At 36.0% G+C, this 288358-nt stretch overlaps 1 protein-coding gene across 1 annotated transcript; it reads right to left on the reverse strand.

The window, feature by feature from the left end:
- Nucleotides 1-4287: 4287 nt before the first annotated feature.
- mael (germ-plasm component protein maelstrom) lies at nucleotides 4288-221103 on the reverse strand. The gene is made up of 12 exons (XM_090405551.1): nucleotides 220864-221103; nucleotides 209715-209822; nucleotides 190164-190260; nucleotides 186444-186587; nucleotides 150833-150874; nucleotides 129674-129859; nucleotides 102441-102588; nucleotides 76759-76821; nucleotides 66247-66358; nucleotides 46608-46671; nucleotides 33403-33588; nucleotides 4288-4547 (listed from the first exon to the last, which is right to left on the reverse strand). Exons 1-12 carry the CDS (start codon nucleotides 220990-220992, stop codon nucleotides 4501-4503), a joined length of 1326 nt encoding a protein of 441 aa, XP_090261677.1. The 5' UTR covers nucleotides 220993-221103; the 3' UTR covers nucleotides 4288-4500.
- Between the last annotated feature and the right edge of the window lie 67255 nt (nucleotides 221104-288358).

A 288358-nucleotide genomic window follows, 5' to 3' on the forward strand; every position in this document is an offset into this window, starting at 1 on the left:
CATCTTCATTAAAAATTATATCAAACACCATTCTGTAAACAACCCTCCAACCACTAACCTTGAGGTCAAAGGCATGGAAGTATTCACTAGCTCGGCTGGCAGACTGAAAATCTACTCAGCTTATTACAACCCACCCTTAAAAATGCTACTGCATTCTGATCTAAATGCCATCTTAGGCATTAGAGAGTCCATTATTATTGCAGGGTGTTTGGAATTGTAGAATTCCAAACACCCTGCCTGGAATTGTAGAACCACCAACAAGAATGGCTGCATCTTTTCCAACTACATAGGATCAAACTATGCTGTTGTGGCAGGCTCCACTGAACCAACTCATCTTAGTACGTTTGGCACTGCTGACATTCTGGATATAGCCATCCTGCAAGATATTAAACTTCAGTATAGCCTAAAATCATTGAACGAGTTGTCATCTGATCATAACACCATTCTATTACAGCTGGGAAAACAAGAATACCTGTCTCCTCCCTCTCACTGGTTTATATCGTGGGAAAGATTGTCAAAAGTACTCCGGGATTACATTGGACATGTTCCTCAAGTTCAAAAGAAAATGTTGAAACCGCAGTCACAAGCCTCACCCAACAAAACAACTCTGCTATAATGGCAGCCACCGCCTACAAATCTGTTCCCAAGCCTGGTCATCTGCCCGAAGACATTATGAACTTAATCAGAGAAAAAAAACAGAGTAAGGAAAAGATTTCACAACACCCACGATGCAGAAGACAAAACACTTCTTAACAGACTAAATGGGACAGTGAGAGATGCACTCAAAGATTACAGAGATCAATTATGGGAAGAAAAATTAGCTTATATCTCACCTACTGATCACTATCTAGGGACTACTGAGGAATACCAGAAACAAAAGCAGATCCCTTCCCCCCCCCCCCCCCCACCATACCTTCTGACCAGGCCCTTGTTCACATGGACATAGAAAAGGCAAAAGCCATAGCAAAAAAATTTATAAGAGCAGTGTAAACGTTCATATGAAACTTGGACGTCGATCACTTGTATAAAATTCACAGACAGGTCAGACACTCATTAAAACTTCCTGTACCAATGCTGACCATATTGCACCCACATCACATGCTGAAATATATGACATTATAAAAAATTTAAAGAACAAAAAAAAGCTAATGGTCCAGATGGCATCACAAATAGAGTGATCAAGCCGGCTGCCCCGAAAAGCTGTAGTGCACCTGACCATAATAATAAATGCAATCTTAAGATTTCACTATTTTCCTCCCACCTGGAAACAGGCGGATGTAATCCTAATTCATTAGCCAGGCAAGGACCTGCACCTGCCTAACAATTATTGTCCTATCAGCCTCATCTCCAACTTGGGTAAGATTGCAGAGAAGGTCATCCTCTCACGACTTCAAGCTTCAGTAAATAAACTAAACGTTCTTCTTAAAGAGCAATTTGGTTTTTGGCAACACCATAGTAATACTCAGCAAATCCGCAGAATAGTTGAATATATTATCACCAGCTACAACTGGTACCAATCCACTGGAGCTGTTTTTCTTGATCCATCCAAAGCATTTGACAAAATATGGCACTTCAGATTGCTACATAAACTTATCTCAGCCAGTATCTCACTGAAAATGGTACATCTAGTTAGGTCATATCTACAAAACAGAAGCATGCAAGTCAAGATCAATGGTACTACCTCGTCCTAGCGCCATATCTGGGCCAGAGTACTGCAGGGATCCCTGCTGATTCCACTGCTATTCTCTATATAGATGTCAGAAATTCCACACAACCCAATGTCATCCATCATGGCCCTATATGCAGATGATACAGCATTATTAGCCAGATCTCTCTCTCTCTCTGGCCACACCTCATTACTAAAAAGCTTCAAGAAATCTTCTAAAATTACAGAAATGGGTTTCCAAATGGAGACTACAGAAAAGCTCAGCCAGTCTCTTCAAGAAAAGATTGAAAGATTGATATCTCCTGCAGGAGATGTCTTACTATTCAATACCAAAATACCTTGGTGTCGTGCTTGACAAAAAATTAACTGTTATCCAACACATCAAGACTACGTGTGCAAAGGCATCTAAAGCCATCACCCAGATCTACTCCCAAATTAACAGGAACGGCAAGCTAAACATTAGAATCAAATTGCTTTTATACCAGCTGACGATTCGTCCCATAATCACTTATGCTTCTCCAATACTAACATTCTCAAACTGCAACGTGTACAAAACAAGTGTCTGTGAATTATTCTAAATGTCCCCATGGTTCATCAGAAATAATCAACTTCATTGAGATACAAATATTCCTTATCTCTTCTCTTTCCTACAATCTTTAGCAACAAAGTTTTCCTAAAAACGTCCATACATCCCAACGATAGTTCAGCAAGTTGTAGCCTATGAGGCAACGGATATATTCCAACATAAAAGACCAACTTCCTGTAGCGATGCATAATCTCCATGCCCATTCAGGATGAACAAACTGTTCATAAAATTTTACCCTCACTGTAGCTGTAAGCGATAGCAGGGAATATGAAAGCATCTTGCTTCACCCCTAAAAGCCATCAATGTCAATAGTCTTAGTATCATAAGAAAAATGTGTTCTAGGTTGGTAGAGTCCATGCTTAGGAATGGACTCAACCAACCTAGAACGCATTTTTCTTATTTCAGCATCTCAAAACCATACTTTTATAATGGATGGTATTAAGTTATCCTTTGTGTCACGAATTTAATTTTCCAATCTCATTTTTCACTATGGCCCAGAAAGTTTTTGTTAGGTTAATGTCAGGAGAATTACCTGGCCATTGAAGCAACTGGATGTTGTGAGTTTTAAAGAACTGTTTCACTTTTTTGAAGTGCGGCATGGAGTGAAATCCTATTGGAAAATGAGTTCCTAGTCTTTCTGGATCTGTGGGTCCACCCTTTTCTCTATTATTTTTATGTATTGGTCACTTTTTATCATACCATCAAAAGGCACAAGTGATCCTGGATTGTCATGTGTAAAACAATCTCAGAATATCTGTTAGATGGGTGTTTAGAAGCTTGTTGAAGGTGGGCAAGATAAGTCTTCTCAGCTGCTGATTTAAGAATATAGGGCCTGCTCTCCTTGGACAAAGAAATGGTTCTCATCTGAGAATATGACCTTCTTCCACTTCTCAACAGTCCAATCTTTGTACACTTTTGCCCACTGGACCTCTCTTTTTTGCATTGCCTTTGTCAACAGTTGTTTCTTTTTTGATCTATGGGCTGTCCTCCCTGAATTAATGTTTTTGACATGACAGATTGTCATGTCAAAAACATTAATTCGACTAGCTACAAAATCTCTAAGTCTACAGCAGACAACCTTGGGTTCATTTTGCTTTTCCTAACTAGTAAACGATCTTGAGTAAGTATAGTTTTCTTTTTTTTTTTTTGTCCACATTTTCCTTTTCTGTCAGGAGAAAAAGGTACCTGTCTCCCTACCTCTTTAAAATCGTATTACCAGTACCCAAACCAACACCACACTCATTGGCAATCTGTACTTTCTCATTGGCAAAAGTACTCTTTCTCAGCACACATCCATGTGTGCTGAGAAAGAGTACTTTTTGAATGCTTACTTGGTAATGAATCCATTTTATAGTTACACGAAATGAATAAAATGCTATGAATGTCAACTTGTTTACACTATTAAAAACTTGCAATACTATTAATAAACAGCATAGAGATAATTAAAACATGCAGCAATCAACCAAAATAGTGAACTAAAACCAAAACCGAAAATAGTAAACCTTAATAAAAACCAAAATTATTGTGAACTGAAAAAAACTGATGAAAATTCAGCTTGTTTGGATTAATTTGTTCATTCTATAACAGTTCCACTAGCATTTTTTATCAGACCATGTGTTAGCATTGCTAGTCAAGCAAATGTCACTGATCCTCTTATAAAAAGATAAACCTTATTGCCTCTTCTTTTCAGGTTAATGAATATTAAACATTATATATCACTTTGTAAAATTTTAAAAATCAAAAAGTATGTGCTTTATTATGTGAATCTAACCTACAAAGGTTGTAAACCTATAAATCACAGTGTAAGTACTATGGGTGGGCTAAGGATTAGATACAGCTGACTTTCACAATAACAAATTTGTAGGGATCTTAGAAACTATTATTGTAGACTGTTTGCTATGAACAACACAATAACAAACTTCTTGATAGTTTGTTATTGTGAGATTCAAGTGAAATTAAAAGGAAAAATTCAAAAATTTCTTTTTTAATTTTCTAGACAATAACTTCTAGAGAGACAAGGAAAAACTTCTCAACAGAATAAATTAACAATTTTATTTAGAAAACAACTATATCTTATAAAACAAATTAAAAGCAATAACAATCAATATATGATTTCAGAAAGAATGCTTTTTAAGGAACAATATGTTCAAGTCAAATTTGATAGTTAAAATTATGAAATGTTAAAACAAACATTAAGAAGGAAAAAAAAAGTCCAAATTTGTTCAGATCTTGAGAATAAACAAAAATATCACTGGCTTGGTTTCCGCATTCCTCTTCCGATTCCCTTTCCTGCAACTAAAATAAAATGCATTATTAGTTATAAAATTTTGATTAAATATACATAGTATATTTAATCAAATATACCGAAAAAAAGTCATGCATCAGCTGTATGCACAGAAGACATGGGATATGAACCCATGTCTTCAAGGAGTGTGTGTGTGAGAGAGGGAGGTATCCTTTATGTTTTTAAAATGCATACTTGCTATCTGAAATAACGTCACATGATTTATCAGTATCCTTTTAAATTTAAATTTCCTTATTATACTGAATTTTGTGTGGGAAATTAAGACAAGCTTGGAAATATCAGGAAAAACATTTGTATAGATCACTTCATGAATATATGTATTTATCAGTATATATACATGGCAACAAAAATCGAACAAAATTCTAAAAAGAGTTGAAAGAGAATTAACTATGAAAAGGCCAATCTCAACAGCACTACTAGATCAGGACAGAAGAAGACACACAAACAGAACATAAATGGAAAAGATAGTACAAAACTTCTACAATGACCTTTTTGTATCAAAATATCCTTTCAAGGAACCAAAACTTGATAATATATATGATGTACCATAATAAATTTAGTTTAATCCTTTATCCAAGTGTGAGCAAACAAAGTTTGCGCCTGAAAATATCTTCAGGACTGGGGTAAGGTAGTACAACACCGGACCACTCACGGCAAAGGTGGATCAAGCTCTCGTCACTCCTTGTCTCAGTATCTCCCATAATGCAAAGCACATCTCCTTGCAGACATGTATACTGCTATGCTTAAGAGAAGGGCCACTGCCCATACCATTTCGGTATGGGTAGTAGACCTCAATAACGGTTTCGACCTTTATTGAGGTCTTGTCAGTGGGAGCCAGGCCCAGAAGTGGAGATACCAAGGAGATGCGCTCTGCATTATGGGAGATACTGAGACAAGGAGTGATGAGAGCTTGATCCACCTTTGCTGTGAGTTGCCCAGTGTTGTACTACCTTACCCCAGTCCTGAAGATATTTTCAGGCGCAAACTTTGTTTGCTCACACTTGGATAAAGGATTAAACTAAATTTATTATAGTCTAACTAAGTGAAAAATAATCTTTCAACAAAATATATGATGTACCAGAAGTGCTCCAAGACAAAATAGAATATATACTCAAAAACATGAAACCAAATACAGTTCCCAGGCACTGATCAGATGAAATTTGAGGATATTCAACAAGGAGGACCACAACTTTATAAAGGCTCTGGCCGAAAGATTTACTTGGTCCCTAAAAGAAGGAAAAATACCATAAAAATTGAAGATATCAAAAACAATTCTTCTCTTCAAAAAAGACAACATAGAAAACATTAAGAATTACTGTCCTATACGTCTACTATCACACAGACATAAGTTAATGAGAAAATCTATATCAAACAAAATCAAACTACCCTTCAAGAAAATAATAGCAAAGAACAAGCAGAATTCAAAAAAGGTTCTTCTACAATAGATCACATACGAGCAGTCACCCAACTTAGTGAATGATGCAAAGAATACCAGATCCCTCTTTGCTTTCTATTTATTGACTTAAAAAAAAAAAAGAGCCTTTAACACCATAAAAATAATGCAGTTTTACAGACATTACTAGAACAAATCATCAATCCAGTCTACATCACTCTAATGATGGTGTGCGACAGGATCAAATCAAAGCTTTTTTCCCCCTTTTTTTTTACATGTACTCTGGAAAGCACATGAAGGAAAATCAACTTAAAAGGTGGCATAAGCATCGATGCAGGGCTGCTCCAAATATTAATATTTGCAGATGATATAATACTCATAGCTCAAGACTCACTGCAACTTGAAACGATGCTTAATCAAGTGAATGATGCCATAAATAAAACAGGACTAAATATTTACCCTGACAAAACCAAATGGATGAGATACAAATACTATCAAACCCATACCATCCAATAAATAATTCACCACAGAAAGTGTAGAATCCTACACATACCTTGGTCAAACAATAAACATGGACAGCGATATTTCTAAAGAAATATCAAAATGAAAAAGAGCTGGATGGATCTCCTTTAACCATATCACATCCATAATCACAGATCCTAAGCTAGATATCAAAATAAGAGCCAGAATGTTCAACAGCCGGGTCCTTCCATCTTTAACCTATGCCTCTGAATCTTGGAGCACCACACAAAAAGAACTTAGTCTATAAACCACACAGCATGCCATGTAAAGAATAATCTTATGGAAAAGTAAAAAATGCCAGGTCACAAATACAACTATCAGAAAATTAACTGGAGTAAAAGAAGTAGCGAAAACCATACATGACAACAAGGTACATGTATAACGTTGGAAGTTTTTGCATTTGGTTATACATAATTAAACCAAGAATTATATTCTTGGTTTAATTCTTTATCCAAGTTGGATAAAGGATTAAACCAAGGATATAACTTCTTGGCATCTTTAATTTATAGTATAACCAAGTGGAAAAACTTCCAACAACTAACTCTAATCCAGAATATTTTAGTAATAAGGTGTGACACTTTTTGGCTACCCGTATATGGAAATGACTTCTGCATTACTTCAAACTTGGTATCACTTCGAGAAGGAGGAAATGAATCAATCGACTGTGAGATGCGGTGATTGATTCATTCAATCCAATACCCTTGGAGGGTAATGGATGGCAATGCTATAGCCAGTGAAGTTCTAACTGAGGCTCGGCTATTGCTGTTACCCTCCTGCCATGATCAGAGCTTTAATAGCTCAATAGCACCTTATCCCTACACTGTCCTCTACAGATAACGGAGAAGATGTAAAGCATTCTTGCTTCGCCCCTTTAAGCTAGTCTAAATAAGGACTAAGGTATCACTTCTGGGTCTGGCTCTCACTGAAGAAACCTCAATAAAAAGACAGATGTATGGAGTACCAGGTCGAGCAGTAGAATTTAATCTATTTCTGCTACGTGATCTAATCCATTTAATTAACACAAAAAAGCAGATGATGGCAGTGCTATCAGTAGACCTTAATCAAGAATTTCATAATGTCCAGCATCCCTTTCTGTTCCACATCCTCCAGCAAATTGGTGTAGGTAAAAAATTGCCATCCGTTATCAAAGGAGCCAAAGCCAATTCAACTACCCATCTCCTAGTTAATAGGTTCCTGTCAGACCAAGTAAAAATTCGAAAAGAAATCAAGCAAGGTTGTTCTCTTAGTCCACTGCTCTTTGCATTGGTTCTTCAACCTTTCTTACAGGAAGTTGACAATACACATGCTGTGCTAGAAATAACAGTTCCTTGAACTATAAAGGAAAATAGGGTAGCATATGTCGATGATGTAGTGGGAACTTTGAAGGATAATGATTCCATATATATATATATATATATATATATATACACACACATATATACATATACACATATACATATATACACATATACACACACACACACACACACTTTTTTTTTGGTATTTTGGAAAAATTAAAAAGTTTTTGGAAAGTGAGGCATTCCTTTGGGACTAATCCCTAAGAGAGAACCCTTCATTATACATGGAATTCCCTTCTCCACTTACCCAATATTACCAGTCCAAGAACTTTGAAATGTTAGAAGACTGGAAAATAGGGCCACTCTCCTCTTCTTCTAAAGCCATAGTACTCAAAACCATAATCTTTCTTGCTCAGGTGTACATAATAAATATTACAGACATAACAGAAGCTGAAGAAAAGCAATTATATAGTGAACCTGTGCAATTTTTTTGGTCCAGCCAATACTAAGAAGTCAAAAAGGAATTTCTTCAACTATCAACAAAGTATGGAGGATTTGGCCTTCCAGTCTTAAAATTCTGCTATTTAAGCAATACAGCTTCAAAAATCCATAAAACAGTGCAGACTAATCATATATATGCAGACCTTCTCCTGTATTACATGAGTTTTCATCTTCTCCTGTTTGGAGTTAATGGTTATAAAGCTCCAAAAGCTGAGATTGTTCCTGAATACTACAACATTCTGTGCTTAACTTTAAGACTGTTAGAAGACTTTGGAATTGACATTCTTTCCACTAAAAAAAACAAAATTTGGTATAAAGGAATCTTTAATCTCTTTTGCCGTGAAGTTCCACAGTTGGGTACTGAAAATAATACTTTGTTTCATAACTTGAAGTTCCAAGGATACCCTAATAGGAGGGATCTTGCTTGACCATCAAATGGAGGTACTTTAACATTGGAGATCCAATCCATGATATCTGTTACCAATTGGAAACAGCAGAACATTCATTCTACGACTGCTCTCTTGCCATGAGAACATGTTATTTTTTTGCAATACCCACCACTTATCAGCAATGGGAAGAGAATTTTGATTTTTATAATTAATGAAGTAAAATACCATTTATGGAAGGTTAGAAAGAAACATGGATTCGAAAACCAGCAATGACATCCAAATACTTTATATTGTATTATGGAAATTTTATTGTTCAGTCAGTCAGACAATTTGTCTATTTAGAAAGAAGCATTCTAGAGGATATCAAACTTTTGAATAAGTGGTGTAGACTATCCACATTATGCAATATTCACCAGGGGGAGATGAAATTTAATCTATTCTTACTATTAGAGGTTTTTTAAATAGTTCCATCCTCTTAATTCAATGTGGTCTTATAGTCAATTGTAGGGATGATTGGAGGGCAATCCCAGACAGAGAAGGCCAACTCAAGGCAGTTAACCCAGATGGGGCAGGGCTAACCACATGGATATCAGTCATCTTTGTGCTTTAATTTCCATTGTTCTTTTGGTTATTCATATATATGAGATAGGTGAAAAAGGAAAACTGATAGCCTTTGGCTATATGATGATATAAAAGAGCTGGGGCCTTTCTCTCTCTCTCTCTCATGCTATCAGTCTTTTATTTCTCCTAATAATATCAGGCTCTCTTGCCTATACTAACTACTCTAGGCCTATGATGATTAACCCTTTAGTTTTTCACCTCAATAAAGGTTGAAACTGGTCTGGACCGTGACCCTTCCCATAATGCATGGTATTATACATGTCTGTGAAGTAATCAACATTTATATACAAGTTTACTTACCATTGGATAAAGAATTTATAGCACATCTATAATGCTATGTATTATGGAAAGGGTCCTGTCCAGATCAGTTTCAACCTTTATTGAGCTGTCATTGGTGGGCACCAGACCCAGAAGGACCAAGATTGAAGTAATGCAGAAGCTATATTTCCACACTCCAGTTCATTCCACAGATGTTCAATAGGATTGAGATCAGAGCTCTGTGGAGGCAAGTCAAGTGTGGTGACACTCATGTCCACAGACCATGCAGTTACAGCAGCTGTCTTATGACATGGTGCATTGTCTTGCTGAAAGAGAATCGGTTTTGTAGAAAAACCACAAAGCAGGAAGCACTGCATTGTCCAGAATGTTCAGATACCTTTTGGAGTTCAATGTTCGTGGTACCACAAACAGATGTCCAAGGACAAACCAGAAAAAAACAAGACCATACCATCATACCACCACCTCCGAATTTCATAGTCGGGGCTATGCACTCTGGTAAGAGATATTCACCTGGCATCTGCTTAGGTGTAGCGTGATTTGTCACTCAATAACACAGCTTTCCAAGCTTCCATGTCCCACTGTACATGCTCTTTGCACCACAATGCTGCATATTGTATTCTTACCATGGAAACCATGTTGTAAGCCTTGGTTCTGAAATGTTTTTGTGCAAATTTATGTTCCAGTCGATGCCCAGAATTTACATTCAATGTGTTGGCTGACAAATGGCAGTTTTACATATTATCCTTCATAGCACCCTACAGTAATTTTTAATGAGTGTGGTGGGGCATCCACTGTGGGCAGCAGTACTTGCAGTTGACTCCCTGCACTTCCATCTCAGTATGATATCACCAATTGTTGAACCTGGATCGCCCAATTTGCCGAATAGATAGGCCTGCAACATGGCATCCTATCAAAACATCTCATTCAAACTCTGTCAGTTCCTTTCTCACAGCCATTTCACTCAGACACAGTTGTCCTGACTTGGGAGCATCATATTCCAATGTCCTGACTTATTCCAAGTAACGTATATAATTTTGGTGCTCTCTCTTTTTCACTGCGGACCTGCCAGGCAGTCCACAAGGAGTTGACACTTTATATTGGCAATGTATCTTTGTATACTCCAGGTACTTATGATCTTTTGGAAAGCATATAAGGGAAGCTAGTTTTAATGCCTGTTTATGGGTAGTTTTGTAAATGGTATTTAATTTACTGAGTGCTTTTCTAATTCTTCAATCTTTAATACAGCTACTACTACTACTGTTTTGGAGTGATGTAACTTCTCTTTTAGTGCTGTTAGGGTTTAATAATCTGTTTTTTTGTTTAGGATTGCAGGCATATTAGCGAAATTATTAAACATGTATTCCAATTCCATATTTGGGGTGGTGCCCAAAAATTCTCTCCAAGATTGCTTGACTCTATCCAGAAGAGGGCAATCTGACTAATTAATGATCCCTCTTTCTCACAAACCCACTTCAATCTCTCTCTCATGCAGGCATTCAGTTTTACAGATACTTTCATGAACAGTGCTCTGCTGAATTGGCCACTATTATTCCCCCACTCTCCTCCAAAATCATTAAAACAAGAGCCACTGCTAACCAATACCCTTTTACAGCCTACCTTAAAATTCACCAAGCCAACTTCACTGCCTCCTCTTTTATTCCATCTACTTCTGTCCTTTGGAACAGTCTCCCTAACTCTGCCTTCCTCCTCTCTTCTATTCCTCTTGCCTACTCATGGCACAAGTGTGCTATAGGTCTTGTGGCCCATTGTGAGTGGATCACACACACACACACACACTCTTTGCATTTAAGAAAAGTGCTCGAGCTATTTTCTCAAATAACAGCAAATGCTACTCTAAAAGTGTTTCAAAAGTGATGGGAATTTATCTATACACTTAAAAGAACACTTCTCACCTAAACATCACTGTAAAAACTTCCAAATCTTTTGGAAACTAATTTTAGGTTTAAATCAACAAAAACCAGCCAAACTTTGAATATACTATGATAGTAGTCAAACTATTTGAATGAATGCTTGCTTTAAGTTCAGTATTCTTATTCATGTTTCCTTATAATTGAAGTCTCTCTTACTGCTAGACAAAATATTGGATTATATATTCAATTTTTTACCCTTTTTGTTTTGTTAAACAATTCAATTTTAACATATATAACCAAAGACTTAATATTTCTAGAATGTGCAAGCAGATCTAATGCAAGATGGTATCATTTAACAGAATGAGAGAGATGAAAGATTAATCAAATAGGTGTTTGATGGCAATTAAAAGATCAAGAGAACAGCCAAAACCTATGTTTATTGATACAATCAGTAGTGCATTAGAAGATTGAATATAAATTTATATGACAAAACAGACTAATTTGGAGAAAAATGTTGACAGAAAGTTAGTAATAATGTAAACAATCACATAGTACTATTAAAGTACCTGTATGTTCCTTGGAGATATGTAGAAATTTAATGATGAGAGTTATTTGTGATGTCTTCAGTATTATAAAATTGCTCATATTCCTGAATGCTAATGGTGTCAAGACCCTTTCTAAGGTTTTCATATTTCTGGTTTGTATCTAAACTCATGTCCACACATTTTTCACCAGAAAATTCACTGGCATATTTTTCATTAAAAAACTTGTAAGACCTCACGTGTTTAATAAAAATGATAATTGCGATTTTTTTTTCTCTCACCTTCTTTTTTCTTTCACTCAAAGTGTGAAGGAGTGATATCCTTCAGTCAATGTAGACAAAGTCCTTTGGTCAAAAAAAGGTGAGTTAGCTGGTCTCAGTCTCATGCAGGTGGGGGAGGGTTTCAACCTGGAAACTCTGGGTTTTTGTCTCCCAGAAGAAGCAAACTGGCACTGTGAATACACAAGGATTAAAGATTAAAGTCAGGAATACTTAAGACCCAGCCATAGACCTGATTCGTCAGCTATGCCATCCCAAGGCCGGATACAATTGAGGGGAATCGAGATGGTGCCTTACCTCCCCAAAAGCGGCTCACAGCTGTTGTATCATCATACAAAATAGATAAAAGGCCAAGACAAGCATACTTAGATCCATAACTCCCTACAATTTTGAGGGTACATCAGTTAAAATGGTGGTACTGCAAGGCTGGCCACCAGTTAATGTACATGGCCAGATCTGTCAGTAATGAGTCAAGAGGCTTCCCAGTCAACTGGCACATAATCCCACTGCAATATACTCTGCCAGGTAGTGCCTGGAGAGGAAGAATCCAAGCAGTAGTATGGGAGAGGAGACATTGTCAAGGTCCTGCCATGGCACAGAGAATGGTTTCTCTCTGCATGGAAGTCATGTTGAAAAGTATCTTCTTTCACTGCATGTCCCCACTATATTCTTCCATCTAATCATGATTAAACTTATAAACACTCCTACAATGATGGTAACACTGAGACATAGAATCTCCCTTACAAGCCAGTCCTATCAAAATCGTCACATCACAGACACAACAAAAACCAAGCCAGAATCTCTTCACTAAAAACTCACTTTCACATTCACTTTACTAACATCCACAGCATTAATACAAACAAATGATGTTCACCACCACTTGTAATTTTCCAGACCAGACATTTTATTCCTGACAGAAACCCAGATTACAGCCACATTCAATGCCCAAACTACATACTTCACAAATCTTTTTGCCACAAGGGTGGCACCTGTGCCTTTGTGAAATCTGACATAGCCTGCCAGAGAATAGCTAATTTAGAATCCCCTACTTTTGACTTCTGGCTCAAGATTTCGTTGCCACATTTAGTCTCCAACACTGATAACTATTCAGACCTCTTTACGTTCCTTTCAATAAAACTTGACTATCTGCAATCGAGCTATCTGAATAGTGAGGTTATATTCCTGAGCAACCTCAACATCCACAATTTCAACTATTTCCTCTATTCCAACACCAACAACCAAGCTAGATGAGAAGCAGCATAAGTAATAACCTAACACAAATCGTACATCTACCTGCTCGAATTCCTGATAATCCGCTTCACTCTCCAAATACTCTGGATTGCTTTTCAACCAGTTCTCCTTTCAGATATACAATAGAAGTCACCTCTCCTCTAGGTAACTCAGACCATAATCTTGTACAGGTGTCCTCTTTCACAGAATGCTCTTCCTCCAAACCTTGCATCCTCTGTCACAACAAAGGAGCTAACTTTGATGACCTCTGGAATTTTGACTCTTCCTTTCCTTTGTCTCACTAGTGTTTCTGTTCATCTGACACTAACACCTGCTGCAACCATGTTACAGAACTTAATTCTTACTGGCATGAAAACCTTCATCCTCCATAATCCTCATCTGCTTTCCAAATCCTAGTTCAACTGAAAGTGTATCAAAGCAGTCGAAGAAAAAAATTTAGCTTATCCCATGTGACTTGCATCAGGAACTCCAGCTTCATATTCTACTCATACTAAAGCACACAGCATATGCAAATTAGTCATCAGCAGATCCAAATCTGATTTCATAAAGGCTTCCATTTAAATGCCATGCCTGCTAAGGCCATTAGATGCAACGTCTGCTTTACTATATTTCATCTTGACAGCACTCTGTTAGTTCACCCAAAGATAAAGCTGCTCTCCTGGCAACTCTCTTTTCCTCAAACTCCTGTATAGATGACCAAGGGATACCATACTGGAATCCAAACACTGCATGCCTCCTGTAGTTTTTTGCCAAAAATAAATAAGAAACTACTACATAACTTTGATACTAAAAGCCTTTCAGTCCTGATGGAATCTCTCTCTCCAATTGTTCTGTAATTGTGCTTCAGAGCTAACACCCGTCCTCGTCTCTAAAATCTATTATACACAATGCATGAAAGCATTCTCATATCCATCCTATTCCAAAAAATGGTGATAAAGTCTAACTTTAAACTACCAATCAACTGCCATCACTTCAGTCTTCTCCAAAATAATGGAGAAAGTCATCAATAGCCAACTCCTCCACTACTTATAAGCCCACAAATTAATCAGTGACCACCAGTACAGATTCCATCATTCAAGATCCACAGCTGACCTTGTAACTTACATCACTCACCACTAGATGTGTCATTGAAAGGTTTGGAGAAACTTGTGCTGTTGCCCTCAACATTTCCAAAACTTTTGACTGTGACATTATGGCCTGCTAAACAGATTGCTATCCTTTTGTCTCCTTACCACCATCTGTAATTGGGTAACTAGCTTTTTCTCTGATCGTTCTCTGCGAGTCATGGTAGATGGCTTCCTCTGTTTGCACTTCATCAATGCTGGAATGCCTCAAGGCTCTGTCCTTTCACTTATTCTCTTTCTCCTGTTCATAAATGACCTACTCACAATCACCACTCACAACTTTGCAGACAAAAGTACTTTCCACTCATCCTACTCACTGGACAAACCATGCAGCACTCTTACATCCTAGGCTACAAGATCATCTATAACCAGTGTCCTAAATATTGATCGTCATACTATCCTTCAATGGGACAAGAACAACCTTGTCATGTTTAATGTCACCAAAACAATCTTGCCTTTTCTCTAGCAAAAGAGATCTCAGCTCACCTACCCTTACTCACAGCAATACACAAATCACCAGACATGATCAGATCTCTCTACTTAGACTTACACTTACACTTACCTCCAGTTTCTACTGCATAAACACAGCAAATCAATAGCTTCCTCAGTATCCAAAAATCTAGGCATTCTCTTTCGTTCAAGAGACTATTTTACACCTAACAAACTCTTCATTATATACAAATCCAAAGTCCTTCCATTCTTAGAATACTGTTCAGATGTTTGGGGTGGTACACCTAAAACTTCCCTTAAAATCCTTGATAAAGTCCAAAAACAAGCAATTAGGCGCTCAGTGATGATTCTTCTCTTACAAATTCACTTTAGTCTCTATCTCACAGATAGTGTTTCAGCACTTTATTTATTCTACAGGTACTTCCACGATCACTGCTCCAGTGAATTGGCAACAATCGTTCCTCCACTTTCTGTTGCACCTGTTAATACAAGACCAACAGCTGCCCAGCATCCTTTTATCGTGCAAACACACTGAACTTGCTTCTCCTCTTCCTCTTTTACTCCATCCACTTCTGTCCTCTGGAACAGCCTTCCTCATGAAGTAATCCCCAACTACAATCTGCAGCTCTTTCATCAATAACCTTCGATCTTAGTTCTGACCTACACTCCATACATGGCACTATGTGCTTACATGTCTCTCAACCTCTTATGTATGGGATCAATGTAAAACCTGGATGACATGTCTTAAGTGCACATAAAAATAGTGAAAGATTAAAAAATAAACATTCTTAAATTTAGGGCCCTCCTATACCAGTTTGGTAAAAATTAATATCCTATCCACACAGCCTATAGTAACTAAGTAAGAAAAAAAAAAAAAAATTAAACTTACTGACCCTCAAAATATGTTCAGGCTACTATGACAACATTACATGATTAAGTTCACATTATTATTAATAGTCTATTCACAATTTTCCTCAAATAAGTCTATTCCTTCTCAGCACTCCAATATTGTCATATCTAACAACCGTGCTTCTGCACATCTGACTGAATTACTTTAACTAGACTTTGGTCTTCCTCTGGGTCTCTTTTCTGCCATCCTGGCATCAAATGTCTGTTTTGCTAATTTTTTTCACTCAGTCTATTTAAGTGGCCATACCACATTAGATTAACTTTGTTAGCATTCAGGAATGTGTAAACAATGTCAAGTTCCTTTCAAATATCTTCATCTTTAACATGATTCTGCCACTGATGCCATCTGTTCACTCCCCTAATTTTTCTCAGAACCTTCATATCTGTGGTCTCTATTCTTTGATCAAGTACTTTTTTTCTAACCCACCTCTCAGATCAATAACTTAAAATGGGTTTAAACACTGTCTTGTTTACTGCTAGTTTGGTGTTTTGGCTAATTTCTCTCTTATTCCATATAAATTTACTTGGCTGGCCACTCACCAACCAGCTTTGCTTATTTTGTTATGCATTTCCAGATTTAATTTGCCATCGTCACTAAAAACTGTGCCTAAATAGTTGAAATATTTTACTTGTTCTATAGGATCTTTAGAATGCAGCTGAAGTTTTCTATGCTCCTTTCTATTTTCATAGTTTTGGTCTTTTTATTGCTGATTTTTCATGTGAAATTTGTTACAGCAATTATTCAATTCAGAACTCCTGGAGACTTGCACTAGATGTATTTAGGAGTACAACATCATCTGTATGATGTAAAGAGCTAAGTATGACATCTCCAATTCTAACATCAGGACTAATACCACTTTCTTTCATCGTGTAATCCATACAGATGATGAATAAGAGTAGAGAAGATAATGTACATCCTTGACTTATCTCTGATTTTACATCAAACCATCTTCCTGTATTTCCTTGAATTCTAAGTGCTGACTTACAACTTATAGACTTTGTTGTAAGTCAGCAGCTAGAACTGAAGAAAATACAGGATGATTGTTTGATGTAAAATCAGGGTAAGAATTATACACAATAAAAATATTTATTAAAAAAACTAAATAAAATCTAATTAAATAAATATTACAGAAAGAAACTATATGTTATTTTCTACAGATGTATTATTTGGATATTATTTTGATATTAGTGAACAATCAGTTTGCAAAAAATAATCACTATAAAATATTTTTCTGGAGAAGAATGTTTCCCCTCAAATTTTCAATCAAGTAATTCTTCCCTCATGCCCTCTAAACTTTGTTGTGGTAATTCTATTTCAATTAACTTTTATTTCTAGCAAAGCATTCAGATTAAGTTTAAACTGGCTTCAAACTATCTGCATATACACGGATAATTTCTTTTTCTATAAATATTTATTCAATTGTCTCCCCACCTTATTCTATTATCTATTTCCAAATTTAACTTGCCATCTTCATTAACAATTGTGCCTAAATAACTGAACTATTTTACTTGGTCTATAGATTTACCACTGAAAATACCTTAATATTTTCTTTCTATGTTCCTATTTATTTTCATATTCTTTATTACCAGTTTTCACATTGTATTTTATATATTTTAATATTAAATCCACACATGAGAAGTTAAGGAAAGGAAATATATCTATTAAGTTTCTTGAAAAGCGGAGGATTGTATTCATTGAAGAAAACAGTATGAGGAAGGCTGTTCTCAAGAACAGAGGCAGATGGAATATAGGTAAAGGAAGGCAGCTTGATATGTTTGGAGTAGAACTGTGTATGGATGTTGACTAATGGCTACTCACATTTGTACATAACTAGTTCAGTAAAACAATGCTCATGAAAGTACCTATAAAAGAAGCATAATGCAAAAACAGAGTGCTTATGAGAAAGTAAACAGAGGGAGCTATGAGAGAGTGGTCACTCATCTATTAGGAAGATCAAACTCTTCTGTATCAAATCAAGAATTCTAAGGGAGGTTTTGGGTTCACCACCTCTAATGTGGAAACAATATTCTAACATCAGTTAGATTTGAGATTTATGAAGTGTCAGGAGTTAGGTAGGAGAGGAATAGTGTTTTGAATGAAAAGAATACCAAGTTTTTTTGGGGCTGAGGAGAATATGCCGTGTTTATGACAAGATGAGCTAAGACGTGAAAGTCAGTCTACAGAAATGCAAACTGATTTTGACTGACAAAAATAAGGAGTGAAAAAGGATCACTCCTTTTTCACTCCTTATTTTTGTCAGTCAAAAATAAGGAGTGAAAAAGGATCGTTATTCTTGGGCAATAAGACATTGTTTTACTAGCATCCCACTTGAGAATGGTGAAGAAATCAGTATTTAAAGACATTCGTCGTCTGGTAGCATCCTCTAGAAAGAGGGTTGCACCATGAGTTTGACGATATAAAGATTCTTCTCCATTTCTCAAGGTCTGTTGCCTCTATCATTCTTAAATCAGTCCATTCCACGATGCCATTAAACCACTCTTTAGTTGGTCTTCCACATCTTCTCTTCCCTTCAACTTTCCCTTGTAATATAGTTCTTGTCAGATGTCCTGAGGAGCTTCTCAGAAGATACCCTGAAAATCTGGTCTTTCTTTGCATAATGTTCTTGAGCAGTGCTCTTTCCATCCCAACTCTTCTTAAAACTTCTTGATTTGTTATTCTCTCTGTATAGCCAATCTTTTCTATCCTTCTATAGCACCACATTTCCAATGCATTAATTCTTTCCATATCTCTTTCTGAGTGTCCATAACTCACTTCCATAACTTGCATTACTCCAAACTGTTGCTTTAACTATTTCAACTTTCACACCTATTTTAATATTCTTATTTATTAAAATTCTCTCCATTTCCATAAATGCCAATTTAGCTTTGCCTATTCTATTTCTAATATCCAAGTTCCTTTCTCTGAAATCCAGCTACCTAAATATTGAAATCTTTCCTCCACATCTTATCTTTATATTATCATTATCTTGGTCTTCTTTGTTAATCCTTAGTCCATACTCTTTACCAGAGTTTTCAATTCTTTGAACAATTTGTTGTAGTCCATTTTCACTTTCTGTCATCACCACTACATCATCCGCATACCTTAAGTTATTGATGATTTTTCCATTAAAGACATTAGTTATGGAAAATCTTGAATCATCTAAGTACTAAAAAAGTTTCTCAAATTAACATACTGCATGGAAAGTATTGTCATCAGCAAAACTACAGACAGGATAAGTTAAAGAGAGAGGTCAATGATGTTTGGGAGGAGGAGGAGGAGCATGAGCAAGAATACAGAATCCCACATTGATAAAGAAATCTGGTTCAGAGGAAGTCCTAAGTCCTGAGTTCAAAGGTAGGCAAGGTTAGAGATGGGGGAGGAGGTCTCTGTACAACAAGAATGGTGGAATCCATATGGTTGATCACTATTAACTGATCAATCTTCAGGTAGTGAAGCAGCTGGCTGGCTTCTTCTCTGTCACCTTCAAGAGGAATGAAGTAAGGACAATGGTACGATAGTTTGACGATATCTTTTATTTCCCATTTTTATGAATAGGCTAGATAAAGGCTTGCTTCCATGCTGTTGAGTAGATGCCAGACAGGTATGGCTGCTTATACAGATGGTACAGGATGTGTGTTAATTCTGAAGCTCAAGTTTGTAGCACAACTAGAAGAATACCATCTGGAGACCAAGAGAATTATTAGTTTCAAGGCTATGCGAGTATTTTTCTGATATCTTTCAGATGAAAGATAAGAGGAAGTTAATGGAATAACAGAAAGAAGTTTTTCTTGGTTGCATAACAACAAAAAATGGAGGAAAAGACTGATGTCAACAGGTCTGCCTTATCTTTAGGATATGTTATACCATTGTTTCATCAGGATGAGAGAGAAGCCAAAATATGGAAGGGGAAGAGTTTTGCTTGACAAGGGACCAGAAGGGTTGACTGCCATTTGAGCAGAAGGTAAGCTTCTGCATTTGGTCTTTACAAAGTACAGTTTGTATTTGTTGTTGTTGATATTGTTAAACTTCTTTTTTCAGACTGTAGTTTAGTCTGAATGAGAAGTTGAAATTTTAAATTAAACCACTAAATGTATATTGCATTTCTGTCTTGGACTAATTTGGCAAATTTGCTAGAGAATCAGGCTTGTGAAGAGGCAATGTCATGGGCTTTGACGGTAGTAGGAAACAAAGGCACTCTTTCAATAAAAATGGTCTTGGTTATTTGATTAGACTGCCCTGATTGGAAGAGCTAAAACAGTAATCAGACGATGGAAAAGAAATCCTGAAGGTTATCCCAGTTGGCACCATTGTAGATAGCACTATAAGATACAATAATTCACATGATTTAGCACCACAGCAATTTATTTAAAGTGCTGAAGCCTTGTTAGTGGATTTGTTTAAAAGTATAACATAATCTATGTAAAATAAAGCTGAGTGTAATACCTCCAATTTGGATGTTATGTCTAATATTACTATCTTTCAAAACATGATTGATATAGTGATAAATAAAAGTGGAAATAGTATGCATACTTCCATTCTAACAACCAACTTAAGATTATAGAAGACTGTACAGCGTTCCATTTACACTACATAATGGTGTTTTGAAATAGCATTTTTAGACTTATTACCATGTACCTTTTCTCAATCTACAAAACTTAAATTAAATCACTGTAATATTCCCATGATTTCTCAATTATTTGTCTTAAAGTAAAAATCTGATCCTGACAATTCCATTTGCTGAGCCCAGCTTTTTCTTCTCCAAATTTCTCTTCCAAAATTTTTCTTAGCACCTCTTCTCACATATGCTTACATAAACACCTTATCTGAAATAACTCAAGCAAGGAAATTCCTTATAATTCTCAGATTTCAAAAGATGATGCCTATGTGATTTTGTCATGGTATCCTCAGTGAAACTCTAAAAAGCCTTGTTCAACTTGAGATCCCAGCAGACATGAAATGAAATTGTGTTGTGTCACAGTATTCTGCAGTTTAAGTCAACACAGAATGCAACTTGATCAACTAAGTCCCAATCAACCAACCCATTCTCATCTATCCAGATAAAGGTTCCTCAGATTATGGATGGTAATCGAACTCAAGTCTTTTGGACCAAAGGGTTTCATCTATACTGACTGAGTGATGGAGGTTTTTAATAATACGTACCTAGAAAAATTTATGAACAATCAAACAAAAAACAAAATAACCTTACAAAAACTTTAAAAAGCCACACTTTTTAATGGTTTCAGACAAGCACAAGTTCAACTAGCAACCAATGAAATGCTTAGTTGATTAATTTTATGCTGTGTTGTTTGACAATTGAAATAAAATTCAGCTAAAGGCTTTTATTTCCATATAGGGAGTAGGCGAGGCCATTTTAGCCCTATCTAACTTTTGGAGACTGAGTGGGCAGTTCAATCTCCACTGGTAGATAATCAGTGATAGCTGGCTCAAGGCTATCACTAATTAAACGGCACGCAGTGAAGGCGGCGGCTAGAGTGCCGCCATCTCATGGTCCCTGATTCTAACACAATATATTTATTGTCTGAAATAGTGTGGGTTCTACAGTGAATTTTCTTCAATTTACGGGATGAAAAACCTGGGTTTCCAGGAGAAAAAAATCCACTTGCCAGAGATCGACTAACTCAGGAACCAGTTGGAAAAAGGCTCAGAAAAATTTCCTATAGTCACCGACTAGATTTGAAATGAAGTCTTCCTTTGTGGGGTCAAGCACCGTGGACTGCAAAAGCCACTTCCACTGAGCTACACAAGCTCAATTGAAATAAAATTGCCCTCAATTTTAAAAAAGTTGAATTTTTATTAAAAACCATACATCTGTATGCTACTATATATTCAATAAATAAAATATACAAATTTAATTTCAAAAAAGTTTCTCTCAAATTTCACACTTTGGAAAGTAATGTAAGTTTTACTATAGGTGGCAAAGTTCACTATTTCCATATTTGCAGCATTTCTTAGGAACATAATCCCAAGAAATATTAATAATGATGGATTACTATATATTAAATACTGCAGATTTCAACTTCATACTGAAACCTGAATATTTCATTCAAGTTTTATTCATTTGTTGTACTAGTATAGTATGAAACATGTCCTACTATGCATGTGTTAAATATTCTACTATCAGGGCATCCCAAAAGTAATGTTATTTTTTATACTGTACTTGTATAAACGTGTCTCAGTTTGTCTAAACGTGAATTTTTAAAGCTTTATAAAGTGCCATTAAGTTGAGTCAGCCTCATTCTAAGGAATTCCATCTTGCAAGTCATAAGTTATTGTTTAAATAACCCTTTATTATTATGGAGGTAAATGACGAGTACATTAGGCACATCATGCTTCATAATGTTAAAAAAGGCAACAACATTGCTAACACTGTAAAAAATGTGCAAGAAGGGTATGGCAACAATGTTTTGAATATGCAAAAGTGCCAGCGATGGTTTCAAAAATTTCAACTAGGGGGACTTTAGCTTGAAAGACTCCCCCTTGCTCAGCACCCCGTCTTTCTCGATAATAATATGCTGGAAGCAACTATTGCAAGATATTCCAATGCAACTGTTGAAGATTTGGCAAAGAATCTTAATTCGTCATTATCGACCATCGATTGGCATTTGCAAGAACTTGGAATAGTGTCTAAGCTTGGCAAGTGAGTTCCTCACGAACTGACGAACAACAATTGAAGAGAGTGAATCAACATCTGCACTGCTCTTCATCTTGAGAGGTTCAATCTCATTTATGAGTCGTGTAGTCACTGGTATAATAGCAGGAAGGTATTCAACACTAAATATGTGCATAATCTTCTTCAATGGTAGGCAATATCAATTAGACTTATGTGGGCAAATATCAGAATGGGGAACTGGACAAATCTGAAAACAAATCCCAACTCAATATCACCAGAGTTAAAGATCGGTACTATCAACATAAGAAGCCTGAATGGCAAAGAAATAGAGCTAGCTGAGGAATTGGATAAGTACCAGATCGACATAATAGGGGTGACTGAAACAAAAAAGACAAAAACTGATGAGATCTTTCTGAGCAATAAATACAAAATGCTATATTCAGGCAATGACAGTCAAGGAAAAGAAGGAGTAGCCATAGTATTCAACACAAAAATACGAGGCTAATCTTCTTGAATGGCAGTCAGTCTCAAGTAGAGTAATGTGGGCAAATATGAGAATGGGGAACTGGACAATGAGACTTATTTGTACCTATAGTCACACAGAAGGATCTACTAAGGTAGAAGTGGGGGAATTTTTTTGAGGCTTTAGAAAAAGCAACTGACACAACAAAAAAGGAAAAGTTGGTCCTTGTTGGGGATCTAAATAGCAGAGCAGGAAATGATTGCGAGACATACAAAAATATTTTGGGAAAATTTGGAGAAAAGAGCGAAGCTAATAATAATGGCAAATACCTGTTGGATTACTACTCAGGACATGGACTGGTTATTACTAACACCATGTACAGGACACCAGAGTGTACAGAGGATTTGAAATTGGAAGTGATCACTATTTAGTCTTGAGCAGGATAAAATTGAATTTCATATTGAAAAGAATAACAACATGTAAGAAAGTTTTAAAGCGAATAAAAGTTGAGCAGCTCTCAGATGTGAACTGTAGACTAAAATACACAAAGATTATTGAAGAAAAAATAAAAGAGTTTGAGAACAGGAATCAAACCTTGGAGATTCAGTGGCAAACTCTGAAGAAAACATTGATTCTGCCAGAGAGGCATGTGGTGAGGTTGTCTGCAAGGATAAAAAAAATCACAACTCCCTGGTGGACACAGGAAGTTAAAGAGGCAGTGAAGGAAAAGAAGAAAGCATATCAAAAGTTCCTGGCAAATAAGTCAGCTTGTGCTCTTAGAGAATACAGAGACAAATGCAAGAATGCTAAAGACTGTGTAAAACTAGCTAAACAAAAGTCATGGGAGGACTTTGGCAAGAAAATAGAAAATAAATATCAAGAAGGTGGCAAAATATTCTGGAGGTTGTTGAAGAAGCTTAGGAATGGAGGAAAGAGTGCTGTAAAAGGAGTTAGAGATGATAAAGGTGACATGAAAACGGAAGAAAAAGATATCCTTGAAGTATGGAGTAATTACTTTGAAAAACTGCTAAATGAAACAAGCAGTGATGACAGCACAGTGATAAAAAAAAAAAAAAAAAAAACACTCACCAGGAATGCAATCAGGAATACATATCCATACTTGAAGTAGAAAAAGCCATCAAAGGCTTGAAATGTGGAAAGGCAGCAGGAGTAGATGATATTGGACCAGAAATTGTGAAGTATGTGGTATAAGTCTTACAGCGGCTGCACTGCATAGTTCAGAAAGCCTGGATAGAGGGATGAATTCCCGATGATTGGAGTAGAGCTCTCACAGTACCCATATATAAAAAGGGAAATAAAACTGAATGTGAGAATTACAGAAGTATTTCCCTACTGAGTGTTCCTGGCAAGATCTATGCAAGTATACTTGAGAAATGGTTGAAAAGAATTGTGGAAGAAAAGCTTGGTGAAGAACAAGCTAGATTCAGGCCAAATAGAGGCTGTCAGGATCAGATCTTCACTTTACGACAAATAGTCGAGAAAGCATGGGAATACATGCTTTCGACTTTTTCATAATTTTTTATGAAAAAGGAAAAGTTGGTCCTTGTTGAGGATCTAAATAGCAGAGTAAGAAATGATTGTCAGAAATACAAAAATATTTTGGGAAAATTTGGAGAAAAGAGCAAAGCTAATAATGACAGCAAATACCTTGGATTTCTGCTCAGGACGTGGACTGGTTATTACTAACACCATGTTCCAACATAAAAATGTGCACAAATTCACATGGAGAAGATAAAAGAAATAAGGAAGTCTCATTGACTACGTTATTGTCGATAGTGATGTTTTCTCCCTGGTGCAGGACACCAGAGCATACAGAGGATTTGAAATAGGAAGTGAACACTATTTAGTTTTGAACAAGATAAAATTGAATTTCATATTGAAAATAACTGCATATAAAAAAGTTTTAAAACAAATCAAGGTTGAGCAGCTTTCAGAGGTAAACTGTAGACTAAAATATCCAAACATTATTCAAGAAAAAATGAAAGAGTTTGAGAATAAGAACCAAACCTTGGAGATTCAGTGGCAAATCCTGAAGAAAACATTGATTGATTCAGCAAGAGAGGCACGTGGTGAGGTTGTCTGTAAGGATAGAAAAATCAGAACTCCATGGTGAACTCAAAAAGTTAAAGAGGCAGTCAAAGAAAAGGAGAAAGTATATAAAAAGTTCCTAGCAAAGTAAGTCAGCTTGTGCTCTTAGAGAATACAGAGAAAAAAATGTAAGCTACATAAAAATAGCTAAACAAGTGTCATGGGAAGACTTTGGTAAGAACATGGAAAATAAATACCAGGAGGTTAATGAAGAAGCTTAGAAATGGCGGAAAGAGTACTGTAAAAGGAATCGATAGATGATAAAAGTGACATGAAAACTGAAGATAAAGATATTCTAGATGTCTGGAGTAATTATTTTGAAAGATTTCTAAATGAAACAAGCAACAATCAGCACGATGGTAGAAAACTTCCAACAGGAATGCAGTTCAGGAATACATATCCATAAGTAGAAAAAGTCATCAAAAACCTGAAACATGGAAAGGCAGCTAGCTGGAGTAGATGAAATTCAGACAGAAATGCTCAAATATGGAGGTATAAAAGTTTTACAGTGGCTGCATTGCATAATTCAGAAGGCCTGGTAGGATTTCCATAGCTCTCATAGTACCCATCTATAAAAAGGGAAATAAAACTAAATGTGAGAATTACAGAAGGTATGAACCTACTGTGTGTTCCTGGTAAGATTTATGCAAGTATACTTGAGAAATAGCTAAGAAAAATTGTGGAAAGGAAGCTTGGTGAAGAACAAACTGGATTCAGGCCAAACAGAGTTTGTCAGGATCAAATTTTCACTTTAAGACAAATAGTTGAGAAATCTTGGGAATATAACAAGGATTTGTATTTAATTTTTATTGATCTGGAAAAGGCATATGACAAAGCACCAAGAGGCTCTTCAAAATGATAGTTATATGGTGTCAATGGGACATTATATCAAGCAATACATAGTCTCTATTTAAGCTTTAAGTTAGCAGTTAGAATTGAAGCAGATACATGAAGATTGTTTGAAGTAAAATCAGACATGCACAAGGGTGCACATTATCTTCAGTGTTATTCATTATCTATTTGGATCATGTTATGAAGGAAAGTGGTATTAAATCTGATGTTAATCTCAGCTCTATTTTATGCAGATGATGTTATACTTCTGAATAAATCCAGCACAAACGTGCAAGATTCTCTGACTAAATTGAATATATGTTGTAATAAATTCAGTATGAAAATCAGCAATAAAAAGACAAAGACAATGAAAATAAGCAGAAACATCGAAAACAACGATATCCTGAATGGTGAACCTATAGAACAAGTAAAACAATTCAGCTATTTAGGCACAATATTTAGTGAAAATGGTAAATTAAATATGGAAACAGACAACAGAATTAGTAAAGCTGGTAAGGTAGGAAGTCTGCTGAATAAATTTATATTGAGTAAAAAAGAAATTAGTCAAAACACTAAATTAGCTGTATACAAGACAGTGTTCAATCCAATTTCAACTTATGGATCCAAGAGCTGGGTTAGAAATAAAACACTTGATCAAAGGTTAGAGACGTCTGATATGAGAGTTCTGAGAAAGATTAGTGGAGTGAACAGATAGCATCATGGCAGTATCACATCAAAAATGAGGATATTAAGAAAGAGCCGGTCATTGTTGGCATTCAGGAATGTGTTAGTAGAGCAATCTCAGGTGATACAGTCACTTAAATAGAATGGGAGAGGAAAGATTAGTAAAGTAAGTGTTCTTTGCCAGGTTGGCAGGAAAAAGACCCAGAGGAAGACCAAGATGTAGATGGATTGATACAGTAAAAAAAAAAAAGCACCTTAAAAAGGCAAAAATATAAGGTTTGGTAACATTAGAGTCTTGACGGATAACAGATTAATTTGAAGGAAAATTATTGATCAGAAGTTAGTAATGGTGTAGCTTTTTCATGTAGTACTATCATAATTATTCTGTATACTCCCTGAGGGTGCATAACAGAAATTTGACAATGCTAAATTTTTATGGGGGTAGGTCTGGAAAGTTCTGATAAACACCTAGTACAAAAAATAATGTTGTCTTCTTATATATCCTAAAAGAAAAAGACAAATTATTACAATTTGCTGAAACGTGGAGGCTAAAAGGGTTTTAAGACAGATGTGGTTATATTAGTTGCTTTAATATAATTTTTGTTCTAGGAGTTTATCAGAATTTTCCAGACTCACTCGTATATGCACTGGATCTTGTTTACATAAATCATTAATTAGAAACTAATCTGTCCTTAGACAATGATAACTGTCTTGTCTTTTTCTGTTTCTTTCTTATTCTTTTTTATTCCATATTATCTAAATCTTTTTCTACTCAAGTTCAAAAAAGTTTGTAGCAAAAACATAATGCACTCTCTTACACACTCTTTTAACAAATGAATAAATCAACCTTGTTAAAACACTCTTTTAACAAATGAATAAATCAACCTTGTTAAAACACTCTTTTAACAACTGAATAAATCAACCATGAAATAGGAAGTGAACATTTTTTAATATCTAAGGTTGCTAATATTTTTATTCCTTAACTAGAAAGTTTCATTCCTTAACTCAGTGGTTCCCAAACTGTGCAGCACAGCACAGCACCCCAGGGTTCTGCAAAATATTCCAATATTTTCATTGAAATGACACTTAGCCCACATGGTTTTAGAACTGGACCATCAATGTGTTGATGCAATGATAGGAAGGACATCTAATGGACACTGCAGGAAACCACAACTGCTTTGCTTCTTCCTTTTTTTTTTTTTTTTTTTTAAAGTAAACCTATGTTCTCACTTTGGGCACCATGTAAAAATCCTGATACACTAAGAGCACCATGAACAGAAAAAGGTTGGGAACCACTGCCTTAACTTAGCTCAAAAATTCAGACCAGATTCCAATATCATTTGAATCAATTTACAACAACAATACTGGTATTTCTTTATTGCTTAAAATAGAATTTGATTTCAGAAGCAGAGGCAAAATTAAGGTGTTTTTAAAGATTAGCTCCTGATTATGTCCCAACATCAGATTTTGTTTCTTTTACACCAGAACTTTTAATGAAAACTGATAACCCTATAATCTCTGCATGAAACCATTTATTTTCAATGGAAAAGGAAAGCCATAATTCCAAACATCAGCTATGCAGCTGACGTTCAGAATTACAGCTGAAGCAAACATACTAAATCAGTATGTTACTTGTGTGTTCTCCGAATGGTTTGCCTGTTTAATGGGATGAAGAAGCCTGTTACCTGTTGTATTAAATCATCTTCACCTACAATCCAATTGTTATTCCTTTATTAATTACTGTGGCTGAAGAAATTATAAAAGATTGTAATCTAAAATTTGGCTACTAACTCCTGTAACTAAAAATCGGCCATTTATTTTCATTTCACAATTCTGGTTTGAAAATGTTGGATTAGTTGGTTTTTCAATTCCTTCATGGGCATATATATCATTTCAATCAATTTGATTGAAACTTGCCAACCTGCTTATTGAAGGCCTAAAGTGCCCTGAAGCAGTCTCCAGAGTGGGGTTTGCTAATTATCTATTCCTAGCTCTATATCACTAATGAATCCTATAACACTAATGAACTATAGGTTTAGAGTATTTTATAAGCAGGATTCACATTAAAAAATGTATAGGTTGGCTTGTGAATTCACAATCAAAGCTTATCTTCTAACTTCCCTTCAATCAAATATTTTTTTTTTAGTTGATATTTTCAAAAAAACTTCACTGCCAGCTCTAGATATGATTAAATAAGTTGAAAATAAAGTGATACAAGGGCAAGAACGTACCCCTTAAGCGATGTGCAGCCACATCGCCCTACAGCTGTGAGAAGTGGACGAGGGCTACCGCATCAAGGATGGTTGCGGTTAAAGAAGTGAGCCCAGCAAGTGGAGAGAATGTTGCGAGTGGGAACGTTGAATGTTGGAAGCATGACCGGAAGGGGAAGAGAGGTGGCAGACATGACGAGGAAGTTGGACATTTTATGCGTGCAGGAGACAAGGTGGAAGGGAGAAAAGGCAAAGGAACTAGGAGATGGGTATAAATTGTTCTACTCTGGAGCGAATAAAGAATATTCCATAATATTATGGAGGAATTGTGGTGTGTGGCAGAATGAAGGGCGAAGTACTGGAAGTGGGTAGGAGGAACGACAGGATCATGCGAATGAAACTGGGACTTGGAGAAGAGCAACTGGTGTATACACCCCACAAGTTGGCTGTACAGAAGAAGAGAAAAATGAATTCTGGAACGTGCTAGATGAAGAAATGAGGGAACTGAAAGAAAACGAGATGGCGATTGTTGGAGGAGACTTGAACGGACACACATAGGGAGACAGAATAGGGTGCATGGTGGCCATGGAGTGGAAATGATGAACCAGGAAGGAGAGAGGATTTTGGACTTTGCAGTAGCGTTTGATCTGGCAATTATGAAAAGGGAAGAGCATTTGATAACATTTAAAAGTGGCTACAATAGTTCACAGATTGACTACATTTTGACTAGAAGAAAACATCTTAAGGCAGTAACAAATGTAAAGCAATCCCAACATATCAAGTGGTGCAGCAACACCGGCTGCTGTGTGCAGACTTTGAAATAAACTCGAAGATAAGAACCTTTGGAAGACATGGGAGGAAGAAAATTAAGTGGTTTCGCTTTAAAGAAGCGAGTGTGAGGAATCGTTTTAGGGAGAAGGTGTTACAAAGGATTTCGGATGGACTAGAACGTGTACAAGACTGGTGGAGACATAATTCAACAGTAATTCTAAGCTGTGCAATTGAGGTGCTTGGCGAAACATCCAGAAAGATTACAGAGCAGAAGGAGGGTTGGTGGTGGAATAATGATGTACAAGAAGCAGTGACGGCTAAGAGGAAGGCAAAGCAGAAGTGGGACGTGTCAAGAGTGGAAGAGGACAGAGAGGAATACAGAGAGAAAAAGTGAGAAGCCAAGAGAGTTGTTGCACAGGTGAAGGCCATGGCATATCAAGACCTTTATGATCAATTAGAAAGAAAGGAAGGACAGAGAAAGATTTATCGATTGGCAAAATGTAGAAATAAGGCTTCAAAGGACACCGTACATGTGAGGTAGATCAAAGATGCTGAAGGAAGAATATTATGGAGGAATGTGGACATAAGAAACAGATGGAGAATATACTTTGGGGGACTTTTGACTGAGGAAAATGCGAGGACTCACAGAGAAGATGGGCAGCATTCTGAGGGGATGCTGCAGAACATCAGTAGAGTGGAAGTGAAGGAGGCCATGAAGAGGATGAAGAATGGAAAATCAGTGGGCCCAGACAGGATTCCAGTGGAGGCATGGAAGGCTCTAGGGAGGGAAGAGGGAATTGACCTGCTGTGGGACTGTTCATGAAAGTTTGCCAAACAGGAAAATATACCTGAGGAATGGAGGAAGAGTACTCTTGTCCCCATCTACAAGGGTAAAGGGGATGCACAAGACTAAGAATTACAGAGGAATAAAGTTGATGTCCCACACAATGAAAATCCTAGAAAGGGTTCTTGATGGAAGACTGAGGAAGGAGGTGAAGATTGCAAAAGAACAATTTGGCTTCATGCCTGGTCGATCGGCCACAGATGCTATCTTTGGGGTACGACAGATGATGGAAAAGTTTCGAGAGAAGCAATGGGAGCTACACCTGGTATTTATTGATTGGAGAAAGCGTATGATAGAGTGCGAAGGCAAGAAGTCTGGAGGTGTCTGAGGGAGAAGAAGATACCGGAGAAATATGTCAGGTTGGTGCAGGAGCTGTACAGAAATGTGAAGACAAGTGTTCGAACCTGCCTGGGAGTGACAGAAAGTTTTCCAGTGACAATTGGCTTGCATCAAGGGTCTGCATTAAGTCCATTCCTGTTTAATATTGTGATGGAGGTGGTGACAGAGGAAGTGAGAGAAGACGCACCTTGGACTATGTTGTATGCATATGACATCGTGCTGTATGCAGAATCAAGAGAAGAAGTGGCAGCCAAACTGGAAAGTTGGAGGAAAGTACTGGAAGAGAGAGGTATGAGACTGAGCAGAAGTAAGACCGAGTATATGTGTTGCAAAGTGGATGGCAGCAGGAGACAGATCTGGAGCTGGAAGGAAACATCATCAGGAAGGTCAGTGACTTTAGATAATTAGGTTCAACAATGAAAGAGGATGGTGAGGCTGAGGAGGAAGTGGGATGCAGGATACAAGCAGGATAGAGGAACTGGAGAGAGATGGCTGGAGTGCTATGTGATAAGAGGGTGCCGATCAATCTAAAAGGCAAAATTTACAGGACAGTAGTGAGACCAGCTATGACATATGCTTTGGAAACTATGGCCCTGAGGAAAAATAACATCAGCAGGATGGAGGTAGCAGAGATGAGAATGTTTAGGTGAATGTGCGGTGTGACCAGAAAGGATCATCTGAGAAATGACTACGTAAGGGGAACGGTGAAAAGTACGAACTTAGGAGCAAAGATACAGCAGTCAAGGTTGAGATGGTTTGGTCATGTGATGAGGAGGGAAGAAGAGTATGTGAGAAGAAAGGTCATGCAGATGGATGTGCAGGGGAAGAGGAAGTGCGAGCAGCCAAAGAAGAGATGGTGGAGGAGGACTCGAGGATGAAGAACTTGGATGTGGCTACAGCCCAAGACAGGAAGTTGTGGAGAAGGCTCACCACAAACAGCAACCCTACTTAAGTGGGAAAAGCTGCAGAAGAAGATTTTCAAAATACATATTTATGCATAAACTCATAACAATACCAATATAATCAAACCCAACTGCACTATATTGGATAATTTTTGGATACTAGGCTAATTTTTAATTAAATGAAAATCGGCATGGAAAAAATCTAATGTTAAACCTACCAATGAAAGCATTAATCTTAAATGAAGCATTAATACTTGCCTTTATTTATTTATTTATTTTTAATTCATGATTTCAATTATATTTATACACTTACATCAAGACAATAGCCCAAAAGAAACATTGGGTTTATATTCAAAATTTACTTTTTACAGATATAACACAATGAAAATCAGCAATAAAAAGAGAAAAACTATGAAAACAGAGGAACATAGAAAATATTGACTGTATTCGAAATGAAAAGAAAACCTAAAGAACAAGTAAAATATTTTGGCTCTTTAGGTGTTTTAGTTAAAAAAGCAAAAATTAGATTTAGAAATAACAGAGTAGGCAATTGGCATGGTGAGAAATCAACTACAAAAATTTATCTGGAATTTGATGTTATCAGCAAACATATTAAGAATCTGATGATAATACTGAATTAAAAATGAAAAGATGAAAATATTTTTGGTTTGGCCCGTACATATTTATAATACTACACTTACAGTGTCAATAAGTACCATGATATTAAATCTTGCAATGTAAGAATGAACCCAGAGAGCCTTAAAGGTTCCATTAAAGTGTTCAAGGAGAAGAAAAGCATAATCAGATACCCAGATAGTGTGAGAGTGTCAAAATTCTGTATCTTTCCCAATGAACTACTAACATTTCTGAAGGTGTGTGTGTGTTGGGAAATCAGTCTGAGAGGGAAAGGAGGAAGTACTTCCCAAGTTTACTATAACAAATTATTTCTTTGAAGAAACCCTAAGAGTTCAACTACAGTGGTTGACTTAAAAATAAAATATTTAGACAAATAAACTCTGTTCTGTACTGATTTCTGTACAGTACTGGATTTCTCCCTTTACTAATTTTCAGATATCAATAATGATATCTGAAAATTAGATATCATTATTTTTAATCTAAAACTATATCATAGTTTTAGATACTGAGGCATATGTTTTGGTCAAGTGAGTATACTCACAATATAGCTGAAGAAACTTCTTATTACAGTACTCACCACAATAAATACTACTAAGGTAAACAGTATAAACTATACACATTTCACAACAGTTAACATATTATTTAAAAATTCTGGTTAAAACTCCATACTACCAATTCTATTTTAAAGAAAATTAAGTGGAGGAAACCATTTCTTTGGCCCCTGTGGATTCTGTATTTGCACTCTTCATTCATTCATTCCACAAAAGAATGAATTACATCAAGAGGCAGTGTTAGTCAGATATGTCAAACATGTCAGATACTTAATATGACAATTCTACTTGTTCTTCTAAGTGCATGAAAATGCATATAAAATTTTATTGCACAAATAATGTTCACAAAAATATGAAATTGAAAGTGTTTTTGTTCGAGATTTAAAAACTACAAAAGCACACCATAAATTATCCAGGAATCAATAATCAATCATTAAGCACTTACAAGCATCTTTGACATTTCCAGATCTGAATGCTTGAGCTAATGAAACAGTTTTTGGCTGCCTTATAGTACTGGATAATTGAGACTGTACATTTTGGGATGTCTCAGGAGACCTTTCAAGACTGATATTACTAAATGCTTTTTCCAAAACGCAAGGCTCTGCTGTTTGGGGTCTAGTGGTATCTGAAACTGAACAAATCAATATAAAACAATTTTTGCTACTCTCTACCATTATGAAATTAAATCATCAGAAAGAATGTACAAGTTCAAAACAAAAGATATTAGAGATACTTGCTATAAACAATTTTAGTTATTCATTTGAATGATTTGTCATTTATTTTAAAAAAATAGTCATGATTATCTACCTGCTAAATGATAAAGAAGCATTTTCCCCCACCTCCCAAATACTGGTTGACAATCTTTACAGCCTGTGGCTACAATGTAATTATTTTAAAAATACTCTTAATTTTTCAAGTAACACATTAAGAAATCTGTTACTGAAAATTAAGTGCGGTTTAAAAAATAAAATAAATAAATAAGGGGAGGCATGCAACATAAGCTATTTAGCTTCCGATTTAAGTGTTTTCCAGTAATGCTGATCATGTTTAAAGATCTGGATATTATCAAAAGCAACTATTGGACAAATAACCAATAATCTAATTCATGTTTAAATAAGTAAAGTTAATTTTATTTTCATAAAAGTTTAATGCCATGAATTTCCTAAATTAGACAAACTTGTTTCTTTAAAACATACATGGTGCTTTATCCATGCTAATTATTCTTAAAAATGTACATATATAATATATATAGGAAACTACATATTTAACTTTTGTAAACAGAGTAATTTACATCAGCACGTCACACATGACAAAGGGACTGAGCAAACGAAACCGATATGTTTCATCTAAAAACAGGAAATGTCCCAACACTTTTTTTTATGCAACTCCCACCCACAATTTTTTTTTTTTGTAAATCTACAGTACATTCTGTAGGCTAAGGATTTTTTTAAAGTTAATTTTACCTATTTTTTGCATTTTTATTTATTTTTACATAGGTCCAGAAACCCTACTGTAGAGACCAGACAAGGAACTTTTTAAGCCACTTCAGGCCTCCAATAAGCAGAAGTAGTCTCATATACAGACACTCCTCAATATAAATAGGTAAATTTCCACAATTCCTTATGCAAGTCAAAATTTATGTAAGTTGGATTCCCCCACCCCCTTCTCCCGACCTTTCATAATACTTTCTCATGTTAAACACATATGTAAAAAATAAACATGTAATGCAATGCAGAAATATTAAATAGAATAAAAATATATATATAAACGTCATGCAATAAATACATAACTGGTAATCAGCTTACGGAATTAACATCGCATATAAAGGATATTAATTAAAGGCAACTTTAATGAATAACTTCAATATTTCAGCAACGTCACGTTGCCATCTTCAGGAACATAAAAATATGGTATGTGCACACAGGCACTAACAAAAGCAAATGAGGAAGAAGGCAAGAAACTAATATTGTTCCTAAAGTCCTAATGGTGCCCTCTGGCAGGCTAAAGTCTTGGCCGTTGGGCTGAAGTTATGTAAGTCTCCCAAATTTGGGAGAGTTTCATGCACCCAAATTTGTTGAGGTTTGGAATGTTTTTTTAGAGCTGCTGATGATTCCTTGAATAATCTTTTGTACTTAAACTTGCTGCGGTGTATTATTCTAGTTTTCTTCCAACGAATTCTTTGGTGGGTATCTAAGGCATGGTCTGCCAGCCCAGAGTGGCTGTAGTCTTTGTGTTCTGAAATCCTGATATTTGCTGTCCTGCCTGTTTGGCCAAAGTAGGACAATTTGCAGCTGCAAGGGACCTGGTATATGCCAGGTAGGTCTAGGGGAAGTGGTTGGTCTTTGGTAGAACGGATAAGGGATGCCAACTTTTTATATGGTCTATAACAAGAAGTCAGATCATATTTTTTGAGGATATTCGTTATTTTCTCAGAGGTGCCCTGGATGTAAGGGATGGTAATAGATTTGGTGTAATCTTTATTGTGGAGGGGGGGGGGGATTGTGGTTTACTGGTTTTAGTATTTTTTGGGGGAATTATAGCCATCGGCTAAGTAAGTGTTGAGGATGTGGTTTAGTTGCGGTTTAGTGACATTGCCGAAATATTGAAGTTATTCATTAAAGTTGCCTTTAATTAATATCCTTTATATGCATTAATTCAGTAAGCTAATTGCCAGTTATGTGTGACCAACGTAGAAGCCTTGCTACTAGAATAAATACGTAAGTTACATACATTTTACACCATATCCAGCTCAACAATTTTTAAACACTGAACACACTAAATATATTTTACAATTTGACTATTTGAAAGCAGTACGATTTTTTAAAACATGCAAACAAACCAGTGCCTGCAGCAAACAACTGTATTCCTGAAGGATAATTGCCCTTAAAGTCCTCAAAATAAATTTCTTGCCTTATCCTGTATTGTCATAAGACTCAAAGGAACACATTTCTGGATCTGGTCTTCCATCCATATTGTAAGTAGTTTTTCCATCTTCATTAGTGTCCCTTCATGTTTTTTTGTTATCATGGATGTTTTCATGCTGGCTGTTCCTTTAATATGTCCTCTTATATGCAAGGTATCCTTCACTATGGTATTTACTATCAATACTGCAAGACCTAGTTCGCATGCTATACCCGATAAGCTTTATCTTCATATTTCTTTATTATCCATAATTTCATCTCTAGATCACCAGCCATTGTGAATAATATTTAGATATTATTCACACTGTTTTTCATCACAATATTTTCACTACAAATGTGAAAATAAGCACAAAACTATATAGATGCATTCACAGCAAGAGATGCACAGGAACTAGGACAATGCAGCAGTGAATTTCTTACATAAGCACAAATTGTATCTTAGGGTCTGTCTGTATATGTATAAGCAGGTGCATGCATGCACATACAAAGCTCTAGATTCATTTAGAACATTGAAACAATACCTCTCCTCCCATTTTCCAATTCAAAAGTTTGATTTAAATGTACAGCATATAAAAGCAGTAAAACATTTTACTACTGGGTGTCGCGACGGCTCCTTTCTGTCGTGTTCTAATTCTATCTAGTTTCAAGTCACTTTTATGAATAATACAACTAATTACGAAATGATCACCGATCCAAAAGTAGGGAAATTTATATTTATACTGCGCCACCCTATTCTTAGATTAGTCTATATGAATAGTAGGATCAGTTCTAAATTAAGTTAACAGTCATCTCATTAGGCCGAATCATCTATTATCATTTTTACTTGGGGTTCCCGCAAGATTCGAATATTTATGAACGGTGCAATAATAAGGAATTCAGGCAAACACAATATTTAGATCAACAAAATAAAACATTTGATATATGATACAAATACAAGAACTCTATTTTAAAATGGAACTATACAATTAACTTAACACATCTTCTTAGGTCACTGATGCTAATTCAATGTTCTAACTTTCATATACTATTCACAGTCTCAAAAACACAAATCTTCTTATCTCAAGTTAATATAACAATTTCACATCTTATTCAGTCTTCACAAATCTATCAGCTCAATGTTTATATTCACAGCAGGCAATAAACTACGTAAGCTATATTCCAAGCAATTATATTCCTGGACCTTGAGCATCGGAGGTATATTACAGTTAATGCTAGAATAGAGAAACTTATACAACTACTCTTACCAGACAAATTCTTCAATACATCAAATTATTGAGAGAGCACTTATGAATTAACTTAATTAACATTAGCAGAACACACATAACAAATATTCTCCATAGTTTAAACTGTATTACTGTAAGTCGCACTTCACTATTCCAAACAACAGTAATTAGGTACTAATATCTTTTCCTGTTCACTTTTCTCCAAGTAACCAATATAACTTTTTCCTAGGGCAACATAGAATTTAATCGTAATCCAGATTAACTAGAACTAATCAGAATTTTCGCATTGACTGTCCAGTTTCCTTTTATCTGATTACGGTATCAACCTTTCTTCATAACAACAGCAGATTTCGCTTATAACATTAAACTTTATGTTTCACTACTTATAGGTTCACTTTCGAACACTATACTCATAAATCTCTGCCCTGAGGATTATATAATCTTGGTTCCGCAAAACTCTCTCCTCACTCTTAATAATAATTCTTCTCTATATCCGTCTTATCTATGACCTTCACTCTTCTCTCTATATCTATCTATCTGACCTTCACTCCCACCTTACGTTCGAACGCCACGCTCTACTCCACTCGTGGTTGTTTACGTGTGCGTCTCCATGACAACAGACAGCACGTAAACATTTCGCTAATGTAATGTATGGTCGATTATTATTCATGAGTGATTACATAACATTAAATATTTCACAAATAAAAACAACAGAATATTTAAGCTACTTCTTTAACTTTTTGATTACGTATACAGTTAAATATAAATTAACACTTTACGTTACACCACATATATTTAGTTAAACAAAATTCTAAACATATTATTATTTTATAAGTTAATAGCAGGTCAGATTTTGAGTAAATATTTAATTAGTAATTCTAAATTAAGGAATAATAAACAATTTTATATAAACCATGATTAATATTTAATAAGCCATGTTAAATGTGAATGAAAAATAATAAATTACATAACATAGCTTCATTCACAATTTAACACTGGGCTACTGTTGCCACAGAAACATCATTAAGTACATGCACAATGTATACATATTTCAAAATATTGTATATAAAAGAAAAATAACTGATTTGCTAATGATTTACTGATGAGTTTTTTTTACTTAATTTTTTTCTTTTAAAGCTGATAAAATAAATTTCTATGATGCAAGTGCTCTTTCCATCAAACACTTGCAATGATTGATATATTAACAGTTTGGGAAACAGTGTTTGTCTAGTTTTGTTTAGTGACAAAACTAGACAAATTCATATTCTTGAGAGTTTGTTATAAAAGCCACATAATTCTAAGTTAAAACTTCATTAGTACTATAGTTCTCTACTAGTCTTCTATGCCTTTTTACACATTTTGTTAGATAACCTTTAGATGAAGAAAGGGATTTTCAGCATGTCTGCAATAATTGCAGACCTGGTTGGCCAAGTATATAACCCAATCATTCTCCAATTAATATGCTGTGGAAGTGAATCTCACAGTAGTGATTCTTGTGAAAGTCAATTATGTCACCTAGTGTAAGACTACCAACTTGCTTATAAGAGGACTGCAGTGGTTTGAAAAAGTATCTTGTTTGGGCCCTACAGCAGGGCAGGGCTTGCAGAATATCTAATCTTTAGCCTGTCTGTGGTACTATATACTGTAGGTTTATTTTTAGATGGGATTCATAAAATAAAAATAATAAATTCTGAAAAAGTATTGAATGATATGGCATTAATAGAACAGAGTTAGAAAACATTCAAGAGGAATGCAAATCAAGTAAATATGGAAGGAGAGAAGAGATATCAAAATTTTAGATGGCTATATTGCATAATTCAAGCCTGATCAGATAAATAATCAACTTTCATATGATTCAGGTGGAGATTTCACTGAACCTATTTTATAAAAGGGAAGTAAAACAATGTGAGAAATGAAACAGAATTTCCCTAATGAGTGTTCCATAAGATTTATGCAGACATAGTTGCTAGTCTACTCCGATTGGTCAAGTGAACAGCAACACCTCCTCTACAACCAACAAGGCTACAGATTGAATCCCAAAATGGGCATCAATGTTTGTGAATGTCTTTAGTAAGTGTGTGTTCTTTGCTTTAAAGCAAAGAGTCTAACATTAGGGGATCTGAAAAAGACATACAATAAGGTGCCAACAGAAAGGTTGTTCAAATATATTGGTGCTGTATGAGCAGTAAGATGAGTGTTGGAGCCATTGCTAAAGAGATATTAATATTTTCAGCTATACGAGTTTTTAATTAAAAAATGAGTGTTCTAATCAGTTCTAGGCATAGCAGAGTTTATATAGTATTTTTATCTTGCATACAAGTATAGAACAGTGTGTGTGTATGATGCTAATGAAAACAAGAACAATGGTGGCCAAGACATCACTGTTAAGAACTCAATGAGGGATTTTTTTTGAGATTTAGTATGCATGTGTACTAATTATTGAGGATAAATGGTTTGTGATTTGAAAGATGCAAGAAACTTTTAAAGTATTTCAAAAGTGGGTGCCAGAAATGTAGGTTACTTTAAAGTGAGAGAGGAAAAACGCAAAGAATGTCACAACAGGTGCTAATGTGCGAGTGTTGGTGAGAGTGAGTGACCTAAGAATGATAACATGAAAGTGTGGTCGAAGATTGATGAGAGAGCATGATCAAGTGAATGGAGAAATATGTAACTTGTAATGCAAGATAAATGAAAGAAGAGAAATTAATGTACGATAAAGTGAGAGAGAGTATTATATAGCGTTTCCATTGTAAGGAGGTGTACTTGAGTGTGATGAAGTTGTGTTTTCCAGATATGAAGATGAAGGATTTTAGTGATGCTATTAAAACAAAGGAAAAGGGAAACAAAGGAAAATGAAGGTAAGCATGAACAACATCTCATTTAAGACTAGTATGGAATGAGAAAAGATATGAAAAAGTAACTAGAATTGATAAGATGATGTATGACTGGAGAAAAACTGAGAAGGGAAATGTTTGAAAGAAAGTCTATGCATAGACTGTGCAGAAAGAATGACAGTGAAGTTTGTAGATACATGGAGCAAATTTCCTTGTACTAAAGAAATTATATATGACTGATGTTATGTACTTTAATGGACTTTGTATTAGGTGTCTGGAAAAAGGTGATTAAGATTATGGAAGTACAAAAACTGGAGAGAGAGATAAAGATTGTATGTTTAGGGATATTTCATGGGAGTAAGAATAGGAATGAACAGAAAATGATGAATACAGTTTTTCAAGTCTTGAAGATGAATAAATTAATCACCCCAAAATGAATGCACAGTTGTTGGTGCAACTGGCATTAATGAACCTGATGATGACAAGCCACAGGGATATAACGTTAGGAGTATTGTTTTTTTCAGGGAGTATAGAACAGGATGGAAAGAGGTGTGTTGCTGATAACAGGCAGAAGAACTACACCCAACAACAAAAGCAGCAGTAAGCTAAGGACATGTAAAAGCAGTGAATTTGATGCTATATGGTGTGAGATAAGGAGATTTGGTGACGATCCATAATTTACATGGAATAATAGACAAATTACCTGAGACACCAATGTAGCAGTATACAAGACAATACAATATTATTATCAACTAATTTCAATTTATGGATCTAAACATCAGATTAGAAATAAAACAGTTGACTGAAGACTAGAGATCAGATATGAGGTTCTAAAATAAAAAAGGGATTGAATAGATAACATCAAAGAATCATATTCAAGTTTTCCTAATAACTGAATCTTTCAAACGAAAAGGGAAGTTAGAAAAACAGGTGTTTCAAAACTATTCGCCGTAAGTTTTCTCTATAGTGATGTCAAACGTAATCTAATCCATATAAATGGATTACATCATGAAGGGAATGTGATAGTGGAAATAGCATGCAACCCTTTCTTTCTCTTGCTTTTACACCAAACCAGCTTCCTCTGCCTCTTTCAATTCAGTTTATAACAATTTAAGTACAGGCTAATTATATGAAGAGCCAAAGGCTTCAATTCGGCAACATGTACTTATTTAAGTTAAGGGATATTACATCCCATATTGTTTCTTAGCCGAATAAGAAACTCAAAGAGTTTCATGCCGAATATAGAAACTATATAAAGTTTGCCGATTCCAAGCTTAAGCAAATACCTGGATAGTGCAGCAACTGATCCCTTAGACAGTGCAGCAACTGATCCCTTAGGTAGTGCAAGCTGAGGCAACTCATAGGGTGGAGCAAGCTCCGATCACTATTCTTGATCATCATCATCAAATTCCTGCCATGTACCCTCAAGGGGTGTACAGGATATGACAGCACTACATGAAAAAATTACATCATTACTAACTTCCTATCTACAATTTTCCTCCAAATCAGTCTGTTACTTGTCAAGACTCCAACATTATCAGATCTTATATTTCTATCGTCTAAGGCACTTTGTACCATATCAATCCACCTATATCTTAGCCTTCCTCTGGGTCGTTTTCCTGCCAACCTGGCAGAGAACACTTGTTTTGCTAATCTTTCCTCTCCCATTCTATTTAAGTGACCATACCACCTGAGATTAGCTCTGCTAATGCATTCCTGGATGCTGACAATGTCAAGTTCTTTCCTAATATCCTCATTTTTAATATGATATTGCCATTGATGCCATCTCTTCACGCCTCTAATCTTTCTCAGGACTCTCATATCTGCGGCCTCTAGTCTTTGGTCAAGAATTTTACTTCTGACCCAGCTCTCAGATCCATAAGTTAAAACTGGTTTGAACACTGTCTTGTATACAGCTAATTTAGTGTTCCGACTAATTTCTCTCTTATTCCATATGAATTTATTCAATTGACTTCCCACCATACCAGCTTTGCTGATTCTGTTGTCTATTTCTATATTTAATTTACCATCTTCACTAAAAATCGTGCCTAAGTAGCTGAAATGTTTTACTTGTTCCACAGGTTCTCCATTCACAACACAGTTGACATTTCCAATGATTCTGCCTATTTTCATTGTCTTTGTCTTTTTATTGCCGACCTTCATACCATATCTATTACAACAGCTATTCAATTTAGTGAGAGAATCTTGCAGACTTGAAGCGGATTTATTTAGAAGTATAACATCATCTGCATAAAGCAAAGAGCTGACATTAACATCTCCAATTTTGATATGAGGTTTAATACCACTTTCCTTTATAATGTGATCCATATAGATAATGAATAACATAGGGGATAATGTACATCCTTGTCTCACACCAGATTTAACATTAAACCATCTTCCTGTACTTCCTTCAATTCTAACTGCTGACTTACAACTCAAATAATGACTAGGTATTGCTTGATATAATGCCCCATTGACACCATATAACTGCAGCATATTGAATAGCTTCTCTCTTGGTACCTTGTCATATGCCTTTTCCAAATCGACAAAACTTAAATACAGATCTTTGTTATATTCCTATGCTTTCTCGACTATTTGTCGTAAAGTGAAGATCTGATCCTGACAGCCTCTATTTGGCCTGAATCCAGCTTGTTCTAGAATTCTTCTCAACCGTTTCTCAAGTATACTTGCATAGATCTTGCCAGGAACACTCAGGGGAAATACCTCTGTAATTCTCACATTCAGTTTTATTTCCCTTTTTATATATGGGTACTATGAGAGCTCTACTCCAATCATCGGGAATTCATACCTCTGTCCAGGCTTTCTGAACTATGCAGTGCAGCCACTGTAAGACTCTTATACCACCATACTTCAGCATTTCTGGTCGAATATCATCTACACCTGCTGCCTTTCCACATTTCAAGCCTTTGATGGCTTTTTCTACTTCAAGTATGGATATGTATTCCTGACTGGATGCCTGGTCAGTGTTTTTTTTTATCACTGTGCTGTCATCACTGCTTGTTTCATTTAGCAGTTTTTCAAAGTAATTACTCCATACTTCAAGGATATCTTTTTCTCCTGTTTTCATGTCACCTTTATCACAGCACTCTTTCCTCCATTCCTAAGCTTCTTCAACAACCACCAGAATATTTTGCGACCTTCTTGATATTTATTTTCTATATTTTTGCCAAAGTCCTCCCATGACTTTTGTTTAGCTAGTTTTACACACTGTTTAGCTTTCTTACATTTGTCTCTGTATTCCGTAAGAGTAAAAGCTGACTTATTTGATAGGAACTTTTGATATGCTTTCTTCTTTTCCTTCACTGCCTCTTTAACTTCCTGTGTCCACCAGGGAGTTCTGATTTTTTTATCCTTGCACACAATCTCACCACATGACTCTCTGGCAGAATCAATCAATGTTTTCTTCAGAGTTTGCCACTGAATCTCCAAGGTTTGACTCCTGTTCTCAAACACTTTCATTTTCTTTTCAATAATCTTTCTGTATTTTAGTCTACAGTTCACATCTGAGAGCTGCTCAACTTTTATTCGCTTTAAAACTTTCTCACATGTTATTCTTTTCAATATGAAATTCAATTTTATCCTGCTCAAGACTAAATAGTGATCACTTCCAATTTCAAATCCTCTGTACACTCTGGTGTCCTGCACCAGGGAGAAAACATCACTATCAACAATAACATAGTCAATGAGACTGTTCTTATTCCTAGCCTCTTCTCTCCATGTGAATTTGTGCACATTTTTATGTTGGAACATGTTGTTAGTAATAACCAGTCCATGTCCTGAGCAGAAATCCAACAGATATTTGCCATTATTATTAGCTTTGCTCTTTTCTCCAAATTTTCCCAAAATATTTTTGTATGTCTCACAATCATTTCCTACTCTGCTATTTAGATCCCCAACAAGGACCAACTTTTACTTTTTCATTGTCAATTGCTTTTTCTAAAGCATCAAAAAATTCCTCCACTTCTACCTTAGTAGAACATTCTGTGGGACCATAGGCACAATTAAGTCTCATTGTCCAGTTCCCCATTCTCATATTTGCCCACATTACTCTACTTGAGACTGACTGCCATTCAAGAAGATTAGCCTCGTATTTTGTGTTGAATACTATGGCTACTCCTTCTTTTCCTTGATTGTCATTGCCTGAATATAACATTTTGTATTTATTGCTCAGAAAGATCTCACCAGTTTTGGTCTTTTTTGTTTCAGTCACCCCTATTATGTCGATCTGGTACTTATCTAATTCCTCAGCTAGCTCCATTTCTTTGCCATTCAGGCTTCTTACGTTGATAGTATCGATCTTTAACTCTGGTGATGTTGAGTTGGGGTTTGTTTTCAGATTTGTTCCAGTAGCTGACTTTTCGCTGTTCACCCTGGCGAAAACAACGGGGGCCTTGTTTAACCGGGCGACGCCCCAGCCGGCATGAAATTTTGTCATGTTGTACTCATTTTTTTATTTTGATTTAACCAATAAGAATACAATTTGGTCAGCTAAATCCCAAAATTGCCAGCCCATCCTCGTTCGTTCAGTATCAAAGTAGATACCCAACAGGGTGCACCACGAGAAGGTGAGGATTGGACATTAGGTCAGAAGCCCTGGTCGGTTCTCCGCATTCCTTTAAAGGCTATGTAGAGGTCTCCTCTCAGTTATACAGCTTTGACCCTACTATTCTTGATATTTACCCATAATGTGAACTTAGCTCCTAGGAGCTGTATTATTGTTCAACCTTATGAGAGAAGGTCACTACCCAGACCAGTTTCAACCTTTATTGAGGTCTCATCAGCGAGTAGGTAGACCTAGTTAATAATACCATGTTCTGTTCGCTACAAACTTGGTATTATCAACTAGGTCTACCTACTCACTGATGAGACCTCAATAAAGGTTGAAACCGGTCTGGGTAGTGACCTTCTCTCATAAGGTTGAACAATAATACAGCTCCTAGGAGCTAAGTTCACATTATGGATAAATATCAAGAATAGTGATCGGAGCTTGCTCCCCCCTTGCTATGAGTTGCCTCAGCTTGCACTACCTAAGGGGTCAGTTGCTGCACTATCCAGGTATTTGCTTATGCTTGGAATCACCGAACTTTATATAGTTTCTATATTCGGCATGAAACTCTGAGTTTCTTATTCGGCTAAGAAACAATATGGGATGTAATATCCCTTAACTTAATTAAGTATAGGCTATATATTGTTCTGTATGTGTGATTTACACTATATAATTGTAGTGTTTTGAATATCTTTTCTCTAGGTGCCATATCATATGCCTTCTCCAGATTTACAAAACTTATGAACTTGCTTCCAATGACTATGGGAACAAGTTGAAGAATAGTAAGCATTCTACAGCCATATTCTTGTCAAGACTTGAAGTGAGTGTCTGTGAGAGATTAACTGCAATTGTAAAGCTGTATCACAGTAAGTGGTGCAGAGATGTCAAGATACTGTTCTCATTTTTCACAGCACATCAACAAATCATTGCCAACAGAGTCAGCTGTGTTCTCTTCCTCAATGTAGAGACAGACCACTGGCGCGGTGACCTGTTGTGCTACTTGAACTCTACATTAAAATCCCATTTTATTTTGAATTTTCATCTATCATTAATTTTACTGAATAGCATGCAATTATATTTTCTTACTTCCTAAATAACTGAAACCCTTTCAAATGATGGTGGTGGATTCCACAGAAGTGAAAGAAGTGGTCAATGACTAAGAAGACGTGGAAAATTTATGAGATATGGAAATGACTTTCTTTAATCATATTTTTAATTCAAATGAAATATAGTTTACTGAACTGAACTGGCTTTGTAGTCAGAGTTAGACATGACCTAATGTTGTCTTACTGCTGGATATACTGATCACTGGCATGCATGTGTACATGAGATTGAGAGATAGAAAAATGGCTGGACTGGTTGGCTAAGTGGATAGTGTATCTTCTATGACCAACATCTAACGATAGCCAATCGCACAACCATCCATTCCACTGTGGCATGAATGTTTATGCCATTGGGTGGTACATGATTTTCACTGCTTGGTTTGAAACTACCACCCTGCTTATTAAGTCTCCTGGACACCTGGTTTTCCACCAAAAAACAGGCAAACTGTTAAGGAGACCACACAATTAACAGACTATTAATACACTGCTCTCTTAGCTTTAGTTGCTTTGCAGTTCCGAACAACAAACTGAGGTCTGAAGTGGACATGAAAAAGGTACCACAGGAAAATTGAAAAGAACAGCACATGCAATTTACAGACAAAACACACTCACCCCCATAGTTCTAGTTGCCTTGGCAGTAATTCCAAATGACAACACCAAACTAGGGGGTGGGGGGGTCTGAAATTCACTTCAGTGAACCCGAAAATGCATTGTTATATTAAAAAAGCTTTTTTCTCTAGAGCAGAGTAATCATTTTACATAATCATTAATTTACCCATAATACCAAATGTATGATAAGTTTACAACCTCCTGTGGGTCAGATGAACTTAGGTTTTTATTCCCTTTTTCTTGCTTTGGTTATAGAAATCCATTGCAAATGATCTAGTACTACTATAATTAAGTCCTTAGTTTTAATTTAAAGCATGACAGAAAAATGCAAGTAATCTGCATGCCAAAGTTCAATTTGCTATCTGAAAATGAAAACAATCTAAAACTGCTTACCAACTGTTCGTACAGAACCTAAGGAGGGTAGTTTTTCTCTAACAACTCCTCGACTTGGAAATGCCTAAAATATTTATAACATTTGTTTCTTATTCAATAACTAACTGATAGCGCTAATTATATGGTATATCAATTTGCACATACTTTATTAATTTTTTAAACATTTTATGTTATAAAAAAACTTATTTCCTACCATGCAAAAAAATAAAAAAATTAAACACTGATTATCAAAATACCAAGAAAGGTTATCGCATCATAATTTTAGCTTAGTTTTATTAGTACAAACTAGTCTTCTTCCTTGGTTACACTGAAACTGCAAGCAACTGTATAGAGCAAGGATGAGCCTATTATCAATCAAATGGTAACAGTCCAATTTTACATGATGTTACGTCTACAGACTGCTAAATGTATGTTCATGTTTTAAAGAAAATCCGAGTTTCAGAGAGGAAGAAGCCTACTACCTCCATATGAAATTGGCTAATTCACCTTCAACTGAAAAGCACTACTGCCATTTACACACACACACACACACACACACACACACAATTTACAGGATTCAAACCCAAATCTATCCAAAAGGCAAATTGCTGAAATGCCCTTGAAAATGCATACTATGAAACCAATATCCGTTTCATAGTTGCTCAACTACTGTTGAGCAATATATATAGTATATATTTATATATATATTTTTTTTACTCTGGTCAATATTTCACTATCTATACTGTTAATATCAGCTCTACTCTACCTGGAATTTAACCCTGTGACAATGGTATCTGAGTGAAAAGTTTTACAGTGTAGCCACTGTAAAACTTTTCTACCTTCATATTTGAGTATTTCAGTTGAATATCATCTACTCCAGCTGCTTTTCAACATTTTAGGTTTCTGATGACCTTGTATGACTACAAGGATTGATATGTACGCCTAATGGTATTCCTATCGTCTGTTTTCACTGGGCATCTACAGATGCCGTATGGTCACTCCTATGCTCGATGATGTTCCACACTAGGCCTTGCCATGTAGTCCTGTTGTTTGCCCTTCTGGCAGCCTAAACTCTCTGAAGATCAGTCACTCCACACATGCCATCCATCCATCTCATTGATGGCCTACCCTTGCCTCTTTTTTCCAGGAACTTTACCTTCTATTACTGTTCTGAGAAGTCCTCCTTCCATCCTTTCTATGTGTCCAAAATATTTTAACTTCTGTCAATATCCTTAAGGAGCCTTAAAGTTCTACTAATCTTTTCTAACACCCATTCATTTGTATGCCTTTCAGTGTATATCATCAACAGCCTTCTATAACACCACATCTCAAAAGCAGATATCCATTTCTTATCTGACTTCTTTAGGTTCCAAGTCATCCATAAGTCGCTGTTGGAAAAACAACTGCATCTAAAATCCTCAACTTTGTTCCCATGGAGATAGATCCATCCTTCCAGATTTTAGACAGGTCTCTGACTGTTGTTTTAGCCATTCCTAACCTTTTTCTGACATCTTCTGAACAGCAATTCTTCACTTTAATAATGGATCCCAGGTACTCAAACTTGCTGACTTCCTCGATTCTTTCTCCATTAAGATACATTTGTTTCTCAAATGCTTCTCTGTTTGATTTTCCTTTGAGAACCATGATCTTTGTCTTGTTAGAATCGAGTTGAAGTCCTCTGTTATTACTGATCTTGTTAACTTTGTCAAGAATTAGTCCTAGTTCTTCCATGTCATTACAAAGGAGTACTGTATCATCAGCGTACCTCAGATTACTGATCAATCTACCTCCTATCATAATTCCTGTCCTGAGCTCATCCAATACTACATGCATGATGTCCTCTGCATATATACTAAACAAGTGAGGAGAAAGTAAACATCCTTGTCTAACTCCTTTTCCAACTTGAAGCCAGTCAGTCAATCCAACACCTGTGGCTTCTTGCTCGCTATACAAGTTGGCTATTAACCTGATAGTGTGTTGAGGAAAACCCATTCTTTTCATTACTTCCCACAGTTTCACATGCTCAACACAGTCAAAAGCTTTAGAGTAGTCTAAGAAACACATTACCAGAGGGAGTCATCATCATCAAATTCCTGCCATGTACCCACCAGGGGTGTACAGGATATGGCAGTACTACATGAAAAAATTACATCATTACTAACTTCCTATCTACAATTTTCCTCCAAATCAGTCTGTTACTTGTCAAGACTCCAACATTATCAGATCTTATATTTCTATCATCTAAGGCACTTTGTACTGTATCAATCCACCTATATCTCTGTCTTCCTCTGGGTTGTTTTGCTGCCAACCTGGCAGAGAACACTTGTTTTGCTAATCTTTCCTCGCCCATTCTGTTTAGGTGACCATACCACCTGAGATTAGCTCTGCTAACGCATTCCTGGATGCAGACAATGTCAAGTTCTTTCCTAATATCCTCGTTTTTAATATGATATTGCCATTGATGCCATCTGTTCACGCCTCTAATCTTTCTCAGGACTCTCATATCTGTGGTCTCTAGTCTTTGGTCAAGAGTTTTACTTCTGACCCAGCTCTCAGATCCATAAGTTAAAACTGGTTTGAACACTGTCTTGTATACAGCTAATTTAGTGTTCCGACTAATTTCTCTCTTATTCCATATGAATTTATTCAATTGACTTCCCACCATACCAGCTTTGCTGATTCTGTTGTCTATTTCTATATTTAATTTACCATCTTCAGTAAAAATCGTGCCTAAGTAGCTGAAATGTTTTACTTGTTCCACAGGTTCTCCATTCACAACACAGTTGACATTTTCAATGATTCTACCTATTTTCATTGTCTTTGTCTTTTTATTGCTGACCTTCATACCATATCTATTACAACAGCTATTCAATTTAGTCAGAGAATCTTGCAGACTTGTAGCAGATTTATTTAGAAGTATAACATCATCTGCATAAAGCAAAGAGCTGACAATAACATTGCCAATTTTGATATCATATTTAATACCACTTTCCTTCATAATGTAATCCATATAAATAATGAATAACAGAGGGGATAATGTACATCCTTGTCTCACACCAGATTTAACATTAAACCATCTTCCTGTACTTCCTTCCATTCTAACTGCTGACTTACAACTCAAAGACTAAGCATTGCTTGATATAATGCCCCATTGACACCATATAACTGCAGCGTACTGAATAGCTTCTCTCTTGGCACCTTATCATATGCCTTTTCCAAATCGACAAAACTTAAATACAGATCTTTGTTATATTCCCATGCTTTCTCAACTATTTGTCGTAAAGTGAAGATCTGATCCTGACAGCCTCTGTTTGGCCTGAATCCAGCTTGTTCTTCACCAAGCTTTTCTTCCACAATTCTTCTCAACCGTTTCTCAAGTATACTTGCATAGATTCTGCCAGGAACACACAGTAGGGAAATACCTCTGTAATTCTCACATTCAGTTTTATTTCCCTTTTTATATATGGGTACTATGAGAGCTCTACTCCAATCATCGGGAATTCGTCCCTCTGTCCAGGCTTTCTGAACTATGCAATGCAGCCACTGTAAGACTCTTATACCACCATACTTCAGCATTTCTGGTCGAATATCATCTACTCCTGCTGCCTTTCCACATTTCAAGCCTTTGATGGCTTTTTCTACTTCAAGTATGGATATGTATTCCTGACTGCATGCCTGGTCAGTGTTTTTTATCACTGTGCTGTCATCACTGCTTGTTTCATTTAGCAGTTTTTCAAAGTAATTACTCCATACTTCAAGGATATCTTTTTCTCCTGTTTTCATTTCACCTTTATCATCTCTAATTCCTTTTACAGCACTCTTTCCTCCATTCCTAAGCTTCTTCAACAACCTCCAGAATATTTTGCCACCTTCTTGATATTTATTTTCTATATTCTTGGCAAAGTCCTCCTATGACTTTTGTTTAGTTAGCTTTACACAGTGTTTAGCATTCTTGCATTTGTCTCTGTATTCTCTAAGAGCACAAGCTGACTTATTTGCCAGGAACTTTTGATATGCTTTCTTCTTTTCCTTCACTGCCTCTTTAACTTCCTGTGTCCACCAGGGAGTTCTGATTTTTTTATCCTTGCAGACAACCTCACCACATGCCTCTCTGACAGAATCAATCAATGTTTTCTTCAGAGTTTGCCACTGAATCTCCAAGGTTTGATTCCTGTTCTCAAACTCTTTCATTTTATTTCAATAATCTTTCTGTATTTTAGTCTACAGGTCACATCTGAGAGCTGCTCAACTTTTATTCGCTTTAAAACTTTCTTACATGTTATTCTTTTCAATATGAAATTCAATTTTATCCTGCTCAAGACTAAATAGTGATCACTTCCAATTTCAAATCCTCTGTACACTCTGGTGTCCTGCACCAGGGAGAAAACATCACTATCAACAATAACATAGTCAATGAGACTGTTCTTATTCCTAGCCTCTTCTCTCCATGTGAATTTGTGCACATTTTTATGTTGGAACATGTTGTTAGTAATAACCAGTCCATGTCCTGAGCAGAAATCCAACAGATATTTGCCATTATTATTAGCTTTGCTCTTTTCTCCAAATTTTCCCAAAATATTTTTGTATGTCTCACAATCATTTCCTACTCTGCTATTTAGATCCCCAACAAGGACCAACTTTTACTTTTTCATTGTCAATTGCTTTTTCTAAAGCATCAAAAAATTCCTCCACTTCTACCTTAGTAGAACATTCTGTGGGACCATAGGCACAATTAAGTCTCATTGTCCAGTTCCCCATTCTCATATTTGCCCACATTACTCTACTTGAGACTGACTGCCATTCAAGAAGATTAGCCTCGTATTTTGTGTTGAATACTATGGCTACTCCTTCTTTTCCTTGATTGTCATTGCCTGAATATAACATTTTGTATTTATTGCTCAGAAAGATCTCACCAGTTTTGGTCTTTTTTGTTTCAGTCACCCCTATTATGTCGATCTGGTACTTATCTAATTCCTCAGCTAGCTCCATTTCTTTGCCATTCAGGCTTCTTACGTTGATAGTATCGATCTTTAACTCTGGTGATGTTGAGTTGGGGTTTGTTTTCAGATTTGTTCCAGTAGCTGACTTTTCGCTGTTCGCCCTGGTTCCCTGGCGAAAACAACGGGGGCCTTGTTTAACCGGGCGACGCCCCAACCAGCATGAAATTTTGTCATATTGTACCATTATTTTTATTTTGGTTTAACCAATAAGAATGCAATTTGGTCGGCTAAATCCCAAATTGCCAGCCCATCCTCGTTCGTTCAGTAACCAAGTAGATACCCAACAGGGTGCACCATGAGAAGGTGAGGATTGGACATTAGGTCAGAAGCCCTGGTCGGTTCTCTGCATTCCTTTGAAGGCTATGTGGAGGTCTCCTCTCAGTTATACAGCTTTGACCCTTAAGCACCCCACAGAGGGAGTCTGAATTCTTGATATTTTTCTATGATCTGTCTAAGGTAAAGGATATGATCTCCGGTGCCCCTACCTTTCCTAAAACCTGCTTATCCTCGGGCATCTCTGCCTCAACTTTGGCCTCAATCCTATTTAGTATGATATTTAATAAAATTTTGCTTGCATGAGATATCAAACTAATAGTTCTATAATTCTTGCATGCATTCATATCACCTTTCTTGTGTAGTGGTATGAAAACTGACTTCTTCCGGTCTCTAGGCCATGATCCTGTCTCCCATATCCTTGTAATCAATCTATGAAACACTCTTATCCCTCCATACCCTGTGGCCTTAATTAACTCTGCTGGAATTTCATCTGCACCTGGGGCCTTACTGCTGTTGAGCTGCTTAACTGCTCTTTCAACTTCATGCCTTAGTGGAGGATGTTCCAAATCAAAATTTTCTTGGAGGGAGGACTCCACATTTTCTTTATCCACTCTGCTGATGACTTTGTATTACTACAAGGATTGATATGTATGCCTAATGGTATTCCTATTGAATATTTTTTTTCAACACAACTGTTCCCTTCTCTCACTTCTGGTTTCTGAAGTAATCATTCCAAACATTTAGGATAACATTACTCACTTATCACCTCTGATTCCTTTTAGAGTACTACTCTCTACTCCATTTCTAAGCTTCTTCAATAATCTCCTCTCTTTTGCTTATATTCTATGTAAACAAAAGTCCTTCCCATGACTTTTGTTCAGCTACTTTTATGAATTGCTTTGCTTTCTTACATTTTTTCTCTGCATTCTCTCAAAGCACATGCTACTTTAGGAAGTTTTGATACATTTTATTCTTTTCTACTAGTGCCTCTAACTTCTTTAGTCTATCAAGAAGTTTTGATTTTTCTATTCTTACAAAGATATTTACCACATATCATGGATCTCCAAGGTTTGATTCTTGTTTTCAAACTTATTTTTTCTTGATGTTTGTATATTTGAATCTACAATTTACTTCTCTGCTGATTATTTTTAAAACTTCCTTACATATTTTTCTTTTCATCCTGTTCAAAAAATAACGGCAACTGCTTCTTATTTCAAATCTTCTGCATACTTGTGTCTTGAACCAGCATAAGTATTGCTTTTAACAATAGCACATTCAATGAGACATTTTTTGTGTGCGCGCGTTCACTCTCTACTTGAATTCATGTTGAAACATGGTATTAGTAATGACTGGCCTATGTTTACAACAGAAATGTAACAAGAATTTACATTATAACTGGCTTTACTTTTTTCTATAAATTTTCCCAAAACGCTTCTACATTTCTGATATATATTTCTTATTCTGTTGTTGTAAAGTTCCAACAGGGATTAACTTTTACTTTGTAATCTGCATTCTCAAATAACTTGAAAAATACCTTAAACTCTTTACTTTTGAGCAAACATATACATCATCGAATGCTGTACATGTTTATCATCGAATACTATGGCTACTCCACTCTTTTCCTGATCACTACTGCCTGAATGTAACATCTTGTATCTGCTATTTACAAGTGTCTCACCTAGTTTTGCCATCTCTGTTTCGGTAACAGCAATTAGGTTGACCTGGTACTTCTGTAATTCTTTTGCTGGTTCCACTTTAATTCTTGAATTGTGGGACCAGCAGAAGAATTTTGCTAATGTCAAGTTGGAGTTTGTTCCAGAAGCTGACTTTTTATCATTGTTCACCCTAGTTCCATGGTAAAAACAGAGTCCTGTTTAACAAATGGATGGGAGGGGGTGGGGACCAGACAAAATGAAATACCATCATGATGTACCACCATTATGTTTTGGTTTAAGCTAATAAAAATACAATTTGGTCAGCTAAATCTCAAATATAGCTCATAGTTACTGGTCCATTCTCATTTATTCAGAATCCAATTAGCAGATACCTAATTAAAAGGATAATCCTTGAGGAGGTGAAGATTGGACATTAGGTCAGCAGCCCCAGTCAGTTCCCCCACATTCCTTAAAAGACTATGTAGAAGTCTCCTCTCACTTATGTAACTATGACCCTTAAGCGACTTCCCGAAACATCCAAGTGTTAACAATTTGCATTCCCGAAGAAGCCTCATCTGAAAATGTTAACATATCAACCATCCTGTACATAACAGGAATCTCAGAGAAAACTACTCATACTCAAAAAGCCATAATGATTTCAATTCCTTTTCTCCAGTTCAAAATTTGGCTTCCTTCTTTCCCATCTACTTAATAAGATTATTAACCAAATTTCAAAACATTGGAATGATGGGAAAATATACAACATAGTAGCAAAAAAAAAAAAATAACTTATGTTTAAGTCTGAAAATTTATTGAAATCTCACTCCAACCATGTACTATTTTTATACCATTTGTTATAAAAGCCTACACAGCTCAGCTCAGTTGACAATAGCCTTTGGTTGAAAAGATCTGGGTTGAAATCTGGTCTAGGATGCAAAGAATTTTTATAATGGCTTTCTGAGTGAAGGTGGATTCATACAACTGGTCTGATACAGATATAACAGACTACATCATGTAGATTAACTACCCTTTCAAATTATTCATTAGGTTTCTATGAAGCTTAATTACTTGGCCAGATGAAGAAAATGAATCCAACACATCAAGGAGAAGATTAAATAATAATAATAAAAAAGAATGAGCATTTGTTATACTCTCTTTGACACATTATACCTATGAATCCTCAGTTTTCCAGCTACATGTGTAAATTCGTTTTACTCCATTCTTTATTTGTGTCAGTGTCTTCCTCTGATAAAGCTAAATGAAACACTAACAAAACATTAATACTAGTAATTATAAATCTACTTTTTTCTTTTTTTTGATCAACAGTAGATTTTCAATATGTACCCCTCAGGAAGAGAGTAGAGGATACTATAATAGCACCACATGAAAAGTTTACATCATTACTAACTTCCTATTAACAATTTTCTCCCAAATTAATCCGTTATCTGTCAAGATTCCAATAGCATCAGATCTTAAATTTCGATCTTCTAAGGCACTTCTTACTGTATCCATTCACCTACATCTTGTTATTCCTCTGGTCTTTTTTCCTGCCATCTTGGCAGGAAATGTCAAGTCCTAATTAATATCCCCATTTTTAATTATTCTAGTTTTGAGTTACTATGAGTCTAGTTTTTAGAAGCTCTGGTGTTATAATAATGAAAATACTTTTAACACGTAAACAGAAGAAATGATATTAACATTTACAAATATTTCAGTTTGAAATTAACATGCCATTATCAAATGGCTGTATAAGGTAGAATGCTAACAATGGATTATTTCAAAATGATATTAGCCATGTGTGCATATATACTCATCCCAAGGATACGCACTCGCTGTGTTCCTAGAAAAGATAAATGGTCTACATCTTTGCATAAAATTCACCATGGAAGTTGAAAAAGAGGGTAAACTAGCCTTTTTGCTCACTGTCTGGTGAAGTTGCTTGGTGAACTCTATATACTGTAAACCAGCCTTGAATGGCCATTATGTACTACATAATTCACCTCATCTTTCCAAGAAGGTCAGAACTGTAAGGAACCGATTAAACCTTGTATATGCTGTTTGCTCCAACCCTCCAGCTAGAAACTCACCCAGAATATTATGTTCAAAGATGGTTTCTACAAAAAACAAATCTGTTATACCTACACCCTACTCAAAGAAACTGTACGAAGAGTTCCAATTCTTTACATCTCTGGTGCCCCTGAACACCTATTTCAAGAATCTTAAAGAAATATAACTTGATATTAACAAACTGCCATCTCAGCTATCTTCCTCTAATAACAGATGGTTACCTCTTACCCTTCCTAGTTTTCACCATGTTCAATGTGATTGTAATTTTCTTTACTTTGGACAAACTAGTTGCTCTGTGGTAAAACAAATACAGGAACATCAGCACTTATATTAAATCTGAAAAGTCTAGCTAAGTACCACATGGTGCAGATACTGAAGATAGAATTTTCTGGTAACAAACTTAATTCATCAATGTCACTTCAAATACAAACATTTATTTGAGGAAAGTGCCAAAGCCATAGTACACTGCTTGAACTTAAATTGGAATAGCTCTTAGATGTGAACTGTAGATAAATACAAACATTATTCAAGAAAAATGAAAGAGCTTGAGAACAGCAACCAAACCTTGGAGATTCAGTGGCAAGCCCTGAAGAAAACATTGATTGATTCAGTCAGAGAGGCATGTGGTGAGGTTGTCTGCAAGAGTAGAAAAATCAGAACTACATGGACACAGGAAATTAAAGAGGTAGTAAAGGAAAAGAAGAAAGCATATCAAAAGTTCCTGGCAAATAAGTCAGCTTGTGTTCTTAGAGAATACAGAGACAAATGTAAGAAAGCAAAAAACTGTGTAAAACTGGCTAAACAAAAGTCGTGGGAGAACTTTGGTAAGAACATAGAAAATAAATATCAAGAAGGTGGCAAGACATTCTGGAGGAAAGACTGCTGTAAAAGGAATTAGAGATAAGGGCGACATGAAAACTGGAGAAAAAGATATCCTTGAAGTATGGAGTAATTAGTTTGAAAATTGCTAAATGAAGCAAGCAGCGATGAGAGCACAGTGGTAAAGAACACTGACCAGGCATGTAGTCAGGAATACATATCCATACTTGAAGTACAAAAAGTAATCAAAAGTCTGAAATGTGGAAAGGCAGCAAGAGTAGATGATATTCGACCAGAAATGCTTAAGTTTGGAGGTATAAAAGTCTTACAGTGTCTGTACTGCATAGTTCAGAAGGCCTGGACAGAGGGATGAATTCCAGAGGAGCATAATCTTTTCTGTAACCTCTAGGGATATATTTTTTCGCAGTTGATATGATTGCTCCAACAAATCTCTTGCTATAGATAGTGTCATACCAATTTCCAGTAACACCGGTCAATGTTGACTGTGTGGGAAGTTAGAAAGTACATATCGTTTTGCTGGTAATGTTTGCCCTTCTGTGTTTATTGAAATAAAACATAAGTCTGGATTAGACTCTGTTTGCCTTGCTGATGATCTAAAGGTGTTTCTATCTTTGGCATCAAATACAAGGTGTATATTATTTATCTGCCCATTGAACAAGGGTAGTCCCGCAGTCGTTATCACGGTACTTCCATTCTTCATGATGGCTATTAAAATCACCAATCCATACTGTTGGATACTGATAAGTAGGTATCACATCTATAGACCATGATGTTAAAGGAGGTTTATAGACATTGACTATTGTTATGTTGTGAATTTTCAAACTCACAAGATGGGTATCGTTATCACATCTCCTTGTCAGGACAGAAGCATTTTCTATATCATCCTTGATATATGTTGCAATGCCATAATTCCGGTGGTATGTATCACCGGAATCAGAGTGTAACTAGTTATTTTTCCTCTTCTATTAAGGTCGTCTTCGTTTTCAGCATGTGTTTCTTGAAGAAGCACAACGTCAATGTTATTTTCTTGTAGTATTTTGCAGAGAGAGTCACATTTTGCTCTGTTAATTCCCTCGATATTCAGCTGACACATCTTAAGGCTAAATCCCAGTTTTTTGTCAGCATCATCAATAAAATTAGAAAAATCAGTATTGTTTGACTGCATGCCTTAGCCAGGAGAACTAAGTGTTAGACTGGCTGCCACTTCTGGAAACTCAGGTTTTTTATCCATGAAGAATATACAGTTAACAGTCAGTGTATTTAACAGTCCAATGAAATTAGCGATTTTTATTGTGTTACTATATAATTTTCTCAGGATAATTAGCTTTTTTTTTTTTTTTTTTTTAAAGAAAGGCATTGACACGATATGAATGGTAGATAGCAAAAGGAGAAACGGGGGGGCTTCCGGGGAACAATAAATCGATTATAAGAAGATAACGGAGATTCAGTTACAAACATACAACTGATGACAGTGTTGCTACTTCAAGTTTTCTGGGTGCTAAAATCAAAGATTTAATGACTGCAACTGAAAAGCAAAAAAGAAAAGAGATGGTAGCTCTGGAAGAAACAAATGATTTGTCTCTAGTGAGGTATGAAACAGGATATGCAAGATGTGTAGAAAAAATGGTTATGAGATTCTGGATGTGTATAATGAGTTTGAAAGAAGAAAAGATTTATATAAGTGGAATGATCTGTACTTTAATGTGTTTGGAAAAATTATTTATTGGTATAAGACCTAATACAGTCAGGGAAACCAAATTATGATGGAACAGTGCGAATCTGTTCTAAGAGCAATGAAGTTATGCAACTATATTATTAATGATAAAAATATGACTGTCAATCATTCAGTTCAAACTTTTGTAAGAATGAACATAACAATTCATACGTGGGCAGACTCTCAGACCATAAAAATGTTCTGAGAGTTTGCTAACTGGGTCATGCAGACTACAAAGGAGAGAATTTTCCAAAAAAAAAAAAAAGCATAGATGTAATTTATGTCTGTACACAAATGCCAGGAGTCTAAGAAACAAGAGGGTTAAGTTTGTTGCCTTAGTAAATACACTGTGTCTTGAGATTATTGGCATTAATGAAACCCGACTCTCGCTACCAAATGGTATTAGTGTAACCCTCGGGGGAGCCTGTAACTCCTAAAGGGCAGGTCTCAAGGTGGCAGATAGGAGAAAGCCTCCCAGAAATGGGTGGTAGGAGGGAAATGAAATATCTCCCAAGGATCAACAAGTGAAGCATATTAATGCTGATCTCCTGATTTGTGGATTCGAAAATGATTACGAAAGGAAGAACAAATAAATGGAAAGCTTGCCCCCGATCCTTCCGCCTCGAGAGTGACCATGACATTGTCTGGCAAAAGCCTGCCCAGAAACCAGTCAATTAACAAGGAAAAGAGCAAGTCCTCTAAATCCCAAATCTGGAAAACACCTTTAATTGTTTCCAGTTATAACATACTCACACTCTTAAAAATTGGAAAATTCTTTGAGCTATGCAGAGGAGCTGAACTGAACAAAATCAATGCAATTTGTGTCCAAGTACACTACTGGAAAACTCACATGGACTGGAATGAAACTGCATCAATAGACAAAAAATGGACTTCCATTTATTCTTCAGCAGAAAAACATGACAACTGCAGCATAGGAATCTTAGTAAAAAATTATATAATAAAATCTCTGCAACAGAGAATGTTTCAAACAGAATATTATCCATAACATTGGAATCAAACCCCAAGGCAACTATTGCCTCAGTATACATGCCACCCACAGAAGATGCCAAAGAAGACAATAAATCAAAACACAATTGACATCTGCTTTCTTGCAATGACCACAACCATACCATTCTACACACCAAATTTCCTCACCATGCAAACAGAAAATGGGCAAGAGAGCACCAAATGGATCAAAATCTCAACTCGATCACATACTTATAAATGGTAAATGGGTTAGATCAACACAGAACTGTAGAGCCTACAACACCTTCTTTCTTAACTCCTATCACAGAATCATTAGTGCTTACATCAAGCTTCGGCTAACAGCTACCAACTCTAAAAAAAAAACAGCAACAAGATATATAAAATGGAACAGTTTAGAAGATCCCTCAACTCAAAATAAATATAGAGAAACCTATTTAAGTTAAGGGATATTATATCCCATATTGTTTCTTAGCCAAATATAGAAACTATATAAAGTTCAGCGATTCCAAGCGTAAGCAAATACCTAGATAGCAGCACCTGATCCCTTAGGTAGTGCAAACTGAGGCAACTCATAGAAAGGGTGGAGCAAGCTCCGATCACTATTCTTGATATTTACCCATAATGTGAACTTAGCTCCTAGGAGCTCTATTACTGTTCTACATTATGAGAGAAGGTCACTACCCAGACTGGTTTCAACCTTTATTGAGGTCTCATCAGTGAGTAGGTAGACCTAGTTAATACCAAGTTTGTAGCAAACAGAACTTACATCCCTTCTATGAGAATAGCCATGAAGGTGTCCTAATAAATTACTAATTACATGAAGAGCCAAAGGCTTCAATTCGGCGACGTGAACTTATTTAAGTTCAGGGATATTGTATCCCATATTGTTTCTTAGCCGAATAAAAAACTAAAAGAGTTTCATGCCGAATATAGAAACTATATAAAGTTCGGCGATTCCAAGTGTAAGCAAATACCTGGATAGCAGCACCTGATCCCTCAGGTAGTGCAAACTGAGGCAACTCATAGAAAGGGTGGAGCAAGCTCAGATCACTGTTCTTGATATTTACCCATTTGTGAACTTAGCTCCTAGGAGCTGTATTACTGTTCTATATTATGAGAGAAGGTCACTACTCAGACCGGTTTCAACCTTTATTGAGGTCTCATCAGTGAGTAGGTAGACCAAGTTAATACCAAGTTTGTAGCGAACAGAACTTGCATCCCTTCTATGAGAATAGCCATAAAGATGTCCTAATAAATTACTAATTATATGAAGAGCCGAAGGCGTCAATTCGGCAACATGAACTTATTTAAGTTAAGGGATATTGTATCCCATATTGTTTCTCTGTTGAAGCCTTTTAAATTTAAATTGAAGCCTTTGGCTCTTCATATAATTAGTAATATAGAGAAACCATTTGCAAATAACTAAAAAACCTAGTGCTTACAAGTAATAACAACTTAAATAATTTAATCAAAGAAGCTGCAACAGAAGCACTGGATAAATATATCCCAAAACCACAAGAAAACTAGCTGTCACAGAATTCCATAAAACTGATTAATCACAGAAATATCCTTAAGCAAAGAATGAGACAACTCAACAGTGAACAGATAAAGTAAAACTTTGAGATAACAAATAACCAAGTATATGAGTCCCTAAAAAAGAGAAAGAATCCCACAGAAACAAAGAAAGGAAACCAAAAAAAGAATTAAAGATAAAGATGATAAAACTATAGAAGACAAAGAATTATAAGAATGGAAAAACTACTTTAAAAGTTTACTTAACATCAAAAGCATTTCACGAACTCCAGTGCCCAGAATCAAAATAAGCGAAGAAATGCCTATAAACTGCAACAACTTCACTCTTGACAAACTGAAAACAGCACTCAGCAAGCAAAAAAAAAAAAAAAAAAAAAAAAAAAAACAGGTAAATCAGCAGGGACTGATGGAATCAAAAGGTGAAGGAATACTCCATGGTGGTGACCAACTACCGAATATTTTCCTCAATATATGCAATAATACTCTCAGGACAAGGAAAATATCTCCCCATTGAAAAGAAGGTATAATCATACTGATAGCAAAAAAATGAAACCTAAATAAATCAGAAAATTACCTTGGAATAACTCTACTACCTATAGCTCTGAAACTTTACAATAAAATGATTCTTAATCGTATAGAACCTTATATTTCTCCACTATGAAGGAAAAATCAAGTAGGATTCCTAAAGAACAGAAGCACATTAGAACACATTCCCACTCTAAGAAGATTATTGGAAGGTTCAAAAGACAAGAATATTCCTCTTATCCTCAATTTTATAGACTTCACAAAGGCATTTGATTTCATTAGTAGAATTAACATGTGGAGCATTCTTTATCATTATGGTATTCCCAACAAAATTATTGAAGCAATTGCAGCACCTTATCAATTTTCATGCCCATGTTCTTGTCAATGGGGAATTGACAGAAAAATTTCCTATACCAACAGGAGTTCAAGGAGACACACATTCCCTCCCTTCCTCTTTATAATAACCCTGAACTACATTTTCAGGATGGCTGAGGACAAATTCAGTGCAACGTTAACAACCAATGATAAACAATTCTGTCTCAGTGACCTCAGCTATGCAGACGATATAGTATTAATAAATTCATCTTTATCCAAGGCACAACAACACTTTGACAAACTATGCTAAGCTGCAAAAATATTTGGATTAACACTTAACTCAAAACTAAAATACTCACAAATATAGTACAAGGTTCCATCATTACAGAACACAACCAACACTTAGAAAACGTAGATGACTTCTAATACCTCAAATATAAAGTTCTCAATCAACACAGGAATCTAAGAAATATATGGAAATTGTCCCTCATTATCTTGGAAACAAAATTAGGCTTTACAAAGCAACCTCTCAGGCTACCTTCTTATATGGTGAAGAAACATGGAACATTTCCACCCTAAAAGCAACAAAAACCATTAACAGCTTTAATACAACCTGCTTAAGACTGTTACTCGGTTACTGTGGGAAGGATCATATTTGTAATTCCACTATTTTAGAAGAGGCAAATCAAAAACCCTTGATTGAAACCCAATGCAGACATCAAATTGATTGGCTTGGACATCAACTGAGACATCCTCCTTCTCCATACTTTGACATCTTAGTTTTATAAGATGTCAAATTGACAAAGACAGAGAGGAAGACCAACTAAACAATTCTGGCAGTATATTAACCACCTTATCAGCACAGATACTCTCTTTCCATGAAAAATAACTCAACTGGCTCAAAATAAAGAAGCCTGGAAAGCTACATATAATAACTAACTTTTTCTTATTCCTATTTATTTAGTTAATTTCCCTATTTACAAACTGTAAATAAATAAATCAATCATGATAATGATTGAGTGTAAAGGATACAGTATTTTCAAGAAGGTAGGTGAGAAAGGAGAGGAAAGGGTGTGATGCTAATGATATCTGATGATTTGAGTCCAATTAGGGTAGACAGCTATGACTGCAATATTAGTAACCATTTTCCCATGTGGCAGTGAGTTTAAAAAATACCTATTTGGTGTGAGGGGAAATCTAACAAGATCAAATACATGGAGTGTTGCTACAGATCTAGTGGATCAGCTGCTAGTGACAATGAAATGCATCACCAAATAAATGAGTACTATATGATTAATCATCACAGGTGACCTTAATTATCTGAACACTGACTGGGTAGCAGTGAAATATGAAAAGAATGAAGCCAATTTATTGAGCTGTTGAAAAACAATTTCCCTCAACAGCATGTGACAGAAGGAACTCAAGACCAAAGAATATTAGACTTGATTATAATGTAAGGAAGAGAGATGGGGGATTTCTAGTAAAAAAATGTGACTGGTTCTGTCTCTGGATGGTGACAATGATCATACTGTACTGATATCAGAAGTAGCTAAGTGTATAGATATTCCAGTCAAAAAAGGTTACATCAGTGTTTCTCAACCTTTTTTGAATGATGCCCCACCTCAACGTCTCAAAGATTTTGATGTCCCCCTCTAGCATAATAGTCAGCCAAGTTCTGAAAAAGTATAATATAAATATGTACATTTTCTAATTGCCCCCTTGTGGGGTGTATGCCCCACATTGAGAAACATTGGGTTACATGCACTTCAAAGCAGGAAATTATGATTAAATGAGGACAAAAGTGGGCTTGTTTTCATAGCATCGAGCTGCTAGACGGGAAGAATATTGTCAGTGCAGGTGAAATATTTAAAAAATACCTCAACAATGCAATACTGGAATGCATTAGTAAAGTTTGAAGAATAAACAGGGGTGGGAGAGTAATGGATGTACAATCTTATTAAGCATGAGATCCGTAAGAAAAACATGGTACAAAAGGAATACCATGTGCATAAGGATAGTGTCAGTTGTGAAAATTATAAGGCTCAGGTCATAAAAGTTACAACAATTATTGTATGGTAAGCTGTTGTTTCTAAGTACGAAAAGAAACAACAGATTCTGAAGACTAAAGACAACACCCAAAAGAATTCTATAGTTATTTTGCAAGTAAAAGAAAAATGAATGTGAAAGGCACATGCTCATCCCCAAATACCCTGAATCTATGCAACATCTCTATCCCACACACACACACTGCAGGTATTTCAGATGATTGCAAAGATCCTGAAAAGATATAATTTAGTCTCTACATTCTTACCTATCAACAAAATCTCCTCTTGGTTACCATCTAGACCACTCCCTCCCTAGGCTTTTCTAATAAGTTCAGTGCTTCTGCTCTTATCTCGAACAAACAGGATATTCTGAGGAAAAATGACTACAAGAACACCAATCTTATATCAACAATAATAAACCTGAAAAATCTAACCTTGCTCTGCATGGAGTGGACAATGACCACAATGACCTCTGAACCAATATTTGCTTTTTACATCATTGCAGGTTTAGGTTTGAAAACAGTTATTTAACCACCCAAATGGCTACACAGATATGAAAAATATGTTTTGTATCCATATTATTTCTATAACATGCAAATGTTATTTTGACTTCAGTGGACACTTTACATCTGTTATGGAGTAAATACACATCAATGCTGGTATGGTGGTTAAAGAGAGTGTGGAAGCACTTCCACACACTCTTTAACCACCATACCAAGATTTGGATAAGCCTCATCCTAATAAATTGCAAGCAGTAGCATGTCTTCGCTCCCCCTGCCTTTATATATATGTACATGCCTGCTTGAAAATAAGTTTACGGACACCATAGTATGAGGAACAAACAGCCACAGCACCCACCTTAATAAGATGTAGGACCTCCTTTCACTGCAATGACTGCACCAATCCTACAGGGCATACTTTCCACAAGCATACAATAGCTTTCAATGGGAATTTTGAACAATTCTTTCTGTAGGCATGTAACGAGATCCAGGGCTGTTGTGAGGCAGATATTCCCTGAGCTCACCTGATGCTCCAGTTCATTCCACAAATATTCAAATCGAGATCTGGGGCTCTGTGGAAGCCAGTCAAGTGTGGTGATGTTCATGTCTACAACCCGTGCAGTTACAGCATAAAGTGAATATCATGTCTCTATGCACTCTGGTAAGAGATGTTTGCAAGACATTCACCACACCCACACATCCATCTTCTCAGCACAGAGTGTAACATGATTGTGGTCCTACCATGAAAATCCATGTTGTGAGCCTCAGTTCTGATTGTTTTTGTGTAGATTTGCGTTTCAGTCAATGCCCAGAAACCTGCATTCAATGTTTCAGCCTATGAATGGAGATTTTTACACATTATTTTTCATAGCACCCTATGGTTACATTTGGTGAGTTCAAATTTGTGTTCCAGTCGATGCCCAGAATTTTACATTCAATGTATTGGCTGACAAACGGTGGTTAAATATTATCCTTTGTAGCACTCTATGGTAATGTTTCTAACCTTTCTTCACCCATTCTATATCTGGTTAATTAAATATCTTTCTTGTGTTTACGTGCATTTATCATTCACCCATTCTATTTAAATGGCTATACCACCTTACATTAGCTCTGCTGCCACATTCTTGAATGCTAATAGTGTCACAAGTTGCTTTCTAATCTTTATTTTTAATATGATTCACTCACCTCATTTTTCTCAGAATCCTTATATCTGCAGTCCCTAGTCTTTGATAAAGTGCTTTATTTCTAACCAAACTCTCACATCAATAACATTTAAAACTGATTTGAACACTGTCTTGCACACTGCTAGTTTAATATTTGACTAATTTCTCTTGTTCCATATAAATTTGCTTATTCTGTTGTCTATTTACAGATTTAATCTACTATCTTTGCTAAAAACTGTGTATAAATAGCTGAAATATTTTACTTGTTCTATAGGATCTCCATTCAGAATCCACCTGAAGTTTTCTATGCTCCTGCCTATTTTCATAGTTTTGGTATTTTTATTGCTGATTTCCATGCCAAATTTGTTACAGCTGTTATTCAATTTAGTTAGAGAATTCTGAAGACTTGCACTAGATGTATTTAGGAGTACATCATCCACATAAAGCAAAGAGCTAAGTCTGATATCTCTAATTCTAATATCAGGCCTAATACCACCTTTTTTCATTATGTTATCCATATAGATGATGAATAAGAGTGGAGATAATATGCATCCTTGTCTTACCCCTTGATTTTACATCAAATCATCTTCCTGTATTTCCTTAAATTCTGAACGTTGACTGACAATTTAAATATAGACTATATATTGCTCTGTATAATGTTCCATTCACCCTATATAATTGTAGTGTTTTGAGAAGCTTTTTTCTGGGCACCTTGTTATGTGCCTCTTCCACAATGCTTTAGCAAAGGATATATATATATATATATATATATATATATATACACACATACAAATCCTTTGCTGAAGCAATATTGGAACAAAATTATTGTAGAATCAAACACTCATAAATGAAGATGCATGCTTGATTCAATGTTATCTGAGACTTTACGACAAAAGTATCTTATATCAGCTGCAATTACTAATTTCTTATATTAGCTGCAATTACTAATAAAATCAGGATAGGAAAAAAAATTTCAGAGATTCTTGTTGTATATGAAAATTTATTATGGTAATCTAAAGACAAATTTAAAACATGCTTACTGTGGAAGGTAAATAGACCTCTGCATCTATATTTGTAATTGTCCTAGATGGAAGATGATTCCTAGTAACCTCAACTCCAAATGGCAAACAAACAGCATCTGACAGTAAATAACTGAAAGAACAAAATAAATTTCAAGTGATTTAAATTCAAATTACAAAAAAAGCTGGAAAATAACACTGTCTCATGGTAGTTGAATCCAAAATGAAGTACCAAATGTATAGTACAAATGTTGGTGAAAAGGATGGATATTATTTCTGGGAAAACTCCCATGTTACTCCTCTTAATAAACTATTATATTTACGGCTATTTGCCTGCTTCTGTTTAGGAGCCCCAGTTTAAATGCCATTGGCTCTTTTCTCACAGATTCTTAGGGCATTGTAGATGTATATATATATGTTGCATAGAGGACAAGAAATTTGCACATACCTTTTTCTGGGTGTTGTGGCTCTTCTCCTTTCGCATTGTCCAAACTACTGTGTGTGTGTGGGGGGGGGGGGATTTTGGCAAGTGGCAGAATTGAAATACAAATGGAAAAACCCAGGTTTTTTTGAATAACATATATATTATAAGGGATAGGCGGAGCATTTTTTTATATTTACACGAGGTGGGAAAGGGCGAAAGGGGTTGAAAACAGCAACAGTTGCTAATTTTTAGAGGGGGGAAGGGGGTTGACAGGGTGCGGTCCGTTTTGACTATTCTTGGTCATCGTCTGAACACATGGAGGAAGTGGATGCTATGTCAGGTTGGGTAGGTGCTTCTGCTTTTGAGGTGTTTGTGTTATCGCCTATTGGTCGGGGTTGCGACCTCAATTTTATGTTGTGAAGCTTCTAAACCTCGGAGATTATGTAGGGCCTGTGTACATTGATAGAGTTCGCGTCACACTTTATAGCTATTGTTTCCAATATTCTAAGCATTGTTTCGTTGTCTTGTCTGTCTACTATGATGGCCTTGTCGATCTGTGGGGTATGTTTTTGTTCAAGGGCGTGGACAGCTATTTCCGTTTTTCCTGTGCTTTGTATTCAATTTTTCTTTTTGATGTTGCGTTTTGTAGTATTTAAGTGTTCTGGAATAGGGATGTTACAATCGCGGAAGTGTTCTTGTAGTCTTGCCCGTAAAGACCTGATGGTGGAACCTGTGTAGGTAATATCACAGTCTTTTTGGCAGGGAAATTTATAGACTACGTTGTGGTGTTTAAATATTTCTTTTTGTGTCTGAGATTTAGTGGGTTTTAGGAGATTTGCCAATTTTTGGTTTGTGGTGAATACCAGTTTGTAGTCAGTATGTTTGAAGATGTATTTGTAGGCTTTGTATGTGTTTTGGGTGTATGGTAATTTGATAATTTTTTGTGTGTAGAAGTTTATTTTGGTACTTGGGTTGTTTTAATATAAAGCACAACTAATAAATTATGCAAACAAGACTGCCAAAAACTGCCAAAACAACTCAAGTACCAAAATAAACTTCCCTACACAAAAAATTATCTAACTACCAAACACATACAAAGCCTACAAATACATCTTCAAACATACTGACTACAAACTCGTATTCACCACAAACCAAAAATTGGAAAATCTCCTAAAACCCACTAAATCTCCGACACAAAAAGAAATATTTGAACACCACAACATAGTCTATAAATTTCCCTGCCAAAAAGAACTGTGATATCACCTACACAGGTTCCACTATCAGGTCTTTATGGGCAAGACTACAAGAACACTTCTGTGAGTGTAACATCCCTATTCCAGAACACTTAAATATTAAAAAACGAAATATCGAAAAGAAAAATCAAATACAAAGCAGAGGAAAAACGGAAATAGCTGTCCATGCCCTTGAACAAAAACATACCCCACAGATCGACAAGGCCATCATGGTAGACAGACAAGACAACGAAACAATGCTTAGAATATCGGAAACAATAGCTATAAAGTGTGACGCGAACTCTATCAATGTACACAGGCCCTACATAATCTCCGAGGTTTGGAAGCTTCACAACCCCAACCAATAGGCGATAACACAAACACTTCAAAAGCAGAAGCACCTACCCGACCTGACATAGCATCCACTTCCTCCATGTGTTCAGACGATGACCAAGAATAGTCAAAAAGGACCGCACCCCATCAACCACCTTCCCCCCTCTCTAAAAATCAGCAACTGTTGCTGTTTTCAACCCCTTTCACCCTTTCCCACCTCTTATAAATATAAAAAAAATGCTCTGCCCATCCCTTATAACATGTTATTCAAAAAAACCCGGGTTTTTCCATTTGTATTTCAATTCTCCCACTTGCCAAAATTCCCCCCCCAACACACACACAGTAGTTTGGACAACACGAAAGCCACAACACCCAGAAAAAGGTATGTGCAAATTTCTTGTCCTCTATGCAACATATATTTATTGATAAATATACATCTACAATGCTCTAAGAATCCGTGAGAAAAGAGCCAATGGCATTTAAACTGGGGCACTACTAAACAGAAGCAGGCAAATAGTCGTAAATGTAATAGTTGGCAAAAAGTTTAGGAGGGCCTCCACTAATGAGTCCACAGACTCCATGGAGGTACCCGTATAATAAATAAATAATATCCTGTTCTGCTAGGTGTCTTCTCCCTCCAGGAAATTGACTGCCATGTGTCTTCACCATGTCCTATTCTGCACCTCTCTGCTGCATTCCTCATATGAGAGATAGGGCTAGTCTTCTATATTTTTCATCCACTCCAGTCTTTGTCTTCCTCTCCTCTTTCCCTCAACAGCTACTTCAAGAAGTGTCCTTTGTAGGCAGTTATGTCTGAGAATGTCCAAAATAGCTGACTTTATTCTTTTTAATTTCTTTTATCAGGCTCCCATTTATGCCTATCATCTCTAGCCTCTTCATTTGTCTTTCCATGATATCCTCATAATTCTTTGGAGCATCACATTTCAAACGTATCCAGTTTTTTCACTCAGATTGGAGTGTCCATGACTCTACTCTGTATAATAATATGGACCATATGCACATTTGGAGATTGTTAGTCTTGTTTTCAGATGTATTTCTCTAGATGTCGGTAGATTTTTCTAATAAAAATAATAATAATACAGTGTGCAAATTAATTATTATCACTGTTGGATATGGGATTAATCTGGCTATTTACCAACACCAAGCTGTACAGAAAGTAGCCTAGTGGTTATTAACCTGTTATTAGCAACAATTTTCCTAGTTTTCACATTTTCATTTGTCCATGCAGAAACTGGATGTCCACAGCTTGGTTTATCCTCCAGGGACTCCCTCACCTTTTAAACATTGAAAATCACGGCTCAGACAGTCATCTGCGCAAACTTTTTTTTTTTTTTTTTTTTTAGGTCTTGGTACACCTCTGTAGCAGACCACGATCATGATGCAACTTCTGGCACATTCCACTTACACACTCTTACTTCAATGATTGCCACATGAAAACTGCTGCATCACCCAAGTTGCACCTGCAATTACAGCACACTCTAGTGGTCAAAACTATAAATATGTTTGTTACTTTTATTCAAAGGGCTGTCCTGTAAAAAATCAATCTCATTACTTAAGGGGCACACTGTGTATTGTCTTCTTGATGGATTGAAAACATTGAGAATCTCAGAATCTTTAATGAAATGGATTTTTTTTTTTTTTTTGAAGGGTATCTTCAGAAATTTAGACAAAGAATGGGTCCTATAGATGGGAGTTTTGATATCTCCATATTACTATATACTAAATCAAAGAGTTTGTATTCTCAAAATCAAAGTGATATATGAATCAAAATGAGTAAGCTTTTCATTTCAAAACAGAATTCTTCAAGTTTTCTTTCTTTATTTTTTTGTTTGGATTAACTAGCCAAAATAGTTCTAATTTGAGAACTTTTACTTGACAAATTCAATTTTTGGACATACTTCAGGAAATACAATTCAAAACTTTTGTAAATAGAAATGGTAAACTGTGAGTTGGGGCATTTAGAATTATGGCTAAATCAAAGGCTAGCAATTAAGATTATGAAGTCAACATATATCTGTTATGTCTATTAATTATGTATGTTCTTTGGCTAGTACGGTATCCAGAAAATTCACTGAGAGACAATTTATTGAACGCAATTTACTGAAAGGCAATTAATCAAAAAAAACAGTTAATCCAAAAAGCAGTTAATCAAAGTGCAGTTCCTTGAAAAAGTAATTCATCAAACAACAATTAATTAAAAACACAATTTATCGAAAGGCAATTCGTCGAAACCAACAATTCATCAAAAACTCACAATTTGCTGAAACTACAAATCATCGAATGAACAGTTAATTGAAAAATGAATTATAAGATGTGAAGTATATTTATCAAAAATAACTGCAGATTTAATGTGATATAATTGAAGTTTAGCATGATATTCCCTTCATATATTATGTAGACATGGAACAAAATTATTGTAGAATCAAACACTCTTAAATGAAGATGCATGCTTGCTTCAATGTTATTTGAGACTTTAAGACAGAAGTATTAGGGATATTCTTTTCAGTCAGTATAAGCGTTTTGTGTATTTACACAATTCAGAAAAGATGCGAAAAATTTTATTATTATTCTTCCCTCTTATCCTCCTCTCTCCTCAACCGAATGGTTGGTGGGAGTAGCAATGCTATTTTACTAGGGAATAATTAGAGAACAAGATGGTTTCCCATTTTTCTTTTTATCCAGTGTTTTATATCAGTAGATGTGTGTTCTCGTGAACATTTTTGCAGGGTGAAATGCCCAAGTTCCCGGGAGTAAAATACTGCCATCTCCATATGAGACCAGATAACTTGCCTTCAGTTGAAGAGGACTGATAAAAATTCTTCACGTCATGTATGGGATTCAAATTCAGGTCTGTCTAACTAAAGAGCTTCGTTTATACCGAATGAACTATGAAGGCTCCAGAATTATTATTAGTAATAGTAAAATTAGAAAATTAGTATGGTGACATCCGCACATACACCAGTTATATGGAATGAATTTTACTCAGTCGGTCTGTTTGATATATAAAGAATCCAGGCAGCAGAAATGAAATTTCTTAGGAAAAGAGAAAAACTTACTTTATTAGATAAAAAAAGAAATAGTGAAATAATTAAAAATGTCAAAATCAATCCCATAACAGACTCAATGATTAAATATAGGAAACACTGGCGAAACCATATAGCAAGACCGCAGAAAGAAAGGTTACCAAAAAAGATCTTAACACATAATCCTAGAGGAACAAGGAATAGGGGATGACCAACAAGAAGATAGACTGAGTCCAGAACAGGCCACATGGCCTAGAACCTGTATAGGAAGATGACAAGTTGGTATTTGAACCTTTTACAAAAATTTGTCAAACTGTTCGAGTTTTCAGTTCAACTATATTGGCTACAAAGGAACAACATGTCAACATTTTATACTGTAAAAACTCTGACTTAGTGGAATATGAGCAAATGTCAGAATATGTAAAAGGAGTCTGTGTGGTTCAGTTTTAGTTCCAACAGGATCACTTTTATTAGAAAATTTTGGTAAAGAAGTTTCAAAATGATATTAATAATTCCACTCTAGCTGCATGAAATTTTATAGTTAAGACGTATCTACACACACACACACACACACACACACACGTGTGTGTGTGTGTGTGTATTCATGAGCATTGACTCAGTTACTTTGATACATTTAGAAAGATATTTAATGACTAAAAAACTGAGAATTTTTTTAGGAAGAGAAAACAATAACAAAAACTGAAGATTCTAAAAAACTGACAGGCACAGATAAATTGCAATACATGATTGAAATAAAAAACGTTATATTAACATTCAAGTTGTTCTATTTTCCATGCCATTGTTTGTTGTATGCATGGTAGCAGACTCAAGAGAACACCAGTACTGAATAACAGTGGTATGGCTATCAGGGATGTTATAGCTTAAATTGTTTAAATGTTCAGGATTAAGGACGATCTCCCTGGATTCCAATCTTTCTTTCAAATTCATCATGGCAGCTGAAAATGTTTTCAGATCTATCCCAGGAAATTGAGGATTGTTAGAGAAGAGAATATGGCTGGATAAGGCACTGGCATGTGATCTTTTATAGGAGATGTCTCTTTTATGTTCCTCCATTCGATGTTCAATAGACTTATTAGTTTGACCATAATAAGGAACATTACAGTCACACCATAGTTTATATACACCAGGATATTTCAGATTGTGATGCTTAGGCTTAGGATGGCTTATAAGAGATTGGATTTTTGGAAGTGTAGAGAATAACGGTCCTGATGTACTTCTTAAAGACTTTAGCCAATTTTTGGGAGACCGAACTGATGTATAGGATTGAGATGTTATCTTTAAAATTGGTAGTTTCTGTATTGCGGTGCCTAGGAGGATCTATAAGAAATTTCTTAATGGTTTTTTTATAATATCCATTCTGTTCAAAGACACGTGAGTGGTGATTAATTTCTTTTTGAAGTTCATCTGGATCGTTTAAAAGAGAGCGTGCTCTTTGTCCCAAGGTGGAAATAGTTCCGAGTTTTTGTGTTGGAAAATGATGAGAAAGATTGTGAAGATATCTATTAGTATGCGTTGGTTTTCTGTACATAGCGATTCTAAATTTTCCAGAGCAGAGTGAGGGTTTTATATCCAGGAATGGTAAGCAGTTTTCATGTTCTAGTTCGGCTGTAAATTTTATATTTGGATGTTGGTTATTAAGATGATGAAGAAAATCCATGAGAGAGTTTTTGCTGTGGCTCCATATAATAAAAATGTCATCTACATAATGCTTCCAAACTTTTGGTTTAAACAAAAAGGACGATATAGCTCTTGTTTCGAAGTCCCCATTGCCAAGCCCTGGTTCTGTTTATAGATGGTTTCTTGATATCGGAAGTAGCCAGATTGAACGCAATGTTTAATAAAGCAAACTTTTTTTGGATAATTTATCCTTTAGTAAAATTAATACTTCTTCAATTGGTACATTTGTAAATAATATCTAAACTGGCTATAATATCATTCTTGTTGATGGATTGTCCCTTAACATATATATATTAAAATGTATTAGTTTTGATTTCAATCTGATCACTGTTGTGAAAAAAGTAGAACGAACTTTTTTTTTTGTCTATAGATAAATCATTATCTAAACAAAACAAGTAGCAGGTACACTTACAGAATAATGTTGTAAAAAAAATAAAATAATTATGTCTCAATAACCACCTACATATGTTGTCTACTGGGGGTGCTTAAGGGTCAAAGCTGTATAACTGAGAGGAGACCTCCACATAGCCTTTAAAGGAATGCGGAGAACCGACCAGGGCTTCTGACCTAATGTCCAATCCTCACCTTCTCGTGGTGCACCCTGTTGGGTATCTACTTTGATACTGAACGAACGAGGATGGGCTGGCAATTTGGGATTTAGCCGACCAAATTGTATTCTTATTGGTTAAACCAAAATAAAAAATGATGGTACAACATGACAAAATTTCATGCCGGCTGGGGCGTCGCCCGGTTAAACAAGGCCCCCGTTGTTTTCGCCAGGGAACCAGGGCGAACAGCGAAAAGTCAGCTACTGGAACAAATCTGAAAACAAACCCCTACTCAACATCACCACAGTTAAAGATCGGTACTATCAACGTAAGAAGCCTGAATGGCAAAGAAATGGAGCTAGCTGAGGAATTAGATAAGTACCAGATCGACATAATAGGGGTGACTGAAACAAAAAAGACCAAAACTGGTGAGATCTTTCTGAGCAATAAATACAAAATGTTATATTCAGGCAATAACAATCAAGGAAAAGAAGGAGTAGCCATAGTATTCAACACAAAATACGAGGCTAATCTTCTTGAATGGCAGTCAGTCTCAAGTAGAGTAATGTGGGCAAATATGAGAATGGGGAACTGGACAATGAGACTTATTTGTGCCTATGGTCCCACAGAAGGTTCTACTAAGATAGAAGTGGAGGAATTTTTTGAGGCTTTAGAAAAAGCAACTGACACAATGAAAAAGGAAAAGTTGGTCCTTGTTGGGGATCTAAATAGTAGAGTAGGAAATGATTGTGAGACATACAAAAATATTTTGGGAAAATTTGGAGAAAAGAGCAAAGCTAATAATAATGGCAAATATCTGTTGGATTTCTGCTCAGGACATGGACTGGTTATTACTAACACCATGTTCCAACATAAAAATGTGCACAAATTCACATGGAGAGAAGAGGCTAGGAATAAGAAAAGTCTCATTGACTATGTTATTGTTGATAGTGATGTTTTCTCCCTGGTGCAGGACACATTTCAGCTACTTAGGCACAATTTTTACTGAAGATGGCACAATTTTTACTAAACTAAATATAGAAATAGACAACAGAATCAGCAAAGCTGGTATGGTGGGAAGTCAATTGAATAAATTCATATGGAATAAGAAAGAAATTAGTCGGAACACTAAATTAGCTGTATACAAGACTGTGTTCAAACCAATTTTAACTTATGGATCTGAGAGCTGGGTCATAAGTAAAACACTTGACCAAAGACTAGAGACCGCAGATATGAGAGTCCTGAGAAAGATTAGAGGCGTGAACAGATGGCATCAATGGCAATATCATATTAAAAATGAGGATATTAGGAAAGAACTTGACATTGTCAGCATCCAGGAATGCGTTAGCAGAGCTAATCTCAGATGGTATGGTCACTTAAATAGAATGGGAGAGGAAAGATTAGCAAAACAAGTGTTCTCTGCCAGGTTGGCAGGAAAACGACCCAGAGGAAGACCAATATATAGGTGGATTGATACAGTATAAAGTGCCTTAGACGATAGAAATATAAGATCTGATAATGTTGGAGTCTTGACAAGTAACAGACTGATTTGGAGGAAAATTGTAGATAGGAAGTTAGTAATGATGTAGTTTTTTCATGTAGTACTGTCATATCCTGTACACCCCTTGAGGGTACATGGCAGGAATTTGATGATGATGATGATGATATGTTGTCTACATCTTGGGTTACATTAGGTAATTCTTACTGCTAATAGTTTTCAAGAAAATTAATCTTTTGATGAATTATGAAAGCAATCATTGAAAAATTATTGGCGAATTTTTTTTTCTGAACAGTTGCATTTGCAACAAATTGTTGTGTGTTTTACTACTTTGATAGAAGCAGTAAAAATGTTCCACAAGTTTAATCCTAGAATAAGCTCAGCACTATGCTGATATCTGCTTCATTACTAAAACAATTCAATAGGCATGAACTTAATGCCCATGTAAATTGCATAAAAACAAAGCATTTTATATAAAACACTCATAATTTGTGATAAGCAACTCATTGCATTAGGGAAAACACAAAAAGAACAGACAACGACATGAAGCAAGAATGGAATAAAAACAGATGTCACAGAGTGCATGATTTCTAAATTTTCCTGCTCATAATATGATACTATTTGGAAACTGAAGCAAACTATAAACACAGCCAATAAAGGGGGGGGGGGGGGGAATAACATGTTTTTTTTATCCACCCTGTAAAGTTTAAAAAGCAATATTAAAATATAAAAATTAAATTACAATATTTATATAAAATATTTGCTACTAAAAGAAATTTGCTATAGCAAACTATCAGTTAAAACAAGCTATTCCCATGGTTCCTACAAAGTGTGCTGCAATGAGCAGCAACTGTAGTGCTCAAACACTTCAAGAATATCAAAATTAATGCCTTAAAATAGATGGCTCTCCATGACTTTCTTCAATGGAATGAGGATAGCATAGTCAACCACAATGCAACCAAAACACTCCTGTCTTCGTACACATAAGAAATCCTTTAATGTCTTCTTTCTCACAAAAATGATCTTATTCACCTGCCCTTTATCTTTGATGATACGCTGATCCTCAAACAAGATATGAAAATCAAAGACAGACAAATGAAGTAACTGAATATTGCTTCTGACCTGGTAAATTTCATTGCATTTGCAATTTATCCATTTGGTAATGATACTTCCAGCAATTTGAGTACAATATGTTGTAGGGTAGAAATAATTCAGGAATAGGGTCCATACCCATAAGGCCAAATTCATCATACTTTAATGATCTACATAGTCAACTTCAATGAGCATTTGTATGAAGCTGTTTACAACAGGGATCTGCTTTGGTGTGATGTAATGAAGTCCACATAGCCAACATATTTGTTGAGTGTTTTTGGTACTTTGTGGAGTCTTACAATAAAATAATGAGACAAATTATGGGAGTAAATGATACTGGCAGCAAAAATGCTGCCAGTATCCTGTCCCTTACATTGTTTTTTGCTGCAGCAAAACACAATGTAAGTGACAGGGTAAACAACTAGCAGATTAAATGATGGATGGACAAATTAAGCATGAAATGGAAACCAAAGGAAGGTTGCCAGACAACAAGAAGGAATGATCTATAAGAATTGGGTAATTTTTTTTTTAAATTCATGCTTTCTCTCTCTAGATGGACTTGCATTTTCTTGTGGAATGCTACTACTAATAAATAAATAAATAAATATATATATATATATATATACACACACACAAATCATAGCAATAAATACGTATACAGTACCCGAGTTTTTTCACTGATGCTAAGGCACAATGTGAACAATCCTTCTCTTCATGGAAAAAACATCTAAAGAAAAAAAAAAGAAAAAAATATCTACATTTTTTATGATAGCTACCAACATTTCATTTTTTTTTTTTTTTATTAAAAGGTGATTTTTCTTAAAATCTAAAATTATAACTAACTTTCTGAATTGATTATAGGTTCACTAAACTTTAAATGATTTATTTTTCTAGGAGAACTTTAAAAAAATTATTCCTTAGTACAATAAATTATAAGTTATCTACATTTTATTACTCCTTCCAGTTATCTATATCTCTGGCTATCCAATGGTCGATCATCAGAGGTATGCTAACTGCTACTCTCTTTTATTCATTTTGCAGTTGGTTGAATTCTACTTCATTTCCTAAATATAAGAGAAATTAACACATCTGGAGAAAGACTAAACTTAAATTCAAACATAATTACCATTCACAATCTTGTACACTCTTGCATTACAACAATGCCAAGTGGGAGGACTTATGTAACTATTACTCCTTTCCATGGTCACACTACTGTTTTCATTCTTCTCATCCAAATACTTGTGATTTCATTACAGAATGAATGAAGGTTTTCATTCCTCATTCTGTTCAAAATTCCCACCATATATCTAAAACCATGGTTTTCCAAGAAAAGGAAGTCTATCATAAATGATCTGAGATCAAAACTCACAGCTTTCCACTTGTAAAACTATTGTTGGATCCTACTTCGTCTTAATCTGTACCTTGGATCCGACATGTTATTTACTACGATGTTCTTAACCTAAAAATAGTTGCTAGTTGGTTTCTAATTCAAATATAGAGAAAATTTATATTTAAAGACTGCGCCACTCTATATCTGAATTAGTTCAAGAATTGAAGAAAAATCAACCCTCAACTATTTCTCCTTAATATATATACTGGCCGAGTATATTTGACTTACTTAATTTACCCGCTTTGGTTCGAATATTTTATGAATGGTGCAGTAAAAGAGATTCAAGCAAAATACAACTTTTGATTAACAAAAACAAACATTTAATATAAGCTATATAACACATACATAAATATTACTTCTAATTTCCTTATACTAGAAACAAGTCAAACATTAAGTGAAGATAATCACAATAGCACAATCTTCCAAGTCTTCACATGTACTTTCTCAGCTTCTGGGTTACAAAGTTTCTACACTTAATTAAATAAACAGAACATCCAATCTAGTCAGTTTTCACACAATTCTCAGTCATGCTATAAGTTCAAAATATCACAAGCACTAATAGCTGAAAATATCTTTCAAACAATTCTTATCTCCAACTCTCAATCACGAAGAGTTTCCACAGTTAAAGTTAGGTTAATCTGGTCACATGTTAAGCATAGCGTAATTAACACACAATTCTTCAAGCAATGAAATAAAACACTATGATAGACCTTACCGGAAACAGTTCCTAGTACATCAATTATGTTGTGAGCAAACTTTTGGAATTTATTTTTCTTACTTAAAAAAAAAACACATCTACAAGATTTATCCACAGTTATACTTAAAGCACTATCAATCGCACTTCAGAATTCTAGACATCACTTACAGGGTACTTCAACTATCCTCGTTACCACTCATAAACTAATTAAAACACTGTGAGGTTCTTTTTAAGGCAAATCGGAAATAAGCCGCAATTCTAGACCAACTGGGTTTATTCAGAATTCTTCCTTGAACGTCCAGCTTTTTATATTATCCGATTACAGCATCAATTTCCCTTTTATTATTACTGCTGGCTTCACTTTCAGCTAACTATAAAATTCACTTCATCCTTGCTCATTTATAAAAATTATCCTCTTAACTCCTGCCCTTAACAACCTTTCATTTACTTCTACTTCTCTAGTTTATGCCCTTGCTTCCTTTCACTTCGAAGTTTCCGTCCCAACTCTCTCGTTACCTCTTATATTTTTTTATTATTCTTTTTCCAGCCCTCGCTCTGTTCCACGCGCGCTCGTTTATTTCATGCGTTTCCATGACAACAAATAAACGTAAACATTTTCGCTAATGTTACATAAGGTTATACCACTACATTCAGTTATTACATAACGTTAAACTTTCACAAACAAGAATAAATAGAATATTTGCATTTCAATAAATGCGTAGTTAAATTACAAATACAAGTTCTTATAATATTGACATAACAATAAATAAAACAGCTTAATAATATTTAATACAGAATCTTATTGCTATTAACACATATCTTTGATTAAACAATTAAATATTAGATATAATTAAGGTAATTACATGATATCAAATTATAATTTAAGTTATTTACATTAAATAATATTTACAAATGTAGCCTTTGTGATGGAAGATCATGTTGGATTCTGAAGCAAATAATTACTCTAATATCTACATAATCAGAATCCAACACTATCATTAAAAAGGTTAAATCTAATTCTGAAAACTTCCACTTGTAGAACCTGCAGTCGTGTTTTCTGGTCACATGTCAAAGCTGTCAGACGTAACTTTTGTTCATCTGCGCTAACCCTAACAGTAGCATTGTATCACCACCTTAAGACAGGGCTGACATCCAAGCTTCATTCTTCTCTTCCATCTCCTCCATAGATGACCATCTCTTTGTCTAGAACAACGCTTATTAAACTTTTTCCACTCGTGACCCTTTTCACCCGAGAAATTTTTACGCGACCCGGGAATATAGGTATATAAAATAGGTATGCAAATCAAACATTTACTGATAATAAATCATGAAGAAATTTATTTTAAAACAATTCTTTGGTATACATATAATTTTCCAATTTACATAAAAAATAACAAACAACAGCCTCAAATCTGAATTAATTTTTGGTCATTGCACGTTCAGAAACCTTTTACTGTTGCCAAATTTTTCGCGACCCCATTTGAGGTCATGACCCTCAGTTTGAGAAACTGGTCTAGAACACTGCATTGCATGCCTCCTGGTGGAATAAAGCCCTGATGGATTCCCACCTATTGTGCTCCTGAATTCTGTTCTTTATCATCTATATACACTATACTCAACTGACATCTATCTCACAGCCTGGGAAAAAAAAAAAAAAAAAGGTGATAAACATTTACCATCAAGCTATCAACCTAATGCTCTCACTTTGGTTTTGTCCAAAGTAATGGAGAAAATTATCAACTTCTGACACTTGGAGAATTATCAGTTAATTAGCAATCTGTATGGATTTGTCCAATCTAGATCCACAGAACTCCTTGCCCACATCACCCATCTCTGGATACAAGCCACAGGAAGGCTTGAAAGAAAAACATTTTAATTGGATTGCCAGTTTTCTCTCAAATCAATCTTTGCATGCAACAGTGGATGTTAATGCAGGAGAACTGTCATTTCACCCCCTTTGTTCCTAATTTACATAAACAACCTGCTTTCAGAGACTGCAAAAACTTATTCAGAGTTTAGCTAATTATAGCACTCTCCACTCATCCTATTCACACAACAAGCCTTGCAAGTGCACAGACCTATCAAACTTCACAATCAACTGGAATAAATGCCCTGAACACTGATCTCCATAGTATCCATGATCAGGGTACTACCTAATCACTTTCATTGCTTCCAAACCACAGTTTTGCTTATTTTGTTGCAACAAAAGACCTCAAATCCTCTCCACTTTTTGATAATGCTCAGCTCAACAGTCAAGACCAAATCTCTCTCTTCTTGGACTGACTCTTAATCCAAACCTTTCCTGGCATAATCATATCACTTGTATAGCACACTCAGCTTTCAAAAACATGGCATCCTTTTTTGCTCAAGATGGTACTTCTCTTCTGATCGGATACTTAGTCTGTATAAATTCCAAATCTGGCCGAACTTGGAATATTGCTGTCATGTTTGGAATGGTGCACCTATTCATGTATTTCATGTTACTGTCACCTTAGATGGAATATCTCCTGGTATAAGGTCAATAATAATAAATTAACTGCTTTTTAACAAATATGGTATGAAAATCTGGTAAAAAGCTCAGATGGTAAGAGAACCTGCTGAAAAAAAAAAAAAAAAAAAAAAAAAAAAAAAAAAAAAAAAACCAGCAGTATACAAGACAACGTTCAACTCAATTTTAACTTGCGGATTAGAAATAACTAATCTGACTAGAGACTACAAATATGACTGCTCTGATGAAAATTAGGAAAGTAAACAATATCACTGTTCACTCCTCTAATTTTCTTCAAATGGCAGAATTGTATTAAAAAGGAACTTGACATTATTAGTGAGGTACATATGTAAGCATATTTAATTTGAGGTTAAGTGATTAGTGTCAAAAAATTACTAATGAAATGATCAATATTTACTGGATTGATGTAGATGATAGTGCAATGGAAGCCTGAAATAAAGGATATAACAATACTAGAGACCTGATGAGTAAAGATGAATCCAGAAGAAAAGTGATAAGGAGCTAGTAATAATGTGAACTTAATTACATAGAAAATTATACTTTTTCAAGATCAACAAACTTAAACAGAGATCACTGTCATATTTCCATGATTTCTCAACTCTTTTTTTCAAAATAAAATTATCATCACAATATTGATCAGATCTGATTAATATTTGGCCTGAAAGTAGCTTGTTCTTCCCAAAGTTTCTCATGTATGTTTAAACAAATTTTATCTGAAATAATCAGTAAGCAAAATCCTCTTCAATTCTCAGACATTCAATTTTATTTCCCCTTTTATATATGGGCATCACAGAGTTTACTCCAGTCATCCAGAATATGTCTGCATGACCATGCCTTCTGAATTATGCAGGACAACCAATGTAGAACTTTTATATGTCCAAATGTGATCTACTCCAGCTCCCTATCCATATTTCAGGTATTCAACAACTTTTTCTACTTCAAGTATCAATATGCACTACTGAATGTTCCTCTTGAACATTTTCTACTATTGTCAGTACTTGTTTAATAATCCTTCAAAGTAAAACTGAAAATATCACTGATATCTTCAGTACTTTCATGTGACCTTTATTGTTTCTGATTCCTTGTACAGTGCTCTCTGTCCATCTCTCTATCTCCTCCATAGCTAAGCTTTTTCACCAAAAACATCCAGAATTTGCTTCTGAAAGCACCTTCACAATATTTACCTTCTATTCAAAACCACCTTCACAATATATAGAAATTGTGGTAACAATTTCTATATTGTTACCACAGTCTTCCCATGACCTATGCTTTGCTACTTTATTTTCAACCTATTATTTTTAAAATACTCAACCAACAATCACATTTACAAATTTAGATACACAAAACACGCGTGTTGAAATGATTAATATACTTATTATTAATGAAATAACAAATGACGTTTCGACCCCTGTATTGAGGTCATCATCAGAAAAATACATGTGTATATGAAAACAAGCTACATGCTCTTGCGCTCTACAAAGGTAAATTGAATCTATGCTTGCTACTAATCATCATCATCAAATTCCTGCCATGTACCCTCAAGGGGTGTACAGGATATGACAGTACTACATGAAAAAATTACATCATTACTAACTTCCTATCTACAATTTTCCTCCAAATCAGTCTGTTACTTGTCAAGACTCCAACATTATCAGATCTTATATTTCTATCGTCTAAGGCACTTTGTACAGTATCAATCCACCTATATCTTGGTCTTCCTCTGGGTCGTTTTCCTGCCAACCTGGCAGAGAACACTTGTTTTGCTAATCTTTCCTCTCCCATTCTATTTAAGTGACCATACCATCTGAGATTAGCTCTGCTAACACATTCCGGGATGCTGACAATGTCAAGTTCTTTCCTAATATCCTCGTTTTTAATATGATATTGCCATTGATGCCATCTGTTCACGCCTCTAATCTTTCTCAGGACTCTCATATCTGCGGTCTCTAGTCTTTGGTCAAGTGTTTTACTTCTGACCCAGCTCTCAGATCCATAAGTTAAAATTGGTTTGAACACTGTCTTGTATACAGCTAATTTAGTGTTCCGACTAATTTCTTTCTTATTCCATATGAATTTATTCAATTGACTTCCCACGATACCAGCTTTGCTGATTCTGTTGTCTATTTCTATATTTAGTTTACCATCTTCAGTAAAAATTGTGCCTAAGTAGCTGAAATGTTTTACTTGTTCCACAGGTTCTCCATTCACAACACAGTTGACATTTTCAATGATTCTGCCTATTTTCATTGTCTTTGTCTTTTTATTGCTGACCTTCTTACCATATCTATTACAACAGCTATTCAATTTAGTCAGAGAATCTTGCAGACTTGTAGTGGATTTATTTAGAAGTATAACATCATCTGCATAAAGCAAAGAGCTGACAAAAACATCTCCAATTTTGATATCAGGTTTAATACCACATTCCTTCATAATGTGATCCATATAGATAATGTATATCCTTGTCTCACACCAGATTTAACATTAAACCATCTTCCTGTACTTCCTTCAATTCTAACTGCTGACTCACAACTCAAATAAAGACTAAGTATTGCTTGATATAATGCCCCACTGACACCATATAACTGCAGCGTATTGAATAGCTTCTCTCTTGGCACCTTGTCATATGCCTTTTCCAAATCGACAAAACTTAAATACAGATCTTTGTTATATTCCCATGCTTTCTCGACTATTTGTCGTAAAGTGAAGATCTGATCCTGACAGCCTCTATTTGGCCTGAATCCAGCTTGTTCTTCACCAAGCTTTTCTTCCACAATTCTTCTCAACAGTTTCTCAAGTATACTTGCATAGATCTTGCCAGGAACACTCAGTAGGGAAATACCTCTGTAATTCTCACATTCAGTTTTATTTCCCTTTTTATATATATAGGTACTATGAGAGCTCTACTCCAATCATCGGGAATTCGTCCCTCTGCCCAGGCTTTCTGAACTATGCAAGTGCAGCCACTGTAAGACTCTTATACCACCATACTTGAGCATTTCTGGTCGAATATCATCTACTCCTGCTGCCTTTCCACATTTTAAGCCTTTGATGGCTTTTTCTACTTCAAGTATGGATATGTATTCCTGACTGCATGCCTGGTCAGTGTTTTTTTATCACTGTGCTGTCATCACTGCTTGTTTCATTTAGCAGTTTTTCAAAGTAATTACTCCATACTTCAAGGATATCTTTTTCTCCTGTTTTCATTTCACCTTTATCATCTCTAATTCCTTTTACAGCACTCTTTCCTCCATTCCTTAGCTTCTTCAACAACCTCCAGAATATTTTGCCACCTTCTTGATATTTATTTTCTATATTTTTGCCAAAGTCCTCCCATGACTTTTGTTTAGCTAGTTTTACACACTGTTTAGCTTTCTTACATTTGTCTCTGTATTCATCATCATCATCATCATCAAATTCCTGCCATGTACCCTCAAGGGGTGTACAGGATATGACAGTACTACATGAAAAAACTACATCATTACTAACTTCCTATCTACAATTTTCCTCCAAATCAGTCTGTTACTTGTCAAGACTCCAACATTATCAGATCTTATATTTCTATCGTCTAAGGCACTTTGTACCGTATCAATCCACCTATATCTTGGTCTTCCTCTGGGTCGTTTTCCTGCTAACCTGGCAGAGAACACTTGTTTTGCTAATCTTTCCTCTCCCATTCTATTTAAGTGACCATACCATCTGAGATTAGCTCTGCTAACGCATTCCTGGATGCTCACAATGTCAAGTTCTTTCCTAATATCCTCATTTTTAATATGATATTGCCATTGATGCCATCTGTTCACGCCTCTAATCTTTCTCAGGACTCTCATATCTGCGGTTTCTAGTCTTTGGTCAAGTGTTTTACTTCTGACCCAGCTCTCAGATCCATAAGTTAAAATTGGTTTGAACAGAGTCTTGTATACAGCTAATTTAGTGTTCCGACTAATTTCTTTCTTATTCCATATGAATTTATTCAATTGACTTCCCACGATACCAGCTTTGCTGATTCTGTTGTCTATTTCTATATTTAGTTTACCATCTTCAGTAAAAATTGTGCCTAAGTAGCTGAAATGTTTTACTTGTTCCACAGGTTCTCCATTCACAACACAGTTGACATTTTCAATGATTCTGCCTATTTTCATTGTCTTTGTCTTTTTATTGCTGACCTTCATACCATATCTATTACAACAGCTATTCAATTTAGTCAGAGAATCTTGCAGACTTGTAGCGGATTTATTTAGAAGTATAACATCATCCGCATAAAGCAAAGAGCTGACATTAACATCTCCAATTTTGATATCAGGTTTAATACCACATTCCTTCATAATGTGATCCATATAGATAATGAATAACAGAGGGGATAATGTACATCCTTGTCTCACACCAGATTTAACATTAAACCATCTTCCTGTACTTCCTTCAATTCTAACTGCTGACTCACAACTCAAATAAAGACTAAGTATTGCTTCATATAATGCCCCATTGACACCATATAACTGCAGCGTATTGAATAGCTTCTCTCTTGGCACCGTGTCATATGCCTTTTCCAAATCGACAAAACTTAAATACAGATCTTTGTTATATTCCCATGCTTTCTCGACTATTTGTCGTAAAGTGAAGATCTGATCCTGACAGCCTCTATTTGGCCTGAATCCAGCTTGTTCTTCACCAAGCTTTTCTTCCACAATTCTTTTCAACCGTTTCTCAAGTATACTTGCATAGATCTTGCCAGGAACACTCAGTAGGGAAATACCTCTGTAATTCTCACATTCAGTTTTATTTCCCTTTTTATATATGGGTACTATGAGAGCTCTACTCCAATCATCAGGAATTCGTCCTTCTGTCCAGGCTTTCTGAACTATGCAGTGCAGCCACTGTAAGACTCTTATACCACCATACGTCAGCATTTCTGGTCGAATATCATCTACTCCTGCTGCCTTTCCACATTTCAAGCCTTTGATGGCTTTTTCTACTTCAAGTATGGATATGTATTCCTGACTGCATGCCTGGTCAGTGTTTTTTTTATCACTGTGCTGTCATCACTGCTTGTTTCATTTAGCAGTTTTTCAAAGTAATTACTCCATACTTCAAGGATATCTTTTTCTCCTGTTTTCATTTCACCTTTATCATCTCTAATTCCTTTTACAGCACTCTTTCCTCCATTCCTAAGCTTCTTCAACAACCTCCAGAATATTTTGCCACCTTCTTGATATTTATTTTCTATATTCTTGCCAAAGTCCTCCCATGACTTTTGTTTAGCTAGTTTTACACAGTGTTTAGCATTCTTGCATTTGTCTCTATATTCTCTAAGAGCACAAGCTGACTTATTTGACAGGAACTTTTGATATGCTTTCTTCTTTTCCTTCACTGCCTCTTTAACTTCCTGTGTCCACCAGGGAGTTCTGATTTTTTTATCCTTGCACACAACCTCACCACATGCCTCTCTGGCAGAATCAATCAATGTTTCCTTCAGAGTTTGCCACTGAATCTCCAAGGTTTGATTCCTGTTCTCAAACTCTTTCATTTTCTTTTCAATAATATTTCTGTATTTTAGTCTACAGTTCACATCTGAGAGCTGCTCAACTTTTATTCGCTTTAAAACTTTCTTACATGTTATTCTTTTCAATATGAAATTCAATTTTATCCTGCTCAAGACTAAATAGTGATCACTTCCAATTTCAAATCCTCTGTACACTCTGGTGTCCTGCACCAGGGAGAAAACATCACTATCAACAATAACATAGTCAATGAGACTTTTCTTATTCCTAGCCTCTTCTCTCCATGTGAATTTGTGCACATTTTTATGTTGGAACATGGTGTTAGTAATAACCAGTCCATGTCCTGAGCAGAAATCCAACAGATATTTGCCATTATTATTAGCTCTGCTCTTTTCTCCAAATTTTCCCAAAATATTTTTGTATGTCTCACAATCATTTCCTACTCTGCTATTTAGATCCCCAACAAGGACCAACTTTTACTTTTTCATTGTGTCAGTTGCTTTTTCTAAAGCCTCAAAAAATTCCTCCACTTCTACCTTAGTAGAACCTTCTGTGGGACCATAGGCACAAATAAGTCTCATTGTCCAGTTCCCCATTCTCATATTTGCCCACATTACTCTACTTGAGATTGACTGCCATTCAAGAAGATTAGCCTCGTATTTTGTGTTGGATACTATGGCTACTCCTTCTTTTCCTCGATTGTCATTGCCTGAATATAACATTTTGTATTTATTGCTCAGAAAGATCTCACCAGTTTTGGTCTTTTTTGTTTCAGTCACCCCTATTATGTCGATCTGGTACTTATCTAATTCCTCAGCTAGCTCCATTTCTTTGCCATTCAGGCTTCTTACGTTGATAGTACCGATCTTTAACTGTGGTGATGTTGAGTAGGGGTTTGTTTTCAGATTTGTTCCAGTAGCTGACTTTTCGCTGTTCGCCCTGGTTCCCTGGCGAAAACAACGGGGGCCTTGTTTAACCGGGCGACGCCCCAGCCGGCATGAAATTTTGTCATGTTGTACCATCATTTTTTATTTTGGTTTAACCAATAAGAATACAATTTGGTCGGCTAAATCCCAAATTGCCAGCCCATCCTCGTTCGTTCAGTATCAAAGTAGATACCCAACAGGGTGCACCACGAGAAGGTGAGGATTGGACATTAGGTCAGAAGCCCTGGTCGGTTCTCTGCATTCCTTTAAAGGCTATGTGGAGGTCTCCTCTCAGTTATACAGCTTTGACCCTTAAGCACCCTTTGCTACTAATTGATCTTTTAATTAGAGTGACCTCTAGCAGTTAAAAAAAAAGAAAAAGAAAAAACTGCTAAAGTTCTCCCGTACTAAGCTTTTCTTCAGGACTTGCACAGTTCAGGTTGCTATTGAATGTTAAAAAAAACTTCAAGTCTTCTTTCATTGAGATTTTTCTTTGGCTTGTTCTGGTTGCAAATGGGTCCTCCACATTCTCAGAATCGTTAGACCGTAATTTTTGTTCAGGTTAGGATTGTGTTTGAGCATTTCACTTGCTTCTTTAAATTTCCTCAGGAACCAGGTTTTGGTGTAGTAGGGGCTTGGTACCTTTCCCAATCAATTCTGTGGTATGTGGTCTGAAAGGCAGGTTTTTCCAAAATGGAGGTATTTAATGTGTTGTTTGTGTTCTTCCTTCCTAATTGGAATGGTTTGCCCTGTTTCCCCTATGTACGGTAAGTTACATGTGCATTGTATTTTGTAAACCCCTAGGTGTGGAAGAGGATTTTTGCAAGAACTGAGTAGGTGTCTTCATTTTTTCTGAGGTTTACAGGTGATTTTGATGTTGTATTTGTGTAGTGTTCTGTCTATTTTTTTCCGAAATGCCTCTAACATAAGAAATGGCAATGGAATTCTTGAAATCTTTTTTGTTTTTAGTGGTGTCTCTGTGGGGAATCTTGTGAATAGTTTTTTTACCGTATCCATTTTTTTTTTTATAAATGTATGGTTGATGTTCTCGAATTCCTGGTGAGCTTGCTCATTTGAACAAAATAATTTGAGCTCTGTGTTTAAGGGTGCTTATGACAAACCTAGTTTTTGTGTTGGGGGTTGAAAGAATTTTTGTGTATGTACTGGCCTGTGTGTAAGTTTGTGGTAGACTGAGAAGGAGAGACAGCCTGAGGGAAGACGTGTGACAAGTGTGTCTAGGAGAGGAAGAGAGTTGTTTTTTTTTCTATTTCAAGTGAATTGGAATAGTTTGTGTTGTTTGTTCAGATGGCTAAGGAATGCATTTAGTGCTTCGTGGCCATGCGGCCAAATGGCGAAAATATCAATGTATCTGAGCCAAATTTTGGGCTTTAGGCATGCTGACTCTAGAGCTCACTGCTCAAAGTCTTCCACATAAAAGTTAGCTATTGGGGGATGGGAGTGTTGAACCCATGGCTGTACGAAATATCTGGAGCGGAGACATGGGCAAAGAGGGCCATGATGTCATCTGGAAATATGTTCTGTAGGAGCATAATAGTATCACTGATCAGGACATTGGTGAAAAGGGCAGTTATGTCAAAGCTGACTAATAAATCTTGGTGGTTGAGTGTAATGTTTTTAATTTTGCTTATGAAATGTTTTTTTTTTTTTTTTTTTTTTTTTTTTTTTTTTTTTTTTAATGTAGGATGAGGGTTGACCTACCAATTCCTTGAGTGTGGCCGCTATTTTTTTGGCTAAGTGGTAATTCGGGCTGGCAATTCCTTCAACAATCTGAAGTAGTGGCGTGTTTGTTTTGTGTATTTTTTGCAGGCCGTAAATTCTGGGTGGGCAGACATAATGAGGTATTAGTTTTCTGGTAGTTTCTTCTGGTCATGTGTTAACGGATTTAATTAATTCAGTTGTTTTCTTTTTGATATGTTTCGTGGGGTTGTAGTTTACCATTTGGCAAGTGTTGTAGTCCAATACCAAATGGTTTATTTTTTCTATATAGGTTGTCCAATCTAAAACAACAGTAGCATTCCCTTTATCTGCTTTTGTGATTATAATGTTCTTGTTATTTTTTTTTTTTTTTTTTTTTTTTTTTTTTTTTTTTTTTTTTTAGGGATTTGACGGCCAGTTTTTTTGTTTGAGTTTAGTATGCAAGATGTTTCCATATGCATTTTTTCGGCAAGATTGGTGGGGAAGGATCTTAGACCACTCTCGATATGATAAATGATATCCAGTTTGTTTACTGACCTAGGCGCAATGGTGTAGTTTAGGCCTTTTTCCGGTAGTGAGAGTTCACCTTGGGTGAGGTTGTAGTTTGATTTGTTAATAACCAGGCCATAGTCTGATGGTGGTTGGTTACTCCTAACTTCGTTAGTGGGTGATTGGCTGCTCATTTGGTTATGGTGTCCTGATTATCTTGTGCTTTCTTGCTGTTTTAGTGCTTGGAACTTCTTTATTAATTTTTCCTTGTTTTTGAGTAATAGGTGCTTGGCAGTGTCATCTGTGCTGTGATCTTTTCTAAAATATCCCAAATTTCAGGATTAGCATAGCTCTAATTTTAGTTGTAAGACTTTGGCTTGGGCAGATGCTAAGTTTTTTCGTGCCTTGTGGATTTGTTCCCTTAACAATGCTTTTTCCAACCAGGCATAAATACGGAGCGCATTAGCTGATGTAAACTTCTATTTTAGTTTAATGCAGTTGGGTATTAAGTTGCTGTCTCTATATCGTTTCAGAAAGAAACTTCCTTATTAATTTTTCCTTGTTTATGAGTAATAGGTACTTAGCTGTGTCATTTGTGATCTTGTCTAAAATATTAAGTTGCTTCCTCTACACCATTTCAGAAAGGCTAGTCAATTGATTAACAAGGAAATACATATGTTTAGCTTGCTGTAGAGCTTGCACTGCTTGTGGGTCAAATCTCCATGGATTATGATGACTCTTTTAAGGTTACACGGTAATCGCATTCATATTTGACCGACAAGCAGTGCAGCCTCTATGGTAAGCTAAAGATACGCGTTTCTTTGTTAATTAATCGACTAGCCTTTCTGAAACTATGTAGATACAGCAATTTAGTACCCAACTGCATTAAACTAAAAAAGAAGTTTACATCAGCTAAAACACTCTGTATTTATGCCCGGTTGGAAAAAGCGTTGTTAAGGGAGCAAATCCACAAGGCACGAAAAAACTTAGCATCTGCCCAAGTCAAAGTCTTACAACTAAAATTAGAGCTATCCAGCTATGTTAATCCTGAAATTTGGGATATTTTAGACAAGATCACAGATGACACTGCCAAGCACCTATTACTCAAAAACAAGGAAAATTAATAAAGAAGTTCCAAGCACTAAAACAGCAAGAAAGCACAAGACAATCAGGACACCATAACCAAAGGAGCAGCCAATCACCCACTAACGAAGTTAGGAGCAACCAACCATCATTGGACCACAGCCTGGTTATTAACTTAGCATCTGCCCAAGTCAAAGTCTTACAACTAAAATTAGAGCTATCCAGCTATGTTAATCCTGAAATTTGGGATATTTTAGACAAGATCACAGATGACACTGCCAAGCACCTATTACTCAAAAACAAGGAAAATTAATAAAGAAGTTCCAAGCACTAAAACAGCAAGAAAGCACAAGACAATCAGGACACCATAACCAAAGGAGCAGCCAATCACCCACTAACGAAGTTAGGAGCAACCAACCATCATTGGACCACAGCCTGGTTATTAACAAATCAAACTACAACCTCACCCAAGGTGAACTCTCGCTACTGGAAAACTATGCTATTGCGCCAAGATCGGTAAACAAATTGGATATCATTTATCATAACGAGAGAGGTCTAAGATCCTCCCCACCAATCTGGCTGAAATATGAATGGAAACATCTTACATACTAAATTCAAACAAAAAACTAAGCAGCAACCTAAACAAAATGAAAAACTGGCCGTCAAATCCCTAAAAAATAACAAGGACATTATAATCACAAAAGCAGATAAAGGGAATGCTACTGTTCTTCTAGATCGGACGACCTTCGTAGAAAAAATTAACCATTTGGTATCGGACCACAACACTTACCAAATAGTAAACTACAATCTCACAAAATGCATCAAAAAGAAAACTGAATTAATTAAATCCGTTAACACATGGCCAGAAGAAACTATCAAAAAACTAATACCTCAATATGCCCCTGCACCTAGAATTTACGGCCTGCAAAAAATACGCATAACAAGCATGCCACTACGTCCAATTGTTGAACGAACTGACAGCCCGAATTATCACTTAGCCAAAAAATTAGCAGTCACACTCAAGGAATTGGTAGGTCATTCCCCTTCCTACATCAAAAATACACAACATTTCATAAGCAAAATTAAAATCATTACACTCATCAACCAAGATTTATTAGTCAGCTTTGACATAACTGCTCTTTTCACCATAGTTCTGATCAATGATACTATTATGTATCATTGATCAGGACATTGATCTCTTTGCCCACGTACTCAGCTCCGGATATTTCGTGTGTGGACAAACAATTCTTACCTTTGAAGAAGAAGAAGAAGAAGGGGAAAAAAAAAAAAAAAAAAAAAAAAAAAAAAAAAAAAAACTTACAGCCATGGGGCTCACCACTTCTCCCCCCCCCCCCCAATAGCTACCTTTTATATGGAAGACTTTGAGCAATGAGCTCTAGAGTCAGCGTGACTAAAGCCCAAAATTTGGCTCAGATACATTGATATTTTCGTCGTTTGGCCCCATAGCTGCGATGCATACATTCCTTAGCCACCTGAACAAACAACACAAACTTATCCAATTCACCACTGAAATAGAAAAAAAAAATAACTCTCTTCCTTTCCTAGACACACTTGTTACAGGTCTTCCCCCAGGCTGTCTCTCCTTTTCAGTCTACTGCAAACCTACACACACACACAGGCCAATTCATACACAAAAACTAGGTGTCATAAGCGCACCCTTAAATACAGAGCTCAAACTATTGGTTCAAATGAGCAAGCTCTAAACTAGGAATACAAGATCATCAACCATACATTTATGAAAAATGGATACGGTAAAAAAAAATTATTCACAAGATTCCCCACCCAAGAGATACCACTAAAAACAAAAAAGATTTCAAGAATGCCATTGCCATTCCTTATGTTAGAGCCATTTCGGAAAAAAATAGATCAACTCAGGTCTCCCAAATTTTCTCTTCCACTCCAGACATACCACAGAATTGATTGGAAAGGTACAAAGTCGCTACACTGCTCTAAAACTTAGTTCGAGAGGAAATTTAAAGAAGCATGTGAAATGCTCAAACACAATACTAAATTGAACAAAAATTATGGCCTAACCATTCCAAGAGTGTGGAGGATCCATTTGCAACCATTATAGCAACCAGAAAAAAGCCAAAGAAAAATCTCAATACAGACTAAGTTTTTTTGTTTTTTTTTTAACATTCAGTAGCAACCTGAACTTCGGTTCGCTGTTCCTAATCGATGCTCAAGATCCGTGAGTTCACTTTTTCGTGAGTGACATCTCGATTCTCTATGTTTTTAATGATCTAGAACAAAAGAAATGATGAGCTTCCGTGGCAGGAGCTATTGACAAATATTCGTATTTTGAAAAGACCTGGATTTGAATCCTGATTTCGAGTCAAGAAGAAAAATAAAATAATACATACATACATACATGTATGTAGAAAGTATTTTACCTTGGGTATAATAAATGTTAAAGATACCAAGCTATTTTAAACCTGGTTTTACTCCATTTCCCAAGTAAGCAAACAGACAAACAAGTCAAGTTTGCACCTGCACATAATGCAAGTCTAGCTGACCCTGCAGGTAGTGCAAGACCAAGGTAACTCATGGTAAAAGTAGAATAAGCTCTGATCACTAATGTTAATATTTACCTATAATGCAAAGGTTAATGCATGGTAAATCTACTTTTACCATGAGTTACCTTGGTCTTGCACTACCTGCAGGGTCAGCTAGACTTGCATTATGAGCAGGCGCAAACTTGACTTATTTGTCTGTTTGCTTACTTGGGAAATGGAGTAAAACCAGGTTTAAAATAGCTTGGTATCTTTAACATACGTTATACCCAAGGTAAAATACTTTCTCTCTCTCTCTCTCTCTCTCTCTATATATATATATATATATATATATATATATATTTGAAAAAAATATAGATTTAATGACTATAAGACCGAGATAACATATAAAGATAATGATAAATACTACTAGTTTCGGCATACAGCAGCTTTCTTCAGGTATTTATAAAGGAAAGGAATACTAATAAACATTGAATTACTTAAACTGGAAATTACAGGTACAAATTGCCTCACATAATCGATACATAAAAACTTTGTATTTTTTCAAGTTGTTCCAACTGGCGTGCCATTGTTTGTTGCAATTGTGCGTGCAGGTTCACGTGAACGCCAATATTGAATAACTGCAGCATGGCTATCTGGGATGTTATAACTTAAATTGTTGTTTAAGTTGACCGGGTTCAGTAGGATTTCCCTTGATTCTACGATTTTCCTTTCAAACTCATCATCACAGCGAAAAATATTTTCTGATCTATTCCAGCAGACAGAGTGGCTTCGTTGGTCATCATCAGGATTATTTGAAAAAAGAACATGACTGGATAACGCAGTTGCATGAGATCTTTTGTAAGCGATGTCTCTCTTATGCTCTTCTATTCGTTGTTCAATAGATTTGTTAGTTTGACCAAAGTATGGGATATTGCAATCGCACCACAATTTATATACTCCAGGGTACTTAAGGTTGTGATGAGTAGGTTTTGGATGGCTAATTAGAGAACGGATTTTTGGAAGTGTGGTGAAGAAGGTCCTGATATTATATTTTTTAAGGACTTTAGCTATTTTCTTAGAGACTGAGCTAATGTATGTAATGGACATGCTACCTTTAAAATTAATAGTCTCTGTTGTGCACTGCCTAGGAGGATTCAGAAAAAAATTTCTTAATTGTTTTTTCAGAGTATCCATTTTGTTTAAAAATAAGAGTGAGGTGATTCATTTCTTTTTGTAGTTCATCTTGTTCATTTAAGAGAGAACGTGCTCTGTGTCCTAAGGTAGATATAATTCCAAGTTTTTGTGGTGGAAAATGATGAGAAAGATTATGCAGATATCTATTGGTATGCGTAGGTTTTCTGTACATAGAGATTTTTAATCTTTCAGAGCATCGTGTAAGCATAACATCCAAGAAAGGTAAGGAGTTATTATTTTCTAGATCAGCAGTAAATTTTATATTAGGATGTTGGATGTTTAGATGACGAAGAAAATCTGTGAGATGTGTGCCCGTGATTCCAAATAATGAATATATCATCAACATATCTTTTCCAAACTTTTGGTTTAAATGAGAAGGAAGATATGGCTTTCTTTTCAAAATCTTCAAGGAAGATGTTAAATAACACTGGGGACAAAGGGTTGCCCATTGCCAGGCCTTGTTTTTGTTGGTAAATGGAGTCCTGATATCTGAAGTAACCAGAATGAATGCAATGCTTTAATAAAGTGAACATTTTTTTGGATAATTTGTCCTGTAGTAATGTAAGTACCTCGTCCGTAGGAACGTTAGTAAATAAAGATATAATGTCAATATCTTTAATATGAGAAACAAAATCTGTGGTGTTTTTGATGAAAGATGAAGATTTATTGGAGAAACACTTTAGGTACTTTGCTAAATATTTTGAAAGTTTATATGTAGGTGAATCAATTCCTTCCACTATTGGGTGAAGAGGGATGTTTTCTTTATGAATTTTTGGAACTCCATAGATGCGTGGGATAAGAGGATGTAGAGAGCGTAATGAGAGGCGAATATTATGAGGAAGTTCACTCGCAGGCTTTAACAAGTTGTTTGTACGGTTTTGTAATTCTCTTGTAGGATCTTCCTGAAGAATTGAATATATTGAACTATCTTCAAGTAATTGAAGCATTTTGTTGTGGTAATCTTCAGAGTTGAGGATGACCGTAGAGTTGCCTTTATCTGCAGGTAAAATAATAATTTTACTGTTCTGCTTTAGATTTTTTAGGGCTTTTCTTTCAGCCACTGAAATATTATCTGTTGGAGGTTTGGCATTATTTATAATGAAAATCGATTCAATACGAAGAAGTTTCGCCAAATGATTAGGAATGAGTGAACTTGCTTTTTCTATTTTTGTAAGAAGAGATTCTTTAAGGATAAATTTTGGTGAGGGAATAAAATTGAGACCTTTGCTAAGAATATCCATTTCTGCATCTGTTAACATATGAGAAGATTTGTTCACTACAACCTTTTCAGTATTAATACGGGCATCACTATGACCAGATCTGTTTTGTGTCCTTATTAGATTATTAAATTTCTTGATAAGAGTATATTTATTCTTGTTTTGTATTCATGTGGCTTGTGCTTCACTGTTAATGATAAAATCATGTAAGTTAACATTATCCATAATTTCTTCAAGTTTTTGAGTTAAAGATCTTTTAGTGCTGAACAAAAAAGCTAAACAACGTTTTGTGTCTGTAATTCTTTCGCTGAGCAGATCCATATTAGCTTTACAATAGATTCTTTTAGCGCGTTCCGTTGTTATCTTGTCTTTAAAAGAGATGAAATTGGGAAAAACTGTATGGAACTTACAACGTTTGAGGAAAACTAACCTGTTTATTTTCAATCCTATTTTCTTCAATGTTATTTTAAAATTCCTTTGTATGTTCATTAGACATGCCTCGTCATTTAGGCTATAGATGTGATGATCAGCTTTTACTCGGTTGTTATACATTTGAAAAAAATATAGATTTAATGACTATAAGACCGAGATAACATATAAAGATTTTAATGATAAATACTACTAGTTTCGGCATATAGCAGCCTTCTTCAGGTATTTATAAAGGAAAGGAATACTAATAAACATTGAATTATTTAAACAAACTGGAAATTACAGGTACAAATTGCCTCACATAATCGATACATAAAAATGTATTTTTTCAAGTTGTTCCAACTGGCGTGCCATTGTTTGTTGCAATTGTGCGTGCAGGTTCACGTGAACGCCAATATTGAATAACTGCAGCATGGCTATCTGGGATGTTATAACTTAAATTGTTGTTTAAGTGGACCGGGTTCAGTAGGATTTCCCTTGATTCTACGATTTTCCTTTCAAACTCATCATCACAGCGAAAGATATTTTCTGATCTATTCCAACAGACAGAGTGGCTTCGTTGGTCATCATTAGGATTATTTGAAAAAAGAACATGACTGGATAACGCGGTTGCATGAGATCTTTTGTAAGCGATGTCTCTCTTATGCTCTTCTATTCGTTGTTCAATAGATTTGTTAGTTTGACCAAAGTATGGGATATTGCAATCTATTATATTACAAAAATATTACAAAACCGTACAAACAACTTGTTAAAGACTGCGAATGAACTTCCTCATAATATTCGCCTCTCATTACGCTCTCTACATCCTCTTATCCCATGCATCTATGGAGTTCCAAAAATTCAAAAAGGAAACATCTCTCTTCGCCCAATAGTGGAAGGAATTGATTCACCTACATATAAACTTTCGAACTATTTAGCAAAGTACCTCAAGTGTTTCTCCAATAAATCATCTTTCATCAAAAACACCACAGATTTTGTTTCTCATATTAAAGATATTGACATTATATCTTTATTTACTAACGTTCCTACAGACGAGGTACTTACATTACTACAGGACAAATTATCCAAAAAAATGTTCACTTTATTAAAGCATTGCATTCATTCTGGTTACTTCAGATATCAGGACTCCATTTACCAACAAAAACAAGGCCTGGAAATGGGCAACCCTTTGTCCCCAGTGCTAGCTAACATCTTCCTTGAAGATTTTGAAAAGAAAGCCATATCTTCCTTCTCATTTAAACCAAAAGTTTGGAAAAGATATGTTGATGATATATTCATTATTTGGAATCATGGGCACACATCTCTCACAGATTTTCTTCGTCATCTAAACATCCAACATCCTAATATAAAATTTACTGCTGATCTAGAAAATAATAACTCCTTACCTTTCTTGGATGTTATGCTTACACGATGCTCTGAAAGATTAAAAATCTCTATGTACAGAAAACCTACGCATACCAATAGATATCTGCATAATCTTTCTCATCATTTTCCACCACAAAAACTTGGAATTATATCTACCTTAGGACACAGAGCACGTTCTCTCTTAAATGAACAAGATGAACTACAAAAAGAAATGAATCACCTCACTCTTATTTTTAAACAAAATGGATACTCTGAAAAAACAATTAAGAAATTTCTTCTGAATCCTCCTAGGCAGTGCACAACAGAGACTATTAATTTTAAAGGTAGCATGTCCATTCCATACATTAGCATAGTCTCTAAGAAAATAGCTAAAGTCCTTAAAAAATATAATATCAAGACCTTCTTCACCACACTTCCAAAAATCCGTTCTCTAATCAGCCATCCAAAACCTACTTATCACAACCTTAAGTACCCTGGAGTATATAAATTGTGGTGCAATTGCAATATCCCATACTTTGGTCAAACTAACAAATCTATTGAACAACGAATAGAAGAGCATAAGAGAGACATCGCTTACAAAAGATCTCATGCAACCGCGTTATCCAGTCATGTTCTTTTTTCAAATAATCCTAATGATGACCAACGAAGCCACTCTGTCTGCTGGAATAGATCAGAAAATATCTTTCGCTGTGATGATGAGTTTGGAAGGAAAATCGTAGAATCAAGAGAAATCCTACTGAACCCGGTCCACTTAAACAACAATTTAAGTTATAACATCCCAGATAGCCATGCTGCAGTTATTCAATATTGGCATTCACGTGAACCTGCACGCACAATTGCAACAAACAATGGCACGCCAGTTGGAACAACTTGAAAAAATACAAAGTTTTTATGTATCGATTATGTGAGGCAATTTGTACCTGTAATTTCCAGTTTGTTTAAATAATGCAATGTTTATTAGTATTCCTTTCCTTTATAAATACCTGAAGAAGGCCTATATGCCAAAACTAGTAGTATTTATCATTAAAATCTTTATATGTTATCTCGGTCTTATAGTCATTAAATGTATATTTTTTTCAAATATATAACAACCGAGTAAAAGCTGATCATCACATATACATATATATGGACAATAATTTAAAGAAAGCAATTTTAAACCAGATATCAAAAGGGAATATTAAATTTACTTCATTACTATATACAGATAATATAATCTTCAAAGAAATCCTCTACAAGTCTACGTTTTTAAATAAATTTAACTAGAAGGACTATTATGTCAACTATGAATAATCACAAACAGGTTAAACCCCAACTAGCAACCTCAACAGCCACTGTCCACCTGAACTGTCCAAACTACACATTACACAGCTCTTTCTGCCACAAGGGTGGCACTTGTGCATTCATCAGAACCGACATACTGTCAGAGACTGCAAATCCCTGAATTCCCACTGTTTGATCTACTTTGGCTCAAAATTTCTCTACCGAACCAACATGCCCTTTTCATATGCTCCCCTCTATCATTCTCCAAACTCCATCAACCACTCTGACCTCCTCAACTCTCTCTCTAAAGCTCAACTTTCTGCAGTCAAAATACTTCAATGTCCACAACTCACATTGGCTCTCCTTCTCCAGTTTCACCAATAAAGCATGCAAGGATGCTGAGGTGTTTGCCATCAGCTCATCAATCTTGTGACCAGAATATACTGTCAGAGAATGCAAATCCCTGAATTCCCACTGTTCGATCTACTTTGGCTCAAAAATTCTCTACTGAACCAACATGCCCTTTTCATATGCTCCCCTCTATCATTCTCCAAACTCTATCAACCACTCTGACCTCCTCAACTCTCTCTCTAAAGCTCAACTTTCTGCAGTCAAAATACTTCAATGTCCACAACTCACATTGGCTCTCCTTCTCCAGTTTCACCAATAAAGCAGGCAAAGATGCTGAGGTGTTTGCTATCAGATCATCAATCTTGTGGCCAGAATATCTGACAACCCCCCTTCAAATTGCCCACACATGATCTCTTCCTAACAAGCCACCCCCCTCCTTCCAGGTATACCGTGTTGTCAGTTCTCCTCTTGGTAACTCGGACCACAACCTCATACAAGTCTCTTCCACAGAACTATCTTCATCCACCAGTTCACAGTCTCGTCCTTTGACACTACAAGCGTGCCAACTGGGAGGACCTCCATGACTTCTATTCCTCCTTCCCATGGTCTGACTTTACCGCTTTAGCTCTTCTGATCCAAATGTCTGCTCAGACGGAATATCAGAAATCCTCCTCACAGAAATGAAGGCTTTCTTCCCTCATTCCACTCCAAACTCTCAGCCACCATCCATTGCTGTAAAAGAAAAAACCTCTCTTTATCACAAATGGCTCAAGACCACAACTCCAGTGCCCACTCTGCAGCTTGCAACAGTTGTAAAAGAATCATCAAGTCCAAGTCAGACTTTGAAAGGGCCAAATGCTGCAAACTTGCCTCTTGCCCAAATGGCAGTCACTCCTTCCTGTCGCTTGCCGCCAAGGTCACTGGCTGCAACTTCTGTCCACAGAGGTTTCCACCACTCTCAACATCCAGATAGTACTGTAGGTACCTCACCTAAAGATAAGGCCAACTTACTTGCATCACTTTTCTAATTCCTGCACTAAAGACCAGGACAGAGATCCCTCCACTCTACCAAGAATGGCCCCCCCCTTCATGTTGCCCAGTCTTCTGATGAAAAGAAATCCGAAGAATCCTAAATAACCTGGACACAAACAAGGCATCTGGTCCTGATGATATCCCACCTATTGTGCTAAAAAATTGTGCCCTAGAACTAACACTGATCCTGTATTGCCTCTTCAACTGGCATCTACCCTACAACATGGAAACAGGTCCACATCCAACTCATCCCAAAGACAAGTGATAAAATTCAACCAATGAACTACCATCCAATTTTTCTCTTTAAAGCTATGGAGGTCATCAACAACCAACTCTTGAACCACCTACTCAACCAACCGATCAGTAACCAGCAGTATGGATTCTGCCATTGTGATCTACAGCTGATCTTCTTGCTTAACCACTCATCTCTGGACTCAAGCCATGGAGAAATTTGGAGAAACTCATGGTGGTTGCTCTCAACATTTCAAAGGCATTTGAATGAGTTTGGCACAGGGGGGGTCCACTTAAACTGGCATCCTATGGTCTGCCTTCCTCACTCTGGAACTGGATTGCCAACTACGTGTCATGGTGGATGATTTATTCATCTCAGATTTCCCCTCCAATGCAGCAGTACCACAGGGTTCAGTTCTTTCACCTACTCACTTCCTTTTGAATATAAATGACCTGCTCTCTCAGACTTCCAATCCTATCCATAGCTTGCTGACAACAGTACACTCCATTCCTCCTTTTCATTTGACAAACCTTGTAGTGCTCAAAAATTAGAATCCTCAAGATCTACCTTGACTAGCAAACTGAACTCAAATCTCCTAGCTATATCTCAGTAGGGCTAGGACAACCTTGTAAACGCCAATGCCACCAAAACACAGTCCTGTCTGATCTCTTGCAAGAAAGAGCTCACATGCCACCCCCCCCCTTACCTTCAGTAATACTGTGATATCCAGGAAAGATCTGAGGTGCAGATCTTTCCTGGACAACCACATTTCAACTATACCTTCTGCAGTCACGAAATTTTTCGCACAAGACTACTTCACACCTGCTAACTCTATACAAAGCCCAAATCGGCAAAGCCATCAAGTACTGTTCCCATATTTGGGGTGATGCATCAAAATCCTCTCTAAGATTGCTCAATTCTGTCCAGAAGAGGGCAATCTGATAATTAATGACCCCTCTCTCTCACATACCCACTTCAATCCCTCTCTCAAACACACACATAGACATTCAGTTTCTGTCTTGTGCCTCTTCTACAGATACTTTTGTGAACAGTGCTCTGAATTGGCCACTATTATTCTCCCATTCTCCTCCAATATCATTAAAACAAGAACCACTGCTAACCAACACCCTTTTACAGTCCATCCTGAAACTCAACAAACTGATTTCACTACCTCCTCTTTCATTCCATGTACTTCTGTCCTTTGGAACAGTCTCCCCTACTCTGCCTTCTCCAAAAATTACAGCCCTCAACTGTTCAAGCAAAATGTGTACAGATTCCTCCTTTCTTCTATTCCACTTGCCCACACATGGCACTAATGTACTATAAGTCATGTGACCTTTTGTGTGTGGATCAGATTTAGAAAAAATCTCATAGAACTTGATTCGTTTAAACTAAATGTTACTTCTAGATGTTTAGCTATCTTTTTGGCTAACAGCATCCTCAAGAAGATATTTAACACAAACGTTTCCAACAGCTATTATTTTTATAATTTTAATAATATTTGATTGACAGTTTGGTTGTTAACATTAGGCACATCATCCAAAGTATGTACACCGTTGTGCAAACCTTGTACATGATTGCTGCCATAACATAGGCTATGAATGTTACATACACTATGACATCCAGATGTCGCAGAGTATAATTTTGATTATTAAAAGTCTCAATATTACCCAAACTGAGTAAACACTTTAACAAAGGCATGAAAATCATCAAGAAAAAACACTAATAATATGAAAAATAGTTTAGAATACAGAAATGACTAGAATGGTCAAATTTCCATGGAATGAAGAGAAACACAAAAATATTAAAGTAGCAATATACAAAACATCTTCAAACAAATTTTCTCATAGGAACCAGGGTAAGAAATAAAATGCTTTATCAAAGAATGAAAATAACTTAAATGAAAGTTAAGGAAAACTGAAAGTTAACTGATTAATGCATAGCCATAGTAAAATACTAAGGAAAGAGATGAATAAAATTTCTGAAATGCAGTGATTATGCTTCAGTTTCTCAAGTTGTTAATCAGGAAGACTATAAAATTTTTAAAGCAGGTATGAAAGGTTGGTGTGAGAATAATTATTTGTGACTGGTTTCAACATACAATCTTCTATTTTTTTTTTTTTTTTAATCATTTTAACATATGAGCCCTTGAATCTCAAGAATTCACCACAGAAACATACTTAAAGATTGAATGGTTGCTGTAGCTGCAATATAATCACTGCTGATAGTAATGAATATCCTCAAAATGTTAATGAATGATAGTTACATCTCAATATGGAAAATGAAAGATCAGATATGGAATACAAGATGCAATCTCTGTTCTGGAAATATCAATGGTGCAAAATAATTTATACCCCAATATTCCTGAACTAGATGCTTGTGTGTACAATTTAAACTACAATTTCAATGCTATTTCAAAGTAAAAACAGTGAGGCATTAACTTACCTTATATTTGTAACATAATCAAAAATAGTTTTTGATAAAACATCTTGTGCTGTAGAATATGCTGGATAAGGTTTGTTAGCAGCTGCCATAAATTCTAGTAATAATGCATTGAGATCCCAGAGTTTAAATGGAAAAATACCTCTTGCTCCTATTAAAAAAAAAAGTTATACATATAAGTTATACTAATACAATTTAAAATGTGTAAATAAGTGTTAAGTATCTTATTTTTCAACTAAAAAAAAAAAAAAACAAGAAAATTTCAGCTCTTTTACAAAGTAGAAGATAAAAGAGCATATGTTAAAAAAAAAAAAGTCAATGCTTGTGGTTTCAAGATTAAGAGATAATATTCATTCCTTCCAAAATTCCATTCTCAAGCTCTACCAAGAAGAATGAAACTATTCCCTTCTCAAATTTTGCATACCATCTCAAAATTTTCAAAGCTTACTGCTATTCACTCAGGAAGTAAGGTGATTTTGTCAGATAAATCCAACTAACATTTATATTACTTTTTTTTTTGAGGAACTTTCTTCATGTCTTCAGTACAGTTCTCTGCAGCAAAACTAAACATAACATGACATTACATGCATTAAATCAAACATCTCATGTGGTAAAAGTAAGACGATTGCTTCACTGACATTTTTAATAATTAGTGGTGTTGTAGGTATGATTATAGTATTACTCATTTAGAGGGAGGGGGGGGCCCTTAGATTTTTTTTTTGTATATTTTGCCTCTTTCCTCTTCCTTCATTGCAACCCTACTTTGTCTTCGGTTTTGGTTCAAAAAGTGGCAAACTAATAAGGAACAAGAGGTGTCATAAGAAAGTATACCTCCTGCACACACACATTTGACACATAATCATCAATTTCCTGATATATATATATATATAATGTTGAAAGTTTATTTTCCACTTGGTTAGAGTATAATAAATTTAGTTTAATCCTTTATCCAAGTGTGAGCAAACAAAGTTTGCGCCTGAAAGTATCTTCAGGACTGGGTTAAGGTGGTACACACCAGGGCAACTCGTTGCAAAGGTGGAGCAAGCTACCAACACTCCTATCCTAGTATCTCCTATAATGCAAAACACATCTCCTTGCGGATATGTCTATTGTTATGCATTAAGGGAAGGGCCACTACCCAGACCGGTTTCGACCTTTATCGAGGTCTCTTCAGTGGGAGCCAGGCCCAAGTCAAGATATCGGGCAGAAGCATTAGCAGGTCATCTCCACCTATAGGAATTGCCAATTGGTGTGCCACCCTTTTTTAATAAATTACTCTGGATTTAGAGAAAGATGTTGAAAGTTTATTTTCCACTTGGTTAGAGTATAATAAATTTAGTTTAATCCTTTATCCAAGTGTGAGCAAACAAAGTTTGCGCCTGAAAGTATCTTCAGGACTGGGTTAAGGTGGTACACACCAGGGCAACTCGTTGCAAAGGTGGAGCAAGATACCAACACTCCTATCCTAGTATCTCCTATAATGCAAAACACATCTCCTTGCGGATATGTCTATTGTTATGCATTAAGGGAAGGGCCACTACCCAGACCGGTTTCGACCTTTATTGAGGTCTCTCTTTGAGGTCTTTATTGAGGTGTACCACCTTAACCCAGTCCTGAAGATACTTTCAGGCGCAAACTTTGTTTGCTCACACTTGGATAAAGGATTAAACTAAATTTATTATACTCTAACCAAGTGGAAAATAAACTTTCAACATTTCTCTAAATCCAGAGTAATTTATTAAAAAAGGGTGGCACACCAATTGGCAATTCCTATAGGTGGAGATGACCTGCTAATGCTTCTGCCCGATATCTTGACTTGGGCCTGGCTCCCACTGAAGAGACCTCAATAAAGGTCGAAACCGGTCTGGGTAGTGGCCCTTCCCTTAATGCATAACAATAGACATATCCGCAAGGAGATGTGTTTTGCATTATAGGAGATACTAGGATAGGAGTGTTGGTAGCTTGCTCCACCTTTGCAACGAGTTGCCCTGGTGTGTACCACCTTAACCCAGTCCTGAAGATACTTTCAGGCGCAAACTTTGTTTGCTCACACTTGGATAAAGGATTAAACTAAATTTAATATATATATAATATATACCCTCAAGGGATGTTCAGTTACTATGACAGCACTACATGATTAAGTTTACATTATTATTAATCAACAATTTTCCTCCAAATCAGTCTATTCCATGTGAGCACTCCAATAGTCATATCTAACATTTCAAGCTTCTAAAGAAGCACTTCTGATTGAATCAGTCCACCTAGATCCTGGTCTTCCTCTGGATGTTCTTTCCTACCATCATCAAACACCTGTTTCACTAGCCTTTCTCACCCATTCTATTTAAATGACCATACCACCTTAGATTAGATTTGTTGACATGTTCTTGAATGCTAACAATGTCAAGTGCCTTTCTAAAATGTTTATTTTTACTATGATTCTGCCAATGATCCCATCAGTTCATTCACCTAATTTTTCTCAGAACCCTCACATCTGTAGTCTCTAGTCTCAATCAAGTGTTTTATTTCTAACCCAACTCATAGATCCATAACTTAAAACTAGTTTGAGCACTGTCTTGTATACTGCTAGTTTGGTGTTTTGTCTAATTTCACTCTTATTCTATATAAATTCATTCAGCTGGCTATCCACTATACCAGCTTTGCTTATTCTGTTGTCTATTTCCAGATAAACTTGTCATCTCCACTAAAAACTGTGACTAAAGAGCAAAAATATTTTACTTGTTCTATAGACTCAACATTCAGAATATAGCTGAAGTTTTCTATGCTCTTGCCAATTTCCATAATTTTGGTCTTCTTATTGCTGATTTTCATGCCAATTTGTTACAGCTGTTATTCATTTAGTTAGAGAATCCTGGAGACTCCCAATGTGCTTAGGAGTACATCATCATTATCTGCATAAAGCAAATAATAAAATTTGACATTGTCAATTCTAATATCAGGCCTAATGCCACTTTCTTTCATATGTGATCCATATAGATGATGATTAACAGTCAAAATAATGTGCATCTGTGTCTTAATCCTGATTTTACATCGAACCATCTTCCTGTATTTCCTTTAATTCTAACTGCTGACTGACAATTTATATGTGTTGTTCTGTACAATGCTCTATTCATCCCATATAACTGTAGTGTTTTGAGAAGCTTTTCTCTGGGCACCTTGTTGTATGCCTTTTTCCGGATCTACAAAAAGTAAGTACAGATCCTTGTCATATTCTCACAATTTCTCAATTATTTGTCTTAAAGTGAAAATCTGATCTTGACGACTTCTATTTGGTCCGAACCCAGCTTGTTCTTCTCCAAGTTGTTTCTCTTCCACAATCTTTCTCAACTTCTCTTCAAGTATGCTTGCATAAATCTTATCTGGAACACTTAGTAGAGAAATTCTGCTGTAATTCTTCTCATATTCCCTTTTTTTTATAGATGGGTAATATGAGGACTCTACTCCATTCATTGGGAATTTGACCTTCTGACCAGGCCCACTGAATTATGCAATGCAGCCACTGCAAAACTTTTATACCTCCATAATGGTTGATATGTACTCTTTAAAATTTTCTAGTATGGTTCTGCCATTACTTGGTTCATTTAACAGTATTTCAAAGTAATTACTAAAGACATCTAGAATTTAGATTAGACAACTGAAGATAATCTATCATTATCTTCAGTTTTCATGTTACCTTTATCATCTTTGATTCCTTTTCTCCATTTCTAAGCTCTTTCAATAGCCTCCTGAACATTTTGCTGCATTCCTGATATTTATTTTCCCTACTCTTATCAAAGTCTTCTCATGAGTTTTATTTAGCAACTTTTACATGTAGCTTACTAAGATTTTCTAAGATTTCTAAGATTTTACATGTGGCTTTCTAAGATTTTTTTCTGTATTCTTTTAGGACATCTGCCAACTTATTTGTTAGGAACTTTTGATATTCTTTCTTCTTTTTCAAGACTGCTTCTTTAACTTCTTCCGTCCACCACAAGGTTCTTATTTTTCTATACTTGCAGATAGACAACTTCACCACATATCTCCCTAGCTGAATCAATGTCTTCTTCCGAGTTTGACAATGAGACTCCAAGATTTGGTTTTTGTTTTAAATCTGTTTCATTTTTTCTTCAATGATGTTTGTATAGTCGAGTCTATAGTTCATGTGCAAAAGCTGCTCAAACTTTAATCACTATAAAACATCATAAAAAACGCAACTATTCTTCATTTTTTAATCCAATGAACTGAATTCAGAGAGCCTTCTTGAGTGATATCAAACACAGCCTGTATTCCAAATTTGGTCAAAATCACACTATATGATTTGTACAGGTTATGCAGATTCTCCCACCCACCCCTTTTAGAAAAAATCTCTCACCTTTGGTGAAGTAAGAAAGAAAACTACATTACAAATTTGAACAAAATCTTCATAAAATAATGCAACAGATGAACAATACTTTTTGAGTATTTTTGCTATTTTCTAAGTGTTCTAATTTTCCATAAAATAATGCAACAGATGAACAATACTTTTTGAGTATTTTTGCTATTTTCTAAGTGTTCTAATTTTACCTGTAAAAGCTGCTCAAAACATGGTAATAAAACACAATCTTTTTCATTTTTTTAATCCAACAAACTAAATTTTTCACAGGGGGGCTTCTTGAGCGATATCAAACACAGCCTATCCACCACTTTTACTCAGCAGGACATACAGTCTGTCACATTAGGAGTAAAAACTTTAAATTTGGTAGACTGTATATCCTGCTGAGTAAAAATAGTGGATTGATAATATTTCAACTTAACTAAAGATACAGGTCAAATTTTGGATATAATTGTAATAAGAACAATCATTGTTGATCCCAAGCCTAGACGAGAAAGGAGGAGAGTTATACTTCTGGCTAGCAATCACAATACATTAAAATAAAAATCTTCTGCTACAGAAACCTCAAGTACTAAAAGAAATCAAACTAGTTCTGCTGAAGAATCACCAGAAGAAATGATGCAAGGTGGTGAAAGCTCTCTTAGAGAAGCCAACAGGCAGAATCCTTTCTGAGAATAATAATCTTGGAAAGGATAACTTCACACCCAAATCTACAACCAAAATTGGATGTTGAAACATCAGGACAATGTATGAATCTGGGAAAGCACTTCAAATAGCAAAGGGAACAGATAAATACAAAATACAAATATTACGATTAAGTGAAACCAGATGAAATGCAACTGGTGAGATCAAATATCAAACAAATATATATATATTCTGGAAACCCTGAGGATGAAGAACATAACAGTGGTGTTGCTCTAATGATGACATATTACAAGACAGACACTCATCATCAGAAGAATAATAAAAGCTGGGTTCAAAACATTACTATAATAAACATCTATGCCTTACAAATAGTGCTGATTGGGAAGGGAAAAAAAAGCTTTTCATGACCTTCTTTCTACAAAGAGAGTTAGGCAAGAGTAGCAAAAGAGATATGATTCCACTTCTGGGAGATACAAATGCAAAGGTAGGCAAAGACAACAGTGGATATGAAATAGTGATGGGAAAAGAGGGAGTAGGAAAGGAAAATGGAAAATCATTCAAGACTTTCTGCCTAAACCTGGATCTCACCAGACGGAAATGGAAAGAGTAAAATCCAAATAGATCACATAAACCATAAATAAAACCATGGACATCTTCCTTGCAGGATGTGAGAGCATGAAAGGAGCAGATGCATACACAAACCATATACTGGTGGTGGAAAAGATAAAAGTTAAAACTAGCAAAGATATTTATAAATCAGGGAGCAAAAGAAACTGGTACAATATAAATAAATTGAAAGGTAAGGATATTACAGAAAACTTTACTTGTGCGATCAAAAGCAAATATGAAACAATAACAGAATGAAGGAAAAAATGGAAATATAGAAGAAAAATTGCAAAATATACAACAATTATATAACGAAACAGCTGAAGAAATACTAAGAAAATAGGAGAGTGTTCAGAAATAATGGATAACAGACAAAACGATGCTTTTAAGTGAGGAAAGAAGTTAGACGAAAATTACTCCAAAATCAAAATAAAAAAGAGAAAAAGGAGATAAATAAAATGTACAAGAAGAAAAATAGAGAAGTAAAGAAAAGTGCAAGATGTAATAGAAATTTCATTGAAGAATACTGTAAGAAACAGGCTGCAGCAAACTTTAACTCAAAGAAACTTTTTGAAATAAGATAACTGGAAAAAATACCAAAAAAGAAAGAGACCAATAAGAGATAAACAAGGAAACACACTGAGAAGGGAAAAAGATAGAAAAGAGATAGATAGAAGACTTTAAGAAAATAGTGAACACAAAACCCCAATACAAGAAACTATGCTCCCAGAAAATACTGAAATGGAAACATTAAATATAAATACAAGGGACATAACAAAAGCAGAAATGACTAAGGCAATCAAGAAACTCAGAAATGGCAAAGCTGCAAGGATAGGCAATATGCAAGTAGAACAACTTAAAGCAGACATACATATACTTACAAAGATACTGTGTCTGTCTCCTATTATTATGTGACACCTCCAAGGACTCATCAAGGGAGGGAATCTACTTCTACAACTGGCCAGATGACTGGAATACAGAATTATTGGTGAAAATAACAAAGAAAAGAAAGACAAAAAATTGCAAAAGATGACTCATGTTGTGAAGTGCCCACAAAGACAGAAAAATCTACTTTACAGCAGACTCAGCAAGTTAGAGGCAGCCCCGGAAAAGAAGAGCAAAGACAGATAAAATATTTGCAATTTGAATGTCATTATAATTCATTATATGCAAATATACAAACAAATGTCTCTGTGCAATATTTACATTATGGACATTTGTATTCATCAGACTTACAATTTATGACAGTGAAAATCACATTCTTTATTTTAGAGATATACTGGACCACTGCAACATTTTATCAACCAATAATTTTTTATATACTTTAACTAGAACAAATTCTATAGAATACCTAGGTATTTCATTAATTAACTACTTAAAGTATGAAATAAAATTCTTATTTCATACTGTTAACTAAAATGACAGGTTATTCTGTAGAATAACTGAATTATGTACTTTAACAATAACAGATTGAGAACTCGTGGACTGCAGACAGGAGAACGGCTTGTCATATGATAGACCAACCTCAGAAAGGATCACATAGCATACTGGTAGATGGAATTTTTCCTTTTATAGAAGGCAGGAAGAGAAACAGGTATTCGCTATCAATTTCCCTTGGAAGTTGAGAATGAATGTACTCAAGAAAGGGATAAAAGCTAGATTTCCCCCCCCCCCCCAAAAAAAAGAGCAGTGCACTGTACATGATTGGAATGCTTACCTTTTGAGGTGAGCGTAGTGTGAACGAATTCAAGATGTGCAATAACTAGCGTGATGTGTAGCCTCTCTTGATGAGTCCTCAAATCAGTCAAATATTTTGTTCATAGATTTTTTAAAAAATTTATGCGTTTTCAAAGAAAAAGGCTTTTGGAGAGCATTAAATGAACTCAGAATAATATAAAATGATAATAAAATCAAAATTTGCACCATTATTTTGAGACCAAAAGAACAGCACTGGATGATGGAAGTATCAGAAGCCTCACCTATCTTATTTAATTAGCTTTAGATTTGGAAATTGGAAAAATAAAAGCAGGACAATGTTATGATATGCAGATGATATTTTGTGAGTTGTTGAAAATATTTATGGTTAATGACTGAATACTTAAAAAGTATGTAGAAATAAAAAGGAAAATAACCACTTTACTACTGACAACCTGAATACTACAAATAATAAAATTATTACAGAAATATAAACATCAAATACTGCTATAATATATTCAGTTTAATCCTTTATCCAAGTGTGAGCAAACAACGTTTGCACCTGAAAATGTCTTCAGGACTGAGGTAAGATAGTACACCAGGCAACTCGTAGCAAAGGTGAACCAAGCTAACATCACACCTATCTCAGTATCTCCCATAATGCAAAACAAATCTCCTTGCGGATGTATAATGTTATGCATTAAGGGAAGGGCTACTACCCAGACTGGTTTCAACCTTTACTGAGCTCTCGTCAGTGGGAGCCAGGTCCAGAAGTGAAGATACCAAGGCAGAAGCAATGGAGAGGTCATCTTTACCTATAGGAGTTGCCACAAGGTGTGCCATCTTATTAAATTACACTAGTAAATGAGAAGCAGTATTTGAAAGTTTATTTTTCACTTGGTTAGACTATGATAAATTTAGTTTAATCCTTTATCCAAGGGTGAGCAAACAAAGTTTGTGCCTGAAAATATCTTCAGGATTGAAGTAAGGTAGTTCAATAACTATAGGTAAAGATGACCTCTCCATTGCTTCTGCCTTGGTATCATCACTTCTGGGTCTGGCTCCCACTGACGAGACCTCAATAAAGGTCAAAACCGGGTCTGGGTAGTGGCCCTTCCCTTAATACATAATATTATACATATCCGCAAGGAGATGTGTTTTGCATTATGGGAGATACTGAGATAGGAGTGATGTTAGCTTGGTCCACCTTTGCTACGAGATGCCAGGTGTTGTACTACCTTACCTCGGTCCTGAAGATATTTTCAGCCACAAACTTTGTTAGCTCACACTTGGAAAAAGGATTAAACTAAATTTATTATAGTCTAACCAAGTGAAAAATAAACTTTCAAATACTGCTTCTCATTTACTACATCATTAAGGGTCAAAGTTGTATAACTGGGAGGAGACCTTCACATAGCTTTTTAAAAATGTGGAGAACTGACCAGGTATTCTGACTTTGTCTAATCCTCACCTTTTCATAGTGCATCCTGTTTGGTACCTACCTGAATACTGAATGAATGAGGAGGGGGGAAGGTAATTTGGGATTTAGCCAACCAAACTGTATTATTACTAGCTTAAACCACAATTTTAAAATGATAGTGCAACAAGACAATTTCACGAAGCATCACCCAGTTAAACAAGGCTCCTGCTGTTTTTGCCAGGAAACAAAAAGCAACAGTGCAAAGCCAGCTACTGGAACAAATCCAGGAATACATCTCAACTCAACACCAGCAGAGTTAAAGAGTAGTGCTATTGACATAAGACACAACAATAGAAAAGAAATGGAATTAGTAGAAGAATCAAATAAGTACCAGATTGATATAATAGTCATGACTGAAACAAAGAAGACAAAAACAGGCGAGATCTTTCTGAGCAACAAATATAAATGTTATATTCAGGCAATAACAATCAGGGAAAAGAAGAAGCTACAGTATTCAACAGTACTGTAGAAGAAGCTACAGTATTGAATGGCAGGCAATATCAAGTAGTGGTGTGCGCAAATATAAGAATGGGGGAAATTGGACAATGAGACTTATTTGTGCCTATGGTCCCACAGAAAGTTCCACTAAGGAAGAAATAAAGGAATTTTTTGGAGACATTTGAGAAGGAGGTAAGACAATGATAAAGGAAAAGTTGGTCCTTGGAGATCTAAACAACAAAGTGGAAAACGATTACCACATAAAAATTTTGGGAAAATCTGGAGAAAGGAACAAAGGTAATAATAATGGTAAGTGCCTGCTGACTTTCTGTTCAGGACATGGAATAGTTATTACTAACAATGCTGCAAAATAAAAATGTGCACAAATTCACATGGAGAAAAGATGTAAGACATAAGAAAAGTTTCACTGACTATGTTATAATTGATAGCAATGTTTTCCCAATGGTTCAGGACACAAGAGTATACAGAGGATTTCAAATAGGAAGTGATCACCATTTAGTTCAGAGCAGGCTAAAACTGAATTTCATATTGAAAAATAGAACAAGTAAGAAAGTTTTAAAATGAATCAAAGTTGAACAGCTTTCAGAGGTGAACTGAGAATTCAAATACAAAAATATCATTCAAGAAAAAATGAGAGTTTGAAAACAAGAACCAAACCTTGGATATTCAATGGGGAAACTCTGAAGAAGAAAATGATTCAGCCATAGAGGCATGTAGTGAGGTTGTCTGTAAGGAGATAAAAATCAGAACTTCACGATGGATTCAGGAAGTTAAAGAAACAGTCAAGGGAAAAGAGGAAAGCATACCAAAAGTTTCTGGCAACTAAGTCAGTCTGTGCTCTTGTAAAATACAGATAAAAATTTGAGAAAGTAACTGTGCAAAACTAGCTAAGCAGAAGTCATGCAAAGACTTTGGTAAGAACATAGAAAATAAATATCAAGAAGTTAGCAAATTATTCTGGCCACTATTGAAAAAAAGCTTAGAAATGGAGCAAAGAATACTGTAAAAGGAATCAGAGATGATAAAAGTGACATGAAAATTGAAGATAAAGATATTCTAGATGTCTGGAGTAATTATGTTAAAAGATTTCGAAATGAAACAAGCAGTGTCAGCACTGTGGTAGAAAACTTCCAACAGGAATGCAGTCAGGAATACATATTCATACTCTAAGTAGAAAAAGCAGTCAAAAATCTGAAATGTGGAAAGGCAGCTAGAGCAGATGAAATTCGACCAGAAATGCACAAAAAATAACAGTTTTGCAGTGGCTGCACTGCATAATTCAGAAGACCTGATCAGAGGGATGAATTCTGAATAATTCGAGTAGAGCTCTTATAGTACCATCTATAAAAAATGGAAATAAAATGGAATGAGAATTACACCCTCTGTCCAAAAAGAAACCAAACTTTTCGAAAAATAGAACTAGTGGCGCCACCTGTGTATCTTTTTGTTGTCGAAAGCAGCAATCTTCATTAGTGTTGTGTCAACTATTTGTGACGTTTGTTTCATTAGAAACCGAGTTATAATGCCAAGAGTGACAGTGTGTTTTGACGAATGGCCAGAAAATGAGTTTCAAACAGAGAGCTGCAATTGACTTTTGTGTTAAACTTGGTAATTTTACTGAAACGCATCAAATACTTCAAAAAACATACGGTGATGAATGCTTATCCCATACTCAAGTTTACGAGTGGTTTAAGCGATTTAAGTGGTCGTGAGACACTTGAGGCCGTCCAAAAACTGGACTGAGTGAACTTAACATCCAAAAAGTGCATGATTTCATCAAAGAAAACCTGAACACGTGAGATTGATTGAAGATGAATTGGGGATTCCAAAATCAACTGTGCACCTTCGTAAATAGAATTCAATTTGTTCCCCATAAGTTGACCGATGACCAAAAAATGTATCGAATTGAACACTGCAAGGACCTCGTTAAAACTACTTGTAAGGACTCAAACTTCCTTGAAACGATCGTTACTGGTGACAAAATGCAGCGTTTTGAGTATGAGCCCGAAACAAAGCACCAGAGTGCTGAGTGGAGATCACCAGAAGAGGGACATTTGATAAAAAGTCGCTTGGAGAAGTCAAAAGTAAAGACGATGCTGATTTGTTTCTATGATTCCAAGGGCATTATCCACAAAGAATTCATTCTGCCTGGCCAAACGGTCAATGGTGAGTTTTATCTCGAAGTTTTGAAGAGATTGATAGCGAAAATTCTGCCTGCATTATAATGAATATCGTGATGCAGGCAGCTGGTCACTTTTTCACGATAATGCACCATCTCATTGTTCAAACATTGAGAGACAGTTTTTGAGCAAAAATCAAGTTTGTGTGTTGGATCACACACTGTATTCACTTGATTTAGCACCCTGTGACTTCTTTCTCTTCCCCTGACTTCATTTGCCAATGAAAGGAAAGCGATACGACACCATTGAAAACTTTCAAGTGCCAGAAACTACGACTCTCAACAGTATCCCAAAAACCAATATAAAACTCATTTAACGAATTAACGGACCATGCCAAATGCTGTATTGAAAATGAGGGAGAATATTGATTGAAATAAATTATTTGAATAATTATAATTGGCCTGTTTTATTTTCTACCAAAAATTCAGTTTCTTTTTGGACAGAGTGTACAAAAGGTATTTCCTGGTAAGATTTATGCAAGTATACTTGAGAAACAGCTAAGAAAAGTTGGGGAAGTCAGGATCAGATTTTCACTTTAAGACAAATAGTTGAGAAATCTTCAGAATATAACATGGATTTGTATTTAAGTTTTGTAGATCTGAAAAATTCATGACAAGGTGCCAAGAGGAAAGCTCTTCAAAATGCTACAGTTATATGATGTAAATGGGCCATTACATTGAGAAATATATAGTCAATGTAAGATGTGAGTCTGGAGTTAGAATGCTGTAATACTGTATTTACTGGAATATACACTTTTTTCCAAAAAAATTAAAGTTAAAAAATCACGGCCAGATATATATGGGGATTTTTGGAAACTAATTTTTTCAGGAAAAAATTAAATCGATGTTCATAATTAAATTCTCAGGATTCATTATAAGTTATAACTGCTAACAGTATTCATAAAATGGATGCATTTAAAATTTAATTATCAATGTTATTTATGTGACCGGCAGCTCACCTTCACCACACGATATATTTGAATCTTTAGCGATAATGCTTCTGTAATTAAATTAAAAGTTTCATTATTGCTTGTCTTTTATCATTTAGGAATCATAAGATGACCATGATTTTAAAAAAACAAAAATGGGTATGACTTACCAAGAATCTACTATTCGCTATAGCTACTACTGGTCTTGCATATGATTGGTATGGTATTAACAAAAGACCGTGTGACTCAACAATAAGGGAAAGCTGACGATTGTTGAGTTGAAATGCTGATTCTCTTCAGCCAAATTCCAAAATATCTGAAACTACCATAACAACATTAATTATCTACTTCTTAAAGTTTTAAGCTTTTTAATTTCTTTTTTCGTAAAGTAAAATTAGGGGTGTGAGATATATGTGAAGGCGAATTATATTCGAGTAAATATGGTCATGATAATCAGCAATAAAAAGACAAAGACAATAAAAATATGCAGAAACAATGAAAACATCACGAATGCATCCTTAATGGAGAACCTATAAAACAAGTAAAAAACATTTCAATTATTTTTGCACAATTTTTAGTGAAGATGGCAGATGAAATACGAAAATAGACAACAGAATTAGTATAGCTGGTGTTACGTCGTGGTTTTTCTTTAAATCTATGTTACTATTATCCCCTCTTGTGCCAACTAAAAATGAGATCTCCAGCCTATCTCTCTGGGGCCGTCTCCTTTTCGAACTCTGACAAATTTGTTTGTTCCAGCTACGCCAGTCAGAGTCCTAGGACAGAAGAATTCTTGCTCAGAAAAAACTTTCCCAGAGTTCTAACAGTTATCTAAATTCGTTAAATATATATAGCATCTATAGATATCTCAGTTTGCAGTCATGGCCCCCATCCTTTCTAATTTATTCTTTACCTTCCCCTTATACACAGGTTCAAACTTTTATGAGTGGTAAATTAGTCTCATGCTCAAACAAAACTTAGTAAAACATGTTTATTAAAGTTCTAATGCGTTTACAATTAGGTTTAAACATATCAAAAGCTTATCACAATACCTATACTAAATCAACTGACAATCATAAATGAACACTAGTTAATGAACATAACATATCCTCTGGTCAATTAAAACACGCTTAGCATGGGAAAATACAAGTTTACAATTTTAACTTCAAATGCTAACACAGACCCCCACCACATTAATTAGGTCTCGCACAAAAATTTAAGTCCTCCGATTACCAGTCCAATGGAGCTAACAAGTTACAATGCATATAAGTCATTCAAAAAGTTCTCTAGGCCAGCGCGTCCCAAACGGTGGGCCGTAGGTTTTGTTGAGGGGAACTGTGAAATAATGAAAAAAAATTTTAATGTTTTAAGACTAAGTTTTTTTTTTATCTTAAAAGAAACATTTAATTTTTATTATTTATTATTTCTTTTTTGTTACTTTTTATATTTTAATAGAAACATCCCACGTTGGTGTTGGTTCACAAATTTTGCTTCCTGCGTATTTCGGCACTTAATGAATATTAGTAAATGTATGCTTATTCATATAACTTTCATTTCAAAGCAGAAATCTAAGAATTGCAGTTTCAAATATTTCACCCGATATTGACTTTTTTGTGTAGCAGTATTGAAACACATCCATCACATTAAATTGTTATTAAACTTCTTTTATGTTTTTAATTCTTTCTTTATTACTAATTGTGTTACGTTTCATGTGCTTGTACTGCAAATTTACAATAACAATATATCTATCTATATAAAAATATGAGATACTGTGGCATGTCAAATGTCTATGTAAGATGCTAAAATGTAATATTTGCATTTGATTTTTGCAATATTCCCTGTGTATGTTTTGTATTAAATATAAATGCAATAAGTATTATAATAATATATACTGTATCTATATTACAATTTTTTTTTTTTTTTTTTACGAGGGGGGTGGGCATGAAATATTTTAATTTTTCCAAAGGGCAGCCCTGACATCCAGAAGTTTGGGAAGCACTGCTCTAGGCAATTGTCCATTTTTCTTCTAACTAGAAATTGATTCACCCTTTTCCTCTAATGCTAATCGTTAATAAATAAGAAAATTCTGTACTTTACCACCGCCGCATGAGGTTACCGTGTCCCCTTTGTCTGTCCTTCACTGTTATATACTTTACTGCTTCAGTGGGTTGCGTCCACGTGGAGGTCACTTCGCTCATCACGTACAACCATTTTCTGCACTCTGCTGGGCAAACGCTTTCTCGCTGGTCACTATCGTCAGACTGCCCATCTCCCTGGAGGAACTTTCCATTGTCTCATTCCAGAAGCACTTCAACCGATGGCCCGAGTCAGTGGATGCCGTCACCTCGCGAACAGCTCCCCAGGAACAGGTAAAAACGGGGCTCTGAACCCGCATTTATTATCTCTTGTTGCACCCTCTTTTCGCAGCGCCTTCCTATTGGTCCTTAAGTCGTTTAGTCACAACTCTTCTCCTCAAGAGCACTCTTTTCGGGGAACGTGAGTTCAATTCGCTTTTCATGAATGCCTTCACTTCAGGCGTTACAATTATTGTGGATAACTCACACACAGCCTTTGGACTTTTGTTTGCATTGACATAGATTTTGCATATAGTATTTTTTTCTTACTGGTGTTTTCAAAACAATATTTCTATCTAGACAGACAAATTCCTCCTTTTTTGTACTTCATTTTAAGATAATTAAATTATGTTCTCTATTAACAATTTGTTTCTTTACTAACAGTAAAAGTACTTCTTGGTTATTATTGTATTCTTGTTAAATCTTGATGAATGATCCTTTTGATGAAAAGATCCTTATTCAAGATCTAATACTGGTATGGTAGGAAGTCAAATAAATAAATTTATATAGAATAAGAGAGAAATCTATCAAAACACTAAATTAGTTGTATACCAGACTGGTTCAAATCAATTTTAACTTATGGATCTGAGAGTTGGGTTACAAATAAACACTTGATCTAAGACTAGTGATTACAAATAAGAGAGTTCTAAGAAATTCATGGAGTAAATAGATGACATAACTGGCAGTATCATATTAAAAATTAAGATATTATGAAAGAAATTGCCATTGTTAGCATTCAGAATGTATTAGTAGAGATATTTTCAGATGATATTGTCACTTGAATGGGAGAGGAAAGAACAGCAAAACAAGTGTTCTTTGCCAGGCTGGCAGGAAAAAGACCAGAGGAAGACCAAGATGCAGGTGGACAATAAAAAATGTCTTAGGCAACAGAAATATAAGTTTTTTTTTTTAAACCGCAGAAATCTGGCCTCTCTCAGCACGGAATTGAAAATCCAAACCATAGGATCCATTGGGAAAAGTCTAAACTTTTACATAGATCTTTATATAAACATGAACGTTTATACAAGGAGAGTTCTGAAGCCCTACTACACAAACCAAACTTAAACCGCAACGACGTTCTTACCATTCCTAAAGTATGGGAAATTGTCATACAAAATTGTGTTAAATATTTTTTTTTTTTTTTTTTTTGTACTACTGTAGCACGTTATGCACGTTCAATGAGATTCTATTGTAATCATGTGCCCTAACTGTATGTTATTCCTATTATTGTTTAAAACTACTGTACTCATAATGTCCTAGGATACTTAGGATGAAATATTTACAATTAAATAATTTTCACTGTGGTTAATACGTATGTTTCTTTTAATAAGAAATATAAGATCTGATAATATTGGAGTCGTGACAGATAACAGATCTGAAGGAAAACTTTTGATCGAAATTTAGTAATAGTGTAACTTTTACATGTACTATTGTAATATCCTACATCCCTCCCATGAGGAATTTGATGATGATAAACCAATGCATTCATTAGAGACCTCTTGTTTTTATAGAACAGAAATCAGTATAATAGACCAAGATGGAAAAATGCTATCCTTGAAAATAAAATCCTTAGGAAAGTATTTCAATCTGTGTAGAAGATATATCAACTCTACTAATAAGTGACAAAATCATAAGTTATAGAATGACTGAGATGGACAGATATTTGGAAAAAATTATTATTTCGGGCAACTCCAAGGAGTCAACAGACTCATCGAGGGAGGTCCTAACATCATGTCAAGAACAACTATTCGACATCCACACAGTATCTATGATACCTCGCCTTGAACTCATTCACGGTCATAGCACCCACAACAGACTCTGGCAGCTTATTCCACTCATTCACCACTCTCCAAGTAAAAAACCTAGCTCTAACACCCCTGCTAACCACATTCTTGCCCAGCTTCCATGTATGGCCCCTAGTCCTCCCACCACCACTCCTATTCTCAAAAATATCTTCTGGATTAATCTTATAGAAACCCTTCAGTAATTTGAATGTCTCAATCATATCACCCCTTTTCTGCCTATCAACCAATTGTTGCAACCCACAAATCTTCAACCTGTTCTCATAAGGTTCATTCCACAGACCTGCTATCATCTTGGTCATTCGTCTCTGGATCCTCTCCACCTCCTCCCCATCAAGAAGAAACCCTGGCACCCATATCTGGGCACAGTAGTCTAGATGTGGTCTTATCAAGGCTCGATACAGAGGAACAATAACTTGTTTGTCTCTGCTTGTTAAAGTATTTTTCAGAAGCCAAGTGATTTGATAAGCTGATTTAGCCACTTTTGCTATGTGCCCTCTAAACTTCATCTCCCTATCCACCAATACTCCCAAATCCCTGGCCTCATCTATCTCCTGGAGTACGGTTCCACCAATGTGATATACTACTACTAATCTTTTCACCCCAAAATGCATAACCTTACACTTTGCCACATTAAATTGACATCCATTTTCCTTAGCCCAGTCCTCCAAACTATCCAAATCATCTTGCAAAATTTTGACATCCTGTGCACTCACAATTGCTCTACCCAACTTTGCATCATCAGCAAACAAGTGAACACTTCCTCTCAAATCCTTTCCAATATCATTGATGAACAAATTGAAAAGCAGTGGTCCAAGAACAGAGCCCCGCGGCACTCCACTAGTCACAAGACGTCTTTTTGACTCCACTCCTGAATAAACCACTCTCTGGTATCTCTCCTTCAACCACCCTCCTATCCATCTCACCAACCCTATATTCATTCCCCATCTGCTCCAGTTTACTGATTAGAGTTCCATGTGGTATCTTGTCAAAGGCCTTGGCAAGGTCCAGTAGAATCACTGTAAACCCATTACCTTTATCCAGTTCGGCCGTCACTGCGTTATAAAATGTGAGCAAGTTACTGAGGCATGATCTACCCTTCACAAAACCATGTTGTCCCCCATACAGTATCCCATTTTCATCTATCCAATCCTGTATTCTTCTCTTGACTAATTTCTCCAAGACCTTGACAACGATTCCTGATATGCTAATCGGTTGGTAATTTGCAACAGCAGTCTTGGAACCTCCTTTATGCAGTGGAATTATTTTCCCCTCTTTCCACCCCCTCAGGACTAACCCAGACCCGAGACTCAAATTAAACAAAATGGTTAAGGGTACTGACAATTCTTTAGCCGCTTCACATACGACATGAGCTGGTATACCATCCAATCCCATAGATGTATTAACATTGAGGTTTTGCAATAGACTACTCACCTCCACTTCATTCACCACAATTCCCGTATAATCTATTGGTTAATTCATTTCTGCAATGTTACCCCCTGGATGGTATATTCTTGCAAAGTGCTCACTCAGTAATTCAACTATATCAACTGATTCGGTTACCTCCCTACTATCGGCATTCTTTAAAATCATTCTGCTATATACATTTTTTCTTTTACTTGTAACATATCTAAAAAACCGTTTGGGATTCTCTTTAGCCTGCATGGCCAATGTTCTTTCATAATCCTTTTTTGCTTTTCTTACCACACTCGTTACCCTTCTGGCCTGCACTTTATACCACTCATGTGCCTGCCGGTCACCTTTCTCCTTAAATTCCCTTTATAGTTGTTTCTTTTTTTGCAGCTTAAGCTTAATGGTGTTATTCATCCATTTAACCCCTACTTGATTTATTATTCGGACTCTAGGTATACAGTCAGCCATTGCCTCATGCAAACACTTCTTAACTGTCTCCCATGTACTATCAACATCCAGACCTTGCAGTTTTACATGCCATGGCACTGAACCAATCAAACTCCTAAGCTTGTCATACTTACCAGCCTGATAATTCCACATGTACCCTGTCTTAATTATAAATTCCACACCTTTAGCCACCTCCCAAGTCAAGACTCTATGATCACTCTCACCAATTGGTGGCAACGTGGTCATATTTATTACAGCCAAATTCTCAGATGTAATTACTAGGTCAAGCACTCTCTGACCCCTAGTATTTTCCATTACATGCTGTCGCAGATAGTTATCCCTTAATAACTGCATAAAATCCAATTCCTTCCTCCCATGTGTCCTCTCCTCCTTCCAATCAATGTTAACATAGTTGAAATCTCCCATAATAATAATTACCCTCCTTCCACTCATTTCTTCTATTTGCTTATGCATACTATCTCCACCATCTATTCCATCACCTGGTCTATAGCAGCACCCAACTGTATATTTTGTTCTGCTAGTTTCAATCTCACACCAAATAGCCTCCAAACTATCCTGCAGTTCCACTTCTATTCTCCTTGGCTGTAGCTCATCAGCTATCATCAATAACACTCCTCCACCCCATTTTATTCTCCCTGTCACTCCTGAACACATCATACCCCTCACATTCAATCCCACTAGTTGTGTCATCTTCTGTCAGCCATGTTTCACTAATGCCAATAACCTGTGGTCTGGAAGTGCCAACCAAGGCCAAAAATTCTTCCTTCTTGTTCCTAATACTTCTGGCATTAGTATACATGAATTGCAGAAGCCGATTTGTCCCATCCCTATTTTGATGCCTTATACTAATTATCCCATTCTGATTCGTGGTCTTTCCTACTCGCTTGGGCATATTACACATTCACACACTCAACTGACTCCCTGAAGTCTGCGTATCTACTTCTCCCCCACCCCTTAATAACTCTAGTTTCCCTGATTCTGCACATTCACTCCCACTACATTCGACAACACCTTTTCAAGTCTCCGTACACCAAATCCATTCAAATGTAAACCATCCATTTTATATAAATCCTTTCACCCATCCACCTCATTCCACACCACTCATCCTGCATAATTCACGCATAAAGTCATTAGCAATTATGGTCCATCTTCTATACTCTTCACTGCCATACCGTGGCAACAGACTCACCATCCTAACTCTCTCACTCTTCTCTTTTGCTACCTCCAGCAGTTCCTTCCCTCACTCATAGCCATTTTGTTTCCTTTCAAATTATTTGTACCTGCTACCACTATCAATTCTTTCACCCGCTGCTTTTGCATTCTAATCAACTCGCATACATTCTTAATGTTCGCACCAGGTTGGTACGATTTTGTTAAACTCTCAACTAACACACCTCTTACTAAGGAATCTCCATACAACACTCAACTCTTTCATTTTGTTTACACTCGCTATCATACTTTTGCTGATGGTAAAGGAAAGACTGGTTAAGCAAGAATTTAAGATATCCCATCTTTGTCTGATGGGAGGTGGACCACAGTGATGCCAGGAGAGCAATACCGAAAAAACTGGCTGGGAAAGGAATTCTGGATGTGTAGTGAAACAGCTCAAAGCAGAAAAAGGGTAAGAAGATGGTACTTGCAGTTAAGAAACTTAAGAGGTTCAATAAGCTAGAAGAAGATTAATGTAATATTAGAAATTATGTAAGCTAATATTTTATTCACATCTTTACATAACTGCCAACATCATCAGGGCACTAAGAAAGTCAAATGGAAATGTTAAAAAATAACTAAAACAGAATGTGATATACATCATGATAAAGAGAAATGAATAGATATCTACAGCAACAATGTGAACTGAAGTTATATATTAAAAAATTTCTGTTTCAAATAACAGATTTGGAGAAGCACAGACTCATACATTTAAATTGTCAATGAAGGAATGACTAACAAGACTCCTTAAAACAATTTCTCAAATCAGAAAGAAATGAGACAAGACAATGCATTCAGTTCCTCCAAATTGCAGGGATATAAGGCAATGACTTCCTGCTTTGAAGAAATCAAACTGTCTAATAAGTTACTAAAAAACTAAAGATGGATTTTATCTTTAAGCACAAAAATATGGAGATTATTTTCCTCACAAGTAACAAGGATATGAAGTAACAACTTCTTCAAGATATTATGAGCAGTTTTTTCAGAAGTGCAGTTCACATAGAAAAAAATTCTGCAGTTCTTTGTCTGGATCTGTATTTTTGCAAACTTATCAAATTATTTTTGGAAGGAAGACATTAAAAGAAAGATTTTATTCATACAATCAATATCAGAAAAACAGTTATTAGAATAATGTTAGTCCTGAGAGTGAATTTTGATAATGTTCAGCTTTTTGACTATTTGGATGACAACTTGACTGGATTTTCTATTTTAAAAAAAAACTTAATGATGCATTCTGGAAGCATAATGATTTAGAAGTCTAGAAATGTAGTACTGGTTTCTCTTTCAATACTAAATTTTATTTTTTGGTAAATACCACCAAGATCTACGACAGTTACATAGCAAATGTGTCACCAATCATATTGGTATACAAATAATTAAGTCAAGAAAAATAGAAAACAAATATTGTTCAAAGTGAACAATATTTGCTGGTCTGGATAGCATCTCCACTCTCAAACCAGTAAGATGCGGGCTTGAATCCCACTGTGGCACAGGTGAGATTTAAATACAGGTTTTAAGGGATCATGCCAAGGAACTGAATTAGTTCTTTAAAGAGTCTTCAAAATGGATGATCTGTAAGGAAAAAGAAAGTAAGATAATGACAGTGCATAAAGGTGGTGCTAAAATGGAAATAAACTGCACACCAGTTTGCATATCATTAGTGGCAGTTCCTATTTTTGAAACTGATTAGGGCTCACATACAGGAATGAATGGATGAGGGTGATATTCTTTGTAAAACAATTGGCATGAATTTATCAAAGGATAGTCTAGTTTCAGCATTTTGGTGACATTTTATAATAAAGTAACAAAAGCTGAGGAAAATGCACATATGATACTTTTGGATTTTGTAAAGGCATTTGATAGGTTGCCAAGTGATAAGTTGATATAGGAGACTTTAATTATCCAAATATTGAATGGGTAGCAGTAGAATCTCATGAGAAGAATGAAAATGCATTTATTGAGCTGTTGCAGGACAACTTCTTCAAGCAGCATGCGACAGAAGTACCTCTTTACTGGATGAAGAAACACAGGTGTATGAGGATAAGGTATTAGAGCTGTTGCACAAATTGAATAAGAATTCAGCAATAGGGACTGATGGAATATCAGCATGTGTGCTAAAAGAGCGTTCAGCTGAACTGGTTATTCCTCAGACCAGGCTGTTTGATACGAGTCTCAGAACAGGGAAGATTCCAGAGGAATATATGGTAATTCCATTGCACAAGGGTGGTGCAAAGACCGATGTTTCCAACTGTTGACCAATTAGTATCTCAGGAGTGGTGTTGAAGATTTTGGAAAAATTAGTTAGGGCTTGCATTCAGAAATAGGTTGACAGTGAACTCTACTTTGCAATGAGCAACACTGGTTTACTAAGGGAAGGTCATGTTTTAGCAATTGCTCACATAAGACCTCACTTGGACTATTGTGCACAGGCCTGTCTCCTGGTTTCTGTTGTAATTCTGATCTATTGGAGAGAGTGCAAAGGAGAGCATTAAAAATTTATCAGGATTATGGAATATGGATTATGAAGATCGATTGAGAATTTGTAGACTGCAGACCTAACAAACAGGAGAAAGAGGGGTGATATGATTGAGACTTACTAACTTCTGAAGGGGTCACATAGGATTTCAATTGATGGTATTTTTCAATTTATGGAAGGTAGGAAAAGAACCTTTTCATTCTCAGCATCCTTGGAAGCTGAGAATGAAAAGTGCTAAGAAGGGGAGGGGGGGGGACGAGGGCTAGATTTTTCTCTCATAGAGTGATACATGATTGAAATGGATTGCCACTGGATGTTGTGAGTGCAAGCAGTGTGAATGAATTCAAGAATAAATATGATAGTTGTGCATGTAGTATGTGGCCCCCCTCGACAAGTCCCTGACTTTTTGGAGGTTTCCCTTAATAATAATATATTTAAACTGCAGTGAAAGGGTTCAGATAATAAGCTAGCAGAATAGATAATTGGCTACCTAATAGATATAAAAGAACTAGGCATATGGGGAGGAAGCAATATCCTGGACGAAGAGAGTCCTGCAGGACTTAGTACTAGAACCGTTATTTGTTGAATTGGATTTCAACGGTATTGATGCGAACACAGATTGATAAGAAAATAACTATTTATTAACTTGAAAGCTAATATTTCGCTGGTATTATATCCAGCATCTTCAGAGCACACAAAGTTTGTTACAAATGCAAGACAACCACAATATTGTGTAACAGTGGGGCTAGTATAAGTAATTGCAGCGTACAACACAAGACTAAAATCCTAATAAGGCACCATCTAAGTTAAAAAAAAAAAAAAAAAAAAAAAAAAAAAAAAAAAAAAAAAAAACATTAGTCCAAATGTTTTGTAAAAAAATTAAAAAAATATTAATTTGGTCTTAGGATGACTGTCTCCCAAATCTCTGGTAGATTTATACAGCCATACTTGTTAAGGTTTGGAGTATGTTTTAAGGCTTCTGTTGATTCCAGGAACAACCTCTCAGACTTGTAGAAGCTTCTGTGCAGTACTTTTGTTTTTTTTCCAATTGATCCTGTGTGCTGGGGTATCCAAAGCATGGTCTGCCAGACCCGACTTGCCATAGCAAAAGTGCTGGATATATTTTTTGTGTTCGCTGAGGCGGATGTCCACAGTTTTTCCTGTCTGTCCGTAGTAGGCTCGATGACATGAACAGGGCACTTCATAGACTCTTGGATGTGATAAAGGAGTGAATCTGTCCTTAGGTGAACGGATGAGAGCTGCCAATTTCACATAAGGTTAAATACAGAGCACAGTTGCTGTTTATTAAGCACCCTACATATCTTTTCAGATTTGCCTTTAATGTATGGGATGGTGATAGTTTTGTTGTAGTCTTAGTGGTAGATAGTGGGGGGGGGGATTTCTGGGTAGTGTTTTATCTATCTTATGGGGATTATAGCCATTGATTAGGAAGGTGTGACACAGGTGAGAAAGTTCAGCAGTGAGAGCAATGTCATTGGAACAGATTGCTCTAGCTCTAAGGGTTAGTGTTTTTAAGATACCATATTGTTGAGAAGGGTGATGGTGTGATTGTTTGTATAAATATCTCCCTGTATGTGTGGGTTTTCTATAAACCGAAAATGATAAGGAACCTTATAGTTTGCCCTTCCTGGACATACTGATCACACGTCTTCCAGAGGGAGGGGGTGTTCTCTCCTCCTTTTTGTGAATTCTCCTCGAAGCGTTATAGGGCACCGATGAATAGTCACGGCAGCTGGCGGGATATAGGGTAGGCTTTTCCGGTGTCTTTGCCCGGCGAAGGATCTCTGCATAGGTCAAGTCACTGCTTACTCGACGTCAGGACCAACATGGCAAGATTTCTCCTTAACTTATCGCCTCCGAATATCTTCGGCTATGACTGGAACGACTATCTGTGAACGGGCCTCTTTGTCATCCCCAATGGAATTTACAACACCTTGGTCCTCGATCTCTCATGGATGGGTCACTCAGGATGAAGAAAAGGAAGCCCCTTCACATCTCCGAACCAACCCTTTTAAACACCAGAGTCCCAGCACCTTTGATTAAGTTTTTGGGACCCCCTAGCATCCCCGTGCGAGTCTTGCTAGTAGTTTGGAGAATCCTGTATAATGTTTCTCGAAAATTCACCGACAATCTTACTTCCTCCCTTTACTGCCTTAATCTTGTCTACAGGCCTTTCTTTGATTCGCGCAGTGCCCTTTCAATGCTGACCTTGAAGGTCACCTGTGACAGGTCTTGCAAACAATCTTCAAAAGACATGCCGAATTTTGGGTGATGCTCTTGGTTTCAATACTTCCACATCCTTTCTTAAACAATGAGTGAGTTAATTCCCTTTGAGTTTATTTTGCTCTTTATACAGATGGCTTTACATGGAGAACTAAAATAGATTTTTACAAGAAAATTTAGGTGAATTCCTACTGTAAAAAGTCTGTTTTTAGATAATTTATTTTGGCAACATCGAATTTTTACATTATTATCCGACTAGTTTCACTGATTTTGGCTATCGGTATCTTCAGAGATACAATTAGTAAGCAATATGAAGGTAACAGACTAAGTTTTAACTGACAGTTCTAATTCATACAAAATTAGTACTGTGCGTGAGACATAATGTAATTGGCATGAAAGTTCATTTCTTTAGTGTTTAGTGATCTAATTAAAGTTTTCCAAATATCAGGTGGGATTAAACCTTGATTCTTATTTAGGTTTCCTGTTGAACAGGCAACTATAGCAGCTTCCTTGAAGGTTCTGGAATGGTAATTTTCTTCTATATAGGGCATAGGACTCTTATCCCACTCAATAAGATGGCTGGTAGTGGCGAAGTGGGAAGAAAGGCCTAAAATATCTTTTCTGTTGTTATGTGCTCCTTCTGTCTCGTTTCAAAGCTTCTTTGGACTACTACTTTTTCAAAACTTTGGACTACTGTTTTTTTTTTTAAACTTAAATGGCACCTTATTAGGACTTTAGTTTTGTGTTGCATGCTGCAATTACTTATCCTAGGTTACACAGGATTATGGTTATCTCGCATTTGTAGCAAACTTTATGTGCTCTGAAGACGCTGGATATAATACCAGCAAAATATTAGTTTTTAAGTTAATAAATAATTATTTTCTTATCAATCAAGTTACTTTTCTCATCAAGCAGCTCCAGGGTTATGAATGGACTACGTTCCTGAGAATGTCTTTAAGTCAGATTTGTATGCAACTTGGATCTCTGATGAACAGTGCATATACGGTAATAATAATAACAACAACACTATAATGGCTCATATGTGGCAATAATAATACAGCGTAATACTGTAATAATAACACCCCTGTACTATAATAATAAGCCTTAAACGCAGAAATAACTCCCTGGTTCACTAACTGTAGTAACGGTGAAGTGTTTGGGAGTAAAAATATGACCTTTACATTAGAGTGAAGGTCATCTAAAGATGTTGAATGTCCAGGAGTTTTGTACACCACAAGCAGAAGTTTAAAGGGAATTTTCTTTTCCGAATAATAACGTTCTACAGCAGGAATAAAACAGTTCAAGAATCTTAAACATGGCAATTGTGACCCAGGACCTTAAATTTGATTTCCAAATAATGGGAAGAGCTGCTTTAATAATGTGGTGTAGTGCGGGTTTGTTTACATGCGCGAAAGAAACTAGTTCCCAAAATAATTTAATTATCCTTTATGGGGGAACCCGTCTCATTTTTGAGCATGAACTTGATAAATTCTGATTTTTTCCAATATGACTTTTGGCTAACAATTTTGATCGATATTTATTATAACATTCTTAGACATTTATATCTATAATTTTGAACTCCTTTGATTCAGTTTATCAGTTTTCATAACCCAGTTAATGTTGCAGCCTGGCAATTGGGAACCCAGTACAGGTATTCCTTATTTAACGCCGATTTGATTAACACACCGAAATTATTTGCAGCATTCCCTTGATATACGCAGCAAGAGTTTTGATTAACGTGCCTTCATCCCTGCAGAGCTCGCAGCTGATCTGACAGATACATGCAAAATGTTTAATATAAATATTCTTACACAATTCAGTGTATAGCTTGGAGGTCATGAGTAGCTGTGCATTCATATGTTACGACTGATATTCCGCACTGTTTTTGCTGTCAGTTTGGTTTAACACACATTATGTAAAGGTTTGTGATATTTGACAGTAAATTGTATCTGAGAGATACCATGACCTCTAATGTCAGTATAGTATGGTTTAGTTTTTTTTTTTTTTTTTTTTTTTTTTAATTCTTTGTTCAATAATTTCTAGATTGTAACTAAAAATAAATAAACCATTATTACTGAAATAGAGAGTCAAAGGCTTATTTATCATACATGTCCTCTAGGAGATGTGCTTTACATTATGGGAAAATACTCAGAAAAGTGATCTGGAGCTTACTCCACCTTTACAACGAGTTGCCCATAAGGTTACTTATGCTTGCATCTGCCGAAACCTTTAGTTTCTATATTCGGCTATGAAATAATGTTGGATTCAATATCCACTTAATTTGTACCATCATGTATTATATTTGCAGTGTTTTTTCTTTATGTTTCATTGCTTGTTTGCCGAGATCTGGAGTCATTTTGCTTGTTATCGTAGAATTTATGCCGATAAGAAAAAAAACTAAAACTGTTCAAATGACTCTTGATAACTTCTTTTGACAAAAAAAAAAAAAATTGCAGTAAATAATGTAAGTACAAGTATTTATTAAACATTTACTTTGCATTCAATTTTTATCTTTCCTAAAAGAGTACCATATACAAAGAATTATTAATACAGTAATCGCCCATGGACGAATTGTAATTTTTACCATTGATTATTAGATTTGATTAATGCAATTTTGATATACACAGTAACATCAAGGGATACTTGTATTATGAAACAGTAAAATAAAAATGGAAATGCAAAATATTAGTTATGTGCTTAAAAAGAAACTAACCCATGAATGGATAAACATACAGCAACAATGATTGATAAAACTTGCCAGCCTCCTCATGCAGCCATTGTAAATAACCATAATTCAACATTTTTAGGAAGACAAAATAGTGGAGGATATGTTTCACACTATCAGTTATGTTTCTTTTTAAGCACATGAATGGATAAACATACAGCAACAATGATTGATAAAACTTACCAGCCTCCTCATGTAGCCATTGCAAACAACCATAATTCTGCTCAACATTTTCAGGAAGACAAAATAGTGGAGGATATGTTTCACTATTTGAAGGATTAATGAAATTCTTTATATCATCATATATTTGTTTATAATTGCTGTCTGCCAGTTCAAATTGATTCACTGGAATTTGATGGGTCTTATCTCCTAAAAAATGAAAAATACAACATTGTGTAAGAAAAATAATTTTCTGAAATTTTGCAGGAAGAATGACATTCTTTTATCAATTAAGTAATTCAAATTACAGTTTATTTTTTTTTTTTTTATATATTCTGGTTTTTTCACAAAAGCAGAAAGAAAAAAATCCTTACATATGTATGTTTTGAACAGTGTGAAGAGATAAATACAGTCTATTACTATACACAAGAATGATAATATTTTTATCATTAAAAACCACAGCACAAGCATATTTTGGTCTGAAAATAACTGACTCTCATCAAACTATGACTGCTTAAAATCAATAATAGATTACACATTCACACTAAAATTGCATTACATTAGTAATGCAATTTCTAGCACACAATGGGATTCATTATTTACAGCTGTTTAGATTAAGAATCTTCTAGACTATTAGTAAAGAAAACTATCATTTTGATTTAGGTAAGAGCAGAAGTATATAATCTTTCTAAATTTGAAGCTGTACTTGTGGTCTGTGTTGCAGAAGACTAGACTTATGTGGTGATTGCTTGTAACGCATATAGTATTGGTGTTCTTTAAGTCACTTCTCGATAAACCATCTAGTTTGTCCAAAATATGGGAGATGGCATTCATATCTTGTATATTTTGGATAGACTGAAAAAACTGCCAGAAGAGGCAGCAGTGAAAGTTTAGTCTTGGTAGATGTAATAAGGAGAACAGTTTGTTGATGGGAAAGAAAGCAGGCACAAGCTGTATTTTTTTTTTTTTTTTTTTAGAATTCTTGGGAATTAATTCTGAGATGCTAGTAATGTAGAGGACTGGAACCTTATATTCAGTATTAAATGTAGCCAGATTGTTGGTATCTATAATCTACTTAGTTTACTGTAAAAATATTAATTTGCATAGTTAGAACCGATGAAATATTGCATACTGAGCAATTTGACAATTCCAATGTTTTTTTGTTTTTTTTTTACAATGAATGATACAAAGAATTTGCTGATTATATGACCAGCAAAGGTTGATTTGAAATATATTTAAGTGGGAAAGAAACTAGACAAGAGAGAAGGAAAGAAGTTTTCCACTGGTATATTCTAAAGTATATAGGTTTTCTTTTAAAAAAAGCTCACAGAAGTTGAATAAGGTGAGGAAAACATGTGTTTTGCAATCCAATTTTAGATACTGTAGTCACAATTACAATTCATAAGTAAAAGGTTACTGAACTCTGTTTTGATACAATACATTTACTAAGTTCAATAACATATTTAAACAAGCTAACCTACTTAAATAAATCTACTTTTCTGCATCACTAATGAAATTCACATTATTTTATTTGTTTCAATGAATTAATAATAAAAAATTGAATTGTGTAACAACATAAATCAATATTTATGTAAATAAACTTCATGAAACACTAGTTCTGATCCCAGCTGACTCCAAAATTTCCACAAACATCAAGTACAAATTCAGGTGAAGAAAGTGAAATTTTTCTCATTAATTAGTGTTTAAATTTATAATATAAATTAAGTCTAATTATCTGAGTGATAATAAAAAAATAGTGTGCACTGAAAAACAACACTGATGTTATGTTTCATTAATTTTTTAGTAACTAAAGGATTCATAACTTACCTTATCACAAGAATATATGTACATTTCAATTTCAAGAACTATATACAACAAAAGGGTATTTGTAAACTGAAGGATCGTTGTTGCTGCATATTTTCAAACAAGATTAAAAATGTGGATTAACAATGCTTATAGAAATCAACCATATAGACATTTCAAGTTTAAAGCATGCATTTTCTCTCAACCTTATGTTTATATTTAAAAAGTCGTTACACTATGTGAATAGTTGATGCAAACCGACAAACAAGTAATGTGTGATGACTTGACAAGCATTTCCTAGAACTAACAATGCAGCATATCTAACAGAATACATTTATTGATAAATCAAGATTTAAAGGGCATGTCCAGGGTTAGAAAAACAAGTGAAGATGGAACAAAAAGAAATACAAGATAATAACCATTTACAAAGCATAATGGATTTGCTCTACGATACTGTAATGCAGAAGCTATAATCATCAGTATGCCTTTTCCAATATCGAGTTGGCTACTATGGAGAGCCATTTGGTTGTGTTGTTTTGTCCCCCCCCCTCCAGATTTTTCTTTTTGCTGCTGCTTCTCAAAGTAATTAGTGTTCCATTACTTGCAGAACTCATTACATGGCATTTTCCTATTACAACTACTACTTTTGCTAATGTGCAATTTCTTCTTGCTCTTTTCAACACTTATATTCACTTACCACTTAATATTAAAGAGCCTATCCTCTCTGGTATATATAAAATGTATATATCCCTTTTCTCCAGTTCTCAGATGTTCACACTTTAAACACAAATAAGAAACAGATAATACAGATCTTCATTCAGATCTAAATTTATGTTCCTTCTTAGTAATCCTTTACAATTAAAAAGTTTTTTTTTTAAATCATTCTTACTTTATTACATTTTTGATACTTTCATTTTTTGTAATTTTTACTCCTAAATATTTAAAAAATGTAACTTTCTATTTCTATCATCATCGTTAATTCTTATTTGCTCCTTTCACCTATGTCAATGACTATTGCTTTGATTTGTGATTTAAGTTTCACCGGTCATCAGAATTTAAAATCATATCAGGACATACTTTCTGTTAAAATTGTGACCTTCACCTTAAAATTCACACTATTACTATTCTGAAAATGAAGATAAGTGACTTACTCTTGCTATTTACTTATGCTATAAATAATGTGGAGCTAGTGTTGCGAGTGAACATAGCGGTGGATTTCAGCTGTGCTAAAAAAAAAGTTGTTTTTTCTAGCACAGCTTTTTTTAAAATCGTACTGCATTTTTTTTCAGTCTGGATATGCATGTCCATCTGTTGGTTATATATTTTTTTGCTACTTGTTCTTACTGCTTCTGCTTTTTAAAATGGTGTCTGTAAAGAAGTGCATGTTAGAGGCACAGAAAGCTTTGGTACAAAAATCAAGTTCTGCATTGGATTTTTGCATCCACTGCAAAAATCCAATGCAGAACTTGATTTTTTCGATGCTATATGATGCATATGTATAGCAAAAATTGCTATACATAATCGAAAAATGTGAAAGACTGGAGCATCCGTAGCTCAGTCAGTATAGACTAAGCCCTTTGGTCAGAAAGACCTGGGTTCGATTCCCATCAGCGACGTGAGGAACTCTTATCTGGTCTCTTTCAACTAAAGATGAATGTCAGCTGGTCTCATACGGAGGTAGGTTTTTTTTTTTTTTTTCACTTGGAAACTCATTTTTTCATTCCCAGAACAGGCAAATGGGCCCGAGATCACATGTATCTACAGACATGGGACACACTGGGAGGCATGGGCTAACCACCTTATCTTAGAGATACAATAGTGGTTAAATGAATAGAAAATCCTCGACATGCAAAGTAAAAGAGGACAGAAGGAATAAATGATAAGAAGAAATGTGAAAGATTTGCGAATTGTTTGAGTAAAGAAAAAAAAAAAAAGGAAAAGCATTAATGTATGCGAAAAGTGTCTTGATAGATTACAGTGATTAGAAATGAAAACAAGTGTCAGGACCGTAGTAGAAGAGCTTAAACAAGAGTTAGTGAAAATGAAAAGTGAAATGAAACACCTGGAAGAAGATACTAAACATCTAAAGAAGAGACTGTCTGATGAGAATGAGCAGAAAGTTAGTATTATGAAGAAAGAATAAAGGATAGCCGTATATCATTGTATGGGGACTAGATCATTAGAAGTGTGATAACTAAAAAAGTGCACAAACTATGTTTTTCTGGTGGAACAATAAAACAAATAACTGATGCAATGCAGAAAAGGAAATAGCAGGCGTCAAAATTAGTGATAGTCGTAAACATAAATGACAGGTGGGGAAAAAAGAATGTCAATAGACACTTGAGGAAGTTGTTGCGGCAGGTAAAAGATAACAGTGTTGTTGAAAAAGTTGTTAACATGTTGCTCAGATATGACAACAGTGAATTGAGAAGGAGAGTAGAGATAATGAATAGCAAGACGTCTGAGTTGTATGAGGCAAAGGGGGTTCAGATTTTAAATCCATGGAGTGAATTTGAAGTTGGAATGGGTTAAAGTTGATGGATTGCATTTGAATGGGTTTGGTGTTGAGCATTTAGAAAGGCTATTGTTTTCTGAGAAGGCAAAAAGTTAATGAAGTAAATGATCAGTCTACTTGTGAAGCAAGATAGCACAACCAAACGACAGGAGGAAAATAGATACAAGGTTGAAGACGTGATTGCAGCAGCACAAGATGATGGAATGCATAAAGGTGAGGATGAGTTAGGTGGGTATAGAAATCAGTCAGGATCAGGGAAACGGGAGTGGTCAGAATATTATTAAGCTATTTTATTTATTACTATATTTATAAGAACTTGTATTTGAAAATTTAACTGCGCATTAATTGAAATGTAAATATTCTCTATTTATTCCTATTTGTAGAAGTTTAACGTTATGCAATAGCTCAATTTTATTATGTTTTGTTTTGTTGTCATGGAGACGTATGTAAGTGAGCGAGCGCGAGTTTGGAACAGTACGTGAGGAGAATGTTGAAAGTTTATTGACAAGAGTTTTAGTTAAAGAGATCACAAGAACAATTTAGGCAGGAAGAATGGATATATAAGCAAGGAACGCTGAAAAAAAAGAAGGTAAAAAAGAAGATAAGAGAGAAGGAGATAGACAGGAAACAGAGAGAGAATTGGCATTCGGTTGGAATGAAGTATTCAGCATTCAGGGAATCAGAGCGCGATATTAGAGAGTCAGCAAGTCACTCAAGCAGCTAATTTAAGTCTACTAGTCGAGAAGCAGTTAGCTAATAAGTTGTAGAATAACAATTATAGCTACGGAAAACAGCTGAGAGACTATTAAATAGACTAGCAATACTTGAGTTGAGATTTAATTTCAGTGCCGACCTTTCAAGGACATACAGAACCTTGAAGCAAAGCACGAAGTTACTAGAGAATAGTAGAGGCTGTAAAGTTGAAGTTTACCGTTAGCTGTGTTTAGAATTATAGTGCCTAAAGAATTATTTGAATGCAGGAGGAATGAACAACTGTGCATATAAAACTTCAAGATAAGGAATTATTGTGTATTGCCTTAATTCATGAGTGATCAGTAGTACTTCATGCAAGAACGTTTGTTTATGTGTATTGTGACTGATGATTAATTCAGTTATTGCTTAGATTTATTTTAACGAGTGCAGTATACTGTTTAAAATGTTTATGGTTATAAAAAGTGTTTGTGTGAAGTTGATGAAGAAAGAAGATTATCGGTAAGATTATTCCAACTATACAGGGCGTGCGAGTTTCATCCTAGAATTTCCCTATACTAACACTGTGCATATAAAACCTCAAGATAAGGAATTATTGTGTATTGCCTTAATTCATGCGTGATCAGTAGTACTTCATGCAAGAACGTTTGTTTATGTGTATTGTGACTGATGATTAATTCAGTTATTGCTTAGAAGATTTATTTTAATGAGTGCCGTATACTGTTTAAAATGTTTATGGTTATAAAAAGTGTGTGTGAAGTTGATGAAGAAAGAAGATTATCGGTAAGATTATTCCAACCATTAATATTCCTATACAGGGAACCGTGCGAGTTTCATCCTAGAATTTCCCTATACTAACACTAACCATTGTGGAGAATTAGCTGAAGTGTAAAATTAAAGATGTTTGTTTGTGAAGAGGTGTTACTGCAATTTTTATTGCATTTTGGAACTTAAGGAACTGTGAGAAGACTGTATTATAGAGATAACAGATTTACCTTTGAGTCTGTATGATTGAACTTATCAGAGAAGCTAAAATGTTTGTGATATCTTAATTACTGATTTGAACTTAAGTGTAAAATTTGTGATTCTAAAATTAAATGTTTGTTTTTGTTAATCAAGGTTGTATTTTGCCTGAATCTCTTTTACTGCACCGTTCATAAAATATTCAAACTAAAGCAGGTAAATTAAGTAAGTTAAATATACTCGGCCAGTATATATAATAACAACATATAAAGGAAGGGCAGTTGAGAGTTGGTTTATCTTCAATTCTTGAACTAATTCAGATATTAAGTGGCGCAGTCTTTAAATATAAATTTTCTTTATAAATCAACTTACAACTTATCAATTGGTTAAGAACATCGTAATAGTAATCATGTCGGATCCAAAGTATAGATTGAGAAGAAGTAGGATCCAACAGCATCAATACGTTGGGCAGATGAGCTCTGCAGAAAAGATGTTAACAGTGCATGGAAATTCATGAGGCAGTATCTGACACAGGTAATGTATAACTGCATACCAAGGGTTAAGTGAGTAAATAGAGGAGGAGTGAAATGGATGAAGGTGCAAGGCAGTTGGTGGTGATCAGACCCATGAAGAGTATAAAATGTAGGCTAAGAAGGTGACAAGAATGGTAAACAAAGAAAAGGTGCAGTATGAGGGAAGACTGGTTGATCAGACCAAGGTTAACTCAAAGGAATTTTTCTGCTATACTGCAAGCAAGAGAAAGAATATATATATATATATATATGTGTGTGTGTGTGTGTGTGTGTGTGTGTGTGTGGCAGATTGACAGTGGTGGATAGTCATGGCAGCAGAATAACAGTTGCAAAGGATATAGTGAAATTATTGAATGAGCACTTTATCAGTGTATATCATGGTGGTCTAAATGATGCAGTACAATATACAGAAGAGAGGCAAGTATTAGGAGAATTGGAGGTGAAAGAATCAGAAATGCATCAGGTGCTGGCTGAGTTAGATGTTAATAAGGCACTGGGAATGGATGACATATCACCACATATTCTTAAGCAATGTGCACAACAGTTAGCTATGCCCTTGCCCTGGTTATTTAATCAAGTCTTGTAGTGAGCACAGTTCCTAAGGAGTGGAAAGAAGATAAAATAGTACTACTCCACAAGCATGGTTCTAGGACAGAAGTTTCCAATTACAGACCAATTTGTATAACTGCAGTTATAGTCAAGGTGTTGGAGAGATTGGTTAGGACTAGAATACAGAATTGGATTGATGGGCATAGCTTTCTTTATGATGGTCAGCATGAATTTGTAAAGGGTAAAATTTTTTTTTTTTTTTTTTTTAGCAATTTAGTTGGGAAAATCATATACAGTGATATTCTTGGACCCTGCAAAAGCATTTGATAGATTACCACATGATAAGGTGGCATACAAGCTGCAGAGGATGGGAATAGACAGTATTGGTTAGATGAATCAGAGATTAGCTCTCTGAATGATACCAGCAAGGATGGAGCAGTGTCTCAAAAAAGAAGGGTGACCAGTTGCATGAACGAAGGTTCTGTTCTTTGGCACCTGTTGTTTAACTTGTTTGTAAATGATATTTCACGTAGACCATAGGTTCCCAAACTTTTTCGGGCCACTGCCCATTTTGCAAGACATAAATTTTATAATGCCCCCCATAATAAAAGTTTTCCATGTTCAAGCAGTTTGATATTTTTGACGTAAATAGCAACTAATGATACATTACTGCTTATGCCATTAAATTTTTAAAAAGAAGTGGCCAATATGTGCTTCATCTTGAACACAGTTATTGCTATACCGATTTTGGTGAAACGTACCCATATGTAAAGATTGTAAAATGTAATATCGAATAACATTATGCACAGTTTCATACAATGGTTTAAATATGAAAATTTGGAATACATATTAAGAGATTGCATTATATTAGTAAGAATCTTATTGTAATAATTAAAACACCATCAAATGTATTAGATGATTTATTTCAAACTTCCAAAGTAAAAATACGAAGAAAAAATAACAAATTAATGTGAAGGATGAGCCTGGTGCATTTTTAAAAGTTTGTTAATATCGGGTTCAACTTTCGTTAAAAACAGTCATAAATCGCCACGCTCAGTTATATGCAATCGGTTCCTTTTCTTAAATAGTAAATTCACTACAGCACTAAACCCACGCTCAGTCAAATAAGAAGATGGAAATGCAATTAAAAATTTCTGCACTATTTCCCATAATCCAGGGTTTGATTTTTGAAGCCAGAACTCTTGGTATCCAGTTTTGAATTTTATTTTTAGTTCTTCATTTGTTGTGAGTTCTACGAGTTCCACTTCTAAATTTGATGACCCTGCTGTGCTTACATGTGAGAAAGGATCTAGAACCCAATTTGGTATATTCATGTTTAGAATATCCTTGAATCGCTCATTGAAATCAGCATGGAGAACCTCCACGTGTTGGCAGTATGTAAGTAAATCTTCCTTTTTGAGAGACACTGCTGATAAATTTGAAAAGTGGCTATATTCCCCTCAGCCCATATTCCGCATGAACAGAAGAAGTTTCTCTGCAAAAGCGGCAATAACGTTTTTTGTTTTAATTCAATTCAATTCATCTTGTAGTTGTAGATTGACTTCATTAAATATTTTATAGAGGTCTGTCAAATAAGCTATGTCATTTTTGACATAGACAGGGTGCTCTAGCAATGGCACCCTGTCATTGCTAGAGCACCATCAGTAGCAGCAGACAAAATATTATGAATAGGAATGTCTTTCTCTTGATAAAACTTATTCATGATATTAAATATAGATTCTCCCTTTGTATTCACTTCCAAGTTTTTAGCAAATAATAATTCTTGACAAACTTTTTCTTCTTTTATGAATCATACGTATGATAAGAGTAGTGGTTCATTATTTGGGAGATTGATTCATCGAGTTGAATGGGAAATTGGCATGTCTTCAAATAATCGCACAACGATTTTTCAACATCTTCAGCCATTTCATCGATTCTTCTTTGCACTAAATTATTGCTCAAAGGAATTTTCCTGATGATATCTGACGCTGGCTTATGAAGCACAGTGTTTATTACTTCTTTTACTGCCGGCAAGATTAATTCCTCACCAATTGTGTGTGGTTTTCCTGCTTTTGCGATTAATAATGAAATATTATAAGCTTGCAATCCTCGTTATCTTGTTTAGTGAACGACTATATCAAAAAGTTTTGATATAGTTAGACGTTTAAAATATTTTTCTTCTAGTAGTTGAAAATAGGACAAATCTTTATCCTTTTTGTCAGCATGCATTTTAGTCAAATGCTCTTGTAACCTAGAAGGCTTCATTTGAAAACACTTTTCGGCAAATCAAGCACATGGGTAATAATTGGTTCGTAGGAGACTGAATAAAACCATATTTCAAATACTCTATACTGTACTGTCGACATTTCTTCTTATATTCAGACATAATGAAGTAATAAAATTTGCAAAAATATTCACAAAATAAAAAATTTAATTTACACTTTGTATGACTCCACTTATCTATCACACTTTCAACTGATGATTGTTGGCAAAGCACACAAAAAATAATGAAACTTATTCCTAAACCATTGGTATTTATAGATTTGAAATCTAGCCCGAATCGACTTGTTTGCGATACCATCGTACTCGTGCTTTGAAGAAATCACTGCAAGCACCCATATTCCTGTCAAAACATGCTGAATTGAATGAATTACCTATGTAATAGTTGACCGACATACTACTATTTAAGACTCGTCTGCTGCATGGATAGACTAAAGCCTGTATGGCATGATCAATTTTTACAATAGCAAAAAATGAATAAATTTTTAAGTATATAAAAAATAGAAGTTAAAATATCCTGTATGACACATTCAATTTTTTATTTTGCACGCAAGCGCATTTTGTTCATCCGACCACAAGATATAAACAACAAACCTACAAAACATAACCACAGAAAACAGTATAATAAGTTTCAAATAATATTTGCTTTGTTTTTTCCCTCTAGTTAACAATATAAGTTAGTACTAACTAGGCTAACTAAAATTTACGATTTTATTTCTTTCTTGCCATTATTATTTTTACTCGTAATATTAAATTATATAAAATTGGGTTTATTTTTGTACAAATCAATTAGAAAAGAGGTTTTATATATTTTACATATATTTTGAAATGAAATATAACGAATATATTTGCTACTGTAAACATAATCTATTATACACACATATATACATGCTCTATTTTCTCATTGACATAGAAAATTGATATCTATTTCTATCTGAAATGGTAAATTTTCAAATGATTAAATAATTCAAACAGAAAATTGATAAAAAAAATTGATTGTGTAAGACGGACATAAGATGAATTAAAATGCAATATTTAAATTTTAAATAATTATCTAATAGCAAAATCACGAAAATAATTAATTTTTAAATATACATTATTAATTTCTTCTATAAAGAGTCACCAACCCCTAGACCGCCTGAACACCCCCAAATGCTTCTGATCCTACTATAGGCCCCCCCCCCAGAAGGCTTCAGCGCCCACTGGGGGGGGTACCGCCAACTTTGGGAACCTATGATGTAGACTGACTGGGGATCTTCAGTTGTTTGCAGACAATGTAAAGTTGGGGAGAATTATAAACAGCACTGCTGATTTCATTTCCCTTCAGAAAGATATGAATACACTTTTGTCTCAGACAAAGGAGTGGAGTTGTAGTTTTCATATTAATAAGTGCAGAAATATAAGGCTGTGTACTACATTGATAGTCATACTGAAAGAAGTAGATGAGATTCAAGATTTGAGAATGATGGTTGACAGTAGACTGAAGTTTAGAGGGCACATTGCAAGTGTTGCAAAGACTGCACATCGTAGTGCTGCTATGATAAGAAGTACTCCTAACATGTAAAGGATAAAGAAATGGTGGTTCCACTATATAAAGCACTGGTCAGACCACACATGGCCTATTGTGCTCATGGTCACCTGGTTTTCAGTGTGATGTGGAAAAATTGGAGAGGGTCCGGAGACAAGTGACTAAGACAATATTAGGACTTTGAAATGCTGGCTTTGGAGAGAGAGAGGTTGAAAAAGATGTGGATTACAGAGTTTGATGGATAGGAGGAAAATAAGTGATATAATAGACATTTAAATTAGCAAGAGGATTTTATTGGATTAATCCAGATGGGATCAAAAAAAAAAAAAAAGAGCAGAAGGCAAGAGGGAGGAAAAACAGAGGCCATCATTCCTTAAAGTTATATAAGAATGTGGTGAAGAGGATGTGAGGAGTAGATTTTTTTTTTAACATGGAGAATTGCCAGTAAATGGAACGCATGTGTTATCAAAATGTGTTGCTAATGCAAGGAGTGTTACAGATTTTAAGATTCGATATGATAAATACGTTCAGATGAATAAACCTCCCATGATGAGTCTGCTGACTCCATGGAGAGTGCAATAATAATAATAATGAAGATTCCAATATTCAGTGATTTCAATCTGAATCAGTTTAATCTAAATGTAGCTTTTGATTTGCAAATAAATTCATTATTGCTCTTTCCAAAACATATATAGCTAGCACATACTGGCCACTAAATTAGAAACCATCATGCAGATGTACATCAATATCACTTACACAGCATATATATGCAAATCACTTACTGTGCATCACTACATGTTCTAGGCAACTATTTAAGAATGCTGTTGATCAGTAATCATCACAGTGTTGATCACAATGGGGGAAAAACAAAGGATCTCTCTGAGTTTGATAAAGGGCTTATTTTGGGAACCTGTCTGGCTGGAGCACCTTTTAAAACAGCAAAGCTAACTGGTTTCTCAAAAGGTGAGATATCCTGAGTGTTTAATCATTGAAAAAAAAACCCAAATTGATTGTCTAAGAGGCATAACTGTGATCCTAAGATAGTCTGTCAGGAATGAGATCGCCATCATCTGAGAAGGACAAACACCTTCTTGTATGCAGCAATTGACTAAAGTCATGGCATACCTTGTTCTATACGGACTTCCCAAGCTCTCTGCCCTGAAGCAATGAACTCAGCTTGCCTTGTAAACACAATTCATGATTCTGTTATATGGAAGGTCAGGTGTCCTCCAAGAAATATCGGAACATTGCCAATCAAGTCCATCTCACAATGTTCACTTTTTTTCCCAGAAGGTGATGGTTGTTTCATGGAAAATAACCCACATTGCTACTGGACATCATGCAAGAATTGTTCAACAGTGGTTCGGTGAGCATGACAGTGACTTCCACCATAAAGCCCAATGAAATGTATAGGACATGTTAGAAAAACAGTCCTGGTATGTTGCAGACGTAGATGCATTTCAACACCTTGTGGAATCTATTCCAAACTGCATATGTGCTGCAATTCAAGCTAATGGTGGTCCAACGGAAGTATTAAATAAAAGTTTCTAATTAAGTGGCCGGTATGTGTACTATACATCCTGCAAAAATTTTGAAAGACAAGTCCTCATCATCAAATTCCTGATATAACTTCAAAGACTGCACAAGATGATTAAGAATGCATTACTACTACTAGATTTCTATCAACAATATTCCTCCAAATTAATTTGTTAATAGTCAGGACTCCAATATTATCAGCTTACATTTCAGTCTTTCAGGAAACTGCTAAATGAATCAATCCATCTAGATCCTGGTTGTTTCATGAGTCTTTGTACTGCAAACTTGTTTCCCCCCTCCCATTCTGTTTAAGCGATCATATCATCTTAGATTAGACACATTCTCTCATATTCAACCTAACAACTGTGAAAACTTTTGATACAACATTAAAGGATGCCAAATTAAGATTTTCATCTGTCTGTTACAATTGGAATAATTTCATTTACTTACTGTTGAATTTATATTGTGGTTGTGCTATGCAGATGATGGTTTCAAACCCAGTAAGATATAAGGCAGTTAATAAAGATTTTTACATGATTTATTGCTTTGTTTTGTTGTAATACTGTAAAAAAAAAAGGAGAAAACATAACATCTAAGCATTTTTACAAGATCATATTTGTAAGACAAATGTACAATCTGTTAAAGGTTATTGTTAATTAGGTATTGTAGTTGTTAAGTACATTTGATTAAAAGAAGCTACACTTGTAGAAATAACAAAATTGGGATATTATTATACAAGTCTCTAATTAGGCAAATATTGGATTATGGTTCCCAACTTTACTCAAGGGGTGCTTAAGGGTCAAAGATGTATAACTGAGAGCAGACCTCCACATAGCCTTTAAAGGAATGCAGAGAACTACCAGAGCTTCTGAAATGATGTTCAATCCTCACCTTCTTGTGGCGCACCCCATTAGGTATCTACCTGGATACTGAACACAATTTGGGATTTAGCTGACCAAATTGTATTCTTATTGGTTTAAAAACAAAACATAAAATGGTACAACATGATAGAATTTCATGCCAGCTGGGAAGTTGCCAGGTTAAACAAGGCTCCCCATTGTCTTTGCCAGGGAACCAGGGCGAAAAGTCAGCTACTCAAACAAATCCTGAAACACCCCAACTCAACAACACCAGAGTTCAAGATTGGTACTATCAACATAAGAAGCCTGAATGGCAAAGAAATGGAGCTAGCTGAGGAATTAGATATGTACCAGATCAACATAATAGGGGAGACTGAAACAACCAAGACAAAATTGGATGGAATTTTTCTGAGTAATGAATACAAAATGTTATATTCAGGCAATGACAATCATGGAAAAGAAGGTGTAGCTATAGTATAGAACACAAAATATGAGGCTAATCTTCTTGAATGGCAAGCAATATCAAGTAGAGTGATGTGGGCAAATATCAGAATGGCAAACTGGAAAATGGGACCTATCTGTGCCTATGGTCCCACAGAAGGTTCTCCTAAAGCAGAAGTGGAGGAATTTTTTTGAGGCTTCAGAGAAAGCAACTGACACAATGAAAAATGAAAAGTTGGTCCTTGTTGGGGATCTAAATAGCAGGGGTAGTAAATGATTATCAGACATACAAAAATATTTTGGGAAAATTTGGAGAAAAGAGCAAAGCTAATAATAATGGCAAATACCTGTTGGATTTCTGCTCAGGACATGGACTAGTTATTATTAACACAATGCTCCAACATAAAAATGTGCACAAATTCACATGGAGAGAAGATGCAAGGAATAAGAAAGTCTCATCGACAGTGGGTGTTGTCTCTGTCTAGTGCAGGACACTACAGTGTACAGAGGATTTGAAATTGGAAGTGATCACCATTTAGTCTTGAGGAGGATAAAATTGAATTTCATATTAAAAAGAAGAACATATAAGCAAGTTTTTTAAAGCGAATAAAAGTTGAGCACTCTCAGATGTGAACTGTAGACTGAAATACACAAACATTATTCAAGAAAATATGAAAGCTTGAGAACAGGAACCAAACCTTGATTCATTGGCAAATCATGAAGAAAACATTGATTGATTCAGCCAGAGAGGATGTGGTGAGGTTGTCTGCAAGGATAGAAAAATCAAAACTACATGGTGTTAACACTTTCATTGCCAAGTTGAAAATTGGAATTTCGTGTGGTGGCCAAATTTTTTTTATTATTTTATTTAGTTAGCGACGTCCACGCGATAACGCGTGATCGGCCGTTTGGTGATAACTCGCATCGCGAGTTTGGCAATGAACATGTTAAACAGACAGTGAAGGTTAACCCTCTCTACCTTAGGCATACAATTTAATATCAATTCCTTTAGATGCCTCTTAACTATTGCTCATACACTGCTAAAATCCTTCACTTGAAGGATTTTAAACCATGGCACAACTTTTAGCTTCCTCATAAGCTTGTCATAATCACCTGCCTTGCAATTTCATATGTGTTCCTTTGTGACAGAATATTCCTCATTTTTTAACAATCTCCCAAATCAAGACTGCATGGTCGCTTTCTCCAATCGGAAGCAATGTGGCCACCTTAGTTAAAGATGGCTCTTTTGATCCTATGACTAGGTCCAATACATTTGCATCACCTCATTAGACAGCACTATCACATGATGCCTCCAGCAATTATCTCTCATTAGATGTATAAATTCCATTTCCTTCATGTCATGTGATCTTCCTTCCTTCCAATCTATATCTCCATGTCGAAGTTCATAATAATTCACTCGACCTGCAATCATTGTACTAATTTACTAATGCATATCTTCCAGATCATCTGTGGAAACTACCTAGCCTACATCAACAATCAACTGTATATTTTGTCTTACTGGCCTTGATCTCACGCCAGAATGTTTCAAGTCGCCCTCCTGCCTATCTCCTGTTCTGTTTGGCTGCAATTCATCTGCTATCATCAGCAATACCCCTCCCCCATCCTATCTTCTCTATCTTCCCTGAAAATGCTAACCCTGTAACTACATCTGCTGTTAGCCAAATCTCATTAATGCCTATAACTTTTGCCAAAGTTGCACTAACCAATACCCCTAATTCCTCCCTCTTGTTCCTGATACTTCTGGTATTAGTATATAGAAACCACAGCATCCCTTTATTCTCCTGCCCACCATTACTTCCTGAATTGACTACCCTATTCAATATTTTTTTATCGAGAAACTAGATTCTGCAATTGGTCATTCTCACACTCACTGGCCTCATGGGTGGCTTCACACAAATTCACCTGAATCCACCCTAATCGCTTAGCTTTTCCTCAATTTGTGCTTCTGCATGCTCAGTGAACAAAGCTCTCTCTCTCTCTCTCTCTAGACACCTAACATCAAAACCATTTGAATGTAGTGCATCAGCTTTATACATATCCTTCTTTCTGTCAAACACACCACAAACTCTACATCATCCCTTCTGCACAACCTATGTATTGATTGGTATGCTATCAATGCCCTCCTCAATTTGTCTCTATCATAGTGTGGCAGGAGACTTGCAATTTTTTTCTTTCTTGCTTCATCCAACAATTCCTGCACATCCTTCCTCACAGAATACCTCTCAGATCATTAATGTCAACCAAGACCATTAGTTCTTTCAGCTTATTTTTGCATCCAGAAGGCATGACTAATATTAATTTCTGCACCAGGGAAAACATGGTTTTGTTATACTTTTGTCAAGTATTCCTCTGATCATTAAGTCCCCTTACATAATTTTCTCCTTTCTATGTTTTTCTCGTTTCTTGATATGATCTCAATTTTCACCTTGGACCATCTGCTTCTTTCTGTTCTCAGCCCTAGTAATCTCTAGCCACTTCTGCAACTTTTCAATTTCGCACTTTGTACAGTAAAGGCGCTACCCAAACTGTGGGCCGCAGCCACCTTGGGGGCCATAAGTTTTGTAGAGGGGGGGGGGGTGCGTGAAATAATGAAAACAAATTTAAAATGTTTTAAGACTAAGTAGTTCTTTTTTTTTAATCTTAAAAGAAATGCATTTAATTTTTATTATTTCTTTTTTTGTTATTTTTTATATTTTAATGGGAAAAAATCATACACTGGTGTTGGTTCACAAATTTTGCTTCCTGCATATTTCAGCGCTTAATGAATATTAGTAAATATATGATTATTCAAATAAGTTTCATTTCAAAGGTATTGATAAGAAGCAGAAAAAATATTACAAATGCAAAATCTTGAATATAAATACAATAAATATTATAATAATATATGTCTGTATTACGATTTTTTTCCAGATGGGGGGGGGGGGGGCATGAAATATTTTAATTTTTACAAAGGGGGCCTTTACATCCATACGTTTGGGAAGCACTGCTGTAAAAGATAACATTCAAGTGCACTATTTCCTTATTTATGTCTCTTTCTTTCTCCTGTATTTCCACTGCAGTATGTTCAATATTAATTCCGACATTTTAACATTTTACTATCAATACTTGCTCCTATACTAATATTTGCTTCATTCTTGTCACCTAACTGGCACTTACTGTCAAAACACTTAATACAAACTCATTCACCTGTTTTATTCACCTTCCATAAATCCTTTAATTTTTGCAATGAATACATCTCACACACATGACACTGTACAAAATCACATAAATTCAAATCACTCAATGTCTTTGCTACCATTGTTTTGCCGGTGTTTAAGGGTCAAAGCTGTATAACTGAGAGGAGACCTCCACATAGCCTTTAAAGGAATGTGGAGAACCGACCAGGGCTTCTGACCTAATGTCCAATCCTCACCTTCTCGTGGTGCACCCTGTTGGGTATCTACTTAGATGCTGAACAAACAAGGATGGGCTGGCAATTTGGGATTTAGCTGACCAAATTGTATTCTTATTGGCTAAACCAAAATAAAAAACGATGGTATAACATGACAAAATTATATGCCGGCTAGGGCGTCGCCCGGTTAAACAAGGCTCCCGTTGTTTTCGCCAGGGAACCAGGGCGAACAGCGAAAAGTCAGCTACTGGAATAAATCTGAAAACACACCTCAACTCAACATCGCCAGAGTTAAAGATCAGTACTATCAACATAAGAAGCCTGAATGGCAAAAGAAATGGAGCAAGCTGAGGAATTAGATAAGTACCAGATCGACATAATAGGGGTGACTGAACAAAAAAGACAAAAACTGGCGAGATCTTTCTGAGCAATAAATATAAAATGTTATATTCAGGCAATGACAATCAAGGAAAAGAAGGAGTAGCCATATTCAACACAAAACACGAGGCTAATCTTCATGAATGGCAGTCAGTCTCAAGTAGAGTAATGTGGGCAAATATGAGAATGGGGAACTGGACAATGAGACTTATTTGTGCCTATGGTCACACAGAAGGTTCTACTAAGGCAGAAGTGGAGGAATTTTTTTGAGGCTTTAGAAAAAGCAACTGACATGATGAAAAACGAAACGTTGGTCCTTGTTGGGGATCTAAACAGCAGAGTAGGAAATGATTGTGAGACATACAAAAATATTATGGAAAAATTTGGAGAAAAAAGCAAAGCTAATAATAATGGCAAATATCTGTTGGATTTCTGCTCAGGACATGGACTGGTTATTACTAACACCATGTTCCAACATAAAAATGTGCACAAATTCACATGGAGAGAAGAGGCAAGGAATAAGAAAAGTCTCAATGACTGTTATTGTTGATAGATGTTTTCTCCCTGGTGCAGGATACCAGAGTGTACAGAGGATTTGAAATTGTAAGTGATCACTATTTAGTCCTGAGCAAGATAAAACTGAATTTCATATTGAAAGGAATAACATGTAAGAAAGTTTTAAAGCGAATAAAAGTTGAGCAGCTCTCAGATGTGAACTGTAGACTAAAATACACAAAGATTATTGAGGAAAAAATGAAAGAGTTTGAGAACAGGAACCAAACCTTGGAGATTCAGTGGCAAGCCTTGAAGAAAGCCCTGATTGATTCAGCTAGAGAGGGATGTGGTGAAGTTGTCTGCAAGGATAGAAAAATCAGAACTCCATAGTGGACAAAGGAAGTTAAAGAGGCAGTGAAGGAAAAGAAGAAAGCATATCAAAAGTTCCTGGCAAATATGTCAGCTTGTGCTCTTAGAGAATACAGAGACAAATGCAAGAATGCTAAACACTGTAAAACTAGCTAAACAAAAGTCATGGAAGGACTTTGGCAAGAATATAGAAAATAAATATCAAGAAGGTGGCAAAATATTCTGGAGGTTGTTGAAGAAGGCTTAGGAATAGAGGAAAGAGTGCTGTAAAAGGAGTTAGAGATGATAAAGGTGACATGAAAACTGGAGAAAAAGATATCCTTTAAGTATGGAGTAATTACTTTGAAACACTTCTAAATGAAGCAAGCAGTGATGACAGCACAGTGGTAAAAAACACTGACCATGCATGCAGTCAGGAATACATATCCATACTTGAAGTAGAAAAAGCCATCAAAGGCTTGAAATGTGGAAAGGCAGCAGGAGTAGATATTCGACCAGAAATGCTGAAGTATGGTGGTATAAGAGTCTTACTGTGGCTGCACTGCATAGTTCAGAAAGCCTGGACAGAGGGACGAATTCCTGATGATTGGAGTAAAACTCTCATAGTACTCATATATAAAAAGGGAAATAAAACTGAATGTGGGAATTATAGAGGTATTTCCCTACTGAGTGTTCCTGGCAAGATCTATGCAAGTATACTTGAAAAACAGTTGAGAAGATTGTGGAAGAAAAGCTTGGTGAAGAACAAGATGGATTCAGGCCAAATAGAGGCTGTCAGGATCAGATCTTCACTTTATGACAAATAGTCGAGAAAGCATGGGAATATAACAAAGATCTGTATTTAAGTTTTGTTGATTTGGAAAAGGCATATGACAAGGTGCCAAGAGAGAAGCTATTCAATACTCTACAGTTATATGGTGTCAATGGGGCATTATAACAAGCAATACTTAGTTTTCATTTGAGTTGCAAGTCAGCAGTTAGAATTGAAGGAAGTACAGAAAGATGGTTTAATGTTAAATCTGGGGTGAGACAGGGATGTACATTATCCCCTCTGTTATTCATTATCTATATGGATCACATTATGAAGGAAAGTGGTATTAAACATGATATCAAAATTGGAGATGTTAATGTCAGCTCTTTGCTTTATGCGGATGATGTTATACTTCTAAATAAATCCGCTACAAGTCTGCAAGATTCGCTGACTAAATTGAATAACTGTTGTAATAGATATGGTATGAAGGTCAGCAATTAAAAGACAAAGACAATGAAAATAGGTAGAATTGTTGAAAATGTCAACTGTGTTGTGAATGGAGAACCTGTGGAACAAGTAAAACATTTCAGCTATTCTTAGGCACGATTTTTAGTGAAGATGGTAAATTAATTATAGAAATAGACAACAGAATAAGCAAAGCTGGTATGGTGGGAAGTCAACTGAATAAATTCATATGGAATAAGAGAGAAATTAGTCGGAACTCCAAATTAGCTGTATACAAGACAGTGTTCAAAGCAGTTTTAACTTATGGATCTGAGAGGTGGAGCAGAAGTAAAAACCCATGACCAAAGACTAGAGACCGCAGATATGAGCGTCCTGAGAAAGATTATAGGCGTGAACAGATGGCATCAATGGCAATATCATATTAAAAACGAGGATATTAGGAAAGAACTTGACATTGTCAGCATCCAGGAATGTGTCAGCAGAGCTAATCTGAGGTGGTATGGTCACTTAAACAGAATGGGCGAAGAAAGATTAGCAAAGCAAGTGTTCTCTGCCAGGTTTGCAGGAAAAAGACCCAGAGGAAGACCAAGATATATGTGGATTGATATGGTACAACGTGCCTTAGACGATAGAAATATAAGATCTGATAATGTTGGAGTCTTGACAAGTAACAGACTGATTTGGAGAAAAATTGTAGATAGGAAGTTAGTAATGATGCAATTTTTTTCATGTAGTACTATCATATCCTGTACACCCCTTGAGGGAACAAACTAAATAACTTGCTCAAACACACACCGATATAAAACAAAAACCACAGTGAGTTAACCTAATATTATGAACCAAAACGTGAAAAAATGACATCTTTTGGCAGAGGTAATAACACACACAAAATGCGCCCTCTTGCAGCAATCAAATCAGTTAGATCAAATGTACCACCCGAGGATGGAATATACAAATGCATATAGCAAATATACAAAGTTTATTTTTGTATTTGATCTTTCTTTCCCTGCTTCATTTCGTTGTCGGTTTCAACCATACTCTACTGACCTTACTGTTAAGGCTGAAAACATGCAGAATAATCTTCAGCATGGGTTGCAGAAAAATAAGTGAATTTATATAACTTCAAGAAAGAATTAGATGGTTGCTATGGCAAGAAGACAGGTTAATTAAAAGTTATGTATAATAATTATCTAAATTAGCAAAGCTGTATGTGCTTGGCTTGTTAAGTGCTTATGTATAAATACACCATAAAAATAATTAAAAGATGCAAGAGAATGAAGGATGATATGAGAGAATGTACACCCATATGTGGCGGTGTATGCTGTTATAAGTATTGGTTTGACCACAGTCGTAATTTAACTGGTTTCTCTTTTGATGTTCTGGTTATCTACTCACTAAAACAAAGCTTGAAAATATTCAGTAATCACATGCAACGTCTAGGTGTAATGATGAATTTGGTTATACAGAGAGTGCATGCTGTTGCCACACTAATGGAAGTTGTCATAATAATAAGACAATGAAATCAAAAAATTATTTCTACAAAACACAGATTTGTAGCTAATTATGGAATTATAACGACTGTTCTAATACTTACTGTGTTCCATAGCTTCCCGACTATAACCTACTGGAATGCGACCTAAAATGAAAAACAATAATTCTTCAGATCAGTTGATTTCTCAGAACAGCCATTTTACTATCATTAATAATGATATCAATATCAGATAAATGCATGCCTCCTACTTATGGCATAACAACACTAAATATGAGTTCTGAATGATATACAGTGGTGCCTTGGTTAACGGCATCAAATAACGACATACTTGGTTAACAACAAGTGGCTGTAAGAAAAAAATGTCTTGGTTAACAACACAGGCTTTGGTTAACGACTCTCGATCATGTGAACCTCTATCTGATCTAAAAAACCGGAATTTTCCCATCGCACTCAGAGAACAGCCACGTAGCATAGCTATGAAGCTCAGATATGTTTGACGCATCATAGCCAGCTGTTTACGTTTTCCGTTTATTGTTTCTTTTCTTGTAGTACTGTATTTTATTTTAAAATTTGTTGTCATAAATGCATTTTATGATGAAAATGTATTTAAGCATTTATTTTTTGTGTTGGTTCATATAGACAATAAATCGGCGGGGTGTGTGTCACTGTTTGTTCACCATCAAAAGGCAAAATAAAATCTCATCTGTATAATAATCGTTGTATCTATAAGCTGCTAATCAGTGTATGTTATGGTAAGTGCTGTATTTAATATTGTCACCTTACAAGCAAAATGCACTAAGTCAAAAATTGCAGGTTTCGAATTTAACTGTTAACTTTTATTTCAAAAAGTTTTTTTTTTGAACTTTTACTTTTATTTTCAGGTGACGATATGTTCTTTGTATCCCTTGTCTTAGTGTTGTACAATTTATAATAATATCGTATTTTGCGTATTTTTTTTTATAGAGTGAATTTTTTTACCGAGTGACAAAATGGGTTCCAAAAAGAAAGCTAGTGAGGGAAAAAAAACAGAAACATTTTTTATGTTGAACAGAAGAAAGAATAGTAAAACATCATGAAGGTGTAAGAGTTATGCAGCTAGCTCAAATATATGAAACCAGTCATTCTACAATATCAACCATTTTGGCTAAGAAAGAAGAACTTATGGTAGCTAAGGGAACTTCAAGGTTGAATGTCAGAGAGCTTCTTTTTGAGCAAATGGAAAATCTATTACTAATTTGGATCAAAGAAAGAGAAATGGCAGGTGATACTACATCTCAAAATGCAATCTGTCAGAAAGCTAAACAGATTTATCAAGATTTGAAAAAGAAGACTTCAGGATTAAGTTCTGAGGTAGATGATGATGATTTCAAAGGTAGCAGAGGTTGGTTTGACAACTTTAAAAAGAGAACAGGAATTCATAGTGGTCAGACATGGAGAGGCAGCTAGTGCTGACAAAGCAGCAGCAGATAATTTTGTCAATAGCTTTACAAGAATTATAGAAGAAGGAGAATACCTACCTCAACAAGTCTTCAATTGTGATGAGACTGGGTTATTTTGGAAGAAAATGCCCAACAGGACATTGATCACAAAAGAAGAAAAAACACTTCCTGGACATAAACCAATGAATGATAGGTTAACATTGCTTTTAGCAGCAAATGCAAGTGGAGACTGCAAGGTAAAACCAATGTTAATCTACCACTCAGAGAATCCCCAAGCATTCAAAAAGTTCAATGTCTCTAAATCCAATCTCTGTGTTTTGTGGAAGTCTAACAGCAAAGCCTGGGTCACAAGAATAGAATTTAGAGACTGGATTCGCGAAGTGTTTGGACCAACTGTCAAAGCCTATCTTGAGCAAAACAATCTGCCTCTAAAAGCCATTTTAACCTTGGATAATGCACCTAGCAATCCAACGGGCATACAAAAAGAGCTACCAGAGGAATTAGATTTTATCAAGGTGATTTTTCTTCCTCCCAAGACTACATCTCTGATTCAACCGATGGATCAGCTGATAATTGCAAATTTTAAAAAACTTTACAGAAGGGCACTTTTTACCAGGTGCTTTGAAATGTGAAGCTACCAACATAACCCTAAGAAAATTTTGGAAGGAAGAATTCAACACTGTCATAGCAATTAGGCTAATTGTAAAGGCTTGGCAAGAAGTAACAATGAAATGTCTCAAAGCAGCATGGAGGAAACTGTGTCCTTCCTTTGGTAATGAAGAAACTTCAGATGAAGGACACAAATTGGCAAAGGATATTATGGCAACTGCTCATGATAACTGACTACTGACAAGCTAAAAGAACTTTTCAAGCAGCAATGTGAAGAAAAGGAAATGGAAATTTCATCTGAAGATGAGGATGGAGAGAAAGAACAAATTACGACTGATGAAATCAAAAATGTTTTGGCAAAGTGGGAGGAAGTTCAAAATGTTGCTATGAAATGGAATCCAAACAAATCTGAGATTATCAGAACTGCAGATCTATTTAATGAAAAATCCATGCAGTTTTTCAGAAACATTTTTAAAAAAAGAGGCAGAAGCAGACAACCCTAGACATGTTTTTTTACAGGTCTTTGTCAAAAAACTCCGAAGTGAGCCTAATTGTCCTTTTGGTGAAGATTGATAATTTAAAAAACTGTTTTCATGAACAATCCATTTTATTAATGTTAATTTTTTGTAGCAAATACATATACTGTACTGTATAATAAATAAATGTTATTTACCATATTTTTATGACATTTTAAATGAGTTTTATCTGCATTTTTAATATATACTATGGTTGTGGGGAGGAGCCGGAACAAATTAATCAATTTTCAATTAAATCTTATGGGGAATTGCACCTTGGATAACGACAGTAATCCCAGAACAGATTACCATCGTTAACCAAGGCACCACTGTATATGTTATTAACAATATACATGTAAACAAAGAGCCACATTAATTGTAACCAAGAAATTAAGTGAAGTAAATAATCTATTGTTTTTATGGCCATTCAATCCCCCATAAATCTATCATCATACATTAGTGGACTACAGGTTAAATAGCCCTGCTCTACAAACACGGACTTTCTGTAAGTCATTTATTTCAGGTCTCTAATAAGCAGCATAGCAGTCTCACTCTGGATGATAAAAATCTACTGCCCAAAGACATTCACTAATGTCCATGCCACAATAGATATGAACCTACAACCTGGAGACACACTCTCCACTTGGTAAACCAAGTTGGTCAAATATAATGAATATATCTAATTATACCTATCCTAAAAAAAGCAGTTTATGAGTTATATAATTATATTTGCAGAAAGCTACCATGCCAAAATGAAATAGAATTTACACTATCTGACGATTCATTTCTCAATACTAGGAGACTAAATGCTAATGGTGCTTACAAACCTTTTTAAAAATGGAGATTTCCGAGATATCCTAAAGCTTTTTTTTTTTTTTTTTTTTTTAAAAATGATCAAGTTTACAAACTGTAATGTTCCTATGGTATATCTTATGTTGTGCAAACTTGAACTTATGATATCTGAGAAAATAAACATAATGATGTAGCTTATAAGAAAAATCAGGTTGAACCATGCATGCCATATTGTAAACCATTTCAAAGTGAAGTGGTCTGCAGTCACAATATCACTAACATCCAAATACACTCTTAGAAGAAAATTCATAGGCACAGTTTAAATAATCAATCCAATATCACACATTCACTAACCTGCAGCACTTCAGATTTAATAATTCCAACAATCTATAGAAATGCAAAACAAATGAAAAATTATGTAGCAAGTGAAAGAGACTAGTTCTGTTACATTCTTAACACTTTATTGATGTAAAGATGTATCTTTACATCAATCTTCTATATACCTACTTAACAATCTCTCCATAACTACCTATTAATATTAGTCTGAAGTAGTCACTAAGGCAGCAAAACATATCAGTAGTACTCTTAATTTTGACATAAAGGAATGAATCTCAGTCAAAAGCATTTTTCATAAAATCATTCTTACATTAATGTAACAAACAATGACTAATATTATATCTGAACTCTCATCATAAGACATGCATCATAACAGAAAACGTTTTCAACAGTAAAGTGCACCAATACAATGGTGGATTTAAAAACAGTTAAAAATAATAGGTGGTACTATATGCAAGAGGCAGTATACTAAAATTTTTATATGGTTCAGGAAATTTTAACCATATATAATTTTTTTTATTATTACGTAACCCTCCAGGGTGTCCAAAGACTCATCGAGGGAGGGCACCTACTCTATAACTCTCCATCTCCACCACTCAGTCCACCAACTACAATGAACCGCAACAAAACCAACGCCATCCACCCACCACCACTAGTATTTTCACAGACAATCACAAATATCCATGCCCACAGCAGGATTCGAACCCACAGCCTTTTGGCTGGAAAGTGGATATACTATCCACTCGGCCAACCAGGCCGGCTATATACACACAAGGTCCAACACACACACAAAAAAAAAAAAACTAACCCTATAGCTTTCTAGAGGTCTCCGGGTTATAGGGTTACTATAAACCGGAGAATGGGAGGGGAGATACAAAGAGATGGTTATAGAGCATGTTTTAATCTGTCACTGTGAGACAAGACTGAACTCCATACATTGCTTTACTCAGTAAAAGTGGACGCGTGTTCAAATATAGACGTTTTCTTACCCTCGGTCAGAAAATGCTGAGGTGCAAATATGAACAGTAAGTTAACATAGAGTTTCTTGTGAAACTGAAAAAATTCACGATGGAAACTTTTCAATTATTGGCCGAGGCTTATGGTGAAGATTGCATGTCTCGTGGATACATTTTTGAATTGCACAAACGATTTTCGGAAGGCAAAGAAACGTGAAAGACGATTATCCAGGCCACCCACACACATAGCACTTACTGATGACAATGTTAAAAAAGTGCGAAATGTGATTCAAAAAGACAGAAGTTTGGGTGTTCGAGTTGTAGCTGAGAAAGTTCATTTGGACATTCATTTTAGAAATTATGGACTTTACAACAGTGTTATAAATAACTCTTTACATTACATGTAACTTAGCTTTTCCTGTATATTTGTATATGCTCCCGATGATGATCTTGATATGAAGATTGTCGGGATATTAAAAGAGTTATTTATAACACTGTTGTAAAGTCCATAATTTCTAAAATGAATGCTGATCACCGTGTAACACTAAACGAAAGGTTCATCTGCTAGAGTCACTAAAGGCAGTATCAGTTATTAGTAAATTTGTCAGAAAGGAAAGTCTAAAGTGTTCCTCACCTGGAAAAAAAAACAAGGAACAATCTAGATGAGCAAGAATAATTCTATCCATAAGACATGATATTGAAGTCCTGACAAATAAGAATTTAGAAATTTTACTCTTGAAAGACACTTGTGACATTATGATTAGGAATTATAGACATGTTAACACAAGAATATTTTAATATTTGCGAAATATTTCAGTCTGAAATTAACAGACTATCTTCAGTGGCTACATAGGAACAGTTTTTAACAAGGTGGAATACCAACAATTAATTATTCAAAAGTAAAACGAGCCACGTGATGTTACATTGCTAAGCATTCAAGAGGAAAATTTTCAGTGATGATTAAATTATAGATATTAATTCACAATTTCATATAATAATCTTAATTTATAAAAAAACATTAGACTAATGTAGGAATTAAAAGTCTCAACTAAAAAAAAAATGAAAACAACAAAAAAAAATTTTTTTTTTAATGTGCTATCCTGATTATTTCCTATATTTTTGATAAGGATATACTGCACAACAAATCTGATAAGTCTGGACTGGCTCAGCATGGGATAGAGACAAGCCACAACATCCTCTGGTCCAAGACTCGCCTTCTACACAGATCTCGCTATAAATTTGAAAGCCTATTCAAAGAAAGTGCTGAAGCCTTACTTCAACGCCCTAACTTGAATCGAAATGACTGTATATCCTTATCAAAAATATGGGAAAGTTTAATCAGGATAACACATTAAAAAAAGTTTTTTTTAATTAATTGAGACTTAATTCCTTAGTCTAATGTTATTTATAAATTAAGATTATTATATGAAATTGTGAATTAATATCTATAATTTAATCATCACACTGATGAAATTTTTCCTCTCTTTAATGCTTAGCAATGTAATATCACACGGCTCGTTCTACTTTTGAATGATCAACTGTTGGTATTCCACCTTGTTAAAAACTGTTCCTATGTAGCCACTGAAGATAGTCTGTTAATTTCAGACTGAAATATTTGGCAAATATTCTAATATTCTTGTGTTAACATGTCTATAATTCCTAATCATAATGTCAGAAGTGTCTCTCAAGAGAGAAATTCTATTCCTTCACAGGGAAAACTACCCAAAAAAAACGGTAAATTAGGTAAACTATCAATAATACAATGTAAGTTACGAGAGAAGATCATCTTTCTGAAAAAATGCTGCGACAATAAGATTATTCCTAATTTCGCTAAGATAAAAGAAACTATCAAATCTCCTGGAGCTCATAATATCTACAGGAACACCAGTTTAGCTTTAATCCGTAATCAACTCAGAGCAGCTAAACATGATCTTGCTATTAACATTCGTCAAGTTTCTGATCTCTGTACCTTTGTCTCCACAAACTTAGACCCACATCTTTCTGACATAGTTCTTAATGTGGCTAAACGCTCTATACAACATTCATATAAAAAACAGAATCAACATCTAAACCTCAAATTTGATGTTCTTGTTTCTAGACAAATCAAGCCTTTCCAAGTTCCAGATAACTGGCCGTTAACATGTCCGGTCGCCCTTTAACAAGTAGTGAAACACTAATCAAAAGGACATGATTTTGCTGTAGTCCCTAAAAAGATTCCGTATCTAGATTTCCTGGTTAACATCGAATGGAACCTTAGTCATTTCTCCAGTGAAAAGGCTAATTCTCTCCACCTAGAAGTTGCTTCTACGCTACTTAAAGCCAAACTTCCTCCTTCCAACTATCTCCTTCTGAAAAGAAAGTGTTATATTTCTTAAGAAGCAACAGTCACCTTGTTATCACTAAAGCAGACAAAGGAAAAGCAAAAGTAATTATGGATTCTTCAAACTATAGAAGAAAAATTTTCTCTTTTACTTCGAGATAGCTCAACATACTAAGAACTTGATCACGATCCCACCAACAGGCAACTGAAGAAATTAAATTCCCTTCTAGATGAGGTGATAAGTTTGGATGCAGACATGATAGAAAGGCTAACACACATTTCGCAAGACCTACTAGATTTTATGGTCTACCTAAAATCCATAAGACAGATATTCCTCTTTGTCCTATAGTGGACTGTATTGATTCACCTACTTATCGCATAGCCAAATATTTACCGAAATTATTGAAATCACATATAGGCAAATCATGCTCTTTTTTGAAAACTCTTCGGATTTCCTAAATAAATTAAAAAATATCTCATTACAACCTACTGATCTTATGGTGAGCTTCAATGTAGAATCTCTGTATACTAATGTACCTCTCAAAGAGACTTTATAATTACTTGCTGACATCTTTCCACAAGATATTATAAAATTATTTGATTTTGTGATGCACTCTGGATATTTCTTGTGTCAAAACAAATTCTACAACCAAGTGGGAGGAATGGCCATGGGAAGTCTACTTTCACCTGCTCTAGCCAACTTTTATTTGGAACATCTAGAAGACTTACTGTTTTCATCTACATTCTCTCAACCATCCTTTTGGGTTAGATATATAGACATCTTTTCAGTGTGGCCTCATAACAGAGATTCCTTACCTTCCTTTTTAGCCAGAATTAACTTACATCCTCGTATTAAGTTTACCATGGAGAATGAAAAAGACAAGTTATACTTTTTAGACATCCTCCTCATCCGTTCACCTTCAGATATTCTAACAACAATAGTTTACAGAAAATCCACTTCCACTGGACGTTATATTCTCAAACAATCTGCTCATCATCCTTAACAAAAAACAGGAATCATAAAATGTTTAATCCGACGAGCTAGAACTGATTGTTCAACTCCTCATGAATTACAGAAAGAACTTTCAACTATCAAACATCACATGAAATTAAATGGCTTCTCTGAAAAAAGTACACAACATCTGTTCGATTCCTGCAATCCAATCCAGAACAACAAAGAATCAACATGTCGAGTTCCAATTCCATATATTTCCGTGATTTCGGAACCAATTTCAAGAATTCTGAAGAAATATGATTTAACAGCCACTTACAAACCGATTAACAAAATATCCACCTACTTCTCCTCGTCTAAAGATAAACACTCAACTATGTCTCTGCCTGGTGTGTGTGTGTGTGTATATCAAGTTCCTTGTAACCACAATATGTCCTACTTTGGACAAAGAGGATGCTCTACAGAAAAGAAAATTCAAGAACATGAATCATGCATTCTGCACAACAAATCCAATAAGTCTGGATTGGTTCAGCACAGGATACAGAAGCCACAACATCCTCTGGTCCAAGCCTCACCTTCTACACAGATGTCACTATAAATTTGTATGCCTATTCAAAGAGAGTGCTAAGGCCTTACTTCAACGCCCTAACTTGAATCAAAATGATTGTATATCCTTATCAAAAAAAAAAAAAAAAAAAATGGTATAGTTTAATCAGGATAACACATTAAAAAAAAAATTTTTTTTTTTAATTTCATCTATAATTTAATCATCACCTGATGAAATTTTTCCTCTCTTTAATGCTTAGCAATGTAACATCACATGGCTCGTTCTACTTTTGAATGATCAATTGTTGGTATTCCACCTTGTTAAAAACTGTTCCTATGTAGTCACTGAAGATAGTCTGTTAATTTCAGACTGAAATATTTGGCAAATATTACAATATTCTTGTGTTAATGTGTCTATAATTCCTAAGAATTTAGAAAGAAAGTATGAAAGAAAATTAGTAATAACATAAGCTTATGTAGTATCCTGTACACCCCTTGAGAGTACATTAGGAATTTTATAATGATTTATTAGGGTAGAGAAGCAGGAAACTGCCATATGTGCCTAAGATGACACAATCTCTGTCACTCATATACTGAATACATAAGGATATCACTGAGTCACAAGACAAAAACTATGTCTAGACAAACTGTAACCACTTGTCAATTCTTTGAAACTAATAGCAGCTAAAGCAACTAAACAATCCTATTTGAATTTTTTGCGACTATCTCTGTAACTAATTTTCTTATGTACAAATCCATTGAAGTAGACTTCTTGGAAAGAAGTTACCGGACATCATAGCGTGAGGAACAAACATCCATGGCACCTACCTTAAGATATAGGATCTCCTTTCACTGTAAATGATTGCAGCAATGCTATGGAGCATACTTTCTACAAGCATACAATAACACGGGAATTTCAGACCATTCTTCCAGTAGGCATGTAATGAGATCCTGGACTGTTGTGGGACAGACATCTCTTGACCTCAACCAATGCTCTGCTTCATCCCAAAGATGTTCAACAGTCTTGATGAGGGCTCTGTGGAGGCCAGTCAAGTGTGGTGACATTTATGTCCACAAACCACGTAGTTACAGCAGCAGCCTTATGACATAGTGCATTGTCTTGCTGAGAGAGAGAGACAGTGGTTATTTCCGTAGAAACACCACAAAGCAGGAAGCATTGTATTGTCTAAAATGTTCAGATAAATCTTGGGGTTCGAGGTTTGTGGCAGCACAAGCAGAGGCCCAAGGCCCAATCAGGAAAAATAGGGACATGCCATCACACAGCCACCTCCAAATTTCAAAGCTGAAGTTATGCACTTTGGTAAAAGACATTCACCAGGCATCTGCTACACCTGCACCAGTCCATCTGCTTGGTGGAGACTAGCATTATTCATGCTCCATACCCTACTGTACAGGCTCTTTGAACCACTGAAGACAATACTGCATGTTGGTTTAGGTAATGTTGGGCTTGCACATTATAGTCCTACGATGGAAACCCATTTGTGAGCTGGGTTTTGAATGTTTTTGTGCAGATTCGAGTTCCAGCCAATGCCAAGAACTCTGCATTCAATTTATAGGCCAACAAATGGCAGTTTTTACATATTATCCTTTGTAGCAGTTAGGGCATGTTCAGTGAGGATGGTGGGTCGTCCACTGCAGATAGTACTTACAGCGTGAACTGTAAGTACACTCTGTAAGTGCTTCCATTTCAACATGGTATCACTGATTGTTGACCTGGTATGACCTAATCTGTTAACAATTTCCCAAACACATAGGCCTGCAACATGGCATCCTATCACAATGCCTCTTTCAAACTTGGTCAGTTTCCTTCTCACAGCCATTTCACCCAGAGACAATTGCACTGACTTGGGAGCATCATATCTCCAATTTATGCCAGCTAGAAACACGTAAGTTGTTACATGGCATGATGCATCTTGCCCATTGGGGTTTCCATCAACTTCTTTCCAAGCAGTGCATGTCTAATTTGAAAACTGCATTTTAACACAATTAATGGGGATGTAACTAGTTGTCCAAAGGGCTAATGGACTATCATAATGCTGAGTATTCCAGACCAAAGTCTGACATACTCAACATTACTGACAGACTTTGGTGCCACCTCACCAGATTCTGGTGAGATGGCAGTGAAGATGTTAGCAGTCCTGGATATATCCTATAACCAACAGGTATTACACCATCAAACTGGAGGGAACAATCTAAGAGTGAACTAACATAAGCTGGATCAATATGTGGCTGCCACATTACTTAGAGGAAAGCCTAAACATTTGAAGTATTAGACACAACTAGAGGTAGAGGAGTTTCTATACTTGGTGTAATACCATCATTTTGCTTAGTGGAAGCTTGATGTAGCCAAAACAATGTTTGGACTCGAAAGCAAAGATCTAGTTTATTTTCTATTTTTTTCAGCATACAATGTAATGTTTTTAGAATTCCATCAAACATAAATAAACCCACATAAAACAGGGATTACCTGTACAGTAATCTACTGTTTATCTGACTATATCATGAATGCAATTTATCATTCTGATAACTGAAGTACAATTGTATGGAGCTGTATATCTTTTTTGAGGTCCACTGTTTTAAAACAGTTCTTCAGTAGACCGATTGCTAAATATTACATTCAATGAAACCTAATATTTAATGCTTTAGGAGGATTCCACATGAAGCTAACAAACAATCCATGACAGAATACTGTAACATGTTACACTACTGTTTAGACTTACACGTTGATTTTCCAGTATCATATATTTTTAAGGAAATTAACAACGTATTGGTTAATAAACTTATTAACTATCCTATATTTTCAGAAGTCAAATTGGCATTATCAGGGGGAGAAAAAATGCACTTGTATTAGACAAGTGCATGCAGGCACACTTCAGAAATAACGATGAAGAAACCAGGGATATACAGGAGACCTAGCGTCCTACAATTATTCCACCAATTGACTTTGATTAGAAGTTCCTAGTTGTTGGGCTAACTGTCTGCAGATGAGGGTTTCCCATATAGGAGGGGGGGGGGGTCTGATACAAGCATATTTGTTGCTAAGAGTTGCAACTGATTCCAGGAAAAGTCTCTCAAACTTGAATTTACTTCATAGGTAGAGTAAGGCGACTTTTTTTTCTAACGGATTCTGTGCCAGGTATCCCAGGGAATGGTCTGCCAATCCTGAGCTTTCTGCGACACTGAATGCAAATGTCTTAACAATCCTCTCAGATGTTTTGAATGCATCAGTGGGCAAAGAAATCACCAAAATAAAAAATTAGCATATAAAAGACAACTTGGTTAATCTTTCCACCGCCAATCTCGAAGCAGCTGCCAACAACGCACTTAGCCATGGCTAAAACTTCGCCATTGTGCCCAAACACATGCCAGCCAAAGATTTCATGATCCAGAAAAGCATAGCATCTACAACCTTTCTGCTAATGGTCTGCTAATCCTGAGCAGCCATAGTGGTGAAATCAGATGTAATCTTGGTGCACTGTTATATGGCTGTCCTGCCTGTTTGTCCATAATAAGAAAGGCTGTAGCTGCAGGGCACCTAGTAAAACTCCTTGCATATAGAGGTTGTAGATGGCCTTTGGGGGGAGCAGATAAAGGCTGCTAGTTTTTTTTGTGTGGTTTATAGGTGGTTACAAGATTGTGTTTTTTTATTATCTTGACCACCCTTTCTGAAACACCACAGATAGAGGATGGTAATATAATTGCTGTAATCTATGTTTGGAAGAGGGTGAGGGGTGTGTGGGTATGTGGTGTTACAATTCTTTTTATTTGGTGGAAGATGTAGCCATTGGCCAAAAAAAAGTATTCTTAATATGAGCGAGTTCTTTATCGAGTACACTGTTATCTGAGCAAATTAATTTCGCCTGGTGGACTAAGGTTTTTGTAGTCCCAAATTGTTGGGAGGGGTTGATGTGTGGGGAGGGAGGGGGTTCTGTAGACTGTGAAGGTCGGGGATTCGTTTAGTTGTATTGTAACTAGGGTGTCTAGAAAGGACAGACTGTTGTTACTTTCCAAGTGGCCAAATTGCAAACACATTGTCCACATAGCATAGCCAAATAATGGGTTTCAGAGGGGGAAGGAATTTAGGGTATTCTTTTCGAATGTCTCCATGAAAAAGTAAGCGGGGGGAACCCCATGGCTGTACCCAATAAAACAGCCTGAATTCATAGTGAACTGAAAAAGGGCAGAGATACTGGGAGGAAATTCTGCTTGGATAAGTACCAAAGTGTCTTTGAGTGGGACATTCATGAATAAGGAGACATCGAAACTGACTAAGTCAGTTTGGTGGAGATCTTGTATACTGGACTTGTATAAAATAGGCTGAGTTTTTGACATGCGATGAGGTATTGCCAGTAGTACAGGAAAGCACTTTGGCTAAATGTTTAGCTAGTCTGTAGGTGAGTGAATCTATACCATCTACAATTGGGCATACAGGTACATCCTCTTTATGGATTTTTGGCAGAAAATATATATGGGAGGAATGTCAGGAATTGTAGGATTTTAGTTTATTGGTTATGTCTGCCAGCCAGGGAGTAACATTTTTAGTAGTCTATCGATGGTTGTAATCTGTGTCCAGGTAGGGTCATAATTTTGTAGGCTGCAAGTGGATTGGTCTTTTAGAAGGAATAGTAGCATTGCGCTTGTCTGCTTTCAGAATTACTATCTGTTTGTTTTTCTTAGATGTAGAAGTGATTTAAATTCTTTGTTGGGCAGGTTGCTAGCAGGAGGTTTCATCTATGATAGCACGCTAATTACTTCAAGCCTAATATTGTTGGACTCTCTGGTGGAAAGGTTGTAGATTCCACGCAAGATCTGGATCATGAAATCTTTGGTTGGCATGTGTTTGGGCACAATGGCGAAGTTTTGGCCATGGCTGAGTGCGTTGTTGGCAACTGCTTCAAGGTTAGCGGTGGAAAGATTAACCAAGTTTTTTTTATATGATTTTTTATTTTGGTGAATTCCTTGGCCACTGATGCATTCAAAACATCTGAGAGGTTTGTCAAGACATTTGCATTCAGTGTCGCAGAGAGCTCAGGATTGGCAGACATTGCCCTGGGATACCCAGCACAGAATCCGTACAAAAAAAGTCGCCTTACTCCATCAAAGTAAATTCAAAGTTTAAGAGACTTTTCCTGGAATTAGCTGCAGCTTTTATCAACTACCCCAACTTAAACAAATATGCATGTATTAGACCCCCCCCTCACATGGAAAACCCTCATCTGCAGACAGTCAGCCCAATAACCGAGAACTCCCAACCGAAGTCAATTGGTGGCATAATCATAAGACTCTAGGTCTCCTGTATCTCTCCAGTTTCTTCATCTTTGTTTCTGAAGTGTTTCTGTGTGCACTTTTCTACTAAAAGTGTATTTTTCCCTGATGATGGCGATTTGACTTTGGCAAAATATAAGATAGTAAGTAAATAAGTTTATTTATTAATCAATACATTGTTCATTCCTTAAAAAATATACAAAACATTTTACACTATTCTGCCAGGTATATGACTGTGTAGGTCAGGGATTCATTTAGTTGTCAGGTAACCAGTGTTGCCAATTTAGCCCTTTTTTTTCTTTCCTAGCTCCTTCAGAACTAGTTTCAGCTCTTTTTAGTTGTTTTTATAACTTACTGTTAAATAAATTGTTTTAAAAGTTTTCCAGATGTTCGCATTTGATAAGGAATTGTATTGTACATTTGGTGCAAGCATCGTACACGTTTCAAACGCATGATGACATCAGTCAGTCACGTGGCCCAACAGTCTGCCATTTTGTCACCTTAAAGTTGATAGCACCGCTATCAACTTTAAGGCAACAAATAAATGACAAATAAAATAAATAAATAAATTTATCGCCTTAAACAAATTTAAGGTGACAAATCTTATTTGAGCAAAGAGAAAAATAAAGCTTACAAGCAAAAATTTAGGAGGGAGTGGTTGCAAATGGTTGTGTGAAGTTCCTGGTGAAGCTACAAAAGGCCACTGCAAGTTTTGCAGATATGATATAGCTGCTAAACATTGTCAACTTGTAAAGCATAGCGAAACTAAGAAACATCTTGCTACAGTTCCATATAAGGCTGTTCCTATTACAAATATGCTTCTGAAAAAGTCTGATTAGACCAGGAACTTTGAAGGTAGGTTAGCATTATTTCTTTGTTGTCACTCATTATTCAACAGTTGCAATCATCTAGTAGATCTTTTTTATTATTATTATTACCACGGGCTACTCCAGGAGTCCTTAGACTCATCGAGGGAGGCCCTAAACATCATGTTCACGCAGCTGTTCAACATTCTCACAGTATCTATCATACCTTGCCTTGAACTCGCTCACTGTCATAGCACCCACAACAGACTCTGGCAGCTTATTCCACTCATTTACCACTCTAAAAGTAAAGAACCCAGCTCTAACACCCCTGCTAACCACGCTCTTGCCCAGCTTCCATGGGTGTCCCCTAGTTCTCCCACCACCAGTCCTGATCTCAAAAATATCATCTGAATTAATCCTATAGAATCCTTTTAGCAATTTGAATGTCTCAATCATGTCTCCCCTTTTCCGCTATCAACTAGTTTCTGCAACCCACAAATCTTCAACCTGTTCTCATATGGTTCATTTCCATAGACCTGCTATCATCTTAGTCACTCGCCTCTGGATCCTCTCCACCTCCTCCCCATCAAGAAGGAACCGAGGTGACCAAATCTGGGCACAGTAGTCGAGATGAGGTCTTATCAGGGCTCGGTACAGAGGTACAATAACTTGTTTTTCTCTGCTCGTCAAGGTATTTTTCAACAACCAAGTGAGTTGATGAGCTGATTTAGCTACTTTCGCAATGTGCCCCCTAAACTTCATCTCCCTATCCACCAACACTCCCAAGTCCCTGGCCTCATCAATCTCTTGGAGTACAGTTCCACCAATGTGGTATACTGCTGCTAATCTTTTCACTCCGAAATGCATAACCTTACATTTTGTCACATTAAATTGACATCCATTCTCCTTAGTCCAGAACTCCAATCTATCTAAGTCATCTTGCAAGACTTTGACATCTGCATTCACTATCGCCCTACCCAACTTTGCATCATCAGCGAAAAAATGAACTGTCCCACTTAGACCCTTCCCCATATCGTTAATGAACAGATTAAACAGCAGTGGTCCAAGAACAGAACCCTGTGGCACACCACTAGTCACAGGCCGTTTTTTGGACTACTCCTGAATAAACTACTCTTTGATATCTCTCCATCAACCACCCAGCTATCCATCTCACCAACCCTATATCCATTCCCATATGTTGTAGTTTACGGATTAGAATTCCATGTGGTATCCTGTCAAACGCCTTTGCCAGGTCCAGCAGTATCACTGTAAACCCATTTCCCTTATCCAGTTCAGCCGTCACCTTGTTATAAAACTTGAGCAAGTTACTGAGGCATGATCTACCCTTCACAAAGCCATGCTGTCCTCTGTACAGTATCTCATTTTCATCAATCCATTCCTGTATTTTTCCCTTGACTACGTTCTCCAAGACCTTGACAACGACTCCTGATATGCTGATCGGTCGGTAATTTGCAACCATAGTCTTGGATCCTCCTTTATGCAGTGAAACTATTTTCCCCTCTTTCCACGCCTTCGGGACTAAGCCAGACCTGAAACTCAGATTAAACAACATGGTCAAGGGCACTGATAATTCATTAGCCGCTTCATGCAAGACCCGTGCCGGTATACCATCCAATCCCACAGATGTATTCACATTAAGGTTCTGTAATAGACTATTCACCTCCACTTCATTCATCACAATTCCCATATAAACTAATGGTTCCTTCATTTTTTCAACGTCACCACCTGGATGATATACTTTTGCAAAATGCGCGCTCAGTAACTCCACTATATCGACTTGTTCAGTGAACTCTTTACCATCGTCATTCCTTAAAATCATTTTGCCATGTACAGTTTTTTTCTTGCTTGCAGCATATTGAAAGAACTGTTTGGGATTCTCTTTTGCTTGCATAGCTAGTTTCCTTTCATAATCGGCTTTTGCTGTTTTTACCACACTCGTTACCCTTCTGGCCTGTACTTAATACCGTTCGTGTGCCTGCAGGTCACCCCTTTCTTTAAATTCCCTCCATAGTTGTTTCTTTTTTTGCAGCTCAAGCTTAATGGTGTTATTCATCCATTTAACCCCTCCTTGTTTCACTATTCGGACCTTAGGTATACAATCAGCCATAACCTCCTGTAAATGCTCTTTGATAACTTCCCATGCTCTATCGACGTCCAGCCCTTGCAGTTGTACATGCCATGGCACTGATCCAAGCAATCTCCTAAGCTTGTCATACTTGCCAGCACGGTAATTCCACATATACCCTGTCTTAATCACAAATTTCACACCTTTAGCCACCTCCCAAGTCAAGACCTTATGATCACTCTCATCAATAGGTGGCAACATGGTCATATTCAATACAGTCAAATTCTCAGATACTATTACCAGGTCAAGCACTCTCACACCCCTAGTATTTTCAATTACATGCTGTTTCAGATAGTTATCCCTTAATAATTGAATAAAATCCATTTCCTTCCTCACATGTGTCCTCTCCTCCTTCCAATCAATGTTACCTGGCATAGTTGAAATCCCCCATAATAATTACCCTCCTTCCACTCATTTCATCAATTTGTTTATGCATACCATCTCCACCATCTATTCCATCACCTGGTCTATAGCAGCACCCAACTGTATATTTTATTCTGCCAGTATCAATCTCACACCAAATAGCCTCAAATGAGCTCCTTTCACTATCCTGCAATACTTCAATTCTCCTTGGCTGCAGTTCATCAGCTATCATCAATAACACCCCTCCCCCAATTTTATTCTCTCTGTCCCTCTTAAACATACTATAACCCACACATTCTATCCCACTAACTATATCATCTTCCGTCAGCCATGTTTCACTAATGCCAACAACCTGTGGCCAGGAAGAGCCAATCAAGGCCAAAAATTCTTCCTTCTTGTTCCTAATACTCCTGGCATTAGTATACATGAATTGCAGTGTTCCTTCCCTTTGTCCCACCCCTATCTTGATGCGTTATTCTAAATATCCCATTCCCATTTTTGTCCTTATTGCTGGCTCAGGTACATTATATACATTTTTACACTCAACTGTCTCACTGATGTCTGGATATCCACTTCCCCCCCTCCTTGGTAGTTCTAGTTTCCCTGGTTCTGCACATCCATTTTCACTTCATTCAGCAACACTTTTTCCAGTCTCCGCACACCAAGTCCATTCAAATGCAGGCCATCCATCTTGTATAAGTCCTTTCGCCCATCAAACTCATTCCACACGTCCACAAATACCACACCACACCGTCCGCATAACCTGCGCATAATATCATTTGCGATTATGGCCCTCCTTCTAAACTCCTCTCTGTCATACCGCGGTAACAGACTCATCATTCTAACTCTGTCACTCTTTTCTTTCGCTACCTTTAACAATACTTTCAAGTCCTCTCTCATAAAAAATTTATCACCTTTCAATTCATTCGTACCAGCCACAATTGTTATTTCTTTCACCCTCTGTTTTTGCACTCTAATGCTCTCACTTACATCCTTAAATTTTGCACCCGGTAAGTACGATTTAGTTACACTCCCATCTATTACTCCTCTTAATAACGAGTCACCATACAACACTCTCTCCTTCATTTCGGAAACTCGCCCACGCTGTTTATTTACGTTAGCCGAGTCACTCTGGAAAGAGTTTTGCAGGTGCTCTAATTGCCGCTGCACATCTTGTATCACTGCGTGCAGCCTAGCGATCTCACTTCCTACAAATAATTCCTCATTTTTTTTATCATTCAAACCATTTTCTCTTTCTGTATAATTGCTCTCGCTCTTCCTTAGATCACCGCTCACATTGCCATCTTGTACACCGCAATTCCCTATCGATCCACTATTTTCACTCGCATTCTGGCTTTCTTCAACCATAACTGTCTCACAACCTGACACATACTTCGACTCCTCACTTTGCATACACTTTCTACACATTCTCCCACCACTATCACTTTCAATCCATACTCCAGCCTCATTCGGGAATGCATACATTCCACACACATCACATTGGACAAATTCTCTCACATTATAGTTTTTGAACAATGGCGTCGTATTTTTGGACGCAATTATCTTACGTCGCATTGGCGCCATATTCAAATATATGAAACGTATCGTTAAAGACTAAATTAATTTACGGAATTTACACCAAAATCACACAGACACAACAAGCTACCAAATTTAGACAATATTACGTTATGATTTTTAACATATATTCTAATTTCCATTCAAAATTGTACTTGGCTTTCGGGAGCTCCCTGAAAACACGACCGTTCCCCTGGCCCTCTAGTGGCGAATGATATCTTTGCAAAAATATCATCTCAGACACAGTCAAATTATGCCAAAGGTAAAAATGCACCGAACTAAGTGCTCTGCAAGTGTAAAAAATATTCTAAGTGAGCATTTTGAAGATCTAACTGTGGACATTGGAGATGAAAATTTCAGCTTGTTAATAGACGCGAATGATATCACAGTGAATAAGATTTTAGGAATGGCCATCGTTTATTACAGCAAGAAATTCAGCAAAATTATATATGCAATTCTGAGCATGGTGGTTCTAGAAAAGTGTGAGCTAATGGTATTGTGGCTGCACTGAAAATAGAGCTCTTGACCAAGAAACTGGACATTAAAAATCTCATTGCAATTGGTACAGACAACACTAGTGTTATGGTTGGTGTCAATAATGGTGTTTATGAACAACTGAAGGCATATATTCCCTCTTTAATTTTAATTAGATGTGTATGACATTCATTACAACCTGGCAGTCTCACACTAGTGCAGAATCTCTCCCAAGAAAATTAGAATTTTTAGTTGCTGAAACGTGCAAGTGGTTTTCACATTCTTCAAGACAAGCAGCATACAAAGAGCTGTATCAAACTAGCAACGAAAATGATGCTCCTCTGAAAATTGTAAGCAGTTGTGCAACAAGGTGGCTCGCCATTGAACCTGAAGTAGACAGAATTCTCAACAAGTGGTTGGAATTAAAAACTCACTTCGAAGTTGTGAGTGTGACTGAGAAATGTTACAAAGCTCAAATTTTATGGGAGATGTACAAAGATGAAAGGAATATGTTGTACCTTTTATTTTTGCATCCTGTTCTAGTTCAAGTTCAGCAAGTTAACAAAATTTTCTAATCTAACAGTGCGGATAAGATGAGATTATTTGAAGACGTTTCTCGTTTGATTCGCTCTATTGCTAATATGTTAGGTGCTACCGTCATCCACAGTCGATCCTCTAGAGTCAGAGATTGATGACTATTTGGATCCCAATCCAAATCTTGATTACAGATTTGAAAGAAAAATATCAGAGTTGATGATACAAAAGAAAATAACGCAAACTGATGAGCAAAATCTTAGAAGTAGAGCAAGACAGTTTCTTCTTGGTCACTTCAAATAGCTTAAGCAAAGGTTGCCTGAAAACTTGAATATTTTAAGAATGATGTCTTCTTTTTCTGTTGACAATACTCTAAAACATGTAAAAGAACCTGTTACGCCCATCTTAGAAATAATGCTGAAAACAGAAAAAGATGTTGCTGCTGCTGAATACCAATACAATAATATTCACTTAAATAAATTGACAAATATAGAAAACACCGAGCTATTGTGGACTGAAGTAGGAGAATATAAAAATGCATCTGGAATGAATCCATTTAAAGAAATTGCTCAAAGTGCAATAAATTTATTAATACTGCCAAATTCTAATGCAGAAATTGAACGAATTTTTAGTTCCATGAATGTAGTTAAAACTAAATTAAGAAACAAGATGGAATTGCCAATGCTGACAGCTATTTTGTCAGTCAAGTATGGCCTCAGGCGTAACAACAAGTGCTGTACAGACTATCACTTACCAGCATCTACACTGAGTAATATTGGAACGATGGGCATGTATAATAAAAGCTGAAAATCTAAGTGAAAACATGGGTGAATTAAGCACAGAAGACCACATGGAAGATGTATTTACCACTTAAATGCAAGTATCACTTCAACTTGAATAAAGTAAGTAACTTAAAAGTATCAGCTACTACTTTTAAAATTTTAGCTTCAAATTTTTATTTTTAACTCCTTTTTAGCTCTTTTTAATTTTTAAGATTTAGCTGTTTTTAGTAATTTTCATTTAGCAACACTACTTTTAACTAGGGTGTAAAAAAAGGACAGACTGCTGTTACTTTCCAATTGGCCAAATTGCAAACACATTGTCCACATAGCATAGCCAAATAGTGGGTTTAAGAGGGGAAGAATTTAGGGTATTCTTTTCGAATGTCTCCATTAAAAAGTTAGTGGGAGGGGAGTCAAATTAGTGGTGCATTTGCATTGGGGGGAGGGAGAGACACACTGCTGAGACCATGATGTGCAGACGAGTTAGGTTAAAGCTCTGCACTCCGTGTGTATGGCTTAGTAGAGAATCTATTATAATATCTCTCCTAAATTCAACTTACCTTAAATAGCAATCATGAAAATTCAACAACAGATTACGTGTGTGTGTACACATACATGCATACATACACGGCTGACCCTTGAAGAACATGAATTTGAACTGAGCAGGTCCACTTATATGCATTTTTTTTTTTTTTTTGAATAAATATAATGGAAAATTTTTTGGAGAATTGCAAAAAAACTTGCAGACAAATGGCATAGCTTAGAAATATCAAAAAAAAATTAAGAAAAAGTTAGGTATATCATGAATGCATAAAATATTTGTAGATACTAGTCTATTTTATAATTTACTACCATAAAATATACAAAAATCTATTATAAAAAATTAAAATTTATCAAAATGTATGCACACAAACACTTACAGACCGTACATGGTGCCATTCGTAGTCGAGAAATGTGAACAAACATAAAGATGAAATATTAAATCATAACTGCATAAAATCAGCTATTATTAATTAGTTAAATTAATTACTGCTTTTATTACTCATAGGCATGCAATTCTTGAAAACAGACAACGTAAACTTACGGTACTGATAAATGCAGTACAGTACTGTAAAATGTATTTTCACTTCCTTATGATTTTCTTTTCTCTAGCTTACTTTATTGTAAGAATATAGTATATAGTACATACAATACAAAATATGCATTAATCAACTGTTTAATGTTATCGGTAAGGCTTCCGATCAACAGCAGGCTATTAGTAGTTAAGTTTTTGGGGAGTCAAAAGTCATATGCAGATTTTCAAACAATGCAGGGGGTCGGCACCCCTAACCCCCATGTTGTTCAAGGGTCAACTGTGTGTGTATGTATATATGAGAGAGAGAGAGAGAGAGAGAAGCATGTAGAGTTGAAAATTCACTACTGAATTGAAGAACTTAAAAAAAAAGTAAAGTAACTAAACATTGGTTCGATAGACTTCTAATGCTACTGTTTCCACATGCACGTTATTTATTACAAGTTTAATTTGCACCCTTATTAAACATGTTAATAATACTGGAGAAAAGTCACAATGAGATATGCCAGCAAATAAAACACACGTGCTGTTATTAATTTGTATACAAAGTTAAAAATCATACAAAAACTCAAGTCCAGTTTTAAGAATGTTGACATTGCACATTAATTAAATTAAGAGTCAACAATAAGAACAATTAAGGATAAGTATAATAATAATACAACAAATAATTACAAATAAATCTCTCAGTCTGTAAATAACAGAAAAAAAATCAATCGATAAAACTAGTCAAAAGACATGGAGGAAAAAAAAAGAAAAAAACAGAAAAGAAAAAAATACTTGGTATCCACCATTTAATGAAGAAATTTGCTTTATATGTATTTCTTGGAATGCATATCCCTCAAGTAAAACATTTTTTTTATTATTATTATTATTATGTTGGGGCCATATATGAGAGGTTGGCTGGTCAACCTATAGTTCATTATATGGGTAATGAGAAAGGAGAAACTTGCTTACATTTGATTTAAAAGCCTGTATGTTGTATTCCTTGGGAAATACGTCGGGGGGGGAGACTGTTCCACAGTATAGCAGTAGCAGGGATGGAGGAGGAGGAGGAGGAAAAGAAATTTGTTCTGTGGGTTTCAAGGTGTACTGTGAAAGGATGTTGAGTGGCAGCTGTACGTACGTGTTTCCAATAGGCTTAGTACAGAGTGGGAGAATTATTGATGCTATTTCAGATGAGCATTTCCCATGGAAATATTTATAGAATATACAAATCGTAGAGACCAAATGTCTATGTGAGAGAGTGAGGGAAGCAAGTTGGTAAGAGATGGGTAAATTTATCAGTCTAATTGCTCTCCTCAAGCATTTTGAGGGAGCTTTTAGTCACCCCACTCCAAATGTGAGAGCAGTATTCAATAGCTGGGCGGATTTGTGATTTGTATAAGGTTAACATTGTTTAGAGGTGAAGTAACGTCTTGAGCGAAAGAGAAAACCTAGTTTTTTGGAAGCTGAGGATGCAATAGTTATTTGTTTATGACAGGAAAAGCTCGATGTCAGGGTAATTCTGAGAAAAGAAATCTCATCTTGTCTGGGAATTTGAGTGTTATCAAAAATAATGCTAGGGGAAAATGGTTCTTTTTTGTGAGAAATAAGACAGAACTAGATTTTACTAGCATTGAAGTTGACGAAGTTATCTGAGCCCCATTGGAGGATGGCTTGGAGGTCGGAATTAAGGGCAGTGGTGGTTGATGCTCTGTGGGTTGAAGTGAGTTGTGTAGAATAGGGTTCGTCAAATGAAAGGGAGGAGTGCAATGTGATGTCATCTGCAAAACTGTGTATTGGGTTAGAGGTCAACTGAAGTAGGTAATTGATATATAGAAGGAAGAGGGTCATGAGAGAACTGAACTGGTGGGACCCCAGCATTAGTCGGACAGCGAGAGGATAAAGAGTAGTCTACCATCACACATAGTGTGCATCCAGACAGGAAGCTGGCAATCCATCTGCAGAAGTCTTGAGACAGTCCAAACGATGGGAGTTTGCTTAGTAAGCCTTTGTGCAAGATCTGGTCAAAGGCTTTAGAAATATCAAGTAAATTACTTGGGATTCGCCAAATTTCTCCATGGCATCTGTCCAGAAATGGGTGATGTATGAGAATAGATCTCCTGTTGATCGGCATCGACAGAATCCATATTGGTGGTCGCTTAATAGCTGGGTACCTTCAAGATAGAATAGAAGTTGAGAGTTGATGGTATTCTCCATCACTTTGGATAGGACTGAAGTGAGTGAGATAGGGTAATAATTAGATGGCAGCAATTTGTCACCCTTTTTAGGTGTGAGTTGAATATAGGTCAGTTTCCAGGCTTTGGGACATATACCAGTGGAGTAAGAGAGTGTGTACAGAAGGCATAGGATTATAAATGTATAAATTTATTCAGCTGGCTACCTACCATACTATCTTTGCTTATTCTTTTTCTAGATTTAACTTGCCATCTTCACTAAAAATTGTGCCTAAATGGCTGAAATATTTTACTTGTTCTATAGGATTCCATTCAGAATGCAGCTGAATCTTTTTATATTCCTGACTATTTTCATAGTTTTGGTCTTTTTATTGCTGATTTTCATGCCAAATTTGTCACAGTTGTTATTCAATTTAGTTGGAGAATCCTGAAGACTTGTACTAGATGTGTTTATGAGTATAACATTATCTGCGAAAAGCAGAGCTAAGTTTGACACGTCTAATTGTCCTGAAGGTACCAGAACTGACTCCTATCCTATGGATAGGAGTCAGTTCTGGTACCTTCAGGACAATTGGAGGAATGCCATCAGGGCCAGGAGACTTTTGTGTCTAATTTATACAGCATGTTTATGATCTCTTTTTGACAAAAGGATACAAGGAAACATTGCATGTTGGACAGTTGGAATGACTGGAAGGCATTTGCCATTGTCAGTTATGTGTGCATTAGAGGCAAAGTGTGAAGCCAAGAGGCTATCTTTTTCTGTGGGTGATGTTGCAATTGAGCCATCTGGCCATGATAGTGGTGGGAATAGTGTAGGGCAAAAGTTAAGACCAATTGCCTTGGCAAGAGACCAAAAGGCATAGCTGTCATTTGGACAGGCTGCAAGCTTCCTGCATGTTCAAATTCTGTTTTAAAAGCATTAATAATTTTCTTGCATCTATTTTGGGCTTCAGTATAGGCATTAAAGGAGGATGGGGTTCTTGATTTGAGTCAGTTGTGGTATGCCTGATGTTTCATTTGTATCACCAAAGTAATCCAGTGAGGATTACTTTGGTGATACGTTCAGTGCATATGTTTGAACTGGAAGACCAGAAACAATAATCCAACCATGGGAATGAAGCATAGTAGTCTTGCAGACTGTCCCAACTGACACTGTTATAATGCCAAACTACTCTTGTGTGGGAGTGACTGTGTAAGTGTTGTTGCATGGGGGAGAAAATGAACACTAAGTTGTAGTCAGAATTACCCAGGGGGCTCACAACCCACTCTGCATATTTGGAGGGGTCACTGGTTCAGGTTATCTGGTATTCTGGTTGGCTTTTGAACAATTTGTGTAAGGTCATTAGTGATGGCAAATGTTTCAGCATCTCTGCCTGCAGGATTTGTATACAACTGGAAGAGGAAAGTCAATTGGTGTTATGGACATTAAATCACCCAGGAGAATGATTTCACTGTTAGGATAGTGGGATTGGAGCAATAGAGACAGCAGATGAATTTGACTGAGTGGGGGAGGGATATTTCCAGCCAGAGAAAGTCTAAGTTGGGCAATTCTAGGTTAGGTGCTCTCTGACAGGGTATGTCAGAGCAGATCTGACAACATCAAGAAGGAAATTTGTGGTCCTGATAACTGAGGTACAATTGAATGGTGCTGTACCACTGTACAAGGAGGACAAATAAAGATTTTGGAAACAAAGATCTGTACTTAAGTTTTGTAGATCTGGAAAAGGACATATGACAAAGCATCCAGAAAAAGGTTTTTAAAATGCTCTTATATATGGGATAAATAGAACATTATATGCTGTATCATACAATCTATATTTTTTTAAGTTTTAAGTCAGCAGTTAAAATTGGAAGGATATATAGGGAGATGGTTTAATGTAAAATCAGAGGCAAGAAAAGGATGAATATTATCTCCGCTCATATTCATCATCTATATGGATCACACTATGAAAGAAGGCCAGATATTAGAATTAGACGTGTCAAACTTAGCTCTGCTTTTCGCAGATAATGTTATACTCATAAACACATCTAGTACAAGTCTTCAGGATTCTCCAACTAAATTGAATAACAACTGTGACAAATTTGGCATGAAAATCAGCAATAAAAAGACCAAAACTATGAAAATAGTCAGGAATATAGAAAGATTCAGCTGCATTCTGAATGGAATCCTATAGAACAAGTAAAATATTTCAGCTATTTAGGCACAATTTTTAGTGAAGATGGCAAGTTAAATCTAGAAAAAGAATAAGCAAAGATAGTATGGTAGGTAGCCAGCTGAATAAATTTATACAGAATAAGAGAAATTAGTAGTATAAAAGACTGTTCAAATCAGATATGGATCTGAGAGTTGAGTTAGAAATAAAGCACTTGATCAAAGACTAGAGACCACGAATATATGAGTTCAGAGAAAAATTAAAGGAATGAACAGATGAGCCAAACAAAACAGTAGGGAATGAACTCGGAATAGACTTCTAATGGGAGGCAATGTACAACATACAGCTTCTCCCTGTCAAGGTAAACCATGCCTTACCATGGTGTGGCCTGTTCCACAGAAGGGCTTCTAATAAAACCAGGAGATTCTAAATTAGCCACTATTTGCATGCAATGTCAGAAGTGCCACACTTGTAGCAAAAAGGTGGCACCTGTGCCTTTGAAATCCAACATTGCATGCCAGAAAACAATTAATTTGGAATCCCCTGCTTTTAACCTTCTCTGGCTCAAGGTTTCCTTACCTCATCCAGTAATTTTCATCTTCTGCATTTATCATTCTTCAAACTCTAATACCTACTCAGCCCTCTTCACATTCCTATCAAACTTCCATCAACAATCCAGCCATGCTAATAGTAAGGTCATCCACCCTCTTAGGAAACTTCAACATCCACAATTCCAACTGGCTTCCCTTTTACACCACCAAGCTGGATTATAGGTGGTGTAAAAGGGAAGGTTATTGCCATAAACAATAACCTAATGCAAGTTCATCTACCTACACAAATTCTTGATAATCTTCTTGATTCTCCCAATACTCTGGGTTCTCTTTTTAAACAGTTCTCCTTCCAGATATATCACAGAAGTCACCTCTCCTCTTGGCAACTCAAACCACAATCTTGTACAAGTTTCCTCCTTCACACAATGCCATTCCTCAAACTACACTCGACCTTTCATTCTCTAGCATTACAAAGCTGCAAAATAGGATGACTTCTGGAATTTCTACTCCTTTCCTTGGTCTGACTGCTGCCTTCTGCTCATCTAACTCTAAAAAGAGCCTGAAATTATCCTCACTAGCATGAAGGCCTCCCCCCCCCCAATTCTATCCAACATTTTCAACTGCTTTCCGAGCCCTGGTTCAAAAGTAATTGTATCAAAGCGGTCAAAGAAAAAAATTCAGTTTACTGCAAGTGGCTTGCATCAAGATCCCAAGCTTCACTCTGCCTATACCAAAGCATGCAACAAGTAAAAAAAATCATCAGCAAATCCAATCTAAATCTGCTTTCATAAAGGCCAACAGAAGAAAACTAGCCTCGTGCCAAAATTAAAGCTGTGCCCCCCCCCCTGGTCCTACATCAAGGCCACTGGACACAACTTCTCCTCACCTGCACTTCCACCTCTCTCATCCTGATGGAACCACTTTTATGTAACCCAAAAATAAAGATGAATTTCTAGATCACTCTTTCCTCAAACTCCTGCATAGATGATAAGGGAAAATTGCCTCCTAACATACCAGAATTGAGTACCAGTAGTTTTTCAACAAAAAGAAACATCAGAAAATGCCATCAGAATCAGTCTTATGGTCCTGATGGTATCTCTCCAACTGTTCTCAAACATTGTGCTCCAGAAGCAACACCTGTCCTGTATCATCTCTACAATCTATTATACGTAGTTGGTATTTAACCTGATGCGTGGAAGCATCAAATATCCAGCCTATTCCATACTTTAAAGCTCATCATCTATCAGTGACGACTATTATGAATTCCACCATTCAAGATCCACAGCTGACCTCCTAGTATACATCATCTACTACTGGAAGCATGCTATGGAAAGGTTCAGAGAAAAGTGTGCCATCACTGTTGACATTTCTAAAGCTTTGACTGTCTGGCATCAAGGCTGCTAAATAAATTGCCATCTTTGGTCTATCCCACCTTCTGTAATTGGGTTGCTAGCTTTCTCTCTGGTCATTCACAATGTGTTATGGTGGATGGCTCCCTCTCTTCAAGTTTCACCCACCAATGCAGGAGTACTTCAAGGACCGTCTTATCACCTGCCCTCTTTTTTCTTTACACAAATGACCTACTCTCAATCACCATGAATCCTACTCATAGCTTTGCAGATGAGTACCCTCCATTCATCCTACTCATATATAAACCACGCAGTGCATGGACACTCCAGGCATCAAGATCATCTACAACCAGTGCCTTAAACATTGATCTAAGCACTATCCTTTAATTGGGTGAGGACAACCTGGTGACATTCAATGCCACCAACACAATATGGCCTCTTCTCTAACAAAAGAGATATCAGCTCACATACCCTTATCCTCATTAATACACAAATCAAACATGATCAGATCTCTCTATCTACTTAATTACACTTACCTTTAGTTTCTCCAAACTTAAACAGATGACATCAATAGCTTCCTCAGCATCCAAAAAATTAGGCATCCTTTTTTGTTGAAAATGCTATTTTACACCCAATCAGCCCATAACTTAATACAAATCCCAAATCAGCTCATGCCTAGAATACTGTCCATATGGGTACTACAGTGCATCTAAACTTCTCTGAAATTCTTGACTCTGTCCAGAGGCAAAGCAACTCAGCGCATCAATGATCCCCCTTTTACAAATTCACTTCGAACTCTATCTCACAGATGTAATGTTTCGGCACTGTGTCTATTCTATGGTCAACTGAATTGGCAGACATCATTCCTCCACTTTTTTCTCACACCTGTTAATACAAAAGCAGTAACTGCCCAGCATGGCTTCAATGTGTAACTGCAAATGTCTTTCTTAGTCCCTCTGGAACAATCTTCTACAGGAAGTATTCCCAAACAACTAAAATTTGCAAATTTTTCAAAAAAATTTCAAACTTCTTATTCCTCATCTGCACCCCACATGGCACTGATGTGCTTCGATTTCTCATGTATGTGGGAATTGTGTGTGTCGATAGCATCAATGGCAGAATCATATTAATTTGATTAATAGGAAGACAGATCTTGGTGGATTGAGTCTGTCAGAAGTACCCTAGTAGACTGAAATATTAGATATGACAATATTGGAATGCTGACATGAAATAGACTAACTGGGAGAGAAAACTATTGATATTATCAATAGGATAGATATTAGTAATAATGTATGCTTTATTTCTTTCCTGATATGTACCAGTGAGGATACATATCAGGAAATGATACCATGGCTTTCTCAAAATCCAGTGTTTGACTGTTGATGGCTCTACATCTGTAATTTGAAATGTAATGTCGGGCTGGTTGGCCGAGTGGCTAGTGTGTCCACTCTCCAGCCAAAAGGCTGCAGGTTCGAATGCTGCTGTAAGCATGGTGGATGCTTGTGTTTGTCTGAAAATACTTGTGGTGGTGGGCAGTAGATGGTGTTGGTGGTTGCAGTTCATTGTAGTTGGTTGATTGAGTGGTGGAGACAGATGTAGAGCAAGTGCCCTCACCTCGATGGGTCTACTGACCTCCTGGAGTTGTCACATAATAATAATAAAATAATTCCAGCTGGTATGGCTCTTTTGGGAGATAATCAAAAACCAGTTTCTATGAGAAAAACCCTGCCATCTCCATATAAGACATGCTAACCACCTTCAGCTGAAAAGTCCTTATAAAGATCCTTAGGAAGAAAATTATAAGAAAATATCTTACAATAAGCGCATTACTCAGATTTCGTTTTGGGGCTACAACACACATATACAGTGTGTAGTAGACAAACTGAAAGTCGTTTGCCTGCACTTGGGTAAAGGATTAAACTAAATTTATTATAGTCTAACCAAGTGGAAAATAAACTTCCAACATCTTTCTCTAAATCCAGAGTAAATTAACAATAACGTGGTACACCTTTTGGCAACTCTTATAGGTAAATATGACCTCTCTATTGCTTCTTCCTTAGTATCACCACTCTAGGTCTGCCTCCCACTGATGAGACCTCAATAGAGGTCGAAACCTGTCTGGGCTGCAATTTTAGGCTGTACTGCGTGAAAATTTCTTCCATCATCTGAAACCCACCCTGATGGGTGACTTTCAGTTTGTGTTCGTTATCAGCTATAACTGCTATATCATCCAGGAACTGTAGCCAGTTAATATCAATTCCATTTATATGATCTATGAAATTGATTATGGAATGAATTTTCAAAGAAAAGTGCACTTTAGATATTTGAAACAGAAAATAACATGAACAAATAAATGGAAGCTTATGTTCTTGGAGAAATGGAAGTGAATTTATCAACAGAGATAGCAAGAGATATTTATTTGGTTGGCAACATCAAAACTAATTCAATCAAACAAAGTATTTTTAGACCTATGCCAATCCAAAATGAAAGATCTTCTATTTCAGATTTATGTGTGAACAAAGTCCTAAACTTTCTATTTTTTTAAATGTAAATGTCGCTTTGTTAAAGCGAAAACCAATATTTACAATAAAAGTAAAGTTGAAATTAATTTTTTGCCACAAGCATTAGTACATACTTAATATTGATCTCAAATTCAGCATTTTTCAAGAAATGTTACTTGTATACTATATATATTTTTTTTTTGTTTGTTTGTTTGCATTCAAACTTTCAGTTTCTTTTTATTATTATCTGAGACTAATAAATTTTACTTTTTTTCTTATATATTAAAATGTACAGTTCATTATTACAGTATATCCCATTATTACATCACTAGAATACACAGAAATTCTTATTTAATGAAAATCTCGAAAATCAAAAAAATAAAATTTTTTGAATTCTTGGGAACTGCAATTTCCTGTTCCTGATTTTCCTGAATATAAAAACTAGTCCTAACCAAAGCTCCACAGGTACAATACTATGCTAAAGGAAATTCACCACAGCAAACTAAATACTGGATAACCTATTTCTGTGATCTCTATGAGTTTGCTATAAGTGAGAGTCAACTGCTCAACCGTTTTTTCATCCTTATTCATTACTTAATTGCATGTCTATGCAATCAGAATACCTTAGTAACTAGCTATATAGTTTATTAATAACTATATTTACTAATAAACTATTAATAAATATAGTAACTGGGCACTATAGCAAACACCACTATAATAAACCAATTCACTACAACAATCTATCAATAAGCCCTAACAAAAGCTTCACAGGTACAATTCACTACAACAAACTATTTCAAATTAACCAACGTGAATACAAATCAAGATCATATACTATATACAAATCGAAATCATACTATATACAAATTTCTGTTTTATATCTATAATATACACTGCTTGGAAAGAAGTAAATGGACATCCCCATGGGCTAGGTGCATTGTGTTTGTAGCCGGTATAAATTGGAAAAATATGATGTTTCCGAGTCAGCACAACTTTATCCAGGTGAAATGGCTGCAAGAGGAGAACTGAACAAGTTTGAAAGGGGCATTGCAATAGGATGCCATGTTGTAGGCCTACCTATTCAGCAAACTGTTGACAAATTAGGCCATTACAGGCCAACAATCAATGATACTATACTTTACTGAAATGGAAGTGCAAGGAGTCAACTACAAGTGCTACCTACAGTGGATGACCATTTGCCAGCCGACACATCAAATAGAGATTTCCAAGCTTCGAATGGAACACGAATCTGCACAAAAACATTCAGAAACGAGGCTCACAACATAAGTTTCCATGGTGGGACAACAATATGCAATCCCCACATTATCCAAACCAACATGCAACATAGTCTTCAGTGGGACTTGGAAGCTGGAAAGTTATGGAGCAATGAATAGTACTACAACCTTTACCGAGCAGATGGATGGGTGTGTGTGTGCGGCGAAAGCCAGGTGAACATCTCTTACCAGCATATGTAACTCCAACTATAAAATTTTGAGCTGACAGAGTGATGGTATGGTCCTGTTTTTCCTGGTTTGGACCTAAACCTGTTTGTGGTACTACGAACACTGAACTCCAACAGGTATCTAAACATTCTGGACAATGCAATGTTGCCTGCTTAATGGCATTTCTATGGAACTGAACCATTGTCTCTTTCAGCAAAACAATTCACCATATCATAAAACTGCTGCTGTAAGTGCAAGGCTTATGGACATAAACACCACACTTGACTGGCCTCCACTCAATAGGGTTGAACATCTGTGGGATAAAGTGGAGTGTTGGTTGAGGTCAAGAGATGTCCATTCCACAATAGTCCAGGACCTAATTACATGTCGACAGGAGGAATAGTCCAAAATTCCCATTGTAGGCTTGTGAAAAGTATGCCTTGTAGGATTGCTGCAGTCCTCATAGTGGAAGGAGGTCCTGCATCTTATTAAAATGAGTGCCATGGCTGTTTGTTTCTCACAATAAGGTGTTCATTGACTTCTTTCCAAGCAGTGTATGTAATTCACATATCAGGTGCTGGAAGTTTACTTTTGCTTATGTGATTTTCCAACTATAGCATTTTTCTTTTTAAATAAAAATTCTTCTCTTCTTCTGATTTCTACTCTTTTCTTCATTACTGGAATTAAAAGTGCTTATACAGTTCAAAAAATGTAAAATTGTATGATATGAGCGATTCTCAATCCTCTGCGACTAATTAAGTATTGAAAATCAATAAATGTAATACTGATAAATTAACTGATATTAAACAAAGTTTTCTGACTTGGTTGCAAATTAAACTTGCCAAGAAATAATATTGTTTTATCCTTTATTCAAATTGCAGGCAAACAAAGTTTGCATGAAGTATCTTTCATGACTATAATGCATTTGATGTGAAGTCATCAGATTCTATATACAAGTAGCCTAGTCATGAAAGATACTTCAAACAAAAATTTTGTTTGCTAACATTTGGATAAAGGATAAATCAAAAATATAATTTCTTGGCAAATTTAATTGGCATTAACTTAAGTTGTTGGTCAGATAAGTTATCTTAATTGGTCTTATTTAATAAAACATTAATTATTCTGCCAAAGTTTTAAATTTTTCTAGATTATAAAAAAACTAATTTATAAAACATCTGAACTAATTCATTCAGGTATTGCAAGTTTACTATAGTGAGAGGTGATTTTATCATACATAAAACACTTTCTATTAACAGAGAATGAAAATTTCAAAAAAAAAAATTGGGATTCTGAATCAGAACATCAAGGAATGGCAAACTTTACTGATGATACACATTATTTAGCAATAAAAATAAATCTGTCAATTAAGAAAGACAAAATATAATCTATACTCAAATAGTTTAGAGTGGAGAAGTTTAAAGCTTAAGCATTTTGCATAAAAATTGGCTATTCTATGATTCATTGATCAGTTTTCAATGATCACTTACTTTTTGTGTGTGTTGGTTTGGATATCCATAACTTTTCTGTCTTGCAAAAGATGTTTACAAACTTGTCTCAATGTAGCACCAGGTAATTAAACATAAGAAAATGTGCACATTATATATATAGAAGATGTCAAGCACTTGTGAATGCACAAGTGCTTGATATCCTCATCTCAGACACATTTATCGTTCATGATAAATGTGTCTGAGTAACTAGGCCACTGCTGGTTTTGAATACTGTCATCAGAGACATTACACTAAAACTGCTTCCAAATTGACCAGCTTTTTATTTCAAGCATTTAACCCATGTTGCACATCTTTAAATATGTGCATGTTTCCAGCCCACCCTGCACTGTGCAACAACAGTGATATATATGCTTTGTGCAGATATTCACACTCCTCTGAAAAGCATGTTTTCATATACAATGTGATGCTAAATATTCCTCTTTTTAAGGCCTCTTTAATAGTATTACCACTTTTTCCTGAAAATGCCAACTATCCTACAGCCAAAATAATGGAAAAATCCACAATCCATAAACTTTTGTCACCAGATCAAAAAGGATGTTCACATCAAACAGAATGCACTGCATTGTGCTATAGGCATGATGTCTACATTCATCAAACAGTAAACACAAAAATGTAAACTGTACATCAAAATAAAGCATAAGACTCAATGTCGTTTACACATGTACACACACGTTATAGTGCCTGTGCTCCAAATCTGCTAACCTAGATAATGACAAAACTTATGGATAAAAAAAGAATCTCACTTAATTTTGTACTATCATAACATCCCGATAATACTAAACATTTAACCTTATATTATTACTAGCTTTACATTAACAATCTTCTTCCAAATTAATCTGTTATTTGATAAGTTTCCAATGTTATCAATCATACATTTTGGTTTTCTAAACCATTAACTATCAGAAGCTTAGAACTCAGTCTTCCTCTGGGTCTTTTTACCAGAAATCACAACGCATCAAACACCATGATTGTACAAAAACTGACGATTTTTATAGTCAAATGTATAACCAGGGAGAGGTTAAAATACGAAAAATAACAGAAAGAATGATTGATAAAGAATTTTAAATTGGTTAATACTACTTCATTAGCATCACAGCAGAACTGAACGTTTTGTTGTTAATACATCATTTTATGTTGAGAGATCAATTTTTTTCTTTTGCACTTATGTAAACTCTGTTACATGGCTCTTTAATGAAAGGTTTAGCTTATTAATAAATTTAGAATTCAGTCAAACATTTTATGCAACGAGAATTTAAGTGTCTAGTTTAATTAGAAATACATAAAACATATATGAAAGGATTTCTTCCTTCTTTTTGCATAGTTGTGCATTGCATTTCACTAGCCAGTTGATCTTGAGTAAAGATTTCAACAGACATACTGATGTGAGAATGTACAGAGATTACATTGGTTTATTAACAGGTTAATAATCCCGTGCCAGCCTAGATGGCAAAGTGGATAGCACCTGAGCTCTCTGATTGTCACTCTGCATAATGGAGTGTCTGAAGAAGTGGCTTGAAACAATGTGTGGTCCTTCAAGCTGGGTACCCATATTATGTGACATTTAATACATCCATAATGCTAATGTACTATAGGTTTAGAAAATTTCTTAAGGTACAACTATCATTTTTTATTTTAAAAAAATTTATTGCCAAACCATTTATATATATTTATCCTACACACAAGTGATACAAGAACCTCCAGCACATTAGTGCAGATAAGGACTGCAAAAGAAGAAATCTAATAAGAATATAATAAAGTGTGTCCCTATGTACCTATGTAAGCCACTTTCATTTACATTTTTTTTTTTACTGGAGTGTTTATAAATAAGAAATATTAATATATGAAATTAAGTTGAACTAATTTACAAGTGCAATTGTTTTTCTTAATTTTTATTTCAATACTGTGTAACAATGAGCATTCATAATTTGTACATATCTCATACAAATGAGCCATTAATTGAGGTATTTACAGTTCACAACTTGGAGGAAAATACGCAAAACTGGCAGACATATTTGCTTCACGGCTGTAGCTGCCTCAACATAATCTTAAAAACTTCAAATTATCAATGATTGTATTCTGGATATAATAAATCCAGAATGTTTCCCAACTTGTACTTATACACTTTCTGCATTCTGTGTATACACCTGACTAACCCAATAAGTAAAAAGGGAGAAAAACATTCCACATCAATGAGAACATATGCTTTCTTTCTTCACTACTGCAAGTTTTACAATTTATGATGTTAAAAATTTGTGTTGAATACTATAATTATATATTATGCCAAATCAGATCAATACCATATTTTTGTTACAATTCTGATATTTAACTGAAAGTAAATTTCTACATATCTGAGCATATAAACAATTACATAATCTTCCACATCATCTCTAAATCAGTTTATCATTCATTATACTTTTGTATTTCACACACACACACACACACACACACACACACACACACACACACACACACACACACACACACACACACAGAAATAATTTCATTAATAATTTTTTTAAAAAAAATTACCTGGTTCAATAAATTTATGATAAAAATTCTTTAGGCCTTGTTCAATTGAGTACTCTATAAGACCTACTTCCAAAGGAATAAATCTTTCTTCTGTTGCACATAGGATATTAAAATTGATAATAAAGAAGCTTTCTTCAATAATAGCTGAAAGAGAAACACTAGTTTCCGTTAAGTACTTCTTTATTGATATCAATATTAAGGAAAAAAGCTGAAGTAAGCAATTTAATGTAATATAGCAGTTTTAAATTATTCTCCCTCTGTTTAACAATAATAATTTATAATTGAAACTTTAATATACATAACATTTATTTAAAATTTAACTAGGTTACTTTATATATATATACTGCCTAGCATTCTGTATATATATATATAAAATAAGCCTTTTTCTGTCATGTTTTTTTCAAGTTATTTGAAACTGTTTCGAAACTCAAGGGAGAACCAGCCTACTGGTCTGGAACTCAGGGGGGGGCACTGTAGGTGCTGGGGGGAAGAACCCCTTTCACGTCTTTGAAATTTGAGGAGAACCTGTCTACCGGTCCGGAACTCAGCTGGGGGGGGGGGGTAAGAACCCTTTTTCGAGTTTTCAAAATTCGAGTCATCAGAATTCAAGGAGAACCGGCCTACCGGTCCAGAACTCGGGGGGGGCATAGGTGTCGGACACCCCTTTCGAGTCATCGAAATTCAAGAACCGGTCTACCGTTCAAATTGGGGGGGGGGGGTGCCATAGGTGCCAGAACCCTCTTTGGCGTCTTCGAAATTCGAGTCATCAGAATTCAAGGAGAACCGGCCTACAGGTCCAAAACTCGGGGGCCAGGGGGGAGAGGAACCCCCCCTTTCGAGTTTTCAAAATTCAAGGAGAACTGGCATACCAGTCCAGAACTCGGGGGTTTGGTCTCAGTTGGTGCCGGGGAACCCCCCCCCCGGCACCTACAAAGTCTAGTCTTCAAAATTCAAGGAGAACTGGCCTACTGGTCCGAAACTCAGGAATTAGGTGCTGGGGGAACCCCCTTTTGAGTCAGAATTCAAGAACCAGCCTACCAGTCCGGAACTCAGGGGTTAGGTGCCGGGAGGGGGGGGGGCTGATCCCCTTTCGAGTCATCAGAATTCAAGGAGAACTGGCCTACCAGTCCGGAACACAGAGGGGGTTGGACACCATAGGCGCCAGGGCCCCCTAGTGTGTGTGTACACACACACACACACACACACAGAATGCTAGGCAGTTTTTGATGGAATTGTATTTTTCAAAAAATACATATATATATATATATAGCCAGCAAAAAAGTATTTTGCTGGCCATGGCTTAGTTTTCTCTTGAAAAATTCAAGATTTTTAATGAAATTTCAAAATTTTTAGTATAAAAGGTATCAACAAAATTTGACTGTCTGAAAGCATGCATCAGCTATCTAACAAATCGCACAACGAAACTATTTATTATCAGACAAATGTAGTAGTTCACTGCATTTCTCTTGTTTGTGGTTGTTTCTTCAGCTACTTAAAAAACCACACTAACTTTTTTTTTTCTCACATCAAAAAAATTATCCACTGCTGCTATACTAGTTAATACTCTCATAGTGAAGATTTATGGAGAGACAACACACTTGTTAGAATAATTACTTCACTTAACATTAAGCAAGTAACAATTGATGTTTCGACCTCTATATTAAGGTCATCATCAGGAAAAATACATATGTACAATATACGAGCTACATGCTGTTGCACTATACAAAAGTAAAATGAATCTAAATGTTTGTTAATTATTTATCCTAGCCTAATCTCTGGTGAGGAAAAAAAAAATGGAACTACATTAAACAATTTCTACAGTCCTTTCGTATTGATATTTTCTTCTGTCTGGGGTTGTTCTGGTTGCAATATGGGTTGAAGATGGGTCCTCCACATTCCTGGAATAATTAATCCATCATTTTTGTTCAGATTTGGATGATGTTTTAGCATTTCACAAGCTTCGAATTTTCTTTCAAACCAGGTTTTGGTGCAGCGTAGAGACAATGCCTTTCCAGTCAATTCTGTAATGTGTTTGGAGTGCGTGGTCTGATAGGCCTAATTTACCATAGTGGAGGTATTTAACATGGTGTTTGTGTTCATCTTTTCTGATTGGGATGGTGCATCCTGTTTCCCCTATGTAAGGTTCGTTATTACAGGTACATTGAAGTTAGTAAACCCCTGAATCAGCAAGGTATGGAAGAGGATCTTTGAAGGAGCTTAAGTAAATTTCTCCTGTACACCCCTTGAGGGTACATGGCAGGAATTCGATGAAGTAAATTTCTTAATTTTGCCAGAGGTTTGAAGGTTGTCTTGATATATATATCAATAGTGTTCTATTCTTTTTGAAATCCCCTATTGGGTGTGGCTACCATAGCCACACCCAATAGGGGGATTGCAAGGATACCATAGCCATACCCCTATTGGGTATGGCTATTTATCCAGGTATGCTGTCTGATCAAGGACAATGGTAGCATTACCTTTATCTGCTTTTGTAATCACGATGTCTGGGTTAGTTTTTTTTTTTTTTTTTTTTTTTTTTTTTTTTTTTTTAGGGATTTAACTGCCAAGTTACGATGTTTCCATTCGTATTTTGTCGGCTAAATTTGAGAGGAGGGAGTTTAGACCTCTTTCAATGTGATATATAAAATTTAATTTGTTAACTGACCCTGGCACAATGGCATGGTTCAGACCTGTTTCCAGAAGCAAGAGTTCTGCAGCATTAAGGTTGTAGCTAGATTTGTTGATCACTTGGCTGTAGTCCGTTGGTGGTTGGTTGCTCCTAAACTTCGCTTGTAGGTGATTGGCTGCTCCTTGTATTGTTGGTTTGTAATTGGCTGTTCCTCTGGATATGGCAACCAGATTGTCTTCTGCTTGTTGTTTTAGTGCATGAAACTTCACTATTAATTTTTCTTTGTTCTTAAGTAAGATGTGCTTTGCCAAGTCATTTGTAATCCTCTCTAGAATATCCCAAATATCAGTATTTAAGTAGCTTGATAGCTCTTATTTTTGGTTGTAAAATGCTAGCTTGAGTAACTGCTAAATTTTTGCTGTTCTCGTAGATCTGTTCTCTCAACAAGGCTTTTTCCAAACAGGCATAAATATGGAGCTCTTTGGCTGAAGTAAACTTTTTTTTTTTTTTTTTTTTTATTTTAATGCAGTTCAGTATCAAGTTGCTGTCTCTATATCATTTTAGAAAGGCTAGCCGATTAATTAACATAGAAATATGAATTTTCATCTTACTGTAGTGGCTGCATTGCTTGTGGGTCAAATCTCCATGGATTATGACAATTCTTTCTTTTAAGGGTCAGCATTCATAGTGAAGAATTTATGGAGACACAACACACGTGTTAGAATAATCACTTTACTTAGCATTAAGCAACAATCAGCGTTCGATTAATTTCAAAAAAGCACTAATTAATACTGCATAAGTTTGTCAAAAGAGGGAAAAAATAGAACATATTTATAAAAGTATTTATGGGGATATTCTTTTGAAATAAACAGTTATGAAGTAAATTCATATGTGCGTGCATTGTGTTGAGAGAGAGAGAATTAGATGGGAAATACTTTGTTATAATGAGTAATTTATGATAATACTTGTATGACCACTACCCTATAAAAGTATATACTGTGTAATTTCAGTGCAATGTTCAGTAATGGGAAAAATAGAGAAAGAATGCTGTAAATATTTTTTTAATTATCTAAATATGAAATTAAACTAACCCTTCTGGGATCCAAGTTTTATATTTATCAAATTCTTGATTTCTTTATGCATTTCTTTTCCTCTTTGTTGTTCTTCTTCTTCGTCTCTTAAATTTTGCTTAAGAAAAAAAAAAGTTAAGAGATACAAACTGCATATGAAAAAAGAAAATTACAGTAATGCAAGCACATTCTCCCTTCCACATAATTTCAAAATAGATGAACATGGTTTTTTTTTAAGCTATCAAAATGGACATTACAAAATAACAATACATGCTGTCTACATTTATAAAAACAGCTCTCTCTCTTTTTGAAGAGTTTTCAATGTTTGCTGAATGCTTGATTGCATGTTTGTTGAATGGAGAAATTTAGAAAAGAACAGCTGGGATCAGACCTAGGAAGGGTTGTCAAGACCAATTTTTACTTTAAACCAAACAGTTGAGAAATCACAGGAATATAGCAAGGTTATCTATTACTTAAGTTATGTAGTTATGGAAAAGCATAAGGTGCCATAGGCAAAAACACAATAATTATGTGGTTTACATGAAATTTTACACAGTAATGTATAGCTTATATATAAGTATAAGCAGTTAGACCCGAAGGTCATACAGTACTTCCACTGTTATTTGTCACTTACAGGATATTAAGAAGGAAAGAGAAATATCCGATTTTGATATCATTAAAGATGATATCAAAATTAGATATTAAATTCACTGCTTTACTTTAGGTTGATAACATGATGCTCCAAAATAAATTCACGACAAATCAACTAATAGATCTGGTATGAAAATTAGCAATAAAAAGAAACTATTACAAATTAATTATTTGATACAACTGTTTGTGGAATAACAACACTTGCTAAAAAAAAAAATAATAATGAATTTTGCTCTGAATACTTCAATGGCAATCTTAACCACTAAAAAAAAAAAATCCTGTTAAATATAAAATTATCACAATAATAAACTAAAGAAATAAAACTTTAAAGAGAGTGAATGGGAAGAAAGTTATGCATCACAGACTAAAAATTCCATGAGGGTCCAGGAAAAGAAACTAAACCACTTCATACTATTTTTCATACCTTGACAAAAAACAATCAACAACAACACTTCCCCAATTTCAGAAATAGAGTTGTAAAAAGTCACTTCTATTCATATTTTATTTTAGTAGAATGGCCTCAACTTTTTCTGTAAGTGTGATGACTCCTAGTTTTTGTGCTGGATAGCGGTATGAATTTTTATTGTGTGTGTATAAGTTTGCGGAAGACGTGACAAATGTGTGTCTAGAAAAGGAAGAGAGTTATTGTTTTCAATCTCGATGGTAAAATGGATAACTTTGTGTTGTTTGTTCAGGTGGCTTAGGAATGTATTTAATGTTTCAAAGCCATGGGGCTAAATGGCATAAACATCATCAACATATCCGAGCCAACATAATTGGGATTGCTGAATCCAGAGCTTATTGCACGAAGTCTTCTATGGTAAAAGTTGGCGGGAGGGGCATACCATCTTTTTGCAAGTAGAAATTTTGCCACATGAAATGCCTAGAGCAAAGTACAGCAAAGAGGGCTGTGATATCAAGCAGAAATGTTCTGTATGAAAAGAATAGTATCACTGCTCAAGATTAGTGAAAAGTGCAGTTATGTCAAAGTTGACTAATAAATCTTTGTTGTTGAGTGTGATGGTTTTAATTTTGTTGAGGAGGTTGTTTTTTTTTTTTTTTAATGTAGGAGGGAAAATGATCTATGAATTCCTTGAATGTAGCTGCTAGTTTCTTGGCTAAGCAATAATTGGGGCTGTCGATTCCTTCAACTATCAGTCACAGTGGTGTATTTGTTTTGTGTATTTTAGGCAGTCCTTAAATTCTGGAAGCACAGGCATAATGGTAATAGCTGTTTAATTGTTTCCTCTGGCTATGTGATCACCGACTAGATTAATTCTGTTGTTTTCTTTTTGATGCAGTTTGTAGGATTGTAGTTAACCAATTGGTAAGTGTTGTGGTCAGACACTAATTGGTTCATTTTTTCAAGGTATGCTTGTCCAATCAAGAATGATGGTAGCTGCCTTTATCTGCCTTGGTTATTTCTTAAAAATTTCAGGGCTAATTTCTGTTCCATTGAAATTTAACCAAATCGATAGTGAAGAATTTATTATTTATTCTTCACTATCGATGCTGACCACTATGTAAACTTAAAAGAAAGAACTGGCAAGTCATATTCAGCAAGCCTAGATTTGTGACATTTTCGGATTCAAAATAGGATTCATGTTCAGTAATGTCTAGTATCTGATCTACCTGTCTGACCGAAGTAACATAAACTGCAATTACATTGAAATGAATAAACTCCAAGGTTGTACTTTATCCTGGGTAGAAAGCCAGTGAAATATTAGTAAGTTCAATAAATTAATTTGATTTTCTCTCTTTTTGGTGTTGTTTATACTCTGAAGTGCTATCATGAATTTGTCCTTGGGAGATGGCAAGAAAGAGCTGATTTGATTACTAGCTTTAAATGTGATTGAAAGATAAAATTTTCCAAGGATGCAAGAAACACGTTTAGAAGTACCTCAGATATAAGGAATGGAGATTGCATGAGAGTCATCACTTCTTGTGGAAGCAAGAGAACAATAGATGATAGAGGAGGAACATCATGAAGAGAAAATAGCTTTTCTCAATAATTTTTGGGTTATAGCTATTGGGAAGGAGATGGTTTTGGTTAATGATTGAAATTTCTTTCTAAAGAAATTTGAATGAAGAACAGATAAGATGAGCTCTTGACAGAATGCATTTAATAATGCCAAATTTCTAAAAGGGGTGGTGCGCCAATGTGTGAATATACCGACTGGAAAAGGATAGCTTGTGGTTTTCTCCTTTTCCATGATCCTGTTAATCCCATGTGTGTGACAGCATTAATCCTGACAAATCAGTTTGCCAGTCATGTAACAGTTTTAATATAAAAATGTCTGACAGCAGTTATGTAATGCAGAATACCTTCACCAGAAAATAAATTAATCTTCACAAAATTCAAACAAAGAAAAGTGATTCAATTTAATATCAAAGTATGAACAAATTTCAAAGTTCCTTTGGATTTCACAATACTATAATTTCTTATTGCTGTGTATGTATGCTCTTAGGCATATACATATATACATACACAGACCCAAGCATATATATACACATACACTGATAAGGCTCCTTACATGTAAAAATTTTGTTTTGAAAAATTTACAACAAAAAAGTTTGAAGGCAAATTGACAGGGCAAAGTCTTAAAACAAATTTTGCCTGACATTTAGTTGTTTTAATACATTTTAATGATAATATGCATAAAAATTTCTTGTAAATATATCTGAATAAACCAGATAATTTTTTATAACTATAATCTTACTTATTTAGAAAGTAAGCTTCTATTTTATGAAGATTATAGTTTGAAAAATTTAATACGAATTTATTAGAATTCATAAAGGTTTTGTTTTTGTGAAGTCTATTATATCGTTGCTTGAATATTTCTGATAGTTTACAATTTCTGTGTATTCTTGAGACCTTGGCATTCGATATGTTTAGAGATATTGAATTAGCTAGAGTACAATGCAAGTGATATGCTTTTTTTGTTCAGTTGAGAATAAATCTGATCTAGTATTTTGGCTCACAAAAGAGGCAAAACTTACACTTCTATATATCCTCCATGCTTTTGCAGAATGTATATTTTCTTTGATTCTTAAAAAATGCAGGTATTATGGCATTATCTTTGCAATTTCTCAAAAAATTAAGTCTGTTGGAAAGCAATGCTTTCTTGAATTTAAGCTTTTCTAAGGAACATACCTGTTTCTTTGTCTCCCTATCAAGACGATACATTTGTATGCAATTCACTATAAGTAGATTTGCTTCAATAACAGATAACTAGGTTTTAACTTGTATATTTTCTTTTATTTATACTAAATGTATTTTTTCAACATATTTCACTGTCTACATGGCTAATAGCATCTTCATTGCTTAACATAAGTAAAAAACTGACAAAAAATAAATATGTTCCAACAGCCACTAATATCTATAAATTGAAAAGACTGAAATGATAGTTCAATCACGAGTATTATTAGGCATGTTGCATGAGTCTACATTGTTGTGTAAACAATATGATCGCTGGCATAGGACAGGTGTTCGATGTTACACACTGTAATTAATGACCCAAATATTGTGAAGGATAATTTCTCGGTTTCTACTTAGTGTGCAAATGAACCTGTTGAAGTAATTCTCTTTTAGTTTTGAAATCTGCAACAAATAACATATAGGTGATGTTAAAAACAAAAGGGAAATAAAAAAAGAGGACTCATAGCACACATCCACAAAGAATATCAGACAGTAAATTGGCAAGCATCCTCCATGCCCTACTTAGAAGAGAATTACTTTGATAGGTTGTTCAAGGAGCACTTTGAGGTGATTCACTCAAAAGGCAAACTAAACAGAAACCAAGGAATGAATGATCCTTTGGGAGATTTGTAAGTCATTAATACCAGATAATTTTTCAGGCCAAGCTAATAATAAAAGTATCTGCAGGATTTCCATTCATGATAGAATGAGAGAAGTAATAGCAATTTGGTAGGCAATGACATGGACCGATCATTACTAATACCATGTTCCAACATAGAGATGTTCACAAATTCACACAGAAGTAAGAAAGTTACACTGACTATTATTATTGATAGCAATATCTTCAATGCTGGTTCAGGACATGAGTACACAGAAAATTTGAAACAGGAAGTGATCACTAGTTTAAAGTAGCATGAAAACAAATATAACATAGATGTGAAAAATATCTACAGAAAGTTTTAAAAACAATCCTGGTTTAGTCTTGCAGAGGTAAACTGTAGACCACAAGTTCCCACCCCCCAGTGGGTGCTGAAGGCTTGGGGGGGGGGATCAGAAGCATTTGGGGGCGTTCGGGTGGGCAAGGGGTCAGCGACTCTTTATAGAAGAAATTAATAATATATATTTAAAAATTAATTATTTTCATGATTTTGGGATTAGATAGTCATTTAAAATTGAAATATTGCATTTTAATTCATCTTATGTCCACACGATCAATTTTTTTTTAATCAATTTTATTTCAATTATTTAATCATTTGAAAATTTACCATGTCAGATAGAAATAGATGTCAATTTTCTATGTCAATGAGAAAATAGAGCATGTATATATGTGTGTATAATAGATTATGTTTACAGTAGCAAATATATTCGTTATATTTCATTTCAAAATATATATAAAACCACTTTTATATATTATACTGTTTTCTGTGGTTATGTTTTGTAGGTTTGTTGTTTATATCTTGTGTAATTATTTTATTTATTAATTATTTGGACAAAACACGGAAAACTATTATAATGGGGGGGCATTACAAAATGTATGTCTTGCAAAGTGAGCGGTGGCCCGAAAAAGTTTGTGAACCTATGCTGTAGACCAATATATCAATTATTATTCAATAAAAAAAGTAAGTGCAAAAAGAATAAAAACTGACTCAGTAAAAGACTGAAGAAAACACTGATTTAGAGAGGGATGCAAGTGGTCAAGTTTTCTACAAAAAAAGGAAAATCCAAAATGCATAATGGGATTAAGAGGTTAAGGAGGCAGTCCTAAGAAAGAAAAAATAAAGTATCAAAAGCATACAGCAAGTAAACTTTTGATAAGTCAGCATGTGCTAAGAGAATACTAAGAAAATGCAAGAAAGCTAAGTGTTGTCTGATATTCATTCCCTATTGTGATTTAGGTCCTGAACAAGAACCAGATTTTTTTTTTTGTCTCCTGCACTCTTTATTGAGTCAAAACAATTCCACTACTCCTTTCCTAATTAAACCTTCTGTAAAATCACAGGCACAAGTGACATCCAGTTTCTTATTTTGAAATTTGGTCTTATCACTACTTAAAATAGTCTACAAGTTTACCTTTGCATTTAGTGACAAACTCTAGCTATTCCTTTTTCCTAATTACTATTACTTGAATATAGCATATTAGTTATCTAGCAGCCCTCTCACAGGTCTATTATTCAATTTGGTAACACCAAAATGACCCTGTTTATTCAATGAAAACAATGGGACCTTATAAAACCTGGCAACACTCCAGCCAACATGAGATTTCATCACAGTTAAGGTGCAAACTGCCAGTCCATCCTAGTTGTTCAGTATCCAGGATGGCACATAAGAGTGTGCCACCATGAGAAAGTGAAGACTTGATAATTGCATTAGAAGGCTTGGTCAATTTCTCCACATTTTTAAGGCTATATAGTCTCCTATTAGTTATTTCAAGCAAGTCACAATCTTGTTGATGTTTCCATTCCTTTCAAACATCCTTCATCCAGTAAATTATTCTTGTTTTAATCCTTTAGCCAAATACAAGAGCTTGAGAAGCTATTCATATCAAAATGTTTTAAGTATATCTCAATACTACATCCTTCATGCTGTCACTTGGTGTCGTGTCATTTGGCACTACAGCAGCATTATTTGGAAATTAACAGCTGAAGCAACTAACACCAAAGATGGAGTGTTTTAAATTAAATAAGGTTATGAGGCCAGTGTATTATGTCTGTTAATTGAATGTATTCCATTGGCTTGCCTCTTTTGTATAACTTGGTCAAGAACCAATTTCTGGGAGGAGATACCCTGCCACTTTCAACATGAGACTGGATAACTCGCCAGTTAAAAAGCCCTTATGAAGGTTCTTCACATCCCAGACAAGATTCAGAACTCACCTCTTTCCAACCAAAGAGCATCTTCAATACCAAAGGAGTTACAGAGGCTACTACATATGGGCAAACAGGATTATCTCCATGATCTCCTTTCCACGGTCTGATTACTTTTATTGCTTTCCTGATCCAAACATGCTTGCTCTGACCAAATAATAGCCATAATTCTACTATATTCACCACTTTATTGTCCAAGAAAAAATCCGACACATATGCCGGCCTGGTTGACCGAGTGGTCAGCGTATCCGCTCTCCAGTCAAAAGGCTGAGGGTTTGAATCCTGCCGTGGGCATGGATGTTTGTTATTGTCTGGAAAATACTAGTGGTGATGATGGACAGTAGATGGTGTTGGTGTAGACGATGGTAGTTGTGGTTCATTGTAGTTAGTGGACTGAGTGGTGGAGACAGTTGTAGAGTAGGTGCCCTCCCTCCCTCAATGAGTCTTTGGACTCCCTGGAGGTGTTAAGTAATAATAATATCACATTCTTCCTACACATATGATCAGCTTTGCAGTGCAACATCCAAAGCTTCAAGACTCTCTACAACAGTCACAAACACATCATCAAATCATTCTTCAATAGAAGAAGGATAACCAAGTCACCTGCAATGCTACAAAAATACAATTAATCCTGCCCTTTTGTTTTTTCTTTCCGTTGCAAAAATAATCTTATTTACCTAATCTTACAGTTCATTAAACTTAAATCACCAGATCTCACTCACTTCTTAGGGACATTTACCTGTAGCATTTCCTGGTACAAATGCACCACATGAATAGCTTCCCCAGCCTCTAATCTTTTCTGCTCAAAATAGTACTCTTCACCTATTCATTACTAACCCAGAAGAAATCTCTCATCCACACAATCTTACTGTAGAGATGGAGTTTGGGATTTCTACTGCTGTTGTTTGCAGTAGTGCACTAAAATGCTGCTAAAAAAATTCTTGGTACTGTCCAGAAGACAGTAGTTCAGATGATTTATGATCACGCTCTTGCAGACTCACAAGAACTAACTCAGATTTTTTTTTTTTTTTTGCCTAATTACTTTTCTATGTTTACTTGTTTACCACCATAGATTGATATTTTAGCAATACTTCTGGCATAAGAAATGAGACAATATTATACAGATTTAAGGATAATGAAATGATTAAAGTAAAATTATTTACTTTCAAGCATTTCAACCTGAATATTACAGATCACCAGGTGACAGCATAAGGAACAATGCAATGTAGAAGAAATGCAGTAATTTAAAAAAAAAAACTATTGGTGGCTGAAAACAATCAGACTTTCCCAAATTTTTGGTAAGAATAGGTCGTTACGACTCATTAGGACAATGTAGCAGGGCATCAATACTCTCTTTACACAAAGATTCAAACTTGAAGCTGCAATGGTGAAGGAAGCATGCCTTAGCCTAGAACAGGGATGGGCAACCTTTTTAAGTGAGCATGCCAAAATCAGCAAAATCTTTGATGCAAAATTTTCTCATGTGCCAATTGAAATTTTGGGGAACGTTGTTATTTGGTGTCTTAATTATTGGGAGAGACTTTTCAAATAGTCAGAAATCACACTAGAGTAGTAAAATCAAAAAATATTGTAAGAGTGATTATTGGAAGTCATGTAAGATTGAATGAACATAAAAATTGGTGTTGGAATTACTCTTAAAAGTCATTCTACCACGTTGATAGCGTGGATATTTTTTTATGTGCCTTTATGTGCAATTCTAGCTGCCATATACAGCCACACAATTTAAAGACACAATTTTTAACATCAGCAAGAGAGTACACAATAATTTTGAATTTGTTTATTTTTTTATAAAGATCAGACATAAGTTTTTTCAAGTTTTTCCAATATATTACAGTGCACAATCTCAATAAAATAATCATAATAAAATTAAAGATATTCTTTTATTAATTCTTAATCCCTTGCAAGTAATAAAAAAAAATTACAGATAAAATAAAATGTTATTTTACCAACATAATATATTAAACAGAAGTTAATATTTTCCATTTTTTAACAGAAAACATCAAATCAAAACTAGAGAAAGAAAAATAGTGGACATTTTATTTATGTAGCATCAATGAGACTTCTATTACTGATGACAGATAATTTATATCAGGTTTATATTTTGTAATCTGTGACTGTGGTGGCACATTTTGTGACTGTGGTAGCACGTGGCGGTGAATTTGAGCTGTGCAGAAGAAAGTGATTTTTAATCGGTGAATAGTCCGCTTTTTCCCCCGTTTTTCTACGTTTTTGAGTGCTAAATTGTTTCTCTGAATACGAGTGTACTTCAGTGGTTGTTTTTTGGAAGTTAGTTGCTGTCGCGATATAATATATTTTGGTACCGTTGGAATCGAACACGTAACGGTGGAAGACAAAACGAAGCTAAGTTACTGTATTTAGTTATATTTCATTTTATTTAATTATATTTAGTACTTAAATGTTCTGATGTTTGTACTTTTTTCCTCTTATTTATTAATTGAATAATTATTAAAGATTAGGGTATAATTTGACAAAACACGTCACAGATAAGCATGGCACCTGTGCGAAGGAAAATGGCGGCCAGTAATAAAGGTTTGCCATCGTTATCAAAGAACGGTAGCATAAAAGAAATGAGTCAATGTACTAGCTGTGAAATGTACGCTTTGCGGAGTGCGGTCGGAGTGTGGTTAGATGATAATAAAGGATTGAATGTGTGTAGAAAATGTAGGGAGAATGCGGAATTGAAGTGTATTTCGGATCATGAGTGTGATATTTTTGTCAACCTTCAGAATGAAGGAAACAGGGATATGACAAGAAATGGCAAGGTTGTACATGAAAATTGTGAGAGTGTGAATGTAGAAAGTGTGAATGATAGTATAAATGGTTTCTCAGAGAACAAAAAAGATGAGATAGATGCATTGAGTGAGATCGCGTTGTTGAATAGTGCGATAGAAAGAGCAAAACAGCAGCTAGAGTGCATGAACAAAAGTAGACTGAATGAACCAACCAATAATAAAAGGTATGACAGGAAAAATAGACGTATGAATGTGAACATGAACAAAATGAAGGATAGAGTGCTGTATGGAGACTCGTTAGTACGAGGTGTGTTAGTAGAGGATTTGACAAAATCGTACCAACCTGGTGCGACCATAAAGGACGTAACTGCATCTATTAGAGAGCAAAAGGAAAGGGTGAAAGAAATGATTGTTGTGGCAGGTACGAATGATTTGAAAGGAGATAAAATGGAAATGATAGAAGACCTGAATGAATTGTTTGAGGTAGCAAAAGAAAAGAGTGAGAGAGTTAGAATGATTAGTCTTTTGCCACGGTATGACAGTGAAATGTTTAAAAGGAGGGCTATAATTGCAAATGACTTTATGCGTGGGTTATGTATGACGAGTGGTGTGGAATTTGTGGATGTGTGGAGTGAGTTTGATGGGCGAAAGGATCTATATAAGATGGATGGCTTGCATTTGAATGGTTACGGTGTAAGAAGACTTGAGAAAGTGTTGCTGAATGTAGTGGATGTGCAAATTCAGGGAAACTAGATTTGTTAGGGGGGGGGAGTAGAGATACAGTCCTTATGGAGGCAGTTGAATGTAAGAATGAATATAATATGCCAGAGCAAATAAGGACAACAAATCTGAGTGGGATAGTTAATATAAGGCATCAAGGTAGAGTTGGGGCTAATGGGGGTCTTAAATTCATGTACACTAATACTAGGAGTATTAGGAACAAGAAGGAAGAGTTTTTGGCCATGGTTGGCACTTCCAGACCACAGGTTATAGGTATTAGTGAAACATGGCTGACTGTAGATGATATAACTAGTGGGATTGAATGTGATGGGTATAGTGTGTTCAGGAATGACAGAGAGAATAAAATGGGGGGAGGAATATTGTTGATGATAGCTGATGAGCTCCAGCCAAGGAGAATAGAAGTTGAATTGCAGGATAGAGAAAAGAGCACATTTGAGGCCATTTGGTGTGAGATTGTGGCTAGCAGAACTAAATATACAATTGGGTGCTGCTATAGACCAGGTGATGGAAAAGATGGTGGTGACAGTATGCACAAGCAAATAGAAGAAATGGGTGGAAGGAGGGTGATTATTATGGAAGATTTCAACTATGGTCGCATTGATTGGAGTGAGGAGAGGACACACGGGAGGAAGGAACTGGATTTTATGCGGTTATTAAGGGATAACTATCTGCGACAGCATGTAATGGAAAATACTAGGGGTCAGAGAGTGCTTGACCTAGTAATTACATCTGAGGATTTGGCTGTAACAAATATGACCACATTGCCACCAATCGGTGAGAGTGATCATAAGGTCTTAACTTGGGATGTGGCTAAAGGTGTAGAAGTTTCAATTAAGACAGGGTACATGTGGAATTATCGGGCTGGAAAGTATGACAAGCTTAGGAGTTTGATTGGTTCAGTGCCATGGCATGTACAACTGCAAGGACTAGAAGTTGATAGTGCATGGGAGGTAGTTAAGAAGTGCTTGCATGAAGCAATGGCTGACTGTATACCTAGAGTCCGAATAATAAATCAAGTAGGGGTTAAATGGATGAATAACACCATTAAGCTTGAGTTGCAAAAAAAGAAACAACTATGGAGGGAATTTAAGGAGAAGGGTGACCGGCAGGCACATGAACGGTATAAAGCGCAGGCCAGAAGGGTGACGAGTGTGGTAAGAAAAGCAAAAAAGGATTACGAAACAACATTGGCCATGCAGGCTAAAGAGAATCCTAAACAGTTTTTTAGATATGTAGCAAGTAAAAGGAAAAATGTACATGGCAGATTGATTTTAAAGAATGCCGATGGTAGGGAGGTAACTGAATCAGTTGAGATAGTTGAGTTACTAAGTGAGCACTTTGCAAAAGTATATCATCCAGGTGGTGACATTGCAGAAACGAATAAACCAGTAGATTATACGGGAATTGTGGTTAATGAAGTGGAGGTGAGTAGTCTATTGCATAACCTCAATGTCAATACATCTGTGGGATTGGATGGTATACCAGCTCGTGTTGTACGAGAAGCAGCTAAAGAATTGTCAGTACCCTTGACCATTTTGTTTAATTTGAGTCTCGGGTCTGGGTTAGTCCCGAGCGGGTGGAAAGAGGGGAAAATAGTTCCACTGCATAAAGGTGGTTCCAAGACTGCTGTAGTAAATTACCGACCGATTAGCATATCAGGAATCATTGTCAAGGTCTTAGAGAAAATAGTCAAGAGGAAAATACAAGATTGGATAGAAGAAAATGGGATAATGAATCGGGGACAGCATGGTTTTGTGAAGGGTAGGTCATGCCTCAGTAACTTGCTCACGTATTATAACACAGTGACGGCTGAACTGGATAACGGTAATGGGTTTATGGTGATTCTACTGGACCTTGCCAAGGCCTTTGACAGGATTCCACATGGAATTCTAATCAGTAAATTGCAGCATATGGGAATGGACATAGGGTTGGTGAGATGGATAGGAGGGTGGTTGACGGAGAGATATCAGAGAGTGGTTTACTCGGGAGTAGAGTCCACAAGACGGCCTGTGACTAGTGGTGTGCCACAAGGATCTGTTCTTGGACCACTGCTGTTTAATTTGTTCATAAATGATATAGGAAATGATCTGAGAGGAACAGTTCATTTGTTTGCGGATGATGCGAAGTTGGGTAGGGCAATAGTGAATGCAGATGACGTCAAAATTTTGCAGGATGATTTGGATAGATTGGAGGTCTGGGCTAAGGAGAATGGATGTCAGTTTAATGTGGCAAAATGTAAGGTTATGCATTTTGGGGTGAAAAGATTGGCGGCAGTTTACTGCATTGGTGGAACCGTGCTCCAGGAAATTGATGAGGCACGAGATTTAGGAGTGTTGGTAGATAAGGAATTGAAATTTAGGGGACACATTGCAAAAGTGACCAAAACAGCTCATCAAATCACTTGGTTGCTGAAGAATACGATGACAAGCAGAGACAAGCAGGTTATTGTTCCTCTGTATCGAGCCTTGATAAGACCCCATCTAGACTACTGTGCTCAGATTTGGTCACCTAGGTTTCTTCTTGATGGGGAGGAGGTGGAGAGGATCCAGAGGCGAGTGACCAAGATGATAGCAGGTCTGTGGAATGAACCGTATGAGAACAGGTCGAGGATTTGTGGGTTGCAAAAATTGGTTGATAGGCGGAGGAGGGGAGATATGATTGAGACATTCAAATTACTGAAGGGTTTCTATAAAATTAATTCAGAAGATATTTTTGAGAACAGGGCTGGTTGTGGGAGGACATCCATGGAAACTGGGCAAAAGTGTGGTTAGTAAAGGTGTTAGAACTGGGTTCTTTACTTTTAGAGTAGTGAATGAGTGGAATGCGCTCCCTGAGTCTGTGGTGGATGCTGTGACAGTGAATGAGTTTAAGGCGAGGTATGATAGATACTGTATGAATGTCAAATAGTTGCGATGAATATGATTTGGGGCCTCCCTCGATGAGTCCAATGACTCCCTGGAGTTGCCCTTAATAATAGTAATAGTAATAATAATCTTTAGAGATATTCATGCGCTACTAGCTTCATCTGTAAGGCTACTTCTATTACGAGATTTAACAAAGTTCATCACTGAGAACAATAAATCACAAGAATATGTAGATGCAAAAATGGATAGTAATGCTGTTGCAAGAGGCTTTTAAAGATACAAAAGTTTCTGGAATAGTATTAAAAGTCTTTAGTACCTCATTTTCCACACCTCTCTCTCTGTTACTCCCATCTCTAATCGCTCCTTTTCAATATTTTCCAAGTCAACTCTGAGGTCAACAAATTTCTGCCTCCAAATTGAGCTACTTTGAAAATCAATCAACTGCATTTCAAAATCATCCATATTTATCCATGAAAACATCTGCAAATTTAATTCATCCGGTTTTATAGTGTCTGGAAACCTAATGAATTTTAAAGTCTCTTATAAAGAACTGCTCAACAGCTGACACAATGATATTTAAAAACAGCTTTTGAAGACATTGGTGGTCTGTTTTGTAATCCTTTTCGAGATCATTGATGTATTTCTTTAGGTTTGGAAAATATCTAAATCTTTCACTGTCTACATCCCTCTTAAAAGCTCCTGGTTTCATTTCAAATGCCTTTATCAAACATTATATCATATCATAACATCAAGAGTCTTACCAGAGTCCTATAGTTTAAGGTTCAAGTCATTTAAATGTGCACAAAAATCTGCAAAAAAACATCAGTTTACAAACCCACACGATGTCATACATTTCTTCATAAGATATTTGTTGATTACTCAAAAAGATTTATCTCACCCAGGCATTCAACAAATCGTTTTAGAACAAGACCTCAACTAAGCCAACGAATATCGTTGCACAGGTATCCCTCGATTACCGCGGTTAATTAATCCCTCGATGTTACTGCATATATCAAAATCGCGTTAATCAAATCTAATAATCAATGGTAAAAATTACAATTCGTCCATGATCGATTACTGTATTAATAATTCGTTTTATATGGTACGCTTTTAGGAAAGATAAAAAATGAATGCAAAGTAAATGCTTAATAAATACTTGTGCCTACATTATTTACTGCAATTTGTTTTTCAAAAGAAGTTATCAAGAGTAGTTTGAACAGTTTTAATTTTTTTTTGTTATCGGCATAAATTCTACGATAACAAGCAAAATGACTCTCCAGACCTCGGCAAACAAGCAATAAACAAAGAAAAAACACTGCAAATATAATACATGATGGTACAAATTAATTTAATATTGAATCCAACATTATTTCATAGCCGAATATAGAAACTAGAAGAGTTTCGTGCTGAATATATAGAAACTAAACGTTTCAGCGGATGCAAGCATAAGCAACCTTATGGGCAACTCGTAATAAAGGTTGAGTAAGCTCCAGATCACTTTCCTTAGTATTTTCCATAATGTAAAACACATCTCCTAGAGAACATGTATGATAAATAAGTCTTTGGCTCTCTATTTCAGTAATACATGATGATTTATTTATTTTCAGTTACAATCTAGAAATTATTGAACAAAGAATAAAAAAAACAACAACTAAACCATACTATACTGACATCGGAAGTCGCGGTATCTCTCAGTACAATTTACTATCAAATATCACAAATCTTTACATAATATGTATTAAACCAAACTGACAGCAAAAAAACAGCGCAGAATATCACTCATATGAATGCACAGATACTCATTACTTCCAAGCTATACGCTGAATTGTGTAAGAATATTTATATTAAACATTTTACATGTATCTGTCAGATCAGACACAAGCTCCGCAGAGCTAGAGGCGTGTTAATCAAATCCTGCGTTAAGCAAGGGATACCTGTACATTATTAGTCCTTTACACACCAAATCCACCTCATTCAATAGATTCTGAAATTGACTTTTATTCAAAGCATTTGGAGAAATGTAATTAATAACCTTGGTTACTGTTTGCATCACTTCTTGAAGTTACTTTAGACCAGTTTTTGCACATAGTCTCCTCATGTATGATGCAATGAAAACCTATCAGTGGATGACCAACATGTTTTGCAAACAGATTTATAAATCCTGCTTCCTTACCATGCTGGTAAGGAAGCAGGATTTGTAAATCTGTTTATAACTGCTTTACATATTTCAATCCCAGTGGTATGCTCAGGTAGTGCTATGAGGTAAATCATATCTTGCCATACTTCGTCAACCCTACAAAATCGAGTAAAGATTGCTAGCCTAGCTGATGATGTAATGTCTGTGCTCTCATCAACACAAATAGAAAAGAACTTACATGAAGCCAAATCCTTTGTTAATTGTTCTGCTGTATTCCTTTCTAACTTAAGTATCCTATCCTTAACTGTTTTTCTACTCACAGACAAATCTTTAATGCACTGAATAATTTTTACCTTTTCTGAAAGCTTGTCAAAAATGAAAGAAACACATTCTAGCCATACTTCTTTAATATACTACCCCTTACTAAGTGGTTTTCCATGTTGGGCAATAACTTTTGAAACCTCAAAACTAGCAGCAACTAAGGCCTACCTAAAATAAATTTCAAAGTATCAGACTATTTTTTTTTTGTCTTGCTCAGTTCATGAGAAATTCTTTATTCTTGCTTGCTTTTATCACTTTAGCTTCTGAAGAACTAAAGTTCTTCAGAAGAACTTCCAAATTTTCAAAGGTCTCTTTACAGAAGAAGTCCTACAAGCAACTGATTTAGAACATAAAATGCATAATCTTTATTACCTTTCTTAATCAAACCAAATTTTTCAGTCCATTATTCTTTAAATTCTCTAACATCCTCTTCATTTGAATGAATATGTTTCTTTGCTGGTGGTTGTAACATATTCTGTACAGCAGCAATGGTAAGTTGTATACCACGAGTGAAGATGAGGACCCAATTTGGAGTAAAGTGGATGACAAACAATATTAAACAGGAATTGCATGCAAAAAAGAGGCTATGGAAGAGATATAAGAAGACAGGTGAAGAGAAGATGCATGAAGAATATAAGACACAGGCCAGAAGAGTGACTAGTGTGGTAAGGAAAGTGAAACTGGAATATGAGAAGAGATTGGCCCTAAGATCCAAAGAAAATCCTAGGGAATTTTTTTAGCTATGTGGCGAATAGGAGAAGAAATGACTGTGGAAGAATGATATTATGGGATAAAAATGGGAATAGAGTGACTGATGCAGAGGACATAGTGGAATTGTTCAATGAACACTTTATTGGAATATTTCATCCTAGAGAGGTCAGTTTTTTTAATGCTAGAGGGATAGGGCTGGTTCGAGGTTTAGAGGTACAGGAGGAGAGTGTGTTTCAGATACTGAGTACTCTGGATGTCAGTAAAGCTTCAGGACTGGATGGTATTTCACCACGAGTTTTGAGAGAATGTGCTAGGGAACTGACAGTACCTTTAACCTGGCTTTTCAATGAAAGTCTGGCTGCTGGAAAGGTGCCCATGGAATGGAAGGAAGGTAAGATAGTGTCATTGCATAAGGGTGGTAACAGACTGGAAGTGTCTAATTATAGGCCAGTCTGTGTGTCATCAGTAGTTGTTAAGATCTTGGAGAAAGTAGTGAGGGACTGTACACAGCATTGGGCAGATGAGGGCAATGTTATCTGTGAGAATCAACATGGATTTGTGAAAGGACGCTCTTGTTTTAGCAATATGCTATCCTTTTATAATAAAGTTACAAGAACATTAGATGAGGGAAAGGCATATACTGCAATTTTCTTAGACTTAGCAAAGGCATTTGATTTATCATGTGGCACCCATGACATATTATCATAGGTGCCACATGATAAGCTGATATTTGAGTTGCAGCACATGGGTCTGGATGTCAAATTGGTCAACTGGATTCAGGATTGGCTGTCTGATAGGTATCAGAGTTGTGTATGGTGGAGCAGTTTCAAGGAGGCAGACGGTTACAAGTAGGGCCCCACAGGGATCAGTACTAGGACCTATATTTTTTAGCCTTTATATCAATGACATTGCCAGTGGATTGCAAGGGGGATATTCAGTTGTTTGCAGATGATGCAAAGCTGGGAAGGATTATTAGTAATAGTGCAGATGTGGAAGCCCTGCAAGAGGATTTGAATAAGCTAGATAGATGGGCAAACGAATGGGGGTGTCAATGTAAGGTCTTGAGGTTTGGCAAACATCGATGGGATGCTGCATACTCTATTGGAGGAGTTATACTGGAGGAAGTAGGGGAGACAAGAGATCTGGGGTTGATGATTGATAGAAACCCGAAATTTAGGGGACATATTGCAAAGGTGGTGAAGGTAACACAGAGGATTGCTGCAATTATGAGAAGGACACTGACCTGCAGAGATAAAAGGGTTATCATTCTCTGATAAGACCAGACTTAGACTATTGTTCTCAGATTTGGTCCCCAGGATTTGAAAGGGATAAATTAACTGTGGAAAGGGTACAAAGGCAAATAACAAAGGTGGTTTCAGGACTGTACAAGGATAGTTATGAGGATCAGCTGAAGGAATGGGGAGTGCAGAGTGTGGTGGATAGAAGGAGAGGTGATATGATTGAGACTTGTAAACTGTTGAGAGGTGGTTACAGGGTTGACACTGGAGAGTTCTTTTGCTTGGTTGAACAGCGGGAAGGAGTGATGACAAGAAGACATCCCTGGAAGTTACGAGAGGAAACTGTGAGCAAGAGGGTGAGGAGTGGTTTCTTTGCGTGGAGGGTGGTTGAACCGTGGAATGCATTGCCTGATGGAGTGGTGAGAGCAAGAATGGTTAATGAGTTTAAAGAGTGGTATGATTGACTTTGTGTTTCTTAAGTGGGGGGGACCTCCCCTCGATGAATCTTGACAGACTTTATGTTCTTAGGAAGGAGATATATATATATATATAGCATAAATATGAATTTAAAAAAAAAAAAAAAGAGGAAGAAAGAAAGGAAGTCAAGAAGGGAATAAAGCAAAAGGAAAAAAGTAAATTACAACTGTATGACCAAAGTTGTACAACCACAAGGTACAAAAAATAATTGCTTTCTTCTTACAGCTTCCAACTTTAATGAAAATCGGATCATGAGATGTAAAAATGTGGACAGAGACGTATAGACACTGACAAAAATTATAATTTGGACTCAGAAAATCTCATCATAATCATTCTCTGCATACACCTACCAAGTTTAAACAAACCAAAAATTAATACAATTATAAGCCCACCTACACACGTGCAGATAACACTTCATAATCCTGAACATGGATAACACATTTCACATAGCTTTAACGATGACTTAGGTTTACAGCAATGTAAAGAAAATTTGCATTTATATCTAATAAATTAAACACTTTTTTAAATAACGAAACCTGTGGTGCGTTCATAATTAAAAGAAACACACGTATAAACCACAGTGAAAATTATTTAATTGTAAATATTTCATCCTAAGTATCTTAGGACATCATCAGTACAGTATTTAGGATGAAATATTTACAATTAAATAATTTTCACTGTGGTTTATACGTGTGTTTCTTCTAATTAAATTAAACACTAATTGACAATAAATACAATCTGTATTTTAATGACTTACAATTTAATTAAATCTATATATACACACACACACACATTTTAGAAAACCGATAAATTCTTTATGAAAGAAAAAACATACAATGATAAAGGAGTCATGCCACGTCTGGCTGCTTGGCGAATGATGCAACCGAACAGGACAAAACTTGTACATCAGTATATCATGGAGATAGATAGATGGCTTGGAAATAGAATGTTTGTTTCATTTTCTTATCACTTATTATTACTAAAACAGTTGATAGTGTTTGTTTCTTTATTGCATTTTTATTTGGTATCACTCTACTTAATAAAATTGTATTCTATTTAGTTAAAATATACAACTCAGAGAAGATATTGAATATGTATTTATTTATTTAATTACTTTTTTAAGGTGAGCTCTGGGTTGCATGCCAAAAAAAAGTCACTGGGAGTGCCACATTTGCCATGTGTGCCAAGAGTTCCCCACCAGTGGTCTAGAAGATTCTGTGATCAGTGTCAATTCCATGTTGATGTGCTATGCTCGAGTTCTCAGATTTCTTCTTAATGATATAAGATTGATGTTCTTGTAATCTTTTCTCAACAGCATATCCAGTTTGTCGTAAGTAAGAGAGGTGGCAATTATATGGTACTTGGAAGATGCTAGGAAGTGAGAATGGAGATTTATTTAGAAGGAACTGAAGGGAACAAATGTAAGTAATAGATGATATTTCTTGAATATTCTTCAGATTAATTCAGAAATGCCTAACCTCTGGTTACATCTGTGGAACTAAGAGCACATCACAACTAATCAGATGGTTGAATAAGTAAATCAGTCCAGTAAATAAATCTATATATTTTAAGACAGAACAAGCAAAATAACTTACAGAAATAAGTGTACCATCAGAAGCATATTTAGCTCCAAATTCTCTCTCATAGTCTTTGTGTCCTCTAGCCAGAACTTCATATTTTTCCCTCTCTTCAGGTGTCAAAGCCTGTGGGGGAAGGGGAGGGAACAAATAAACACACATATATGTAGTCAGAAAATATTGACTGCATATTTGGAATGGAAAAAAAAAAACTTTCAAATTATACAAGAATGTTTTAAAAAAAAAAACAAGCTCTTTAAGTGAATGAAGACTACATTGACATGAATATATATATATAACAACACATAAATCAACTTTGGCATCACTTTTTTTCACACAGATTATGCATTTGTTCCACAATGACAAAGGCATTTGTCTATCTTCAAATAGCAGAAGCATGCAGCACAATTCATTGGATGCAAAACGCATTGCAGGCAGATGTTCCTACAGTCAAAAAAAAAAAAAAAAGATGGAAATTAAGTAAGATTAGATCTATGAAACCCATTTGCAAACTATGTAAGTTGCTTTGGTACAACCAATTTTTTAATCACTATGTCAAACAACACTCTTCATGCCAAGTGAGATGTTAAGCTCTTGAACAATACCATTCAATTTAATGCATCTCTCTCTCTCACTCAGATTCACCTCCCCACCGACCTAGACGCATAGTTTAGTCCCAAAGGTGTGGAAAGAGGGGGAAAATAGTTGCACTGCATAAAGGAGGATCCAAGACTACGGTTGCAAATTATCGACCGATCAGCATATCAGGAGTCGTTGTCAAGGTCTTGGAGAAAGTAGTCAAGGGAAAAATACAGGAATGGATAGATGAAAATGAGATACTGTACAGGGGACAGCATGGCTTTGTGAAGGATAGATCATGCCTCAGTAACTTACTCAAGTTTTATAACACGGTGACGGCTGAACTTGATAAGGGAAATGAGTTTACAGTGATACTGCTGGACCTGGCAAAGGCATTTGAGGATACCACATGGAATTCTAATCCGTAAACTACAACATATGAGAATGGATATAGGATTGGTGAGATGGATAGGTGGGTGGTTGAGGGAGAGATATCAAAAGAGTAGTTTATTCAGGAGTTGAGTCCAAAAGACGGCCTGTGACTAGTGGTGTGCCACAGGTCTTGGACCACTGCTGTTTAATTTGTTCATTAACGATACATGGAAGGATCTAAGAGGAACAGTTCATTTCTTTGCTAATGATGCAAAGTTGGGTAGGGCAATAGTGAATGCAGAAGATGTCAAAATCTTGCAGGACGACTTGGATAGATTGCAGTTCTGGGCTAAAGAGAATGGATGTCAATTTAATGTGACAAAATGTAAGATGATGCATTTTGGGGTGAAAAGATTAGCAGCAGTATATACCACATTGGTGGAACTGTACTCCAGGAGATTGATGAGGCCAGGGACGTGGGAGTGTTGGTGGATAGGGAGATGAAGTTTAGGGGGCACATTGCAAAAGTAGCTAAATCAGCTCATCAACTCACTTGGTTGTTGAAAAATACCTTGACGAGCAGCGACAAGCAAGTTATTGTACCTCTGTACCGAACCTTAATAAGACCTCATCTCGACTACTGTGCCCATATTTGGTCACCAAGGTTCCTTCTTGATGGGGAGGAGGTGGAGAGGATCCAGAGGCGAGTGACTAAGATGATAGCAGGTCTATGGAATGAACCATATGAGAACAGGTTGAAGATTTGGGTTGCAGAAATTAGTTGATAGGCAGAAAAGGGGAGATATGATTGAGACATTCAAATTGCTAAAGGGTTTCCACAGGATTAACTCAGAGGATATTTTTGAGATCAGGACTGGTGGTGGGAGAACTAAGGGACACCTATGGAAGCTGGGCAAGAGTGTGGTTAGCAGGGGTGTTAGAGCTGGATTCTTTACTTTTAGAGTGGTAAATGAGTGGAATAAGCCGGCAGAGCCTGTTGTGGGTGCTAGGACGGTGAGTGAGCTCAAGGCAAGGTATGATAGATACTGTGAGAATGTGGTATAGTTGTGAGGACATGATGTTTAGGGCCTCCCTCAATGAGTCTAAGGACTCCCTGGAGTCACCCATAATAATAATAATATATATCCAGCAAAACCTGGATACGACGTATGCTATTTCTTGAAAGAAAATAAGTGCAAGCCAGTGCTCATATCCATTACAAGATGCAATAATTCTTCATGGCGATTTCTTCTGTGAAGCCACGAAAATCACCACAAAACTGAGGGCACAGTTCCAGAGAAAACTAGTTCCCAAATTATTAATTTAATTATTTAATTAGTAATTATCCTTATGGAGAGGCTAGGGAGCCCATTTGTAAGTACAGAATGCCATACGTCAGGTCATCTGTAAACTGGGGACTGTATTGTTTAAGGAAATTAACAGTATAGAAATGTTATCTTCAGAAATTAATACACTGGTATTAAATATGTGCACGGTCCGTGCGGTTAGCCTAGTGGCTTTGCGCTTCGCAACCGTGTCTGGGGAAGGAGTGTCCCAGGTTCGATTCCCGTCGAAGACGTTAGGAACTTGAGGATCTTCCTCAGGCATAACCAAGTTAGCCGGTCTTGGGCAGTAGGGTTTTTTCCTGCCAGTTTATCTGGTGTTTTTCATCCCGCAAGCAGGCAAACCGGCCTCGTGAACATATGCTTCTACAGCCAAAAATATATCCTCCCAGCGGCTGACTAGGCGACGGGTCAGTTGGGAGTGGTACTAACAAGAAGTCGCATCTAAGTAGCACACGGACCCTGCATAGGAAGCGGGAATAACGCGTAGTGAAAGAAGATGATTAAATATGTGCACGAAGGCACATATCTAATACCAGTGTAGTAATACTTTAGTAACAAAGATGACAACAAGAGAGATACAGGAAGACCTAAAGTCCTATGATTGCTCCACCTATTGGCTCTGGCTGAGTGTTCTTGGCCACTGGGCTGATTGTCTGCAGATGAAGGTTTTCCATATGAGGGGTAATCTGATAAAACCATATTTGTTTAGGTTGGGATAGCTGGTATGAGCTGCAGCAGATTTGAGGAAAAGCCTCTTGAACTTAAATTTGCTTTGGTGGAGTAAGGTGGCTTTTTTCCTACGAAATCCTGTGCTACGTATCCAGGGCATGGTCTGCTAATTCTGAGCGACTGTAGTGGTGTAATCCAATGTAATCTTGGTGCTCTGTTATACAGATGTTGGCTGTCCTGCCAATTTGTCCATAATAGGAAAGGTTGTAGCTGCAAGGTAAACTCCAGGTAAATCTAGAGATTGTAGATTAGTACTGCTAACATTCTATGTGATTTATAAGTGGTCACAAGATCATGTTTTTTTTTAATATCTTGGCCATCTTTTCTGAAATGCCACAGATATAGGGGATGGCGATTGATTTGCTGTAATCTATGTTTGGAATAGGGGAGGGGTGTGTGTGTGTGTGTGTGTGTGTGTGTGTGTGTGTATGGTGTTAAATTCTTTTTATTTGGTGGAAGGTGTAGCCATTGGCCAAAAGAGTGTTTTTAATGTGTGTGAGTTCTGTACTGAGTGCACTGTTATCTGAGCAAATTAATTTTACCTGGTGGATTAAAGTTTTTGTAGTCCCAAATTGTTGGGTGGGGGGATAAGTACGGTTGATGGATGTGCGAGTTTTCTGTATGTAGAGTGTGAAAGTCAGGGATTCATTTGGTTGTCTTGTCACTGTGGCATCTAGGAAGGATGGACTGTTGTTACATTCCATTTCCATCATGAATTGAATCCTTGGATGACGGATGTTCAAATGAGAAAAGAAAGTAAGGTGTTCCAGCCATGTCGCCAAATTGCATACATAGTGGGTTTGGGGGGACTTGAGGGCATTCTTTTCAAATGTATCTATGTAAAAGTTAATGGAAGGGGAGAGAATAGCTGTACCCTTGAGTTTCTGTTCAGTATATGATGAGGAATTGCCAGTAGTACAGGAAAGCAACTTTTACTAAATGTGTAGCTAGTTTGTAGGTAAGCGAGTCTATACCATCTACAATTGGGCGTAGCAGTACATCCTCTTCATGGATTTTTGGAAGTCCATAATACGGAAGGATCTGGAATTGTTTAGTTTGTTGGTCACATTTGTCGGCCAGTTGATACCAGATATCAAAAAGTGGTATATCAGGGATGCGAGTCTGCAAGGTTGAAGGTAACAAGTGGTGTACCACAAGGATCAGTGCAGGGTCCACTGTTATTCAATCTATACCTTAATGATATTGGGAAGAATTTGACAAGCGACATAAAGCTATTTGCTGATGATGCCAAGATAGGTAGGGTAATCAGGAATGCTGCTGATATGCAGTACTTGCAGAATGATTTGAATGGGCTGGAACTGTGGGCATGGCAAAATGGATGTAATTCCATGTCAGCAAATGTAAAGCTGGTGGGATTATACTGGAAGAAACTAATGAGGCTAGGGATCTTGGAGTGTTAGTAGATAGGAAGTTGAAGTTCAGGGGTCAGGTAGCAAAAATTGCAAATACAACTCAAAAAATAATTGCAATGCTGAAACGAACATTCATGTGTAAAGATAAGGATGTGATTTTGCCTCTTTACAAGGCCTTGATAAGACCTCACTTGGACTATTGTGCACAGGTCTGGTCTCCTAGTTTCCTTTGTGATTCTGATATACTGGGATTGAATGTGATGGTATAGTGTTCAGGAATGACAGAGAGAATAAAATGGGGGGAGGAGTATTGTTGATGATAGCTGATGAGCTACAGCCAAGGAGAATAGAAGTTGAATTGCAGGATAGAGAAAAGAGCACATTTGAGGCCATTTGGTGTGAGATTGTGGCTAGCAGAACTAAATATACAATTGGGTGCTGCTATAGACCAGGTGATGGAAAAGATGGTGGTGACAGTATGCACAAGCAAATAGAAGAAATGAGTGGAAGGAGGGTGATTATTATGGGAGATTTCAACTATGGTCGCATTGATTGGAGTGAGGAGAGGACACATGGGAGGAAGGAATTGGATTTTATGCGGTTATTAAGGGATAACTATCTGTGACAGCATGTAATGGAAAATACTAGGGGTCAGAGAGTGCTTGACCTAGTAATTACATCTGAGGATTTGGCTGTAACAAATATGACCACATTGCCACCAATCGGTGAGAGTGATCATAGGGTCATGACTTGGGAGGTTGCTAAAGGTGTAGAATTTTCAATTAAGACAGGGTACATGTGGAATTATCGGGCTGGAAAGTATGACAAGCTAAGGAGTTTGATTGGTTCAGTGCCATGGCATGTACAACTGCAAGGACTAGAAGTTGATAGTGCATGGGAGGTGGTTAAGAAGTGCTTGCAAGAAGCAATGGCTGACTGTATACCTAGAGTCCGAATAATAAATCAAGTAGGGTTTAAATGGATGAATAACACCATTAAGCTTGAGCTGCAAAAAAAGAAACAACTATGGAGGGAATTTAAGGAGAAAGGTGACCGGCAGGCAAATGAACGGTATAAAGCGCAGGCCAGAAGGGTGACGAGTGTGGTAAGAAAAGCAAAAAAGGATTACGAAAGAACATTGGCCGTGCAGGCTAAAGAGAATCCTAAACAGTGTTTTAGATATGTAGCAAGTAAAAGGAAAAATGTACATGGCAGAATGATTTTAAAGAATGCCGATGGTAGGGAGGTTACTGAATCAGTTGAGATAGCTGAGTTACTGAGTGAGCACTTTGCAAGAATATATCATCCAGGTGGTGACATTGCAGAAAGGAATAAACCAGTAGATTATACGGGAATTGTGGTGAATGAAGTGAGGGTGAGTAGTCTATTGCATAACCTCAATGTCAACACATCTGTGGGGTTGGATGGTATACCAGCTCGTGTAGTACGAGAAGCAGCTAATGAATTGTCAGTACCCTTGACCATTTTGTTTAATTTGAGTCTCGGGTCTGGGTTAGTCCCGAGCGGGTGGAAGGAGGGGAAAATAGTTCCACTGCATAAAGGTGGTTCCAAGACCGCTGTTGTAAATTACTGACCGATTAGCATATCAGGAATCATTGTCAAGGTCTTGGAGAAATTAGTCAAGAGAAGAATACAGGATTGGATAGATGAAAATGGGATATTGTATGGGGGACAACATGGTTTTGTGAAGGGTAGATCATGCCTCAGTAACTTGCTCACGTTTTATAACACAGTGACAGCTGAACTGGATAGGGGTAATGGGTTTACAGTGATACTACTGGACCTTGCCAAGGCCTTTGACAGGATACCTCATGGAAACCTAATCAGTAAACTGGAGCAGATGGGGATAGATATAGGGTTGGTAAGATGGATAGGAGGGTGGTTGAAGGAGAGATACCAGAGAGTGGTTTATTCAGGAGTGGAGTCAAAAAGACGTCTTGTGACTAGTGGAGTGCCGCAGGGCTCTGTTCTTGGACCACTGCTTTTCAATTTGTTCATCAATGATATTGGAAAGGATTTGAGAGGAAGTGTTCACTTGTTTGCTGATGATGTAAAGTTGGGTAGAGCAATTGTGAGTGCACAGGATGTCAAAATTTTACAGGATGATTTGGATAGTTTGGAGGACTGGGCTAGGAAAAATGGATGTCAGTTTAATGTGGCAAAGTGTAAGGTTATGCACTTTGGGGTGAAAAGAATAGCAGCAGTATATCGCATTGGTGGAACCGTACTCCAGGAGATTGATGAGGCCAGGGATTTGGGAGTGCTGGTGGATAGGGAGTTGAAGTTTAGGGGGCACATTGCAAAAGTAACTAAAACAGCTCATCAAATCACTTGGTTGCTGAAGAATACGATGACAAGCAGAGACAAGCAGGTTATTGTTCCTCTGTATCGAGCCTTGATAAGACCCCATCTAGACTACTGTGCTCAGATTTGGTCACCTAGGTTTCTTCTTGATGGGGAGGAGGTGGAGAGGATCCAGAGGCGAGTGACCAAGATGATAGCAGGTCTGTGGAATGAACCGTATGAGAACAGGTCGAGGATTTGTGGGTTGCAAAAATTGGTTGATAGGCGGAGGAGGGGAGATATGATTGAGACATTCAAATTACTGAAGGGTTTCTATAAAATTAATTCAGAAGATATTTTTGAGAACAGGGCTGGTTGTGGGAGGACATCCATGGAAACTGGGCAAAAGTGTGGTTAGTAAAGGTGTTAGAGCTAGGTTTTTTACTTGGAGAGTGGTGAATGAGTGGAATAAGCTTCCAGAGTCTGTTGTGGGTGCTATGACCATGAATGAGTTCAAGGCAAGATATGATAGATACTGTGTGAATGTTGAATAGTTGTTCCAGACATGATGTTAGGGGCCTCCCTCGATGAGTCTGTCGACTCCTTGGAGTTTCCCGGAACAATAATACTCGAGAGAGAGTGTGCAAAGGAGTGTGTTAAAAATGATATCGCGATTGTGGAATACTGATTACGAAGACAGAGTGAGAATTTGTAGACTGCAGACACTAGAAAACAGGAAAAAGAGGGAAGATATGATTGAGACTTACAAACTTCTGAAAGGGTCATACAGGATTTCAACTGATGGAATTTTTCAATTTATGGTGGGTGAGGAAAGGATAAAAGGGCATCCTTGGAAGCTGAGAATGGATGGTGCTAAGAAGGGGGTGAAGGGTAGATTTTTTTTCTCATAGGGTGGTGCACGATTGGAATGAATTGCCATTGGATGTTGTGAGTGCAAGCAGTGTGAATGAATTCAAGAATAAGTATGATAGCTGGTGTGTGTGGTATGTGGCCTACCAATGAGTCCCTGACTCCCTGGAGGTCTCGCTTAATAATAATAAGAATAATAATTTAGTAGGTGGATCGTTCTTTAAGGATGGTTAAGGCCCACAAGTTTGGTAAGTTAAAACTGAAACTAGTTAGACAACTGAAACAGGCTAGCACTCCTTAAACAATATAGGGATAATAAAGTCATCTCCAATTGTGCAAAATTAAAACACCAATTCCATTCCAACAACACGCGCCGCATTTATAAACATATTAGCTTCGCCCTACTACAGGAGCAAATTGGTGTGCAATGCTTAGTGCTTGCATGACTTTTCTCAGATGTTTAAGACTAGATGAAATTAGCATGAGGTATGGAATATAATAATGGATTTTTTTTTTTTTTTTTTTTTTTTTTTTTTTTTTTTTTTTAGTCGTACATAATTTCATCCAATGAGAATTTCATATGATTCTGCAAATCATGGTCAAAGTAAGTCATCCCTCCTTATACTTAAATCCTCCACCTGGCAGAATATTGAAAGCAAGATTATTTGCTTCCACTATTTGATCTAATAAAAAGACAGCAGCCTAATAAAGAATTGCCACTAGGTTTGGTGCAGGATGCTATTTACTAGTTTGTGTGCAGAAGAAATGTTTAAAATTTATACTTGCAGTTTTTCTTTTTTGCAAGTCTTTCCATGACTGTCTGACAAACTCTGAAGACAATACTCAGATTACATGCTGAAAGAAATTCTGGCATAACTACATATAAGTGGTGGTATAACACCAACAGGACTGGCCATTCCTCTGAAAGATATGGACAACACAACCCTACCTTTTAGTGTTCACTCCTACACAACTTCCTCCAATCTGAGAATTTTATTCTAGTTAAAGCAGGGTTTTTCAAAACTTTTCTGATCACACCCCACCACAGAACATACATTTTATGCCACAACCCAAATTTTGTTTTATGACATACATAAAAATATAACAGAAGGTTAATATTATACATGAATTTAATAATTAAATACAGAAAGAAAACAATGACAGAAAAAAATCAATAAATCAGCATTTTTTTTAATGTCGCATTTCATGCCAGTTCTGTCAGACTGAGAGGTGCTTCCAGTCAGACTGGATAAAAATTCATTTCTGATAATCAATGTAAGCTGGTGTAACACACCAAATTAATGTCATGATACACTAATGGATTGTGACCTACACTTGGAAAAATACTAGATTAGAGGTATATGTGGGGTTATTAACTTTGTTGATAAGTTAATATCAACAAGGTTAACCACCTTACTGGCCATTATGGATCAAATATGCACAGATATGCTTGGTATCCATCATATATTTCAATGCAATATCAATGGTATTACAATTTTAATATGCACTTTGGATCCATGGTAACTTGGACGTATATATACGTCCTGGCTGGTAGCGTGGGTAATATCAACTTTGTTGATATTAACAAAGTTAATAACAACTTTGTTATTCTGCCATCTTCATGTGGAACCAGCTATCTCACTTTCTGAAAAGTCCTAATAGAGGTTTTTACATAGCCGATGATATTATCCAACAAGATTATTTATTCCACTTCAATTTACATCATTCATGCAATAACATTTCCTAAGACAATGGATTAAGAAGTTCCTTGAGATCCTTTGTGTCTCAAAAAATATGGAGAAGGAAGATGGCTAACTTGAAATATTTAAATTTGAGAAATTACTTCTATCACAATGGATACTAATATGGGTGAACCATATACTCACAAAGACCTCAAACTAACACATGTAGGATGTTTACGCCTTGTGAAGTATAGTCAGAGGACTTGAATGATGCAGGACCAACACACACTTTACCAAAGTTCAGTATACACCCACATTGCAATGGCTTGAACATCAATACCATTAAATATTTTAGATATCCAGGAGGAAGGAGAATTGTTTGGAATGATGGCCAAAGCAACTATACTATGAACTGTCCTATGTCCATTAATTGTGTATGTCCTTCTGGCCAGTCCACTGGTTTTGTATAATGCAAAAGCCCAAGGTCTCAGGAATAAATCCCTGCCATCTTCATGTGGAACCAGCTAACTCAACTTCTGAAAAGACCTAATAAAAGGTTTTTACATAGCCGATGATATTATCCATCAAGATTATTTATTCCACTTCAATTTACATCATTCATGCAATAACATTTCCTAAGACTATGGATTAAGAAGTTCCTTGAGATCCTTTGTGTCTCAAAAATTATGGAGAAGGAAGATGGCTAACTTGAAATATATAAATTTGAGAAATTACTTCTATCACCATTGGATACCAATATGGGTGAACCATATACTCACAAAGACCTCAAACTAACACATGCAGGATGTTTACTTTTTACAGAGAATTAATTTGCATGGAAACATTAGATTGTAATGTCTTTTATATGCATTTACTGTATTGTTTTCAACTTTTTAACATGTGTTTTGTTGTATACAAAATGTTATTTAGCATTTGTTCTTTACCTTGTGCACTGATGTAACCACTGGATATCATCCTGCCAGATGCACTCTGGCACCCCTCCCAACCACAAATACTTTCTATTCATTTTTGGGGCATTATGTAAGCATTAACAATATCAGTATTAATTGCATTAATACTGATATTGTAGGTATTCATTAATGTAGATTAAATCTTAACATAAGGAGGAGTATATTTCAGAATAGGTGACAATTTCCTCTAAACATTTTTATACCTTTTACTTTATCATTAAGAAAATTAAAGTGACACACACGCTTCTTCCTCTGTGCGTTTTCTCTGCTTCCATTGCAGGGTTCGTGTGTTACATAGATACGACATTTGTTAGTACAACCCCCCCCAGCCAGCCTGTTGCTGAGGGGGGAAATGTATTTTTGACTGTAGTAGCACGTGTGTTCATTGGGCCGGTTTGCCTGCTTGCGGGATGAAAAATCCCCAGATAAACTGGGGGGGAAAACCCTGCTGTCCACACCCAAGACCAGCTAAGGCTGAGAAAGATCCTTAAGCTCCTCACGTCGTCGACGGGAATCGAACCTAGGACACTCCTTCCCCCAGGAATATGGTTGCAAAACACAGCCACTAGACTAGGCTAACCGAGCATACCAAAGTGACACACACTGCTGGTCAAACTTTTATTTCTTGTCCAGCTCCCTCTTGATTTAACATCTCTCTCAAAGTTCTCATACCGGTTGACATATGCTTGCGTTTTTATTTCCCCAGTCTTGGGGAAGTAAAAACAAATGTTCCTTATGTCATGAAATTCAAAACCTGGTGTTATCATTACGAATGACGCGTGTTCGACTTTAAAAACATTGTAAGAGTTGAAAATGTTTCATACGAATAAAATCTATACTGAACCAAATAAAAAAAAAAAGGCAATCAAAGTCGTTGCTTTGATGCATTTAATGTAAGTAGTAAATGGATATAACGGAGAAAATATAATTTAGTATTATACCTTCCACTTCGGATTTGCAAGCTGAGGCATAGACCTCATCGCAACGGTCTCTCCATGCATGGCATATTTATTTTGAAGTTCGCGCATAAAAAAATAAAATCCTGTTTTAGGAGTCCTTTTCTTCGGCATGTTTCACCTTCACGTAGTTGAGGAACAAACAGCAAAGAGAGAAATTATACAAGTAGTGGAGCTTTTTTAATTTATCCTTCCACTATTAAAAAATAACAACTTATGATTCCTTTTGACATTATACAAAATAGAAAAACTAATTCTGAAATAGATGGCGCTTTCATCAACACAGCATATGAACAACTGGGGGATATGAACAACTGGGGAGGGGAAGGTGATCCAAATAAACAAGCGATTTCAAAACCTTTTTACCATGAAATCCGATTCGTGAATTTTAGTTTTAACACGAAATGAGGAGTGCAAAATGCATTATAGTTTTCAATGTATGCTACACCTTTTCAATAATCGAAATCCCTAGTTAAATAAGATATTTACTAGTGTAGTGCACTTCACCAATAAATTTAACTCATTGCAAAAAAAAAAAAAAAAAGGCATGCGCACACACACATATATATTTTATATAACTACATTGCTCGAAAAAATTAAAAAATACTTAGAAAAAAGTGTAAATTATGTAGTTTGCGATGAAGCAACACAAATCTGGTCTAGTGATGTACACTATGCTAACAATGACATGAGGAGAGCGAGAAAAGTCGGACAGGTATAAGGGACATTACACAGAGCTGTATAAGAATTATTTAAAACAGATCACATTACAGAAGTCTTCAGAATCTGCTCGAAAACATGGTCACATAACATCATTACTGCGTACAACTCCTAATAGCTAAACAGGCCTGACAGCTAACCATGCTCGATACAAGGCTGTAAGTCTGTGGCAATAAATCTCACCGGCGCAGACCAACTTATCAGATGACATGTAACCTGTCGGAGTGCAATGCCGGCTTCCCACACAGGCTCGATCGGATTAAGTTTGGTGATGGTGCTGGCCACGGCAGTCGTTGGATATCTTCAATTTCAAGATACTCCTCCACAGTGGTGCACCCAGAGGGGGGATCAAGGGGCCCGGGCACCCCCCAAAGAAAAGGAAAAAACACTAGAAAAATTTCCAAAAATCTTTTCCTAATTAAAATTGATTTTTTTTTATTTATGTTGTGTGCTACTTATGAATTAGAGATCACTGCAGATGCTCAGTTATAGGTCGTATGCGATGTGTAATGTGTATTCGCAAAACGTCTACTCAACTCGGCTCCCCCAAAGGTTAAATCCTGAGTGCTCGGCCCCCTCCAAGATTAAATCCTGAGTGCGCCACTACTCCTCCACTACTTCAGCTGTATGGGCAGTGGCACTGTAATGCATGAAAACAAAATCTAGGCGGCCGCACCCCTACAGTCGCACACGATTCGGTTCTTACCTCTGAAAAATTATCTCTATCAAAAAAAAACATGAAGGATTCAGCCACTGATCATTATTCTGTCCCCCACCCACTGTAGGTGTCCCTTTCTTTAATGTTGGAGTGGTGACACTACATTCTTCATTCTCTCCATATCAAACTACGTCTAAGATCTGTTTGTAGGTTAACTAAAACGTAACTAAAGAACACAACTGCACCCCATTTGTCAGGGCTACAAGTCACATGTTCACAGTCTACTTGAATTGAGCTTTCTCAATACAATCTGGTTACAAATGTCCAGCAACCTCAATAGAGGCAGTACCAGTCATACGGCTGTCTCGTTGTTAGATCTAGCTCTTCTTGTAATAGTTCTTGTCTCCTGAACTTTGTCCAAAGTGCCAACATAACACTTTATGTAGCATATTAAGCCAATGTGCCATCTCGACACATGAATGCTTAAAGTCATCCTAGACCACTATCTCAAAGAATCATCTAAACGATGATGAGTTGCCATCCTAAAATGACTGGAGATGTGTAGAAAGAGCAAAGGAATCACATCGTCAGTCTATTAAAAAATAAAAATGGGCAAGAGTAAAGACAGAGGGAAAGAGGGGAGAGGTAGAGAAGATAAAGAAAAATAGACCTCAGATTAGATTTATCATGATTCTAGCTCTATCAAATGATATCTTTACACCACAACTACAGAGGATCTGCAAGATTGAAATGACCAGAGGCAACTGGTGCTCAGATGATCTGGCCTTTCCAGGTGACCACACAAAGTTGGCTTTTGCTATCTGGTCAATGTCTCCGAATTGTTCCTGTGGAAGATCTTGGACCAAAATAAAAGACATCTGTTGAGTGTGTTGATGTTATGGCAATAACAGAAAAAACTTCATGGTTCCATTTCTATTTTCCATTTCTGGTAGTACTTTGGGGTAAGGGGGTATATACGACTAGATCTTGACAACTCACTCACTTAGAGTTTCCCTCCCTATCCATAGGAAGCACTTCACTGAGTCTTAAAATTTATAAAGTACGATTCAGACTAGAAGGAATGATATTATTAACATATTTTTCCTGGCTATTAAAATATGGTACTTTATAGGTTTGAAGATAAACATGAGTAATATCTGCCTGTTGTTAACTGGTGGTGAAAACTGTAGGTGGATAACTTGTTCCTACTCTAAGAGCAGAATACAATGGCACTGTATGGTCCCTTGATTGCTCAGGAGGAATGGATAACCAGAAAGCATATGCAATGGCACTCAATTGCTAGCAGAAGTCACAAAAGGGGTTTCTAGTGCTATGAAGAAGGTTGCCATACATATGCTATCCTCCATGTCAAGTCGTTTCTTAATGGTTAGCCTCATTACTTGACCGGATTATCAAACGGAATTTGGTAACCTGGTCATAGATTTTATGAGATTTTATCAGGTCTTGCTGAATTGAATATTGGTGATGATAGTACCCAAAGAGCAGAGTTATTCTTAATGCTGACAGAGCTGGTTGTTCTGTTCTGGGGCAGCTTCCGCTTTGGTCTTTTGGGACACTTGTGATGTGTGGTTCCAAAACATAGTCTTAAAGCCTAATAAGTATCATTCAAGGTGACTGCTTCAATAGTTTTTAATATCCTATTGAGATAGACCTGTTTAGTTGACCCTAGATAACATCAATCTCAAGGATCTTGATGTCAACTTCATTGCATAGGTTGTCCCAGAACTTCAAGGATTTCTTGTATAGATGGTTTTTTGATTTTCTGTGATATTAACAATATACTGGTATGCTGGATACAAGATGCTTTTGATCTCTTGCCCTAGAGGAAAGTGACAGTTGTTCATTTAACCAGTTCTTGATGTTTGTGATTTTGGTTGTCAGGTGGTCAAACAGTGAGTTCACACTGTGCTGAGAAAGGAACCCCATAGATGGATGGCCTCCTTAGAGGATGGAGATGAGACTCCTACTGATCCTGACTTTTTCGAAGAATGTTGGGAACGCACTGTATTGAACTTCATGAACGTGTGTGGCATATGTCTAAGTACAGAGGAAGATGTTAAAAAGTGCCATGAGAATGGGAAGGATAAAATCCCATGCCTCACAATAGAATTCTGTCCCCAGTCCATCTGACCCAGGCACTTTCTTAGTATAGTACTGTATGAAGGCTGTTGTAACTAGCTGCACTGACCAGATCTAGCCCTGCTTGAATGTGTGAAGGAAATGTGGCAATTTTTCAAAACAAGTAGATGTCTGTTGTGGTTTTACAAGGGTTGTTTGAAAAGTTTGATAAAAAAAAAAAGTTAAACACTTTTTTTTGAAAAAAATCACCTTTATTTCTCAACATAGTCTCTATAGAGGTCTACATATTTGGGCCAGCGAGTTTCTAATTTTGTCATCCCATCTAAAAAGTAGGATTTGTCGAATTGTGCAAAATAGTCATTGACAGCCCTGATGACATGCTCGTTCGAAGAAAATGTTTTCCCACTGAACCAAATTTTTAAGTTTGAGAACAAGAAATCACATGGGGCCAAGGCTGGAGAATTCGGTGAATGTAGAACCAATTCGAACCTAAATTCGTACAATTTTGCCATTGCGACGGCCAATGTGACGGTGCATTGTCTTGATTAGTGGCGGCCCGTGCGTAATCACTGCTACACTGCAGCACCCCAAAGGAAAAAATTAAAAATTTAAATTTTGTTTGTATTTATAAATAATAACAATGCTTACAGCATTATATAAATGCAATACATGTTAAACTCTACAACTTATGTTTGGACATTGAATAGTTAATAATTGGAATTGTTCGATTAACACTTAAGATTACGAAACAAATGCACTGCGATCTAGCACTGGTATTCGTTTGCGTTTGTCATTGCACGTTATGTCATTCAGACAGAGGTGTAATCCTAAAAGAAATAGTGCCAGGGCTCTACTTTGGAAATAAAAATCCAGAGCACGAAGTGTGGCATTATTATTATTATTATGATATGCGACGGCCATATGATAGAGGAAAGTGTCTTGTTTTCTGAAACGAAAATGACAAGAGTGCAAGCTGCTATTTTTTGACCGAAAGCTGGAAATGCATTATAAGTCTCATTATTATAATTCTTATAATTTATTATAATGAATATAAAAATTTTCATAGTTTTAAAAAAGTATCAGGGCGTCACCCTGGAGTGCTCTGGCCCGACTGCACCCCTGCATTCAGACACTGCCCAAACGGCAGTGTATTTTTAGTACCCTTATGCAGGTTATTTCAGTGAGATATGAAACGTTTATTGTTGGTGTTTGTGCGTGGTGAACTATTTTTTACCAATATTATTTTGTTAAAATAACATATAATTATTTATTGATTATAGATACAAGGTTGAATTATGGCGAGTGTCACTGTTGAAAATACGAAAAGAATTATATCTTTTCAATTTCGTTACACGAAACAAATGCACTGCGATCTAACGCCGATATTCGTTTCCGCTTGTCATTGCTATTGATAGGAAACTTTTATTATTGGTGTTTGTTCGTGATGAGGATGAAATATTTTTAATAAAGCAATTTTTAATATGTACATTTATTTATTAATAAATTCGTTACTGATTAGATTTTTTTTTCTTTTTTTTTTTTTTTTTTTTGTATATACAGCACTCCCACTTCAAATTTTCACCGCCCGCCACTGGTCTTGATGAAAGAGCACTTTTTTGTGCGGCAATCTTGGCCGTTTTTTTCTTCAGTTCTTCTTTTACACGGTCTCCTGTTATTGTCTTGTTAATGAATTGTGATAATTGCTTGGGAATCACAAAAAAAAAAAAAAAAAAAAAAAAAAAAAAAATGGCCATCATCTTCCCACCTGACAAAATGGTCTTCGCTTTTTTCGGTGCTCTTTCGCCGGACATTGTCCACTGTTTTCACTGCTGCTTGGACTCAGGTGTGTAGTGGTAGATCCAAGTTTCGTCTACAGTCACGAATCGACGCAAAAAAATTCTGTGAGTTGCAATTAAACATCGCCAAACACTGCGTTGAAATGTTTTTTCGCATGAGTTTTTGATCGACAGTCAACAATCGCGGCACTCATCATGCCAGCTTTTTCATGCAGGATATTATACACCCGTTCAGTTGAGATGCCCACAATCTCACGCACTTTCATTCGGGGATCTTCCATAACGATACCATCGATTTTGTGAATCATTTCCTTCGTGGTAACCCTCAGTCGGACGTCCTGAGCGCGCTTCATCTTCGATGGACTTACGACCACGTTTAAACTCATTTATCCAAAAATAAACACTCTTTAATGCTGGTGTAGTCCCCATGAACGGCCGTCCACTTCTTCAAATAAAAGTGTTTTATCACTGCACGAAATTCTCCATTTTTATGAAAAATGAGAACCCGATCATTTTAAATGTTTGCCAAAATTTTGGCAACATTTAAAACGTGGCTAAAATTTTGCCAGGGGTCGTGAAAAACATTATACATACCGACACTGATATTAAAGAATGAATTGTGTCGCCGTCTATTGGAAATTTAACAAACTTTTCAAACAACCCTCGTATTCTGTGTGCCTTCACTGTACTGGTTCTTTCCTTTCAAAAATTGAGAAAGAATCGGCTGTAGAAAGGGACAAATGATTTTTCTTCTGAGCACAGATGGATTCTGAAATTTCTACCCTCCACTTTTTTCTGTTTTTTTGTCTCTGTATTGAGATTGATTCACTGATGAAGTTGTCACGTGACACACCTTGGTGTTGGATAGCTATGAACCAGCTTTTCTCCTTGTAAAGATCTCTGAGATGTGATCTGTGAAGGAAAGGTTCTTGACCCCATTTTATCATGCTTTGTTTGAAGATGAGTTTCAGTTGTGCCCGTGTGTCCCACAGCCAGGATTATTCCAGCTGGAGCAGATGATCAAATAAAGGGATGTGAAGCCTGTGGTAATTTCCAGGGGGATCCACACCAATATGTAATTTCCCTATGCAGTGGAAGGTGAGCACAACTCACTTAGGGTCCAAGATGTTTCTATTGATGTTGACAGGCCTTATCTTCTCAACTTTGGAGACAAGAGATGATGTTAATAAACTCTGTTGAGCCTTCTGCCAATTCCTTGGCCTGACCATGTGTAATCCTAACAGTAACGGTTGTGGGCTGTAATATCTTAAGGTGCAACTGAGTGCTCTCTATAGATAAAATGATGCATTGTATCTGTGTAGCATGATCGAACCAAATACATATTCGTCAATCACATATTATGTCAATCTCCCAAGAAGAATCACCACCAACCTTCAAAACAACGGCTTCAACCCAATCAAAGTCACTTGTATCTACAAAGAAAACAAGAAACTACTCTCCCTGGTCTTAGATGAAATCAGTGAATACTAGTGGTATATAACGACCTCTAAACAGTCTGCAACCTAATCATAAAGACAGAATCTTCAAGCCACAAATTGCCAGCCACACAATGGCATCATTATCAATGGTTTGGCCATGCATAACATTACTGCAAAGCAGAATTCTGTTGAGTAAAATGCAAAGATAAACGCACGCACGCACGCACGCGCACGCACGCACGCGCACGCACGCACGCACACGCACACACACACAACTGCCTACTGCAAAAAAATCCAGAACACAACCATCAAAATGTGTAGCCTATACCCTGCCAACTACAGGGGCTGCTCTCAATTCCTACTCAACCAGATCCCAACCTACATGAAATTGGAATCACTCAGCAAAAAATCAACTGCTGGAGGCAACTGCTACCCATCAAGCAGCAATCCTTTCAGAACTTCCATCCTACATAGAAATTGCAGCCCCCTAAACAAGACCAATGGCCAAGCACACCACATGTGTAGCAATCATCATCATCAGAGAAATGCTGACAGACTTCAGATGAACCAACTCTAGAACAAAGCTAAGGCTATCATTCTGAAATGCACTCAGACCATGCTTTCTGCACAACTAAATGGTTAACTATAATCATTTTCAATCAGCTGAACCTGAACATCAACAGACAACTTATAAAAACAATGCGGCCACACAGATCTAAATTTCATAGGTAAGATACACAGCCACATGCATGGAAAGAGAGAGAGAGAGAGATCAGAAACACAACCTTCAAAACAGCATCAGATCTGTGTTGCCAGCTGAGGTTCACAAAATCATCAGGAAACTAGATGCCAAAAAGCACTAGGATGACAGGATCTCTAACAAACTACTCAAATCCCTCCCCTTAACAAAGATGTTATGCATCTAGTGATCATAATAAATGCAAATATTATGACTCCATTGTTTTACCTCACACGGGAAACTTACCAGGGAAAGAAATGCAGTTTCCGCAAAACTATTCCATCAGCCTACTCACTTAGTTGAGCAAAGTTGTCAAGTGCTCACAACTACAAGAAGCAACAGAAAACACCTAAATCATCTCAAGTATGGATTCATGAAAGGATGTTCCAAAACACAACAGATCTACAGTTAGGGAACACATCAGCCAACAGCTTGAATAGCGACTAATGTTAGAGGTTCAATGGAGTGAAACAGCACTCAGAAAGGATTAAAAATATTTTTTCATTCTTCCAGTACTTCATCTCAGTCACTGAGACATTGTCAGGGAGTACAATATGAGAACTCTGAACTCTGTGCCATTCTCTTTGATGTTTCAGAAGCCTCTACTCAGAAAGAATTCTTATAAAAAATAAACACATATTCTAAAACCAGTACCTCTAGTTCAGCCTCTTCATACAATAGTTAACGTGTTGTCGAAAATGCTTAGCGATGCTGCAGTCAGTGCCCTTCATCTCGGCCATAATTTTGCCATTGCTCTGAAGCAAGTACCAGCACTAGACCTAATGTTCAACATCAAATGCAATATCTATAATTTGGTTACAGAACTAGCTAACAAAATTAGGCTTGATGTTGCTAGTATTCTTTCTTGATTTTTGTTTCCTAAAAGAAATCTATCATGTTGCCAACTCAGTGGCCTCAAGAAACTATGCAAGGATAGCAGTATAGTCATCACCAGCGCTGATAAGGGGAGTGCTACTGTTATTCTTAATACCACTGAATACAACAGAAAAATGGACATTATTCTCAGAGACTGCTCTGCCTACAAATACAGACCTTTAGATTAGGATCCAACCAAATTTCAGATTAAAAAAAAATGAAGTCTGCTCAAAAAAGGTTTCTCCCTGGCCTCCTGAAATCACAAAACAATGCAAGTTTTGTGATTTCAGTTCTCATCCTCTTGGATATACAGATTACCAAAACTACACAAACCTAATTCCCCCCCCCCCCACTAAGATCTATAGTAGATGTTACAGATTTCCCATGCTATAAATTAGCAAAACAGTTAGCAAGCTCTCTTACTCCCCTCACTGGTCATATCACTTCCTATATAAAAAAAAAAAACTCTATCCATTATAAAATTTCGATTGAGAATTTATGTTAAATCATACAGAAATTTTGGTTAGTTTTGATATCACCTCACTGTTCACCAATATTCCCTTAAATGACACCATATCACTTACAAAGGTTTTCCCTCCTGAGATTACTGATCTGTTTTCAAGAACTTTCTCTTGAAATTTTATATTTCTCTTGAAAGAACACAATTTATATATAGATACAGGATGCCTCTATGGGTTATCCCCTCTCACCCTGCCAATTTTTATGGCATATTTTGAAAAACAAGCTCTTGACTCAGATCCTCTCAAACCTTCTATATGGTTAAGATATGTGGATGATGTGTTTTCCATTTGGCCTCATGGCCAAACCAAATTTCAGACACATTAGACTCTTTCCTCTCTTACCTCACAGGCTTCATCCTAGAATCCAGTTTACCATGGAAAAAGAAAGTAATAATAGTTTAGCCTTTCTACATACCTTGGTAACACACATACCCAATGGGTAGGTGTGTCCTTTTTATTATATAGGAAACCCAGCCACACAGGCAGATGCATTCATAAACTCACCCATCATCATCCCCCTCTCAACAATATGGCATCATTAAAACAAAAACCAACAGAGACTATATACAGGAGGAGTTTTTGGCATTGGTTAGTGCAAGCTTGCCAAACGTTATAGGCATTAGTGAGTATTGCCTAACAGCAGATGATGTAGTTACAGAGATAGAATGCGAAGGATTTAGTAATATAAGGAGAGATAGAGAAGTAGAATGGAGGGAGGAGTACTGCTTTAGATAGTGGATGAATTGTAGCCAAAAAGAATAGGAGATAGGCAGGAGGATGGCTGTTCATCTGAAGCAGTCTGGTGTTAGATCAAGGCAGTATGACAAAACATACAGTTGGTTGTTGTTATAAGCCAGGGAGGCTACTGATGATTTGGAAGACATGTATCAGCAAATTAGGACAATGAATGCAGGCGAGTGATTATTATGGGAGACTTCAACTATGGAGATATAAGACTGAAAAGAAGAAAGATCACATGGCAGGAAGGAAATGGAATTTATACACCCACTTTATTTATTTATTCATATTGAGTTTCCTCCCTTTTCTCCCCCGTCCCTATTGGGGCGAGTTGAGCCCCCTCAAGGGGGGTTATGAATTTATGGCTGTAGATCCATGTGTTCACGGGGCCAGTTTACTTGCTTGCAGGATGAAAAACCCCAGATAAACTGGGGGAAAAAACCATGCTGTCCACGCCCAAGACTGGCTAACTTGGCTATGGCTGAGAAAGATCCTTAAGCTCCTCATGTCGGTGACGGGAATCGAACCCAGGACACTCCTTCCCCAGGCATATGGTTGCGAAGCGCATAGCCACTAGGCTAACCGCGCGGACTATACACCCACTGAGAGATAAATACTTGAAGCAACATGTGATGGAGGGGACTAGGGATGTGAGAGTATTGGACCTGGTCATAGCATCAGAAGAACTATCCATAACCATGGTAGCCACATTGCCTCCAATTGGTGAAAGTGACCATGTGGTCTTGACTTGAAAGATTATACATGAGAATTATTCTGTCAAGAATGAATATATGTGGAACCATAATAATTCCTCAATCACCTCAACAACAAATGTCTCCAAATTGAATTTATTATAGAAAAAGAAAACTGTAGTCTATCCATTCTAAATACATTAATAACACATTACCCTAATGGTACTCCTACAGGAAGCAGGCATGCATACCTTGGTAACCCTTGGTAAAATATACTCAAACAGAAAGATACATTCACAAACTTTCTCATATCCCCACCCTATGCAGCAATATGGTACCATAGGCACAATCAGTCTCTAAGCTAACACGACATTCTCCCACACAACTCAACTATATTTGCTTCACTGGCTACAATTTCATGAGAATTAACTAAATACTTAATCCATTATGACTAACAACTTCTGCAACATGCAGACTATAGTAATGCTACAGTTACCCCTCTCTTATAACTGAAGTACATGAAAAAAAGCCAATCACCCTGTAGATTTCTAATTCCGCAATGAACATGCTACTTTTATCTGTTTCCCTAGAAATGAACTCTGTCGCTTCTCTCATTGGATGAATATAAGTGTTATGATGTGTCTGCAAGTTGCCATACTATAAACTGAAAGAGATGTAAACATCTGTTGCTAAGCCATATCTAGAAGACCATGCTATAAACACTAAATGCAAAAATGACTATCAGGGTCACTTGAAGATCAAAGCTAGATAACTAGGAGAAGACCTCTATGCAGCCTTTTAAGTAATGTAGAGAACTAACCAGGGCTTCTGACCTAATATCAATCCTCACCTTTTTGTGGTGTTCCCCACAGGTACCTGCTTGAATACTGAACATATGAGAATGGGCTGGAAATTTTGGATTTAGCTAACCGAAGTGTATTTCTTACTTGCTTAAACCAAAACAAAATGATAGTGAAATATGATTGAATTTCACACTGGCTAGTGTCATCCTAGTTAAACAAGGCCCCTGCTGTTTTCTTCAGGGAACCAGCATATACAGTGAAATCAGCCACTGGAACAAACACAGCTAGACATCAACAGAATTCAAGATAAGCACCATCAGCATAAGAAGTAGTGATAGAAAAGAAGAGAAACTGATAGAAGGATTAGAAAAGTATCAAGTCAACATACTTGATGCTACTGAAATAAAGAAGACAAAAACAGATAAGAAAGATTTGAGAGTATAAGTTAGAAGAGTTCTGAGTAAAAGTAACAGAGTAAATATTTTAAAATGTTAGGTAGGAACCTGACATTGTTAGCATATAAGAATGTGTCAGCAGAACTAATCTGAGGTAGCATGACTAACTTAAACATTATGGGACAGGAAAGGTTATCAAAACAAGGATTTGATGCTGGGATGACAAAAAAGTTCTGGAGGAAGAGCATGATCTAGGTCAGGAGTGGTGAACCCTTGGCATGCCAACAACTTTTTTCAGGCATGCAACCCAGGGCTCACCTTAAAAAATAATTAAATAAATAAATATATAGCCTATTTTCACTGAGCTGTATATTTTAGCTTAAAAGAATACAATTTTATTAAGCAGAGTGATACCAAATAAAATACAATAAAGAAACAAACACTATCAACTGTTTTAGTAATAAGCAATAAGAAAATGAAACAAACATTCTATTTCCAAGCCATCTATCTCTGCGACATACTGACGTACAAGTTTTGTCCCATTCAGTTGTTGCGTCATTCACCTTGGCAGCCAGACATAGCATGACTCCTTTACTATCATTTTATATATTTTTTTGTGTTCCGTAAAGAATTTATCGATTTTCTAAAGCGTGTATGTATGTGGATTTGGATTTAATTAAATCGTAAGTCATTAACATATGGATTGGGAGTATTTATTGTCAATTCATATGTTTAACTTATTAGATATATAATCACTCTTAGACACTTAGACAATAATCACTCTTACAATATTCTTTGATTTACCGCTCTAGCGTGATTTTTGATTATTTGAAAAGGTTCTCCCAATACTTAAAAGACACCAGATAATAATATGTTCCCCAAAATTTGGGTTGGCACTTGAGAAAATTTTTGCATCAAAGATTTGGTGATTTTGGCATGCACACTTAAAAAGGTTGCCCACCCCTGATCTAGGTGGATTGATACAGAAAGAAGTGTCTTAGAACAATAAAATATAAGATCTGTCAGTACTGGAGTGCTGACAGATATTATTATTATTATTATTATTATCACGGGCAACTCCAGGGAGTCATTAGACTCATCGAGGGAGGCCCCAAATCATTTTCATCACAACTATTCCACATTCATACAGTATCTATCATACCTCGCCTTAAACTCATTCACTGTCACAGCATCCACCACAGACTCAGGGAGTGCATTCCACTCATTCACTACTCTAAAAGTAAAGAACCCAGCTCTAACACCTTTACTAACCACACTTTTGCCCAGTTTCCATGGATGTCCCCTAGTCCTCCCACAACCAGCCCTGTTCTCAAAAATATCTTCTGAATTAATTTTATAGAAACCCTTCAGTAATTTGAATGTCTCAATCATATCTCCCCTCCTCCGCCTATCAACCAATTTTTGCAACCCACAAATCTTCAACCTGTTCTCATACGGTTCATTCCACAGACCTGCTATCATCTTGGTCACTCGCCTCTGGATCCTCTCCACCTCCTCCCCATCAAGAAGAAACCTAGGTGACCAAATCTGAGCACAGTAGTCGAGATGAGGTCTTATCAAGGCTCGATACAGAGGAACAATAACCTGCTTGTCTCTGCTTGTCAACGTATTCTTCAGCAACCAAGTGATTTGATGAGCTGATTTGGCCACTTTTGCAATGTGTCCCCTAAATTTCAATTCCTTATCCACCAACACTCCTAAATCTCGTGCCTCATCAATTTCCTGGAGCACGGTTCCACCAATGCAGTAAACTGCCTCCAATCTTTTCACCCCAAAATGCATAACCTTACATTTTGCCACATTAAATTGACATCCATTCTCCCTAGCCCAGACCTCCAATCTATCCAAATCATCCTGCAAAATTTTGACGTCATCTGCATTCACTATTGCCCTACCCAACTTCGCATCATCCGCAAACAAATGAACTGTTCCTCTCAGATCCTTTCCTATATCATTTATGAACAAATTAAACAGCAGTGGTCCAAGAACAGATCCTTGTGGTACACCACTAATCACAGGCCGTCTTGTGGACTCTACTCCTGAGTAAACCACTCTCTGATATCTCTCCGTCAACCACCCTCCTATCCATCTCACCAACCCTATGTCCATTCCCATATGCTGCAATTTACTGATTAGAATTCCATGTGGTATCCAGTCAAAGGCCTTAGCAAGGTCCAGCAGAATCACTGTAAACCCATTACCCTTATCCAGTTCAGCCGTCACTGTGTTATAATACGTGAGCAAGTTACTGAGGCATGACCTACCCTTCACAAAACCATGCTGTCCCCGATACAGTATCCCATTTTCTTCTATCCAATCTTGTATTTTCCTCTTGACTATTTTCTCTAAGACCTTGATAATGATTCCTGTTATGCTGATTGGCCGGTAATTTTCAACAGCAGCCTTGGAACCACCTTTGTGCAGTGGAACTATTTTCCCCTCTTTCCACCCCCTTGGGACTGACCCAGTCCTGAGGCTCAAATTAAACAAAATGGTCAAGATAATTTGGAAGAAAACTGACAATAATATGAAGTTAGTAGTAATGTAAAAGTTTTCAAGGATACTATCACAGTATCCTGTATAGGATACATATCAAGAATTGTTAACATCAGACCTTCAAGAAGTCAAGAGACTGGTCGTGGGAGGCCCACATTCTCACACACACAAAAAAATTGAATCATATCTTAAACCCATTCACAGTTTCCACATTTATCACACTCTCAGGCAATGCATGCAAAGAATCTTCTCTTAACCCATTGCTCAAACCTCCTTATATTACAGTTTCCAGGGATGGCTTCTTGTTCTATTCTTGTCTCCTCTCTATGACAAATATTCTCCACATTACCTGGTAACAACCCCTCACCAACTTATATGTCCCAATCATCATAATTTATTATGATTATTTAGTATCAGTATTATTTAGGAGTAATGTAATGTCTGTACACTTGCATGCGATGTGTCAGGAAAGAACTGTTCCATAACAACAATACTGGTTTCTGCTGCATGACAACACACCTGCGCACTGCCTGTGAAGCAGTTTCTGGCTATGAAGTCGATTTATGTGATCGAACTCCCCCCCCCCAATTAACCATATTTGGCTCCACACAGACTTTTTACCCTCTTCCCAAAGATGAAGTGTGCCTTGAAGGGGGAGGGGGGGGAAGCACTTCAGTGATATTGAGGACATCCAACACACTGTGACCCAGACACTGAACGAAGTTCCCATTCAGGATTTCTACCATGCCTTCGAACACCTGTAAGACAGATGTAAATGCTGTGTAGAGTTGGAGGGAGATTATTTTGAATCTGTGCAATAGACAATATAGTTCTTTGTTTTGATATAATTCTAAATATATTATTTTTAATTATTATAATTATTAATTCTAAATTATTAATTATAATTATTAATTCTAAATTCTAAATATAGTTTTTGTTTTGATATAATAATTGTCTCATTACTTAATGGCACACTGTGTAACTGTACATTTAATTAATAGTACCTTCAGTTAAATGACCAACAAAAAAATTTCCCAAAACAATTGGAAAATTAAAAGATTACTACTTTTCAATTTCATTTAGTTCTTAAACTAACCTATTAGTTTATAGCAGCTTCAACACAAAAAGAATGAGTGCATAATTATTATTATTATCCTAAGACACCATGGAGTCACAGACTGATCTAAGAGGTCTCGTGTGTCATACACACAGTTCATCAGACCATGCCTTAAACACATTTCAATTCTCTGCAGACACCATGCTCTCAGGCAATGCATTCCAATCATTCACAACTCTCCATGCAAAAACCTGTTTCTCACACCACCTTATACAGATTCCAGGGATGACCTCTTGTTCTCCCTCAATCTCCCACCTTATCCCCATTTCCTCCTATCCACTAGACTCTGCAAACTGCGCAGCATCTCAAACTTTTTTCATATTCAACATTCCAGAGATCAGAAACTACTTTGGTCAAGCACCTCTGGAACCTCTCAAACATCTCTTCATTCTTTTGTAAACCAGATGACTAAATCACTGCACAGTAGTCCATATATATGGCCTAATCAGATTGCTATACAATGGAACCAGAATCACCTTACTTCTACAAGTAAGTGTCCTCCATATCGTTGCTAGAATTCGTCGTGTTGTCCTCAAAATTTTGGCAATGTCTTTCTAAATTTTAGATCCTTACCCACCATCACTGCAAGATCTCTTATTTTCTCAACCTCCATCAATATCTCCCCACCAAGAATAAATTCTACATTCAATCTTTGTTCTCCAAATTTTAAAATCTTACATCCCCACTCATGTGCCCATTCACTCAGTCTATTCAGGTCTTCTTGTACGGACACAATATCTACTCTACTCTTCACGGTTCATCCCAACTATGCATTATCTACAAACAGCTGTATATCTCCATTCACATCTTTCCCAATATCATTAGCATACAAGTTAAATAGAAATGGCCCTAAAACAGACCCCTGAGACACACCACTAGTACTTTCTTTTTCCAGGATATTGCTCCCCCCCCATACACAACTTGTTGATACCTATCAGACAGCCAATCTCCAATCCAATGCACTAGTCTAATATCCAACCCCATCCTCTCTAGTTTGACTATCAACTTATCTTGCAGTAATCTACCAAAAGCCATTGCAACTAAGTATACTACTGTGTATCCATCTCCCATGTTACTATGACCTTATTGTAATAAGTAAGTAGATTACTAAAACATGACTTCCCTTTAGTAAATCCAAGTTGTCCATTAAAGATAATACTACTGTTGTCAACCCAATTCTGGATCCTGATTCTGACCAACCTCTCTAGCACTTTAACCACAACACCTAATTGGACTATAATTTGATACTTGAATTTTATCACCGTTATGAAGCAGTACAATCTTGCCTTCCTTCAACTGCTTTGGAACTTGAGACAATGTAAGATTCATATTAAACCAATATATCAAGACAGATGTCAGATATCAAAACAGATGTCAACTCCCTGACAGATACTTCAAAATACACGCCGATATATCATCACGTTCCACAGCCTTATTAACATCAAGTTTGCTTAATTCCCCATATACCTCTTCTTCACTCACAGTCAGTCTCTCTCTCTCCTCCTCCTCATCATCCACTGCTCTAAAACACTCCATGATGTCACATTCACAAGGATGAAAGATCTTTATGAACCATTAAATATCTCAACTATAGCCTCCACAGCAGTTGTCCTTATACCATTTTCTCCGATCAATGCCATCCTGCTATAATCATTCTTATTTTTGCTCTTTACATATCAAAAGAATTCCCTAGGAATTTTTTTTGGCTGCATTAGCTAACTGCTTCTCATACTTTTGCTATCCTTACCAAGTGAATCATCCTTCTTTCCTGTTATTTGCAGTGATCATGGAATTGATTATTGCCACTCCTCTTATGTTGCCTCCTTAATGCCTTTTTTTTTTTCTCTGCATGGCTTGCTTAATCTCTTCATTCAGCCCTTTCACACCTACCTTATTTAACTTTCTGACCTTTAGACATTGCTTCTACTAGACAGTTCTTGAAATATCACCAAAGCAGCACTGATCTGTCCACCCAACTCCTCATTCCATGCTATAACTGTAAGCTGTCACCTGAGCTTCTCAAAATTCTACAAGCCTTGTAGTTCCACATATAACTTTTCCTCACAGAAGTCCTCACATGGTTGGCAACCGCCAGGGTTATCACTTCATGGTCACTCTTGCCAAATGGATGGAGATTTGACATCTCATTTATAATAACATCCTCTGATGAGATGATCAAATCCAAGACACTCAATCCTTGTGTCCTGTTACATACGGCCTGAGGTAGTTATCCCTCAAAAAATCAAGAAACTCATTTTCTTTACTTTCAGTTGCAATCTTGTCATCCCAATCTGTATTCCCATAATTAAAATCATCCATAAGATTCAACATTTTTCCATTTGCTTATACATTTCCTGGTCACTATCCTCCACGTTACCAGGTTTATAGCAACATCCAATGACATATTTCATTCTATTCACCTCTATCTCACACCATACTGCCTGAAAACCACTATTTCAATCTTGCATCTCTACCTTGTATGGAAATACCTTATTTTATATCATCATTAGCACTCCACCTCCATTTTTACCATTTGTATCTTCACAAAATACATGATTCCTTCCATCTCTTCCTCATCCAACCATATCTACTATTTCAACAATGTTTGGATGAATGAACTCATCAATGCAACCATTTCATTTCCCTTGTTTCTGATACTTCTAGCATTCATATACAAATATAACAGCTAATTTCAGGATCTATAACAAGTTTTACTGTGACCACTTATTAGATGACTTCGGGTGGTAACTTAGGGTGGTAACAGACTGGAAGTGTCTAATTATAGGCCAGTCTGTGTGTCATCAGTAGTTGTTAAGATCTTGGAGAAAGTAGTGAGGGACCGTGTACAGCATTGGGCAGATGAGGGTAATGTTATCTGTGAGAATCAACATGGATTTGTGAAAGGACGCTCTTGTTTTAGCAATATGCTAGCCTTTTATAATAAAGTTACAAGAACATTAGATGAGGGAAAGGCATATACTGCAATTTTCTTAGACTTGGCGAAGGCATTTGACAGGGTGCCACATGATAAGCTGATAATTAAGTTGCAGCACATGGGTCTGGATGTCAGATTGGTCAACTGGATTCAGGATTGGCTGTCTGATAGGTATCAGAGAGTTGTGTATGGTGGAGCAGTTTCCAGGAGGCAGAGGGTTACAAGTGGGATCCCACAGGGCTCAGTACTAGGACCTATATTGTTTAACCTTTATATCAATGACATAGCCAGTGGATTGCAGGGGGATATTCAGTTGTTTGCAGATGATGCGAAGCTGGGAAGGATTATTAGTAATAGTGCAGATGTGGTAGCCCTGCAAGAGGATTTAAATAAGCTAGATAGATGGGCAAATGAATGGGGGTGTCAGTTTAATGCAGCAAAATGTAAGGTCTTGAGGTTTGGGAAACATCGATGGGATGCTGCATACTCTATGGGAGGAGTTATACTGGAGGAAGTAGGGGAGACAAGAGATCTGGGGTTGATGATTGATAGAAACCTGAAGTTTAGGGGACATATTGCAAAGGTGGTGAAGGTAACACAGAGGATTGCTGCTATTATGAGAAGGACACTGACCTGCAGAGATAAGAGGGTTATCATTCCATTGTATAAGTCTCTGATCAGACCACACTTGGACTATTGTTCTCAGATTTGGTCCCCAGGATTTGAAGGGGATAAATTAACTGTGGAAAGGATACAAAGACGGATGACAAAGATGGTTTCAGGACTGTACAAGGATAGTTATGAGGATCGGCTGAGAGAATGTGGACTGCAGAGTTTGGTGGATAGAAGAAGGAGAGGTGATATGATTGAGACTTTTAAACTGTTGAGAGGTGGTTACAGGGTTGACACTGGGGAGTTCTTTCGCTTGGTTGATCAGCGGGAAGGAGTGATGACAAGAGGCCATCCCTGGAAGTTACGAAAGGAAACTGTGAGCAAGAGGGTAAGGAGTGGTTTCTTTGTGTGGAGGGTGGTTGAGCCGTGGAATGCATTGCCTGATGGAGTGGTGGGAGCGAGAACGGTCAGTGAGTTTAAAGAGTGGTATGATAGACTTTGTGTTTCTCAGGGGGGGACCTCCCCTCAGTGAGTCTTGAGAGACTTTATGTCTTAGGAAGGACCTACCTCGATGAGTCTTTTGACTCCTTGGAGGCCTGAATAATAATAATAATAATAATAATAATAATAATGACTTCTCCATACTTTTCTCATGCCATTTCTTTTTCTCCTTACTCATCCCACAACTTTCTTCAAATCTAACTGTTTTCCATACATTTCAGGTCATCTTCCCTTTTCATCTACACATGCATTCACATCCTCTTTGAACATCAACCTTTCTTACACTGTTTCCGTCCGCCCTGAGTCTCCCCATTTCCCTGTTTGTCTTGTTCTCTCATTCTCTACACTCAACCTACTGACTTCTTCGTTCATAAGCACCACTTCAATCTCTCCTTCCTTACTCTCTCCCACTCTTTCATACTGTTTCTTAGTTGCTCAGATTCCTGCACACATTCCAGCAGAAGTCTATCCAAATGACTCACACCAAAACCATTCAAATGTAGTCCATCAATTCTTCCTTTAAACTCATTCCACAGATTAACAAACTGTACTGCTTTCTCTTCACACATTTCTGAAAACATATTCATAATTTTTGCTCTCTGCCCTATCTCATAACTGGGCAACACACTGACTACCTTTCCTATCACACTATTATCTTTTATCCTTCTGAAAATCCTCCTGATATTCAATCTTACATTATTCTTATTCCCAGTCAATTCATTTGTACTTATAACCACTACTAATGCCTTTGCTCACTTACTCCTCATATCCAATGCCTCAATCACTGTATTCATTTTACCTGCAGGAAAACAAACCTTGTGCAGCTTCTCATTTACACCTCTAATAATCGAACCACCATATCATGCCACTTGGTCTTTCATTACCTTTTTCCTAATGATATCATTTATTTTCATCCTCTTCACTCTTCCATACATATCTCCAATTCTCTTTGTTTTTCAATGTCATCACTGCTCACTTTATCATTAATTTCACTCTGTTTCTTTAAGATCATTAACACCTGCTTTATCATAGATTGAACATTTTTCCTCACTCTCACTTCCATACACTATCTGAATATTCGCATAATCTTCAACTGCCATGTCAGTTATGAAGCCATGTTTCCTACTGATATTTAAACTATTTAAACTCATATTTAAACAAGCCTCATGGTCCATCAGAAATTCATATTCAAAGTATTAAGAATATATATCAATACTTTATTATTATTATTATTATTATTATTATTCAGGCCTCCAAGGAGTCAAAAGACTCATCGAGGGAGGTCCTTCCTAAGACAAAGTCTGTCAAGACTCATCGAGGGGAGGTCCCCCCCCTGAGAAACACAAAGTCTATCATACCACTCTTTAAACTCACTGACTGTTCTCGCTCCCACCACTCCATCAGGCAATGCATTCCACGGCTCAACCACCCTCCACACAAAGAAACCACTCCTTACCCTCTTGCTCACAGTTTCCTTTCGTAACTTCCAGGGATGGCCTCTTGTCATCACTCCTTCCCGCTGTTCAACCAAGCGAAAGAACTCCCCAGTGTCAACCCTGTAACCACCTCTCAACAGTTTAAAAGTCTCAATCATATCACCTCTCCTTCTTCTATCCACCAAACTCTGCAGTCCACATTCTCTCAGCCGATCCTCATAACTATCCTTGTACAGTCCTGAAACCATCTTTGTCATCCGTCTTTGTATCCTTTCCACAGTTAATTTATCCCCTTCAAATCGTGGGGACCAAATCTGAGAACAATAGTCCAAGTGTGGTCTGATCAGAGACTTATACAACGGAATGATAACCCTCTTATCTCTGCAGGTCAGTGTCCTTCTCATAATAACAGCAATCCTCTGTGTTACCTTCACCACCTTTGCAATATGTCCCCTAAACTTCAGGTTTCTATCAATCATCAACCCCAGATCAACGCCAATACTTGAAGGAGAAAAAGCCAAGAAAAAATCTGAAGTGCGGAAAGGCATTCGACCAGAAATGCTCTACTATGAGGGTACAAAAGTTTTTACAGTAGCTATACTGAATAATTCAGAGCACCTAGTCAGAAGGTCATATTCTAGATTGTAAATTAAAGATGCCAAGAAATTATATTCTTAGTTTAATCCTTTATTCAAGTGTAAGCAAACAAAGTTTGCACCTGAAGTATTTTCAGTACTAGGGCAACTCATATATAGAGGGTGATGACTTCAGATTACTTGCCTTATTATCCCATAATGCAAAAGCACATATCCCTTAGGGACATGTATAATGCTATGCATTATGGGAAGGGTCACTACCCAGACCAGTTTTGACTTTTATTGAGGTCTTATCAGTGCGAGCCAGACCCCGAGGTGATACCAAGGTTGAAGTAATGCAGAAGTCATATTTCCATATATGAGTAGCTGAAAGGTGTCACACCTTATTATTAAAATTCTCTGGATTAGTTGTTGGAAGTTTTTCCACTTTGTTATATTATAAATTAAAGATGTCAAGAAATTATATTCTTGGTTTTGGATAAAGGATTAAACCAAGAATTAAACTTTTCCAACACCATGACCACTTAATCATGAGATGCTGATATGTCAATAATTTGCTACCTGAATCTTGGGGCTTCCTTTTCTCCTCTTTCCACCCCCTTGTGACTAACCCAGAGCTTAGACTTAAGTTTCAGCTAAACTTAAACTAAAACTTTGACTACACTGTTTTTGTGGTCAATGGCACTGCCAATTTCCTAGCCTTCTCTCGTAAAACTAGAGCTGATATACCATCTAATACTATAGCTGTCTTCGCATCAAGTTCTGTAATATCCTATGCACCTCCAGTTCATTTACCTGTATTTCCATTTAAGTCCTTGCATCCCTTGTTACTATAGAGCAGCTCTGCCTGGATGATATACTTTTGCCAGTGTTCACTTAATAATTCAACTTTGTCTTCTTCAGATACCTCCCTACCATCTGCATTCATTAAAATTATTCTACCATAACATTCTTCCTCTTACTGGCAATATACTAAAAGAACTCTTTGGGATTACCTTTGGCCAATACTGAACCAAGGAAGATTAAACCAAGTATATAATTTCTTATTAAGAAATTATATCATCATTGTCTGAGCAATTCAGGTATAGGCTTTTTATGTCCTATTCTTGCTCTGCAGATGAAGTTGATCTTACCACCTTAATATTGGACATCCATGGTCTCTTCTTCCTGTAGGAGCATATAAATACAAACCTATGGGAAGAAGAGACTGCAGACATCCAAGATTAAGGAGGAAAGATCAACTTCATCTGCAGAGCAGGAACAGGACATAAAAAGCCTATACCTGAATTGCTCAGACGATGACGATATAATTTCTTGGTATCTTTAATTTATTTTAAAAACCTAAAACCTTTCTTGGTATCTTTAATTTATTTTAAAAACCTAAAACCTTTCTTGGTATCTTTAATTTATTTTAAAAACCTTGATAAATATCAGATTAATTTGGAGGAAAATTGTTGATAGGAAGTTAGTAATGATCTAACTTTATCATGTAGTACTTCATAATATCCTGTATACCTCCCCCCCCCATCAAGAGTATTATTATTATTATTATTATCCAGGCCTCCATGAAGTCAAAAGACTCATCGTGGGAGGTTGTTTTTAGGAAACACAAAGTTTATCATACCACTCCTTGAACCCATTGACCGTTCTTGCTCCAACCACTCTCTCAGGCAATGCATTCCAAGGTTGGTTTAACCTTGGAATGCATTGCCTGAGAGAGTGGTTGGAGCAGGAACGGTACCACCCTCCACACAAAAAAAACACTCCTCACCCTCTTGCACACACCTCCTTTCGTAACTTTCAGGGATGGCCCCCCTTGTCATTGTTCCTTCCTGCTGTTCCACCAAGTGAAAGCACTCTCCTGTGTCTACCCTGTAACTGCCTCTCAACAGTTTAAAAGTCTCAATCATATCACCTCTCCTTCTTCTATCCACCAAACTCTGCAGTCCACATTCCCTCAGTCGATCCTTATAACTCATATTGTACAGTCCTGAAACCATCTTTGTTATCTGCCTCTGTACCCCTTCCACAGTCAATTTACCCCCTTCAAATCCCGGGGACCAAATCTGAGAACAATAGTCTAAGTGTGGTCTGATCACGGTCTTATACAACGGAATGATAACTCTTTTATCTCTGCAGGTCAGCGTCCTTCTCAGTATTGCAACAATCCTCTGAGTTCATATCAGGAATTTGATGATGATGAGTGTAGTGGAATTTCTGAGTTCAAATGTCTCCAACTTCAAACGTATGGTAGCACATTCATTAAAAAATGTAGTAGCAAACTATCAAATGTTATGGTAATTTGTTTTTTAATAGTGGTATAAAGCTTGTAGAGATGCTGATGTTTTAATGTTCGAAAAAAGTATATTGCAGCCTATATCACATAAAATGGACTTTGAGGCCAGAGGTAGCCTGATGACTACCTATGGCCTCCTAATAGTTGTGAACTAGTGATCTAGGAGATGAGAAACAGTGGAGTGAATCAGAGGTGAGCAACTAGCTTACATTGTATTTCATTAGTGAAATGCTGAGTATAGCACTCTGTAGCACAGTTGAAAGAACAATAGGACATTGTGCCCTTCAAATGGAAAAGATCTCAGTTTGATTTTTCACCACGATGAGAGGAACTTTTTCAATTGAACATGAGTTAATTGATCTCATATGGAAGTAGCAAGGTTTTTCTCCCAGAAACTCAGATTTTTCATACCTCATGCAGGCTAATCAGCCAAAACAACCCAAGCAATTTACAGACAAAAATACTACTGGTGGTATGCAGTAGATGGCACTGTGTGTGTTGATGTTGTTGCATGTAGTTGGAGTATTATGTAGTGAAGATAGTGAATTACGTGGGGCAGAGTGGCCTCCTACATTGAATCCCTGGACTCCTCATAGGTATCATGTAATAATAGTAATAGTAATAGACTGAGATTTGTATAACTTGTGAGATAAGAGGGAATATCACTGAGATTTATAAGTTGAAAGCTTGTATGTTAAATGGAAGTGTCAAATAATAATAATAATAATACTAAAATAGATATGCTATCTATTTTATTATTATTATTATTATTATTATTGATCCAGTGCCAAAGGAACGTTTTTTTTTTTTTTTTTTAAGATTACATTTATTGAAACTGCGACAGTGAAAAAAGGCTCACAGTTACAAATTTGTTGAGCACGCCAAAACCTAGCTACACTAATGCACACACCACTGTATGGCGAGGCCTATCATGGGAGGCCACTGTACAATCTTCTTCTTGAGCTTCACGAACCCTTAAGGTTCTTAGCTGCAAGCACCACAGTTTTCCATTTTTTCCTATCTTTAGCCAACTCCTTCTAGTTTTTGCAGCTTCAGCTCTTTCATGTCCATTTCAATGTTATTCATCAATCTTCTGCCGGGTCTTCTTTTAGAATGTCTTCCATTTGGGTGATGTAGAAAGGTTCTCCTCACTAGCCTGTTATCCATTCTTTCCAGGTGACCCAACCATCTCATGCGACTAGCTCTGATTTCATTTATTATTAGTGGCTTCTTATAAAGTTCATAGAGTTCTTTATTCATTCGCCTTCTCCATTTATCTGTCACAGGATCTTTCGCCAGACCAAATATTTTTCTTAAGATTTTGTTTTCGAAGCGTTGTAATTGATCTTCATCAGCTTTTGTTATATTCCATGTCTCTGCACCATATAATACGATTGGTCTAATTAGAATTCTGCAAGTATTTATTTTAGATTCATATGACAGATTTTTTGATGAGAGGAGGTGCTGAAGTGAGAAATACGATTTATTACCTGCTTGGATTCGCATCTTTATTTCTGTTTGGATCTTATTATCTTTAGTTATTATAGAGACTAGATATTTAAACTGTAATGAGTTTTTCAATATCTGTCAGCAAACTGAATAGTTGATGGCTTATTGAGATCACTATGTCTAGATGCTTTTAAATATTCTGCTTAATTTTGGTTAATATTAAGACTAATTTTTTCGGAAGAGGTTTTAAGGTTTATAGAAGTTTCAGTCATATCATCTGCACTTTCTGCTATAATATCAATATCGTCTGCATACCCCCAGGAAAGACGCAGAGCATGACATAGTACTTTTTGTTGTTTCTCGAATTACTTTTTCTAAGCCTATGTTGAATAGTATAGGTGATATCGCATCTTCTTGTTTTAAACCTGTGGAGACATTGAATGGCTCAGACAATATGTTGTTAGCAAGGACTCTACATTGATTTTCCTGTACACACATTTTGATCAATCTGATTAGTTTTTCTAGTATTCCAAATTCCTTTAGGATATTCCATAGACTTTCTCGATGTATACTATCATATGCTTTTTGGAAGTCAATGAAGAGATTATCATCATCATCATCAAATTCCTGCCATGTACCCTCAAGAAGTGTACAGGATATAATAGTACTTACTACATGAAAAAAATTACATCATTACTAACTTCCTATCTACAATTTTCCTCCAAATTAGTCTGTTACTCGTCAAGACTCCAACATTATCAGATCTTATATTTCTATCGTCTAAGGCACTTTGTACCATATCAATCCACATATATCTTGGTCTTCCTCTGGGTCGTTTTGCTGCCAACCTGGCAGAGAACACTTGTTTTGCTAATCTTTCTTCGCCCATTCTGTTTAAGTGACCATACCACCTGAGATTAGCTCTGCTAACGCATTCCTGGATGCTGACAATGTCAAGTTCTGTCTTAATATCCTTGTTTTTAATATGATATTGCCATTGATGCCATCTGTTCATGCCTCTCTTTATCAGGACTCTCATATCTGCGGTCTCTAGTCTTTGGTCAAGTGTTTTACTTTTGACCCAGCTCTCAGATCCATAAGTTAAAACTGGTTTGAACACTGTCTTGTATACAGCTAACTTAGTGTTCCGACTAATTTCTCTCTTATTCCATATGAATTTATTCAATTGACTTCCCACCATACCAGCTTTGCTGATTCTGTTGTCTATTTCTATATTTAATTTACCATCTTCACTAAAAATCGTGCCTAAGTAGCTGAAATGTTTTACTTGTTCCACAGGTTCTCCATTCACAATACAGTTGACATTTTCAATGATTCTGCCTATTTTCATTGTCTTTGTCTTTTTATTGCTGACCTTCATACCATATCTATTACAACAATTATTCAATTTAGTAAGAGAATCTTGCAGACTTGAAGCGGATTTATTTAGAAGTATAACATCATCTGCATAAAGCAAAGAGCTTACATTAACATCTCCAATTTTGACATCGTGTTTAATACCACTTTCCTTCATAATGTGATCCATATAGATAATGAATAACAGAGGGGATAATGTACATCCTTGTCTCACACCAGATTTAACATGAAACCATCTTCCTGTACTTCCTTCAATTCTAACTGCTTACTTACAACTCAAATAAAGACTAAGTATTGCTTGATATAATGCCCCATTGACACCATATAACTGGAGCGTATTGAATAACTTCTCTCTTGGCACCTTGTCATATGCCTTTTCCAAATCGACAAAACTTAAATACACATCTTTGCTATATTCCCATGCTTTCTCGACTATTTGTCGTAAAGTGAATATCTGATCCTGACAGCCTCTATTTGGCCTGAATCCAGCTTGTTCTTCACTAAGCTTTTCTTCCACAATTCTTCTCAACCGTTTCTCAAGTATACTTGCATAGATCTTGCCAGGAACACTCAGTAGGGGAAATACCTCTGTAATTCTTACATTCAGTTTTATTTCCCTTTTTATATATGGGTACTATGAGAGCTCTACTCCAATCATCGGGAATTCGTCCCTCTGTCTAGGCTTTCTGAACTATGCAGTGCAGCCACTGTAAGACTCTTATACCACCATACTTCAGCATTTCTGGTCGAATATCATCTACTCCTGCTGCCTTTCCACATTTAAGCCTTTGATGGCTTTTTCTACTTCAAGTATGGATATGTATTCCTGACTGCATGCCTGGTCGGTGTTTTTTACCACTGTGCTGTCATCACTGCTTGTTTCATTTAGCAGTTTTTCAAAGTAATTACTTCATACTTCAAGGATATCTTTTTCTCCTGCTTTCATGTTACCTTTATCATCTCTAACTCCTTTTACAGCACTCTTTCCATTCCTAAGCTTCTTCAACAACCTCCAGAATATTTTCCCACCTTCTTGATATTTATTTTCTATATTTAATTAATTAATTGAGTCTGAAGAGATTATGACTTTTTTTATTGTATTCCCAATTTTTCTCTAAAATTTGTCTCAAGGTAAAAAGGTGATCAAATGGTTGATCACTTTCTTCTGAATCCTGCCTGATATTCTCCAAGAATCTCTTCTGCATATGGTATAATTCTTTTTAGGATAATATCAGACAGGATTTTGTAACTAGCATTTAAAAGTGAGATGCCCGTATAGTTTCACATTTCCTTTTATCACCTTTTTTGTGGATGGAGTTTATTATTGATTCTTTCCAACTTCTGCAGTGTTTCATTTTTCCATATGAGTTTAATTAGTGTGAACAGTTTGTTAGTTAATTCTTTTCCTCCATATTTAATTTGTTCAGATGTGACTTTATCAAATCCTGCAGCTTTATTATTTTTAAGAGTTTTAATGCTTGTTTCTACTTCACTAAATGATGGCTCTTTGACTTCTGGTTCACAAGTAGAATAAATTCTGGCTAGGAATGTTGCTTTGGGATTTTGGCAGTTTAGCAGCTGTTTGAAATACTCCCTCAACCTTTCAGCCATCTGTTTGTCAATTGCAATAATGTCCTTTATTATCATTAATTATTGCAGTTCTTGATTGATAGCCTGTCTTTGGTTTATATAAATAAACCAAAGACAAACCAAAGCATTTTTATATCTATTCTCTTTATCAGTTTCATCAATTAATTCTTTTAGATATCATCTTTTTTCTTGTCTAATAACTGTTTTGTTTTCTTTTTTTGATTCTCTGCTAGCAGATCTATAGTTTTGATAGTTATTGTTCTCCTCTTGGTTCTGAAACCATTTAAGCTTAGCTTCTATTGTCATGTCTATTGCTTCTTTGCATCTGTTATTAAACCATTTATTATGGTATGAAGTATTTTGGAATCCTAAAACTTTTTCAGATGCTCTGTTTATACAACACTTAATTTCATTCCATAGAATATCAATATTTTCAGTTTATTCAATATTATTAAGCTCTGTTTTTATTTCACTAGAGCAGTTTGATCTTATGTTATTGTTTTTCAGATTATCGATATTTAGTTTAGGATGTTTTTTATTTTTATTGAAATAGTTTTTGTTAAGTTTTACTTTCATTACTGATCCTACTAAATAATGATCTGAATCACAATCAGCACCTCTATAGCTTCTAACAGTTTGAATACTGATTCTGAATCTTTTTTCTATTAAAATATGATCAATTTGGTTGTGGGTTAATCCATCAGGTGATGTCCATGTTTGCTTATGGATGTCTTTTCTCATAAATGTTGTGCTACTTATTATCAGATTCTTGGATGTTGCTAAATTTATTAACCTCATCTCATTATTGTTTGAGATTTCATGTAGGCTATTATTTCCAATTGTTTGTCTATAGATTTCTTCTCTTCCTATTTCTGCATTAAGGTCTCCTAAAAGTATAATAATGTCATTATTTGGTCAATTATTCCTTCCAGAGTAGCATAGAATTCATCCTTGGTATCCTGATCAAGTTTCCTCTGTGAGTGCAGGTGCATTAATTAAGGTTATTTTGAACTTTTTTGTTAGCAGTCTTATTTTACCGAGTCTTTCATTGATGGCCTCAAAACTTATGAGTGACTCCCATAGCCTTCTTTGTATCATAAATACTGTTCCTTGTTCATGTCTTCCTGTGATATTTCTACCATATAATAACAAATAATCTCCTAATTTTTGTTCACCACTATCAATCCATCTAGTTTCTTGAATTGTCACTATATCCATTTTATCCACTGTGCAATACACTACACAAACAACTGTCTACATTGCAAAATCTACACCACACCATTTACTACCCACAAGTGTTCCTGTCTGATAATTGCGTGTTGTCTGAGCAACTTTATTTATTTCTATAACAAACATATATACTATTTTGTAGACTTGAATATCTTTGATTCCTTTGCACACCAGCACAATTTCTGCCCAAAGCTCCTATATTCTTCTTTGAAGTTAGTTTTCGTAACTCATGCCAGTATTTATATTTTATCGATCACTATAATAAAACCGATCAACTGTATGCACATTGAAATGCAAATCAATAACACAAGCTCCCTGGCTACTCCTTCTGGAGAACGAATGACTAGCAATATTGTGTAGGGCAGGGTTTCCCAAACTGTGTTCCGCGGAAGGTGAATAAGTGTTCGGAAAGAAGTTCTCCTGGAATTTGTCATTTTAGTTTTCTAAGCATTTTTCATGAATAAATATTTTATAGTGGAAATTTTCTGAGGAGAATAATATTTGTGAATATATCAAAAAGCTCACCCCCAGAATGCCTAATAACATCTGTGTATCATTAATTTTCACACGTCAAAACCTTTCAACATTTGGGAAAGGGAATACCGCTGTTTATGAACAGTCATAAAAATTGCCTGCAAGCGGATTATAACAATGGGTGGCGTATCCTCTGTTCTCAAAACTGAAGGAAATGACATCTGTGTAGCAAATGTCGGTGACCAAGCAGCATATTTTTAAACATGGAAATATTCATGAATTATTGTTAATTTTCACACATCGAAACAACTGGGAAAGAGAATACCGCTGTTTATGACCGATCATAAAGATTGCCTGAAAGCCGATTACAACAATGGCGGCATATCCTCTGTTCTCAAAACTGAAAGACATAACATCTGTGTTGCAAATGTTAGTGATGACCAATCAGCAAGGAAGTATAAAGAAAATTTTTTCACTAAAATTGAAGATCAAGGTAGTCTGTATCTGGGTCTCAAATCTAGTAATACTTTCTTCACAAGTTCGTATCGTGGGGTGAAAGTTTCGAAACCGTAGTGCAGTGATTTTTTTAAAAGGCCTGTAGATTTAAATTTTAATATGAATACGAGACAAGGGACTTTGTTTAATTTTGGTATTAAGAAATCTCTTATTGAAGGTGTTTGTGATGCAACAGATAGTGAGTCATCCACCAGCCTACAAAGCGATCTCCAGGATGTACAAAAGGAGGGGAAAACTACCAGCACACAGGAGAAAAAAGTCTGCATTCACTCGTAAGTACTTATAATAAGATTATAAATTTTTGGTGATCAGAATGGGATATGTCAATGAAAATCAGCACAAATTAATTTAATGATGTTTATGTTTAATTAATTAATAATTAAGGATCAATTATTAATTAATGCATTACAAAATAACAAAGGTGTTCCTGAAAATTTCAGGATTTGTGAAGTGTTCCGTCGTAGGAATTTTGGGAAACGCTGGTGTAGGGTATAGAACACTTATGTTGAAAAAAATTAAAGCAGATGAAACACAAACAGATAGATCTATACAAATCATATAATAAGTAGGTGCCCTCCCTAAATGAGTCTTTAGACTCCCTGGAGGTGTTACGTAATAATAATAATAATAATTAATCTAGGACAATCTCACAACATAGCAATACAGTATATATCATATAATCTAACAAAAACATACCTAAACCAAACTAACGTGAAACTAAACACTAGGATACGAAGCTTCGTAAATTTACAAATCCCTAAAGGAGATGGTATTGATAAAATACAATGTTTGGGACACTTTCTTGAATCCTGAAACGCGAAAACAAATTTAAATAATAATAATAATAACATAAAATAACAATTGTGTGTGTGTGTGTGTGTGTGTGTGTGTGTGTGTGTGTGCGTGTGCGCGCGCTCGTAACCTGTTCCGAAAGTATTGGAATTTTTTTTCATTTTGACAATTAAGTGGATATTAAATCCAGCGTTATTTTAAAGCCGAATATAGAAATTATAAAAGTTTCCTATGAAATTTGACCAGAGAGCTTACGGAATACACTCGCCGATATTTGCGAGTTGCCCTAGTAGGACCGTATAGCAGAGATGATCGCTGCCCTAGGGTCCATATATCCCCCTCCTATTGGTCCATTTTGAAAAGGTTTCACTGGCGTGACAGCCGTTTTAAACTGGTTGGTTTTCGTCAGAGACCAGGCAGAAACCTTAAGAGAGCAAAAACTTCCAGTACTAAGTAACTTGAAACATCAGAAAGGTGTATTTTTCGCACTCTTGGACGGTGCGGAAAAGTATTTACTAAAATAAAGAGCCAAAAGGCTTCACTTCGGCGATACAAAATTAAAATATAATAAAATATTTTTTCAATAGTGTAGAACGGAAAAAAAACTAATTTTCCCAGAAATAATACCCATAAAAACGATAGAATTAACAGATCACGTTTTGTTATTCAAATTTATTTAAATTACGATTTAATCGATCCTTTGTGAAAGGGAGACAACAATTAAAAACATTAGGGTAAGATCTTTCGCATGTTTTATCAATATCATATGGTCTAGCAAAGTAAGGATTGGATTTTACAATACATGAAGGATAAATCTTGAAAAATGAAATCCGCTGTTTCATGTATAATGCCTTCTAATCCCACAGGGAGAAGACATGGCCGTTTTAGCCCTAACGAAGTTTTGCAGCCTGAGGGGAAATCCAAATCTACCGTTTGCAAATTAGAGACAGCTGGCCAAAGACTATTACTAATTTTTAACTGCATCCAGTAAAGAGACAACAGACATGTGCCAACATTATGTGGATAATAATCCTGAAACAATATATTAATATATGAAACAGTAGGGTTCTACGGTCAATTTTCTTGAATTTAAGGTACCAGAAACCGAGTTCCTAGAAGAAAAGCCCAGCGTGTGCCAGAGATCATCTAACTTGGGAACCAGTCGAAGAAAGAATTATAAAACTTCCTCTATTTGGTTACTAATATCGAACTGAGAACGTTGTTCTTATTGCAGCCTAAAGTTATGGATATATATACAATTTCCACAGGGTACACATGACTCATAATAGATTAACAATTATTATGGAATAGATGGTGAATTTTATATGTATCTATATACACTTTCAAAACTAAAAAGTTTCAAATGCTATTTCGTACCGAAAAAATACATAAAACATAAAATGTTGCTGCCTTGTAGATAGCTTCACCTCACTAGCAGAGAAAGCTTGAAGTATGAAGAATAAGTGCTCACCTGAAATTCAGAACTAGACAGGACAAAATGATCTCTGCCTTCCTATGAAAAAAAAAGCATTACAATTTTTTTTTATTTGTAAGGAGAGTGCTGGTGTATCAACACCAGTATACATTAATTTTTTTAAACTGATGACTGCACAGTTAGAAAGAAGTCAACCGACATCATAGCGTGAGGAACAAACTACATGGCGTCCACCTTAATAAGATGTAGGACCTCCTGTCGCTACGATGATTGTATCAATCCTACCGGACATAATTTCTACAAGCGTACGATAGCGATCAACTCGGAATTTTGAACCATTCTTCCTGTAGGCATGTAATGAGGTCCTGGACTGTTGTGGGGAAGACGTCCCTCAATCGTTGGTTGACCTCAACCAGCGATACACTTCCTTTCATAAATGTTCACTAAGGTGGAAAGCAGGGCTCTGCAGAGGCCAGTCGAGTGTGGTGGCGTTCATGTCCACACACCATGCAGTCATAGCAGCAGCAGGCTTAAAACATGGTGCATTGTCTTACTGAAAGATATAATGATCAATTCCATAGAAATGCCATAAACTAGGAAGCATTACATTGTCTGGAATGTTCAGATACCTTTCGAAGTTCAATATTCGTGGCTCCACAAACAGAGGTCCGAGGCCAAACCATGAAAAACAGGACCACGCCATCACACTGCAACCTCTGAATTTCATAGTTGGGATTATGTACTCTGGTAACAGATGTTTAGAAGGCGCTCTAAACAAACACACCAGTCCTGTTCAGTAGATGGATTCAGATTTCCAAGCTTCCATTGTCCCACTGCCCATGCTCTTTGTGCCACTGGAGATGACTCTGCGTGTTAGTTCGGATAATGTAGGGCCTGCTTGTTATGGTCTTACCATGGATATCCATGCTGTGAGCATCGGGTCTGAATGCTTTTGTGCAGATACATGTTCCAGTCCATGCGGGGTACTACGCATTCAACGCGTCTGCCGATGAATGGTAGGTTTTACGTGTTATCCTTCGTAGCACCCTATGGCAACGTTCGATGAGTAAGTGAGTTGTCCACTGCTAATAGCCCCAAACACAGTTACACTGACTAAGACCTTTTTGAAATTGAATGGAAAACCAACCAAAGTATTTAGATTAAGTGTGAAGAATTTTTGTCATTACTTAGTACAACATGGCCAAAAACTATAGGAATTAGCGAAACTTGGTTAACTAAGAATGATATAGTTATTGGGATTGAATGTAAGGGGTACAGTATTTTCTGGCAGGACAGATATGACAGAATGGGGGGAGGAGTTTTAGTAATGATAGAAGAATCATAAAAGCCAAAAAAGATGGAAGTGCCTCATGGTGACAGGTATGTAGAGGGCAGTTCATTCAAGGCTGTTTGGTATGAGATAGAGATTAACAAGGAGAAATATGTAATTGGTTGTTGCTAAATCCAAGGGGATTAAGGGAAAATGTAGATAGCATGTAATGGCAAATTAGCACGATGAGTGGAGGTCGAGTAATTATTATGGGGGATTTTAACTTTGGGGACATGGATTGGGGGAAGGAATGATTACAAGAAACAAAGGAAATGGAGTTTATACAGTTGTTAAGAGATAATTACCTGAGACAACATGTAATGGAAGGTACAAGAAACTCTAGAGTGTTAGATCTGGTCATAACATCGGAGAACATATCAATAAATAATTTAGTTACAATGCCTCCACTTGGGGAAAGCGATCATGTGGTCTTGACCTGGGAGATTGTAAGATATACTGAATATTCTATTAAGAAGGGGTATATGTGGAATTACAAGGCTGGTGATTATGACAAGCTGAGAAGTCAGCTTTCAGCTGTACTATGGCATGAGAATTTGAAGGGAAGAGATGTTGATGGTGTGTGGGAGAATTTCAAGGAGTATTTAAAGAAAGCTGTATCAGACTGTATTCCTAGTGTCAGAAGGAGAAATCAAGTAGGAGGAAAAATGGATGAATAATACTATTAAACAGGAGTTGCAGATAAAGAAAAAAGTTGTGAGGGAAGTATAAAGAATAGGTGATGAGGGTTCCAATGAGCAATACAAGGTACAGGCAAAGAGAGTAACCTGTATGGTAAGGAAAGCCAAAGCTAATTATGAGAGGAAGCTAGCTGATGAATCCAAAATAAACCCTAAAGAGTTCTTTCGCTATGTGGCTAGTAAAAGGAAGAATATCCATGGAAAGATTACTTTAAAAAGTGTTGGTGGTAGGGAAATTAGAGAAGCTCAAAATAGTTGAGTTGCTTAGTGATCATTTCGCAAAACTGTACCATCTTGGTAGTGATAGTGTAGTGTCAAATGTGCCATTGACTGATGAGAGTCTAGAGATAGACGAAATAGAGGTGCTTAATGTATTAAAGTACCTTAATGCTAACACTGCCATTAGGTTAGATGGCATATCGGCCCATGTGTTACGAGAATGTGCAAGAGAATTAGCACCTTCTCTAACCAGGCTCTAAGTCTCAGTTCTGGTAAAGTGCCAATAGAGTGGAAAGAGGGGGGGGAATAATTCCATTGCACAAGGGAGCCTCTAAGACTGAGGTTACAAATTATAGACCAATCAATATATCTGGAGTGGTGGTTAATATTTTAGAGAAATTCGTAAAAATTAGATTTCAGAACTGGGTGGCCAGCAATATGATACTTTATAAGGGGCAACATGGTTTTGTGAAGGGTCGGTCTTGCCTAAGTAAGTTGCTTACTTTCTATAATAAAGTAACAGTGAAGTTGGATAAAGGAAATCCTTACTCAGTGATACTGCTTGACTTTGCAAAGGCATTTGACAGGATTCCACACGGAACTCTGTTGCATAAATTAGAGCAAATGGGTATGGATCCGAAGATGGTGATTTGAATTAAAGGATGGCTGGTGGATAGATATCAAAAAGTGGTTTACGGAGGAGCTGATTCCAGGAAAAGACAAGCGACTAGTGGTGTACCTCAGGACTCAGTGCTTGGTCCTCTATTGTTTAATTTGTACATCAATGATATTGAAAATACTTTGAATGGAAATATCCACTTGTTTGCATATGATGCAAAATTAGGAAGAGCGATTGTCAATTCAGATGATGTGAATATCTTACAGGATAACTTAAATAGGCTGACGGTATGGACTAAGGTAAATGACTGGCAGTTTAACGTGGCTAAGTGTAAGGTGATGCACTTCGGGAGGATGAGATCACATGCTGTTTACTATATTTAATGGAACTGAACTGCAAGAAGTTGACGAGACAAGAGACTTGGCAGTTATCGTGGACAGAGAACTTAAGTGTAAAGGGCATACTGCAAAGATTGCTAAAACATCACATCAAATTAGATGGTTGTTGAAGAACACACTAACAAGCAGGGATGAGGAGGTTATTGTTCCACTCTATAAGGCATTAATAAGGCCGCATTTGGACTATTGCGCCAAATCTGGTCACCTGGATTTCTTGGTGATGAGGAAATGGTGGAGAGGATTCAGAGGCGAGTTACGGTGATTGTTGCAGGTCTGTGGGATGTTCCCTACGAGGATAGATTGAAGATCTGTGGGTTCCAAAAACTAGCTGATAGACGTAGGAGAGGAGAAGTGATAGAGACATATAAATTGTTAAAGAGATTTTACAGGATTGATGCTGATGTTATTTTTAAGACCAGTGCAGGAAGTGAGAGAATGAGGGGCCATCCCTGGAGATTGTGCAAGAGTGTGGTTAACAAGGGTGTTAGGACTAGATTTTTTACTTGCAGGATTGTGAATGGGTAGAATGCTTTGCCAGAAGTGGTTGTGAATGCCTCAACTGTGAATAAATTTAAGAAGTATGACAGGTATTGTGTAAATAATGGTTAGTGTGTCAATGTTGGGTCTCCTGCGATGAGTCTTTTGACTCCATGGAGACACCGTTAAAATAATAATAATAATAATAATAATAATAATAATAATAATAACAGAGCTGAGCTTAAGCCTATCAACGAGCCAAGACTTTTTCTTTGGGAGAAAGATACTACAAAATCTGAGTTTCAAGGAAAAAAATCCTACTTATGCATGCCAAAACAGACTACTTACGGAATAAGATAAAGAAAAGCATAGAAAAAAGTTCATTTAGTATACGATCATCATATTTATAACTTCCTTTCTTGTCAGCCTAGCTCTACGGAAGTCAAAACTCCAGAAGACTATATCCACATCTAATAATATTTGAGAATTTTACTTTATAAAACATGTAAAGAGCTTGGCATTTTTCCACTCAGAGGGGATACGAAACATGCTTTAAACCTTAACTTTTTGAAGTAGTTAAGGAGGTGTTATCATCTATATATCATGCAACATTCGACTCCTGAAGTATAATCTTTATCTGCTAACCGGCGTTTTGAAATGGATTTGTGAGAACTACAGTAGATTTTCTTACTAAGGTAATTAGAAATAGGAATTTATTTTCAGATGAAAGTCTGCTTGTATGCTGCAAAAGGCCAGAAAATCTTTTCTACTATAGAAAACTTATTTTTTCTAGAAATGCTTGATCCATTAAATGGACTCATCTTAATTTGAACCTATAACGAACTTTATTCTGCAAAACATGCAGCACAAAAAGATGCCATGAAGCTGTGCAGACCGATTATAAAAGCAATACTATTCTTAGTGCTACAAGATAGACTGACGTATCACTTGCATGTTTGTATTCATTGCGCAGGGGGGAGAGTATTATAGAAGGACCATTCTGAGTTAAATTCCAGTTGCCTACTTGCAGAACTAGTTTTTAATCATTGTTGTCGACAGGCTCCCAACCTAGTCGGACTTTCTTGTTTTTTCGTAAAAACAAGAAAATTGAAAAGAGGGTTTTTGCTCCGTAACTTCAAGAAAAAAGACTGTATAACCACTCTATTTTCAGACAAAATAATAAACGGTGTTATGAATCATGAGATGGTGTCACTTGTCTGCCTCTATTCTATGGAAGCCGTTTCTGATTAGTGATAGTCGCAGGCCAGCTTACTGCTATTAGGTAGCAGCGAAGATTGACTTCCCACAATGTCCCAAAAGTTATATATTATATTTATTATATATATTTATATATATCGCTAATAGGGAGTAGGCTAGGCCTTTATACCCTATCTAACTTTTTTTGGAGACTGAGTGGGCAGTTCAATCTCCACCGGTAGCCAATCAGAGATATCTGGCCCATGCCTATCACTAATTATAGCAGCCACCATTGAAGAGGCTGGAAAACAAGTGCTGCCATCTCTTGGACATAACCCTAACAAGATATGTCACTGTTAAAAAACGTTTAAATTTCTTGACCAAAATGTTCTGGAATGACTTTTAATGGGATTATATTGATCAAGTGCATATAATAAACAACTATGTTATACCAACTAGTTTCATCAACTAAGGCTGTTAGCATCTTCAGGGTACATATCTGATGTAAGGCACTAAAAAGCAAAAAACTGTTACAAACTATAATCAACCGATTCCAATTATATTAAACAAATAACAGAGCGCGTACAATACATGCATAGAGCATGCATGATCTCACTTGTTATTTAGGAACGTACTATAATTGGCACTGTAATTCAGTTCTGGCGAGTTGAGATATCTAATAAGGGTCTTCCAGATTATGGGTAAGATTAGTCCTTGGTTCCTGTTAAGGTTTTGTATGCAGCAGGCAACTGTTGTGCCCTCTTTAAAAATTCGGGAGCGGAAATCCTCCTTATGTAAGGAATTTTGCTTCTATCCCACTCTATGGTATGATTCGTTCTTGAGAAATGAAAAGCTAACCCCGATTTTTCTTCTCTGTTATTATTGACGTCACCTATGTGTTCTTTTTGCCTAATTTCAAGGCTCCTTGAAGTTTGGCCGATGTCATTCAAACTGCACGAGCAGGGTATGTTATTAACTCCAGCATATCTACAGAAAGGATGGCTATCTTTTGGAGATCTTAAGAATTGTCTAATCGTCTCTGTAGGTTTAAAGGCCACTCTTATTTTATGTGGTCTAAGGAGTAATACTCTCTACAGAATCCAACATAATCCACCATGGCAAAGGCTACATTTGTAAATATTATTTAATGTAAATCACTTATTTATAAATTAATATAAATATAACTACCTATAAGTTGATTTAATATTTAATTATTTATTCAAGTATGTGTACTAATAAAGAAAAAACTCTGTATTGAAATATTATTAAGTTATTTTAGTTATTGATATGTTAATATTATAGGAGTTTGTATTTAACATTTAACTGCGTATTAATTGAAATGTAAATATTCCTTATTTGTTCCTGTTTGTAGAGATATAACGTTATGCAATGCCTCAATTTTATTATATTTTGTTTTGTTGTCATGGAAACGTATGTTAGATAGCTTACACGAGTCTGGAACAGGGCGTGAAGGAGATGTTGAAAGTTTTCTCGAAGGGGTTTTAGTTAAAGAGAGCACGAGAACAATTTAGGCAGGAAGAAGGGATATATAAGCTAGGAACACTGAAAAAAGAGAGGATATTCTAATTCGGCATTCGGAGGAAGGAAAGAAAAAAAGAGATTGATTCGGGGAATTAGAGTGCGATATTAGTGAGTCACTCAAGTAGCTAATTAAAGTCTGCTAGTCGTAGAGCGGGTTGGCTAGTAGGTTGCAGAATAACAAATAAAGCAACAGAAGATAGCTAAGTGACTACTGAATGACTAGCTGTACTTTAGTTGAGATTTAATTTCAGGACCGACTTTTCAAGGACACACGGAAACTTGAAGCATAGCACGGAGTATCTAGAGAATAATTAGAGACAACAAGGTTGAGTTTAACGATAGCTGTGTTAAGAATTATAGTGCCTAAAATATTAATTGAATGCCAGAGGAATAGGCAACTGTGCATGAAAACTTGAAGTTAAGGAATTATTGTGTGTCACCTTAGTTCATGAGTGATTAGTAGAATACTGAATTGGTCAAGTAATGTCTAAGACAGTACAAGCGTTTTACTTCATGCAAGAACATTTAACCATGTGAATTGTGATCGTTAATTAATTCAGTTATTATGAAGATTTGTTTTAATGAGTGCCGTTAATTCTTTAGAGTGTATAAAGTTATAAAAAGTGTTCGTATATAAATAGATGAAGAAGGAAGATTACTGGTAAGAATATTCCAACCATTGATATTCCTATGCAGAGATATGTGTGTGTTTCTTCCTAAAATGTCCCTATATTAACAGTAACATTTTTGCGGAGATCAGCTAAAGTGTGGATTTAAAAGTATATACTTGTGAAAAAGTGATGCCGCCATTATATTGTATTTGAAACTTGAGTAACTGTGAGATATTTGTGTAAGTGGTTACCAAGGAACTTTATGACTTTGAGCTTTACCAAGTGTTTAATTGAATTTTGTGAAGGCTGTGTTTTGGACAACAGATTTACCATTGCTTAGAATTATATGACTGTATCTCAGAAGAGCTAAAATGTTTATAATATCTCATTTAGTGATTTAAACTTAAGTGTATATATTGTGATCCTAAATTAAATGTTTGTTTTTGTTAATCTAAAGTTGTATTTTGCCTGAATCTCTTTTACTGCACCATCCATAAAAATATTCGAACCAAAGCGGGAGAGATAAATAAGTTAAATAAACTCAGCCTGTAAACATAATAACAACATATAACGGAGAAATAGTTGAGAGTTAGTTTTTCTTCAATTCTTGAACTAATTCAGATATAGAGTGGCGCAGTCTATAAATATAAATTTTCTCTATATTTGGATTAGAAATCAACTAGCAACCTATCAATTGTTTAAGAACATCGTAATAACTAAATATCGGATCCAAAGTATAGGTTAAGATGAAGTAGGATCCAACAAAACTATCGCAAAGTATGGAATGACGATGGTAGAAATACAACGTATATCATCTCGTTGCCTTTGTCGGGGTTCAGAGAATACAGCATACTAGATTTCTTTTAAGCCAAATAGATTTAGAATGTTATGAGATTTATGACAATATCTCTAGTACTTTAGACCAAGATATTTCGCATAGGTCGCATTTGGACAGAATGGTCACTATAAGCTAAATCCTTTTAAGATTGATAAAGCCTTTACAACAAGCAAACGAAACCAAATAAAAAAATTTAACGATCTTTATACAAAACGTTTTTAAGTCAAAACCTTCTCTACCAGACAGCAAAGTTATTTTTAATTTATTGGATCACGTATTAACAAAACCAGAGATCAATATACTTAAAAAAGGTTTCAATTTTGCGATAAACCCTGATTATGTCCCTAAAGTGGATATCATTTGTAATATAGAAAAGGCAGTCTCGACGTTACCGGAACCCATAGCTCATGATATTAGATTAAAAAGTAGTATCATCCTCTCATCTTCCAGAACTCCTAACAAAAATATCACTACTCTGGAAAAAAGAACATTGTATAGCTTGAAGAAAAAAAAAAGACATTATCATATTGAAGGCAGATAAAGGAAATTCAACGCTGATTTTAAACATCAGTGATTCTGAAGATAAGATTAACAGCTTACTGTCGGATACATCAACCTACCATGTCCTAGTCACGGATTCAACACTAAAGAATCACAATGACACCAACGATTTAATACGTCACATGGTGAACTGGTCTAAAGACTTAAAACGAAGATTGAAATCCATGCATCCACTAACACCTAGACTATATGGTGCTCCTAAGGTACACAAAAATGGAATACCTACGCCCGATTGTAGATGGAATCAATTCGCCAACTCATCTGTTATCTAAACACCTGGCTGGCGTCCACAAACCACACATCCATAATTCGGATACTTATATACGAAATTCGCAACATTTCATTGAGAAACTGAACAACATCTCTATCTCCAATATGGATCTACTCGCCAGCCTGGATGTTACATCTCTATTCACTAACATCCCTGTGGAGGAAGTCATCAACATTTTAGGAAGTTTGCTCCCACAAGACATTACTTCTCTGTTCAGTCATTGTTTAACATCAAACTTTTTTTATGGAATAAAACTATATATCAGCAATTGACTGGCCTTGCAATGGGTAGCCCCCCTCTCTCCATCTTGTGCTGATCTCTTTATGGAGGATTTTGAAAGTAAAATCTTATCTCAAACAGACCCTAAACCTACAGTATGGTGGAGATATGTGGACGATATCTTTATTGTTTGGAACCACACAAAAAAGGACCTGTTCGACTTTCTTAACACAATCAATTCTCTACACCACACAATCAAGTTCACTCTAGAACTTGAAAAAGATAATAAATTATCATTTCTGGAAACTTTAATTAAGAAGCTTCCGAATGGTGGTATCTACCTCTCAGTTTACCCAAACTTACCAATACAGGACGTCATTTATATTTTACTTCCTGCCACCACATTTCTCAGAAACTTAGTATTGTACACATGCTGAAGAACTGTGCCTCTCTCTCTCCTTATAACAGATCAACAAGACCTCCAGGAAGAACTATACCTGATATCTACCAACCTTACCATGAATGGATATCCTCGAAGACTCGTCCACAAGATACTTTTCTCTGAACCCCGACAAAGACAACGAGATGATATACGTTATATTTCCATCGTCATTCCATACTTAGGGATAGTTTCCAATATGATTGCAAGAATCCTTAGACCACATAAAATAAGATTGGCCTTTAAACCTACAGAGACGATTAGACAATTCTTAAGATCTCCAAAAGATAGCCATCCTTTCTCCAGATATGCTGGAGTAAATAACATACCCTGCTCGTGCGGCTTGAATGGCATCGGCCAAACTTCAAGGAGCCTTGAAATTAGGCAACAAGAACACATAGGTGACGTCAATAATAACAGAGAAGAAAAATCGGGGTTAGCTTTTCATTTCTCAAGAACGAATTATACAAAATATAATATAAACATCATACAAAATATAATACACATAGCAAACTGGAATGTAAGAGGAATAGCATATAAAGAAATAGAATTAAACCAGTTACTAAATGAAAGAAATTTTAAAATAGCAGTAATAACTGAAACAAAAAAGAAATTAAAAGGAATTATGAAAACTGAAAATTTTAATGTGATATACAGTGGAGACGACAGAGACCAAAGAGCACAAGCAGGAGTCATGATTTGGATACATAATTCCCTTTCAAAACAGATAAAACATTATATATTATGGAATGAAAAAATAATAGAAGCTAGAATAAAAATAGATAGAGGCTATTTAACAATAATTGGTTTATATTCCCCAGAAGAAGGAAGAGAACAGGATAATATTGATTTTTATAATCAGCTACAAAACATATATAATAAAATAAATAAAAATGATTACATAATTTTAGCAGGAAACTTAAATACAAGAATTGGAAACACGAAAATTAATAATAATATAGGAATATATGGAGAACACACTCTAAACAGAAATGGTAAAAAATTGATTGACTTTGTAGTTTATAATAACCTAAAAATAATGAATTCCTTCTATAAACATAAAGACATACATAAATATACTTGGGCAGCAAGAGGATGGAAATCAATATTAGATTACTTCATATTAAATGAAAAGACATCAAAATTTTCACTAGATGTTAGAGTTCACAGAGGATATGAAATAAGCAGTGACCACTTCCTTGTTAAAATAAAATTAAGATTACCACCTAAATGGCTACAAGTAACAAGAACAGAAAGAAAAATTGAAACATTTGTTTATAAAACTAGACTATTGAATCACAAATGTACAATGGCTATATGAACAAAGAATTAACCAATATCTAGATAAAATAAAACAAAATGAAGAAATAGAAATAGAATGGCTTAATATAAAAACGATACTAAATGCAGCAGCAAATGAAAGCTTAGGAAAGACCAAAAAAATTAAATAAAAGAAAAAAACTGAAGATTTGTGATGATACAATCAAAGAAATAATTAAAAAGAAAAAAGAAGCCTATCACAAATGGTTAAGCAGTAAAATATTAGAAGATGAAATAGAATATAAAAGAATAAGAGCCATAGCTAAAAGAGAAGTCAGACAAAGACATAGAGAATCATGGAATAAATTTGTTTCTAATTTAGAACATGATTTATATAAAATAAGACCCAATGTATATACGATTTTGAAACACCTAAATGCAGATACCAAAGAAAACATAAATTTAAACACTGAATTAAAATTAGAAAAATTTCTGAATTACTACACAGAACTGTGGACAGACAAATGTTTTAAAAAAGACAACTGGCAAACAATTAACGAAAATGAAAAGGAAATAACTGAAGAAGAATTAGAAATCAGTCTGAAAGAAACAAGAAACGGAAAATCACCTGGAGAAGATAAGCTAGGTTCAGAACTATATAAATATGCAGGAACAAGATTCAAAAAAAGCCTCTTATTATTTTTAAATAGGAGAATCTTAAATAGCAAACTAATGAAATATTCCGAAAACTTTATTTTAGAAGTACAGAATGGATTTAGAAAAGGACGATCATATATAGACCCGACCTTTTTGCCTAAAATTAATAATAGAGAAAAGAAGAGAATACAATTTAGAAACACATATTGCATTTATTGACTTTGAAAAAGCATTTGACAAAGTTAAAAGAAACATATTATTTAACATATTAAAAGAAAGACAAATACCAAATAATATCCTAAAAGCTATCACAAGTATATATGAAAATAATTAAATACAAATAAGATTAAATCACGAGCTATCATATACCAGAGGGATAAACCAAGGGGTCCGATAGGGATGTCCCCTCTCAGCAACTCTTTTTAATATCTACTTAAATGAAATAATAATAAAATGGAGTAAAAATTTACACCAAGGAATTAAACTTTCACCTACAGTTAACTTAAACACTCTCCTCTTTGCAGACGACAAAATAATAAATACAAATTCTGAAGATAACTTGCAGAAAGCTATTTTAAATCTAAATGAGATATCGAAAGATTATGGTATGATAATATCAACAGAAAAATCAAAAAGTATGGCCTTTAAAGGACAAGATTCAGCAAGAACTAAAATAGTAATAGATAACAAGATCTTAGAACAGGTGAATTCATTTAACTACCTAGGATGTATGATCACATATGAAAATGAAAAAGATATAAACATAAAAATTGCAAAATATATAAAAATAACAGGTGTAATTAACTCTATATTTAAACCAAACCTAGTTCAAAAACAAACCAGGCTAAAAGTATACAATACATTAGCCTTACCGGTCTTAATGTATGGAAGCGAAATCTGGACAATAAAACAAAAAGACAAACAAAGATTAACAACAGCAGAAATGAAGTTTATGAGAAAAACTGCAAAGTATACCCTATTTGATCCCAAAAGAAACGAATATATTATGAAAGAATTAAACCAAGAACCAGTAATAGAAAAAATTATAAAATATAAACATAAATGGATGGAACACGTTCAAAAAATGAAAACAGAAAGATTACCAAAAGAAGCCTTAAAGTACAAGCCATTAGGAAAAAGAAAACCAGGACGTCCTCTTAAACGATTCAACGATGACTTCTAAGGCCGGAACAGGCCATGCTAGGCCTAAATCCTTGATACATAAATCCATGATGACGATGATGAAGAACGAATCATACCATAGAGTGGGACAGAAGCAGAATTCCTTACATAGAGGAGGATTTCCGCTCCCGAATTTTTAAAGAGGGCACAACAGTTTCCCGCTGCATACAAAACCTTAACAGGAACCAAGGACTAATCTTACCCATAATCTGGAAGATCCTTATTAGATATCTCAACTCGCCGGAACTGAATTACAGTGCCAACTATAATATGTTCCTAAATAACAATAAATGAGATCATGATATGCATGTATTGTATGAGCTCTGTCTTTGTTTAATATAATTGGAATCGGTTGATTATAGTTTGTAACAGTTTTTTACTTTTTAGTGCCTTACATCAGTTATGTACCCTGAAGATGCCAACAGCCTTAGAGTGTCAAACTAGTTGGTATAACATAGGTGTTTATCATATGCACTTGATCAATATAATATCATTAAAAGTCATTCAAGATATGTCACTGTCTGAAATAATGTGGGTATTTATGCCCACATCATATCATGATATGATGTTGGCATATAAAATATCATCAACATAACGTTTCCAAAGGTTTGGTTTAAATGAGAAGGAAGATATAGCTTTCGTTTCAAAATCTTCGAGGAAAATATTAGCTAGAAAAAACCAACATAAACAAGACCTGGCAATGAGCGACCCATTGTCTCCAGTTCCAGCTAACATTTTCCTAGAAGATTTTGAAACGAAAGATATATCTTCCTTCTCATTTAAACCAGAACTTTGGAAACGTTATGTTGATGATATTTTCATTATATGGAGTCACGGACGCACATCTCTCATAGATTTTCTTCATCATCTTAACAACCAACATCCTAATATAAAATGTACGGCTGATCTAGAACAAAAAGAACTCCTTACCTTTCCTGGATGTAATGATTACACGATGCTCTGGAAGATTAGAAATCTCTAGATAGAGGAAACCTCCTCAAACCAATAGATATCTACATAGTCATTCTCATCATTTCCCACCACAGAAGCTTTGAACTAATCTACCTTAGGACACAGAGGATGCTCTCTTTTGAATGAACCGGATGAACTCCAAAAAGAAATAAATCACCTATCTCTATCTTTAAACAAAATGGATACTCTGAAAAAACGATTAAGAAATTTCTTCTGGATCCTCCTAGACAGTGCACCACAGAAACTAATAATAATTTTAAAGGTAGCATCTCCATCCCATACATTAGCACAGTCTCTAACAAACTGGCTAAGGTCCTTAAAAAAATACAACATCAGGACGTTCTTCACCACACTTCCAAAAATCCGTTCTCTTATCAGCCATCCAAAACCTATTCATCACAACCTAAAATATCCAGGTGTATATAAATTATGGTGCGATTGCAATATCCCTTATTTTGGACAAACCAACAAATCTAAATAATATTTTGCAACTGCTGCCCGGTTTTTAATCCATCTAACTCGAATGCTTATAAATGTTTTTTCAGTGTTTTGGGGATGGCGCCAAAAGCACCTATTATTATGGGAATAATTTTCGTTTTCTTTTGTCAACCTCGACTTGCAACTCGCGATACTATGTAATTTTTTCAGTTTCTTTTTCGTCAATTCGGCTATTTCCTGGTACTGATATGTCGATAAACTGAAAACCTTCTTTTTCACTTTTTTCAACCACTATTATATCGGGTGTATCACATTCGAAGCTTTTGTCAGTGTTGATTTAGAAATCCCAGAATATTTTAGTTTTTACATTTTCAATCACCTATTGCTCAACTTTATGCTTCCAATAGTCTTTAAATAATTTAAACCCGTACTTTTAAATAAATACCAGTGAATTAGTGAATAGCCAGCCAAGATTGGTAGAGCCTCTGCTACTATTGGCTCACGCAAACAGTTAAGCAATTTTGAGCGCTGTTAGTAGTTGGAAGGGTTTCAATCTTTCGTTGCTGTTTGCACACTCTCTCTCAATGAGTTTTTGTCTCATAATCTCATCGAGATTATGAGACACTCTCTGGAGGTGTGACATAATAATACCGGTGAATTATCTTAGCTACATAGTCGTGCATTTTAGGGTTCTCAATTTGTGCAATTTTGCTGCACCCACTTATAATGTGGTCTACCATTTCTCCTTCTCTTTGCACAATCTGCATTTTCTTTCTTCTTGAAATGTTTTGTATTTTTGCCTTCATAACATTGGTTTTGATGCTGTTTGCACACTCTCTCTCAATGAGTTTTTGTCTCATAATCTCATCGAGATTATGAGACACTCTCTGGAGGTGTGACATAATAATACCGGTGAATTATCTTAGCTACATAGTCGTGCATTTTAGGGTTCTCAATTTGTGCAATTTTGCTGCACCCACTTATAATGTGGTCTACCATTTCTCCTTCTCTTTGCACAATCTGCATTTTCTTTCTTCTTGAAATGTTTTGTATTTTTGCCTTCATAACATTGGTTTTGATGGACTGTTTTTGTGCTGCAAAATTTACCGACTCTGTTTCGTTCTTTCTTTAGTGTTCCATTTCTCAACCATTGCCATGTCGAGTTGCAGTTAGTGCTGTCCTCTATGCTGTGAAGGTTTCCTTGAAATGCTGTATTTTTTTCCCATCTTTCAGTTCTTACTTTACTTGGTTGGTCTTGTACTCCCATTTTTTCTCCATGGGTTTAAATAAACCCTCTTTCCTCACCTCAGTTAGAAAAGTTTCCGTTGTTTGCTGCAAATAATCTTTCAGATTTCGGTTTTTTTCTTCAACTTGCTTTACCTGTAAAAATCCTCTGCCTCCATTTTTATGTGATAGATAGAGCCTATCAATGTCACTGCAAGGATTGAGGGCATGGTGCATTGTCATTAATTTTCGAGTTTTTCGGTCTAAATTCTCTAACTCTAGCTGGGTCCATTCCACAATGCTGGCTGAATATCTCAGAACAGATATGGCTCAGGTGTTAATTGCTTTTTTCGAATTTCCAGCATTAAGCATTCACTTAAAGAGGTTTTCTTAGCTGCCTTATGAATTCTGCTCGAATATTTTCTTTGATCTTATTGTGCAGAATTTCTGATGTTTCTAAATTTCCCAAATATTTATAGCTATCTTCGAATTTTATTGCCTTCATTTTTTTTTTTTTTTTTTTTGCCGTTGTGCAGCTCGATTTCGTTCAGGTCTTCATACTTTCCTGTTGTTATTCCAACAATTGCGAGTTTGTCTAAACCAAAATCCATTGATGTATCTTGACTGAAGATGTGTACACTTTTAAGCAATGATCCAAGTTCATTCTCTGATTTTGCGTGCAGCTTCAGCAGTGCCGCGCCGTGGGTAGGAAGCGCCCTTGTGCAAAACGTTTTACAGTGCCCCCATAAAATAAGTCTCCAAGAAAAATTTTCGGAAAATTTTATTTTGTTAAAAGTACAAAACAGTTTATACGCATATATAAAAATAACTTTTATTTAACAGTAGTAGAACATTGTAATCACTGAAATTCATAAATAAGAAATTTTTAATAATAAACATTTTCAAAAACATTTATTCCTTAATATATAAATACAACAGAATATATATATAAACAAAAATTACTTTTATTTTAATATCAAAAGAAATATTACATAACGAAGATAATTTGAATTCATGCTTTTAACTATATAACAATTAGTATAAATATAGATTTATTTTACATATTTATCCGTCTTGTTTTGGCCACCACAAAATTTTTAATAATATCTTTAATGTCTAATGAATCCATAATATTATTTTCAATTGATATAATTGATAAATCCGTTAGACGCTCTCCAGACATTGTTGACCACAAATAATTTTTTAATGTTTCAGTTTTGAAAAACTTCTTTCCCCTGATGCTACGGATATCGGTAATGTTAAATAAATACGCATCACAATCGCAGTATTCGGAAAAGTGTCGGTTAATTTATTTTCATATATATAATTTAAAACATCCCGAGGAGCCGACTCTCTTTTAATAAAACATTGCAAAGTTTTTAATTCCTCAAATAAAGTCATACCATCAATATCGCGATTTTCGGAATCTTGATTGTCGCTCAGTTTTAAGTGCAAATCTTTACAATGTTTCATTAAATCTTCATCGCTCCAATCTTTTAATTTGCTAATGTCTCTTATAACTTTAAAGTCTTCGCTATGTTGTTTAAAGAGTATGAATCTTTCCGTGACTGAAATTATTGTCGTGTCTAAAATCGCGAAGAAAAAATTATTTTAAAATTTTGTTTAGGATCATGCATTGTCTCATCTGATGCTTTGTAACCAAACATTTTTGTTTTTGTTCTTTTGCGAATGTCTGGAAAAATAGGATTAGTATTAAGATTGCTTGCTACTTCTTTTGCAGTTCTAATAATATTTTCAAAATATTGGTCTGTTCGGCGAATATTTAATTTTTGTATAACATAATCAAGATTTTCTGTAATTTTTCCTATATCAAATGTCGGATTCTGCATTATTTTGCTTGCAACATTTACGAGACTTAAGATTTCGTACCAAACATGAACAGAGCAAATAAATTTAAACGAATAAATCTTTGAAATTAAGTTGTCTGCCTGAACTCTAGAATCGATAACTTTAGTTTCATCTTCTGTAATATCAAAAAGAGCCTGGTAAATTTCTTTGATATTATTTTTAAGTGGCTTTATTGCTTCTACTCTACTTTCCCACCTAGTTGCAGAAAGTGGTTTCAAATTTAAAACACGAATATGTTTTTTTAATATAGCCCAATGTTTTACAGATATTGAAAAATAATTATATAATTCCTGTATTACCCCCCAAAAAATTTTACAGTTTCACAGGATGTCTTAGTTGCATCATTAACTAACAAATTTAATGAATGAGCAGCACACAGAATAAAAAAAGCCCTTGAATTTATTTCAAGGATTTTTTTCTGCAGTCCATTATGTTTGCCTCGTATATTTGAACCGTTATAAGCTTGGCCGCGTAAATCCGAAATGTTAATATTCAATAATTTTAAATATTTTTTTATAAATTGAAATAGTCCTTGCCCAGTGGTATCTTCTACAGATTGAAAACCCAAAAAAGTTCATGAATTTCTGCTATATTTGTATCTTTATTTTTATTAACAAATCTAATAACAATAGATAATTGTTCTGTGTGGCTTATATCCAGAGTAGTGTCAAGAATTAATGAATAATATTTCGCTTCTTTAACCATTTCTAAAATTTTTTGTTTTATAGCTTCAGAAATTATACGGATGATTTCATTTTGTATTTTATCACCTAAATAATGAGCAATGTTCCTATTTTTCTGTTTGGATGCAATGCAAATGTTCTGCCATTATCGAATCAAATTTAGCGACAGTTTCTGCTAACTTTAAAAAGCCGTTATCATTTTCAAAAAGTTTTTGTGAAGAACCTATAAAAGCTATACACTGTCTTGATAAATATTGTACTATGTAGATTAACCGTTCTATAACAGATTGCCAATATTTTTTCTCAGTTTCGTATAATCTTTGTTGTGTGCAATCAATAGTGCATTTCTTAATCAACGACATTTTAAGTTCGCTGTATTTTGAACAGTTTTTAATGTGCATGGAACTTGTCTCGTGTATTTTTAGTATGACTCAAATGTTGCCAATCGTTACAACCTTATTCATTAGTAAGTTGGAAATTTTGACTACCAAATATTTTACAATAATAACAGAAAACCGAATTTCGCGATTCTGAATAAACTAATTAACTTCGTAAAAGTTTTTCTCCATTTGCTAAAGTTCGATAATAGTATGAATCGGAAAACTTGCGGCCAGATTCATCTTTGGGAAATTCTTTATTAACTAATTGACGCGGGCAATGCTCAACTAAACAATCACTAACTTTGGTAGTTATATGATTCGGCCAAGTACCTGGATCATTAACATTAAAATTTGAAGTTTCGTGTTTCGCTGAATCGGAATCCAATATTTCTTCTGCTGCAACTTCTGTAGACAGTCCAGTTTCATTTTCGCATGTAACATTTGTTTCTTCATAGTTACCTTGTGTCCTCTCTTTTTATGGAGTAGAGCTACACGGAGTACTTGCTTTGTCAGAACTTTCTGTCCTTCGTTTTTTATGTGGTCCTGAAGTTAAAAATTTATACAGCGATCCAGCCAGTTTATGTTCCAGTTGTACTCGCTGCAATTGCCTTTTCCTGTTTTGTGCACCAGATAACTTCTTTGGCTTTTTTCCCCCGACATCTAAGGGTTAACACACTTGGTTAGAGTTTAAAATAAAAATAGCGTTAAAAGTTATCCACCAAAATAAATAATAATTTCTGAAATTTTCCCTTCAACTTATTTTTTAACCCCTTAACTGACTGTTATTTTTAAGGTGAATGGCCCTAGACTGACTATTTTTTTTTAATTACAGAATTTGATTTTTCAGATGTTTTGAATAATAAATATGCTTACATTTTAGGTATTTTTTGAAAATTAACATGTAGAGATATTAGCCACTGATTGATTTCTCAGTGATATTTATTTAATATTTTTTACATTCTGGTAATTGTTTAATAATTAAGAAATTTCTAGAATATTAAAATTATTTATTAAAGAAATCAGTAAAAGGACCCCAACCCCAATGTCTTCCAACCAGAACAAGAACAAATATATAAATAAATCTCTTATTGAAAATTGTTTATTTTCTAGACGTCTACCCAACATAACATAAAAATCTTTTGTTTTCAAAATAAGATAATTAACTAAAATTAAACAATTTAACTGATTTTCAAACTTAGCAAAAATATAATAGATGTACTTACTTTACGTGAATGATAATCCAAATTCACAAAAAATTTACTAAACAGCCATAAATATATTTTATAAAACAAAAGGCAACTGCACAGTAACACTGTTAGTGTAACTCACAAAATGAAATCATGCAAAAATACACCAAAAATTATCAAGAAAGGGCCAATTACAGTATGTGTAAACGAAGCTCATCTAAAGAGTTTTATAGCTCATAAATAACCTATGTTTATTAATTTAATTCGAGCCGCGTCAGCCTGATGCGCCGATAGTCTATCCCGCATATATACGGGATTTTTAGCTAAGGTCCCTCAGCTGATTAATATGTTTATAATTTATAAACTATTATCTTTAAAATTTTATTTGTCTATCAAAAATCTAAAAATAAGTACACAATTAAATTCAAAATCATGTCCAAAGTCACTTAAACACAGAATACACAATACACTCAATATGTTTCACATTCAAAATTGAAATGACTCAGAAAAAAATATAAGTGCGTGTTTGGATAGACGCTATTTCGTCTATTCAAATTCGAATCAGAATTTAAGAAAACGAACATCGTAATGTACATCTATGTTTCAGACTAAATATTTTTGGAAAGATCATTGTTTCTGAAACTTCAGATATCCGTGTACCCCTTCTTTAATTTTCATTATTACCAAGTACCTTTTCAAAATACCCTTATCAAAATAATAATAATAATAATAATAATAATAATAATAATAATAATAATAATAATAATAATAATAATAAATAAAAATTATATTTCATTGTAACTGTGTTTTATTTGAATTTAGATGTACATTTAAACAAAAAAAACATGATTTATTTTTAATAGAACAAAATTTATAAAGATACTAATCATTTTTACTTAATATAAATAATTTATCATCAATGAGACAAGTGAAATTGCCTATTTCTATATCTCCAATATTGCTCTCTTTTGTGCGTTTTATAAATCCAGTCTTCAACCAATGATCCATACTTAACAATTTGAAAGCTAAAAAAATTACTGTATTTACTCGACTATAACTCGCACTTTTTTCCCAAAATTAAAGCTAAAAAATCGTGTTGCGAGATATATTTGGGGATTTTCGGAAACTAAAGTTTTCAGAAAAAAAAACTGAAAATGGGTATGACTTACCAAGAATCTTCTATTCTCCATCACTTCTTCTGTCCTCAAGAGCGGTTTCCTTGTGTGCAATCAGTTATCTACCCAAATAGAGTCATCTTCTTTCCCATTATATCAAGCAAAAATTACCAGTAATTTAAGACTTGAGATACGTAATGAACAATCCTTGACAAATTACTAATGAGAAGCGAAAGATGTGCGCGATTGTAGGCCAGTATAATAGAGAAAAAACCACTATTAAGAAGTGCATATGATTGGTGCAGTATTAACAAAATCTCGAGCTACCCAAACAAAACAAGTTGACAATTGAATTGAAATGCTAATTCTCTTAAACCGATTTCCATGATATCTGAAATGCATTCACTATATATTTCTTAGTTTTAACACGTTCATGATGGGGTAGTGTCAAGCAAAACCATATGTTGCACCTGTTGTATATAGCAGTTTCTGTTGGAGGGAAGATGTCATTCATTAGTTAGTGTTTATATTCCCAGTTATCTGTAATTGCACTATTTGTTGAGAAATATATTTTGAGAAATATATATTAGTCTGCAAATGATGTCTTTAAACCTTATCCAGTGACATGATAAAACTAATTGGTTTTAGTGTTTCTGCAGTATAATGGCTGTTGGGGATAGCGTATTGTTTATTGCAGGGAGTGAATTATCACTCAAATGTGAAATTCTAGGAGGTAGAAACTAGCAGTTTGAGTAGGAGAATTCATTCATAATATAATTTAATAGATATATGTTTATATATAGACTATAAAAGTTTATGAAATTCACATCGTATGATACTTTATGGATTGTTTCCTTAAGTATCCAATAAGTGATTTCGAAAATGTTTAGTTTTAGTATGTATGACTGTAATTTTTTTATTAATAAAATATAATAAGCAGATATTTAACTGTCAATGGCAAATGGCGCCTTTTTATTTGTTAATTAAACGCTGTATTTTTGTAAAATATCTTGTTGCCGTAATACGGCTGAGTGAGCGCCCTTATTAAGCAGCGCTGTGCGGCAGGCTGCCTCTATGCTACATCCTGTCGACGGTACTGGGCAAAGCACAGCATTAGAATGAATTCACGGTCTGTCTTAAACTAACAATTTCCACTAAAAATATAATAAACAATCGAGAATATTTCTAAAATTTTCGCTGAGTCGATGCTTACTCTGTGAAATAAAATCTGTGGTAATATTGATAACGTTTCACTTCAAACAATATAATTCAAGAATAAGAAAATTTATATTTATTAAAACTATTTCCCATGGTGAAATGGCGCCCCTATCTTCAAGCGCCCTTGTGCGGCACACAATCTGTACAACCGCATGGCTCGGCCCTGAGCTTCAATCCTCCATATATGAAAGGTGATATATATTTGCACTTTTTTGTGCTGTTTGGTAACCATGACGAGTTTATTTAAAATTCTAGTTAAGGGGGATCAATGACAAAATAAACAGTAAAGGAGATAATGAGTCCCCCCTTGAAAAAAATACTCCTTTTTTGTTTACCTCCCCTATTTGTTCTCTATTAAGAACCAACATTGTTTTCCAATTTTTCATTTTGGACCTGTGTAGCTCAATAGAAATGGCGCTTGCATCCATTGCGCTTGGTTACACGAAGATAGACTTATAAGTTCGAGTCTAGTCTCCACCTGGAGAAACTTTTTCTAAGCCTTTCGTAGACCGATTCCCAAGTTATTCGATCTCTGGCATGGACAAACGGGTTTTTTCTCCCGTAAACTCGGGTTTTTCATCCCATAAACTCAAGAAAATCGACCGTAGAACCCACATTATTTCAGACATTAACATATCCTGTTATGGTTAGGTACCAAGAGATGGAAGAACTAGTTTGCTAGTCTCTTCATCGGAGTGCCTATAATTAGTGACAAACATGTGCCAGCTATCTCTGATTTGGCTATCAGTGGAAATTGAAGTGCCCACTCTGACTCGAAAAGCTAAAGGCAAGGCCTTGCCTACTCCATTTAAGGGATAAAAAGGCGTTACACACACACACACACACACACACACACACACACACACACACACACACACACACACACACACACACACACACACACACACACACACACACACACACACACACACACACACACACACACACACACACACACACACACACACACACACACACACACACACACACACACACACACACACACACAGGTGGTCTGAAAAGTTCTCGACTTCGACCATAGATGACAACACCATTGGCAAGTTTTTTCCCTAGGTTGAAACATCTGTCATAAGCATTCATGTGAAATTGCAAGTCATTCTATCAAGTAGTTGGTTTTATACAGCTGTCTGAAGCAAAAGTGTTGTCCGTATCCTTTGAAACAGATAAAATTTAGTATCGTGAGGTTATAAAATGTTTTGCAAAAGAAGGTTTAACGGCAAGAGAAATTCATTTGAAGTTCATAAAAGTTTATGGGCACTCTTCTCCTTCATTTTAGACAATTAAGAAATGGCCTGCCCAGTTTACACTTGGCCGTACCAGCCTTGAAGATCATCCACGTGAAGGACGTCCAAAAAGTGTAACAACACTAGAAATCATTTATCAAGTGCACGATGTGGTATTGGATAACCAGCGAGTCAAAGTGCGTGAAATTGTTGAGACTATAGGCATTTCAAAAGAATGTGTATGATATATTTTGCGTGAAGTATTGCATATGAAAAGCTTTCCGCAATATGAGTCCCGCGCTTGCTCACAACAACAGATCAAAAACGCGCTCGCGTAAAATCTCTGAACAGTCCATGGAGCATTTTAACAAGAATAAAACTGATGTTGTGCGTCGATTTGTTACTATGGATGAGACTTGGATTCACCATTACACACAAGAATTCAAACAGTAGTCAAAACAGTGGACAAAAGCCGGTTGTTCAGCACCAAAGAAGACAAATTCGGTTCCATCAACAGGAAAGGTCATGCCATCGGTGTTCTGGGATGCAAAAGGCATTTTTTAAAAATTAATTATCCTGAAAAGGATAAAACAATAACCCAGGAATATTATTCTGATCTTTTAACCAGACTAGACGAAAAAATTCATGAGAAAAGACCCGGTTTGCAAAAGAAAACAGCATCTTTCATCAGGAAAATGCACCTTCCCACAAAGGTGTTTTGGCAATGGGAAAATTAAGGGATCTGCACTATGAATTGTTGGAACATTCACCCTATTCCACAGATTTGGCTCCCTCTGACTTCTTCCCCTTCCGAAAACTAAAACTCGTCCTCGCTGGTCAGTGTTTTTCTTCGAATCAAGAGGTGATTGCAGCTGTAGAGAGGTATTTTGCTGATTTCACTGAGAATGACTACAGGAACGGGATAATGGCGCTGGATCATTGCTGGAATAAATGTATTTGTCTTAAGGGAGATTATGTTGAAAAATAAAAATAATTTTGAAATTATAAATTCGTTTTTTCATTGTTCGGCCGAGAACGTTTCAGACCACATTCATAAATTATATGTGTGTGTGTGTGTGTGTGTGTGTGTGTGTGTGTGTGTGTGTGTGTGTGTGTGTGTGTGTGTGTGTGTGTGTGTGTGTGTGTGTGTGATACATTTTTTAACTTGGGGATGTTGTATATTAGGATAACCAAGTTATTTTATAAACTTGGTTATTTTAACTTCTAATCCCAATTAAGCAAACAGTTAAGTTTGCCCTTGAACGTAGTTCAAGTCTAAAGGTGGTGCAACACCAGGGCAACTCATTGTAAAGGTGGGTAAAGCTCTGATCACTATTCTTAGTATTTTCGATAATGTAAAGCACATCTCACTAAGAGATGTATACTGCAATATATTATGGGTGGGGTCACTACCCAGACTGGTTTCAACCTTTTTTGAGGTCTCCTCAGTGAGTAGCTAGACCCTAAATATATATATATATATACCAAGTACCAAGGTTATAGTAATACGGAGCTTTATCAACTTTACCTATAAAAGTTGCAACAAGGTGTTTTTATTTTTAATAAAAATCTCTGGGGGAGATATAGATGTAATAAATTTTTTAACTTGGGGATATTGTATATTAGGATAACTAAGTTATTTTATAAACTTGGTTATTTTAACTCCTAATCCCAAGTATGCAAACAATTACAATGAGTTGCTCTGGTGTTGTAACATCTTTAGACTCGAACTTTGTTTCAGGCGCAAACTTAATTGTTTGCATACTTGGGATTAGGAGTTAAAATAACCAAGTTTATAAAATAACTTGGTTATCCTAATATACAATATCCCCAAGTTAAAAAAATTATTACATCTATATCTCCTCCAGAGATTTTTATTAAAAATAAAAACACCTATAATAAAACCTAAAATAAAACATATTTCCCCAGTAAGCAAACAGACAAATAAGTCAAGTTTGCACCTGCACGTTATGCAAGTCTAAGTGACCCGTAAATATATATATATATATATATATATATAAAGAAAAAAAAATCAGCTAACGCCTTTTTATTCCCGCATACGGGAGTAGGCGAGGCCATTTAGCCCTATCTAACTTTTGGAGACTGAGTAGGCAGTTCATATATATATATACCGTATATACACACACACACATATATATATACATACATACATATATATGTAAAAGATACCAAGGTATTTTAAACCTAGTTTTTACTCCATTTCCCCAGTAAGCAAACAGACAAATAAGTCAAGTTTGCGCCTGCACGTAATGCAAGTCTAAGTGACCCGTAAAGTAGTGCAAGTCTAGGCAACTCATGGTAAAGTTGGAATAAGCTCTGATCACTACTCTGAATATTTACGATTAATGCAAAGCCCATCTTTTTGAAGAGATGTATGATGCTATGCATTAAAGGCAAGGGGCCACTACCCCCCAGGCCGGTTTTCGACCTTTATTGAGGTCTCATCAGTGGGAGCCAGGTAGAAATACCAAGGTTGAGTAATACAGAGTTTATAAGTATTTTACCAAGAGAAGTTATCAAAATGTGCTTTGACCTTATTAAATAAAAATATCAGCACTAGAGATAGATGTAAAGTTTTTTACGTTGGGCATAATATATGTTAAAGATACCAAGCTATTTTAAACCTGTTTTTTACTCCATTTCCCAAGTAAGTTTATTCCAACTTTGCCATGAGTTGCCTAGACTTGTACTACTTTATGGGTTACTTAGACTTGCATTACATGCAAGCGCAAACTTGACTTATTTGTCTGTTTGCTTACTTGGGAAATGGAGTAAAAACCAGGTTTAAAATAGCTTGGTATCTTTAACATATATTATACCCAACGTAAAAAACTTTCTACATCTATCTCTCATCCTGAAATTTTTATTTAATAACGTCAAAGCACCTTTTGATAACTTCTTTTGGTAAAATACTTATAAACTCTGTATTATTCAACCTTGGTATTTCTAGCCTGGCTCTCACTGGTGAGACCTTAATAAAGGTCGAAACCGGTCTGGGTAGTGGCCCCTTGCCTGAAATGCATAGCATGATACACCTCCTCCAGGAGATGGGCTTTGCATTAATTGTAAATATTAAGTATAGTGATCAGAGCTTATTTCAAGTTTACCATGAGTTGCCTAGACTTGTACTACTTTACGAGTCACTTAGTCTCAATACGTGCAGGCGCAAATTTGACTTATTTTTCTGTTTGCTTCATACACCTCCTAAGATATTTAGCTAACGCCTTTTTATTCCCGTATACGGGAGTAGGCGAGGCCATTTAGCCCTATCTAACTTTTGGAGACTGAGTGGACAGTTCAATCTCCACTGGTACCCAATCAGAGACAGATGGCCCAAGGCTATCACTAATTAAGCGGTACGCAGTGAAGAGAGACGGCTCAAATGTGCCGCCATCTCGTGGTCCCTAACCCTAACACAATATATTTAATGTCTGAAAATAATGTGGGTTCTACGGTCGATTTTCTTGAGTTTACAGGACGAAAAACCCGAGTTTCCGGGAGGAAAAACCTGCTCGCCCGTGCCAGAGATCGACTAACTCGGGAACCGGTCGAAAAAAGGCTTAGAAAAATTTCCTCTAGTCGCCGACTAGACTCGAAACCAAGCCTTCCTTCGTGCGGCCAAGCGCGGTGGTGTGCAAACGCCACATCCACTGAGCTACACAGGCTCTCCTCCTAAGATATATATATATATATATATATATATATATATCGGCCTAACAATGAAAAAATGAATTTATAATTTGAAAATTATTTTGAATTATTTAAATTCAAAGTTGTTTGAATGACTGGACATGGAACCATGTAACAAAAATTATTTTGTTACATGCCATTCATTGTCCAGTTCAGTCTGAGGAAGAAACTGCAGGGAAAATTTTTCTCAGGCGTCCCAGTCAGGATTGAGCAATTGATGATCATAGGAAATCTAAGTATAACAGTGCAGAATTTGCCTTTCGGCTTTGTGAACTGTGTTTACGCGTTTGTTTAAAGACTGTGTAACACACCGTGCACTGCTGCTTTCTGTATTTGGTGTGCTTTCTTCCTCTAATTCTGTGGCTACTTTCTCTCTGCCATTAAATGGACTAGCATCTTCTGCTAGGTTTCACATCTATGGAACCTGTCTCTTCATATTTGCAGATCATTTTGCATTCATCGGACCCGTTTTTAAACTCTTTAATGTTCTGAACTTTTGGAATGCTATCAAGGCACAGCTATTATTTTGGTAAAACAACTTCAAAAAAGTGTATTATCCTTCAGTTCTGGTGACGTGTTTTAATTCGTCTGCTCACAGGCAATGAACCGATGCATTCTGCAGCTACCTGTTTCTATAGAAGGTTATTTCGAAGCACACGTCATTTGCAGAAATGGTATATTTGAGCATTTCACTGCACACCAGTAGTATCATACATAATTTACATAAACTGGAACGCCATATATCTTTTAGAACTAACATTGGTTTTTGCAAAATTAAATTCCATTACCGCACACATCATGTTAAATATTAATTCATTCCACTGAGTAGTCACTCAGTTATAGCCTTTCGAAATGTGAACTTTAATTAAAATCACCCTGTATAAGTGGCATCAGATGAAAAGATGGCTAACACGCTATCTCTTAATCCCTAACAGAAGATGTTATTGCTTAAAATAATGTGGGTTCTACACTGATTGTTTATAACTTATGAGACAAAAAACTGTGATTCAGGTTTTTCTGTCTCCACTTGATGTGCCAGAGATTGACTATCTCAGGACTCAGTCAAAGAAAGGGTTAGAAAAAGTTCCCCTATTCGACGACCAGAATCGAACTCCAGTTACTTGGGCGGTCTAGCAGAAACGATATAAACACCACTTCTACTGAATTACTCAGGCCTTATGCTTTGCAAAGAAGAGCAACAAGTGACATTTGGAATGGGTACACCGTGATAATTTTGGACTTTCCTAAAGTTTTTAATAGGGTACAGCATAAGCTGCTGTTGCAGAATATAGGACTGGGTTATAAATTTTTACCTTGGATAAGAAGATAGCGAACTGACCGATATGAAAGTAATGTATGGGGGATGTGAGTCTACAGGAGTTAATGCAGACAGTGGCATACATACCACAGGAGTTAGGCTTTGGTCATTGATATTCAACCTTTACATTAACGACATTGGGAAGGATTTGACAGGTTAAGTACAGCTGTTTGCTGATGATGCAAAGATAAGCAGAGTAATCAGGAATGCGACTAAGGTGCAGCATTTGTAAAATGCTTTGAGTTTGCTAGAAATAGGGGCATGTAAAAATGGCTGTTAGTTCAATGATAGTAAATGTAAAGAATGCACTATTTAGTAATAAGATATAATGGCATACCGTATTGGAAGGAAAGAATTATGCTAGAATAAAATGTAAGTGTATGGATCTTGGAGTTTTAGAAAATAGCAAGTTGAAGTTCAGGTGCTATGTTACAAAATTGTGAATATGATGTGGAGGATAATTGCAATGCTGCAATGAACTGTAATGATAAGAAAATGAAATGTCATGATAAGAAAGTCACTTTGCCAGTTGAAAATGCTTTGATACGTTCTCATTGGACTATGCACAGCTCTGGTTTCTTTGTTTCTAAGGTGATACAAATACAAAATTAATAACGGAAAACTCACGTACAAAGATTATTTAATAGTATAATTTTCGCCTGTGTGTCACAGGCACCTTCAGTACATTTTAAGCTCAAATTAAACAATAACTGACAATTCCAAAACGCGCCACCTAAGTAACTGACAGTTCCACCTTTTTGGAATTGTCAGTTATTGTTTAATTTGAGCTTAAATGCACTGAAGATGCCTGTGAAACTGGCGAAAATTATACTATTAAATAATCTTTGTACGTGAGTTTTCCGTTATTAATTTTGTATCGATATGTCTATTCACGGTATACCTCTTTTAAAACTTATTCTAAGGTGATGCAAATACAACAGGGAAGGGAGAAAGAGAGAGAGAAATGAGAAAGAAAATGTTAATGATATAGGGAATGCAGTATGTGGATTATGAGTAAAGATTGAGAATTTGTGGATTGCAGACACTAGCAAACAGGAGAATGGGGGGGGTAATGTGATAAAGATATACAAATTCTCAAATGGTCATATAGTATACCAGTAGAGTAAGTTTTTAATTTTATGGGAGAATTTCATTTGATTTGGGAATAAATGCAGTCACAAAAGGGGTGAGAGCTTGAGATTTCTACCATAGAGCTGCACATTTTGGAATGTAGATTGCCTTTGGAGGTTGAGTGCAGGTAATGTGAATGAAAGAATCAGTATTTGCTGGTGTGGGTGATACGAGCCTTCTTCATTGAGTTCCCTGACTTCTTAAAGGTGATGATAATTAAAAAAAAAAATCAGCTAACACTTTCTATTCCCTTATAGGGAATTGGCAAAAGCATTTTAGCCCTATCTAACTTTGGGAGACTGAGTGGCCAGTTTAATCACCACCAGTGCCCAACAGAGATAGCTGGTCAAAGATTATCACTATCACGGGATACCGTGCCGAGAATTCATCGAGGGAGGGGGGGGGGGGTTGGTTCTAATAGATCGCAAACAAATCAATTTTTCTACATTCTACCGAAAGTGGAGAAATAATTATATATATATATATATATATATATTTTAAGATTTAAATTTTGCGTGCCTAGTTATCCCAGTGGATTTGAATTCCTAATTATGTAATATATATATATATATATATATATATATCCTCGCAGGACGCAGGACATTTATGGCGCAGAGGGTGAAGCTTTACGCTTTTTGTATTCCCTGTTGTCTGTTTCGGAAGCAGTGATGGGAGAAGTTTGTGAGCTATTTTAGCTCGCACTGAGCGGGCAGAGGTGGTTAAGTGTCATCGTTGAGTGTAAATGGCTTTAGGTCTCTTGTGTTTCCAGTAGTCCTTGTTATCATAGTTTCCGGTTTGTCGGATTAATTGGTTTGGATGGTTGGACACCGTCTTGAAGTATTTTTCTCCGAGGGAGCATAGTAGTGAGGAGATGTGGGGGATATTTGTCCCGGTGGATCTGGTTGTTCCTGATGAACCATGGGGCATCCAGGATCATCCGTAGGCACTTGTTTTGTAGTCTTTGCAGCTTGAGGATATTTGTCTTGGAAGTATGGCTCCAGGCTGGGGAGGCATATGTAATTGCGGGCCGGATCACTGTCTTGTAGAGTAGAATTTTGTTTCTTGTATTTAGTTTGCTGTGTCTATTGATCAAGGGGTACAGCTGGGCGATGACTTTTTGTTGCACGTGCTATTGATGTGGCTGTTGAAGCATAATCTTTTGCCGAGGAGTATTCCAAGGTATTTAGCTTCCGTTTTCCAGGGAATATTTGTGTTGAACAGGGTGATGTTTTCTTTGGGGGCTGCTCGTCTTCTTGTGATATATATATATATATATATATATATATATATATATATATATATATATTTAAGATTTAAGATTTAAATTTTGCGTGCCTAGTTATCCCAGTGGATTTGAATTCCTAATTATGTAATATATATATATATCTTCGTGGTTATGCTATCATCTTGGCTAAACCTAATAAAAAATACATTTTTTTCAGTGGCGGCTCGTGGTTTGAAATCGTGGAGGGGAAGGGGGGATACTGCAACTTTCGAAATATGCACTCTGTAAGTATATACCTGTTTGGATAAAATATATCAAAATTATGGTAAAAATTAAAAAAATATATATTGTTTATGATAAAATTATACAGTTTGGTATAATTCAAAATTACTTAAAAATAAAATATATTCTTTTGTCTACTTCCCGTATACGGGAATAAAAAGGCGTTAGCTGATTTTTATTTTCTTTTGTTTCATGAAAAAGTATTATTTATTATCGATAAAATTATGTATAATTTAATTCAAAATTACTTAAAAATAAAATCCATTCCTTTAATTGTAATTAAAGGTATGGATTTACAATTTTTGGACATTACAATTAAAGGATTTAATTGTAATGTCCAATTATTTAAAGAGACGCAGTAAACACGATAAGCACTACAAACACTACTACTGGCGCAAACTGCATGTAAACAACAGTGGAACTACGCGCTGGACAGTGTCGCTAATATCTCGCTATGACGTGCATATGCTTGAGCGGGGAAGCAATATGACACTGTGGTAAGCAGTGCTGCTAGCGTCCCTCTCCCTCCTAAGTGCTACAAGATGAATTTTTATTATTTTTTACAAAATATGAGAATTGTTGATGATATAATTAAATATTACATTACAAGCAAATATAAATTAATATTTTTTTTTTCAGAATTCAGCTCGCATGTATATTTCATTATATATATATATATATATATATATATATATATATATCGAGAAAAGTTCTGCAGTCCCTATGCATAGCCACCCCTGGAAAAATTCCTGGTCAGTGACTAGTCAAGAATTTAAGCTTTTCTTCAGGTGGCCTAACACAGTGAATGCAAATGCGGAGCTACACAAACATATGCTGATGACAATAACGATGAATATTATCATAATAATAATGTCAAGGTGTGTGTGTGTGTGTGTGTGTGGTCTTATAGAAATGGTGATATTGTCAATAGCAGTATACCTCAAAGTTGGCAATCCAACTGCAGAAGTTGGATTGCCAACTTTGATGACACTCCACATGATGGTGGATCATTGTCTTCCAAAAAACTATGTTCTCTCACCCACTATTCTTTATATATATATATATATATATATATGTTTTTTTACCTTGGGAATAATGTATTAGGGTTACCAAGTAATTTTATAAACTTGGTTATTTTACTCCTAATCCCAAGTAAGCAAACAGTTAAGTTTGCGCCTGAACGTAGTTCAAGTCTAAAGGTGGTGCAACACCAACACCAGGGCAACTCATTGTAAAGGTGGGTAAAGCTCTGATTACTATTCTTATTTTCAATAATGTAAAGCACATCTCACTAAGAGATGTATACTGCAATATATTATGGGTGGGGTCACTACCCAGACTGGTTTCAATCTTTTTTGAGGTCTCCTCAGTGAGTAGCTAGATCCTAAATACCAAGGTTTTAGTAATAGAGAGCCTTATCAACTTTACCTATACAAGTTGCTAAGGTGTTTTTATTTTGAATAATCTCTAGAGGAGATATAGATGTAAATAAGTTTTTTTACCACCTTTAGACTTTAAACTACGTTCAGGTGCAAACCTAACTGTTTGCTTACTTGGGATTAGGAGTAAAATAACCAAGTTTATATTTGTTAATAAATGCATGCATTTATAAGCATTCCATTTAGGCTTTTATTTTTGTAGACAGATGTCTTAAGCTTGCACAGCAATAATTGAACTTTGCATTGTGTATCGAAGGCCGATGCTTGCTCGGTTGTAGAAGCTTCGAGGTCCTCACTGCAGCACTGTGATTTCATGCGCATGCATAGCCATTTCCATTCACTTTACGTCATCTTAAACACAGGCCATACGCAGCCAAAGTAGCTCTAGCCAGTGAGCTTCAGCCAGCTTTTACAAGTGTGCGTGTTGCTTGGGAAAATTAAGTTACGACCAACATTTTATGACGATGTTATTGACCAGTTCATAAAGAACCGTAGGGTAGAATTTGTATTCAAGTAGATAAATTGAAAAAGATAGAATATCATTTTTAAAATAAATGTTGTATTTGTATGATTAAATGTACATAAATTATTATTATTATTATTACGGGCAACTCCAGGGAGTCATTAGACTCATCGAGGGAGGCCCCAAATCATTTTCATCACAACTATTCGACATTCATACAGTATCTATCATACCTCGCCTTAAACTCATTCACTGTCACAGCATCCACCACAGACTCAGGGAGCGCATTCCACTCATTCACTACTCTAAAAGTAAAGAACCCAGCTCTAACACCTTTACTAACCACACTTTTGCCCAGTTTCCATGGATGTCCCCTAGTCCTCCCACAACCAGCCCTGTTCTCAAAAATATCTTCTGAATTAATTTTATAGAAACCCTTCAGTAATTTGAATGTCTCAATCATATCTCCCCTCCTCCGCCTATCAACCAATTTTTGCAACCCACAAATCCTCAACCTGTTCTCATACGGTTCATTCCACAGACCTGCTATCATCTTGGTCACTCGCCTCTGGATCCTCTCCACCTCCTCCCCATCAAGAAGAAACCTAGGTGACCAAATCTGAGCACAGTAGTCGAGATGAGGTCTTATCAAGGCTCGATACAGAGGAACAATAACCTGCTTGTCTCTGTTTGTCAACGTATTCTTCAGCAACCAAGTGATTTGATGAGCTGATTTGGCCACTTTTGCAATGTGTCCCCTAAATTTCAATTCCTTATCCACCAACACTCCTAAATCTCGTGCCTCATCAATTTCCTGGAGCACGGTTCCACCAATGCAGTAAACTGCCTCCCATCTTTTCACCCCAAAATGCATAACCTTACATTTTGCCACATTAAATTGACATCCATTCTCCCTAGCCCAGACCTCCAATCTATCCAAATCATCCTGCAAAATTTTGACGTCATCTGCATTCACTATTGCCCTACCCAACTTTGCATCATCCGCAAACAAATGAACTGTTCCTCTCAGATCCTTTCCTATATCATTTATGAACAAATTAAACAGCAGTGGTCCAAGAACAGATCCTTGTGGTACACCACTAGTCACAGGCCGTCTTGTGGACTCTACTCTTGAGTAAACCACTCTCTGATATCTCTCCGTCAACCACCCTCCTATCCATCTCACCAACCCTATGTCCATTCCCATATGCTGCAATTTACTGATTAGAATTCCATGTGGTATCCTGTCAAAGGCCTTAGCAAGGTCCAGCAGAATCACTGTAAACCCATTACCCTTATCCAGTTCAGCCGTCACTGTGTTATAATACGTGAGCAAGTTACTGAGGCATGACCTACCCTTCACAAAACCATGCTGTCCCCGATACAGTATCCCATTTTCTTCTATCCAATCTTGTATTTTCCTCTTGACTATTTTCTCTAAGACCTTGATAATGATTCCTGTTATGCTGATTGGCCGGTAATTTTCAACAGCAGCCTTGGAACCACCTTTGTGCAGTGGAACTATTTTCCCCTCTTTCCACCCCCTTGGGACTGACCCAGTCCTGAGGCTCAAATTAAACATAATGGTCAAGGGCACTGACAATTCTTTGGCCGCTTCACGTACGACACGAGCTGGTATACCATCCAATCCCACAGATGTATTGACATTGAGGTTCTGTAACAGACTAGTTACCTCTACCTCATTCATCACAATTCCAGTATAAGCTGTTGGTTCCTCCATTTCCGCAAGGCCACCACCTGGATGATATACTCTTGCAAAGTGCTCGCTCAGTAATTCCACAACATCGACTGATTCAGTTACCTCCCTACCCTCAGCATTTTTTAAGATCATTCTACCATGAGCATTTTTCCTTTTACTTGCAACATATTGAAAAAACTGTTTGGGATTCTCTTTAGCCTGCATGGCCAATTTCCTTTCGTAATCTGCTTTTGCTTTTCTTACCACCCTTGTTACCATCCTGGCCTGAGCTTTATACTGTTCATGCACCTGATGGTCACCCTTCTCCTTAAATTCCCTCCACAATTGTTTCTTTTTTTGCAGCTCAAGCTTAATAGTGTTATTTATCCATTTAACCCCTACCTGATTTATTATTCGGACTCTTGGTATACAGTCAATCATTGCCTCCTGCAAACAGTTCTTGACCACCTCCCATGCACCATCAACATCCAGCCCTTGCAGTTTTACATGCCATGGCATTGAGCCAAGCACACACCTAAGCTTGTCATACTTACCAGCCCGATAATTCCACATATACCCTGTCTTAATTGTAAATTCGACTCCTTTAGCCACCTCCCAAGTCATGACCTTATGGTCACTCTCACCAATTGGTGGCAACAAGGTCATGTTCGTTACAGCCACATTCTCAGTTGCAATTACTAGGTCCAGCACTCTCTGCCCCCTGGTATTTTCCAATACATGTTGCCGTAGATAGTTGTCCCTTAATAACTGCATAAAATCCAATTCCTTCCTCCCATATGCCCTCTCCTCTTTCCAGTCAATATTACCATAATTGAAATCACCCATAATAATTACCCTCTTTCCATTCATTTCTTCTATTTGCTTATGCATACTATTCCCACCATCCACTCCATCACCCGGTCTATAGCAGCACCCAATTGTATATTTTGTTCTGCTAGATTGTATCTCACACCAAACAGCCTCAAATGTGCTTTTTTCCCCATCCTGCAGTTC

Source organism: Typopeltis vanoorti, chromosome 15 (genome assembly GCF_054136105.1).
Source record: "Typopeltis vanoorti isolate ZY-2024b chromosome 15, IOZ_Tvanoo_1.0, whole genome shotgun sequence".
Classification (NCBI taxonomy): Eukaryota; Metazoa; Arthropoda; class Arachnida; order Uropygi; family Thelyphonidae; genus Typopeltis; species Typopeltis vanoorti.

Excerpts from the sequence above, each read along its gene's own strand:
- mael (XM_090405551.1), bottom strand. The coding sequence starts at position 220,992 with ATGCCGAAGAAAAGGACTCCTAAAACAGGATTTTATTTTTTTATGCGC. Across the intron at positions 76,822-102,440 it reads GATTATGTTACAAATATAAG|ATGTTTTTTCCATGAAGAGA; the intron begins GTAAGTTAATGC and ends TTTTTTCTTTAG. Across the intron at positions 33,589-46,607 it reads AGGTTCTGTACGAACAGTTG|TTTCAGATACCACTAGACCC; the intron begins GTAAGCAGTTTT and ends TGATTTGTTCAG.